We start from the raw sequence: 288,358 nt of genomic DNA, 5'->3' as shown, positions 1-288,358 counted from the left end.
GCAGATCATCCTCACGCTCAGTTGACACGTTGGCCAGATGGAGAATTCCAGTTTGAAAATCATTCCCCTGGGATATTTTCAGGTACTGCTCCACTGTCTTTTAGTGCAGAAGACTTCTTAGTTCTTTTCCTATTTCACAGCCCCTTCGTTCTCAGCTGGTTTTTATTGGGTTGATTGGTTTTGGTTTTCATCTTGTATTGTTTTCTTTTGTTGTTGTTCTTGTTGTTTGCCAGTTTCTCTTCTTGTTGATGATGTCTGTGTGTTGATATGCCTCACGGTTAAGTTCTCCAGATGTCTTTTCCTCTTCATCTGAATCCACTGCTTAGCTAATCTCAATCAGTCCCAACATGTTAAATTCCACCTCTTTGTTGATGGCTTGTGGATTTGTATCTCCGGCCTGGAGGTCTCCCCTGATGCCATGCTCAGATAAGCAACTGCCTCCTAACCATCCCAAATGCCTAATAGGCGTGTCAGACTTTACATCCCCAGAACTAATGTCTTCATTCCTCCCCCTCCACATGTACTCTTCTCACAGTCTTTTCATTTCAAGAAATGGTGACCCTGTCCTTTCAGCTGCTCAGGCCAAAAAACAGGCCAGGTCATCCCTGACTCTTTTTCTCTCACATTCTACATACAATCTGTCTGCAAATCCGGATCTCTGTGAAATGTTTCCTAATCCTAATCACTTCTCACTACTTCCTCTGCTTACTGTCCATGTTCAAGTCACCATCGCCTCATTCCTGCACATTAGCAAGAGACCCCTAACTAGTCTCTCTATTCTACCTTGGTCCCCCATAGTCGTTTCTGGACACAGCACCTAGAAAAGGAGTCTAACGTAAGTCAGATCATGTCACTCCTCTGCTCAGATGCTCTAGTGCCTTCCCGTCTGCAAAGTCTGGAACCATCTTCTGTCCCTTATCCTCAGCTCTCTGATTTAATCTCCTATTACTTTCTCTTTGCTTACTCCAGTCATTCACACTGCCGTCCTTGCTATGTAAACATGGGCCTTCCTGGGCACTTGCTATTATCTCCTTCTGGAGTGCCATTTTCCCAGATAGCCCTGTGGCTCACTCCCTTGCTCTCCCTTGAAATGTGACCTCCCTGACTGCCTGGATTAGTTTCCTGTGGCTCCTGTAACAAATGACCACAACTGGATGGCTTAAATCAACATAAATGTATTCCCTCACAATCTGGAGGCCATAAATCTGAAATCAGGATCACTAGGCCAAAACCAAGATGTCAGCAGGGCTGTGCATCATCTAGAGGCTCATCATCTAGAGGAGAATTGGTTCCTTGCCCTGGACAGCTTCTGGTACTACCAGCAATCCTTGACTTGGAGCCACATGACTGCAATCTCTGCCTCTTCCTCTTCTGTGTGTAATCATCTTCCCCTTCCTCTCATTATGGACACTTATAAGTGGATATAAGGCCCACCCTAGATAAACCAAGATAGTTTCCCTATGTTAAGGTCCTTAATCACACCTTCAAAGACTTTTTTCAAATAAGGTAAAATTAACCAGTTCCAGGAATTAGGATGTGAATCTTTGGTGGGGGGGAAGTATTTTTTAGCCTACAACAGTTTGCCCTCTGGCCCCCAAAGATTGATGCGTCTCCCACATCTATACCCAATTCATACATTTACAAGTCTCAACTCATTAAAGCATCCATTCAAGGCCAAAATCTCATCTAAATTTTTATCAGCTTCCAAGTCCCAAAACTCATTATCTAAATTATCTAAACCAGGAATGGGGGACACTCTGTGTATGATCCATCCTGATGCAAAATTCCTCTCATGTGATCCATGAAACTAGAAAAGTTATCTGCTTCCAGAATACAATGATGGGACAGGAATAGGGTAATGGTTATGGACATTACTGTTACAAAAGGGAGAAAATGGAAGGCAGAAGGGAGCCACAGGTCCTAAGCAATATTAAAACCCAGTAAGGTTTCAAGGCCTGAAAATAATCTTCTGTGGCTCAAGGTAGACCTGTGGCTCTGCCCCCAGGGCCAAGGTTACCACACCACCCTGCCTAAAATTTGCACTCCCAGTTACTTTCTGTCTTACCATGCTTTTTTTTTTCATAACATTTACAACTACCTGACACATATATCAGTATATGAGAATCCTGTGCTTTGTGTTCAGTTTTTCTGTAAACCTAAAACTGCTCTAAAAAAAAAAACAAGGTATATTACACTTGAAAAAAGTACAATCCTGCTCTTTTCATTATACCGTTGTTTTGAAGAAACTAAGACAATTGTCTTACAGAGTATATCATATTCTGAACTTGTCTTACTATTTGCTCATGGTATTATTGACTTGTTTCTTTCTCTTTAATTCAAGTCTAGAGGCTTGATTGGATTCAGGTTAAATATTTTTGGCAAGAATACTTCAGAGATGTTGTGAGCTTCATGTTGCAGCCTATCAGAAGGAACATGCTGTCAGATTGCCACACATTTAGTGATGTGAAGTTTGATCTTTTGTCTAAGGGAAAATCTGCCAAATGCCTTCCTTGTTAAAGGAACAACCTTCTGTTTGCAATAAATAAAAGGTCTGTACACTGACAGTGACCAGTCCCCCAGCAACCTTTCCTGATAGTTTTAGTATCTGTAGATCATTCTTGCCTTAATCAGTGATTACATTGGAGGTTGCAAAATGATTATTTTTGTAACTATCGTTATGTCAACTTTTCTAATCCAGCAAGTCTTCTCTCCTTTTGTTTCCCTTTCTCTTTTTTTTCTATCACTATTATTCCATGTGTTGCCATTAGTGATAGTCATTATTATTTCTGATGCTCTAATTGTTCTGACTTTGGCTAGTGAGAGCCCTTTGATCTGGTTCTGAAAACCTTTTGACACACTCCCATTAGCCTGTGAGCATGCATTTTCTTTCTTCTGAAACAGTATGTCAAGACTCACCTTGTACTTTTCCTGCCTTAGACACAGACTCAGCCTTTTCCCCCAAAGTGCCTTTTACTGGAGAATCTTTTTGTGTTGTTGTTTTCTGATTATGAAAGCAATACAGGTCATCATAGAAGATCTGAAAAATAAAATATAAAGAAGAAAATGAAAAGCACTATTACTCTAACCACTCTTAACATTTATTGTACTTATTTCCAGGTTTTTAAAATATGTATCTATAGGTGAATATTTTAAATTTAAATTGCGGATGGATATTATGTATTTGGTATTGTACCATACTTTTATTGACTATATATCATGAACTTATTTCCATGCCATTAGATGTTCTTTAAAATCATTATTGTAATATTTTTTATTTATAGAATAAATTTAATGTTTATTTAATGTTTTTATTTACAGAAACCAAATTTTTTAATCTTTTCCAGAGCATCACAACTACCTTTTGTGATAAAACTAAAACCATTCCACAGCTATTAAGCTACATGCTAGAGCTCTGTGGAGGAATTAGGGCATTAGTTGAGTATCAAAAAAAATAATAATAATAATGATGCAGGGGTGCCTGGGGGGCTCAGTCGGTTGAGTGTCTGACTTCAGCTCAGGTCATGATCTCACAGTTGACAAGTTCGAGACCCATGTCAGGTTCTGTGCTGACAGCTCAGAGCCTGGAACCTGCTTCCGATTCTGTGTCTCCCTCTCTCTCTGCCTCTCCCCAGCTCATGTCTCTCTCTGTCTCAAAAATAAAGATAAACATTTAAAAAATAAAAAAAAATAATGATGCCATGGAATGAACACATCCCTTGAAAACAGAAATGCCCAAAAGACAGTATATTCATGCGAGAGTTACTTCACTAGTTACTGTAGTGGATGTGTTTCCTTGAATCTAGGTTCTCTAGTGTCTTGAAGACAACCACCAGGTAGAAAAAAACAAAACAAAACAAAACACCAGGGGCTATTTTAAGTGCCCCCAAATGAAGTTGATTTTTAAAAAATATGGTTGACCAGCAAGTAAAAAGAGATTTCTCTTCTGCTACTTCCTTGCTATATGACCATGGGATGTTACTTAACTGCTCTGTGACTTGATTTTCTCATTGATAGACTAGCAGTAGTTCCTTCCACATTGCATTGTTGTGGCAGTTAAGTAATCATTAAAGTGTTTATCGCAGGGTCTGACATACAGTCAGGTTCAATAAGTGCTAACTATTGGAATTGTCACTGCAGGCTGGAATGGTGAGTAGGTTTGAGCCAACATTAATGGCAGAGAATGTAGGCTGATGGTGGTGGCACTGAGGGGCCCTCTGGGAGAAAGGACACTCCAGCACAGAGTTCAAGATGCACAAGTTGTGTGAGTGAGCCTGTGGAGCAGAGTGGGTATCTATGTTGTGAAGCTTAGAGAAGACTGCTCTTATGATAGCGCTATAGCTCAGAGTAAGCATTTACCTTCTATCCGTCTTCCATGGCATTTTTCTTCATACACAGTCTACTGTTGCTGATGACTTGGATGAAAACAGTAGACATATTTTTTATGGGAAAGACTTGAAAATTTCTCATTGAAAAGTGGACAGAATATCAGCTAACCCATGCCAAGATGGGTTTTAGTAGAGTCCAAAGAGATCTTTATAGCTTTGAAATATTTTCAGTGTCTAGCTGATTCAAAATTCTCTCTATTCTTGCAGCCTCTTTCAGATCTGATCAATTTCTTAGAGGTACCCTGCTCCTCCTAATGGGATTGTAAAGTCAAGTGCATGCACAGACCACTTCTAGCCATGGGGCTATGGAAAAATTACTTAGTCCCCTAGGTCCTGACTTTCGTCATCTTCAGAACAAGAATTACAATGGTAGTAGCCACTATTCAGGTATTGTAAGAATAAAATGCAATGTCATACATGTAGCACCGAATCTGATGCCAATAATTCATATATATATACATATGTATATGAATGAACAACAAATGTTATATCTATTTACAATGATATAAGATGGAAAACCCTTATAGCTTCAGCATTTAGATCCTCCCTCCCATGACATTGTTTTTTTTTTTTTAATGTTTATTTATTTTTGAGACAAAGAGCATGCCAGAGGGACAGAGAGAGAGAGAGAAAGGGACAGAGGATCCAAAGTGAGCTCTGCACTGACAGCAGCAAGTCCAATGTGGGGCTTGAACTCATGAACCATGAGATCGTGACCTAGGCTAAAGTCAGATGCTCAACCAACAGAGCCACCTAGGCACCCCCATTATTTCTTATCCACTTTGTCAACTAGACTGCCTGAGAGATATATTTCTTTGAATGTGAGGAACTTAGTAGGAAAGAATCTCCCATATCTATTTCCACTCTAGTTATCCATGAAATTTATTCATTAATTCTACAAATTATATTGAGCACTATATTATGCTTCATTATGCTGGATCATGGGCATTCACAGGAGGTACATATATATGAGAAAGTTGAAACCATTTAGTCCCCTATGATATTGTTCAGGGTTGAAAGTGGGAGTACATGCCTGGTTTATAACCAGCCCTATTTAGCTGCTTATTTAGCAAGTCTAATATAGGTTCCTCTGCTTCTTGAAAGTTCAAGTTACTCTACTTTGCTTTTACTAAAGACCTAGATGATACCTGTTTTCACTAACTGAAAGAAATCCAAAGAAGATTTGAGTGTTCCCACCCAGCTCCTTCCTGGGGACTATACTCAGCATCTCAGTATCATGCTCCCTTAGCTTTGAACTGCGTCTCTGAGCATCTGGGCTTTATCTCCACTTATTTTATGAGTCAGTTAGCAAGATGTATCCGAAGGTATCAGAAAAGCATGAGAGGTTATTTTGGGGGTCTGGGAATGCTCAAATTTTCGTGTAAATTAGTGGGAATTGTTTCTTCACTTTATTCCATTTCTGCTTATGAAAGCTTTTTTTGGTTAAAGTTTATTTATTTATTTTGAGAGAGAGACAGCACAAGCAGAGGAGGGGCAGAGAGAGAGAGAATCCCAAGCATGGGGCTCGTACTCATGTAACTGCAAGATCATGACCTGAGCCTAACGCAAGAGTTGGACGCTTAACCAACTGAGCCATCCAAGCATCCCACAAAAGCTTTCATAGAAATACTCTACTTTCAGATAGCAGGGGAAACATGCATTCAAATAAATGTAGGATCTAAGCCCTTTAAGAAGACAGGACTTTCAAAGAGCCTCAAAGGGAAACTTAATAGGAACCCATGGGGGAGGGGAAGGAAAAAAAAAAGAGAGGTTAGAGTGGGAGAGAGCCAAAGCATAAGAGACTCTTAAAAAATGAGAACAAATTGAGGGCTGATGGGGGGTGGGAGGGATGGGAGGGTGGGTGATGGGTATTGAAGAGGGCATCTTTTGGGATGAGCATTGGGTGTTGTATGGAAACCAATTTGACAATAAATTTCATATATTTAAAAAAAAAAGAGCCTCAAAGGTAAGGTGCACATTTGATAGCTTTGTCTGGAACATAGTCTCCAGATTATCTCACCATGAGTGGGTGAGGGACATGGCTATATCCCTGGAACGTTCCAAGTTCATTATTGAAGGATCTGTCATGGCGATGGTGACAGACTCATGCAGCCATCTTCTCAGAAAAGCATGACAGACTTGGGGACTAGAGTGTGTGTTTAAATTCTGGGTGCCTAAGCAATATTTTGGGAAAGGCCCTTTTCTAGCCCACAGCTTCTAAAAATGTTCTGGGCTTAAAGTTTTGGCCCAGGGGTTGAGGTGCTGTGCTATAGAATGCTTTGGGAATTGTTCAGTGACCTTAGACAGGCTACGCCAAGTCTCCCTAAATCACCTGTGTACATAGTTGAGCTATATTCAGCAATGAACATCTAAACAAGGAAAAGAGGACAATTGATTGAGCGAATGCAGCGGCAGGGAGAGGAAGATAGAGAAATGGCTCCACTTGCCTATCTTCCCTAATTTATCCATTAAACACATTGTCTCAAGTGCCTTTTATGTGCCAGGCACCGTGCCAGCTGTCTGAACCTTGCAGGTTTCAAGGCATTCTTCTCCTTGGGTTGAAATGACTCAGAGACATAGTATTAATTTGTCCTTTTCATTAATTAGTACTAATTGCACCAACCACAGATCATACCCTGGGGTTCCCATCTTTATAGTCCCAGAAGGGAATGAAATGTTAGGGGTCAGGGAAATACCAAAAGAATCACTGGTCTCTCTCCCTCAGGTCTTATCAGAAGTGAGAGTCTTATTTCTCATTGGCTCATTTCCCCCCTAAAACCCCATCAGAAAGAAGATAACCTATTATTGGCTGGGCAAGTTTAATAAATCAAAGCACTCTTCTGGCTGGGTCAGGCTGACCAGGGATAAAATTAATATTTGCTTCAGGACACATGTTGAGTTCAACCTTTGTCTGTATCCAAAGTTTCTACCTTCGGGAGGGTGGAAATTAATACTCTTCAGTATTTGAAAATGCTAAATACACACACTGATGTGTGATGTACCTTTTCTTATGAAAAGCTGGAGTTAGAGCATCACAAACAAAACTTTAAAAAATACCCTCACCCTCCTGAAACCGGTACTACACTGTATTTTAACTTGAATTTACATAAGTACATTTATTTTAAATATATAAGTTCTAAAAATAATAATAAAATTAAAGCATACTTCAACTAAAAAAATACCTCATTATCTGCAAAGGTGCTTTGTGGGGAAGCAACAACCCACCCCCCCTCCCCAACTCAAACTACATGAAAGAATACAGAAATTTACATTGTGGTGGTACAAGGAAGTGCAAGCTTCCAAGCCGGTTAACTCGGGGCGGTGGGGGGGGGGACAACAATGTCCACAAAGACCCAGGTTATCTTTGTGTCTTCACTCTGCCATCTTTTGTGTTGGCATCCTCCTCTGGGGAGCCTCACGGTGACTGCAATAGTTCAAGGTCTCAAACCTGGACACAGCACTATTCTCCAGAAGGAGAGAGAGACAGACTCTTCTTGCTGTTCTGTCATAGGAGCTTTCCTCAAGAGCCCCAGATTTCAGCACCCCCGTGCCTCACCAGTTCCTTTACATGGACAAGGACAAGGACAAGGGTAATGGGATTACACTTGCCCAGTCAGTGCCTCCCCTGGAACCAGAGCTGGAATCAGTCTCACCTGAGGCACCTAGCTGAGTAGGCAGGGAGGGATATCTGAACACAGTCGGTATTCTGCTAGTGAACAAGTAGGAGGATGGATGCTGGGTAGATAACATGTAGTTGCAGGAAACAAAACTCAATTTATGAGTAGATTAGGCTAAAAAGTATTTTTCCCTCATAACCTAAATTATTGTGTTAGCTGGCTGCTGGCATTGATTCAGCAGCTTGATGATGTCATGGTTAGACACTTGGTGATGCTCTTGACCTTTCCCTTGTGTTTTTCACCTCTTGGTCCCAAGATCACCCTTTCAGATCCGTACGTCATGTCCAGATTCAAAGCAGAAAGAAAGGGGGAAGGGCACGGGCTGTATAAAGTATTGAGTGCTGGAGTCTGTGGGGCATATGAAAAACTAGACTTAATCTCCCAATTTTACAAGGGTCTACAATTCACATGGGGAAACCAAACATACCCTAGAAACCACAAAACAATGTCAGGACCATGAGAAGCATGCCAACGCCTAGGTAGCTTGCATACCTGAAGGGAGCAGATCTGTGTCTACTTGTCCTTTGAATTGCTTTTCTGTTGAGACAGATAAATGTCTCAGAGGCTCTTGGATGACAGTATTGCCCTGGCAGGGGTTCAAGGTGGCTGGAAATAGAGAACATTTAATGAGCGTAGCAGCAGAGCCATTGAGGTGCAACTGAATGTAACAAAGAGGACAAAAACCTCTGGCAATGACATCTGAGTTTGGTTGGGCTCTCAGCTCAGGTTTCAGAAGGCCAGGCAGGTCCTGCTGAGAGCCATCTAACTGCCATATTCCATTCTGTGACCATGAGTCAAGTTTGGAAGAAGTTTAAGAAAAGTAGTTATTCTTTAGCTCGTCATTTGGGTATTTCCTGTCTCCCATAACAAATTTGGTAAGGGCAGGGATATATGTCTTACTTACCTTTATACCATGACCCTAATGTCTGACACATGTGAGTGTCCTGGACATTCACAATGCCTTAACAGCTGTTACCCCCCACTCCCCAACTCCCATCTTTTCCCCCACCTTTCCAGCTTCTCTTTCTACCTTGCTTTCCCTCATACATGGATTGGACACAAGGTCTGGCTCCTGATGTGGCACTTCAGCTCTTATTTTCTGGCATTCTCTATAGCACTCAGCACCTTTAACCACAGCTCTCTCCCGCTTGACTCCTGGACCTTTCTCTCTCTTGGCTTTTGTTTGAGTTCTTCTCGGGTGCCTCTTTAAATGTGTGTTTTCCTCTGAGCCTGTCCCAGGTCCTTGGCTCCATTTCTCACTCTCTACATCCTCCCTGGGTCCTTCAGCCAAATTCACAACCAAGATGTCTGCTTCTGTCTCTCAACTCTACCTGTTACAAGACATCTCCATTAGTATAGCCCACAGGTACACTGAACTCAACATGACTGAGACTGGGGACAACATATTGTCCACAAACAGAATTCCTATCTTTTTTTTTTAAGTTTATTTATTGATTTATTTTCTAAAAAGAGAGAGAGAGAGAGAGAGAAAGAGAATCCCAAGCAGGCTCTGTGCTGCCAGCACAGAGCTCAACATAGGGCTCAATCTGATGAACCATGAGATCAGGACCTAAGTCCAAGACAAGAGTCTGACACTTGTCAGACTGAGCCACCCAGGTGCCCCTGGATTCCTTTCTTTTTAGAGGACACCAGCACCTTTAAGCCAGAAGCCTGAAAGTTATCCTACAATTCTCTTTTGTAAGCATTTCATGTGACAGTCACCTTATTAAGATATTGTCATCTGAATATGTGACCTACTTAACCCCCTCTTTGAACCTTCCTTCCATCATGGCATGTCATTATTTGGTGGCTCTCCTGTGAAATACTCCCCTGCTGTCTCTTCTCCTCCAAGCCAGTCTGAATCAGTTGCCCTACTTCTGGGATCCAATAGCACCAATAGTGGCCAGTCCCTTCTTCTATGATAGAACTTATGACTAGGTATTTAATCATGTGTTTCTTCTTCTTTCTATACTGTGATTTTCTTCAAGGCAAAAACTCTGTCATAACACTTTCAGAATCTCCAGCAACTGGCATACATAGGGCCTGGCATACAGTAGCTATGAAATCAGTGTTTGTTATATAAATTGTTTGACAAATGGCTGACATTTTTATACCATAAAAATTCATCAATACATTTTGATCTAAATGGAAAAGAGGGAAAAACCACTTATCGTCTCACCACCCAAACTGAACTACAGTCATATTTGGGTATTTTTTAAATCTTTACATCTATGGATAAAATTCATTTTTATTTAAGCATAATCATACTGTGCTTGTAATTTTGCATTCTGCTTTTCCAGTAAGAATATCATATTTTTTTTCATATCGTGAAGTATGTTTTTCCAGCTCTGTTGAGATATAATTGACATATAACATTGTGTAAGTTTAGGATGTACAATGTGATGATTGGATATACATATAGATTGCAAAATGGTTACTACAATAAGGTTAGTTAACACCTCCATCACCTCACACAATTACATTGCATGAATGTGGTGAGAATATTTAAGATCTACTTTCTCAGCAACTTCCACATACGCAATATTGTTAACAATAGTCACCATGTTGTACATTAGATCCCTAGAACTTATTTATCTTCTAACTAGAAGTTTGTACCCTCTGACCAACATTTTTCCCATTTCCCCCACCCCCAGCCCCTGGCAACCATGTTTCCATGAACTTGACTTTTTTAGTTTCCCTCTATAAAGGACATCAAATAGAATTTGTATTTCTCTTTTTGATTTATTTCACTTAGCATAATGCCCTTGAAGTAAGTCCATCCCTATTGTTGTAAGTGGCAGTATTTCCTTCTTTTTTTGTGGCTGAACAATATTCCATTATGTGTGCGTGCACATGCATATGCGCGTGCATGTGGGTTTGTTGGCATACTGTTTTCCATAGTGGCTGTGCTAATTTACATTCCCACCAACAGTGCACAAAGGTTCCCTTTCCTCTACATCCTTAGCAACACTTGTTATCTCTTGTCTTTTAGATAACAGTCATTCTGACAGGTGTGAGGTGATATCTCCTTGTGGTTTTGACTTGCATTTCTCTGATGAGTGATGTCGAGCATCTTTTCATGCACCTGTTGTCCATTTGTGTGTCTTCTTTGGGAAAATGTCTATTCAGGTCTTCTGCCCATTTTAAAAGCATATTGTGTTTGTTAAATTATATGAATTCCTTATATATTTTAGATACTATCTCCTTATCACATATATGGTTTGCAGGTATTTTCTCTTATTCCATAGGTTGCCTTTTCATTTTGTTGATTGTTTCTTTTACTGTGTAGAAACTTTAAAAAAAAGTTTATTTATTTTGAGATTAATATAATACAATATTTTGTATTGTTATTCATGGAATCATGAAAAAAAATTTGTTTCTTACTATAAACGGATGCCTACCGATGGTAGATCATTTTATAAGTACAGAAAGTATAAAGAATAAATAACAACCATAATCCCACTACTCAAAGGTGTAGTTAATATTGTACATGTTTTATTATACTTACTAAAAATGAATTTTCCATGGCGGAACAACATTTTCTACTGTTGCAAATTCCTTTAGCTGTTATGAAATCAGAAATATTTTTTGTGTCATTTGAAATATTTTCCAAATATTTTTTAATGACAGCATAATAGTCTATCATATGGTTGCTCCCTAATTTCCTTAACTACTCCACTAATGTTGGACCTAAAGGCTACTTGTGATTTGTTAGAAATTATTGTAAATAATATAATATTCTTATACATACATTTGTGTGTCATTCATAATGTAAATTCCTAGCAGCAGGCAAATTGATCTATCAAAACATATGGATATTTTCAAGGCATTTGATATATCTTGTCAAAAACTTTCAGAAAGCTTTGACCAGTTCATTCTCTCCAAAAACAAGAGAAGGCATTTCTCGCTGCCTCTCCCTCAACCCTAGGTAGTTATTGTCTACCAGGTTGACAAATCTTTTTAAAAAAATTCAGATCTTACTATTGCCTTCATTTTTATTACTTCCATTGCTAATGAGGGTGAAATGTCAACATTTTAAAATAGCCATTTATAGGAGGAGGCTATGCATATTGGGGGGCAGTGCATATAGGGGAACTCTGTACCTTCTTCTTAATTTTGCTTTGAACCTAAATCTACTCTAAAAAAATCTTTAAATATGAAAAAAGACAAAAATAAAATAAAATGGCCATTTACAAATTGGCTTCTTTTAAACATTGTTTATTCATATTTTTGGGATATTAGTTTTTTATAGAAATATTACAGTTTTCCTGTTTAAGTTTTCCATGTAAAACTATTAGTTTTTCTTGATATTTTCACAACTATATTTTAGCTTATTGTTTACTCATTAATTTTATTAATAATTTTACATACATATAGATTTTGCTGTTTATGTAGTCAATTCACTATTTTACTTTCTGATTTCTTCAGCTGATTTTAACCTTTTCTAGCACAGACATTTCTATTCATAAATCATATAAATCTTTAGCTATCATTCCTTCTAGTATATTTATGTTTTGATGGACTCATATTTAATAGTTTTATCCAGTTGAATTTATTTTGGCATGTCATGAGAAATAAAGGTCTAACTTGATTTTTTTCTCCCAAGAGTTAAGCAGTTGGGTAAGCATCATTTTTAATAATATAACATTATAATATTCTGCATTGTATTGCATTTCAAGACAGGATTGTTAAAAGGAAGTCAGGGTAATGTTTCTGATGAAATAAAACCTTATAATGTAATTTGGAACATGAGTGAAGGGTATGGCATTCTAGGAGGCAGGGGCAGGTTGAGGCCAAGTATGAGACAGATCTTGGAAACAGGAAGAATCTCATTTCTGGAAGTATCTTCCAGGCAGGTTCAGGTGCGAATAGAAAAAGCAGGAATGTATTTCTAGAACCCCTCAACCCTACGAGTATTCACACATAAAAGGATTATTTGAGAGATGCCTAGGTATGATGTGGCCACTTCCATTCCTATGGTGGTCTATAAATACAATGAGATGGGGGGGGGGGAAGCAGATGAGAAAGATATAATTTTAATTTGCATTACTTCATACCCAAACCTCAATTCTAACCTTATGTTAAACAATGACTCCTTTCTCCATAACTTGCTAAATATAGAAAAGTCTATAGGAATGCTGCATAAACTGAATGGAGATTTGTCTGCAAAAATCTGGGCTGCCATCATTAACGTGTGCAATTCCATATTTATTCAAAAGTTGAGGTGACTTAACAGCAGGGAAGGAATCACTAATGAGGCCATTCCCTTCACCACAGAAGAGGACCAAGAGTTTCAGTACATATGATGGTGGTCTGCCTTCACTTAACAGATCTGGATTTTGTTGGGAAACTTGAGTACAACAGTTAACATCACTAAACAAGGACCTCTGTGGTTTGGTAGGCCAAGATAAGCTAACATACCCATGCACAGTACTAGGAAATTTGCCCGTAAGCCCATAATAATAATTCAGCATTGTCATTTTGCAGAACTGAGTGCATCAGCAAAAGAGAGAGAGGGAGGGAGGAAGGGAGGGAGAGAGAGAGAGAGAGAAGAGAGGAGAGGAGAGGAGAGGAGAGGAGAGAAGAGAAGAGAAGAGAAGAGAAGAGAAGAGAAGAGAAGAGAAGAGAAGAGAAGAGAAATTTTTGCAGCTGCATGCATAAGAATGCACACGCACACGTTTGGCTCAGCCTTACTGATGAGATCTTGACTTGGAAATGAAACAATTTTGTAATCCATACAATTTAAAAAACAGACCAAAAAACATCACTAAATAAGTAGTTGTCACAGAAACATAACAAATCCTTAAGTTACCCAGACACAGCCTATATGCAAGCTATCCAGATTTTTCTCTAAAAAAGATAGACTGTTCAAGCAGGATGGAATTCAAAACATATTGTAGTGCAACTCCCTTGTCTTACATTTTGAGATTTTCAGCTTGACTTTACAGTGTTTTTTATTATTTACTAATTGTCTACTAATAACCGTTTCTTAGCTTTCTTTCCCAGACAGGTTACAAATTCACTGAATGGAGAGGCTGCATCATCTTCGTTGTGTGGCTCATCACCCTAAGTGCCTAATGAGTGAAAGACACTTGGTAAATATTGAAGACGGTCCTGGTGCTTCACCCACACCTTTCAGTACAGTCCCAGATAAGAAAATATTGCAAGCACATTTATTCCATGCTGTTTAACAGCCTTTAAGGATGAAAATGACAAGCTTTAACCATAGTTAATATATAATTGTGGGAAAAGTACCTGACATCTGGCAAAAAAAAGAAAAAATGAGTTGACTACCTTATTATTCAGGACTCATGATCCAATTTGTGGATTATCCAGACGCCTGGCTTTCCTCTCCTTTGTAAAGGGGCAGTGAGAACAGAGGAATGCAGACTTTTCAGTATGAGTGGTCTGGTCAGAAGCAGGGTTAACCATCTTCATGAACTACTGGAAGCTCCCAGAAGCCTCTTCTCCTGTGTGTAGTAAATGACTGATCCTGGGGTTGTGGGGAGGGGTAGTTATTTTATATACCATATTTAAAAGTCTTTACTCATGTTTTATTTCTAGCAATTAGAAATGGAATTTGGGGGGTGCCTGGGTGGCTCAGACAGTTAAGTGTCCTACTCTTGATTTCAGCTAGATCATGATCTCATGGTTCATGGGTTTGAGTGCTATGCTGACAACGTGGAAACTGCTTGGGATTCTCTCTCTCCCTCTCCCTCTGCCCATCCCCTGCCTGCACTTGATCTTTCTCTCTGTCTCTCCCAAAATAAATAAATAAACTTAAAAAAATGGAAATTCGATTTAATGGTAATTTAAAGAACTATGAGTTGGTCACTTTTTAAGAATATAGCTTTATTGGGGTGCCTGAGTGGCTCAATCAGTTAAGTGTCCGACTCTTGGTTTCGGCTCAGGTCATGATCTCATAGTTGGTGAGTTCAAGTCCCACACTGGGCTCTGTGCTGACAGCACAGAGCCTGGTTGGGATTCTGTCTCCCTCTTTCTCTGCCCCTCCCTGCTCGCTCTCTAGCTCTCTCTCTCAAAAATAAATAAACATTTTAAAAAATAAAATAAAATATAGTTTTATCAATATAAAATTTTAAAAATCTCGTTTTAGAGCACTACTGTCACCTCAGAAACTTTCTTCATGCCCACTTACAGTTACTCACAGCTCTTATCCCCCAACCCTAGGCAACCACTGATCTGTTTTTGTTTCTATAAATTCCCCTTTTATAAACACTTCATGTAAATGGGATCAGACATACAGTATTCATTCTTCTGCATCTGGCCTCCATCACTTAGAATAATGTTTTCAAGTTTCATCCTTGTGGTAACATAAATCAGTAGTTCTTTCATTTTAATTGTTGAATATTATTCCATTGTATGGATTTATTGTAAAAGTTCTTTATATATTCTGGATACAAGTATTTTATAGGTACATGAGTTATAAATATTTTCTTGCAGTCTAGTGGCTTATATTTTCACGTTCTAAATGGTGTCTTTTGAAGCACAGAAGTTTTTTATTTGGTAAGGTCCAATTTAACAGTTTTTGCTTTTAAATATCATGCTTTTGATGTCCACTGTTTTTATATTGTGTCAAAATAAGGAATTTTACCTAAATATAAAATTTAATATCATATGTATAATATGTAATTTTATGTGAATGTAATGTTTGATGTTATATTGAATATATGTTATGAGGAAAATTAGTACCAAAGCTTTCTCTGCTATCCCTCCTAACTTACTTTGTATTTTGAATGGAAACAGTAGTACTCTGCTATAATTAGTGTTAAGGTGTTTCACAGTCATGATGAAAGAAATCCACTATGTATCATCTAGTACTGAAGACCCAGTCTGACACCTGGACCACAGTACAAATACAAGCACACTTCCTGAACCAAGGTTGATTTAATTGTATTAGCTGAGCAAACAAAACTACACAGACCCTCTTTTGTCTGCCTTGTTGATTTCCTTCCTGTACTGTGCTTCCTGTGTGTGTTTTTGTCATTTTCCTTCATTTTTTCCCCCTGCCTCTTCTGGAGTTGTCACTGTGTGAATAGGAGTCCCTCAAATCCCCAGACAACCGGATTCCCACAGGGTTGCTGGATTTGTTGTTTCTTCATTGTGCTGACAGGAGCTATATGCTCACCTTTTGTTGAGCAGTAAATACATGCTGGAAACAAAATACAGTTAATACAATGCTTTATGCTTCTGAGGCAGCTTTCTCATTAGTCCCTAGCATATTGAACAAAGAAGTTATGTTCTAGAAATAAGAGAAGCGTGGTGCTGACAATACGAGCAGAGTCACGTGGCAAGGGGGAAAGTAAAAAAGAAAAAACATTAAAACCAAGAATTTTGAATACCAAATTCAAAAGCCTGTAAAGGAGGCATCTGGAAGGATTTACTCCTACTTTTGAATCAATCTTCAGTAGGCAGCAAGGGCTGACAAACGGTAGCTGGGGTGTATATGAAAGAGCAATAAGGAAAGGAAGCAGAGTCAGAGTCTAGAAAGACTAAGAACTGAAGCAGAGGGTCCAGAGCCAACAGAGAGGGGAAGGCGAAGGTATATGGAAAGAGCATATAATTAATCATGCTATGTGCTGGCAAGGTGAGGTGATTCGTGCGGCACGGTGGAAGTGTTGACCTTGAAATGGAGTAGGGGTGCATCCTGAGATGAAGCAATAAAAAAATGAAAGGGTGTGGCTATAGATAAATTTGATCTTTGGATAGAGTATAAAATTGAAAGAGATCATGCTGGATGGAATGAATTTTACTTGATGAAGTAGAAGGTCACCTGAAGAGTTCACATAGGGATATTAGAATGGTTAAGTTTTGAAATTATTATTAATTATTAATAATGATTATTTTAGTGAGGGAGATGAAGACTAGAGAGAATCAAGGATAAGTTAAAAGCTAATGAGGGAGCACAACTAGGATAAGCTACAGAATGAGAAAGCTATGTGGTTTTCTCCAGCCACACATGATGGCTAGCATTTAGGAACAAGGAGCAAATAGATTGACATAGGTTGGACACAAATTTCCCGAGAGGAGGAGGCCAACACAAGGCTACAGGGGAATATCCAGGTGGGAGGTATAGTTTGGATGATTAACCACATCTACCAGGATGGATATGAGAGGAAGGGAAGATAGAAGGTCTTGGTACCAACTGCTTCCCAACTTATCTGTTCACAGCATCACCTCAGTTAGGATCTCTTAAAAACTTCAAAGCCCAAGCTACATTTCTGGTAAATTAAATCACAGTCTGAGGGCCTGGAACGCAGACACAAACCTCCATTACTTTTTGAAGCTCCCCAGGTAATTCTAATATGAAGGTAATTTGGGAATAATTGGGCACATCCATTAGCAGAGCATTCTCAAAATGTGGCCCCCAAACCAGCACATCAGCATCACCTGGGAACATGTTAGAAATGCAAGTTTGCATTGATCCCCTCCCCCCAGACATACTGAGTCAGAAATTCTGGGATTGGGGTCCAGCAGTCTGTCTTAACAAGTCCTTCAGGTGATTCTCATGTTTGTTAAAGTTTGACAACCACTGAATAAGGAAGAAAAGGAATGTTGTCCTGGTAATCCCTCAAAGAGCGAGTGTAGTGAGAGAGCTAGAAGGACTGGTATCCTTTACTGTCAAGCATTTCCAGTCTGTAACTCAGCTTTGAGGCTCAAAAAGGTGAAGAAACTAAACACTAGTGTGTTGGATAATCATCCACATATATGTTTAAATATCCCAGAATTGCGTCAGGATTTGGGAATGATGAAAAAACTCATATCTAGATTTTCGGTGTTTATGGGAAATAGAAAATGGTAGCATCAAGAGGCATAAACTTTGGCAGAATTTGCACATCGTGTAAAAGCAGCACCAGGAAGCTGGATGAATCCTGACTCCAAGCCCTGCTTCCAGACATGCAGGAAAAACAGGAGCCTCCACTAGAGATGGAAGCAAAAGACCATGCACCTTTGGGAGAAGGTAGGCTTCAATTTATGGTGGTGGAGTAATATTGTAAAGAAAAAATGTGGAAGCATTTTTTATGGAATAGTGGCTACAGAGGGCATAGTGGGAAGGGTTAAAAATTTGGAGACAGGGGTTGAGAGTGGGAGAGGCAGGCTATGGAAGCATGAGCTACAGAATACAAAAGAACAATGCTGGATAGATGTTTGGGTATGGAAGGATGGGGGACCAGGGCAGGTTCCATCTGCCTTTGGAACAGTGGCCATGGATTATCGGTATGACAGGCCTTGCTAAAAATGACTAGCTTCCTCAACATGAGTTATTTGGTGCCTTTGTGGCTGATGGTCCCAAACAGTCCTATTGCCAACCCCCAGGGAGCTGAGTCAGCATGTGGCAAAAGCCACAGTCTTGCGACAGGCCACTTCATGACTGGTGGAGCACTGCAGACATGGGGAAGACACCTTAAGATGGATAGGTAGTGGACGGATTGGGTCTTCAATTAGCTCTTTCACCTGGCGACTTTCCTGCTTGCCAGAGCTCTGGGCCTTCTACCATCAAGGATGTGCCTGCCTGAAAATGGTCCCAGGGCCCCATTGTTATCATAAAGGAAAACAGAATCAGAAGACCTTGAACACTTTTAGATATTGCTTCTCCTGGCTCTGATAAGGGAGACAGGAGGAGAAAGGGAGGAAGGAATAAATCAAGGAGATGGTAACAAAAGCAGAAGAAAACAGATCCTTTTTGCTGGGCTCAGTAGTTTGTCTTATGATTTCTCTCTGACTCATGGGCACACTGAGAATTCTGGAATGAATTAAGTGTTCTTATGGCCACAAGATGTAGCTTAGTGTACAGACCAGTAACAATTGCTTGGGCTGGTCCAAGGCTAAGTTGTGAAGCTGGTTTCTGATTGTACTCCATTTGGCAGTCTTTTTCCCTTTTCTGGAAATCCTTCTCCTTGGGTTTTCCTCACCCTATAGTCCTGTGCTCGCCCTTCAGGAACATCCCTGTGGCTCAGGGTTAGGCACAGCACAGAGGGTTATCCTCTCCTTTCCACCTAATGTTTTGACATACAGTCATTACAGACACTCCCTGAAGGCTCTTAGCCACTGTCACACTCCCCAAATGCTCCTATTACAATTCTTGGGAAAGTCAAGGTCCACAATGGTGAGACTTTCAATTGCTTGGACTTGGGAATAACATCCACAATATTTAACAACTGATAGGGCAAAGACATCTGTCAGCTAGAACAGACCCCACCTCAGCAGAGCAGCCAGGTACATCCTGCCCACCCAGGCTCTCAGTCCTCCAGGGGTCTTGTGCTCGCTCCCTCCCGCCTCAGCTGTCCATTCCCGTGGGTATATCCTGGACTTGTCATTGCCATCAACAATGAACCCTTCTCCATCTCACTCACCATCTCCTGACCTTTCAGTTTATCTCCCTTACTCTAAACTTCTTTAACTCGAACAGCTCTTTGACATACCTACGAGCTCTTGATCCTACCACCTTTTCTCTCTCTCTCCATCCCCCATTCCCCCTTTATCCAGTTTAGATCCCATAGCTCATCATCATTATCATTTGAGCTCGTCTTACCTCTCCAGTGTACTCATGTGGCAGCCTTCCTCCTAGTTAAATCCAGTTCATCGGACACAACAGACTCAGGTTTGCATAGCCATTTCCTACCACCTTAAAAACAAAAACCGTATCTTGATCCCACATCACCCTCTGGTCACTGACCCATTCTTCCACCCCCTTTTATAGTAAAACCCCTGGAAAGAGTTGTCAGTCTTCACCGTCTCCAATCTCCTTCCTCTTATCCTCTGTCGAACTCACTCCTACCAGGATTTTGCCTCCACCATTCCCACACGCTGTTCTCCTCAGGACTCCACTGAGGTCTCCACTGCAAAATGCAGTGGACGATTCTCAGTGTTCATCTTATTTGATGGATAGGTAGCATTTCATAGCTGATCATTCCCTTCTTGAAGCACTTTTTTTTTTAATACCAGGATTCCACACTTGCCTGGTTTTTCCCTCCTCTATCATTAGCCATTATTTCTCAGAGTCCTTTAATGGTTTGCTCCCATTGTAGTGATTTGTAAACAGTGAGGCACTTCAGCTGCTCAGTCTTTGGACCTCCTCTCTTCTCTATCTACATCACTCCCTTACTGAGCTCCTGTCTTCTCATGGCTTCAATTGCCATTGTTGCCTTGATTTTCCAATTTTGTATTTCTAGCAAAGACCTCTCACCTGAACTCCACGCTCACATGCCAACTGCCTATTGGACATCTGTACTTGATGGATAGCTGGCATCTCATGTTTGACAGGTTCAAAATGGAACTCCTCCTTACCTTTAAATGGCTCCTCCTACAGTTCTCCCAGCTCAGTAAATAGCAGGTCTACTCTTCCAGTTACTCAAGCCAAAAATCATAGAGTCATCCATATGTCTTCTTTTTACTCTCAGATCCTACATCTAATCCAACATCAAACTTTAATATATATCCAGAAGCTAACCACTTTTTATCACTCCAGTTACTGCTTCTATGGTCCAAGCTGCCAATGCTTCTTACCTGAATTATAACAGTAGCTTTTTTTTAATGTTCATTTATTTATTTTGAGAAAGAGAGTGCACTGGGGAGGGGCAGAGAGAGAGAGGAAGTTGGAGAATCTGAAGCTGACAGCGCAGAGCCTGATGTGAAGCTCGATCCCATGAACTATGAGCCTGAGCCAAAGTTGAGTTGGACACTTAACTGACTGAGCCATCCATGCACCCCTGCAGTAGCTTCTTACTTGGTCTTCCTGTGTTCATGATTGCTCCTCCTCTAGTCAATAAATACAGCAGCCAAAGTGATTTTTTCAAACATGAGATGCAAAACTCCTCTAAAAACCTTTTCCAAAGTACCCATTTCACTGAAGGCAAAAGCTAAATGCTTAAAATAGCTGACAAGGCCCTACAACACTGTTTCTCTTCCCCTATTCTTCTCTGACCTGTGTCCTACTACTTTCTCCTCATTCATACCACACAGTGGCCTCCTTGTGAGTCCTCAGATGTACCAAGCATGTTCTGGCCTCTAGGCCAGAAACACTTGCTCTTCCTTTGGCCTGGAATGCTCATCCTCCAGACATCTACTTTGCTAGTTCCCCAAATTCAAAAATTATTTAGCACCAATAGATTTAATGTCACATTCCCAGGGATCGCTTTACTTAATATTTCAACTTACCCCCTCACCCTCACTTCTGACACTTCTTTTCCCTCTTTTTATTTTAAATTTTTTAAATGTTTATTTTTGAGAGAGAGAGAGAGAGAGAGAGAGAGAGAGAGAGACAAAGTGCAAGTAGGGGAGGTGCAGAGACAGGGAGACACAGAGTCCAAAGCAGGCTCCAGGCTCTGGGCTGTCAGCACAGAGCCTGATGCAGGGCTTGAATTCATGGACCGGGAGATCCAGGCACCCCTCCCTCTTTGTTTAAAAATTTTTTTTTACCTTGGGGTGCCTGGGTGGCTCAGTCAGTTAAGTGTCTGACTTTGGCTCAGGTCATCATCTCACGGTCTGTGAGTTCGAGCCCTGCGTCGGGCTCTGTGCTGACAGCTCAGAGCCTGGAGCCTGTTTCGGATTCTGTGTCTCCCTCTCTCTCTGCCCCTCCCCTGTTCATATTCTGTCTCTCTCTGTCTCAAAAATAAATAAACGTTAAAAAAATTTTTTTTTAATTTTTTTTCCCAACACATGTATTTATTCATGTAATTTTTCATTGTGGTTTTGATTCGCATTTCCTTCATGATTAGTGATGTTGAGCACTTTTTCATGTACCTGTTGGTATTTGAGTATCTTCCTTGGAAAATTCTATTTGGGTTTCTTTGTCTGTTTTTTAACTGGCTTGTTTTGTTTTGTTTGCTATTCAGTTGTATGACTTCTTTATAGATCTTGGACATTAGCCCCTTATCAGATATATGATTTGTAAATGTCTTCTCCCTTTTTATAAGTTGTCTTTTCACTTTGTTGATGGTTTCTTTTGCTGTGCAGAAGGCTTTTAGTTTGATGCAGTCCTATTTGTTTAATTTTATTTTGTTGCTTGTGCTTTAGGTCTCATATCCAAAAAAAAAAAAAAATCATTGCCAAGATCCATGTCAAGGAGCTTACCTGTTTTCTTCTAGTTTTCTTCTGGTTTCTTATAGTTTCAGATCTTAAATTTAAATCTTCAATATATTTTGAATTAATTTTTATGAGTGATATAAGATAGGGGTCTAGTTTCATTCTTTTACATGTAAATATCTCATTTTTCCCGTATCATTTATTGAAGAGACTGTCTTTTCTCCACTGAGTATACTTGGCTTTCTTGTCAAATATTAGTTGACTGTATAGCATGGGCTTATTTCTGGGCTCATCATTCTGTTCCATTGGTCTATGTATCTGTTTTTATGCCAGTACCATACTGTTTTGATTAGCATGGCTTTGTAATATAGCTTGAAATCAGGAAGTATGATGCCTCCAATTTTGTTCTTCTTTCTCAGGAATGTGTTGGCTATTTGAGGTCTTTTGTGGTTCCATAAGAATTTTAGGATTGTTTTTACAAAAAGTTATTTAAATCTTTACTGAGGTCTCATGAGGAGATACTAAAGTGGAATGTATTACACAACATGTGGCATAATTCCTAAAAGACTCTCTTCACTGTTGAAAGCATTATTTTCCAAATTAAAAACACAAATTCTTATACACATTGCATGTATGTCAGAGTTTTATTTTAACTCATTAAAATGATAAAGCAGTTCAAGGATGATAAGATAATATAATGTAAATGTAGTTAGTGAAAACAAAAATGAATGAATGCAGGAGTAAGATTGTTAGATACAAAACTGATTTATTTGTTATGGGGCAAAAACCATTATCTTTGGAGTTCTCTTTTCTACTTTCAGAAGTAGTTTATATCTCTACAGGGCAAAAATTATTTTCTTTTTTTTCTTTTTTAAAATGTTTATTTTTGAGAAAGAGACAGAGAGACAAAGAGAGACAGAGAGCGAGCAGGGGAAGGCAGAGAGAGAAAGGGAAACACAGAATCCGAAGCAGGCTCCAGGCTCTAAGCTGTCAGCACAGAGCCCGACACGGGCTCTCGAACCCACAAACCGTGAGATCATGACTTGAGCCAAAGTCAGACACTTAACTGAGCCACCCAGGCTCCCCCCAAATTTACTTTCTATTCAATTATTCAAAATTATTTTCTAGTCAATTCAGGCTGTCATAACAAAACATCATACAGAATGGGTGACCTAAACAACAGAAATGTATTCTCTCACAGTTCTAGAAGCTGAGAAGTCCAAGATCAGGGTGCCAGCATGATCACTTTCTTGTGAGATCTCTCTTCCTGGCTTGAAGATGGCCCTTTTCTCTCTATATCCTCAGATAGCAGAGAGAAAGAGAAGGCAAACTGCCTGGGACCTCTTCTTTTTTGTTGTTTGTTTTGTTTTGTTTTTATTTTGGGTTTTGTCCCCCAGTATCTCTTCTTATAAGGGCACTAACTGTATGATGAGGCACATCCTCATGACTTATCTAACTATAATAACTCCCCAAATGTTTCATCTCCAAATATCATCATACTGGGGCTTAAGGATTCAACATACAAATTGAGGGAGGGCAGGGGAAGGCACAGTTCAATCCATAGCGAAAGGCGAGAAACATTTGCATTAGCAGTCTTCTGCAAAGTTTAAAGATGGTCCTTACAAAATTATAAAATGGTCTAATGAATAATTGGCAATTAGTCAGACAACTTTATATCCTTCTGAATTCAGATGGCCCTTATGGAGGGCTTATTAGCCAAGGCCCTAGCACAAAAAGGAAGTCATTTTGCCTTGCAGAGTTTTGAAAATTTTTCTTAACATCATTTATTTCTTTCTCTGTAAACCCACTCATGACTCAGAATTATGAGGTCTGAAGCTTGTACAGTTGGGGGACGGGTACTTTGTTTGAAGAAGAATATAACATGAGCACATAAATACAGTCCTTGGGTTCTAGAACTGAAAGGGAGTCTGTGCTAGAGAGAACTTCCTGGAAAACCCATCTCCAACCCTCTTTGTAGCAATTTCCACACCTCCCCCTAAATCTTCTCTTTTAAACCTTCCATGAAAATCTCCATCTTTCACTGATTCTCTTTCCCCATTCAAAACCCATTCAAAAAAGCATGTGTCTATTTTTTACTGTGGTAAATATATGTAACATAAAATTCACCATTCTAACCATGTTTAAGTGTACAGTTCTTTGGCATTAAGTACATTCACAGTGTCCTCCAAGTATCACCACTATCCATTTCCAGAACTTTTCATCATCACAAAGAGAAATCCTACATCCATGACAATAATCCCCACCCACCCCTGCCCTTGGTTCCTGATATGTACTTTTCTACTTTCTGCCTCTCTGAATGTGCCTCATCAGATACCTCATGTAAGTAGAATCATACAGTATTAGGGGCGCCTGGGTGGCTCAGTCGGTTGGGCATCCGACTTCAGCTCAGGTCACGATCTCGCGGTCCGTGAGTTCGAGCCCCGCATCAGGCTCTGGGCTGATGGCTCAGAGCCTGGAGCCTGCTTCCGATTCTGTGTCTCCCTCTCTCTCTGCCCCTCCCCCGTTCATGCTCTGTCTCTCTCTGTCTCAAAAATAAATAAAATGTTAAAAAAAAAAAAAGAATCATACAGTATTTGTATGTATTTGTCTGGCTTATTTTATTTAGCCTAATATTGCCTTCCCATTCAAAACTCTTCTCCAGCTCTTCTTGGTCCATGAGCTTCTTCTCATGTCTCCTAAAATAAATCCTTGTAACATCTCCAAGCAACTCCTAGTTCTTGCTACCCATTATCTCTATAGCAAGAGGCAAAAAGCGCCCTTCTTCGAACAGGAGAGGAATACGATAAGATTGTGAATACGAAGCTAGTAATATGTGCCCCCTCCATACTTACTCTTTGGGAAAAATCCAATACTTCTTTAAAAAAAATTGTTTTAATGTTTACTTTTGAGAGACAGAGAGACAGAGCATGAGCAGGGAGAGGCAGAGAGAGAGGGAGACACAGAATCTGAAGCAGGCTCCAGACTCCCAGCTGTCAGCACAGAGCCCGACGCAGGGCTCAAACTCATGAACTGTGAGATCATGACCTGAGATGAAGTCGCACGCTTAACCGACTGAGCCACCCAGGCGCCCCAAAAATCCAATACTTCTTAACACTAAGGTGGAAATGGGTAATAAAGCCTAATGTGTAGGCTTCTTCAGAAATTTTTCAAACAATAATCAGGAAGCCTCAAATCAAAGGAATGAAAACCACTCTTTGTGGAATTTCAGGGAAAGGGTGTGTGATATTTGAGGGTTATAAAGAATGGCAATATTGATTTTTAGAAAAGCCACCAGGAACACACATTCTACAGAATGTCACTCAACTGTCCCCATAACTGGCTCATCGCAGCGTCATTCCTATGTGCCCCCGGCTGGGATGATGAATGAAATTCCCATCTCATCAGAACTGCCACCACTTCTTGCCTTTTTTCCCCTCTTTTGACAATAATACAGGCGGCTGTACGGATGGTGCGGGATACACTGTGCTTTCACAGCTTACCATAGCCGGCTTGAGATTCCCTCAACATAAACATCAGAATGCCCTTAAGCCACTCTCATTGTGCAATACAGCTGAGTTAGAAACATGGTCCTGCTCTCTGAACAATTCCTGGAAGAGACAAAAAAAAAAAAAAAAAAAAGGCAAATATATTTGCAGAATGTTGACTTCATTCAGAATGTGCATTAAATAAATAATGCACTAAGGGTTTTGGAGACGGTAACTAAGACAGACGCAAATGCATATTTTTCTCCAGATAACAAAATCTTCCAAAGATGCCTGGTGCTCAGCACGGAGGATGTGCACAGCGGTGTAGAGGCTCCAGCCCTGTGATGGTCTCCATTCTGGGCTTGCCTGGCCCCAGCTTCCCTGCTGAGGTAAGAGCCGCATGGAAGCTAGGCCTTCCCTGGTGACTGAGAACAGAGCTTGTCAACCAGCTGGGAGACAAGAGTCCAGTGCTGGGGAAAGGTGGCAGATGAAAGCCTGGCAAGGCGCTAATGTTATTCCCTCCAGAGGGTAGCAAGTCAGAAGAAAGCCTCTCCTGCCTTTTTGTGCTCATGCGCCCTGTGGATGCCAGTGCCACTGGGTAGCGGGTAAGGAAAAACACATGCTATTCAACACTGAGGTTGCTAATGCCGCTTTAATTTTCTGGGAGATTCCCTTTTACGGGGGAGAAGGAAAGCATAAGGGACATCACTTAAGTGGATTCTGGGAACACAACTAGGGCTGTAATGAATGCAAAGTTACTGGGTACATGGCCTGAAGTACTCATTAATACGAATGCAAATGTTCTGGAAATAGATTTTCTCTTCCATTCCCTTTAGGGCATTCCATTTATTTCTGCTGTATCCAAAGAGACCCATTTTCCTTAATGCTCTGAGTTAGAGCTCTTTATTAGTTGCCTGCTTTAAAGATACCCTAAATGCCCACCCAGCTAATGCATAAACAGGTAAGGGCAGATGCCGTGCAAAAAAGAGCAGGGGACCCTGAGGCTCAGCAGCGTCTTCACCAGAGCAATGCAATGCAAATGAACAGAAGGCGAACTCTGTAGAAATAGGCTTAATCGCTGGAATTATGACCAAGACTCAGTTTTTTTAATGCCCTCTGAGGAACAAGCAAAAGAGGAAACAAAAGAAAGCTTCGGGGCTAATCTGATGTTTATAAAGAGCCTGGAGCTGAAACTCAGTAATTACCCTGCGAAGCAGGAAGGAACGCTGAGCTAATCATATCAGATAAGAGACATAAAGCACCAGAAAATGGGAAGTAAAGAGGGAGAGTAGGCATCCAGGTTTCCTATTCTTTCCACATCAAACCTACCTTCTTATCCCAGGTCTTTTATTTTGAAGAGGAAAAATTACTTTATATACTCAGACCTCCAGGTTTCCTATCTCTCTTTACCTGTAATATATCAGAGGTCCAAGGCTATATAGGTGAATAAGATGGGGCTTTTCAGAGTGTGCTCCCTGGTTTCCTGTCTTCCCTGTAGCTCCAGGATATCACCCACCATTGGTGTGAGGTAGGCTGCCCCAGAGCCTATCAACCTCTAACCTGTCCCTTCCCATGTTCCATGCTCCTTTACAAACACTTCAACAGATGAACCTAAAGAAAAACATATTAAGGCAAACTTATCAGATCATCCTTTCCTGCCCTTAACCTACAACTTCCCCTTAAGGAAAGACCTAAATTTATGAGGCTCCCAAAGTCTCTTCCTTGCAGAATTGGGAATGAATGTAAACATTTAACCAAATAGAAAATCTTAGCTAAAATACTGTGATTTTGTTTCCTACCATTTGGTAAATATTGGCCTTGCTGCTAATCATCAGATCTCTTGCTGACAGGTGCTGAAAAGGGAGCTCCGATGTCCAAGCTTGAATGTTTCAGGATGAGATGCTGTGCAGGTAGATTGCTACAGGTGGGTTTGGTGGGTAAGTAGAGGCAGTGTGGTGTGGCAGGGCAAGCATCGGACTCTGGGCTGTTCTCAGCGCTGTCACGAATTCATTCACTGAGGGACCTTGGACCCTTCATACCTCTGTTTCCTTTTATACAAAATGGAAAAATATATTTTATGGTGGCGTTCTGAGAGTCCAGTGAGACCATGTGTATGAAAATGTTTTTAGAATTATAAAAAGCCAAGGGCTCCTGGCTGGTTCAGTCAGGGGAGCATGAGACACTTGATCTCAAAGTTGGGAGTTCAAGCCCCACGTTGGGTGTAGGGATAACTTAAAAAAAAAAATCAAATCTCAAAAAAAAAAAAAAAGAATTCTAAAAAAAGCATATAAATATGTGTTTTTTTAGTTAGCTCTATATATCACCTCCCTCATGGGTATTCCCTCCCTCCCCACAATTCTAGCACACACCCAGTAGTCATCTACCATTCACTTTTTGGATAACCTGACCAAAATATATCACATCTAACCTACTCTCCTTCTCATGGTCCATGTTCCTCTACACGCTCTTAAATAGATGCACGGGGGGTGGGGGGAGAATTATAAGGCACATTTATAGGATTATCCACTCTTGCCCCTAAGCTCCAACTTCCCATTAAAGAAGGGACTCAAGGCCAGCCTATGATAAAAGCTTGTTTTTATAAATGCAGTAAAATATTTTTAGCATTGTATTTAAAGAATCTTAACATGGATGCAATAAAACATACATTAATTGTAAAACCTGTTTTCAAAGAAAATACCTCATTTTAGATTGTTTCACATGCCTAGACTTGGGAGAAAGAAAAAAAGTTGGATGAGATTACGAGTTAAAATTGATTGAACATCACTATGAGCAAAGCACTCTGCTAAGTATTGTCAGATCTAAAGTTAAAAGCATGACTCATTCAAATATAAAGGGAGCACATGTCAGGGGCACCTGGGTGGCTCAGTCGGTTAAGTGTCCACTTCGGCTCAGGTCGTGATCTCGCAGTTTGTGAGTGCTAGCCACGTGTCAGGCTCTGTGCTGACCGCTCGGAGCCTGGAGCCTGTTTCGGATTCTGTGTCTCCCTCTCTCTCTGCCCCTCCTCGGCTCGTGCTCTCTCTCTCAAAAATAAACATTAAAACAAAACAGGAAGCACGTGTCAAAGATTTCTTAACTCATGAAGGAGGGAACAGACAAGATAGTTCAAAAAGAATTAGGAAGATGGAAGTATTTATAGGGGCTGAGCAAGAAAGAGGAGCACATGGATAAAATTTGTAATTTAGGTACGGACCTGGTTCGCGTCCTAGAGGGCAGTAACAGGATAATCTTGGGATTATCTTTTCGACCCTGAAAGCAGTTTCATGTCTTCTGGACAAAATCAGTTTGCATTTCTCTTGGACAAGAATCATTTGCATTGCTAGCACTTTTCTACAAGTTAACTTTTACACTTACAGAATTCCAAAATCTCCTTATGGTGAGATTGAGTAAATAGCAACTCAAACGAAAGTACCCACCTAGAGAATCAGATAATTCGCCAAACAGGTCTACACACAACCCTGGCTTAACACTGAAAAAGACTTGCACGTTTCCAAGTTTTTAGATAATTTTATTTTTAAATTTTTATATTTTTATTTTTTTAATGTTTATTTATTTTTGAGAGAAAGAGACAGAGTGTGAGTGGGAGAGGGGCAGAGAGACAGAGACACAAAATTGGAAGCAGGTTCCAGGCTCTGAGCTGTCAGCACAGAGCCGGATGCGGGGCTTGAACCCACGAAGAACCCACAAACCGTGGGATCATGACCTGAGCCGAAGTCGGACACCCAACTGAGTGAGCCACCCAGGCACCCCTGGATACTTTTATTTTTAACAGCACTTATGCATAGTGTATGGAAGCATTTAATATTTATCATTTTGTGCGACCTACACAATTCTGTAAAGTGGTTATTATTAATTCCATTTACACGGATGAGGAAACTGAAAATCAAGGAGACAAAGAAATTTGTTCAAATTCACTGGAACAAATGATTACCCAGACCTGTTAAATTATGAAATCCTTGCTTTTCTTGCTACAGTGTATATATCACCCCCCAAAAATGTTTTAATTGTCTTTATTGAGACACAGCATACATATGGCACGGCGCAGATATCTTAAGTACACATTTTAATGGCTTTTTACATATAAGGACGTATGTATATGCGCGTGTCTTTTGTCAAACACATATTACCATGACCCAGATCAAGATGTTAAACATTTGTAGTGCCCCAGAGGTTCTCATGCCTCTTTCTACTCAATCCACCATCACCACTAACCCCAGGTCACCTTTTTTTTTTTTTTTCTACATCTATCACCATAAATTAGTTTGGCCTGATTTTCATAAAGTGGGTCATACATACAGTAGCTGCTGTTTTGTGTCTGGTATCTTTTGCTCATAATTATGCCTGTGGCATACACCCATGTTTTTGCATGCGGTAGTATTCTTTCTAAAAAACTGTTTACAAAGTTCATTGCATGAATATACCCAAACTTATCTATTTTCTTGTTGAGGGACCCTTGAGTTGTTTCCAATTTTTGGCTCTAAGGCATAAAGCTATTAAGAATATTTTTGTATATCCTTTCTGTGAGCATGAGCATATATTTTTGTTGGCTGTATACTCCGGAGGGGAGTTGTTGGGTGGTACGTTTATATATTTTTGGTTTTAGTAAGTACTGCCAAATATTTTTCCAAAGTGGTTGCACCAGTTTGCATTCCTACTACCATAGCAGTGTATGAAGATTCCAGTAAGTTCACATCCTTAACAACACTTAAATCGTTACTCTTTATTTTTAACTATTTTGTGATATGAATAAGTATTCCTCTGCATTTAAATTTGGTCCCTTTCCTGTTATAAAAGAAAGAAATAATATGACAGTTCTATAAAGCATTAGGTCTGAGAAAGTGATATCAAATAATATCAGCTCTGTCTGGAGTGCGTGGATGGATCCCAGTGCTTCCAATTTGGGGGTTATTTTAATAGGTGAGTGTAACATACCAAAATAAAACTATGTCTTTTTGATACATTCCCTCTGTTCATTTAGGGTGCCATGATTTTGATGGCATTTACCAATCAAACCTATTTGATAAAAATGCTCAGGGCACCTGGGTGGCTTAGTCAATTACATGTCCGACTTCAGCTCAGGTCTTGATCTTGAGGCTCGTGAGTTTGAGCCCCACCGCTCTCTATTGTCAGTGCACAGCCTTTGTCCGATCCTCTGTCTCCCTCTCTCTCTCTGTCCCTCCCCCATTTGCGCACTCTCTCTCTCTCAAAAATATTTTTTTTTAAATGCTTAGTAATATTAGAAAGCTTCTTTAAATTTAGCACTGTATAAAAAGACTAAGTTAGGAACCTAATTACTATTATGTAAAGGACCATGCATATTTGAATAAATCTAACCATAAATATAAACAAGCTACAATTAATAATAATCTAACTTCAGAATGGGTCCCTGTACCAAGGAGATAGTAAACACATAGTGCTTGATATATGTTTATGAATGATATTGATTGCACACCTCTTCTTTCTTTATCAGTTCTGAGTGGGGCTTTACCTTTTTTGTTGTTGTTGTTGTTGTGTTTTGTGTGCTGGTCCACATTAGATCATTACCTAAATTGAGGCAGACTCACTAATTTACAGAAAATTTGCAGTCTCCACAGATACCCTGGGTGTACATCTTAAACAGTCTACAACTATTTCTAAATCTGTAGTTATTTTTATTCCTACTCCACAAATTAATATAATTTAGGACCCTAGGGAAGACTGCTTTCCTTCAATGGCCAGACTTTGAATTCACTATCTTTTCTTTTTACGACAATGGGTGAATCTTTGATAGACTGCTATGATTCGGGGCAGGAAAAACAAACAAACAAACAAAAAAGCTGCCTGGCTTTAAATCCTATTTCTATTACTTAAACATGTGACCTGTGGTAAGTAATTTAACCTCTGTACACTTCAGTTTCCTCATCTGTAAAATGAGAATAATCACTCCAACCTAGGAGGGTTGAGAATTAAATGAGCTATTATTTGTAAAGCATGTAGAACACTATCTGATACACAGCAACAATATACAGGCATTTGTTTAGTAAAATAAATTTGAAATAGTACCTCAAAGTGTCTTCCACTCGATCACTCAAAAAACTTCTCTTTGGATTCCTGTATGCTCTCTTCAAATATCCCCCTCTGGAGCCATACGTCCCCCCATGCCAGCTTATGCACAATCCTCTCAAAGAAGAACAAGATACTCAGTGATAGTGACCCCCGAAACACACAACAATGTGCACGGATCTCCTATGCATTAAGGTGAGTAAAAAGAGCCTGATAGAAGAGGCTACATATTGTAGGATTCCATTTACTTGACATTCTGGAAAAGGCAAAACCATTGGGATCAAAGCAGATCAGTGGTTGTCAGGGACCAGAGTCAGGGGAGGAGTTAACTGCAAAGGGGCACGAGGGAATTCAGGGGTAGGGATGTCGATGTGATGCAGTCGTCCTATATCTCGACTGTGGTGGTGATTAATCAACTATATGCATATCTTAAAAGATACACAACTATACTTTTAAGAGGGCAAATTGTGCTATGTGCAAATTACACCTGAATTTATTAATAGAAAAAAGAATAAGAGGTACCACAAAGTCTTTTACCAAAAAAGAAGTCATTCAGTTACACGTAAGCAGTCCTAGAATATGTGCAGCACCATGTCTAACTGCAGACACGGCCAGTTCCAGAAGTTCTAGGAACAGATCTCCAATAGTCCTGAACCTTTGGCCAGTTGCAGGATGATCTCAGTGAATCGGTCTTTCTTTGCTTAATTGTCTTGCAGGAAGCACTTGAAATGTGTGGTAGTTGTTTTGCAACAATTACTGACCTCTGGCAACTAGGGATCTGTTAAGGACTCAACGAGATGTAAACGTAGCTGTAAGAATGGGCAAGGTGAGTTTCTCATGTCTGGCGAAAGGCTTACTCCACCTGGTTGGCTTCATCAATAGCTCTCTGTCATCGTCAGAGCCTGGGAACGGAAGCCTGTACCCGGGTCTGAGAGCCTCTCACCTTGTCTCCTGCTTTGCCTGACTCTAGAACGTTATCCCTTGTCATTTTAGCATTACGAAACTTCTTGTTCCTGTACTGTTTCTGCTGGCGTCTTTCCATTGATTGCATCCCTTGTGACACCTATGAAATGTTCCACACGAGAGCTAACTTCCACCGAAAATCAGAAGTAGCTTCTAGAACCTGTGAGGCTGCCCGCCCCCACCCCCCTCCCTGGGCAGAGTCTCCACTCTCCACTCTGGATGCGGCCTGAGCTACCCCGTTCCCCAACTCCCCAGGGACTTCTCCCCTCTGTGATGCCCCTCTCTAGCCCTCCCCCTTTCATTCATCTCCAACTCTCCTAAAACCCTCTGCATCTTCAGCTTTGCTCCTCAGCCTAGGTGGTCACTTACTCCACTGCTGCAGCATCTTTCCCGGAGACAGCTGAAGACAGGCTCTGGGTCCAGTGAACAATGATGAGAGAAGAAAGCTATGTTTGCCCTTCAGCCCCCAGGTCTAGCATCCAGGAGAAGAGTCTGACTTTTCACACCACTCCAAGGGACTGCCTTTTGGCATGATGCCAACGCATGTAGCTAGAAGAGAGACCCCCTTCCTTCTATGTAAGTTTCATAAACAAGTCCCTGAAGCCTCTCCTACCTTGTAGTATTCGGAGCCCTGATACTGGGTTCAGTCACATGCACGTGTGATGCCAAACACGTATTACCTCCCACCATAGCAAACACAGATTAATTGGAGCCCTCGCATGTCTTATCATTTTTTCTAAAAGTAGAGGTCGCGGACTGACGCTGAGAAGTGGCCAGAAATGTCTAATAGGAGACCAGTTTAGTAAGAAGATAGGTAGTTCTATAGAGGTCCTCCACTGGTAGGCAAATCAGCCAAACACTATAACAACTGAGATTTGTGGGGCGCCTGGGTGGCTCAGTCAGTCAAGCGTCCGACTTTGGCTCAGGTCACGATCTCGCAGTTGGTGAGTTCGAGCACCATGTCGGGCTCTGTGCTGACAGCTCAGAGCCTGGAGCCTGCTTCTGATTCTGTGTCTCCCTCTCTCTCTGCCCCTCCCCCACTCACACTCTGTCTTTCTCTTTCTGAAAAATAAATAAGCATTAAAAATTAAAAAAAAAAATAGGGGTGCCTAGGTGGCTCAGTCAGTTAAATATCCGACTTCAGCTCAGGTCATGATCTCACAGTCTGTGAGTTCAAGCCCCTCATCAGGCTCTGTGCTGACAGCTCAGGGCCTGGAGTCTGCTTCAGATTCTGTGTCTCCCTCTCTCTCTGCCCCTCCCCTGCTCATGCTCTGTCTCAAAAATAAATAAAAACATTAAACAAAAATTAAAAAAAAAAAACACCTGAGATTTGCCATTATGAGACAATATGAGTTGGGGGAAGCTCAAGAGAATAGGAGGGAAGAGCAAGGACCGTGCCACAGGAGGCAAAATTTTAATTTTAAGTTGTGGTTCTTAACTGCCACTGCATGAATCAGCTGCAACAGGCCTCTCTCCAGACTGACTGAATCACAATCTGTGGCAGTGGCCCCAGGAATCTGCACTTGAGAATATCTCCCCAGGCAGTTCTGACATTTGCCCAAGTCTGGGAACCCCATGTTTAGAGGCTCCACCAGGAAAAGAGCCCCTCAGTGTTCTCTGTCTATAAAGTGCTCACAACGACTCTGTAAGGAAGGTACCAATATCCCCCTTTTACAGATGAGAACACTGAGGCACAGAGAGGTCACACAGCTAGTAGGCAGTGGAGCTTGCTTTTGAACCCAGGTAATCTGACTTCAGACCCCATGATAATATTTCAACAGAATTATTAAGAGGACTTAAAACAAGGAAAATATGAAATATATGCTAACATATTTAAGAAAGATGTTTAACATGAGTTCACTCTTCCCCCATTATACCCAGAAAGTCCCATCGAGGGAAACATGCTAATCTCTGAACATTCTGCCTAAGGACGTTTTTGCTCCACTGTGTTATTTTCCCATTGTGCAAAAGACCTCCTTTTTTTTGTCTAACCTAGATGGACACCATGATGTCATGCTTATTTGCCCTTTCCTGACCTAAACAGTAATGAAATTTACGTCCTTGAAAAACCCTCCTATTCAGAGCCAGGACACTAAAAGCTTATTCAGATACGAGACAAGTGTCCTGATATTATCTGGTCTAGACATAGGGACTCATGAAAAAAGGTACAATTAGAATCTTTCAGTCTGGAGTTGATGTCTTCAAATAAATTTTCCAAAAATCTGATCTTAATATGTGTTATTTTTTATAAAGAAAGTGAGAGAGCAAACATCTTTCCCAGGTCTTCGCCAGGGCAGTTGTGTTTCTTCTTTCTACATCCTCTCGAGCTGCCAAAGTCGGTAAGTGAACTTGTGACTGGCAGGCAGGGTGTCTCTCACGTCAGCCACAGGGCTCTGCACGCCTAAACAAAAGTGGTGAAAAGCCACTTACTTTCCCAGCACATGAGTGGTGTTTCCTGAGGTCCCACCAGAGTGGTCATGGATCCGTTCGGGGTCCAAAATTAATTTATTATTAAGATGGCAGTTTGGCCTGTTTTGCCAGACAGAGGGCCCACGTGTGACCCTTTTTCACAGAACACGGTTATTGTCAGAACCAAAGACCGACAAAAAGGTTCTTTTCCTCTGGAGAACCCTGTTACCATTGGTATCGCTAAAGTAATGGACTTAGATGCTGTGGCAAAAGTCCCACCCATGTTAGAAAGCAGGAGACCAACAACACGATCAAGTTATAAGTAGCTGAACTCCTTCAGGTGCTTCCAATCCACACTATTCTTACCGGAAATCATAGGGAAGGTCTTCAGGACAAAGAGAGCAAAGAGATGTTTTTATATTAATGCAAATCAAAATTGTTGAATGGACAGATGAAGGCACAAGCATTCACTGTGGTTGTTTTGCTCCTGAGGCTACTCCTTGCCTCCTCTTTCCCATTCTTCTCTGTCACGTCTTTCCAGACATTACCAGTTAGTGCTGTGAAAACCACTCAACTATTTTGTGGGTCTGCTCTGCTCTCATCTTCCACCCTACCCCATTTCAAAGCCTACCCCACATCGTCATGCAATGGTTTTTCCAAAATGCAAGCCTAGTTATGTAACTAAGTTATGTACCTAAAATCTTCTGTGGTTCTCATTTATCCACACTGGCTGAAACATCATGGAAGGTACTTCCCAAAAGGTGGATCCCAGTCCACCTTTACAATCCATGGAGCACCCCCTTGATACAGCCCAGCCATTTGTTCCCACTATGCCAAACTATTCATGGTTCACAGAATAAGCCATGTTCTGTCCCACCCTCTTTCTGAACAGTTACCTAGCTTGCAAACCCCCCTTTCTATCACTGAGCACTCAGGCACCATCTCAATTGCTGACTGTTCTGAAGGCTGTCCTGGCAACCCAGACAAAATAAATCTATCCCGTCCCTATGCTTCCTCTCCTCAGTTTCCCCCATCTGTGCTCCTAAGGGGTGTACATGGCTGTCCTGGCTACTTAGCCAGTTTGATCGAAGAAGCCCAACTTGTTGAGATAAAAACATGGACCCATTTTATCTTTCCCATGGCTGCTAACCCACTTGGTTCCTTTGTTTGACTCTCCTTTCCCTCTGGGCAGCAAGCTCCCTTAACAATAGTTCATTCTATCCCAGAACTCTTCAGTCACTTCTGTTTATTAAGACAATCTGGTCCTGTTAACCATCTCATATTTGGTACAAACCCCTCTCCATCTCCCCAGGGCAGACAGGACAAGGCTGGACTGGGGGCACATCTGCTTTCTGACATGGTCCCCTTCTTAAAAGATCAGAGTGAGTAGGAGGTTTCCTACTCAGGGAACCTCAGAGGGAGCAGAGGTTTCCCTTTGTCACTTTTTTCTTTATCTTCAGTGGTAATGAGGCTGTTGGCAACTCTTTTGTTTCTCCCAGCTCATTGGTTGGTGGGGGACAGGGGCTAGGAGTAGTCTTATAAAGAGTCACTGTGGTCAGAATGGAAGCCCCCAAATCTGCATTGATGGGAACTCAGTCCCAAAAAGTCACCTAAGCATTGGTGGTTACTTCCCAGGAGAATCCACAGCAACTCCAGCTGACCTTTACCCCCAACCGCCCCCTTCCCCCCCCGCCACCCCCCCCACCCGTCGCAATGGAGGCATGGCTCACATCCCTCTTTGCTCCTTGCCACAACTTTTGTTGAAAAAATTGAGAGGTCTTGTGGGGTTTATTGTTAGAGAATTTCATCTAGACCTATAAAAGCAACAATAAAACCTCGACAAGGAAAATATGTACTCATATGCTCAGGTTCAAAATAAATATTCTGAAAGACACCCAATTTATTGAGGATTCTTTTTAAAATTTTAAAATTTTCTCTTGGCTTTCTTAAGAATTTATCTATGAGCTAAATTTTAGGGTATCATGTGGAGCCAATCACTTGTGTAAATTTTGTAATTTTAAATCATAAATAAAAATTTATCTTTAAATTATAGTTAGATTTGAAAGAAATCTGCCCCAGCATTTCTCAAAGTATGCTCTGAAGTACTGGGGATGTTCTGTGAAGATATCACTCAGTGATCAGATTCATCTGGGAAATAGCATATTGTCTAGAGCCCCCTCCTGGAGAGTCACCATAGGTATTGGAATATCAAAATCGCTGAGAAGTTACGCAGTAAATAAACCTGCTTAACATTCTTGAACCTAAGATTTTACAAAATTATTTGAGCTCTGAATTTCCTGCCCCAACTTTTTACCTTGTGTAACACTTATTGACCCAGTTTGGAACTTGCTGGCTCTTGCAATGAGGCAGTGTTGGATGCCAGAAAGAATATTAAGAAATGGCAGTTACAGGGCCTGGCTTTGTCTGCCAGGACAAAGTACTGGAGTACCCCCAGGCACAGAAATTTATCTCTTGGTGTCACTTCTCTAGCATCTATAATACGTGGGAGGCTTTCGTTCAATGCAGATCTAACCTTCCCCAAGATAGACATTCAAAAAAATTACCTTGTGATTCAACAGCCAAAAATTAATAGTAAAGCACCAGTAGCTGCCTATATATGTGTTTTTCAACAAACCTATGGAAATTCTGCCTGATTAGGTTTTTGAAACCTTTATGTGAAACATTAGTCAAAAGGCAGAAAGATTTTTCTGGAAAAGGAACAACAGATTAATTTTAAGCCATTTGGTTCTAAGATATGATGGAACGTCAAAGAGGTAAGTTATCAACAATTTTAGTTTTTGCACACGTAGAGTAATACAAAATATACATCTTTTTACATGCCAATCCTCTTTATAGACATTACTAAACACAGTTAACACGCAGTCTATGAAAATCATAGAAATCTGGATTAATCAATATTCAGCATATGGTTTCATCAGGGTGTTACAAATCAATTTTTAAAAAAATAGATAAATAGCTGCATTTAATTCTCCAAAGTTATTGGAAAGAAATAAAAATTCATTGTTGAGTAAGTATTAAATTGGAACACTTGGAATCTTAATTCTAAAATTATAGAAGTAATTCTAAACAAAGTCCATGAGACTTATTTTTTGTTTTGTTTTGTTTTGTTTTCAATTCAACTTAATTCTTCCACTCCAGTTAAATATTTCAGATTTCCTCTCTGTGGGACTCAGGCTGATTACTGAAGGGTTCCTGGCACCTGAGAATGGCATCTGTCTTCCTGTCACCATGCCAACTCCACTACAAAGGAGGGATTTCCCCTTTTTTCCCAGTCTTCCCTCCAGTGAAGGAGGGACACACTCCTGCCTCGGGGGAGTGGGGGGTGAAGAGCACGATTTCTAATCATAGTTGGTTCCTTTCCTCCGCCTTTGTGTGAGAAAAAGCCTTGAAATGAAATGCTTTGTCTTTTTAAATATGATTTTTGTGTTCTCACTAGTCTTACTGACGTCTTTGTGTGGTGCAGTGGCTGGGATCCCACTGCATTTACATGGCAACCAGGAAATCAGTCATTCAGAGTTGCCATGGTAACCAGAGGTGGGGAGGGGGGCAGGGAGAAGTCCATTTTATCATAGTAGGCTGGTGTCCCTTCCAGGAAGCCTACAGAATTTTTAGAAAGAGGTCATTATGAACACAAGAACAACAACAACAACAACGACAACAATGACAACAACAACAAAATGCCAGTTGGCGTTAGGACAACCATGCTCCGGCATCACAAAGCTCTTTGTAGTAGAGGAGGGTGCCAGTGAGCAGGTGGCAAACATTACAAGGAGATAAAGGGCGTTGCCTTCTCCCCTCAGAGCACAGGGTGTTGACTTGGTCTAGTAGGTCTGTTCAGGGAAGTCCCTAAGCACAAGCTTCACACTGAATTGCCCGATTCTCTCTCAAGTTTCAGGTCTGCAAAGGAAAGGCAGGTAACTGAGGTGTAAGGAGGGGGAGTATCTTGTTTGGGTTGGGGCACAGTTCTACTTTTATGGTAAGAAGAACCCTGAACTGCAGAAGTGGAGCAAAGGGTGCTGTCCCAAGAAAAACGGAAGTGTCTGTTAAGTCTTGTTTCCTGCCACATCTGCTTCTGGAGCTGAGGGTAGTCATATTTCAATTTTTTTTTTTTTTAAAAGAAAGTCATGTGAGGTTAACCAGTGAGATTATCTTTTACAGGCTTGATAATTAGAATCCCCAGCTGATAGGCAGATCATGTTTTATAACAAACTACAGGGGCTCTGGTCCCCCGGAACAGACTTGGCTCCTGGATTTATTTAGTCTGACCTCTGGGGAGCCAGAACTACCCATGATTTGATCATGTTTATAGCTAAACTTGAGAATGCCCTACCTGATTTTTAAAAGTTTTCTAATGGCAGTATCCTAATAGGGAGATAGGAAACTGCCTCTGCAAAGGTAGATCCTCTGGTTTGTAAAATGAGGAAAAAAAAAAAAAACCTCTCATCTTCCTTTCTAACAGCAGAGTGTTTGTTACTCTTTTCCTTTTCTGAAGATGAAATGATCCAACTCTTGATTTCTACCCCTCCTTCCTGCAAACTGCCCTCCTCTGCTCCCTGTGTTCATCTCAGTAAATGGCTCCAACATTCATCATTCAACTGAGAGTCTTCCTTATCCATACTTCTCTCACATTCAGTTTAGCAGCTAATTCTTACAGGTCTGGTTTCAAAACAAGTCCTGAATGCAGTCTCTTCTCTCCACCTTTTTATCCATCATACCCAAGTTGTCATCATCTTTCTAAATTCTAAAAGAGCCTCTTGACTGGTCTTCCGGTTCCCATCCTGGTCACACAAGGCAAGTTAGGTCATGCCATGCCAGCATTGAGACGGCTCCCCACCCACCCCATGGCTGTGCACAACACTCAAAATGCAGCCGTGGCCTGCTATGGCCCCAGCCTACCCCTCCATCCTCATACCCTAACACTTCCCTGTGTGTGCACTCTATTCTTTTATGCTGACCTTGTCATTCTTTGAACACATCCAGGATTCTTCTTTGGGTCTTTGCACATGCCTTGATATTCTTTCCCCCTACCCCCCATGTTAGGAGGGCTCCTTTCCTCACTTTCTTCAAGTCTCTAAATAGGCTCTCCTACAGGAAGCCTTTTTTGTTTATTTGTTTATTTTTTAATATAATTTATTGTCAAATTGGCTAACATACAGTGTGTAAAGTGTGCTCTTGGTTTTGGGGGGTAGATTCCCATGGTTCATGGAAGCCTTTTGATCAGCCTGGGTCTTTCATTGGAAACAAAAGTCACACGAGTTTTAGGAGATGAAAGGACTTATTTGCTGTGTGCAGGAATAAGGAAGCCAACAGCGAGACTGAATGCCATAGCTAGTCTTAAGGAGCCAAAGGGAAAAAATAATATTGTAGGCGCACAAAGGGAGCTGCATCCTGGAGTCCCGTGGGGCTGCCCAGAACAGAATGCTGAGGCCTAAGCCACTGACCTCACTTTCTGTGGATTGGCCAGAGCTGGAAACCAGAGTCCAAGAGAGTCCAGGTAATGTAGTATTGGGTACTATAGAAGTTATCAATGGTTGCACAACAAATAGTCCCAAAATACACTGGCTTGAAACAATAAACATTTGTTATCTCTTTCTTTGGGTGGGGAACTTGGAAGCAGCTTATCTTCGTGTTTCCAGTCCCAACCCTCATGTGAAATTGCAGTTAAGACATCAATTATTCGAAGGCTCATGTGGGATGAAGGATCCATATCCAAGGTGGCTCACTTACACGGCTGGTGAATTGTTGTTGGTTGTCAGCAGGAGACCTAAGACCCTCCCCATGTGGGCCTCTCCACAGGGCCGCTTGAGCATCTTCACAACATGGCATCTGGCTTCCCCCAAGGGAGTGATCCAAGAGACCAGGGTGGAAGCTACAATGCCCTTTTGTGACCTAGCCTTGAAAATCCCTTGGGTCACTTCAGCTGAGTAGAGCAGTTCTGAGTCAATGTGAGAGGAGACCACACAAGGGTGTGCATACCAGGAGCCAGTTATAACTGGGGGACATCTCAGATGTAGTAGAGATACCACTGAGTGCAGCACAAAGCAAAGAAGGGTGGAGGGTGAATTGAAATGGCGGGGGGGGGGGGGGGGTGTAGAAATCAGGGAATAGCAACCTTCTTACTTAAAGTATTGTATGCAATCCTGCCACTCCATTCCCCTTTACTCTGTTTTATGTTTCTTCATAGGACTTAATGTTACCTGACATGTATTTGTGTATTAACCACATTGACCCTGAACAACACAGGAGTTAGGAGCACTGATACCCCACACAATAAAAAATCCACACATAACTCTTGACTCCCCCCCAAACTTTACTAATAGCCTACTATGGACTGGAAGGCTTACCATAACATAAACAGTTGATTAACACACATTTTGTATGTTATATGTATTATATACTATATTTTTTGCAATAAAATGAACTAAAAAAAATGCCAAGAAAATTGTAAGGAAGACTATACTTGTAGTACTGTACTGTATGGGGGAAAAAAAAAAACCCACGTGTAAGTGGACACGTGAAGTTTAAACCCGTGTTGTTCAAGGGTCAACTATGTTTTATTTTTGATTCTCCCACTATCGTATAAACTTCATGAGATAAGAGACTTAGTCTATTTTGTTTCCTGCTGGCACTTAGCAACCTTTCAAGAAATACTTTTGTAATTGAATGTATAAATGATACCCAATTTTAGATAAAAAATAAATGTTTTTAAATGCCCAATTCCAGTAACATCTCCACCTTTTTAAAACTAAAACCTTATCCCCCCTGCTCCCCGCCCCCCAAAAAAAGAAAGAGCACTGCTACTCAGTGAATTAGAATTTGCCTCTGGGAGCTTTGCAAGAAACACAGTTGTCTCTTAGTCCTGTCTCCTCCTTTGGTTTGCTATTCCTTTGAGTTGTTGCTAGTGCTTTCCTGAAATTTTAAAACCAAGGTTTCACATCTCTCCTTCTTAAAAGTAAATTAAATTGTTTTCTGTTTATCTGGCTCTCCGTTGAGTTCTGTTTTCTGAGGTCTTGTTTAAAAATGGTTTTTGCGAGAAAAATAAACACTTCCCTCCTAGCTTCCCCTTTATTTCCCCCTCCTCTGTTTCTTCCTGAAATCTGGCAAGGGCACATGTGGCAATTTCTTGTCCTCCGTGGCACTTAAGAGGCTAAGGAGATTGCTGACCTCTGGTTACCCATAGTCAGAAGAGAACAGAGCAAGCAGGAAACAAAACACTTGTCCTGGACCACCCCCTGCCCCCCCGCCGGCGCCAACTGGGGAGCCCATGTTCATGCTTTATCCCAACTGACTGATCATAAGAAGAAGGCAGCCTCAGGAACATCTAAACCCAAATCTAGAGTGGGTAAACCCAAATCTATCCTCTACCAGCCCTAGAAGGTGCGTGATAAATTAACACCTTCCCAGATATGAATTGGGAGAAAACTAGTCTGTTATGCTCTGAAGCAATGGCCCTTGGAGTGGAGGAGACAAGCTGGTTGTTACAGCCGGTGAGAAGACATGACTTAGTGGCACACTTAGTGCCACACTTAGTGCCATACTTACACACGAAATCTACACACAGAAGTCTTCGTTGTAATTCCTTTCGGTAATGAGCTACAGCCATTCAGAATCTGTACCAGAACCAACAGCTTCAGCTCTCATCAGTACTAAACCTCATCATTTGTACATATTAGAAATATGAATAGTGAGTTTCTGTCATTCTTGTAAAGTTCACTTAACAAAGATTTAGTGAGTAGATATTGGGTACCAGGCACCATCAAGACCCTGGCTAATCAAAATAAGCACCTAGTTATCTTCCTAGAAATGTAGGGGTAGAGAGGTGTTTTGATTTTTCTCATCTGATGATTATCATAAATGGTGGGGCTTTGAAGATTCTCCTTAGGCTATTGTTCCAGAATAAAGTGGGAGTCTGTCTCACTAAAAAATTAAAGCAAATATATTCATTACTGTACACTTTCACTTCTTTCTTGGAATCTTATTTTTCTCTAGTGGGGTCCCCTTAGCTATGGGCACATACAATGTTTTTTTCCCTCTTGTGTATATTGTTTGAGATTATTTCTTTCACTTTCTGCAGATATCAAACCACGGATATACATATATAATCCTTAGAACATGGGGAATGTAGTCTTAGAGTGCCAAGTGTATTTATTGGGTATTAGTGGAGTTTCCTTAGTCATATTTATGCTATTAATTTTTAGTATAAATCTACCTACTTTCTAAATGTGAAAATGTGAGGTTGGGGAGTTAGGAATGTACACAGATATTTTAGTAGCAAACAAATGACTTGGCTGTGGGCTGGGTGAATTCTGGTGTTTTGAGCTGGGAAGGATGCAATGACAATAACTGATATTGAGCAAGTAACCCATTCTTTTCATGTGAAAACAAAGCCATAAAGGACAAGGTATAAATAGTGACAAACTTGCCTACCAACAAGATACTATAGGACTTTATTAATTTTTTTAAAAATTGCAAATAAATCCACAAATTAAATTAAATTTAATCTGTGTCCTTTACTTGGCATGCTTTTGCCTTTATTCATACATGCAACAAATATTTATTGCACACCTACAACGTCCTGTGCACAAAGCATTGCAGAAGGTACTAGAGATATAGCACCAAGTAAGACATTACCTGGGTATTCTAGAATTCCACATATGGTAGATGATAGAGAAGGAGAAACACACAATGACAATAAAGTGTGATAAAAGCAATAGCCAGGATAAGCAAGAGGTGATTTGTGAAGGAGGGAGGATCCACCTAACCCAGTCATTTTCTTTGAGAAAACTTCACAAGTAAAAATAGTAGTTTCCTGAGGAATCATATTGTTTATTTTTGCCAAGTCAATAATTTGAGAGACTATAGTGACTATATCCTGACATGGCCGCAGAAAGAAGTTCCCGCTCAAACCTCAGACCACACCTCCTCCCCTTGAGTAACTTATGTTTTCTAAGAAAGCAGGCTACCGATTGATGCATTCTTCCGAAGTCTAAGGTGGGAGGAAGGGGAGTGTGAGAGGCGCGGAAAGTGTGAATAGAAGAGGGAGGGCTTCTCTCAGGTAGGGGCCAGAGAGGCAGGAGCCCTCAACCCTGTCCAGGCTTAGAATGACCTGGGAGCATTTTTCCCCTCCCCAAACCAATTAAATCAGAGTCTCTGGGGATGGTGTTTGGTGCTAGGTATTTATATAGCACAGCAAGGCTGACAGCCAATGGTTAATAGGTGACCAGTGAGAAACGTTCTGTATACACTGAGGCCAAACATGTTAGAGATCCTCAGACACAGTGGTTCTTAAACTTCAGGTGCATCAGAATCTCCTGGAAGACTTGTTCAAACACAGATTGCTGAGCCCCACCCCCAGAGTTTCTGATTCAGTGGGTCTGTGACCCCCAGGCCCAACATTTGCATTTTTAACAAGTTCCAGGTGACGCTGATAATTGCTGATCTGGGACCACACCTTGGCAGCCATTGTTCTATCCTTCCTCAGCCAATAGGCTGAGGCCATGACCCTTCCCCAGCCAGTCGGCTAAGGCCATGATCCCTATAAAACCTTTGTGCTTTTGAAAATCGCGCGCTCTCTTTCTCTCTCTCCGGTGTCTTACTGCTGTGTCGGTGCAGGTAGGGGATTGAGCTCGAGCTAGCTCGAATAAAGGCTCTTTGCTTTTGCATCGGACTCGGCTCCCTGGTGGTCTTTGGGGATCACGAATTCTGGGCATAACAATGCAAACGAAAGAACGTTGAATACCTTCTTACTAACGGAACTGATACCGTTTTTGTAACATTTCACAGGAAGTTATAGAAAATGTTTTGCGTTACTGAAGATGCACCATCCAAGTGTGCAGATTTGCAAGAAGAGTAATCAATGATAAAACTTTTAGGAGCTTTCTACATAGAGTGGGACTCCACTGTCATCTGAGCAAATAATGGATTTTCATACTAGTTTAATATTAACATTAGTCAGCTGGTAACTTCAGGGTCTGTCCGTTTAAAAAAATATTTATTTTTGAGAGAGAGAGAGAGAAAGAGAGAGAGTGAGGGAGGGGCAGAGAGAGATGGAAACAGAGGATCTGAAGCAGGCTTCATGAATGGGGCTCGAACTCAGGAACCGTGAGATCATGACCTGAGCCGAAGTCGGAGGCTTAACTGACTGAGCCCAGAGTCTTTCCTTTTTTAACTTCAGTATCACCTTTTCCTTTTTTTCTGATTTTCTGATTCTCAAGGACATTTTGGGTAATATATTAAGCAGCCAGGGTGGTTTGCTCATTCCTAGAATTTTGTAAAAAATATGTGCTTGTGTTTTCAAAGTGGTCAGCAGTACTCATAACTTTCTCCCACAGGGCCTCATTGTTTAGATTCAGTTAAAATCAACAAACGTGTACTGAGCATAACGTGACATGCCGAGTCCTGTGCAAGGTGCTGAATGGTGCAGAGAGCACAGCCCTTGTCCTTAGCACTCAGTCTACTTATTAGACTCAAGTGGACTCTGCTGGGAGAGACAGGGTCACCACCTAGCCCTTAACACCATAGTTCCTTCCTCAGTGCCTGGGGTTCTGTCTCTGAAATTCTATCATAGGAAAATTCAAAGTGAGAACTTAGGAGAAAAACAGAGCTGGTGGGGAGACCGAGGTCGTAAGTAAACCTATGAAGTATCTTTACAATGGGGAAATCAACAAAGACACAAAGAGGCTTTCAAACATCTTTTGTTCTCCAGCCTTTTTCAACCCTGTTTGCTATAGAAAGAGATCACCTTATCTGGTTGACATATTTGGTGCAGAAAAATCAAGTCTCGCCTTTCTGCCCTGCCTGCAAATGATTGGAGTTCTCAGCGTACAGCTTTTCTTTCAAAACACTTCAAAATGGTTTCCTTGTGTGACGTTAATCTCACCGATTCCTGTCCTTTAATACTGACATTCCTTTCAAGAGTTGTTCTCCCAAGGCTTTGCTGCACTCCATGGTCTCTAACCTCTGTCGTACTTTGTTGCTGACTCCCTCTTCTTGATCCTGTTGCTCACTTCCTGTTGTCCCTGATTTTCTGTGTGGTGCTTCAGAGACTTTTTAGAGGAAACAAGTTGTATTTTGCGGCAATTGCTGTTTCTGTCCTTATGGTAATAATGCATTTGGTTTAGACTGTCTCATCAACCCAGTCAATGGTCCAGCTCCTGCTCCTGCTGGTGGAGGGTCTGGAACCTTTCCTCCTTCTGGGAAGACCAGGACTGCAGACACAGTGCAGGCAGTGTGCACTCGGGGAGCGTCCAGCCTTCTTCAGCCTGGCCAAGCGCCCGTTGTTTCCATCCACATCCAGGCTGCTTGCTGACTGACTTCCAGCTCTGGTTCTGCCTCCCTCCCCATCTCCTGCCTTCTTCCTTCCTGCATCCCTCCATACCTAGTATCTTCTAGCAAGACCTCATGCTTCATGGTTAGCCTCCTCAGCTCCCAGCTCCTGGCCACCCTTGGCCTCCGAACCCACCCCCTTCCTTCCCATCAACACTTGTGTTTCTTCTCTCATGGGATATTAGGAAAGCAAATTTCTTGAACTCATTCATCAGTGACAACCTCCCCAGGGCCTTATGCCTGTAACACACACACGTACATTTGGGTTAACAACCCAATTTGGTTTAATGGTGACGTTTCAGGCAATATCAGGGAAGTATCTGGAGGGCGTCACACTCTTGCACTGAATCCCCTCCTTAGCCCTGCCCAGGGGAAAGGGAGAGGGGAGTTCATGCCTCTAACATTTTGCCCTCTAGAGGAAGCCTTGGTCATTACTCTGCAGACCCCTTATCCTACTAGCTTTTGTCCTGGGCCATGACAGAGACTGCCACTTTTCATTAGTGAGGGGCAGCCGCTCTCTCTCAAAAATCTATTCTGTCTACCTCCCCCCGCCCCCCCCCCACCGCCCCGACTCTCTTTACACCAAACATGATTTAGTCTTGTTGACTCCTAACAGCTGGGGTAGGCTCAGATGTCTTGGGGAAAGGGGGGTTGGCAATGACGCTGTGACACAGAGATCTGACTGGCACAAGATTTATTAATGTATGAACTTTCTTTCCATTTCACTCTCCCCTCTTCACTGCAGCCACACACAGATGCAATCCAGCAGCGGCTTTGCCCGTTCGCTTTATGGCTCCTGGCTGCTACAACAGAATAAGAAAGGATAGAGAGACATCAAAGCTGGGACATGGACAGGAAAGTAGGGAGGGCTTAGCCAGAGAAAGCAAGTCAATCAAAATACTAAAGAACTAGCAGGCATGGTGAGGGCGGCAGAGGGACAGGAACAATATTGTCAAGAGATTGGAGAAGGGTTTGGGGATCTGGCATAGGAGAGCCTCTGGGACAGCTGCGAGGCGGCAAAAACTGGAGCGTGCAGGAGGGAATGCGAAAAGTGTTTCTGGCTTATAAATCAGTCTCTTTAAAGTTCACCCAGAAATGCAAGTAAAGAATAGCTTTTTTCCTTTTTTTCTATTTCTTTTTAGAGTTTATTTTTTAAAATTACTTTTTGTTGCCAGATTGTGCTTCTTTATAAGCAATTCAGTGCAGACGTAGAACCAGGATTTACCTACATAACCAAAATTCAGAATTTGGCATGCAAGTTGCAGAAAACCGTGGTTTTCTGCAAACAAGCAAACAAACAAACAAACCTAGAGGGATTATTGTCTCATCCCATGACCAACTTGTCATATCAGAGACTTCCCTTTTCTTCCCCTCCCCAAGCACCCAAATGAATACAGTGGCAGGTTTGGAAGTTCTGCCAATGATGACTATTATACAAACAGTACCTGCTTTGTGACACGCGAAGATGAACAGAACGTGGCCCTAACCTTAAGGGGCTCAAACAGTAACAGGTGAGGCGGACATATAACAGCTCATGAAAACAATGCAGTTAATGCTGACTCAGAGGTCGAGGCCAGGCACCGTGTGTTCTCCCAGCAAAAAACACCCGGCCCTGGGGCACCTGAGTGGTTGAGGCAGTCGGGCATCCGACTTCAGCTCAGGTCATGATCTCTCAGCTCGTGAGTTCAAGCCCCGCATCGGGCTCTGTGCTGACAGCCCAGACAGGGCCTGGAGCCTGCTTCGGATTCCGTGTCTCCCTCTCTCTCTGCCCCTCCCCCACTGATGTTCTGTCTGTCTGTTTCTCTCTCAAAAATAAATAAGTAAATATTAAACACAAAAACAAAAACAAAAACACCCGGCCCTGCTTGTGCAGTCAGGGCAGGCTTCGGAGAGAAGCTGAGTCTGAAGAGATAGGAAGGGGTTGCCAGCAGACAAAATGGAGGAAGGAATGAGGGTGTTGCTACCCAGATGAAGGGCATATGCTAAGGTGCAAAGGAGATAAAGGGCACGGTCCCATGAGAATCCCCGTGGAGGTGGAGGTGGGGTTGTAGGTTAGCTAATAAGGTGAGAGTGTAGCTGGGTGACATTCTGTAAGGTCCTGTGTGCCAGGCAGAGGAATGAAGATTTGTGTCCTGTAGGCAATGGGGAGGGGAGATGCTGACAAGGTATAGCAGGGCAGTGATGGTATCAGCTATCAACGGCTTATCTTAGAGTTTATTTTTATTTATTTAGAGAGAAAGAGAGCAAGCGGGGGAGGGGGCAGGCAGAGAGGGAGACAGAATACCCAGCAGGCTCCAGGCTCCGTGCTGTCAGTACAGAGCCCAAAAGCAGGGCTCGAACTCAGGAATGGTGAGATCATGACCTGAGCCTAAATCAGGAGTCAGAGGCTTAACTGAATGAGCCACTAAGGTGCCCCCTGAACTGTTCATTTTAATTTTTTTTTAACGTTTATTTATTTTTGAGACAGCATGAACAGGGGAGGGTTAGAGAGAGAGGGAGACACAGAATCTGAAACGGGCTCCAGGCTCTGAGCTGTCAGCACAGAGCCCGACGTGGGGCTTGAACTCACGGACCACGAGATCATGACCTGAGCCAAAGTCAGAAGCTCAACCGACTGAGCCACGCAGGCGCCCCTGAACTGTTCATTTTAGAAGTGTACTTCTAGCGGGCATGGTTTAGAAGAGAGACTGGAGGTAGAAGGACACAGGAGGGAGTATTGCAGTCATATAGAGGAAACCAAAGCATTTATGTTAAGACAGGGGCAAGGAAAACAGGGATTTAGTCAAAGGGATAGTTCAGTGCTATCAAATTATATGGGAACAAACAGATAAGGAACTTTCAATCAGACATGGGGTGACAAAGACAAATGGTTTTGATAGCCTTCTTATATTCCCCCTGTGGGAAACAGGTTTATAGTCCTCATTAAATAAAGTGGAGAATACAGAAAGGGGAACATGCTTTGGTTGAGGCAATATATAAAATTTGGAAAATGTTAATTTCAAGGGACATTCAGCTAGAATGTTTGGTAATGCAGGAGAGATATCAGGCTGAAACTATGGCTTCTTTATGACCATCAACCACTTCTACACGGTGGACCTAAGAAATAGAAGGTATCAATGCCTATAAATAAGACTATGATGAGTTGGAGTGTTTTACGGGTTTCTGTTCTATGCATTGATACAACGCATCTAGGCTAGGCTCATGTTTAGTTACTGATGGCATGAACTGTTAATGGTGAGATGTAATTATATCTCCCAAGAAATGAACACTTTGCAGACTTAGCGTGTACTTACACTATGCTTGTGTTAAGAGATCTGAACTGGATTGATCTTCTCTCTTGGCCAATCTACTCCCCCCAGCTTTTTCTTCTCCAGAAAGAGTCTGTTAGGACCAGTTGAAAGCAATGAGGTTAATGACAGAAAGAGAAAGAGCTTAAAATCTAGTTTTCGGCTGTGAAGAGAGGTTGGTTGAGCGCTCACAGCAGTGGTCAGGTGAACCTACTGAGAGTTTATTAAGCTCCAGAGGGGGAAGAGCCAATCAGAAAACAACAGGTCAAATTCCTGGCAGATTTCCTTGTCTGAGATTTTCCTATAAAGATGTAAAGGTAAATACCAACCACTCTCTGCTGGTTGAGAGAACGTGTGAGAAGGAGAGAGACAAACAGAGGATTAGAAAAATAAATAAATGAAGAGACCTGTTTGAATCCAGAGTTAACACCAAAATCCACTAGTCTAAAACTAACCAGAGATTTGTTTCCGTAATCTTCCAACCGTTAATAATTGCGCTTCTCATTTTTTTCTTAGACTTTGTAGCACAGATACTGTATTTAAATTTTTACTTAAAAGCTCCTGGGAACCTCTGCCATGAAGATTCCTGATTTGGAGATAATTCGTGTCTGATTTCCATTGGGTTGCAGGAGGCAGTGGAAATCTGTGTCCAATCTTTCTCCCTACCACAATTCTGTTTCTTGGTGGCTCAAAAGCAGTTCCTTGATTTTAATCTTAAAACAACCCATTTTGTAATTTTCTGATGTTAGTGAGTTGACATTAGGGTCCTTTTTGATAAAAGATTTCCAGAAAGAAAAGTCAATTCTGTTCTTGGAACGTCAAAACAAAGAGTATGCTGGGACCGTGTCAGAACATTTCCTATTTAGTAAATTCTGTATCTTCAGGTGCATGTGGCCTCAAACTGCCGGAGGGTTAAAGCAGGACTGGATTTAAACAGGTGGAGTTGGGGAATTAACTCTTTTGCCTGGGGAGGATTAGCTTTCTGGGCACTGAAGCCTGGAGAGAGGTTTCTTAACAGCAATGCTTGGACACTGGGAAGATTTCTCCTGCCCCTAGGCCATGTTTAATCTGTAGCTTCCCCAAAGCACCTTGTATTGGAATTGAGGGGAGGGTGATTCACAAACTGAATAGATTGTCGCCAAGAGCATCAGAGTTTAGTGACGAATATACTGATGGTGGGGAACTCAGAAACCAAAGACTGGTCCTGATGTGGCTGCTGACTCTCAAAAGTCATCTCGTCTCAGAGCATCCACGTTCTCTAAAAAGAGCTAATGTGTATTTAACACTTCCTAAGTCCCGGGAACTATTAGCATTTTGTGGCCATCTCCTGTAACCCTCACATTTCTGCTGTGGGATGTGACTGTAATCCTTTCCATTTTGCAGATGAGGGAATCGAGGGACACGGACGTTAAATAATTCACCCAAGTTCATATAGTCAGTCATGACAGCTTGGATTCAAGTCCTAGTGGACAGACTGCCTGCAGTCTCTACCCTTACCCATAACATGATACCCGTCCTAAAGCCCTAAAGCAAGGGGGAAAGGATTAGAGGGTCATGAGTGTCCTTTCAGCCCTACCAGTGGGAGTGGGTGGGGGCAGGGGCAGAGTTCTCTTTCTAGGCTGGGAAGGCATTCAGCTTCCCCCCCCCCCCACATTCCTTGGCACCTCTGAGAATCTTTTGGGAATATGTCTTCACTGTCAGGCTACAGGTAGCAGTGCAGGACTTGGTTTAGCACTTGTACCCCACAAGGATACTTATCAGGGCCATTCCTTTCTGAGCATGTGGGTTAATAAGATCTCCGTGGTAGTGGGACCTTGGAGAAATTAAGCTGCTGGCATGTTGGCCACAGAGCAAAATGCTGCAGCGAGAAGCTGCAAGCTGCAGGCTCCCAGCTAGCTGCCTTGAAAGGGACCACAGTAAATCAGGAGCAGCCATTGAGGCTGGTGCTGGATTTCAGGGCCAGCCCCCCGCCAGGGGCTGCGGACCCCCCAAAACCAACAGCAGCAGCACCATCAACGACAACTGGCCGGTGCAGGCCGGTTGCCGGGAAGCCGACTGCGCGCGCGGAAGGGGGCCCGAAGAGGCGGTTGCTGGAAGCTGCTGTTAGAGGTGAGGGAATGAGAAAGGGGAAGGAAGGAACAGAGGCACCAGGGGGACTTGGAACAAAGGGGGAGAGGGGTTCTGGTCACACTAGTGTGGGCAGCGCAGGAGGAGGTGAAAGCGCTAGCTCGAAAGAGAGGGAAAGAAGAAAGCAGCCGAGAGCCACCAAGAAGAGGAGGAAGTGGGAGATGCGCTGCTTCCTGTAGAAAGCGCGATGACTGAAGACAAAGCTGGGTGGGGACTAGTCCCTGGGCTGCAGGCGCCGCTGCTACACACGCACAGCGCACAGCGCGCAGCGGCGGCCGCTCCGTGGCAGCTCCTACTACTGCTGGGCTGGGCCGGGCCGGGCTGGGCGGGCTGCGCGGGCTGCGCCGGGCTCCCCTGCACACATCGGCTCCCCCGCAGGAGACCAGCCGCTCTCCGACGAGCCGCGGGCGCCCAGGTAAAGGGGCCGCTTTGGGGCTCGCTCCTTTTTAAGCGAGAGAATGACCACCGCCTGCGGTTGTAAGGGCGGATTTCTCAGGGAGGATGGGGACGTTGCTTCGGGATCGGTGGGGGGAAAGGATGAGAGGATGGGTTCTTTGAGAAGGGCTGTTGAGAATGGCCAAATTCGTGGCACATTTGCTTTTGCGTTTGTTTGGTTTTTGTTGTTGAAATCATCGTTGGCGCTTCGCTTTGGCGATTCGTCAGAAAAACACCCTAAGTGTTAAGAAGCCGTTTGCAGAGTTCTCTTGGAAGAAAAGCGGGGCTCAGTTGAAATCAACTGGGGCTGTGAAGCTGTGGGCTCATCATCTGAGCGTTGCAGTCCCGTCGTCTTAAGGGTGTTAAGTGGTGGAAAATGTTCGTTGCATTATCTTTCTTACATACTGCACTGAGGTGTCTGCTGTTTTGCACTATAACGACTGTGATTTAGCTGTTTTTTAAATTATTATTATTTATTTATTTTTGGTTAAATCCTTTTGTACTCAGAATTTGCCAACAAGGGCTGGAATTGCGTATGTGAGGGGCAGTATTTGTTTTTAAAAAACGGTGTCTTCCTCCCTCTGCTCTCTGTGCAGCTGCTTTCTGGATAACCTCAGACAGAGCTACCATTTGCTAGTAGGTCTCATCCTAAAGTTGCATCCTTTCGCATAGGAGTGTGGCGGGTTTAACTTGTCCAGAATCAGATATATATGGATTTGATGTTTATGTGGATTTTATTCATCTGTAGGTCAAGATGCATGTTAACCTTAGTGAGGGACAAAACGTGAAAGTGGAGCTCGGTTATTTCCTTACCTGTTTACACCCAAATGGTAAAATCAGAATGCGATTTTTGTTCTTTGGTTATCTTGAGCAATGGATCCTCTTAATGAGAGTGCCCGTGACTATGACTTGTTCATATTTATGAACGACCTGTAAAAGTACACTAAATAGGTCTAATGGATTGGAAATGAAATTGTGAGATGTCTTTGGCAGGATATGTAGGAGAAAGAGCATAAGACCCTACTGAAGCATGGTTTTAAAAATTAAGCTTTGTTTCCAATGGAAAGTGTGGGTAAGCAATAAATGGTCATTGATGAAAGGTTTCTTCTCGAATGTTTAGAATGAAGAGAGATAAGTTTTCAAAGGAAAGAAAGAACTGCTTATAGTAAGGTAAAAAAAATAGTAAAAAGGTCGTATTTAGATATTCAAATTCCTAACATATAGGCTTTTAAACACTAAATATGCCGTTGAGAGTGTATATGGCTCCTCATTTCTCACCATTCTCGGTTATGAGAAGCTGTAAGGTCTGCTTTTTAATGCCATCTTTCTGAAATTGATTTGGCTTCCCAAAATTTGTGGGTAGCAGCACATGTTCAGAGATGAGAATCTTTAGGTACTAAAGGAAAAAAAATGTCTACTTCTCTGAGGTTACTTATTAAATTAAACTTGTGCTATGTCTAAGGGGCAAAATATTGCTAGTGTTGAAACCGTAGAGTTTCCCTGTGGAGTCAATGAATTTAATCAAACCTGTAGGCAAGCCAGGTCATTCCATGTACTTCACAATTACACTCCCCATTTGCCTCCTAAAGAATAAAATATGTAAAGATCATCTTCCAGGGGGAGATGTAGGGTGGATCTTGGATCCAGAATGCCCCTAACTTGGATCCAGTTTTGTGATCAAGCTGCCTGTCACTAAATGAAATAGAAAGTTGGGAATCTGGGCTGTATGAACAAGGATGGGGCTCACCCTTTGGTACTTACTCATCTTCAGGCTGTATTCACTGGATCCTGCCAACACCCTGCTTTATTTGGGGATGTGTAGATAATCTGTGTTATTCTTCGCTGCGTTTCACAAAAGAGTAAGAAAATGAAACCTTGGCCCTTAGGCACAGGAGAGTCAAGAGGGCCCCCTGTTCTCTTTTAGAAAACAATTAAGAGCTGCCTATTTTCTGCACAGCACAAAACATTTCCTTAATTGTTAAATTCCAGCTTGAAGCACAACATCAGTGAGTAACAGCAGATCAGCCACTATGATGGTAGAAGGTTTAGGAAAAAGATAAAAATGCTTCTATGCTGTAAAACTGGACTATTTCCACTTGTTCTGGCCATATGGAATATTGAAAGACATAGTGCTTTTGCCCAGAGTATTCAGTGGCTTTTGAGGGAGTCGATGGACACTGAAATTTTAATTGTATGGGGTTTTTTTCCTGCCATATGGCCAATGGCTGAGTGGAAACATGACTCCATTATTTCGTGGCCAGCCCTGGGCCTCATATGGTGGGCACATAGTGAATGTATTTGGTTGACTGACTTTTTTAGCCTACTTCAGAAGGCAGGCCCAACTTTTAAGTATAAAAGCTCTATCGTCAAAGCAGAAAGCCAGTTCAAAAAGACAACTGTGGGTAGAATAAAAGAACATCGTGGAGTGAAAAGAACACAGGCTTCTAGAGTCCGGCAGATCTGCCTTTGAATCCTATCCCTGGTTCTTACTACTTGACCTGGTACGTTAATGTATAAACCTTAGTTTCTTCGTTGTAAAGAGAAGTTAATAGTACGTAATCAAGGGTTTCTTTTTGGTTTTGTTTTTGTCTTTCATTTTGTTGTGTTTTGTTTTTGCTTTTGTGTGTGAATAGGGGAGTGCCTGCTATGTGGTAGGTACTCACGTGGCATTTTTTCTTCATGGGTGACATAAGGGAAAACTAGCATATTCTCGACCTTTGCCGCTAGCTACCTCCAAGGTTCCAGGAGATATATATATATTTTTTTAATTGGAGTAAAATATATATAACATAAAATTTCCCCTTTTAACCATTTTTAAGTGTACCATTCTGTGGCATTAAGTATATTGACATTGTTGTGTAACCATTACCACTGTCCATCGGCAGGGCTTTTCCATTTTTCTCAAACTGAAACTCTGCTCCCATCAAACAATAAGTTCCCATTTCTTCCTCCCCACAGCCCCTGGCAACCGCCATTCTACTTTCTGTCTCTGACTTTGACTACTCTGGGTACCTCATGTAAGTGGTATGTCTTTTTGTGACTGGCTTAATTCACTCGCCATAATGTCTTCAGAGTTCATCCATGTTGTAGCAGGTGTCAGAATTTCTTTCTTTTTTTAAGCTGGATAAGATTCCTTTGTGTGTCTACCCCACACTTTGTTTATTCATTCATCTGTTGGACACTGGGGTTGCTTACATGTTTCACCTAGTGTGAATAATGCTGCTGTGCACATGAGTGTACAATTATCTGTTTGAGTCCCTGCCTTCACTTTTTTGGGGTACCCAGAAATGGATTTGCTGGATCAAATTGTAATTCTGTGTTTAATTGTTTTGAGGAATGGCCATACTGTTTTCCACAGCGATGGTACCATTTTACAGTCCTACAGCACTACGTAAGAGTTCCAAATTCTCTGGGGCGCCTGGGTGGCGCAGTCGGTTAAGCGTCCGACTTCAGCCAGGTCACGATCTCACGGTCCGTGAGTTCGAGCCCCGCGTCAGGCTCTGGGCTGATGGCTCGGAGCCTGGAGCCTGTTTCCGATTCTGTGTCTCCCTCTCTCTCTGCCCATCCCCCGTTCATGCTCTGTCTCTCTCTGTCTCAAAAAAAAAAAAAAAAAAAAAAAAAACGTTGAAAAAAAGAGTTCCAAATTCTCCTCATCCTCACCGACACTTGTCATTTCTTGGGGGTTTTTGTTTGTCTGTTTTTGATAGTAGCCATACTAATGGATATGAATTGGTATTTCTTTATGTTTTCAATTTGCATTTCCTTAAGGATTAATGAAGTTGAGCATCTTTTCATGGACCTCTTGGCCATTTGTATATCTTCTTTAGAGAAACGATTACTCAAGTCTTTTGCTCATTTTTTAATTGGATTGTTTTCAAGGAGACATTTTTAAATGGTGGGATCACTTAACATAGTGCATCATAAAGATCATGATTGTAATATTTGTACTTAATCTCTTGCATATACCAGTATTATCTCTGCCCAAGTAAAATATCTCTCTCAGAAGTAACTTTTAAAATCAAAAGGAGGGGCGGTGCCTGGGTGGCCCAGTCAGTTAAGCCTCTGACTTCAGCTCAGGTCATGAATAAGTCTTGTGGGTTTGAGCCCTACATTGGGCTCTGTGCTGACAGCTCAGAGCCTGGAGCCTGCTTCAGATTCTGTGTGTGTGTGTGTGTGTGTGTGTGTGTGTGTGTCTCTCTTCCCCTCCCTTATTAGTATTCTATCTCTTTCTCTCTCTAAAACACAAAATAAAAAACATTACATTTAAAAAAAAAAAATCAAAAGGAGAAAGTAAGAAAATCTGTATAGCTCCTGGTAATTGGTGATATCAAGGACCTGATAGTGAAATCCAAACCCGTATTGTAGACAGTCACACCAGTGAGCTGGCTGGTCAAATGTGGACCAGGCTACTACAGAGGAGGCCCTGGGGGACTGTTGTTCCCATGTTCTTCTAGTCTCTTCTCATTAGCTGGATGAGAAAAAAAATGTCCAATAGTTAGCAGGGTCAGAAATAAGGAAGAGAATCTAAAGTACTAAATTGTTCTTCAGCTCTTTATTTTATTTTTTTTAAGTTTCTTTATTTATTTTGAGAGAGAGAGAGAGAGAGAGTGTGTGTGCCTGTTGCACGCATGCATGAGACAGCAGGAGAGGTGCAGAGAGAGAGGGAGAGAGAATCCTAAGTAGGCTCTGAGCTGCCAGTGCGGGGCCCGACCTGGAGCTGGAACCCAAGAGCTGTGAGATCGTGACCTGAACCAAAACTAAGAGTCCAACCCTTAACCAGCTGAGCCACCCAGGTGCCCCTCTCCAGCTCTGCATAATGGAGAGGATTAACCTGTGAAGAAGGGGCTTTGGTAGTTAAACGACAATAGATGTCTGAAAAAGGTTTCTACTAATGAAATGTGATGCTGATCTAAATTTCACTTTTGAAAATAGGGAATCCTTCTGTGTTTCATTTCCCACTGCAGATTTCACCCCTGATTCTGAAACTGGTGAGGCAGGGAGTGGACAAGGCTTGAGAGGAGCTGGGTGGGAAGATGAAGGGGGATTCTATTAAGAGCAACAATATCTGAGATTTATGGTGTGGGAACAGAGGTTGACCTTGAATGGTTTGAAGAACTCCTGAATGATCATATGTGTATTTCTTATAATGCACTCTTTGTGTTGGTTGGTTGAATAATGAACCTCAGTTTGTTTAATTTGCAAATCTATTTATTCTGCATTTACTTGGAGGATCCATCACTGGCTTTACTAGATCCAGGTGGAGAGGGGAATTACAGAGCTGTATTAAGACTTAGTTCCTGACCTTTGACATCGTAGAACTTGTACAACTGAAAATGACCTGGGGATGAGCCTAACCTGTATCAAACCATCCATGATGGATAATAGAAAAGGCCTAGAATTTAAGTTACCTTTCTAGATTTGCCCAGATGATTAATACCTTGCCTCCCAATTCAATCTCCATTTCACCTCCCTCCGTCTTAGGGCAAACGGACAGAGAAAGTCTCTATAGTTTGTCACTTTTAAAATTGTTTGTATGACCAAATTTGTTTAAAAAGAAGACCATAAGTGTTTAAATTTAACACCCTGTGTAACGTGTAAGTGTGCAGTTTCTGTGTTCAGATTTGTTCAAATGTAAAGATGTCATGTTGGAATTGCAATTCAGATTTTCAGGTAAGAGCATTAGAGATATATATGTTCCCCCAGACTCTTATGTTACAGAAAACGAGTTATATTTAATGGGAATCGATGTTCAAACAATCTCTAAGGGACTTCATTAAACATTAAAAAAGAGGGAGTTCAATCTTAAACTCGAGTGATAACATGTTTCTTAGAAATGGTACCACTTTATACCAAGGTTTGAGATAAGACAAGATCAACTATTTTATCTCTTGGCAAATATGTGTAAACAGTCAAGCTCTTTAAAGGAGAGGCTTGGGAAAACTAGGCCCTTGACCCCTTCCTCCCTGTTGCTTTGGACTTTCCTTGCCCTCCTGTCAGCCTGGTTGTCAGGGTCAGACCTTTCCACAATCCTCTCCTCCAGTACCTGGCACTCAGAGCTAGTGAAGAGGGTCTAGAAGCTGGGTTCTACTCCACATTCACTGCAACATCAGTAGGGCCATTGCTGTTCTCTGAAAACCCTTTGCTTCTTTTTTTTTAAATTTCCTATTTTACTATTCCCTGTGCATTTTCAATAAAACCCTTAAACCTAAGTCCCACTACTTTTATTTATTTCAGGTGGCCTCACCTTCTGTTTATCTGAAAAGGTATATATTACAGGCTTCCTCAACCTCATTACTTACCATCTCAAAATACCTCTGTGTCTCCACTCATTCTCTTCCCCTGTCTTCTTAGGTCAAATTAACACAGCCTTTCATTCAAGCTGAGAGTAAACTCTCTACTTGGACTCTCCATTCCATTTCTTTTTACTTTGTAGGGGACTATGTTCTGACAATAAGTCTATCTCTTTCACACGTATTTGGTTTCTTATCTTTATTGGCCCTCTTCTCTTTGCCTGCAAATGTGATTAGTTCATGCACATAAATTAATTTAAAATTAGATCTGCTGCCAATAGAGCTTCCCCTTGACTTTTATAACTTCAACGAACCTGTTCTCTTCTACCTGTTGGGGAAGAAAAATAGTTTTCCCACTATCCTAAGTTCTCATCTGGGAACCCTGGAACAAAAGGCCGATTAGTGAGAGAAAAGCAAACATACTTATTAACATGTATACCTCATGTATACATGCAGGATACCCAGGAAAAATGAGTAACTCTCAGAGGTGGCTTAGAATTCCGGCTGAAATACCATCTTCAGCTAAAGGCAGAGAAGAAGGGTTGGAGGAAGCCAGTTATGGGAGAGGTGACCAGGAAAAGTGTGGTAAATAAGAGTAAGATTAAGATAAAGCAGATTTAAGTGGATACCTGTCCACTGACTAGAGTCTCTAGGGATTTAGTCATCCTTCCCTTTCAGGTAGGAGAGGGAGGAGGCACCCTTATAAATGGAGATTTCCTTTATAAGTGTAAATTTCCCTTACATAAGCGGTAACATCTAGTCTTCAGAATTTCTCCTGTGTCTGCTGTTTCCCAAAGTATCCTGTTCAAAATAATCTGTATGTCAAAGAGGTATATTTTGGGGTGGCACATTCTTCCACCCTTCATAGCTCTCTCAAGGCTCCCAACTTCCCCACTAACCCCCAAGTTATGATCCCTAAATATGTTTGTTCTCAAGATTTGGTTTTTCTGCCTCTTAATTTCTCCCTCTCCCTTTATCAAATCCTTTTCTATGACTTTAGTCATTGTCACCGTGCAGGTAAGTTCAAATGTGATCCTTCATCCTCATCACTCATCCGCTGCCAAACTTGTGCATCAAGCACCCTGCAAACATTCGACCCACTGAAAATGAAACTCACATGTCCAAACCAGTGCTACTATTGCCTTTCCCCACCCAAAACTAGCTCCTACCGGATTCCCTGACTATTAATGACACCCCATTCTCTCAGTCCCTCAGTTATAAAAACTCAATTTCAGTTTTCCTCAACAAACAGCCCAAGTTGTAGCTGGTCCCATAGCTTTTTGCACTGTGATTGGGAACATATCTTGACACTATCTACTCTTTTCCACATTGATAGCTGGTGTCTTAGTCCAGGCCCTCCTAACTTCCAGCTGGACTGGTTTGTGTGTGTTCTTTCCTCTCCCTAGAATAACCTTCCTACTTCCCCTTCCACACTTCACCCCACAGTGTTACTTCTCTGAATAGCCAAATTCCATCTGTTCTGTAAGACTCAGTTCCAATGCTACCTCTTCCACGAAGCCTTCCTTGGTTTCTTTCCCCCCCTCCCCAGTAAGAAACAATTTTTACCTCCCCTGAAATCTTTTGTTCTTTCATCATAGCAGTTAGCACATTCTAGTGTGTATAATGGCAATCTGCCTTTTTCCCCTTCAGCCAGCTCTTTGAGGACAGTGGCCACGCCCAGTTTCATCTTTGTCTTCCTTATATATAGCACACAAATACAGTTATGGGGGTTTTTTGTTTATTTGTTTTTAATTTCAGCTTTACTGAAGTATAATTAACAAATAAAATAAGCCATTTAAAGTGTACAGTGGGCTCATTTGATACATGTATACATTGCGAAAGGATCCCCTCCATCGAGATAATTAACACATCCCTTACTTCACATATTATTGTGTGTGTGTGTGTGTGTGTGTGTGCGTGTGAGAGAATATTTAAGCTCACAAATGCAGTTTGTTTATAATTCATTTATTTACTGAACTCTCCTTCATCACTTATTTTTTGATGCAGACTGGGCTAGATACTTTAGGAGCTCTCTAGGAGCTCATAAACTACAGGGGAAACAGACAAATGCTGATGTAATTATAACCCAGTTGGTCATTCGGTCCACAAGCCTTAACTGAATGTCTGCAATGTGCCACGTGTTCTTGGAGGGGCCAGGGAGACTTGGATGAACGAAACAGGCCAGTTCTTTGTTTTCTTGGAACTCACAGTCTAGTGTTGGGAGAGATCCAGTAAACACATAAACAAGTGGCTTTTAGATCTGGCTGCATGTTCAATATCACTGAGTGGTACTTTGAAAAAAATACCCAGGTCCTGGCCTCAGCCCAGGCTAATTAGATCACAGCCAGCCAAGTTTGGACCCCATTGACAAGAAATAAATTATAATACAAGAAAATATCAGGTAGTGAGAAGTGCTGAGATGGATGAAAATAGAAACAAGTTGAATGATGGAGATTATACATACGATGGTGGTGGTAATGGAAATGTACTTTTGTTGGGTAGTCCGTGAAGACCTCTCTGAGGAGGTGACATTTAAATTGAGCCTTGGCGAGGAGCACACCATGTGAGGATGTGAGGATGTGGGGGGTGGGGGCGGGTGAGAGTTCCCAGTCAGGTCTTAAGGATGAGATGAAATTCAGAGCCTGTATGTCCTTTTCACATACATGTATAATAATCTCGGGGTCCCTAGGTGGCTCAGTTGGTCAACCATCTGACTGTTGATGTCAGCTCAGGTCATGATCTCATGTTTTGTGAGACTGAACCCTGTGTCAGACTCTGTGCTGACACTGTGGAGCCTGCTTGGGATTTTCTCTCTCCCTCTCTCTGTCCCTTCCCCACTCACGTGCATGCACTCTCTCTCAAATAAATAAACTTAAAAAAATAATCTATGAAATATGTCTTTCCTTTACAGAAAGCCACTTTTCCGTTAAACTAGGCAGTCTCCAAATGTAGCACACTTGGCTGCTCCATTGAGTACCTGGTCTAGGTTAAAATTTATTCGGATCAAATTGATTTACACAGTCAGCAAGACTACTTTGTTTCATTATATTTTTCTACACTGCAATCAGCACTACAGGGCTTGTTGTCTGGACTAAATGCCAATGTTATTGTTTAAAATAAACCTTAGGTACTTGGTATTATCTTTTAGATGAACAAAGTAGAGAAAGCAGTGATTTTTGCCCTTAATTCTATTGGGAGGAACCAAGGAAAACCTCACAGAGGAGCCATTCGGACCACATAGAGTCAAGCGCTCACTCATGGTTGAATGAGTGAAAATCAACACATTTCAGCAATCAAGTTGAGAACTAGCATTTGCTGGGCATGCTGTTTGTGCCCCGTACTTTGCATACATTACTGTTTGCCATTAGTTTTAAAAAATAACCCTATGAGAAGTGAACAGAATTTTTCTATCAGGGTACTTTTGGTTGCTGGTAAAGGAACACCCTACCAAAATGGCCTAACCAACAGGAAATTTGCCTCAAGACCTCCTAAAAGAAGGGTAACTCCAGAACACTGTTTTTAGCAACCTGCATTCTTTCCTTCCTCCTGTTCTGACATCCTCCACAGTTGGTTTCTCTCTTAGACTGTTCCCCTGCTGGTGCTGACATGGCTACTACAATTTCAGAATAACAGGAAGATTTCAATATCTAGAGGCACAGTGAGGTGACCGATTCCTTTTCATGTACCTCTTATTAGTGTTACAGAACAGCTGTCTCCAGCTGAATCCCCCTCAGAGCTCACACGCTTTATCTACGGAGGTGAGGCAGACAGAACCCCTGTGATTGGCTGATGTGAGAGTTTCCTCCTGGGGCCACGGAACAGCGTCTCTGAAGCACATGGTCACCAGACCCCGGAGAAAAGGTCTGGTTGTGTTAGCAAAGAACAAGGAGTTGATGATTAACAAGTAGGCAGTCAATGGAGTCTAACACTATTATTATTCCCATTTTATAAGTGAAGCTATCAAGGCTCAAAAAAGGTAATTGATATTTCAAGAGCCCACAACTTGGAGTTGACCAGTGTTTCCATGCATTTCCTTTTGAAAAACACACATACACACATAGACAAAAAGCTTGTTTTTGTTAAATGGTGGTGATATAGGTAGATGGGAGAAAGAATCCTGAAAGAAAATACCAAATGGCTAATACAAGACTTAGTAAATAACCTTCTAACCAAATTATTCCAGAGGAAAATACATCAGGTCCTGTAAAGCCATAAGAATGTCATTTAACTTATAATATAAAAACAGGGAGGGGGACAAAACATAAGAGTCTCCTAAATGTGGAGAACAAACAGAGGGTTCCTGGAGGGGTTATGGGAGGGGAGATGGGCTAAATGGGTCAGGGGCATTCAGGAATCTACCCCTGAAATCATTGTTGCACTATATGCTAACTAACTTGGATGTAAATTAAAAAAAATAAATGAAAACTTCAAAAAAAAAGAATGTCGTTTAATTTAGACAACCACTCTTGCATTATCTGCATTGTAAAAAATTGTGTAAATATATATATGTAACATATATATAAATTATATGTTATATATATGTTACATACGTATAAATATATGTTACACACACACATATATATATATACACACATATATATAAAATGAGATTTCCTGCCTGGTCAGTTAAGTCAATTTGATGTAAATAAAATCCACCCTGGGCCAAGACAGGCCCCAGAGAGGCCAAGGGTTCTCTATGTGTGGCGCCTGTCAGACTTCAATGAAAACCTTGTTTTCTCTAGAGAGGTGTGTATTTTGTTGATTACAGCACCTGTAAGAGAAGAATGACTAATCTCTGGAATTTCAGATTATGAGTTGTTTCGAAAATTGGTTTTCACTTTCCAACTCTGGAGGCAACATGCAGTTCTATTATCGTTGCCTTTTCTTCGTGGTTCCTACTTTCCACTTTGGCATTGTATTTCAGAGGCCACGTGTGTGAGGCAGCCATAGTGAAAAAAGGGAGATTTCAGCGGAATTGCTGTCATTACAGTGTTTTGACTGCTTGCCTTGAGGTGTGGTTTCTTTGCGTTCTCATCATAGCAGACTAAGTATTAATAGTAGGAGTACCTTTTCTATAATAAATGATTGAGTGCTTCCTACTCATAGTTGCATTTTTAAACAGGAAAGTAAAGTTAATTTCTAGGCTTTGCCAACAGAGCTCTATTTAAGAAGGGTATTTATCTGATCTGTATAGAACCATATTAGAAAAATTGTGAAAAAACTTAAACAGGAAAAAAAACCCATCCTTTTTGAGTCTTTAGAGAACTGAGCTGATCCTTTGCTATTAAAAAAAAAAAATCTCATAAATGATGACTGTGTTTAGGGAACGTCATGGTGTATAGGCATTCAAATAATTTCACTAAGAAAAAAAAAACCCTTGATATTGAACAGCCCCTAGATTTTCTTTTAATGAAAATAATACAAAAGTTAAGTAAGAAAAAGTGAAAGCTTCTAGGTAAAAGACAAATGATGTGTTTTTTATTATAAGTCTTAAAATAATCCTAAAATACTGTAGTGTAAAAAATAATTTTCTGTGGTGTCTGGGTGGCTCAGACAGTTGAGTGTCTGACTTCATCTTAGGTCATGATCTCGTGGTTTGTGAGTTCAAGCCCTGCATCGGGCTTGCTGCTCTCAGCACGCAGAGCCTGCTTTGAATCCTCAAGTCTCCCTCTCTCTCTGCTCTTCCCCCACTCACGCTCCCTCTAAAGAAAATAATAAATAAATGTTAAAAAAATAATTTTCTAAAGCTTAATACACAAGTGAGCATAGTTAATTAAAGGACACCAGTTTGGAATCGGAATCTCTAGAGCAAGTTACTTTCTATGCCCCAGTTTCCTCATCTATAAAATGGGAAATAATAATGATAATACCTACTTCACAAAATTGTCAGGAGAAAATTATATAATGTATTAAAATGTTCATTTAGCAGAATGCATCACATAGTAACTATTTAGAAGTATAACTATTAATTACTGTAATTACTACTGTTACTACAAAGCTGGAATTAAGAGTGTCTTTTATTCTGTCCATGGGATTCTTACCAAATTCTAGCAGAAATCACTGCTATGGACCAATAGCAGTCACAGACACAAAGAACTTGGAGTAAGGAATCACTTGAGGAAGCCTATTTCCCTGGGATAGCCAGATGTCGATGTTTTGACTTAAGCGCCAATCTCAGGCTTGCACTATTTGTCCAGTAATCCATGCACTTAGTCATACATATTTCCAGTTTTCCTTCCCAGCTCACGAAAGGCTTACACTTCTCTGTCCATTTAGTTAGATGTAGCCACATATCTTGTATTAGCCAGTGAAATGTGAGCATAAGTGCTATTTATCACTTCCAGGAAGAAGCTTCTAAGAATCAGGGTGTGAGTGCATTACTTGGCAATTGGCGGTGGTAGGAACACAGAAATGGGGGCTGCATTCTTAAGCCTGGGTCTTAGAGTAAAGACAACCCAGGAATGGTCTCTCCACTGACCTGCAATGGACATGTAATGGGAGTGGGAAATAAGCTTTGCTGTCTTACACCACTAAGATTTGGGAAATGTTCATCACCACAGTATAACCTAGCCAATTTATCCCTTCAAACTCTAGAGGAAGAGTATATTATTGGTAACAGTGCATAAAATGTGTAGCTATTTGGAGACAGTGATTTTTAGTGACTATTTTGTGTGTGTGTGTGTGCGCGCGTGTGTGTGTTTTATATGTTGTATTATATGAAAGCATCAGGAGATAGAGTTTTAAGTTAAATAGATTTATAAGTTTCCATTTAAATTTTCTTTTAAAATAAGGTTTGTTTCCAATTCATACTGAGGAAAGCCAACATACCAAAATTACCAACTGTGCTTTTTTTTGGAGAGAGTCAACCATGATGCCAAAGTCAGGACTCTGAATTCTAAGCCCAATACTATCATTGGAAAATTGTCCTTCTCACTGAGAGCTTACCCCGAATGGTGCCTTGTGAGGCAAAGAATCTTTCTCATAGACTAAGCCACACCCATGGTCTTTGTCTCCAATAAAAAAAATGGACTTCCCTAAGCCCTATTGCGATGTTCTGGTTGTAAACAATGATACCTATTACATAGCGTGTCTTAAATAATATGTATTGAATAAATGAACAGAACAGTCCAATTTTTCCAAATATCTGGACTCTTTCATGTATGCATTTAAAAAGTCAATGTCTTTATTTTGGACGTCAGTTTAAAAACATCTTGGTATTAAGACTTAACATTTATTCTTTTGTAACACTTTACATGGGACCGATCATGTACCCACAGATTTAGGCTATTTTATTTGCTATTTTTTTTAGTGCTGATTTTATTTCACTTGATTATTTCATTTGGGTCTCTAAAACTACATTATGAAATACCTTAATTATTTAAATTAGGAACAGATTAATTATCTCCAGTGTACAAACTCAAATTAATTTTATTATTAACCCAAGTTTTAAATTGATTAATGTTGGAGCGTTTAAGGAACCAAGCGGCGTTTTTTTTTTTTTTTTTTTTTTTTTTTTTTCCTTAAGGAGAAAGGCATATTTGATTTGATGAATCTCTCTCCATCACACCAGTTATGCTAATAGGAGCGAGAAATTTGCAAGAAAACTTTGAATAGCTTTTGTAAACCACCCAGAAACCTGTGTGTCTGGGGCTTCTGGGAGAACAATCTGTGAGTCATTTTAAAAAACAAACACATCTATAATCACAGTGCATGTTGTTACCATGGTAATTAGGCCTGTCGAGTTGGCTTGCTTATGTTCCTGTCAAGGGAAGAGGGGGAGAGAAACTGAGAATTCAGAGCTTGGACTATCAGCTTCTATTTGCCTATTGCAAGAGAGAGTTTAGGGGGATCTTGAAAACATACTGGCATAGTTATCCTTAGAGGGGAGTGAAGAAACTCTGGCATACCTCCTTGGTTATTGAATATAAGTTAGCCGTATTAGTGTCGGGGGGTTGTGATTCACAGGGGAGAAAAGGACCATTTGACATTCTCTTGGGGGTAGAAGGGGGGAAAAATAGATCCTTTATCTGATACATAATTACATATAAGTCTTTGAGGTCTGCCTGGGGAAATGTCTTGCACGCCAGTGCACAAGGCTTTAATGATCTTCCAAAAGACATCACATACCACGGGCATAATGTTATTGCAGATTTAAAGGATCCTTAATGCATTATTCTAATATGGGTAGAGACTGGTTTTAGTGAGGCCATTGTTTCAGAGCTGATCCCCAAGTGGATGAGGTATCTTTATTATATGGAGTAGATTTGACTCCTTTATCTTGGTCAGTCATCTTATAATACGGGCCCATGGGTCACAGAGATTAGAGAGGTTATGTGAGCTCCACTCCAGAGGAAAGTAAAATCAAAACATAACACTTGTTTGATGGACAGTCAACACAGTTGTTGGACCAGTGGAATTACGTACGGTAGGGGTGAGTCATTATGATTCTATATGGGGAGAAAACAACAACCTTATTAAATTAAAGGTATGAGTGAGTGCATATAAAGCTGTTTTTAAGAATGTTTCTAAGTTTACTTTAAGAAGTCTAGATATCTTCTCAAGTGGATAATTATAATATGTTGACTAGAGTTGTATTTTTTTAGAATATTCCTCAAGCAGATTTTAAAGCAGATTTTATTTAGAGCTAAACAACTTTTCCTTGTTAAAACTGTTTTTCAAAAGGCTTGAAATAAAGTGCCCTGGTGCATGATGAAAGGGTCATAGCAACTCAGGGAGTTTGTGTGTAGTTTATGCCCTTGAAAGGATATATTAACTACTTCTTGAAACTGTGGATTTCATTTTTTCCTCTCCTATATGGAGAGAAGTCACACGTTGCTTGAACTCCATTCTGTGCTATCTTAATTTTCTTAACATTATGAAACGATGCTTAACAAACTTTTTTTTTCAGATAATCAAAGTAATTCACGGTGATTATTGAAAATTTGGAAAATACTTAAATTGCCAAAATACTTGAGTTGTTAGTTGAACTGCAAGTAACAGAGACTTGACTTCACCGTGGGTGACAGAAGTTATTTCTCTTTCACATAATAATTCAGAGGTATGGGTAGTCCAGGGCTGGAAAGGTAGCTCTGCTCCTCAAGAACATCCAGGGACCCATGCTTTTTCTATCATGTTAGTCCATCACTCAAGCATGTTTCTCTTGGTTTATGATCTAAAGTAGTAGCTTGCCCTAAGGATCTCACTTATCACCAGCAGGAAGGGACGTAGTTGGAAAGGGGAGGGCATGGCCCACAAGTTGACATTTATCACTGTTGCAGTCTTCGCATTGAACTTTGTCTCATAGCCACACACCTCGCAGCAATGGAGGCTGGGAAAAGTAGTTATCCTTGACATCTATGTTCCTAGCTGAAAATTCTATTATAAGCATAAAAAAGAAGAGCAGATACTGGACATATCTAGCAATTTCTGCTACTTTCATTATCCTATAGATGATAGGATAGAAGAGGTAATATGCTGTTTACATTTTGATGTATCTTCTTCCAGTCATTTTGTAGAATAACCTATATCAGAGAGATTATAATATTTACCAGAAAATAATATTTGTGAAATAATGTACTAGAAGAATATACATGTGAAAATATAAAAAAGAATTAGAGGGGCGCCTGGGTGGCTCAGTCGGTTAAGCGTCCGACTTCAGCTCAGGTCACGATATCGCGGTCCGCGAGTTCGAGCCCCGCGTCGGGCTCTGGGCTGATGGCTCAGAGCCTGGAGCCTGCTTCCGATTCTGTGTCTCCCTCTCTCTCTGCCCCTCCCCCGTTCATGCTGTGTCTCTCTCTGTCTCAAAAATAAATAAATGTTAAAAAAAATTAAAAAAAAATAAAAAATAAAAAAGAATTAGAAAAAGTATATTTGAAACATATGTTACAAAATTGAGGTCATACTATATGTAGTTTTGTATTTTTTCACATTACTTTATATCATGTATATTTTTCCTTATTTAAAATTTTTGTATCTGTTTTTTAAAAAGTTTTATTTACTTACTTTGAGAGAGCATGAGCATGGAAAGGGCAGAGAGAGATAGAGAGAATCCCAAGTAGGCTCTGTACTGTGGGGCTTGAACTCCCAAACCATGAGATTATGACCTGAACTGAAATCAAGAGGTGGATGCTTAACGGACTGAGCCACCCAAGGCTCCCCAATTTTTTGTATGTATTGTTTCAAAGTTCCATCATGCAGAGTTTTTATTTTACTCAGTAGGCTGAATTACTGGTATTTTGTTTGTTTCTAACACCTTGGTAAAAATTGTCTGCATTTTGTATTTTTTTTTTAATAAAGTCAAGGAGTGATATCACTAAGACAATGATTGAGAACATATTTGAGGGCCTTGATAAATAGTGCCAAACTGTTTTCCCAAGAGGCTGCTAGCACCAGTAATGCATGAGAGTGCTCAGCTCCGAGCATCCTTGGATAGGCTTATTTTACAAGCCCCACTAATCATCGTTATCCATAGGTTTCATTCTCTGAAAATAGGTTGTTTTTGGCCCTTGGCTTTTTTTATTTCTTTGCTGTCATTAATCATGAGATAATGCTTTCCTAACAACTTTGGCTCATTGTAAAATGTATGATCCACTTGAGAAACTTAACAGAAACCCATGGGGGAGGGGAAGGAATAAAAAGAAAAAAAAGAGGTTAGAGTGGGAGAGAGAGCCAAAGCATAAGAGACTCTTAAAAACTGAGAACAAATTGAGGGTTGGTGGGGGGTGGGAGGGAGGGGAGGGTAGGTGATGGGCATCGAAGAGGACATCTTTTGGGATAGGCACTGGGTGTTGTATGGAAACCAATTTGACAATAAATTTCATATGTTAATATAAATAAATAAATAAATAAATAAATAAATAAATAAATAAATAAATAAATATAAAATAAAATAAAATAAAATAAAATAAAATGTATGATCCCTTCTAACCATCTGGGAGCTGGTTGGGTTGTGACTGTAGCACACGTGCCAATCTTAAGCACTGTGAGATCTTTACAGACACTGATGTTCATGGGTCCTAGGACCCAATGTGATTTTTGTTCAACATCCTCAGAAGTTATGGTGGCCAGGGATATGCATGTCTCTACTTCTAAACAGCCCACAGAAACTGTAGATACTAAAGATGCTTTTATAATTGCTAAATTGTCTAAATCTACCCTCTTAAAGGGCTAGATACACACAAATGGAACTTCAGCTCTGTCCAGGACACCTAAAGCAAGAACCTTTCCTGCCTCTGCCGCTTTGGTCCGTTGGGAACAGATTGGGTGAGGTCAAGAGAAAGACTTGTTCTTAGTCATCTCTGTCACCAAGAACTCTGCTTTCCTTAAGTTCCCAAGCTGACTTTGTATTTTCATGGTTTCTTGCGGGCCAGGGAAGTTCACAAAGAAAGAGACTCTTATTTCACATCTGCTTCTTAAAAGAAAAAGAGTTAACAAAATATTTGTTTCTTGGTTCAGAAATGTAAACCTGTGAGACCCTCTGCCCTTAGAGCTATCCAGCCATTACCACCAAATCCTATTTACAGAAACACCCATTTGCCTGTTCAGCTCTTATGTATCATGTTATTTTTCCTTTTTATAAAAAAAATAAATAAATTTTCCTCTCTGCTTTCTCAACAGCCCAGATCTGCCAGTGAGCCTCAGGCTTTGGGAACTCAAGAGGTAAGAATTATAAAATACTTTCTCCTAGGATTTTCTTGAATCTAACCAGAACTTTAAGCCGAAAAGAGTATCTTAACTGATCCTGTAGATGATTGCATTTGACGTGTGATGTTTATCAAAAAGAAATATCCATAGAGGCTTTAGTAAAATTAACATGATTTCAGGATTTAAGGCAAGCCTGGTTATCCTTGATGATAGTTAAAATCAGATTTCTCACCCAGATTTTCTTATTCTCTTCTAAAAACCTGAGTTGGAGAGCCTTGGGGTCATAGCCTTAAAATGTATTCCTGTGGCACTATACATGATTAATCGGTTGCAGCTATTGAAGACATACCCTGTGCAAGACAGACGTCACAGTAGATTAGATCAGAGAAGGGTAAGCCCTGTTCTTAACAGACTGGTTGTAGACATTGTAAGGGTTTTTTTCCAGCAGCAACAAACAATAATAACGAAAGGTCAACCTAATGCTGTAGGGGTTTCTTCTTAAAGAAGCTAACTTGGCTTTTGAAAGTAGCTAAAGCCATTTGATTCTGGTTGTAGACTTGAAAGGTCACCATACTGCTGAGACAGGTGATAATGTGTTTGTCGGCCCCAACCAGTAGTCAGCAACTTGGATTTTTTCCCCTATTTTAAGTTTATTTATTTATTTTGAGAGAGAGAGAGAGAAAGAGAGAGAGCAGAGTAGGGGCAGAGAGAGAGGGTGAGAGAATCCCAAGCAGGCTTTGCACTGTCAGCACAGAGCCTGATGCAGGGCTCAAACCCACAAACCGAGAGATGATGACCTTAGCTGAAACCAAGAGTCTGACACTTAACCAACTGAGCCACCCAAGTGCCCCTTTCCCCTATTTTAAAATTTAACCTCATTAGGAAAAATTTCAGGCATATTCCAGTATAGAATAATATAATGAACTTCCATATCCCCACCACTCAGTTTCCATAACTATCAATTCGTGGCCGATATTGTTTCCTTTATGCTACCACCTATTCTCTTCGTTGCCCATTGGATTTTATGTCAGTGGCTTGAATTTGGTTGTTGGATTTTTAATTATTTATTTACATAACTATTTAGTGGTTACAGAAAAGTGCTAATAAAAAATACTGACAGTTTCCTGGAGCTGGTCTTTCATCCATTTATTTATTCAGCAAATATTTAGTATTTTCTACTATTAGAAACTTAGGATAAGAATCTCTAATCAAGAGCTTATTAGAAGAAAGGCCTGTGTAGGTATGCTTTTAAGACCATATATAGCTTTTGCTACCTCATAGTGAAGTTCTTTTGGATTTAAGTACTTAATATCTTGCAAGAGAGTACTGAGCCATCCCTACATTGTACCAAATACAGTAGCCCCCCCCCCTTATTTGTGGGGGATATTTGTGGTTGACCAAGCACCACTGGGACCGTGGAAAGCAAAATCACGGATAAGGCAGGGACTACTGTATTGTTGATAATGAAGACTCTCTTATAAGTATTTGATGTTCTCTATCTGATGTTTGTGTTGATTTTTTTCATGTTAATGCATGTACTTAAATGCTTCAAATCAATCCAGGCAGAGTTTCTCAATGGGAGTTGCTGGCATGTTGAATGGGACAATTCTTCATTGTCCTTTTTGGTGTTCCTGTCCTTGGCTCACAAAAGGCCGGTGGCATCTTCCAGTCACTGTGATATCCAGAGCACCCTAGGAAGACCCTGGGAACTACTGTGTCTTTGCACACAATGGTAGAGCGATTATTTGTCACTTATTCTCGCCAGCATTTTTGCCTCATGCAAAATGATTGATTTCACTTATGCTCAGTGGTTCCTTATGTAAGTGGTCCCTGTGCTAACAAACTAAAGAAAGAAACTAAACTAAGTAGATATGTAAAGCAAAATAGTGTTTTGCACTGTTGGAGGGATTTTGAGCATATGTGCTCTAGGACCAAATCTGTTTTTTTTTTTTAGTCTATACAGAGAAGCAAATTAAACATTGGGTAAGAAATGGTCAAATATAGGGGTTTAAAGCAAAATACTACCAAGGCAGCATGCAAATTGAAAGCGCAGCAATGATGAAGGATATATTTCATTTCCTGTTTGGTGTTGTAACAAATTATCACAAACTCAGTGGCTTAAAACAATACAAATTTATTACAGTTTTGCAGGTTAAGTTCTGTACGGATCTCACTGGGCTAAAAGCAAAGTACTGACAGAGGCACCTTTCTTTCTGGAGGCTCTAGGAGAGAATTCTAGAGAATTCTCTATCTTCGAAGCCTATAACATTGCATCTCTGTATGCCTTCTGTATCTCTGAACTCAGATAGAAGAGCTTCTTTGATTTAAGGACCCCTGTGATAAGATTTGGCCCACTGGCTAATTCAGGATACTCTCTCCTTCTGAAGGTCCTTAATTTAAAGTCCCTTTTTCCCTTGTAAGGTTACATATTCACAGGTTCCAGAGGTTAGGACGTGGACCTCTTTGGAGGCTATTATTCTGCCTACTGCAAAGTAAAAGAGATTAGTTGTTCAGAAAAGTGGAAAGGCGTCAGGTAGCAGAGGTAGGATTATCTAACATTCCACTGTGTAGGGTTGAGCAGGAGTTAGGGTTCCTGAATTGCTGGAGCAAGTTTTTGTCTTGATTCTGGAAATCCTGTGTTATAGATACAAGCCCTAAAGGCTTTGGGTTTTCTTGGAGTATTTGTCATTGGATCCAGTGGACAGGTTGACGTCCCACAGCTCCTTTCTTGGCCAGACCTTTTGGTACTATGGGTGTGGCCCCTGGAGGGTGTGCTATTTTTGGAGTTCCTCCAGCTTTGGGGAGTTTGCCCACAGTGTGTAAGTTCCAAGGTCTTTGAATAGTACCAAAGACATGTGAGATTTTTATTTATGCTGTTATGTCTGTGTGTCATATTATGCTATATTTATTAGGCTCTAAAATGTGGAAATTGGAGGAAAAAATAGCAATATTTTAAAACCTCACTGTAGAGGTATTTCTTATAGCTAATTTCTAAGTATGGTTTAATTTCCATCATCCATCAGGTAGGTCATCCCCACAAAGTAAGAAACCATTTTTTGCCTACTGAGTGAAATGAACCACTGGCTTATTTTTTGAAAATTCTCTCTGGAGGACAATGTAGCTGGAAATTTTGTTGGAGATTTTAAATTTTTTCAGCTACTTTTTGTAGCAGGCCCCCTCTCTATTTACTTCTAGACACTTCCGCAGTGCAGATCTGAAGACCAAACCTAGGGCTAGCAATCGGGTAACAAACCACCCTGATTTGTCTAAGACTGGGGGTTTCCTGGGACATAGAATTTTTGATGCTAAAACTGGACCAGTCTTGGGAAAATCGGGACAGTTGGTCCCCCCACCATCTGTCTAACAAATGGCTCTAGTGGAAAGTAGCTGTCATGTCAATGAATTACTAAAATAGAAAATTTTTTTAAAGATTTTATTTTTAAGTAATTTCTCTACCCAACGTGGGGCTCAGACTTATAACCCTGAGATCAAGAGTTGCACGCTCCACTGACTGATGGCCCAAATAAAGGTGCCCCCGAATAGAAATTTTGATTGCATTAAATAATGACAACAACCCCCAGGGTTTGGGGTGAAGAGAGGAGCAAGTCTAACTCTTGGAAAACCTGTATCCACATTAGCATGTTTGCTCAAACCAACTTAAAAACAGCAACAACAACAACTCTCAGATTCAGAACTAAGAAGAACCTGTGACATTTAAGAGGTGTTACATTTCATGGCCTTCCCTTTCAATTCCCCAGTGTTACCAGCACCCTCTTATAAGATGCCTCTGATGAGCCCATCTTTAAAAACTTTGTTACTGAAGTGACCACAGTGCCTCACTGCTTCTTTTTCAGCACGTCAGCATGTATGGAAATGATAAAACCCAGGCTTCCCTAAACAACCTGGGGCTCTCTTAGTTTGAATTCTGTCTCTTGTATGACAAAGTTGGACTTTCCCACCTGAGAGATAGCATAGACTGTTCAGAAATAGAGAAGTATTAGGAAGACTCTCTTGAGTGTCCGAGGAGAAGGGATTGGAGTGGACGATGTGCTCAAGTCTCACCCAGCTCTTGATGCTTTCTGACTTGCCAGCTGTAGAGTGTGAGCTACTTGCCCTGATCCAAGTAGCTGCATCTGGGTAAAGACTCTTGCTCAGTCCTTCCTCCCTGCTTCCATAAGACACTGCACTGTGTTAACCATAACGAGACAGAGTGAGAAAACGGGAATCCTGAAGGTCCTGGGGTCTCTTATTTTATGTTTCTCTAAACCACGGGGACAAAGAAGGCTATAAGTGTTCTTGAAAGAATAATAAATTAGCTCCCCCAGAACAGGTACTTGACTTTCAGGAGCTGGCACTTTCCCCCCTCCTCTTTTTATTAAATGTGCTTAATTGTTCCCTATCTTCTGAACTTTCCTTGTTGATAGTATAAGGAATTCTCTTTCAATATCTTTTTTTTTAATCCCAATAGATTGAGCACTATCAGTCATGGAGGTACGATCTGGGTTTCTGACAAGGATTTGTCTTGGATAGAACTGTAAATTATTTTGAGATCTACCTCAGCCCCCTTTTTGGGGTTCCTTCTAGGACAACCAATCCCGGTTTCATTTTGTTAAGACTAGCATCATTTCAGCTTCAGACCTGTGCATGCTGGTTTTTTTGTGAATCAAAAAAGTTACAGAAGAAATGAAAGCATATCAAATCATTATGCTGTCATTTAAACCCAGATTTCTTTTATTCTTTGCCAGAGAGAAATTAGAGAGTAAATGTAAATAAGAGGTCCAAATGACTACTCTGGGTGCAGGGTTCCTTTGGGGGTAATAGAAATGTTTTAGAACTAGAGAGAGGTGATGGCCGCACAACATTGTGGATGTACTAAATGCTGTGGGATTGTACACTTTAAAATGGTTAATGGCTAACTTTGTGTTATGTGAATTTTACCTAAAAAATACTTTTTTCAAGTGAAAAAAGATGGCTTCTCCCTCTCTGTAGATTCTGGAAGCCATCTTAGCCATTTTAATACACTCATGTTAAATTTCTAGACCAAAATTGTGATTGTATCCTGCCCCACTACTCAGAGAAGATATTTAGACTTAAAAGTGTCTGCAAGGCAGACCTAATGAGGAAACTCTTAAAAAGGTGAAGGAGGAACAATTTTGAGAGTTAAGACACAAGTTGTTTATTAAGATGTATAGTTTTTGTTACTAGATTATAGACTGGCCTAGACTTTGCAAAGTTGACCACAGTAACAATTTGGTTTTTTAGTGGAACAGTTTAAAACACTGGACTTTCTTCTATCTTTCACGAGATAGAACTTGTGTTAAGTAGGTTGGACAGTTTTTTAATATCTTGTGGTCGCAGACTGCAGGTGGATATGATAAAATGGAAAGAGTCCAGATGTGATAACTTTAATGAAATGTGAGCAGGTAACAAATTTCAGATACAGAAATGTCTTTCATTAAAACATCTCCTTCAACATTCCCAAGGGCTGTCATGTGATCAAAGTCTGATGGGGACTTGTTTTAAGGGATGCTTACATAAGGGTTCACACAATCCTTGGTTTAATTATAAAGCTTTAAGGTTTTTTAATTCCTTCTAGATTTAGAGGCAACCATTTTGACCTTTCCTCAGAGATGTAACTAGGCAACAAGTAACAGCATGTAGCCAGTGCACAGCACCCAAACTTCATAACCATCGCATCATTTTTAAAAAATACCACTTAAATCAGTATTTTAGCTTTGGCATATGCTGCCATGTAACCTTTAATGTCTTAGAAAATATCATGCAACCCCCCCAACTGTAAAATAGAGTGGTTCCTAGAAGCCCGGCATCATCTGCTGTGAATAAGGAAGTGTGCCTACAAGAACAGCGGTAACAGAGTTGAGAGGTAGCGGCATGCACTATGCTTTATGATTGGGAATTAAGAAAGGAGCTTTCATTTTTTGGTGTGTGAGGTGTAAGAGTTTAAAATCATACGCTCAGCAGGTGGCAATGAACATTCCTCACAATATGATTAATGGAAAACATGCATAGTCACAGAGATGAAAGCAGGCTTTTATTCTAGTGAAGTTGATTTTACTTTGCTGGATAGGCGGTAACTACTTTGATCAATAAATAAGCACTTGCTGGAAGCTTTTTATGTGTCAGACACTATACTAAGTATATACTGTATTCCTTTTCTGTGATGTGATAACCATGCTTTTAATTTAGTTTTCTTTATTATGAAAGGAATACATGTGTAAGATTTTTAAAATTCAAGCAGTAGAGACAGGCGTTAAGTGAAAAATAGAAGTTTCTTTCCAAATGCTAATTTCTAGCCCCACTCCCTGGAGGTATCCGCTGTTAATAGTTTCTTGTGTGTCTGTCAGAAGTTTTCATCTTTCGGTTAATCTATAGTGAAAAGGTGAGTATGTTAAGTGCCATTAAACCATCTGTTAGTCTGCTTCTCTTCTGGACCACATCTTTTAATCTGGAGACACTACTTGATACTTCTTTTTGAAATGTGCCTTCCAACACCGAAAAAGTAAAAATGTCAGCACCAAAGTGATGCCAATAGGGCATGGTGGTAGGGGGGCCTGCACTGAAGAATCTTACTGTGTCATTTTGGCCTCCCTGAAATTTACATACAGAGCTTTAGTAATAAACCTTAAGGTAGCTCTTTATAATTTTCAAAGTCATCTGAAGTACATTATCTCCCTTGATCCTTTTGATGACCCTGTGACGTAGGAATTGTTTATGTTACCAAGGAGGAAGCTGTGATTCTCAGAGGTTAAATGCGTTGCCCACAAACATAGCCGATGACTGGCAGGATGAGGACTAGAACCTGAGTCTAGTCCAGATTTTACTCTGGAGCCAGACTACACGGGTAACCGTGAGGAACAAAGAGGCACATAATACCTGTGTGGCTCCTGCAGTGATGGGCTGTGCGGTCAAGTGGAAGGGTGCTGGGCTTGCACTGGAAGATGGTTATGAAGTCATTCCGATTCTGCCCAGGGCAATTTATTTAATGTAGTACATACAAATTAGGGTGGCTGGCTCTCTGCTCACAATTTCCTCGCTGGCTCTGTCTGTCTATTCCTGTTTTGTTTGTTTGTTTGGGTAATACTGGCCTCAAGGGTGGGGACTTGGCCCGAGCTGGGGAAGCCACAGTATTTCATCCCCAGACCACGGGAGTCGGTTCAAAGGGTGGACATGTGGCCAAGCAGGGGCCAATAGGTTCTTCCTGTGGGATATTCCAGCTCAAGTTGAGGATGAGGTCCCATCCTTTCTCATCTCAAGGCAGTAAGAGTCATATAAGGCCATGTTTCAGTCTGCTGAGAGAACGAAGTCTGATGCACAGAAGGGAAGCAAAAGAAAGAGGCAGGTAGATAAAGGGAAAGGAGAGAGCTCACTAACAATTGGAGGCTATGAATTCAGTTGATGGGAGTCAACACATTTTCATTTCCATTTTTTACCTAAGCTAATTCAAGCTGCTACAGACAGTTCTGGATGGTATCTCTAGGTGTTTTCGCATCTGTGAAATGGAGGTTACTAATATTTGCCCTGACCATATCTGAACTGCTCTAAAGATTAGTTGAGATAATGAATTGGAAAACACTCTGTAAATTGTAAAATGCTGTACAAATGCAAAGTGGTATTATTCATTGATATGTTGTATTGACTTGGGAAAAATCAAAAGCATGAATTTACCACTCATTTGGAAAATAAGAAGTGAGAACTTTGTAAGAGCCATCTGGTGTGATGCAGAATTCAATGGAAGCTGCCAGAGTCCCCCAGATTTTTTTGATATCTTCTTTCAAATACTCTTAAGTTCTTAGAGACACTCATAATGAATACTAGGATAGATCTTACCTTGCTGACTCAAGTTAATTCAATGAGTTTCTCTTTTCTGTCTGTGGCTGTAATCTACAGCAAGCATGCAAACAGTCACATGTGCTCACGCACACCCAAACCAAAGTAAACAAAACACCCTATTGATATTTCAATATTTTAGCTTTTTCACTTAAAAGAAGCTTTACAGATTTGTGCTACGTAACATTTTGTCTTCATTAGAGAAAAATCTTCAACCTAAGCCAGGCTTAAAGTAGTTATTCTAGTTATAGAATGCTCTTCATTTGGGAATAATATAGTTGGGTTAATTCTAGAGACAGAAGGTTAGTTGTTTCGGACTTAGATGGGATCAAGATCCATCTTTTTCTTTAATGGTCTTATATCTTTGATATAAGCTCTCAGTAATCAAAATCTGCTTGAGATTATAATTTATGTATGACACAGGAAGCATCACTTCACTTTTATAGCATTTTTTACTATATATGATAATACCTCTCAATGAAGGAAAACAGATGGTACCTCTGAAATCTGCTCTCTTTCTCAGATTTGCCATTTAGGCAGTTTTTATTGTAGCAAATATCTCTTTCTTCATATTGATAGTTAGAATTCCCCAAAAGTGGTTTAAAGCCTCAATCTAAGTAACGTAGCACATGCAGAAATGTTGAAGGCACCACGGGAAAATGATTTATAAGCACGAAGAAGGATATAGCAACCTGAAAATGCTTTACATCTCCCACATTTTAAAATCTGAGAAATGCGTCCACCGCCCTTTACTGTATGCTTGTAAATCTTGTGAATAGGTCTTTGCCTTACAGGCTCGTGGTGCAGTAAGTTTGAATCAGAGCTGTTTGAGCTCTCCGTTACGCACCTCATCTAGCCTTTCTTTATTTTTGCCTGGCCTTGATGTCACCCCATGAATGTCTGTGTTTTCATACAAATTGAGGGCTTGGAATAAAGTTCATTTTCTGAAGAAGGCGTACTTTTAGCCCTCAGGACATTTCGCCCGTACTGGGAAAAATTGGCATCCTCAAATTGGTTAATTTTAGGAGAGCTTAATAATGAGAATATTTACAAGGATGTGGGCAGAGTGTAGGGAAAGTGCACTTCTCCAAGGCTCCTTTACTGTCTAGAAGCCTGAAGGGATGAGGGTTGGGAGGAGAGGCCTCCCGAGTGAAACTGTAGCCTCCAGGGAAGAGGTGGAGCCAGATTATAATGACCTGGGAGGCAGAGATCCCAGGAAACTATACACGGAAATGATTCCTTCTCCCTCTGAATCTGCTTGTGCTCCCCGTTGACCAAACCCAACTGGAAGACAAAGAATAAGAAAGGCTGCTGCTGCTGAGTTTGTACAGTTTAGTTTCCTGGGGCATGAAGCTTAGTGGAATAGGATTGGAGAATGGGTCTGGAGGGACAAATGGAAGATAGCTAGCCTAGAGAACCTTCATTATGACATTCGTGCATGAGAGAAATGGCACCCTTTCCTCCCCCCAATTTAGCTATCTTATAAAAACAGTCGTTTTAACCAAGTTGTATTTTTTCATTAATTTTACATAATTGTGGTCATAGCCCATCTTCAAATGGACCCAGGTACATTGGTGGCATTTGGATAATATCCAGCTGTTTATGCGGTGAAAGATGATCTGGAGGCTGTACAGAGGTGAGAAAGCCTATCCTGTCCATGAGCCATATAGAGAGGGGACAGCAACCTCCACCTAAGTTTCGTGCTAAGGGTGGCCAAAAGTGGACAGATGCCTCAGAGCAACTTTGAATAGTCTACATTCTTGGACCCCCATATTCAAAAGAGTGACCTATCATTCCCCGTGATGTACAATGCTCAGCTAGTGGGTTGAATGGCTAGTTTTTTTGTTTTGTCCAGCTTGTTTTTAATCTCAGATGAATTATTTTCACTTCTTTGACCCAGAGACCAGGATTACTTGCCGTGATCTAATCCAGATTAACTACTCTGATCCACTGAAAATGAATAAATCAACTGACTTGGACAAATCCCCATAATTGGAGAGGTATTTGTGGTAGCATACCGTGCTACACAGAAGAAAACACATTTGGAATACTGCTGTAAAGCATAAATCTCTTCTGTGGGCCAGAAAACTCCCTGACTTGGGAAATTCTGGGACCCAGAGATTCCAGAAAAAGAGTTGGGTCTGTAGTGGGAACAGTGAGTGGCTTGTGGTATAGAGAAAAGAACATGGGTTTGGGGGTTGAGAATAAGAGATCTCAGTTTAATACCGACAGTGGCCCCCTTGGCAAATTATTGAACTCTCTCAATCTCAAGTTTCTTTGTGTATAAAATGAGAATAATTTGACTTATTACAAGATTGATTAAAGCCATATGTGCAAAACAAAGGCAGTGTTTTTCACACATTCAAATACCTCTGGGGGGTATACTCATCTACTAAAAAATAGTTTCTTAACTGCTTTATTGAGGTACAATGGACATATGATATAATTGACATACAGTAAATAATGCATATTTAAAGTTGATGAGTTTTGGGGCACCTGGGTGGCTCACTCAGTTAAGCGTCCAACTTTTGAACTCAGCTCAGGTCATGATCTCACCATCCGTGAGTTCAAGCCCCGCATCGGGCTCTGGGCTTACTGCCTGCGGGGCCTGCATGGCCCTCTCCCTCTCTCTCTCTCTCTCTCTCTCTCTCTGCCCCTCCCCTGCTCACAATGTCTCTGTCTCTCTCATAATAAAAAAATAAACTTTAAAAAAAGTAAAACAGGGGCGCCTGGATGGCTCAGTTGGTTGAGCATCCATCTTCGCCTCAGGTCATGATCTCATAGTCCGTGAGTTTGAGCCCCGCCTCAAGCCCTGTGCTGACAGCTCAGAGCCTGGAGCCTGCTAAAGATTCTATGTCTCCCTCTCTCTCTGCCCCTACCCCACTCGTGCCCTGTCTCTCTCTCTCTCAAAAATAAGTAAATAAACATTAAAATATTAAAAAAAAATAATAAAGCTGATGTGTTTTGACTGAATACACCTGTGAAGCCATCACCACAATCAAGATCATGAACATTTCCATCCCAAAGTTTCCTCATGCCCAGTAACTGTCTTTCCTTCCCATCCCCGTCTTGAGGCAGTCACTGATCTGCCTTCTGTCATTCTAGAAGAATTTGCGTTTTCTAGAATTTTCCATAAATGCAATCATATTATGTATTTTTTTCCTGGCTTCTTTTGCTCAGCATGATTTTACAAGACACATCCGTGTTGTAAAGATCACTATTTGTTCCTATTATTACAGAGTAGCGCTCTATTGGATTGGTGTGCCCCTGTTTGCTACCCATTGGAGGACACTATTCAGTTATGTTTTGTTTCTCTTTCCCTTCTTCTTTCCTCATTAAGAGTATAAGAAAAAATTCTCACGTATTCCATGTTACCCAGTTGACATTTCCATTAAGATCGCCCAGGGGTAGCATGGTTTATAACAACTGGGGATAAATTCAGACATAACAGTAATGGTGCTTATTAATCCCTGGCTTAGGTTGATTCTGAGCTGAAGCTCAGTTGTTTCCACTTCCTCAGCTTTTGTTTGCTCTTTAAAAGAAATAAGCAACCTGGAGGATCCAGCCCACATGTCCATCAGCTGATACCTGGATGAAATTGTGATATAGTCATATAATGGAATATTATTTGCATAGAAAAGAACAAAATATGGATTCATGCTTACATTGTGGATAAACCTGGTAAACATTGTGCTAAGTAAAAGAAACCAGGCACAACAGGGGTGCCTGGGTGGTTCATTCAGTTAAGCGTCCAACTCTTGGTTTTGGCTCAGGTCATGATCTCATGGTTCGTGGGTTCAAGCCCCGTGTCAGTCTCCATGCTGGCAGTGCAGAGCCTGCTTGGGATTCTCTCTCTCTTTCTCTCTCTCCCTGTCCCCCCTTCAAAATAAATCAATAAACTTAAAAAAACAAAACAGGCCACATGTTACATGGTTCCATTTATTGAAACGTCCAGAATAGGCAAATCCATAGAGACAAAGTAGATCAGTGGTTGCAGGGACTGGGGTGGTGGAGGGGAAATGGGGAGTGACTGCTAATGGGTATGGGGGTTTTTTGGAGGGTGATAAAAATGTTCTGGAATAAGTAGTGGTGATAGATGCATAACTTTGAATATTCTAAAAGTTACTGCACTATACACTTTAAAAGAGTGAATTTTATAGTATGGGTATTATATTTCAATAAAACTGTTATTTTAAAAAGTAATCTGTAAAACTGGGGAAAAAACGTTCAATTTCAGCAGTTAATTTAATTTGCTTGTTTTTAATTTGCTGAAGGAAAACTTAAAGTTGTTTTCTTCGTTGGCCATGCTGCACCCGCATTCTAGGTCTTGAGTACAATGTGGAACTTTCAAGCATCAGGAAGTAAAAATGTCACATCTGTATATAAGTCATATTTTGGAGGCAGTTCAGTATCATACTGTTTTAGTTTACTTGAGATGATAAAGAGCCTATAACTACATTGACAGTTTTGTCTTTTCCTTTCCTTTTAAAAATAACATGCATTCAGTTTGCCTAATCACCCTTTCCTTTGGCCTCGGTTAACTAGACGCAGGATATCCTGTCAGTAAAGCATCTTAGCTAAATCAGATTATTTACCAAACCCCTAACAGCAGTAGGCAGAACAGAGTGAGTAAAGTCAAAGTCCAAATATTCAAGATAATCCTTGGAAAGGAAAAGAAGCCAGTAGCTCAGAGTCAGTGGTGATTCAGTCAGAGGTGTAACTTTGATTTCAAGCAGCTGTAGAGGATGGGAATCAAGACAGACTTCCTCCCTTTCTAATTGCCTTCCTTCACCTGGTGAAGCACCGCCTTATTTAGAATGCTCTTCGCTGCTCCACTGCTGTGAATCAGGACCGACATTGTAATGTCTGGACATAGAGTTCCATGGGGTCTAGTCCCAATAAATCAGTGTTTCCTGGGTACTTGGAATTTGTCGTGGACGAAAGACTTTTTTCCTGCTCTTAGAAATCTTAATAGCCATGGTGTGAGTTTTGATGTCATTTACTTTAAATCATGATGTGAATGAAACAGTGAAATTAAAACCATTGTAACTCTACTAAGGAATGTTGCCTTTGTCTTTTGCTGTAACTTAGTGAATGAAGTTCTTCCAAGGTGACTTGGCATTTATCTTGGGCATTCTGTTGTATTCTGTCCAGTTTCTGATACGCTACAAAAAATTGCATAAGAGAATTTCTATTTTACCTTGGCCCTGGAAAAAGACGGCTCCCAGGGATGTCCGTTCATTTAGGTACTATATCCCTTCATTCTAGAAATATATGCAGGGATATATTACATCCATTCATTCTAGAAATATATATAGGGGTATAGTGTATCCATTGAATCTAGAAATATATCCATTCATTTATGTATTAAGCATCTAGAATGTAAATATGCCTGGAAGATGTTTAAGTGACTTCTCCAGGAGTAGGACAGGCTTGAAGGCATAAGCAGACATTGACCTAGATTCTGTCTCTGTGTGTGCGCATGTGTGTGAGTGAAACATACCATACATCAGAAGAATACATGCATGTATACACATATTCTAAAGACTAATAAAATAAGCACACGTATAGTTCCCCGTCTTTTTCCTCCCTAGCTTTATTGATAAGTATCACGCTTAAAGACTCCTGTTTTCTTATCACTGCCCTTTTCCTCCTTTCTCCCCATTCCTAGAAACCATCATCTGGGCTTTTAAGTTGTCATTCCCCTGCTTTTTTAAAATCTTTATTTTTTTTATTGTTTAGTGTTGCCTGTTTCATGCTTTTTCTCTCGTTTGGAATTTATTCAACATTATGTTTTGAGATTCCTGCAGGTAGATGTGTGTAGTTATTTTCACCACTAGTATTAATTAGTATTTCAATATTGTTGTTCTGCCGTATGATATATACCCCACTTTATTTACCCATTCTACCCATTTGGGTTGCTTCCAGCTTCTTGCTCTCATGAAAATGCTGTTCTGGACACTCTGTACGTGTGTCCTAGTCATCATCCAGGAGTTTTCCAGGATGTGTGCTTTGGGGTTCAGTTGCTGGGTCATAGAATATGCAATGTTCAACTGTATTAGGTAATGCCAAATTGTTTTAAAGTGGTTACACCAATTTATTCTTCATTAGCCTGTAAAAGTGTTTTTGTTGCTTCCCTTGTCAATACTTAATGTTCTCTGAATTTTCATTTTTACTAGTCTTGTTGCAAATGTGTTCTGAAATTCTTTTTTTAAATAGCAAATAATTGGTTGGGGTTTTCACTTGGAACTATCTTAGTGAAAGAGATAAGAGAATAAATCGGGTTTCATTTGCTACATTTTATAAAATTAAATGGACCCTTGCTATAGATTCTGCCCCTAGATATAGGTCTTCAAGTAATATCCAACCTGAGCATCTTGTTTCTTTTCTGTTTTTTTCTTCAAATTTTTTCTTTATTGGATATATGTATTTTTTTAACGTTTATTTATTATTGAGAGACAGAGCATGAGCATGGGAGGGGCAGAGAGAGGAGGAGACACAGAACCTGAAGCAGGATCCAGGCTCTGAGCTGTCAGCACAGAGCCCAGCGCAGGGCTCAAACTCACAAACTGCAAGATCATGACCTGAGCCGAAGTCGGACGCTTAACCGACTGAGCCGGCCAGGCACCCCTTTATTAGATATTTTTAATTTGCAAGTGTAACAGGTAAAACAGTGCAAAGATATATGAAAAGTTGTTCATCTTCCCTTTCCTTCCTTATCTCTCTGCTTCCCCAGATAACCAGTGTCAGTGCCCTGGGCTGTACGATTTCACTCTTTTTCTCCTGCTCATACGTATGTAATAAACACATGCAAGGTTGTGACTAATGAATTGCCATTTTAGTGTATCAAAAGCAGTTGAATATGAGCTCAATCACATACACATATCAACAGTTTCCTATAGTTCAATAACACATCCCTGCATATTCTGTTTTTGAGGATTTTTCACATATAAGGATTACCATCAACTATGTTTTACATGACACATGTCACAGACTTTCACCTGGCTCATTGGTATGGATCTAAGTTGCTCATGTTAATGAGTGCACAGTGTTCCCTGTACTGTCCCCCATGGAGTGAAATTAACATTGTCTCCTTTGGTTGTGGTTGTATTTCCCCTAACCAATATGTCTTTATATACTAGAGCTTCACTCTGGTTGAATTTCAAAGGGATGGAGTGGGAGGGGGGGTGGTGTTATTGAGTCAGAGGGCACATGTATCTCAAATTTTAAAATACGTTGTCAGATTTCTTTCCAAAAGAGTTGTACCAGTTCAGGTTCCCATTAGCAAGTATAGAACTGCTTGTTTTCTATATTCTGGTGACCACTGGGTATTATTATTCTACTGGGTAAAGAATGCTATTCTATTTTCATTGATATCCCGTGAATTTTGTGACGTTGAGCATACTTTCATATATTTTCATTGCTTTTTTGCATTTCTTCTTTCCTGAATTTTCATTTCTTTTGCCCATGTTTCTATAAAGTTATCTGACTTCTCAATTTGTCGGGGGCTTCTGGTTTATTGTTGATAGTATCGCTTTGCTCAGCATGTTGTGGTTATTCATTTCCCAGTCTGTCATTTGCCTCTGATTTTGTTTATAGTCTCTTTTGCCACACACAAAAAATTTTTATATTTAGTCACATGTGTGTAGCTTTCTTACCTTGCTTAGGAAGATTTCCTTTATCAAAGGTAATATAAATATTCTCCTAACTCTTCTTCTAATACTTTTATTGATTTATTTTTATATGCATATATTAAATCCCTCTGAAATATATGGTGTCAGTTAGGAATATCTGTCAGGATTACGGTAGTTTTGTTTTAGGTTGTAGTATGTAGAAAAGCAACCAAGTCCTATTTCATTCCTCTTTTTCAGTATTTCTTGGTATTATTTGGCTTTTTTTTTTTTCATATAAACTTTGAGTTCATTTTGTTACAGTCTAAAAAGGGGATAACAACCACTGAAGACATTGAAGATTCTGATTAAAACTGCATTAAAATCATATCTTGACTTGTAAAGGACCAACTTTTTTTTATAGTCTTTTTTTCCTATCCAGGAAACATGTCTCTTTGTTCCAGTCTTGCTTTACATCTTTCAAAAATATTTTATGATGGTTTTCTTTATAAGTTTGTTTATTTATTCTGAGAGAGAAAAGAGATAGTCCCCACCCGTACAAGTGGGGGAGGAGCCCAGGGAGAGAGAGAATTCCGAGCAGACTCTGCACAGCCAGCGCAGAGCCCGATGGGAGGCTCAATCCCATGAACTGCAAGATCATGACTTGAGCCCAAACCAAGAGTCGGATGCTTAACTGACCAAGCCATCCGGGCACCCCATAATGGTTTTCAAAAAAAACTATGGAGCTTTTTTTTTTTTTTATGTGTTCCTCAATGTATAAGAGTTTTTGTTTCTTTTGGAATTGGTAATTTGGTTAAATGGCTAGATGTAAGATAAATATAAAAATACATGGCTTTTCTTCTCTTTGTGCTAAAAGTTGTTCTCAGACTAAAACACAGAGCAGTCCCTAGTTCCAGTCCCCAGGGACAGTTGTGATAAGCCGACTTACAGAATACAAAATATTAAATTAAAGAAATATTAAAGAGCTTTCTGCTACTTGATTTCATTCCAACTTTGCTAATGTGGGGCAACATTATTATAGATGAAGGCAGTGCTCTGAGCTTTGTGGGGTTAAGCATGTTATTTCTTTGTTTGGTTCTGGATTAGCCAAGATAGTCTTAAAAGTAGGATGTTAACAGAGGGGAAACTAACTATTTACATTTCAGTTTTCTTTGAAACACAACTATCTGTTGAACAGAGGCTCATTTGAAGACAAAATCTTGAGATATATGGTAGATGAGGAATATTACTTATTGGAAGAATTTTATCATCAGTTTTTTAAAAAATATCTGCAATACTCCTGTATTTACTTGTAGAATTTACAAGTAGAAATGTTTTTACCTCTTAGAAACCAGTGGCCTAAGTAACAGTATAGATGTTCTTCTTCATAGTAAACCTATTAAAATGGCAATGAAGGGGCACCTGGGGGGCTCAGTGGGTTAAGCGTCTGCCTCTTAATTTTGGCTCAGGTCATGATCTCACAGTTGTGAGATTGAGCCCTGTGCTTGCTCCGTGCTGTGCATGGAGCCTGCTTAAGATTCTCTCTCCACCTACCTCTGCCCCTCCCCCACTTAGGCTCACTTGTGTGCATGCACGCTCTTTCTAAAATAAATAGCCAATGAAAATGTCTCAAAAATGTTCAATAAAATAACCTCAGTATCCAAAAAAATTTTTTAAGTGAAAAAGAATTTTCAAAATAACCCAACTAATTTTTAAATGTTGGAACACCAGAGAACAAAATTATACGAGAATCGGAAAAAAAAAAAAACAACAAAACACCACAACAAAACTTTGAACTTGACCGGTATAGAACAGCCAAAAAGTCTCCATTGGAATTTAAAAAATGACATAAATATACTCTAAATGATAAAGAAGATAGAAAGCCATAAAACAAAGGCCATGTAGTAAAAATTGCAATATCACAATTAAGGACATTTCTAGAAGTAGTAAAGAATTGACATAGATAACTTCCAAATGGTTAATTAGGGAAGTATGCTTATGAACCATAGCTTCAAATCCAACATTAGATGGCTTAAGTAAACATGTATAAATAATGGCGACCACAATGAATCATTTCTAGAATGGAGCATACCATTTTAACTTAAAAAATAATACAGTAACTACTTAAGCCAATAGAAGAAATACATTTTAAAGAATCTACAATCGAAGGTATGAAGTCGAGAATTGATGAAAGGCTTAGCCTATAAACGGATAGTAACATCTAGAGAAAAAATAGAGACGTTACTTACAACATTTTCAGACTTCAGTGAGGAAGAAATCTTAAAACATCTGGAAGAAAGTCCAGATAACATTCAAAATACTGATTTCAGATACAGCTGCAACTGAGACCATAAACTCCCCAGGGAAATGAAACATCTGCAATTCCCTTTATGGAAAAAATTATCCAGGCAAGATGTCATTCATTTGGGAAAGCTAAAGAAAGATTTTCACATATCCCACCAACCCTAAATAGTCACTGGCCTTACTCTTTGGGTCCCCAACAGGAATTTGTTCATATTGTGGCTGCCTTATCAACTCTCAATAGGAGAGACTAGAAACACTAAGTAGGAAGGATCAGTGCTTCTGACCACAGTCCCATTGCAGGATAAGATTGTGATCTAAAACTTGAAGGGAACTAATATTTAGGGAGCATCTACTGTGTATCGAGTTCTTTACAGTACCTCATTTCACCTAATCTTCAAAACCCCTGGGAGGATGACCCCCCTTGCTTCAGCTAAGAAAACAGTCTCAGATTAAATAACTTGCTTTGCTAAGTAATAGTCAGAATTTGGATACATGTCTTTCTGACCCCCCAAGAAAAGTAGAAGTTTCAGAATAACAGTGTGAAAACAGAATGAAATAAGATGGAAAGAGGCTGCAGCCCATAGCTCAAATATTCTTTTTTACTCATAGAAAGAAGCCCAAGAATTTTTGGTTTTATAATGGCTGTAACTAGAAATCAACAGACAAATGAATTTGATTATTGTCATGATAGCGTGAGTATATGTATGTTGGTGTACAGATTTAGTTTAGGTAGAAATAGTTTCATTCAGTACTTTCTTCCAAACATATTTCAAAAGAGATGGGAGTATATATACAATGTTTAGTTAATACCAGTGCCATATATTAAGCAAATATAAGAACTAGCAAAAGTAAGAGGAAATAATGATAGATGACGGTCCATGTATGACAGTCATAAGAGATATAACTTAATTATTCCACATGAAACCGATGCACTTAAAACAAAAGTTCATGCATTTAAATATAAGGTAGGAATATTATACATTAATTAAGATAATAAAGAAACTGGGAATAATAATATTTGAGAACTAATATCACAACAAAATGCGTAAAAGGAAAAGTGTTAGAAACAAAAGGAGCAAGCAAATAATGTTGCAGTGCAAAAGTAGTGGTATTAGGTTGGGATCTGCTTTGGGTGGTATCATTCCAAGAGTGAAGGTTGGCTTATCCTGAGGTATGTTCCAAGAGCCCTCAGAGCCAGGGAAGAGCTTTAGCCTCTTGCAATTTAGGTATAAATGTTGTATACCTCTGGGGTGCCTGGGTGGTTCAGTTGGTTGGGTGTATGACTTCGGCTCAGGTCATGATCTCACGGCTTGTGGGTTCGAGCCCCACATCGGGCTGTGTGCTAACAGCTCAGAGCCTGGAGCCTGCTTCGGATTCTGTGTTTCCCTCTCTCTCTGCCCCTCCCCTGCTTGCACTTCTCTCTCTCTCTCAAAAAAATAAACATAAAAAAATGTAAATGTTGTATACCTCCTGGTTTACTAACATGGAATGGAGTAGACAGTCAGGCTTTATTTGAACTCAGATATAATAGAGTCAAACCTTTCGTTCACTTACAGATAGGAATTATATGAGTTTCCTAGGATTGCTCATCTTGGGGAGAAAGACACTTCCTAAGCAACTGTGCAAGTGATTGCTCCTATAGCTAATGAGAATGGAACTCAATGTAGAAGTCAGGGTTGCCCCACTGCACAACTCCGGTAAGAGTAAGTCTGTGATGTGAAAAAAGGGTAATGTTAGAATTAAGAGGTATCAGGTGAGCGGGTTATACAGATGGAACCAAGTTTCCAGTCGAATCCATATGCCAATGGTAACTTCAAGGAGAGATGGATTGAGAAGTTTGATGAAAAAGTTATTAGGTGGGGGAATTAGTGATCAGCTTTGCTTCCTAGAGGTATAGGCCTATCTGTAATGCTACCTGCCTTTCCCTTAGTAGATTACCAGATAGTTTGGGATCTCTTTTTGCCTGGTTCTGAGACGACAGGGAACTCCTTTGGTGAAAAGCTAGTTGGAACTGAACATGGCTGCGTAGACAGAATGTTATTGGCTTCACCATGTTTGAGGTCACGGTCCCCTAACGTTATAACTGCTGCATGCCCCACAACGTATTAAAGGAATAATGTTTTAAAGGAAGGCAATGGGAAATATCTGCATAATAGCAACATTCTTTTCAAGCTCTGCTTTGAAATGAGGCTGTCGGGAGGCAGGCCAATATGAAAGGGGCTCTATCAACAGAGAGACCCTCTGACTCTGGATTTATTTAACGCTCTTGCTCTCTGGATTTTGTTTTCATTTATCTTATTTTCCATCTATGGCTTGGACTTCTCAAGAAAATTGTCTCTGTCCTGTGGTTACATAGGTTAGAGACCACAGATTCTAGTTTACAGATCTCATATTCTGAAAATTTTGGAATGGTATCATTCCAGCCATTTCCCCCAAGCTGCCTTTGAAACTAATATTATTGCTTACAAATGATTGTGAAATATTTAAATTATACAGGGAAGGACAGAGAATTTATTTTTTCTTAGTGGTTCTTTTGAATGATTTGCATAGTGAATTTTAAGGGTAGAAATAGCTCCCGCATTTATGTTTTGCTGGGTCTCACATAGATGTGCATTGGAGTAGATATAGAAAGGAATACCACAGACTTGGCCAGGAGAAGAAAAAGTACCCTCATAGTTCTTCCCTTGCTCCCTTATCCCCACTTAATAAAAGTGAAAAAATGCAATAAAGTAACATGAAACAAAGCTAAAAAGATCACTCATTAAAAAAAAGAGAGAAAATTGTCAAAATAATAGTGCCAGCAAAAGCCCAATGGAACAAACAAAATCACCACAAAGGACAAAGGAAAGTTCTTTGTCTGAATTAAAAATAACGAAAAGTGGTCTGATATGCATTGAATACAAATGTGGGTTTCATTGCAGAGCCCTTCAGCTCTGTAACTTTGCAGCCTGAGATAGGGAACAACTTCCAGACAAATACTACCAAGTCACTCACTGTCCCCTGTCTTCCTGAACAGTCCGCTACAGTACCTGGACATTGTCAGCTCTGCCTTAAAGTTTCCTGCCCCCCAAACCATGAGGATTCGGTGGAAATTAAATAGGTAGGAATGGCAAGATCAGTAATTAATAAAGACCTAAGGTTCTGATGTATTTTTCGTTCGGCAGCAGTGTAAGATGGGAAAGAAATGGAAGGAAGGCTAGGGGTGATGAAACCTTCATCTCTGATAGTGCCGTGTTAGCTTCCTGGAAACCTATCTCTACTCTGGAACTGACCTTCAAGGACTTGTGTCCCAGCTTGTTTGAGACTCTTGGGAGAGTCTCTCTGCAGTATTCTTCTGGTTCTGACACCTTGCTGACAAATAACAGTTTGCTTCTGGGCTCTTTGGGGGAACTCCATGTTTTTCCCTCCCTCAGCCCATTTCTGCCCATCAGCTCTTGCTCAGCCTTGCCTCTGCCAAGATCCAGCCATTTTCGGCTGAGCCCACAGACTCTGAATGAGCCCCTTCCTGGGGCTCAGGCCATCCCCAGCCCACGACTTAGTTGGAACTGAAACAAGAATGGTACCAACAATAAGGCAGAATTGTGATTTATATCAAAATTAAGGGTAGAAAAAGGAAAATCAACATCTTGGGTTTTTTTGAGGTTTCGTGTTTTGCAATTGTGGTAGAATACACATAACGTAAAGTTGACCATCTTGGCCATTTTAAAGTGTACAGCCCAGTGGTATTAAAAACATTTTCTTTGTGCAGCCATCACCACTATCCATCTCCAGAACTCTCTTCATCTTGTAAAACTGAAACTCTACCGATTAAACAGTAATGCCCCATCCCTCCTTCCCTCAGCCCCTGGCAACCACCCTTCCACTTTCTGTCTCTAGGAATCTGACCAGGTACCTCATATAAATATTTATATGCAGTATTTGTCTTTTTGTGATTGGTTTATTTTCCTTAGCTTAATGTCTTCAAGGTTTATCTGTGTTGTAGCATGTGTCAGAATTCCATTTCTTTTGAAGACTGAATAACATTCCATTGTATGTACACGCCACATTTTGTCGATCCATTCATCTGTTGATGGACACTTGGGTTGCTTCCACCTGTTGGCTGTTGGGAATAATGCTGCTATGAACATAGCCTGGCACATATCTCTTCAAGACCCTGCTTTCACTTCTTCTGGGTATATACCCAGAAGTGGAATTGCGGAATCATATGGTAGTTCAATTTTTTAATTTTTTTGAGGAACCACCATACTGTTTTCCTCAGTAGCTGAACCAATTTTGCACTCCCACCAACAGTACACGAGGGTTTCCTTCCCCCCCCCCCCCCCATTCTTGACCACACTTACCTCTTGTCCTTTTGGTGATAGCCATTCTGACAGATAGAAGGTGGTATCTCCTGGTTTGGATTTGCATTTTCTGATTATTGAGCATCTTTTCATATGTTTATTGACCATTTGCCTTTGGAGTAAAATGTGTTCAAGTTCTTTCCCTGTTTTTTAGTCAGGTGTTTTATTCTTGAGTTGTAGGAATTTTTTATATATTCTGGATATTAACCTGTTATATGATTTGCAAATATTTTCTCCCATTCCATGGGTTGCCTTTTCACTCTGTTGATTGTGTTCTTGCGTGCACATTTTTATCTTTGATGTCATCTAATTTATCTGTTTGTTTTCTTCTGTTGCCTCTGGAAAATAAATGCTTTTTTTCTTCAGACACATAAGAAGTTATAAAAATGTATTTTCTCCTTGAGCACGTAGAAAGTTTCAATAAGAAGTAAGAAATCAGAAATCATATCAGGTGTTCCATTTGATGAACATAGTGCATCTCACCCCAAAATGGTTACAATAAAAGCACTCTAAAAATAATTAAGTCATAGATGAGCACTACAGAGGAAGAAATGTATCACTTCAGGATTGTTTTATTCTTCATTTATTTCATCCCTGAAGCAGAGAAAACTGTTAACTGGATAGAGAAGAGAAGAGGTGTACAGTGTTTTAGAATAGGAGGAGGCAAAAGGGCAGTGATGTTTTGGAGAAGCTGTAAATGGATGGGTGATTAGCATATGTTGTTTTATTAATTTCCTACAGCAAGCCTGTGGGAGAGGCGTTGGTATTGCCAGCTCAAGGGATAAGGCCCAAAGCCACAGTTACTGGGTAGCAGAGCTGGGATGGGAACCAAAAGCCTGTTTTTTTTTCTAACCCATCTCCAAGTGAACTGCTTGTTAACTAGTAATTAACTAATAGTTAATTCAGCTGAAATGCTAATAGGACACGTAATGGAACATAACAAAATTATTCTAAAACCTATTGTAAGAATTAACTTTCAAACCATCAAAGAAAGGGGAGCCTGGGTGGCTCAGTCGGCTGGGCGTCCGACTTCAGCTCAAGTCGTAATCTCACAGTTTGTGGGTCCGAGCCCTGCATCAGGCTCTGCGCTGACAGCTCAGAGCCTGGAGCCTGCTTCGGATTCTGTGTCTCCCTCTCTCTCTGCCCTTCCCCTGCTCTCTCTCTCTCTCTCTCTCTCTCTCTCAAAAAACACCAAAAAAACCAAAAAAAATATAATCAGGGGTGATTAAATATGTATTATAATGTCTCACAATTCAAAATAGTGTGATATAGAATTAACAATGGAAATACATTCTTGTGACAGAATAGAGACCTCAAGAATAAGCCTTCATACATTCAGGATTTAATATACAGTACTCTGAGCTTAAACAGTTGTTGGGAAAAAGCAACCCATCATTTTATTAAGACTCAGATTACTCTCAACCCATATTTAGAAAAAGTAATAGACTGAGGTCCCGCATCAGCCAGTGGAAGTTTTGTTTGGCCCAAGGTGTGTAAGTGCGTGAGTGTGTGTGTGTGTGTGTGTGTGTGTGTGTGTGTCTGGATTTGGATGCTACCATGTGGGACAGACATCTAGGCTACAGTTTGCCAAAGGAATCTACCATTCCTCATAATTCTCATCATGTCACAATTGTCTTTCTGTGCCTACCTGGCCCCTTTGCCATTTAAGCTTATGATTTCTGATGAATACTCATTCTAGGTGAGTATTTCTTGCCTAGAATCATAAAATTGGTTGGACATCAGAATCACACAGACGTCTTGTTAAAACAAACTGCTCAGCCACAGCCCCAGCATTTCTGATTCAGTGGGCCTGGGATGAGGCCCAAGAATTTGCTTTTCTAACAAGTTTCCTCATGCAGTGTAGTCTCTGGGCCTGAGACAAATGCATAAATTGGAAGTAAACATTTTATACTTTTATACTTTTAAAAGGAACTTCCACATTTTGGAGTAATTTGGATTCTATCAAATCTAGTAACAAAAAATGGGCCTATATTTTCTATGACTTTTTAAAATTTCATTTTTCCAGTAATATATTTTCATTGAATTTTGTAAAAGCACTGGTTCACAGGGATTGGAAATTTAAAACCCAACAGGTGAATAAACAACATGTCTGCAGCCACAGACCACTTGAGGAGCACCGTCACCAGAGTTCTGACCAGGGGGCATTTCCCTTGGTGAATGATCTGGGACAGGTCATAACCTGTGGGCCAGAAACTTGATTTAAGAGTTGATTTAAGTCATAACACAGGCACACGCTGTCAGTTCCACAAGGAACTGGAATATGAAACCACATGCCAATGACAGTTTATTAATTTCCAGTGAGAAATGCAACTGTCAACCGGACGGGTTACTCACGTTGGCCTGACCAGTGAATCATTTCCCTGCCTGAGACACCAACCTATAATCCAGAGGTTACTCAGTGAGCATGAACACAGAAAAAAAAAATGGGTTAAATAAATGATTTGTATATTAGTAGCGTCAGGCTGGGTACCTACTGGCGATGCAGGGATACACCTGCCGAGTGGATGCCGCATCCACCGGGTCAGCGGTTGCATGGATGGACATTCACTTGTGAAGCTTCCGTTGCTGATCCACCAACTTTCCCTTCCTAACTGACAGGTGATGAAATTAGTTCAGTCAAGTCGCTGTCATCAATCCAGTCAGCCGTGTCTGGAAGTAATTCTGTCTCTTTGATGTGCACATCTTCGCCACAACCCATTAGGTTATGAGTGTCAAAGTCAATTTTGAAAAAGTGAAGAAAATGAGTCTCATACACATACATAGTGAGTACATGTCAAGGATTTAATTAACTCATGAAAGGAAACAATGAGTTAAAAACCTGATTGAGGGACGCCTGGGTGGCTCGGTCGATTAAGTGTTCGGCTCAGGTCATGATCTCACGGTTTGTTGGGTTCTGGCCCCTTGCTGGGTTTTGTGCTGAGAGCATGGAGCCTGCTTGGAATTCTCTGTCTCCCTCTCTCTCTGCCCCTCCCCTGCTCTCTCTCTCTCTCTCAAAATAAATAAATAAATGTTAAAAAAAAGAAAAGCCTCAGTTAAAGAACACACAAAGTATATATAGTCATGAAAGAAAGGACACTGAATATCACCAACTTACTTACCAAACTGGCTCATACTCTACTGGGCAGTAAAGGCATAAGTTTAGGGGTTAGTTCTGCAATTAAATAATTTGGTTTTCTACCCAAAAAAAAATAATCTGTAATTTGTCAGTCTTCTACCAGTGAACATCTAGCTTTATAGAGTATGGGTCCTAATCAACAGTAAATCAAAAAACTGTCCTTCTCCTCAGTGTCAGATGAAGCCAAATGAGCTTGTTAGACCATGCTCTTGTATCACATTAAAAGGGTGCATGAGTCTTCCTGCCTTATTTCTGAGTTTTGGACAATTTTTTGCGGCAGACTTAATAGTTTTACTCTCAGAAACAGTCTGTTTCCTTGTTCCTGTGTGCTGTGGAAGAGGGTAAGATGGTCTGAGGGCAGAGCAGAGGCTTTTCTGTCACTTAACTGTCACCTTCCTATGCTCTTTCTGGCCAGAGCGACTTAACGGGATTTGGCTCTATTGGTTGTCTAATTGCCGGAAAGAGTAGCTCAGTATTCATAGTTGGATAAAAATGATGGTGTAAATTTACCCAGAGGCATTTAAATGCTCTTGTCAGGTTTGGACTTTGGGTTTTATTTGTTTAGGGTTAGAGATTCAGCCAGGGCATGCAAATTTCAAATGTGGAGCATTGGAGGATGATTCCAAAGTGTTCCCAAGTTCCTGGCAAAACTGACCATCTAAAGTGTTTGGGAATGCTTAGAATCTGTTATCTAAGCAGGTGTCAGATCTGTAGGACTTACATTTCTGAAGAATCATTTCATATAAAACCCTTATATGAGGTTATCCAGGCCAAATAATCAGCTGGTACATACTCGTAGAGCTGCTTTGGGTGTTCAAGTACTGACATGTTTTCATACTGGTTGGTGAAGAGAAATGGTCTCTCCATTGAGATTATGAAGTATCTAATGATGTCTCCCATCAGTGGCTGTGGAGGTGGCAATGGACCTGGGAGGAGCCCCAGCACAGATGGCCCCAGCAGCCACTGAGTGGTTTGAGAGGCAACAGTGGAGGGATGTTCAGCGCCCTGCCTCTGATCCATGGCTACCTAGAGTTGGTAGGGGTGGCAAAGTGGGCACAGGCCCTTTGGGGGGCACTGGCATCCAGGTATATACCAGTTGTGAAGCGTCTTCAGTATGTCCAGCTGCAACAAAGATACTGGAAATTTCATGACTATTAATATAATGGTGAAGTCATTGATGTGGTTCTGAACAAGGGCATTGCTTAGCTAGGTGACAGCTATAGGGGCATATATATATGCCACTAAGGTGGCAACAATTTGTAAAAATCAACAAATTAGGAAGTTTCTAGATTGTTTTGGTAGATTGTTTTCTCCATAATATATTATTTATGGATGTTTAGGATATGGTTAATTTAGAAAATAAAGGAATGTTGGACATATTTTGGTTAAATATTTTGTTTTATTATATTACATATTAATATTTTATCTTCCAGTTAAATATTTTGAATATGACTTTTACTTCTGACTATACAAATGAAAATTATTTCAGCCAAACCATCAAAACTAAGGAAAAAATGAATTGGGAACATAGTTGACAATATAATAGGTAAAGATTTATTGTCTGAACTTAAATAAAGTGCTTATTCAAAGCCAAAAGGATAACACAAACCTCCAATAGGCAGACAGTTGAATTTTAGGTAGGTAGTCTGTATAAATGTAAAAACAGGCAGAAAGGAGGTTCCCCAAGGGCAGGGACAGTGTCTGACACAGGCCTGGTCTCATAGGGATTTGATAAATGTTAATTGACTAAGTAAATGACTGAATCAATATATGAAAAAGCTCTTCATCCTCACAAGTAATTAAGTAAATGCAACTAAAACATTCATAAGATATAATTTCACACCTATTAATTTAGCAAATTAAAGAAATAAAACCAATGCCAGAGAACCACTGGGGAAATGGGAAAGCTTGTCACCACTTTCTGGAAGGACCTAATTAATTTATTACTAACAATCATGGCTGCTTACTTTCTTCACGCATTTGGGGGATTTATCCTTAGGAAACAACGTTAAAGGAAATGAAAACTTTTCTTTATAAATGTTTATAGCAGAGTTGTTTATAATAGCAAAACTTGCAATCAAAATATCCCAACAGCACAGTGAAATAGTATGCACTCATTTGAAATGATACATGTGAATATTACGTGGAGAAGTTTAGAAGAAATATTAACAGATATGCACATTCGGCTTCCAGCCATGTTTGAAAACCACACAGTATCCATCTGTGGAATGGAAACATAAGGGGCAATGGAGAGTATCTAGGTGAAAAGCCACCAGGATGTAATTTTTATTAAGCTGCCTTTGCTTATGGATGAGCAAGAAATGTTAAAGACAAATTTACCTCCCTTACAGATGGCCAATGTAGGATGTCACTAAAGATCATTAGCACATTTATATTTAACCCCAAATTTATTTTCTGAAGATTATTGTCTCCCTTCAATTTGCATTGTTCCTCCAAGATTTATGATCCCTACATTCAACGTGATAGCATGTAGTAACAATGTTCAAAAGCAGCTCATGGTATCCAGAAAGATTTCTGTGAACCAAGAAAAGTCGATCCTTATTATTCACGGATTCCATATTTGTGAATTTGCCTACTTGCTGAAATTTATTTGTAACCCCCAAGACAATACTCATGACGCTTTCATGATAATTTGCAGATGTAAACAGAATGAGAATATCGAGTTGCTCAACACACATATACGCAGCTGAAGTCAAACCGAAGCGGCATTCTGTCTTTTTGTTTTAGCTCTCGTCCTGTAAATAAGTGTTCTTTTCACGGTCTGTTTAGTGCCATGTTGTTCATATTATCATGCCTTTTTGTGGTTGATGGTGATTTTACCATTTAAAATAGCCCCCAGAGCATAGTGTTAAAGTGCTGTGTAGCGTTCCCAACTGCAAGAAGGCTGTGAGGTGCCTTTTGGGAAAAACATGCATGCTAGATAAGCTTTGTTTAGCCATGAGCTATAGGGCTGTTGGCCCAGTGTTCAGTGTTACCCAATCAATAATAAATAGTCTTAAAAAATAGTAATACATAAAGTGTCTTAAGTAAGGTGTCTTTAAACAGAAATACACATAAAACCAGATTATATATTGCTCCTTGACCAAATATTCTGAAAAAGGGTCCCAGGAGCCTAGCCCTACATTTCCCTTAGATGCAATGCTAATTAGCATTTGTTAATTCAGTGTTTGTGGTAACTCTGTAGAACATAGCCACCATGAATAATGAGAACCGACTCTGGTTTTAGTGGAGGCATAAACTTAGGTGTTCACTTCTGGTCCAGTATCATCAGACAAAGTCTTGAGTGAGCCAGAAAAAGACATCTGTTGTTAGGTTGTGGTAAATTTTTTTTACTCTCATTTGGTAGTAAACACACGTAGTTCTAGACCTCCATGACTTTCAGTCCCTTTTTTCCTCGAAGATCAACAAGAATATTGTTATTCGAGTAGCATAGGCCTGCGTGATAAATCCTAAGAAAATGGCAGGAACCTTAGTAGATGTTTCCAGTTATATTTCCTTAGTCTCCACAAGATCAGAAATTGACTACCAGTTTGATTTGGGAAGAGCTCAGGTGGTGACAGGGCGCCTGTGGCCTAAATCCTAACCAGATAGCCCATGCTGAACATAAAAAGACTTAAACCTCAGAGAGCTGTGTTCTATTCCCCAGCTCTTCCCTCCGTGGGCATTCTTAATTACAAGCAGTCGTAACTAACTTGGGTGAATTTTACCATAGAAGGAATGTATCTGAAGGCTACACAGCATTCATGGAATCTCTTGGAAAGATGGAGGCTCTTTATAAAAGTGGCGGATGGTTAGTCAGAAAGAACACCCAGATCCTACCACAGAGCTGGTCCAGAGAAGATGTCACTTGGCTGCGTGCTACTCTGTTGTAGCTCACGCAACTGACCCCAGACCCTGGGCACTGGGATGCCACTGCTGGAGCTGCTACCACAACTGTCTCTGAAAGCTCGGAGTAGCTGCCACCACCCCTACGTCCACCACCCCCAGTTCTCCACATCTCAAGCTTCCATTTTGGAGTCTGGGCAGCAACTTGGGTGATGTGCCTGTACTTTTGTTGCGAGAAAGCCAGGGAAATGAATTTTAGCCTCTGCCTTCAAACGTAGGAAGAGAGGTAGAAAAAGGAGGGAAAAAGAATGATAAAAGTGCCTTACCTACACAGCCAACGTGAAGGGGTTCACTTATGACTCAGGCCGCTACAGGAGTATGTTGTTGGGACGACTGACTGTCCTGTCCCGGCAGCTGGAGCATGATCCATATGGGAACCTGGGCTGCCCCCACTGCCATAGCTGCCCAGTGTGCAACTCCTTTTACTCTACCATTAGGAGAGAGAGACAAGCTATAGTAATACAGTAATGCAAAACCACTTTTAAAGAAATGCCAAACAGACTTCAAAGCCTCTTGACTTATGCATGTTCCCCAAACATGCCCCAGACCTAGGCTCTCAGGGGCTTCTGCCTCCACATCAATTGTGAAAGTCAAATCTGATTTTCAGAGCCATATTTTTGTGTTAGAAAACTTTTGATCGGCTGCATGTCTTAAAAAACGTATTCTTCAGAAAGCACTTTATGCCCATTGACAATATAAGACATATTCAGACAGTTTCTAGAACTGCCCAAATGCCCAGCTGACTGGGGACACACACAACACAATGGTTTGGTCATGATGGGTTTTGAGGGAACTTGACCGGGAAGGAATTTGCAGTTGCAAATGCTTCTCTCTTACTATCTTACTTCTTATTCTCACTGTAAATTCTTTGTTATGTGAGTGGGAAGGAGAGCGGGGAATAGGGTGCTCCCTGCAGTTTCTGGCAGGGTTCATTGCCATGTTCCTCAGTCACTCCCATCATCCATCATGGAAGTAGTTAGTCCAAAATAATTAGTTACCTTTTGCTGTGCTCCCAATTTTCAGAACATTTTGCTGTAGTTTTCCCCAGAGATTTGGGATCCAGTAATATTTCTTTTGAAAAAGTTGTGTTTGTAAAACATTTTTTAACTATTTTAAATTTGGGGACAGCTCTGTGAGATGGCTAGGGTTTTTGGTATTTGGGCGGGGTTGTCATTTTTGACTATTTACCACAAAATCGACAGTGATGTTGGATAGATAGCCTGAAAATAAAAATGATCGTGACTTAGGTTAAAATTGCAATGACATTTTCACCTACATACCTCCCCTGCATGGTTTAGCTGAGTTTTTCTGAACACACCTCTAGAGTATAAGCGAAAAACTAAAAATAAATTTAGGGAAATTGAATTTGTTCTGATTACCTTTACTTTTTCACTTTGAACTATAGATAAAGTCAGGGAGGTTAGAGGCCAAATATGCCATAGAAAAGGGTTACTCATACTGACAGAGAAGGTATGCTTTGGCAGTGCTATTAAAAAGAACAAAGAGGGGAGCCTGGGTGGCTCAGTCGGTTAAGTGTCCGACTTCAGCTCAGGTCATGATCTCACGGTCCGTGGGTTTGAGCCCCGTGTCGGGCTCTGGGCTTATGGCTCAGAGCCTGGAGCCTGCTTCTGATTCTGTGTCTCCCTCTGTCTCTGCCCCTCCCCCATTCATGCTCTGTCTCTCTCTGTCTCAAAAATAAATAAAAAAACGTTAAAAAAAATTAAAAAAAAAAAAAAAAGGACAAAGACCTATGGCAGACAGCATTCCCCTTCACCCTTCCAAGGCAGTAAACTCAGAGGGGACTATGGCTGTCACTGGTTCACTGAAGTTTCTAGAATCTTCCACATGAGGCAAAAGTTTCCACTCCTTGCCGTTCTACCACCTCGCCCTCAAGGGCCATGCTCAGTTGCTTTTTTCCGCCTCCATATTTTACTATTTTGTATCAAAGTTTTGGTCCTACTGGAAATGATGATATTATAGTATATTTTATATGTCATACCTAACTGTGTAAGGAGACCACTTTCCTTTTTGTTTAAAATGTATATTCCATAAATGTAAATCTATACATAAAATGTGATTTGTTTTACTCAGTGTATGGAATCTTCCCATTCAGGGAGTGGGTGAAATGAAATTCAAATGCAGGTACATTTCAGTGGAGAACAAGAAATGTTTTTATGTCCCTGATCTCCCTGTAGCATCTCTAGAACAATGATTCTCAACATGTCAATTGGAAAAGTCTTTTTTTTTTTTAAGTAAAATTTTACAAATCTCAGTATATCAGATGTACTTTTAATATCCGTTGGTTAAGAAAGCTGTTCATTGAAGAATGCTTTTAAATGAATTTCCATTTGATTTATCACACTGGCATCTACTTATACTTGTGAAAATAGAAGCACACAGATGTATAGAATATATTTTACATTCAGCCTGTCTGAGGACTCCCTGTATGGACTCCATGACTTTATTACTAAGCCACTCTGGAGAAACAGGCACACCGGCTCTAGATTTTATTCAGGTTGGCGGCCACCTCCAAGTCTCCTTAGACCAAGCTGGCGGGGAGTCAGTGGTGCCTTGGGACAGATTGGTTCTCCTTGGACATGCTAGCTATGCTTCCCTGACCTCTCATTGGTTTTTGAAGTGGTCTTTCAGACACACATTTTTTTTTTCAGTTACACAATACATGTGCAAGCCATTTTAAAACAAAATAAAAGCCATTCCTAGAGTTATTTGAACCGATGCTTATGGCTGGATTAAAAACCAGGGGTCTTGAGTGGAAACTCACCAACAGTGTAGCAGAAAAATCTTCTATGACAATGAAAGTTCATTTCCTTCTCTGCACTTGGCATTGAGCAGAATTAAACCTACATATGAAAGGAATCCATTTCTTTTGTCAGAAACCCACTTTGCAAGGAAATAATGGGCAGCTTTTTCAGCTGCTCTGTCCTTTTCTCTTAATTATGGGTGTTCTCTTGTGACATTTAATGTGGACCATTGTCTGAGTCAATAAAGTAATGGATTGATTGGATCAGATTAAAATGGCAGAAGTCTTTTTTTAAAGCATAGGATTTTAATTTGAAGATTTGAGATCAAATAGTTCCAGGCTCCTGTGTCTCTGGTGACCTCTTTTGGGGTCAGTCCCCACCCGTCATGATCAGTGGTACCCTCCTGAGGAAGAGGACAAAATGCCCTATACTAACTTTAGTTGCTGGTCTTCTCCAGTTTGAGGCTGGTGCAAAGCAGGAACCAAGGGGAAACTAAGTTTAGAGCTCACAGATGGTAACTTTATTTTTTATTTATTTATTTTTTCAGATGGTTAACTTTAGGGGCGCCTGGGTGGCTCAGTCGGTTAAGCGTCTGACTTCAGCTCAGGTCATGAACTCATGGTTTGTGGGTTTGAGCCCCGCGTCGTAAGCGTCTGACTTCAGCTCAGGTCATGAACTCATGGTTTGTGGGTTTGAGCCCCGCGTCGGGCTCTGTGCTGACAGCTCAGAGCCTGGAGCCTGCTTCAGATTCTGTGTCTCCCTGTCTCTCTCTGCCCCTCCCTGCTCACGCTGTGTATCTCTCTCGTTCAAAACTAACAAACATTAAAAATAAATAAATTTAAAAAAAAAAGATGGTTAACTTTAAAAGGCTGTTTGTGTAGATGAGGAAACAGGCACTAAAAATTATATAGTTGATCGAGTCCTGTATTAGTGATCTATGACTACCTAACAAATTAATGCAAACATGGTATCTTCAAACAACAAACATTTATTATCTAATGGTTTCTGTGGGTCAAGAATCCTAGATTGACTTAGCTGCGGAGTCTGGCTCAGGTGCTCTTGTGAGGCTGCCGCTGAGGTGACAGCCCACACTGCAGTCATCTGAGACTTGACTGGGTCTGGAGAATTGGTTCCAAGCTGATTCATATGGCTGTTGGCAGGAAGCCTCAGTTCATCACCGCAGGGGCCTCTCTGTGCAGCTGCTCCTGGCATGGTTTCCCCTAGAGCCCGTGATCCAGGCGAGAGAGAACCCAAGAGCAAAGCCACAGTCTTTTGTATCCTAATTTTAGCAGTAACATACCATCAGTTCTGCCACATTCTACTGATCACACGGGATGTGAGTACCAGGGGGCAGGAATGATCGCGGGTCTTCCTGGAGGCTGCCTACCACAGGTTCACATGACTCGCTTCTCTAGAAACCATGGATTAGGTAGCTCCCTTTCTAGGGACAGCCTCTTGATCAAGTGAATAATAATGATCTATCATACTTTGAAAATCATTTTTATGTCTTTGCTTAAAAACAAACTTGATTATTATTTTTAAGTAAAATGCAATTATAAAGACTAAATAACAGAGACTCGAGTACAACATAGAAATTTAAAATTTTACATGAGCTCCTTATACCCACAGTTTTTGGCATATATTTATATATCACTATAAAATATATTTATTTTTAAAAATCACAGGGGTGACTGAGTCAGTTAAGCATTCAACTCTTCATTTCAGCTCAGGTCATGATCTCACAGTTCATGGGAACCTGGCCTGCGTCGGGCTCAGTGAGGAGCCTGCTTAGGATTCTCTTTCTCCCTCTCTCTCTGCCCCTCCCCTGCGCGCACACACACACACACACACACACACACACACTTTCTCTCACTCTCAAAAAAATAAACTTTAAAAAAGTGATAACACTATTCTGAATCTTATTTTTCATTAAACAATGTATTGCTTATATCTTTCAAAGTCAGAATATACATTCATTCATCTTTATAAGCTGCATAGTATTCTATTAAATAACTGTAGCAAGTAGACTAAGTGCACCAGAATTGTCTATCCAGTCCCGGCTGTTGGGCAGTTGAATTTCACCCCCTCCCAGTTTTTGACAAAATAAGAATCATTTTTGTACATATATCTTTGCATGCTGTATGACAATACTTTAGAGCAAATTTTCAAAGTATATTCTTGAGTGAAAAAGTATGTGCATCAAAAAATTATCAGCTGTTGCTGAATTGTCTGTTAAAAATATTGTACTTACGGCGCACCTGGGTGGCTCAGTCAGTTAAGCATCAGACTTCGGCTCAGGTCATGATCTCACAGTCCATGAGTTTGAGCCCTGCGTCGGGTTCTGTGCTTCAGATTCTGTGTCTCCCTCTCTCTCTCTGCCCCTCCCCCCCCCACTCACTCTCTCTCTCTCTCTCTCTCTCTCTCTCTCTAATATAATTAAGCATTAAAAAATTATTAAAAATAATGTACTTACAATACTTTAGTGACAAAAGTGCCCAAAACACCTGCCTTCTAATGTCAGCATTACTTTGCTGTGATACACCTTGCTGTAATTTTGAGGAAGGTGATTGTCGTGTACCTGGCAGAGAAAAAGAAGGGTGGTGGGGAGGACTGTGGTGTGAGGAGACAGTCAGAGAGAGTGGAGGGGATCCTGTGAGTGGTTGATTCCCTGGCGGCAGTAGCCGCTCCCAAGCTCACACAGCACTAGACCCCCAGTTAGGCTACTCTGCCTTGAGTGTGAACATTAGCGATGTTTGCCCAGCTCATCTGTTAATAAGATAACACTAATGCCTTCAGGTGTCTGTGCATCAGTGAAGAAAGTGATGGAATAGACCAGAAGATAAGTGGATCAGAAAAATCTAGCTTCTTCCCAAGAGCCCCCCAACATTCCTTCCTGAAAATCTCACTATTGCTTTACCTGACACCTTAGACTCAAGATCCTTTTTTTTTTTTAATGTTTATTTATTTACTTTGAGAGAGAGCATGCGTGAGCATGGGGAGGAGTAGAGAGAGAGGGAGAGAGTGAATCCCAAGCAGACTCCGTGCTGTCAGCGGGGCTCAATCCCATGAACCGTGAGATCATGACCTGAGCCGAAATCAAGGGTTGGACGCTTAACCCACTGAGCCGCCCAGGTGCCCCTCAAGATCCTTTAAACAGCACACACATCGTCTGAGGAAAGTAATCTTGACATCAGCCACTAATGCGCAAGCAAAGTTAGTATTTCACGTTAGTTGAAGAGACTGAGACTCTGAAAGAATGGAATTCATTCATTCATGAGTTCATTCATCAAATAATAACTATAGTACCCACTGTAGGCCAGAAGCTATGCGACACTGGGTATAAAATCGTGAGCCAAAACAAGTACCAACATGAAACTGCCAGGTAGTGGAGAAAGTGGACAGTATTCAAATATATTCAGTAGGAGAGACCCTGGGAGAATCACACTGGGCAGAACACAAAGTAACAACATGCTTGCAAAGGCCTTGAGGCGGGAAGGAGCTGAGCTGTTTGAGGAAAGGAAAAAGGCCAGTGTGGCCAGAGGGAGTCATAGCAAGAGATGAGGGCCCACAGCCAGATCATGCCAGCCCTGCACATTTTGTTAGAAAAAGCAGTTTGAAAAAGGAATTCAGGATCTGGAAATGTTCAAAAAGGCAGATACGGAGGAGAGGAGGGAGAGTGATGGACACTGGGTTGGAAGGGAGAAGTGCCAGCTGGATAAGAAGCTTATCCGCTCCATTAGCCATGTACCTCCTGTACCTCAGCATCCACCTGGTCTTCTTGGGCACGGTGCCGCTGGGCTCGGACCCATCGTCACACGTGGCACACGCTCAGGGACTGAGCGGCCTGGCCGGGACCTGCCTTTCTCCCCTCATAGACTTGAAAGTCTGTGCCCCACTTTGCCTTTCAGCTGCCTGGGAGGATTGCAACCAAAGTCCATGCCTGATTCTGTTAATTGAATTACAGAGCAAAGGCCCTAGTGCATTCAGCAAACCTTAATCCATCCCCACATTGCCTTACAATGTTCAATGTTTTAAAAAGCCCACTGCAGGGGCGCCTGGGTGGCGCAGTCGGTTGGGCGTCCGACTTCAGCCAGGTCACGATCTCGCACTCCGTGAGTTCGAGCCCCGCGTCAGGCTCTGGGCTGATGGCTCAGAGCCTGGAGCCTGTTTCCGATTCTGTGTCTCCCTCTCTCTCTGCCCCTCCCCCGTTCATGCTCTGTCTCTCTCTGTCCCAAAAATAAATAAATGTTGAAAAAAAAAAAAAATTAAAAAGCCCACTGCAGCATGCCTCTAAAACGGCACTTAATTGACATAATATGGGTCACCTGTCTACACGGAATTAGCTGGCAGAGCTTCCAGAACAACCTACTTTTCCTCCCTTTTGCCTTTAGTTTTTGAACTTCTGAAATGCGTCACTGCTGCTCAAGTCAGTGTTGAGCCATTATTTAATAACGAGGGGTAGAGTGGAGAGCTGTGCCTCCAGCATCAGCATTTGTCCAGCAGTGCCATTGGGGGTGAGCGGGAAAGTGGTCAGGGCCTCGGGAACCAGGCCAGGGATCTGTCAGTGCTGCTCACCAAGCTGGTTAGCTTCAGCTTTTGCAATTGTGAAATGAAAAGTATAACGTGGCTTGATGTCATGCTTTTAATGTCAAGCTTTATAAAAACTCTGTGTGTGTGCGTGTGTGTGTGTGTGTGTGCGCGTGTGAAGAGAATGCTCACCCAGCCCTGTGAGAATGACGCAGTGAGCATAGCCTGGTGTTCCTGTGTCCTGATTTGGAAAGCCAGAGAGCAAAGTGGCCAGGTCCGTGGATTTAGAGACCCACCGTCTGAACTCAAATCCTGCCCCACTCCCCAGTTACTATTTAGGAAACCTTGGAGATTTAATGAACATAACTGAGTTTCATTTTCCTCATCTGTAAAATGGGAATAACGACAGCCTTCTCTCATGGGCTTTTTGTGAGAATTAAAAGAGTTGAGGCATGAAAAGGCCTCTGTTTAAAATGATTATTTAGTAGACTGAAAATACAGCTAACAATGCCAGGCACTGTTCGAAGGGCCTTGAGTATGTTAACGTACTTAATCTTCCAAGATCCCAGGAGGTATGTGCGATTATTCTCATCATCCCCACTTTCCAGATGCCCGAGATCGCCTAGCTAGGAGATGGCAGAACTGAGACTCAAACTTGGACAGTTGGGCTCAGAGTCCCAAGCTCTTAACTGCGTTGCTACACTGCCTCCCAGCCATAAACAAACGTTAGCTTATGTTATTCTTGGGAGGGAATAAAGAATGGAAGAAATACAGTAGAAAAGGGCCAGAAAGGGGGGGATGAGAGCACTAAGATTCCTTTGGACCTTGGAGTGGACTGGAGCCTCTGTGCCTTCTATCCTCCACCCTTTACCCACCCCCTCGCAAATCCCAAATTCCAGTGGCTCAAACTAAATACCGAGTATGTCCTGAGTGTTATACCCATACTGAAACCTCTTGATCCCACTTAAGTGAGGAAGAGACTGTCACTTTCTGCTGTTGCAACAGCCGTCCTGGTTACTGAAGACTGGCCAGGGGTTTGTCCAGGGGTACCTGGCACCATGGTCAGGGGAGATCCCCTCTTATGGATGGAGTCCTGTCTACTTTCATTATTGCTGGGCTTTTTCAGACACACCAGAATGGTCTAGGTGAAATTCTCAAAACAGAATTGCCTGATTGGCCAGATCTGACATTCTAGAGAAGAATTATTCCCAGCAGAGTTACCAGCCTAGATTATTTCTCCTAATATGTCAACGATTCTAATATGAGGCCAAAGTCACCACACTGGGGAACAACATTATGTGGGCAGCCCTTCACAAACACCTCACACCAGGCAAGATGTAATCCATATCTCAAATACGGCGGTCCACGTTTTGGTTGCCTGGCTTGGTTTTGTTTTGTGTCCTTGAGGTGGGCGATTACCCAGAAAACGCTAAAATAAGTATTTAGGTAAAACTGCTGAAGTTCACTAACCTCTGGGAGTTATTGTAACCTGTTGTCTTCTAATTTTGCTTTCAGAGGGATGCTGTTGCTGAAACGTTCAGGGATAGAGTCTAATCGTGTCTGCTACCTCGTTTCAAAGGGTGGGTGGGGAGACAGAAGGCGGAAGTGATGATTGTCACATCTAGGTCGATGGCATCGGGTGTTCATTGTTTTATTCTTTTAACTTTTCTGTGCATTTACAATTTTAAAAAATAAATTAGGCAGAATAAAAGCATTAAAAAATAAGGTTTGTGGGGAAGAACTGAGAAAATACAGTTGCTACTGTGGGAGGGAGGTACAGGATTAGCGGTGCTTTCCTGCACATGGTCATCCATAGCACCAGGCAGAGCAGCAGAGACATGGAGAGGTTGTAGAGAGGGGGATGGAAAAGGGATGCTCCAGATAAATGGATGTCATGGCTGTTTGTACTGTCCGAGAACCCGAAGTTACTGTGGGAGTGACGATTACAACCTTTAAATTACATTCCCAACTCTAATAACGAGGCTCAGGGTATTCCATGTATTCCCTTGAAACTGATCCAATAATAACACCAGAAACGTTGCACATAATGTATGAATATTTTTTTCACATATGTATTTCATTCTGTATATATGAAAACTAATGGAAAGAGTATCACTGAAAATATGTTTTTAAATGTTTATTTTTGGGAGAGAGAGAGCGTGAGCAGGGGAGGGGCTCCTCTTGGGGAGGGAGAATCCCAAGCAGGTTCTGCTCTGTCAGCATGGAGCCCCACTTGGGGCTTGAACTCAGGAACCATGAGATCATGACCTGAGCCGACATCAAGAGTCAGATGCTTAACTGACTGAGCCACTCAAGTGCCCCCACTAAAAATTTATCTTTAGATAGTAGGATTACAAATGATTTTTACATTTTCCACATTACCTGTCTGAATTGTATAGATTTTTTTTCAAGTGACAAATCATTTGATAATCAGGAAAAAGTCATGATTCTGAAAAAAATTTTTTGATATTTATTTATTTTTGAGAGAGAGAGAGAGAGAACAAGAACGCGAGCAGGGTAGGGGCAGAGAGAGAGAGGGTGACACAGAATCCGAAACAGGCTCCAGGCTCCTAGCTGTCAGCACAGAACCTGATGACGGGCTCGAACTTGGGAACAGCAAGATCATGACCTGAGCTGAAGTCAGACGTTTAACTAACTGACTGAGCCACCCAGGCACCCCGTGGAAAAAGTCATTATTATACAAAAATTCAATGTTATGTATGTTGTATCTCTATGTAACTTGTTTTCTATATTTAGCACTATTAACCATAGCATCAAATGGAAATATACTCCTTTAATCTAGACATTAAAATTAGAGATTTTCAGAGACTATGTGCTGTGTCTTAACAGGAGATAATTGGAAAACCCTTGATGACTTTTATTCATACTTCTGATTTTATGAATTTTGACCACCTTTTGAGGAATTTTGCACATTTACCCGTTTTTAACAGTGCTTTTGGCCAATCCTTCCAGAACTCCACCCTTTTTTTGAAACACCCGCATATAACCATCCTGGTCTGGTAATTTATCTAGATGTAGTTAGTCAGTCTGGTCAAGAACGTTATGTGCAAAATCAGTGTCTCTTTCTCAAGATTATTTTCAATGGGACTCTCCCCCGGGGCTTCCTTAGTTAAAGATCAATGCCAATAATTCATTTAGTTTCTTGACAAACGTATTTTCATCCTAGGCCCATATTATGTCCACAAATAACCATGTGATTTTTTTTTTTTAATTTGCGTGAATGATTTTTTTTTTTAAATTTTTTTTTTTTAACGTGTATTTATTTTTGAGACAGAGAGAGACAGAGCATGAACAGGGGAGGGTCAGAGAGAGAGGGAGACACAGAATCTGAAACAGGCTCCAGGCTCTGAGTGGTCAACACAGAGCCCGATGCGGGGCTCGAACTCACGGACTGTGAGATCATGACCCGAGCCGAAGTCGGCCGCTTAACCGACTGAGCCACCCAGGCGCCCCTGCGTGAATGAGTTTTATAAAGGATACACAAAGTTCCTTCTGGCCTAATTTGAGAGTTTTACTCAATTTGCCATATTTCGTAGGCCTACTTGAGCTGGGTTTGGGTAAGAATTTCCCTATGTGTGCTTAGTACTGGGAGTCACTGTACAAAGTTGAAGGTGTTTTGTTTGCCTGCTTGCTTTTTTATTTAGTTTTGCAGGACGTACTTCAACACTTTGCAGCCATTTTCTGGAGAATGTAGTGGTTCCATCTTGGCTCTCGTGTAGGTCTGTCACCACTTTTATTCCAGTGACGGGCTGCCATACACGGCAGTGCCATTGTGCAGGGTTCATTAGGCAACGTGATATGGACACCAGACCAAGGCAAAACGGAGGAAGACCATCATCTTGGGCTGTTTTGTTATGTCTAACGAACTACTGGTGAAGTAGAGCTGACCACAGTAGCCGTAGCTCCTGCTTTAGTCCTTTTTTTCCTGAGTCTTTCTGAAGGATTCTCCCTGCTCAGGGTGCCCAGGGTGGAGGAGGAGTTAAAATACATGCTAACAGTTTTAGGAAAAGGTTTGGTAAATTATCTTGTATGCTAAGCCCCTGTGTGACATTATCTGATAGTAATGAAATGTCAGTAGTCTTTATCTATTTAAAGCTTTAAACAGACCACATGAGTAATGTGTTTCAGGTGCTTATCACTAATTAATTAATTCATTTGTAAGTGAAATACCTAATTAAAGCAGTCTAAGGGAGCCCCTTTGCGGCCCTGACGTGGTGGGTCCAGTAACAGAGAGAGATTTTAGTTGGTGAAACTTGTTGGACGGGGTCCCACAGGCTAGTTATCTTCATCAGATTTTATTTGAAGAGTGTTTTGTGTGTGTGTGTGTGTGTGTGTGTGTGTGTGTGTGTGTTTTAAGTATAATATAGGTTTGCACTGGTATTTAATATTGACCAGCATCACTCACAAATCCCTAGCTTTGGAAAAAACTTGAAAATCATGTGGTTGAGATCTCGTGATAAAGCAAGGGAAATGGACAAAAGATATGCATGACCCGGTGTCACGCCTTAGTATCATGCGTGCATGGTGTCAGGAAGGGCCAAAGAGCCTGTCACTTCACGACTTCTTCCTTGGGTTTAACTTCAGGGGCATTTCTTTCTACTCGTAAGTTTGCTTTGCCTTTTACCCTGCAGAAAACTATGTAACCCAAAGTGTTCACCATTGTGCCTCAGCTGTTAAGAAACGTTAGCCATGTTTAGATCTCAAGTATATTAATCAGTTCAATTATCTGTTCCCTATGCTCCCTTTCATCTTCTTTGTTCTTTTCTTAGAATAAGGGCATTGTCCTTAAAGAAAAAGAGCCTTGTAAAGGCAGTTAACTAGCTCATGGGTAAGAATGCAGTTTTGGGTTGAGAAATTTAGATTTAATCGTTATTGTACCTCTGCTCTGTTATGATGGAAAAAGACACATTTGAGTATAATAATTATGACTGACTCATAATATAATGTGTCTTGTCTATAAATTGTTACTGCCTCAAATAAAATGAATAGAACAAAGAACATAAATGAATTCACAGATGATACCTAAGCTGCTCTCAGGATAGGGGGTGGATTTAGAGAGGGAGCAGGAAAACAAGTTGAACTTGGGATAAAGGGAAAATTAGGGGGGGTGGGGGGGAATGGGTAAATATAATCCATTAGAAGCCACCATTCTCTTTTGCAGTAGACGTGTCAGTATGGGGTCTGGGTCACCCAGCCTATCAAGCCAACCCCAATGCTCACTGATGCCTTCTGCTCTAGTCAGAGAGAGCTAAAGTGGCTTTTTCATTAAAAAAAAAAAAAAAGAAATCTTTCTCTATAAGTATTACGTCCTTAAAATTTTTTCTCTGCAACAGAAAATTGATGTTTCTCTAAAATGTTTTGTGACAAGATCCTATTTGAAAGAAGGTGGCATTGGGGCACCTATATGCCTCACTTGGTGAAGCGTCTAACTTTGGCTCAGGTCACGATCTCATGGTTTGTGAGTTGGAGACGCCCCTTCCCCCCCCCCCGCCCCTGCCCCCTTCGGGCTCTGTGCTGACAGCTGGGAGCCTGGAGCCTGCTTTGGATTCTGTGTCTTTCTCTCTCTCTGCCCCTCCCCCACTCGCACTTTGTCTCTCTCTCTCTCTCTCTCAAAAATGAATAAATGTTAAAAAAATGAATGAATGAAAAAAGTGGCATTTCTTTAAATTAGTTCTTTGAAGAAAGCACTTAGCATGAAATAATCCTTTTTTTGCCTACAGATGTGAATTAAAGATATGTGCTGAGAACTTTGGAAATAGCTGTTAACTCTCTTTTCAGGCAGAAACACACCAAAGAGCACCATGTTCAGGCTTTTTTTGTTTTCCTGGGAGTGTTCCCCTGCCTGTGGCAGCAGGTGAAAGGTGACGACAATATTTGCTGTAAGATAAACCTATTATTACTGTCATTTTTAGAGAGGGAGGCATTAGAAATTCAAAGGATACAGTGGGACTATAAAAGAATATAAATGTCAACCTCAAAGATAAATTCCTTGAGAACAGGAACCTCTATCCGTTTATGTCTTTATCGCCTATTGTGCAACATACTACATAGAGGAGACATCAAATGAGTACAGAACAGTTGATTTAGTGGATGAAATTATGCATCATTCTATCTACATAATCATTTTATTTCTGTATGAAATTTCCTTGTGTTGAGTGGTAGCTGATAGTGTCTAACCAAAGGCTAATTTTAGATGGAAAGCCATATTTTAGATCTATTATTATTTTCGCCAGAGGAAAACACAGAAATTGAGTGGGTGCTGGCACATATCCATTATTTGCCCCCTGGAGATAAATGGAGTAGTTGAGAACAGTGTACTGTTGGCAGATCATGGTGGGAAATTTTTCACATGGGCGTCCCACAAGGACCTGCTCTGTGCTGTTATTTCATATTTTGGTCGCAACGATGCCGGTGTTATAACATCTTAAAGTGTTCGCATTTCACCACCGAAATAATTCTGAAGAAAAGAAATGGAGATCAATCAAATTAAACGCACTCTCCTGCAAGAACAGGATCTGTAGCTAGTGCATCTTTGTCAGTGGCCAAGGAGAGAGAAGGAAGCCAGGAGCAGAAGTCCTAGCTATGAGCAGTGTGGTGGGGACAGCACAGGGTCACCTTGGACCACATCCGGTTTGGTGTAGGTATCCCAGGTGTGTGGTGTGATGGACAGGGGATGTCAGGTAGAGAATAGTGTCAAGGTTCCAGGGCCATCTGCCAGCTGCAAAGCTGCCTCCCATTTGATAGTGTTTATTGGGCACCTGGGTGGCTCAGTCAGTTAAACGTTCGACTTCGGCTCAGGTCACGATCTTGCGGTTCGTTCATGGGTTCGAGCCCTGCGCCAGGCTCTGTACTCGCAGCTCAGAGCCTGGAGCCTGCTTTGGATTCTGTGTCTCCCTCTCTCTCTCTGTCTCTCTCTGTCTCTCTCTCTCTCTCTCTGCCCCTCCCCTGCTCACACTCTCTCTCTCTCAAAAATTAACATTACAAAAATTTTTTTCTTAAATTTTTAAAAATGATGTTTACTAAAGTTCAAAGAGGAAGTCCTGGCCATTGGAGGTTGATGCCTGGCAGAAGGCCTGGCCAAAAGGGCAGAATGCTTTAGGAAACATTGCCTGGGTGTCTTCAGTTCTCTGGCTATGAGGCTTTAGAAGCAAAGTCTATTTCAAACCTCACCCATTGCTGGAGATTCGATCTTGTTCAGGGCTGGCTTCAGTACCTGGTGAGCAGAGCCTGCTAAAAATAACGCTGGCACTAGAAAGGAGGAGAAAGTGGCTAGGAAAGACCTGCCTAATGGACTTAACCTAAACTTCTGGTAGCCCTTAGGCATGTAAGCACATCTCCAGCTCATCCCTTGCCCCTTCAAAATGACACCTCCTTTCTGAAATCACTTTCATCAAAGCAGAAGCCGTCCCTAAATGCTCTCCAGTCAAAAATACCCAGTCACTACACTTCCCCGTGAAACCCACCTGATGCTGGGAAGAGGGATGGAGAAGGAGCAATTTTTCCATAGATGCACTCACACAGCCCTGAGAGGAAAGCACAGGAAAATTTCATCCCATTTGTCCGACAGCAATTACATGATTGGTTTCCTTCATATTGCAATCTCCTTTGGAATCTTCTGTGAGATGCAACATCGTCTAGGGGATTAGAGCCAGAACCTTAGCCCAGTGCTGAGTTTATTAGCATCATGTTTTTTTTGTTTGTTTGGTTGGTTTTTGTTACTTAACATCCAGAAAGTGGTAGAAATCCTGCACACACTGAATTTCCTCTGATTAAAGATATTTAAGACTGGGGCGCCTGGGTGGCTCAGTCGGTTAAGCCTCCAGCTTTGGCTCAGGTCATGATCTTGCATTCCGTGGGTTTGAGACCCGCATCGGGCTCTGTGCTGATGGCTCAGAGCCTGGAGCCTGCTTCGGATTCTGTGTCTCCCTCTCTCTCTCTACCCTTCCCCCGCTTGCACTCTGTCCCTCTCTCTCTCTCAAAAATAAATTTAAAAAAACACACATTTTAAAAAAGGTATTTAAGATTAATGAAGGGAGCTTTTTGTTCCTTAAAAGTAAAAATCAGGCTTTTTTTTTAAAAACCATACCATTGAGCTATTTTGCCATGGTTATTTGAATCATAAAAGCAATTCTAATTTTTCTTATCATTTTCTTACCAATCACCTATATTATTTTTAAGACTGAGTAACAAGCCCCATTACCGTCTCCAGAAGAAGGGAGAGATCAGAGCTACAGGGTAAAGAGCCTGAGTGTCAGGGGAAAAGTGAGAGGACACGGTGGCATAGAAGTGATCCTGAAGCATTTTTATTTAATAGTGTCAAAGACAGCTGCCGAGGTTGTGCCCTCCTAAGATTTGGCCCTATCACCAAAATGGAATCATGCGTGTTGGTGAAGAGCTGCCCTGTCTCCACCCAGCTTTCCTCTTACTCTGCTTCTCTTGATTGTTCTTCCATAGATGTAAGTCCCCTGCGGAGAGCACTTTATAAAACATGAAGTTGACTTTTATCTCCTTCATTTCAAAAGGAGAGCAGGTTTTGTGGTGTCATCCTTATAAGAGGAGGCCAAGGTTGAACTCAAATTTGAAACAGATCTATCCATCCCAACTGACACAAAAGTATTTTCTGAAAATAAAAGAGCTGTTGTTCATCTCCGACATGGCCCCCAGGAGAGTGCTTGTTTATCTTGGGTTTTGCAGGCTCTTCTCAAAATCAGTAAGTAAATAAATAAATAGACTAACATATATAGCACAAAAATAAGACAGCTTTTACTTGGAACTGGCTATGGAATAGAAACTAAAGCATATTGGTTACTTAGGCACAAAATTAACACTGCTGCCTTGAATCTATTTTCCTCATTGTGAAAGAGTTAAAAGGCAAAGCGTTACTGTTTTGGAGACATTCTTGTACGTTGTCATCAAGGAAAATAGAATGTAGAAAACTCTAATTCAGCCAAAGTAAAAGCTTTGTTAATTTAAATTCTATTAATTCACAGTGTGTTTTGTTTCCGATAGTAACTGGGTTGACATTTAATTTTTACTCAAAAAACCTATTCTTTGTGAATAACGATGTAAGTGATTAAAATGCAGTAATTTGTCAACAAGATTGTAAGAGTAATATTTAAAATGTTAAAGGAATGATTTGTTTTTGAACATCCTTGATGTCTTTAGAAATAACTCTTTGCATGTAAACAGTGAACCTGCCAAACACGAGTTGTTTTCTCTAGTCTTTCAAGCAAGTCACTGATGAAATATCATGTAGCCAGCTTTGCTCGTATACTTTGAAGTTAACCCTCAGAACTTAAAAGTAATACATTTACCCCGATATATTCCATTATTTAGACGTTTTAGACTGGTCTTCCCTGCTATTTAGTGTGATGACTGAGGTTTAACAATATAGTCAGCCCCACCAAGGGGGTTCCCGGGCCCTAAATAAAAGGTAGATTTGTAGGGGCGCTTGGGTGGCTCAGTTGATTGAACGTCCGACTTTGGCTCAGGTCATGATCTCATGGTTCGTGGGTTCGAGCACCACGTCGGGCTCGCTGCTGTCAGCGCAGAGCCAGCTTTGGATCCTTGGTCCCCCTCTCTCTCTGCCCTTCCTCTACTTATGCTCTCTCTCTCTCTCAAATATAAATAAATATTTTTTAAAAATTTTAAAGGTAGATTTGTAGTCAGCTGCTGCTGCTGGTGACTTTGTCTGTTTGAATGTGTTCTGCCTTAGTAGTGGATGTGCTCCAGTGACTGGGTAAAGGCCATGAGCACTGAAGAGTAGACATTTTATTAGGCAAAATGTGACACAGCCTGAGCTCATCTTTTATCACTGTGTTGCTTAGTCTTTGGAGTAAGTTTGTTGAACACATACTCATTGAGTAACTACTGTATACCAGGTTCTGGGTATTTATAGGCAAATAAAAGAGATACGGCCCCTGCCCTGTCCTCGTGGAGTTTATAATCCAGCTGGGGAAACAGGAAGTAAACATATGCATAACCCATATATACACATAACCTATAACTTGTGCTACAGAAGTACTCTGAAGGATGGGAACAGAGTGCCATGAGATATAGTAGGGAAGACTTACTTTGGGTAGAACTTAACAAATGGAAACGTCCCAGTGAGCATCCGAGATTTTGAGCTTAGAAGTGTCCTTGGAATGGTTCTAAGTCCCTCCTTCCCTTTCATCCTTTGTATACAATGGAGGATGGCAGGAATGCCCCAACCATGAATTTTAGCTGTGTTACTGCCAATGTGTATCTTGCTAAACCAAGGCATCATGAGCTTGTATAGCCCTAATGGTTGCAGTCGTTGAGGCCATGGAAATGGGAGGCAATGTGAAGCAGTGAAAGAGGTGCTGGGTTCCTTAGGAAGACCTGAATTCTCCTGGGGATGGAGAGGAGGGAAGAGAAGAGGAAAGAAGGTTCTTAACCTCTCTGTGCATCTGTGCATCCATTTCCAAAAATGGGGGGGGGGGGGATGATATTAGTGCCTACCCCATAATGTGAGAATTCAATGAATCGGTTTAGGTAAAGTACATAGAACAGTGCCTCCTACCTCGTGGCAGATTTTTAAGAAGTGTTACTATTATTACTAGTGTTACTAATAGTGTCACTGCTGTTACTGAAAGGAGGTCACCTCCTTGGAGGTGGGACTCCAATAGAGGCAGAACGCTCAAGACACCGGAGGGAACATACAAACAGAACAGTGGGTGGGAACCAAGATTTACATGTCCACAATTCCTACCACACCTCGCCTTGTTTCAGGTGTGTTTTAAAGGGGCAATTTTTGGAAAAGGGGCCATAACCATAGAATGCTTTATTTGATACCCACAGGCGCTGTCTTTCCTTAGGACACAGACAGGTAATCAAGCCCCTGGGTATGAGGTGTGTACAGGATATTAAACTAGTGCTAATTTCATAATGCTGTCATACCTGCCGCCAGGATGACAGAGCCACAGAGATAAATGCCGTTTTACCAGAAGTGCTGAGATGCGGAATCTCTTAGGGCAGTGAGTTGTTCTTTTTAAGCAACATGATGAGACCCTGGAAATTAAACCTGGGAAGGATTTTGCAAATCATGAAAAATGTATTTAAAAAATATAAGCATTCACTTTAGCTGACTTCTACATAGATATTCTCTTTTAACAAAGCTAATGCAGAATTGCAGTAAACAGCATCAGTTTCTCTTCCTTGCTTAATGCATACGAATCTCTAAAACCCGATCCTTTTCTTCTTCGTACTGTTTTCCTTAGCATTTCCCTCAGTAGTACCACCTGGATTCAGTTACATTATGATGCATTTTTATGAAATGTTTAATTAACAAATAATAAATTAATGAGACTTTACTATATATCCTCCTTCTTGTGTGTGTGTGTGTGTGTCCATGTGTGCATAATCACGTGACAAACGATGTCAACTGGTAAACCTCAATCCTTTTCCTACATACTCCTCAGATTTGGGGATGTCTGAAATAGTTTAGGAGATTATACTTCTTTAGCAAAAGAGAAATAAGCCAGGATAGTATGACAGGAAGGAAATTGCTTGCAAATCTCGTGAAATAGAACATGCAGCTTTTTTTTTTCTAAAGAAAAGGAGAAGAAATCGACAAGAATTTGAGTCTTCTCAGAAAAAAGCCTAGTTCCCTGGCATTTTCTGGAGCCAGAAAAATGCCAGAGCACTAGGATCTATCCTGAATGTTCCTTGTGTGGATGCATCTCTTTCTGGGGAAGAAGAGCCCAAGTGGTTGTGACCAGCCAGCGCCCCTTAGCCCTGACCCCGCTCTCTGTCAGCCAGAGACACTGGAGGTTTTACCTCAGAAGTCTGACCCTTCGCAGTGCCCCTCTTTGTCCCCCGCCAAGTAGCATCCCCCCAGTGAGCCTCCTCCCCATCTTCACTTTCTCCTCCCTCTCCAGAGTCCGCTCAGAAGTAGCTCAGTTTTTCCTAAAGAGTAAGAAACAAAAAAGTCTTTGTGTGGGAGTCTGTTTAAGAAATAACCGACTCCTGTTTATAAAGGCCCCTTTCATTCTGTTTGCTGATATGTGCTTCCTGAGCAGCCGCGGGTGGGACGGCTCAATGGAGTCCAGTCAAAGATTGCAACTGCCAATTTCCAAGGCTGCGATGGGGGCTGCGACAGGGGTGGAGGAGAAGGGGAAGTGCTGTGCATGTGGCCATGTAGGTACTTCCCACAAGAGTTACTCAGAGGGGCCCCAGGAGCTCGGCCTTAAACGGGCCAACATGCATTTTGTTAGCACAGCGGCTCTCTCTGCCAAATGGCCTTCTTTATGCTTTCCCGTGTACAGAGTGGTTTTCTTTTTCACAAAATACCCTTATTTAAAAAAAGAAAAAAAACTGAGCAGAGAAAATGTTAGGCACGAAGTAGGAAACTGTTGGAACCTGTGGGGTTTTTTTCTGTGGCAGGCCAGCAAAGTGCTGCCAGGGAAAGCCAGTGTGTTGCCTTTCCTGTGGAGGCCATCATGATGGTGCCCAGAGCCAGGCAGAGCTCTTCTGAAGGAGTTGCCTCCTGGTCTTAGGTCTTAAGTTAGACTCGTGTAGAGGTCATCAAACCTGGAGAAAACTGAACCGTAGAAGTAAAGAGAGGGTCGGTTTAGTGACTCATAACATTTTTGACAGCTGTGAAATCGAATGGTTAATTTCACTTCTCTCCATACGTACATGATTATATATGTAAACGCATTTGCATTCTGTACTGGTAAATGTGTGTGTGTGTATGTGTGTGTGTGTGTGTGTGTGTGTGTGTGTGTGCATATGTGGTTTAGATTGAAGTGAGAGGATATTTATTTGTGGGACTCGAAATGGATTTCATATTGCCTTCTTAAACTGCAAGAATGCAACCATGTGCCGGGATTAATATGGTAAAAGTTTCACTTTATTTCATTTAAAAATTACTTTACATTAAAGTAAACATAGAATGCAAAATGGATAAGAATTTAAGATAAAAATGCGAAGCAGCCCTTGCTTGTGATCGGAAAGGCCCACAGATTCCCGAGGGGCATAGGTTTACTCTCCTCTCTCAGCCTTACCGAATACTCTGAGATATCTCAGCTTACCGATGGCCACGCAGGTCAGCAGGAATGGGCAACAAAAATCAGAAAGATTCTCTGCCCAGGGTCGCCTGGGTGGCTCAATCAGTTAAATGTCCGACTTCAGCTCAGGTCATGATCTCATGGCCTGTGAATTCGAGCCCCACATCAGGCTCCTCACTGGCAGTGCAGAGCCTGCTTGGGATCCTCTTTGCCCCTCTCTCTTCTTCTCTCTTTTTCTCTCTCAAAAAAAAAAAAAAAAAAGAAAAGAAAAGAAAAGTTCTCTGCCCAAAGATACTTAAAGTCTCCACTCTCACTTTTATTCTATAATAATAAATTTATTAGCCTTTCAGGTTTCTCTTTTTAAAAGCATATGCCTCTTGATAGGTTTAAGGTGTTGGTCATTCATATCTTTTTTTTTTTAATTTTTTTTTTAACATTTATTTATTTTTGAGACAGAGAGAGACAGAGCATGAACAGGGGAGGGGCAGAGAGAGAGGGAGACACAGAATCCAAAACAGGCTCCAGGCTCTGAGCTGTCAGCACAGAGCCCGATGCGGGGCTCGAACTCACGGGCCGCGAGATCATGACCTGAGCCGAAGTCGGACGCTTAACTGGCCAGGCCACCCAGGCGCCCCTGGTCATTCATATCTTAATATGAATTAGCTTATTAGCTTTATCTAATTAATTACCTAACTAGCTTCCTGTCTTGAGTGGCTCGCAGACCAAATCAGAAACTGTGAGTTCCTAACCTAGGGTCACTTCACTGTTTTGTGGATTAGAGCAAGCCGGTTCATTCGTTTGCGTCCCAGTTTCCTAATCTGAATATAGGAAGGCTACCATCCGCTCTGCCATCACAAGACAGCTATGAAGTCAAAATGATGTAATTCACATGGAAGACCTCTATTAAATTATGAAGTACTATTTAAATATCAGTCATCACTGAATACTTTTAACTGAGATCAGTGGTACATCATCCTGGCTATTAATACATTTTAAGTTGAGATTAGTTAACAGATGAACAGGGATGTCACAGGGAGAGGGAATTTCGAATGATAAGACATTTGGGAAGATCAAGCCCGCAGCATTATCTCAGTGAGGGACTTCAGTATTTGAAAGTTTTACAAATCAGAGGAGGGAAGGGAGAGGAAAGAGGTGAGGAAATGTCAGAACACAGTTCTGTTCTGCAGTTAGGCATGGGAACCTCAAGGTAGAAACACCCTGATGGCTCCAGTTACTATCAAGGAAAAAGTCAATAGAAGAGGTTCGTCTTAAATTGTTAGGCAACCCCCAAGACACAGACTATGGAGTTCTGAATATAATATTTTTCAAAACAAGGATCTTCCAAAAGCATACAGAATTTAAAGTAAATAGTGGTCCTGCTTAACTTTTAAAATATGTAATGATCTTGTCTACTTCTGATGATCCTGCCTCTTGTCTCTTTTTCAGTGTACGTCATCTAATAAGAGCAGTAACCATGTCCTGTATTCTATGCACGTACCATGTACTATGCATGTACTATGTACTAAGCACTAAGCACATACGATGAGTGGGGCACTATTCTAGCACTAAGAACTACGTACTCTAATACTCCCACTTTACGGTTGACAGAACCGAGGCTGAGTATTTAGGAATTTGAGCAGTTGGCGTAGAAGATCCAACTGAAACCAGGTAGTGTGACCATAGAACCAGACAGATACTGTGTCTCCTTCCTCCCCACCGTTGGCATAGCCACTGGAGGTGAAGGAATTAAAATGTGCAGAAGACGAGAAGTGCGCAGAATCTGCTTCTGTGATCATCAGAGGACACTCCCTTCTTTGGGACCTGGTGCTCAAATTCTCCTATACGAGACTTGATGTTGAAGCCTTAAATATACTTGCAGTGGTAAGGATGGAGTAGGGCCAAAAAGGAAAGGGCTCCAAGGAAGTGATCAGTTGTCTTTTCATTTTTTTTAAGCGAAATAAGGGTTTGAGAAGAACAGAGGTCCAGGGACACTGAGAATGTCAAGTGTCCATTTTTGTAAAGAAGCGCCCATTTCTTTTTGAGAAGTGAACTCTCAAAGCTGCTGTTAGCCGTGATAGGTCACACTGAGTTATTTTTCCATCTTGCAAATCTTCTGAAATCACCATTTTGACGTGATGTTTGCTTCTCCCTCCAGGCTTCACCAAGGTGTGTCTCAATTTATTCAGAGACAAGTCACGAAGAACAAAGCAAAGTAGTGGACTTTTGGCCTTAACTTTAAAAAAAATTTTTTTAACGTTTATTTATTTTTGAGACAGAGAGAGACAGAGCATGAATGGGGGAGGGTCACAGAGAGAGGGAGACACAGAATCTGAAACAGGCTCCAGGCTCTGAGCAGTCAGCACAGAGCCCGACGCAGGGCTCGAACCTACGGACCGTGAGATCATGACCTGAGCCGAAGTCGGACGCTTAACCGACCGAGCCACCCAGGCGCCCCTGGCCTTAACTTTAAAAAATATCCTCTCTTCCCTTCGAAACAAGTCACAGAAATTACAGGCAAAAGTAGATTCATAGGTAAGGGAAATGGCAGAAGTTTTACGTCTGACTCTAGAATGAGTTCTGGACTCGTCTTTTCAGGCACAGAGGGGTATGGTGGGCAGAAATGTGGGCCGAAGTTTGATGTTTCGGCACCCCAGGACAGACCCCAAAAGACCACTGACATGGAATGGTGTTTCCAACACTGTCCCTGTCGTAGATTTCTCGCTTTCTTTATTGGAGTCGACTTGACACACAATGTTCCATTAGGTTCAGGTGTGCCACTCAGTGATTGACCGAGTCCATGTGTCATGCTGTACTACCTCACAAGCATAGCCCTGTAACTGTCACCACACACTGCCCTTAGAATATCATTGACTCTATGCCCCATGCTGCACTTGATTACTGTTTTTGTTATCCTTTACCGACTTTTTTTAAGTCAATAAAAATAGACTAACATTTAGAGTCTAGGTATTAAAGTCATCAAAAGGCAATAATCTTGTTGAGAAGATACTCAGAGATAGGTGCCAGATATTTGCATTTCTTTGTCTTCAGGCTCATTCGTGTTAAATATCTTTTTACTAAAGGCCTGATCAATAATCACTGGAGTGTGTGTGGATACCTTTCATAAGCTCTTCATCAAACAGAAGGTTCTTGGAGGCAGATGGGACTGTAAATTGAGGCAAGTTGCCAAACCCACCTCAACTGGTTCCTTTCCTTGGGCTATTAATTAGAAAGGTCTTTCCTCACTCTTGGGCTGTGCTGGCCTTCTCATTGTTTGTCTCCCCTGACCATTAGCAGTTCCACTTGGTCAGATAATTCCATCTGAGTGCATATGCAGTCCAGCAACATGGTAAACAATTTTGTCTGGGATCGAATGTCTACCGTTTCTCTGGAACTGATGTCATTTTGAATTACAATCCCTACACTTCTTTTCTCTGTTCCCCTTTCCCAGTTTAATGGCATTAAAATTCTTCAAAAATCAGATTTTCTTTTGTAAGTAAATTTTTTTCAACGTTTATTTATTTTTGAGAGAGAGACAGAGACAGTGTGAGCAGGAGAGGGGCAGAGAGAGAAGAGACACAGAATCGGAAGCAGGCTCCAGGCTCTGAGCTGTCAGCACAGAGCCTGACATTGGGCTCGAACCCATGAACCATGAGATTGTGACCTGAGCCGAAGTCAGATGCTCAACTGACTGAGCCACCCAGGCACCCCTAAGATTTTCTTTTATAATTTAGCATCTCCAGTTCTTTTAAGACCCAGCTGCCATTAGATGAAGAGTCAGACCTCCGAAGTTAGTCACGTGTGATTCTTTCTGTCATTGGCTCAAATTGTGATTCCACAGTGTCCCTTACACAGGTATTGCAAGGCAAGTTCATAGTTGTGCTTATTTTGTTTTCTGGGGAGACTCTTTATGCACCAGAGTCTCCTTTTTTACCTTGAGCTTTATTGAGCTATAGTTAGCACATGACATTGCATAAGTGTAAGGTGTACAATATGAAGGTTTGAGTCATGTATAAATTGCAAAATAATTACCACAAGAAGGCTAGTTAACACATCTATCACCTTACATAATTACCCTTGTGTGTGTGTCTGTGTGTGCATGTGTGTGGTGACAGCATTTAAGATCTACTCTCTCAGCAATTTTCCAGTGTGTAATACAGTATTGGTAACCATAGTTACCATGCTGTACATTATATTCCCCAGAACTTATTCATCTTATAACTGAATGTTTGTACCCTTGGACCAACATTTCCCCCCTTCCCTTACCCCAGCCCCACAACCACCATTCTACTTATAGAGAAATTCTTATTTAACCTAACAGATCACTACATTTCACACTAGTTCTATAAACCAGTTTTTTCTTTCTTTTTCTGGAAAAAAAAATGGTTTCAATGCCCCTCCTAGGTGCTTCCATCATACACTGGGCTTTCTCCTACCTGAGCATACTGGGTGCCACGTTGAAATTGCTTTTTTATGAGTCTGTCTTACCTTTAGAGTGTGTAGGCTCGTTGAAAATTGAGCTTATATCTGATTCCCTGGCTCCCAGCACTGCCTGGCACCTAAATCTCTAGATTGTGCTGATATTTGATAGAAGAGTAGTGCCGGAGGGCCGGCAAGGTTTCTGTTTAATTGTCCAGTTAGATTAAATAAGGCCACCCAGATGTTAGGAAAAAATGATCTGTTATGTAAAGGAAGAGTGAACGTTTTTGAAACCAATATTCTGGCGTTCTTTGCAACTGATGGTAAGAAAGATGAACTGATCCCCTTGTGTCATTAGAATCCTAAGGGTTTGTCATGACACCAAAACGCTTCATGGAAACACCAAGTCTTCTCTGGAGTCCCTGTTGGGTGTTTGCCTTTTTTCAGTCTTTGTACCATCACAGTAAGTGGCATGAACTGAACGATTGTCTCATATAAATCATGTATTCTTTGTTCTCATCAAACCATAGCTTCAGTAATCTTGAAAGACTACTATTAAAGATTCTGTTCTGTCATTTGTGCATATGTGGAACTCTTAGGAATAAGAGACATTTCATAAACACGTGGGGTTACTAACATTAGAGTTTTTAGGACCAAATCCTAGGAATTTCAAATGACTCAGTAATGTCAGAGTATTAATTAGATTTCTGTAAAATGAATCGGGTTCGTTTACTTAATCAGAAGTCGCCTGAATGACAGGCCCAGCAAGTAAGCTGGCTTAGATACAGGGTTGTGTGTTGTTTCTCTTCCAGCTATTTTAAATAGCTGCTGTAATGGTGCCACTGGCTGTTTCCGTTCATCCCATTCCTATCTACCCCCAATGGAGGGTGCAGTTCATATCTGTGTGACCCATCAAACATTTGCTGAAGAAGGGATGCTGGGAATCCAGTCACTCGTGAAGCGGCCTTTCAAAACACACAGGGTTTCTGCAAATGAGTATCCATAACTCACCGAATTTTCTAGCAGCTCCAGCAAAATTCGTTTCTCCAAGCAAGGGAAAACATAAAGAAAGAATCAAGGCATTAGTCACGAATGTAAGCTTTATGTCCTGGAGCCACAAGTAATTGGGTGTGGGATGGGTTAATGGATATCCAAGTGTTGAAACTAAAAGTATGTCCACGTCTTTTTCCTACTCATTATTGGTTTGATTTTCATGGAGATACTACTGAGGATGAGAGAAGACAGAATCCACTGGCCACAGGGACTTCCTTGATAATTGTGTGCTTGGTAGGGCAGAAAACATAAGGAAGACGGGAGACTGGCATTGAGAGAAGAGGCTGGCAGTAGTAATTGACGTAGGTTGCTCTGATGCCAGTTTGACAGGTAAATGAACATTCTTATGGGCAATTTAATGCCTCTGGAAAACTATTTGCTAGGATGGTATTCTCTGTTCTCATCAGGCAGAAGAAAAAGTAGCATCCTATTTTAAACTCACCAGTAAAAAAGCATCTATCTCTGGAAATTCCAGAATATGTTTCTATGTGGATGACTAATCACCACCCCTGTCTGTGAAGTGTCCCACTCATCCTAGCCTCAGCCTGTAGACTGTGAAGAACCCTCAGCCAAGCACATAATGATACAACCAGGCACAAGTTGTTGCCCTTCTGACTTTTTTTAAAAAAATTTTTAAGTTTATTTTGTGAGAGAGAGAGAGTGCATGAGCAGGGTAGGAGCAGAGACAGAGGGAGAGAGAAAACCCCAAGCAGGCTCTGCACTGTCAGCACAGGCTCAATGTGGGGCTCCATCTCTCAAAGCATGAGATCATGACCTGAGATGAAACCAAGAATCAGGTGCTTAACAGTCTGAGCCACCCAGACGCCCCTGCCCTTCTGCCTTGTGTGTCCTTCCTTTGGTATATTTGGTTAGCACATTGTACAAATATGGTTAGACCACTCTCATTTCTCTTCAGCAGGGTCAGCTTTGTTTTGTTGCAAGACCACAGATGTGCTTGTTAAGTCCTGCCCTGCCATGTCCCTTGGTGATAGGGGACATAGTAATCACGAACCTGACTAATCCATCACTACCATTAGCAAAGTGATTCTGGATGTCAGCTCTGTCCTTGCCCTACTTTATGGAAGAAGTTACTCATTTTCACAGGAAAGACCTAGTAAGAAATGGGATTCTATTTTGGGGGGTTTTCTAGTGAAAGTACTAGTTGTCAGAGACATAAGAATTGCCTTATAGTCACGACCTATGACCTTGGCAAGGTCACCTGATCTCTCTATTGTTTCTTCATCTGCAAGTCTGTTTCTGGTTTGTCTCAGAGGCGTTTCCCCCAAACAGTGGAAAATACAATATGAGTTCTTGAAGGTAACCTTCCACTATTATACTTATCATTCTATATTAATGGCCTAAAATTAAATGGAACAAATGAGCCTCAGGAGTATCTCTGACGAGTTAGCATCAAATCCCCTACCCCCCAGGTAAGGGCAATGTTTAGAGGTTCCAACAGGAAACGTGTTTTAAAGTTAACTTCCTGTAAGGCCTTTTTTTTTTTTTTTAACGTTCCAAACTACCCAAGTTCTCAAGGCCCATCTACAAATAATCAATAGAAGCAAACTCCCTTCTGAGAAATGACTCTTTTGGCAAAGGCACTCACTATAGGTGCCTCATTCACTTATTCTATAAATAGTTACTGGAAGCCACTAGTGATTCAGGCACTAGTGATTCAGCAGTGATCAAAACAGACTAATTTCCTGCGTTCATGGAGCTTGTATTTTAGTGAGCTACACTAAATAATGCAGGCAATGCACGCCATAAAAATAAAAATAAATAAAATATGTCAGGTGGTTATAAGTACCAAAGAAGAACATAAAGCTGGGTAAAGAGCATGAGAAGTGTTAGAAGCAAGGTATTGTTTTCAGGTCAGAGGAGGCCAAGGAAGGCTTGTGATAAGTTGATGCTTGAACAGACACCCGAATAAAATGAGGGGGTGAATTATGAGAAGAATATTCCAAACAGAGGTTTTGGGAGGTGCAAGGGCTCTGGGGAAGGAGTATGCTTCCTATGTTCAAACAGCAGCAAGGAGACACTATTGCTGTATTGGAATGAACAAGAGGAGATTAGTGGAAGGTGAAATTAGAAAGATGCCAATGGACTCTCTCATTCAGCTCTTATAGACCATGAAAAGGCCTGAACTTTTACTCTGAGTGAGGTGGGAAGCCATTGGAGAGTTATAAGCAGAGGTCTGGCATCATTCTGACATACATTTTATTAACATACACTCCAGTTGCTATATGAGGAACTGACTGAAAGGGGCAGGGGCAAAATCAGGGAAGATAGGTGATATTGAAATGTTCAAGCAAGAAATAAAGGTGGTTAGGCCAGACTGGTAGCAGTGGAAGGGAGAAGAAGGGGGTTGGATTCTGGATATATCTGGAAGGAAGTAGTCAGGGATTTGTTGGGCGATTGGAGGTGAACTGTGAGACAAAGAAGCAAGAATGTCCTCAACGTTTTTAATCTGAGCAACCAGAAGAATGGGGCTTCCATTGACTGCCATGAGGAAGATTGTAGGAAGAGCAGGCTTGGGGGAGAAAACTGAAAATTTGGTTTAGGACATATCAAGTCTGAAATGCCTATTCCTGTGGAAAGGTTGACTAGGTAGTTGGGTCTAGAGTTCAAAGGCAAGACCGGTAATGAAAATACAAGTTTGAGAGATGTAAGCCAATGGATAGTAATTCAGCCATGGGTCTGAATGAGATCATCTGGCTTGAGTGTAAACATAGAAAAATGCAAACACACTGAGACCTGGGGACCGAAGAGGTGAATAAAACCCAGAAGCGAGACTGAGAAGAAACTGACAGTAAAGCAAGATGAGAATCAAGAAAGACAGAAAATAACAAGTGTTGCAAAGAAGTGGAGAAATCGAAGCCCTTGTGCATTTCACTGTTGGTAGGAGTGTAAAATTATTCAACCACCTTGAAAAACAGTATGGGAGTTCCTTAAAAAATTAAAAATAGAACTACCATAAGATCGAGCAATCCCACTTCCAGGTATCTATCCAACAGAATTGAAAGTAGGATCTTGTGTATCCGTGTTTATAGTAGCACTATTCACAGTAGACAAGAGGTGGAAACAATCCAAGTGTCCATCGATGGATGAAGAGATACATAAAATGTGATATATGCATATGATGGAATATTAGCCTTAAAAAAAAGACAGAAATCCTGTCACATGCTACATTGTGGGTGAAATAAGCCAGTCACAAAAAGTCAAATACTGTGCAATTTCTTATTGAGAAATTATTGAGAAACACTTAGATGAGGTGTCTGAAGTAGTCAAACTCATGGAAACAGAAAGTAGAATTGGGGTTGCCAGAGGCAGGGGAGATGGGGACATGAGTTGTTTAATGGGCATAGAGTTTCAGTTTTGCAAGGTGAAAAGTTCACCTTGCTGGAGATTGGCACAGCAATGTGAATATACTTAACACTACTGTACTATGTACTTAAAAGATGGTTACAATGATAAATCCTGCCTTTTACCACAATTACGAATGAATGAATGAATGAATGAATGAATGAATGAGTCAGTCAGTTAGTCAAGGAAAAGCAGCATCCCTGGAGTCAAGTGAAGAATGTATATAAGGAGAAGGAAGCAATCCACTGCATTAAATGCTGCCAGAAGGTGGTAGTAGCTGAATAATAGCCCCCAAAGATATCAGATCTTAATCCCTAGAATCTGTAAATGTTACCTTGTAAGCGTAAAGAGTCTTTGCAGATGTGATTAAGTTCTTGACATGGAATCATTATCCTAAATTATCTTGGTGAGCTCCAAATCCAATGATACGTATCCTTACAAGAGAGACCCAGGGGGAGGTGCCACACAGAAGAGAAGGAGGCAATGTGACCACAGAGGCAAAGGCTGGAGTGACGGGGCCACAAGTCAGGGTTCGCCAGCAGCCACCGGAAGCTGGAAGAGGCTAGAAATGGATTCCTCCCTCAAGAGTCTTGGGGGAATCATGGTCCTGGTGGCACTTTGATCTCCTTCAGTGGAGGAGTGATTTTGAATTGCTATCCTCCAGAACTGTGAAAGAATACATTTCTGTTGTCTTAAGCTGTCGAGTTTGTGATTGTTGGTTACAGCAGCCACAACAGACTGAAACAGAGGTCAAGTAAGATGAGGACTAAGAAGTGTTCACTGGATTTGGAAAACTGGAAGTTGGCCCGCTGCCGACCTAGACAAATGTCGTTTCTGTAGAGTAAGTGGAAGAGAAGCCATTTGGAGTGGCCACAGGAAAAACATGGAGGAAGGGAAATGGATACAGTGAGGCTAGACAAGTCTTCCAAGTCATCTGTAAGAAACAGAAAAATGGGGTTCTTGCTGGGAGGGCATGCAAGGTCAAGGGACAGGCTTTATTGTTTTTCTAAATATGAGAGATGCTTTGGCATGTTTGTATGCTGATGGGATTGCGCCAGTACAGAGGAGAGGAAAACTGATGATGCAGGAGAAAATGAGAGAAAAAGGACAAGGGTCAAGTTCTTTAGTAGAGAAGATGGGGGCCAGTGCTAAAGTGAAGGGTCTGCTCACCAAGATATTAAAACTAAACAAAACCAAACCAGGGCATGAGCTGTTCATCCTCACGAGAGAAGAGAAGGCAGTAGTTATGAGTGGAGAAGTGCATGTGCAGGTGAGTGGGTGGGGTTGGTCATGGGAGAACATGGCTGTTCTCTTCTGGGTGCTGCTAGTTTTTCACTGAGATAAGAAGCAAGGTCATCAGCTGGGGATGAGCATGGGGACAGAAGGAGGTATTAAAGGTTTGAGGAGAGAGGAGAAGGTATGGGAAACGTCATTGGAAGTTGACTAAGGAAATGTGGAAGAAAAACTAGACAGCACCGAGGACCTACTTATAGTTAATATCTGTGAATTTGTGGTTGTGTGTTTACTCAACACTCTTTAGCTGCTTAAGGATAAGATTGAGAGTTGGATTCAATCAGGGGTGGGGATTTTGTCAGCTGGTATGACTGAGGGAGAAAGTGGCAGGATTGCTGTGAGTTTGAAGGGAGTGACCACACAATAGACCGTGGGATATAAACCTGGTATGGTGACACGTGAGAACATGAAGGTTTTGAGGAACAGGGAAAAGGAGGCAGGCTCAATAGATGGGTGTTCTGAATTTTTATCATCAGAGTACAGCAGGATTGATCTGGGAAGACAGGAAATGGACATGAGACAATAGAAGGCTTGAAATCTTCCTTTCAACCAACTGGGGACCTCTTGGTGTTAAGGCTTTTCCACATATTTGTCCACTCTCCTTGGACAAATTTCCAGTGAATTTTGGAATCTGAACTGACACTTAACTGTGTTGAGAAAATCCCAGAGGTGCGGGGTTCAGTGATACACTGACAGGAATGAAACTCTTATTATCTCTACAATAACTAGCAGGAACCAATCATTCACCTCCAGATTCTTACTTTACAGAAGGTGAAACTGAGCCCCAGAGGGGTTTAAATGACTCACGTATGATCACTTGGCAAAGTTGAAACCCTACATCCAGACTTCCAGCCTCAGAATTCAGCACTCTATTCCCCCATGCTGATTCCCACATTTCCTTTGTGAACCTTGGTTCAGTACCTTGGGGTGCCCTAGATGTCAGCTCAGAAAGCATCCTCACAGCTCCCCTGCTTCCATGCCCCTCTGCCTTTCCCTTCACATTTCCATCCACAGATGCCACATGTACTAGAAAGAGATGGCCTCCAGAAAATTCCTTGGAGATTGACTCAAGTTTCTCCTACCATACAACATTAAACGTATTTTATTCCAGTGCAGAGATGTGCTCAGCAAATACTATTCACTCACTAATCAAGGCACCTTGTAGTCAAATTTGCCAGGTATTTACATTCTTTACAAAAATAGTAAAAAAAAAATAATAAAAATAAAAACTAAAGTGAGAAAATTAAGCCCAGTTCCTCTAGCCTAAATAGATCAGACTGTTTCACTGTTGGGTACTGATCACCATGGCCTGGTGAGGGATCAGCAGAGGGAGTATGATAGTGTTTTTATGTCACCGACACCCCATCTCCCACCCCATTCCCTTATAGGGTTTTTCTAGTAGTGGCCAGGCATGGGGGTGGAGGTAGAATTTAGTGAGAAATCTGAAGAGATTTGAACCCTTAAAAAAATGTTTAACTTTATTTATTTATTTTGAGAGAAAGAGAGAGGGAGCAAGGGAGCAGGGGAGGGGAAGAGAGAGAGGGAGAGAGAGAATCCCAAGCAGGCTCTGTGTTGTCAGCACAGAGCCCAGTTCAGGGCTCAAACTCATGAACCGTGAGAGCATGACCTGAGCCCAAACCAGAGTTGGATGTTTAACCGACTGAGCCACCCAGGTGCCTCTGAAGAAATTTGAAGCTTAATAATGCTTCTGATATTAGAAATAGGAAACAGGTTTAAGTCCTTGGTTCTGACACTAGTTGTTAGTGATATTTTCTAAGGCAATTCATTTCTTTGCTCAGGCCCTCAAGTTTTGTTTTGTTTTGTGTTGTTTCGTTTTGTTTTGTTTTTATCTGTGAAATAAGATCTTGGTTCAGTGGGTTTCAAATGCCTCATATTTAACCCGTCTTTAAGGGTTAGTGGCATACATTTGCAGAGGAGCCATATTGAAGCCATGTTTTTTAACTTGCTCATTCCTAGAAAAATCCTCACCCCTCATCCTGGATAGGCCTTCCTGTCATGAGCCCGCAGGGGCTGCCAAAACTGAACCAAACTTGTTAAGCAAAACACTGTGCTACCCGGGGCTCCAGACACTCAGCGGTATTTCCAAAACCTGTGTCACAAGTGATTAAAGTGTATTAAATCAGTGATTATAAAAAAGATTTGTTTTGGGTAGATGGTCCTGCAAGATAACTTCTGGGGCCTGCTAACTTCCGAGATTTCATAACTCCATGAACTCCATATTAAGGAAGGTGAGTCAAGTTCTCAGCCTTTGCTTTCCTAGAACTGTTCTCGGTACCTGGGGACTGATCTCAGAGGTCTTTATTCTGTGAGACCAGGCTAGAAAAGGAAGAAAGTGAGCAGACACTGTTGTTAAATAGCTCCCAAAAATAGTATCTGCAATTGAAGTGGTTTGGGGATTATACGTACACAATTGTCAAACTCTTTCATTGGCACATTAAGAAAGAGTGAACTTTAATGTGTATGAATTATATCCTAATAAACTTGACTTTAATTTTAAAAAAATCTGAGGGGCACCTGAGGGGTTCAGTTGGCTAAGTGTCCGACTTCGGCTCGGGTCATGATCTCACAGTTCATGGGTTCGAGCCCCACGTCAGGCTCTGTGCTGACAGCTCAGGGCTTGGAGCCTGCTTTGGATTCTGTGTCTCCCTCTCTCTCTGCCCCTCCCCAGCTCACGCTCTGCCTTTCTTTCTCTCAAAAATAAAAACATTTAAAAATAAAAAATTAAATTAAAAAAACATTGCATAAAAACAGTATCTATGGGGCACCTGGGTGGCTCAGTTGGTTGAGCGTCCAGCTCTTGATTTCAGCTCAGATCCTGATCTCGCAGTTCATGAGGTCGCAGAGCCTGCTTGGGATTCTCTCTCTCCCTGTCTCTCTGCCCCACACACATGCGTTCTCTCTCTCTCTCTCTCTCTCTCTCTCTCTCTCTCTCAAAAATAAATATAAACTTAAAAAATAAAAGTATCTGTAAGGTGGTCTCCTGGTCCCCAAGTCAACATTTCCGACTAATTCCTTTACCTTTTGGAGACAGCAAGTAAACCACTGTGCCATGGAAAAGGGTCCCCTTCTTGATTCTTCTTCCCTCCAACCCAGGGTGTCTTCAGGATAATCAGTGTGGGCAAGAGTTGTCTGTGTCCTTACTTAATGATAAAGTAAAAGAAAGAGTTACTTGTTCCTTCATCTTGGATTTCTTACATTGTTCCTCTAACACAGTCCTTATAATCAAAGGGATATTGGCAGGGCAATTTATTTTATGTACTTAGAGCAGGAGTTGTAAAAACAGTATTGTTTAGAAGAATAAAAACTGGCTCGGCACGACATATCAGAGATGTGTAACAGCCTTAAAAGATGATATAGAATTTGACAGTTGAGTCATGGGGAAACATTAAAATAACTTCATTCTCTTACAGATGAATGTTGGGGGGTGGGGGGTGGATAAATCTTGCAGTGTGCATGATGGGAAAACATCTCAGAAAGTCAGCATTTATGCAAGCCCCAGCAAATTGTGTATGTGTACTAGTTAATATTATCTTCCCAACATAATACCACACACCAAAAAACAAATCAACATTAGAGACTGGAGAGAGGTGGGGCACCTGGGTGGCTCAATCAGTTAAGCGTCTGACTTCGGCTCGGGTCATGATCTTGCAGTTCGTGAGTTCAAGCCCCTCGTTAGGCTCTGTGCTGACAGCTCGGAGCCTGGAGCCTGCTTCTGATTCTGTGTCTCCCTCTCTCTCTGCCCCTCCCCCACTCGCACTCTGTCTCTCTCTCTCTCTCTCTCTCTCTCTCTCAAATATAAAATAAAACATTTTTAAAAATTTTTAAAAAAAGAAGTTGGAGAGAGGCACTTGAAAAATGACTGTGAGGGTTCATTTGGTTGTCTCTTGATGGTACATCACAGGGGATCTGTGCTTTCTGAAGCTCTGTGTTTTTTGAGTTTCTGATGATGGCTGTATATTTCTTTTCAATATTGAAATATTTTTAAAGTAAAAGAATTTTAGTCTTTACTTTTTTAATATTTAAAAAATAGTTTAAAAAGCAAGTTTGAGAACCTGTGCTCCTTACTGTCTCTGACTCTAAACTAGCAAAAGGGAGGGGCACCTGGGTGGCTCAGTCAGTTAAGTGTCTGACTTCGGCTCAGGTCATGATCTCACCATTTGTGGGTTCAAGCCCCGCGTTGGGCTCTGTGCTGACGGCTTGGAGCCTGCTTCTAATTCTGTGTCTCCCTCTCTCTCTGACCCCCCAACCCCCTGCTCACACTCTGTCTCTCAAAAATAAATAAATGTAAAAAAAAAAATTTTTTTTTTAAATAAACTAACAAAAGGGAGCCAAGGTCTTCTGTGCCACATTTTCAAGACTGTGGCCTCACACTGGGTTTCTGCCTGAGCCAGTGGTGGCCGCCGGGTGGGGGAGGGGATGTGAGGCCACTATGACAAAGGAGCTTTTTCAGCATCAGACCGATGTTTACGCTCTCAAACGGTGTGTTTGCGGTGTGTTTGCGTAACTTTGCAACTGTGAAGAGTTGTTGGTGATTTACGTGTTGCCAAGAACAACCCAGATTGCGCGTGGTTTACCTCAGGATCTGTCTCTTTCTTGGCAGCAGCCAGGCAACGGTGAGAAGGAGGTTCAAAGTCACAAGCTTATCTTTTGCCCCAGTTGTGTGGGGATGCTTAAAGATCAGATGAGATGAAGAGCCTGGGAGGTGCCCTTTTAGGGACTGTGCTCCAGGAGCCCATCTGCTCCCAAACAAAAGCCGCCGTTAGCAATTTGTACTGAGGAGCAACTCTTTGGTGGGGCTGCATGGGTGATACCCGCTCCAGCGACTCATCCTCATAAGTAGCAACATTTACTGAAGCATCTAATATTTACAAGCTGGGTGCTGGGAATGCTATATGGGGGACTTGGATTCATTTAATGAGTATTTATTGAGCACCTACTGTGAACACAATAAGGTCTTTACTCTTAGTTTGCATGTAGGGGAAGAGAAAGATGGATGATCTACAGATTAATTCAGTAACTTCAGATGGTTATCATGCGTTCAAGAAAATAAACAGGGCGATGTGCTCCGAGAACGACGGGCTAAATGAAGCACTTTAGATAATGTGATCATCAGGAGACTCGGCAGTTGAACGTCAACTCGAAGGAGAAAGCGGCAGTCATGGGCAGTACCACGCAGGGCAATGCAGCTTGGCAGACAGGGGAAACAGCAAGTGCAAGGGCCCTGGGGTGAAACCTGTCTTGGCCTGTTCAGCCAGTAAAGACAGACAAACTTTGGAGATAGAGGAGTGGGTTTAATAAGTGTTTATGGGAGGACGCCTGGTGGTAATTAATGAAGCTAGTAATTAATAATGCCAGTCACCATGCCATTTATTTAAAAGGCCCAAGAAATGGCTTGGTTTATATTAGCACAGCCTCCTGGGTTGGTATGAGTTTGAGGGACTGAGGATGTAGTCAACGTAGTAGGTAGTTGCTGAGGAAGGTTTCTCAGAGGAAGAGGGGCTAGAGTCTGAAAGATAAGGTGTGCGTGAGGGAATGAGAGACATGGCGAAATCATGGCTGCCAGGGGCATGTGCTGTGTTGGGAGAAAAGAGCCGAAGTTTAGGGCTGGTGATGTGGGGTAGCACCATGCACTGTAGGTTTTAGTGCAAAATCTGCTCTGTATGCACAGATGCTCTGCTGGCCTTTACATACAGGAAATAGGCCTGAGGAGGAAGCAGAAGACAATGAGCCTCGGGTTCTTAGCTTGCAGGTTTATTCTGTGCCCACAGAAAACCTTTACAAATGCTGTAGGTGGATGTGAACCTTTCCCTCCAGAAGATACTGGTGAAAGATAGCACCTTCTTAGAATTATTGAGGTAGCCCACAGGGTTCTCACACATGCACTCAGTGACCAGTTTCCATAGAAACTTACTATGTATAACATGTGCACGTACTTTGGAGCCACACACATGAGACAATAAACCCCCGTTTACTGATTTGAAATCACAATTGATCTTCAAAGAATCATCATCTCTTTAATAAATTGGCAATGCAAATTAGAAATTTTAGAATTGGATGTAGTTTTACCCACCCTTCCCTCCCAAAAGAGATCCCCTCTGCTTTGGACTGTTTGTTGAGTTCTTGCTTATTATTGAGTTCTCGGTTAATAGAGTCACTGTTGGTCATAATCATAGATTTTTCCCTTTGCCTTTCTTAGTCCCTGATTCCTTTTTCATGTTCCTTGTGAGGATTGCAGATTCTGCATGTAATGTTTCTAGGTTACAGAGCTTAGTAGTTGCTCAGTAAATGGTGGTGATCATTCTTTATTCATGGCTTTTCCTTGTATAGCACTCCATAATTTATAACATGCTGTCACAAACATTAGGCACACTTGTGCAATCCTGCAGTCCAGTTGAGCCACTGAGTCCCAGAAAGACTAAGTGACTTTCCCACCAAAAAACAGCTAGGAGTGCCATAATGGACTAGAATTCAGGCCTACTGTCTCCTAGTACCTGTTTTTCTACTCTTGTACCATCTGTCAATTACATCTCAGGAAGTATCCCTAGACAATACAGTGATAACAAACTTCGGTGGAGGGGGTCCAGTTCTTCCTGGGGAAACTGCATTGAGGAGCTCAGCCTAAGGACCTCTGGTATCACCGTTTTGTAAGCCTAAGAGTCCATTTGAGCAGAGGCAAGGAGGCGCAGGCAGGCAAGTCTCCCTGGGTTCCAGGGGTTGCCTAAGGCTTGAGATCCACTGAGGATTTAGAATTAAAGCAGTGTTGTTTTTTTTTTTTAAAGAGAAATTAATTAACCAATAAATAATTTCCTACAAGGAGGCAGAAGGCCACTGCCTGTCAGATCCCCCTTGCCTGCTGTTGTGGAGCATTAGACATCAGTAGGGTAACAGAGCCATTTCTATGGAAACAAGCTCATTATTCCTCTTTTGTTGGAACCCTACTGGTACACGGTCTAGGCTTCCTTTTTTTTCTCTTCTTTCTTTCTCTTCTTTCTTTCTTTTTTTCTTTCTTTCTTTCTTTTTTTCTTTCTTTCTTTCTTTCTTTCTTTCTTTCTTTCTTTCTTTCTTTTTTTATTAAGAAAACCCAACATGTACCATACAAAACACAAATCTTTTTTCCTGGGAGCAAGCAAAGCCCATCTAACATCTGAGAATGCCCGCTCCCATTTGTGGATACAGCCATTTCATTATCCAAGGCTCAGAGAAAAACTAAAACTTCCATGTTGTTTTTAAGTTGCAACATGGCCTATTCATTTGTTTCATTTTACAAAACCTGTGAAATCTATGACTTTCAGTCAACATTTTTCAGAGGGCTATGTTTTTGTCAAGGTCGTTAAAAGCAGCTGACCAATGATGCTCTTTCCAAGCAGAAGACTGCATCTCACAGAGATGTTTCAAAAACAGCGGTTTACTGGAAAGCAGAGGGCGGTCATTTCAAATAATGGTTTCTGGCACCCGACTAAGGCAGGGAAGCTGTGTTGTGTCTTAACTCTCCACCTACAAGGCATAGACGGCCCCCATGCAGATTTGAAGGAAATCAGACGCAATCTTGTCTTTCTCCCGTTTGGTAAGCGGCAACGTCACAGCAGAACCACATGGAAATAGTCCAGGGTGGATTTTAAGTGGATATGTTGTTCCCTCGGTTCATGTTCTTCCCTATTGGCCCATAGCTTCCGTACCAGATCTCGCTCTCCCTGTAGCTACACAGATTGTAAAAATTGCTGTTGTGTTTGTGAAAATGGCCAAACATAAACCACAGTCCCCCAGATTAGGATCAGTCTGCTGTATCTAAAAATGTGAATTGAGAAGGGCTGGGAGAACATCTTTCCCTGGGGCGGGGTGGGGGGTTGGGGCTTGCTTCAGAAATACCCCTTTCTCCAATGTTCTGACTTAATCCCAGCCTTGATTTCCTTCAGCTAGGGAGGCAGTGCTTACTTCCCTGGAGTTGTGAGGATTAAACAGGAAGCTGGCCCAGGGCCTGGCACATGGCAAGCCCTTGGTTTATAAGCTAATATTCATTTTTAGTATGCGTTCCTGGTCCTCTGATAAAAGAACAGAGCTTTTGGCCTCGAAGATCAAATTCCCGGAAATGAGAAGCACTGAAAGAGAGAGGAGGAAGGGGAAGGTGCTTGGGAGACTCCTGTTTTGTTTTATTTACAAATCCATACTTAGCCAGCATTGTGGGGTCCAGCTCTCTGCATTCTGGGTTCCCATAAACTCCCTGGGTCTCCACAGGGGAGGCTATCTTCTTGTGCCTCCTCTCCCTTGGCCCCCCTCCCCTCACTGGCTCTCCTTCTCTCCCTTCCCCTATTCAAATGCTAACCAGTGCCCCAGGGTCCAATATCACTTCACATCTTCCGTCCCCAAGCGCTTCCATGCCCAAGTCTGTGTGGACCTACCTTGCCCTCCCCCTTTCCTGACACCTCCCTCCCCATTCTCACCTTCTTTTCATTTGCTACCCGTCCCCCACCTCCACACTGCTGCTTAAAAATGAACAAAGGAAAGGCCAGTGAGGAAACCAGGACGTTGTGACATCCCAAAGATATCTTTGTGCCCTCTCCAATTGTTGAAACACATGATTGGGAAAGAGTGAACATGTGAGGTGGATTCCAATCCTGAGACCCTAGGGCTTGAACTTGTGGAGGGAGAAGCAACAACCTTCACAAAGAAATCCTCTATTGATTTAAAATATCCCTAGTGGTGGGCAAACTGAAAAGAAATTAGTGTTTGCTGATTAGTGGAGATCGTAATGTGCTATTTTGGTATTTTCAGGTCAAAGTGGCCAACTGGTAATAGAGATATGTGACCAAAAAGTTCCCTGAAACCTGGCGGGCTGTTTTACAGTTATTATTTGATTCTCACTGCAGCCACAACTCAGAAATTCACTCATGGTCTGACTGTGAAGGCCTGTCCCTGGACTCTTTGTATACCTACTCTAATCAATTTGGTGATGCGTTTTGTGACTCGTTACAGAATTAATTAGAGTAGGGATCTAAAAAAGCAAAAAAAACAGAAAAATAAGTTTGGCAAAATGACCAAGCTAAACTTGTGTTGTGGAACAAACAGTCAAGGTAGACATTGATCGAGGTGACTAACTATAGCAGCTCTGGAGAATTCCAAATTGAAATTGTTAGAAATTGGGCCTCTAATTCAAAAGCAACGAACAACCACTCATCGATGATACCAGCTACCTGACAAATGAGAATAATAAAAGATGTCATCAAATGACAGGAGACTGCAAGCCTCTGATTTGTTTTCTAGACCTAGAATTGTTTGTTTTATTGCCGTGTAATCCTAACCTGCGAATATACAAAACAAGTAAATCAAGCCCCCTTATCACCAATTGCAACTATCAAAACATAGTTCTGAGAAACACACAGTTGTAATGAAAATGAAAGACCATAGGGAAGCCGCCTGCATGCCGTGCTTAAAAAACACCAAGTACAGCATGAGAAAAATGGAATCCACCACAATTAACCTATACTCTCTAAGGCAAAGATCTCATTATCCAAACATTTATTTATCTTTGTGCCACAGAAATAAGGAGTTGTGTTTCTACTCCCAAGACTAAATGACAAGAAAATGTATAGTTTCTTAACAGAAGAGTTCCTCCTGAAAGAAATGAAAATGCTGGATGTATTTTTAGAAAAAGAAAACTCATCTAATGGTTATTATTCTATAACAAGCCTATCTCTCATGTTCAGGGGCAGGGACGCTCCTCTCATCAGTAAAAAGAATAAAATGCCTTCTGTATTAGTCTCAGGCTTGGAATTCAGGTGGGATAATTAGGACATTCTTGCAGAGTCCTACCAGTCTCTCACACAAACTCTAGAATTGTTCTAGGGGCTTTGGTTGTTTGTTTTCTTTTTCCTCACTGGCAAATATGACCCAGCATAATCTCATTCCACCCGCACATTGCAAGAGATTGTGCCCTCTTTCAAATCAGCAGGGACCAAATATCCATAAAGCATAATAATGCTAACAAGAATTATGAGCACTTAACACTTATTCATCCCTTTGAAGGTAATCAGGATCCTAAGACATAATATAAAAGCCAAGTTGGTTGAACCTTTCCTTGTGGATTACTTTCTTTGAGCAGATTTTTCATGCATGGATCTATGGCTTGTGTGTGTGTGTGTGTGTGTGTGTGTGTGTGTGTGTGTCTCCTTTCTCATTGAGTGACGAGGAACAGCACAATTCATTGTTGCCTGGCACTCTGCAGGGCATTAGAGTTTCTGCCTCTGCTCACTAAATGCCACTGGCGCCCCTAATTACTGTCATAACTCAGGCCACCCTCACACATTTCCAAATGCTTCTTAAGGGGTGGCACTTTCCCTGGTTGAGAACCTTTGCCAGCGAGACTTGGAGAATAGATTGAATCCCATTCGGAATTTCCAGAGGGTAGACTGTTGGAATTTTGAAAAGAGATCTTGGCTGTGGAATTCTGAAAGAATTAATCTGCAGTATTAGTGTTCTCTGATTCAAATTCAGAACCCATATTTTAGGCCATAACTTGGTTGCCAGATGATGCAGCACTTTACAGGTGCTACCAATTGCTGGGCTGAAGACAGCTGGCTGGACCAAAGAGTGTCACTCCAGCACTACCCAACCTTGGATCATCACCCCAGCTGATTCCCAGAGATCTTTTGAGATTCCATAAGTGACCCCAGGAATCCAGAGTTTCCCCCTGAGAACCAGACTCTGGCTCTGTTTCCCTCTGCCTCACTGATTTCTAGAAGAGTTAGAGTCCACAGCTGGTTGCATCGTGGAGGTGGGCTTCTGATGGTTCCAAGGACAGGCTGGGCCCCTGCAAGGATAAACTATGGTACATCACAAGGCAGCCCAAAGACTGAGCTGACGGGGTGAGGGAGGAGCAGTGTATAGAAGTTAATCACCCTCTCTTTTTAACTAACAGTTTTTTGTTTGTTTTTAAGAGGTGTGTGTCTTAAAGCTTTGTCTACATGATCTTTTCAGCAGAATTTTACTTTTCCTTTTGGTTATTTTAGTGGTTGGTATAGTCAAACCATTTCCTTCCCTCTTAAAATAATTTCTGCCCAATTTCAGTAAGATGTAAAATGAAACAGGAACATTAGCAAAGAATATCTGATATGCATCTATGCTTCTGCCTAAGCACTTTGTCAACACTTTTCTTGGCCCGATAGGCTCACAATGTGCAACATCTTTTTCTCAATAACACTTCTCATGGCGTGCAGTCCCTGTCAGCTCAGGTAGAGATGAAAAACAAAAGCTTTTGTCTTCCCCATTAGGAATCTGTGGTGTAACGTTTACATATGCTAACAATGAATAGTCTTAAAAGGATATTAAGTAAAAAACTCCATTTGACAAGAATGTCAAAACTACTAAAATATTGGAGCACCTGGGTGGCCCAGTCAGCTAAGCAACTGACTTTGGCTCAGGTTCAAGCCCCACATTGGGCTCTATACTGACAGCTTGCAGCCTGGAGCGTGCTTTGGATTCTGTGTCTCCCTCTCTCTCTGCCCCTCCCCCACTCACACTCTGTCTCTCTTTCCCTCAAAAATAAATAAACATTAAAAAATAGTAAAATATTGGGGTGCCTGGGTGGCTCAGTCGGTTGAGGGTCCGACTTCGGCTCAGGTCATGATCTCACAGTTCGTGAGTTCAAGCCCCACGTCAGGCTCTGTGCTGACAGCTCGGAGCCTGGAGCCTGCTTTGGATTCTGTGTCTCCCTCTCTCTCTCTGCCCCTCCCCCACTCATGCTCTGTCTCTCTCAAAAATAAACATTCCAAAAAATTTTTAAAAAATAATAAAATATTTAGGGACTAACTTAGAATAGAATTAACTTAGGAATAGAGAGCCCAGAAATAAAGCCTCACATATATGGTTAAATGATTTTCAACAAGGGTGTAAGACCGTTCAACTTGAAAAAGACAATCTTTTCAGCAAATGGTGCTGAGAAAACTGGCTGTCCACGTGCAAAAGAATGAAGTTGGACCCTTACCCAACACCACATACAAAAATTAACTCAAAATGCATCAAAGACATAAACATAAGAGCTAAAACTATAAAGTTCTCAAAAGAAAACATAGGGCAGAAACTTAACAACATTGAATTTGATGACTTCTTGAATATGATGCCAGAGGGACAGGCAACAAAAGAAAATTGGACTTTATGAAAATTAAAAACTCTTGTGCATCAAAGCACACTATTAACAGAGTAAAAAGACAATCTATTAAATGAGAGAAAATGTTTACAAACCCTGTATTATCTGGTACAAGATTAATATCCAAAATACATATAGAACTCCTAAAACTCAACAGCAAAAAACCTGATTCAAAAATGGGCAGGGACATCTAGTTGGCAGTTGGTTAAGCATCTGACTCCTGATTGCAGCTTGGGTCGTGATCTCACAGTTTGTTGGACTGAGCCCCTCATCAGGCTCTGTGCTGACAGAGTGGAGCCTGCTTGGGATTCTCTCTCCCTCTCTCTCTGCCCCTCCCCCACTCTCTCTTGTTTTCTCTCTCTCAAAATAAATAAACTTGAAAAAAGATGTGCAAAGAGGGGCACCAGGCTGGCATAGTCAGTGGAGCATGTGACTCTTGAACTCAGGTTTATGGGTTTGAGGCCCATGCTGGGTGTGGAGATTACCTAAAAATAATAAAACATTAAAAACAAAAAGAGGCACAGGACTTGAATAGACATTTCTCCACAGGAGATCTACAGATGGTCAATAAGTACATGAAAAGATGCTCATCATCACTAATCATTAGGGAAGGCCAATCGAAAACACACTGAAATACCACCTCACACCCATTAAGATAACTACTGCCAAAAACAAAAACAATGGAAAACAATGAGTATTGGAAAAGTTGACAATTTGCATCCCTTGTGCGCTTTTGGTGAGAATGTAAAATGGTATAGCTGCTATGAGAAATAATATGGCTGTTCCTCACAAAGCTAAAAATAGATTGGCCATATGATCCAGCAACTCTACTTTGAGGTGTATACTCGAAAGAATTGAAAGTAGGTCTTGAAGAGATAGTTGTACACCCATGTTTATAGCAGCATTATTCATGGTAGCTAAAACATGGAAGCAATGGAAGTGTCCATCAATAGATGAATGGGAAAACAAAATGTGTGTAGTGGAATATTATTCAGCCTCAAAAAGGAAGGTGATTCTGATTCATGCTACAATGTAGATGAAACTTGAGGACATTATGCTAAGTGATATAAGCCAGTCATAAAAAGATACTGTATGATCCCACTTCTACGAGGCACCTAGAGTAGCCAAAATCATAGAAACAGAAGGTAGAATAGTGGTTTCTAGGGCTAAGGGGAGGAAATAATGGGAGTTACTGTTTCCTGGGTACAGAGTTTCAGTTTTATAAGAAGAGAAGGGTTCTGAGTGTGTGTGTGCACGTGCGTGTACGCACACGTGATGCATTGTCCAAATACATCAAGCTTAGAAGACAGGCTAACTTTTCTTACCATAGCCACTTTTTAGGAAAACATACTTCTTTGGAACACTGGTCTAGGACTGTTTAGTGCTTTCTATCTCCAGGAGGGGGATGTTATGGGAAAGCAACTGGATACCCAAAAGAAGAAAATGCACAAAGCGATTCCAAAAGTGATACTAGACTCTGTTGGGTCATATGGTAAACCAAGAACACTGATGCTGTATCTTCCTCAAACGAAAACGAAAACCTGTGTTTACTTTTACTCTTAAGTCCATTTAGGTTTCAAATGTGTTTTCTTCCCAACATTTTCAGACTTGCATCCTGCCCCATCCCTCTTCTTTTTCCATCTCATTCCTCACCTCCCCACTTCTCTTTTCTGTTTGTACAGGGGTCTTCTTCCATGGTAAGTAGAATGAAGGCCCCCCAAAATGCCCATGTCTCCATTCCTGGTATGTGTGAATATGCTACGTCATATGGCAAAGGGGAATGAAAGTTGCAGCTGGAATTAAGGTTGTTAGCCAGCTGACCTGAAGATGGGGAGATTGTCCGCGATTATCTAGGTGGGCCAGGCATAAATTACAAGGTTCTTGAAGAAAGGAGCAGAGGAGAGTCAGAGGGAGATATGACAACAGAAGAGGTCAGAGTGATATGATATGAGAACAACTCAACTCACCTTTGCTAGCTTTGAAAATGAAGGATAGGGCCATGGAACACCAATAGTAGCCCCTAGAAGCTAGGATGAGGCAAGAAAACAAATTTTCCCCTAGGGCCTCCAGAAGGAATACAGCCCTGCTGACACCTGGATTTTAGTCCAGTGAGACCTATTTCAGACTTCTGACCTCTAGAGCTGTAAGATAATAAATTCCTATTATTTAAGCTCCTATATTTGTAGTAATGTGATACAGGAGCAATAGAAAACTCAGACATTTTCTGTCTCAGTCTCCTTGGGACAGCCATAGCTTTCCCAAGGAACATGAAAAGGCATTAGGACACAGACTTTCCTAAGATATTCACATGAAAACAATGGGTCATTTACTCAGTGGCAGATCTGTTGTCCAATAGCTGAAAAACTCTTAATAATGGTGGTATAAACAAAATAGTACTTATTTCTCTTTACATAACCAGGTCACAACTGGTATTGTGGCTCTACAGTATCAGTAAGCACCCGGATCTTTCCTTCTCACCCTGGTGTGAAACCTAACAGTTCAAGATGGAGCACTATAGCCAACAAGACTGTCTTCTAGGCCAGTAGCAGGAGGAAAGGGAGGCAAAGAACACACCCCGCTCCCTTCAAGGGCACTTCTGCCTATATCTTATTGGCCAAAACTTGGTCATAGAGCTATAACGGCCTGCAAGGGAGACCGGAGAATATATATTTCAGTAAAGTCTGCCCAGCTAAAATTCAGGGTTCTTGTGGTCTCTGTTAAAAAGGAAAAAAAAAATTGTCATTACTAATGAAGAAGAGGAGAAGCAGTATTTGACTATTTGGAGGCAAGCTGTGGTCTCTGACACAAGTTGCTACGTAATCTGGTTTAAATTCAAGGGCAGAAGAATAGCTGGCCAGACTCCCAAAGCTCCCTCAGGGCCAATGAGTATTTGATAATTCTGTGATAATTTGTATTCTAGTGTGATAAATTCTAATTCAGAAGAAATGTTAACTTCACAGAACAGTGTCCAGGGTCTTGTGGATCATAACTACTTCCAACTTTGAATGAATGAAAGAGTTAGACTACCCTAACTTGGTAATTCAAAATTCCATCTTGGTCTTGTGACATTTTGCAAGGGTGTTAGATGTTTATTCCATTTGGGGATACGTAATTTCCCTGTGGGGGAGATGATTGGGTCCCTAATTATGCTGATGAAATCGTAATTGTCAAAGCCTCTTCTTATTTTTTTTTGTTTTTACATAAAGATCCCTCCCTTGATCTTCAAGCATATGAAAGTAGTGCTCAGAGATCTTTGTGGCTTCAAAATCCCTTCAGTCTTCCTTCCCACTTTATTGTCTCTGACGCCTTTGAAAATAAGTTGAGAGAACAGTTAATTATCTTCCAGTTTATACTGTAAGTGCCGTTGGGGTGGCTGATTTTGCAGTCTTCTTTATAAAATAACACTATGAAGGGACCTCTTTGTTTACAGAGAGTTATACATAATTTCTTCTTTTGTCGTGAAGAATAAGATGCCAAGATATAAGAACCAAAGGAAATAATTTGCATACTTATGCTTTTTTGGTCATTAAAAATTGTTTCTTGATTTTTACTGAATAAGAGACAGTCTTACATTGAACTTACTATGGGTCATTCTTCCTTCCCCAGGTTTTCTATGTGTTCTCTTTCCTTTTTGTGATGGTAGCCTGATTATACTTTATCCCTGAATTAAAATACTGCCCAAAGCTAGCAGAAGTCACAGTTTTTAATATAATGTCTTCAGAACAAGATTCAACTGTTGACTGAAGCAAGGCTTTAATGCCTCTCATTTCTTGTGTCATGCACTCTAGTTAAATTGCTGCTCTCAGACATTGCTTCACTATTGGGTGTCAGTGACCATGAGGGGGACATCTATACAGACAGTCTTGAAATAGCATATGGCACCTTAACATAGAGCGAGACGTGATCAGAATGTGGGGGAAATGGGTACCAAAAATAAAATAGGGTACTTTCCGAGATGAATGACAAAAATCAAATGAGATGGTGGGTCAAGAAAGAATTAGAAGAGAAAATGAAATTGGGATAGGACCTGAAGGGGATGGGAGCAAAGATGGGGAGGAAATCTGGCAAAGCCAGAGGCAAAGAAACCATCTCACAATTTACATAGGTGCAGAATTCCACTCTCTGAACATTTGTGTTCCATTTCCATATTTAGAAAAGTAATAAGTCCATTATACTTAATAAAGAATTCACCAGAATTCTGTGAACTCATTGATGTAATTAACAATTCAGACATGGCAATCCTTCCCCCTTGTTGTTATAAATGAAAAGTTGTGAATCAAGTACATGGTTGTGAATCTAGCCATATTTCAAATAGAGTAGAGAGAAATGACTATTTTTTAAAATGCTGGATAAACAACACTGAAAAGCCACACATCCTGTATAGAGTCCTTGCAGTATAATAGGCTGAGGTGATTACAGTTAACTATAAAGCTGGTGTTTGAGCCCATCAGGAGAACATTGCAAACCTGGTGTCTTTAGTCCTAAAGGATTATATAATGTACCATTCCTCTCTCTGCTTGCCTTCCATTGTTTACCCTCTGAGGGCACTTAACAGAGTATCTGACAATAGCACCTGAAAAATAACAGCAGTAATAATGTATATTGTCGCCCTTACTATTTTGAACTCATTTCATAAGATAACTTTAATGACTTGCTTTCTTGATTCAGCAGTACATCTTATTCTAAGTGATTTCGTAAACATTGTGTTTCATTGTGCTTCATTGTGCTTCTCTGAAGAAGGGGAAGAAGTGCAGATGGATGTGGGGGGGGGGCAGGGGCAGGGCAGTGAGGTGGGGAGGGCAGGTATTTGGAAAAACACACCTCATCTTCTGGTCTGCCTGCAATCAGACTCAGTGCTGGACTGGGGATGTAGAGGGCTGGGAGAGCCAGACCTGACCACAGCCACTCTTTCGACACCCCCGGATATGATGAGCCTGTGCATTTGGCAGCCCATGAATTCTCTGATGCATTCTTCCTTCCTGTTTTCTTTCAGTGTATCTGAAAAGCCTACCCAGCATTCCAATGGCCAGCAACAACACCGCCAGCATAGCACAAGCCAGGAAGCTGGTAGAACAGCTGAAGATGGAGGCCAACATCGATAGGATAAAGGTGAGGACCACGTAGCCCACACCACTCCTCCAGCCTCGATTATGAGGAGTGTGGCTTGCAGCCACCTGTCACTTGACTTCCCTTCTATAGAGAGTGATGAAAGCAGTGAGGGCAAGAGAGAAACTTAATGATTGGGCAAACGTTCATTTTTCTAACGTGTCTTTGCTTTCTCCAGATTTCTCTCAAATGAAATGACAGCATAGATTAAAACTGGTTCTCCATGTAGACTTAAAAACAAAACAATAACAGCAAAACAAACAAATGAAAAACTTTGGCTCATGGCTGAGATCTAGCCAAGGAGATTGGAGAACACACAAAACGTATCAGGTCACCAGTTGACCTCCCTAACTTTGTAGAGACTGTCTTCTTATTTGGGTTTTAACTTTTCTGTCTTGGTTTAGGCTCTAAGTTTAAGTGTCTCTCTTGATTAATCCTGTCATGATTAATCCTTCTATTCACCACTGCAGGTTATGATTCTTCACTCTTTTATACCTCATTGGATTTCTTTTCTTCAAAACACTGAAATCACACATGGTCTCCCTAAGGAGAAGTCAAACAGCATAGTGGGTAAATGAAAGTATTTTATCAAGTGAAACTCAGAAATGTATCTCATTTTATTAAAATAACACTAGAACATTCTTCCAAGTGCCAAATTCTTTTTATTTTTTTTTAATTTTTTTTTAACGTTTATTTATTTTTGAGACAAAGAGAGACAGAGCATGAATGGGGGAGGGTCAGAGAGAGAGGGAGACACAGAATCTGAAACAGGCTCCAGGCTCTGAGCTGTCAGCACAGAGCCTGACGCGGGGCTTGAACTCACGGGCCGCGAGATCATGACCTGAGCCGAAGTCGGACGCTTAACCAACTGAGCCACCCAGGCGCCCCCCCCAAATTCTTTTTAAAACTAGAATATTTTTACTATTTTCTCCATACCTGAGTTAGCAGCCTAAACTATCTACCCAACCTTTGGAGTATGCTTGTAGATCAAGGGTCAGTAACTTAAAGCTCATGAGCCAGAACATTTATTTTTATAAATAAGGGTTTATTATAACACAGCCATTAATTTACATATTGTCTATAGCTACTTTCCCACTACAACAGCAGAGCAGAGTAGTTACAACAGAGACCACGTGGCCCTCAAAACATAAAATGTTTACTCTCTGGCCTTTTACTGAAAACTTGACTGACCCCCTGGTCTAGAACAATAGTTCTCCGCCCACCTGTACACTCAGATTACTCAGGGAACTCTATGAAAAGATCAATTCCAAGATAACACTCTAGACCAATTAAGTCAGAATCTCTTGAGTTAAGATTCAGGCATCAGGTTTGTGTGTGTGTATGTGTGTGTGTGTTTTGTTTTTAATTATCACTTAGTTTCAATGTAAAGCCAAGGTTAAGAACCTAGGGGAAGGAATTTGCTCCTTTTTTTTTTTTAATTTAAGTAAAAATTTACACCCACCATGGGGCTTGAACTCATGACCCTGATGTCAAGAGTTGCATGCTCACCCGACTGAGGCAGCCTGGTACCCAGGGTTTGTTCCTTCTAACTCCTATCAGATACATGCTAGAGAGTGAAGGGGGTGATGGTATTCCCTCATAAGTAAGCTAAGCAAATATCCATGGACATCTATCTATTTTAATCTTCTTTTTTGAGTTCTGATAATGGGGCTATAAGATGTAAACAGCTTCTCTTCTTTCAACAGCTTTAACTCTTCTTCTTTATTCATGAATGAGATAAATAAAGGGTCCTCACCATCTGCCTTGCTCCTTTACCACCTTCTTCATCTCGTCTTTTCCTTTTGCCTCTTCTTTCTTACCCCCTTGCTGAAAAAGTAGCACAGTGACTGCTGAGAGAAGTGAGGTTGTTCAAGGATTGTCACATCAAAATGAGACATTTAGTTCTTCTTTGGGAGGGACGGGAACAGAGGGAGGTTTTGCCCATGGACCTTCTGGAAAATGTCACTTTGCCTTTCAGGGCACCCCAACTAAGATAAAAGTGTTTGTGAGGCACTGTTGTGGTTGGCATTTTCTGTTACTCTTCAGCATTCTCAGATCTTCTCCCGAAGGAGGATGTGATGGTACTGGAGGTGATGAAAAGCTGGCAGTGGGAGAGAGAAGACAGAAATAGGCCTGTTCAGCCATAAGTCAGATCTCCATCCTCCCTCACCTGAGTGACTGACTACAAGGGGCTCCTAGTTGATCCCTAAAATCCCATCTCAACCCTGTCTCCATCCGTGCCATCAACTATCCTCCACATTGCTGCCAATGAAAATTTTCTATAAGAAAATCTCATTATGGGGGCGCCTGGGTGTCTCAGTCGGTTAAGCGGCCGAATTCAGCTCAGGTCATGATCTCGCGGTCCGTGAGTTCGAGCCCCGCGTCGGGCTCTGTGCTGCCAGCTCAGAGCCTGGAGCCTGCTTCAGATTCTGTGTCTCCCTCTCTCTCTGACCCTCCCCCATTCATGCTCTGTCTCTCTCTGTCTCAAAAATAAATAAATGTTAAAAAAAATTAAAAAAAAAATTCTCATTATGTTCCTTTCCTATAGAAAATCTTTTCATGCTTCCCATCACCTATAAAATAAAATCCAAACTGTTGGCAGAGTATGCAAGGTGCTTCTGGCCTCTGCCCCTCTTTTCAGCTTCATCCCCTTCTTTTTGCCAACCTGCCATACTGAGCCACTTCTGATGCTCTTGATGGAAATTTCAAATGCCTGGAACATTCACTCACCTTCTTTCTGTCTCTCTGCTTTACTAACTCTGGCGACTCCTTGAAGGCTCAGACCAATCATTACATCCTTTGAGAAGCTTTCCCAGACCCTCATCATAAGGTTGGATTTTTACTGATTTTCAGTTGTTCATCTATTCTTTTATCTAACAAATATTTTACTGACAGCTTTTTGAATTGCCAGACCTTTGCTAGGTCCTAGAGAGACAAAGACAGATAAAGATGAAAACATGGCTCTTGCCCTCAAGGATCTCCTTGATCCCCCTTCCTAGTCTAGGAAGCGGTTACAGAAAATATGAACACGACCTATCACTGACATAAATAAGATAGCCAAGAAGCATAATCTCCAAATATCATCAGAAAGAAGTCAGCACCACACCCCAGTTCCCTTTGTATACTTCTTCCGAAGACACCAAAGGAATCACCACGGCAAGAGAGACGAAGCGTTCATCTAATAAAGCCGGCCCTGGGTGGTGATCTTCCTAGGCAATCTTCATATCCAAATCTCTGGACCCTCACTATGTCATTAGACCTCACATTGTTGGAAATACAGCAGCAGCTTGTATTTCTGTATTTGTTCTGCACATCAGAGCCAGGCAGGCACGCTGTGGTGAAGTGTCAGATTATTTTTAGTTCAGCTGTTGGCTAAACTGCGACTGTGTTGACAGAGTTGACAGCTAGATGGTTTAGAGCTGGGGTATGTGCCTTCAGGAGTCCCTTCAAAGGCTTCTGAGCACTCAGGCTTCTCCACCTGCTGTGCATGCATGATCCCATCAGCAAGAGAGAGCTTCTCTCTGAAGATCCCATGTTTGTGATTTTGCAGTCAGAGTAGCGACCTCTTTAAGCTATAAAGGGCAGTGGTGGTGGTATGTACATGTGACAGAGCCCACTGTGGCTGAGGCCACAAGAAACAGGGGGCTGGGAACACAGTGGCCCTGGAGCTTCCAGAGTCCCATCAGCAGGCACGGCCCTATCCCTCCTGTGGCCTCCAGAATAACTTGGGCTGCAGAGAGAAGCTGTACAGTAAGAGGATCTGAATAGCATATTCATTTTTAAACCTTCTTGTGTCCTATCCCTTTGCATCACAGATCCTGGGAGAATTGGGCTAATGAATCCATTATCTGTTCATAAGCCTCAGGCATATATAAATTATACTCCCAGCCTTTCTGTGTTTCTTTGTTAGCATTTAATTCAAGGACAGAAAGTAAAGAGAAACTTAAGGAAGCTGGGAAGGGATCTGGCGACAGGAACGGAGAGGGGCGTAGAACTGTGACACTCAGATGTATGAAACAGCAATATACTCACACTGATGTTGAGCAGAGACAAATAAAAGGAAGCTTGTCCTTCGAGCACAAGTTGAGAGAGCATGTCCAAAAGTAAAGGACAGCAGGACTTCAGTAAATCTATTTATTCACCATTATATTAGGGCTCCTTGGGTTTCTAATAATAGGAGCCTAACCCAAGCTCACTTAAGCAGGAAGAGGGGATTGATTATAAAAGATACAGTGTGTCTCAGATTCCAAGAGCAGAAATGTAGCTGGGTAAGCAATAGAAATAAGAGCTGGAAGCCCATTGGAAACCGGGAGAGCTCTGTTACATGTCTCTGCCTCCCTTTGTGTGTCTCTTTCTTTTCCCAAGAATAGATTTCTCAGCTGCCTGTTCCGTGTGGCAGATATGATGGCTGCCCACAGCTCCCAGGATCCCATGTCACTTCCACCTCCATGAAGAGGTGATAGATTGATTTAATTCCTTTTCAAGTGCATATTCCTAGAGTGGCATTTCTGTACTAGCAAGAGTGAGCCATCTACAGCTCTAATCAATGGACATTAGAATAGAACCACATTGCACAAACATTGCTCCTAGGAATTAACACACCCACATGAATGGGAAAGGAATGGATACTTAAGGAGGAGTGAGAATCATTGTAGGCTGGAAAGATGCTTTCTGACGGAGGGCATGGTTAGCATAATGAAGAATAATGTAGATGTAAGAAAAAAAGAAAGCCAAGGCCAGGGGCGTGGGTGAAATGAGTGCTTCTTAACTAATTGGATGCTCCATAAATTGACCCCACATAAAAACGTCAAATTTATTTCTCATTTATCCCAAATAGACCTTTCCAACTTGCTCCCCTTACTCCCCCTTTCTCCCCCAAGAATATGCTCTGTAAATTCCCACCTCTCTGGTTATTCTGGGTCCCTCACTGAGAATGCCTTTCTCCTTATTCTTTTCATATCTACTACAGACTCAATGTTTGTATCCCCGACTCCTCAAAAAAAAAGTTCATATGTTGAAATCCTAACCCCAATATGATGGTATTTGGAGGTGGGCCTTTGGAGGATGATTAGGTCAGGAGGGGTGAGCCTTCATGAATAGGATTAGCGCCCTTTTAAAAAGAGACCCCACGGGGTGCCTGGGTGGCTCAGTCGGTTGAGCGTCCAACTTCAGCTCAGGTCATGATCTTGCGGTCTGTGGGCTCGAGTCCTGCGTCGGGCTCTGTGCTGACAGCTCAGAGCCTGGAGCCTGCTTCAGATTCTGTGTCTCCCTGTCTCTCTGCCCCTCCCCTACTCGTGCTCTGTCTCTCTCTGTCTCATAAATAAATAAATAAATAAATAAATAAATAAATATTTTAAAAAATTAAAAAAAAAAAAAGAGACCCCAGGGAGGTCCCTCATCCCTTCCATCGTGGGAGGTAATAGTAAGAAAACATCTTTGAACCAGGAAGTGGACTCCCGCCAGATGCTGAATCTGCCAGCACTCTGTTCTTAGACTTTCCACTCTCCGGAACTGTGAGGAATAAATTTCTGTTGTTTATAATCCACCCATTCTACGATATTTTGTTACAGAACCTGAATTGACTAAGACCCTGTCCAAATCTTACTCCCCTTTTAAGGGTCAGCTCCAATCCCCATTTGTCTGTGAATCTCTTGCCATTCTGACCATTTTCATCAAACAAATCTTTCCAACTAGACTACAGTCCTCAAAGTCAAAGACCACGTCATTCACCTGTCTGCATCCGTCAGGGCAGTGGAGTACTCAGGCATTCCAGAAACTCTTTTTGAGTGGATAACTTTAAGTTCATGTGTTAAGAATGTCATATAACAGGACATCAGGAGCTATACTCCATGTGATATTTCCAGTGACATTTATGGTTTGGGAAATTGCAAGCCTGAATATAACTGGCTAAATAAAACTGTGATCACAGGAGAAGTTTCACTGAAATGCAAAAATGAAGAGAGGACGGGCAAATAGTTTCATGTCATATGTATGATTATAAGTAGCCAGCATTTATAGTACACCTTCTTTTTAAAACAGTTCAACATAAAAATAGACCCGATTTTCATAACTGACAAATATGTGTAAATTATTGAATTAAAGACAAAGGTTCCTTTTTCTTAGAGGCTGGGGGAGGAGCAAAGGGAGAGAGAGAGAGAGAGAGAGGAAGAAATCATCTTTCTGATGATTGATTCATAAAAGATTGGAATTGTACCAATCATAAAAAAAAAATGGTACTGAAAAAAGACCAGTTAGACATCACACTTGGTACTAGAGAGGGGACATACATCCTAAGTTTGAGGCTTTTGAAGTTTTTCTCCAGCATTTGAAATGAAAGTTTTAACATCTCTTCCCCAAAATGCTTGCATTTGATTTATTAGGGAGAACAAGATACTGTCCTCCTCATAGGCCAATTGAGAGAATTTTCAGGGACTATAAAATCAGTACAGTATGTCAAAGGACTTAAAGAGGAAAGGGTTGTGTTCAGCATTGGCCAGTCCTAATTCTTTCAATTTGCGGATAATGAAGCAAAAAATTTTAAATTGAATTCACACATACGTTAATAATTGAGCTTGGCACTTCATTTTTGTGACAGTTGATATAACTTTTAAAAATTCAGTAGGTATTTGTTAAGCACTACACACGCTTAGCCTTACAATGTGTACATTGTACCTAGGGGCTACAGAAGTACTGTTAAACCTTGATGATTTGAAATCCCTAGAAAATGAATTTCTCTGGATAGCCCAGTTTTCAGGCCAGATGAAGTCTCCCTTTTTAAAAATGTAACTATTTTGGGTGACACTTTTCAGTGTCTTTCTTTTTTGTTAAATAAATGTACTTTTTTGGTGACTATTTTCAAGTTATTAATTTCAAAAATATCATTCTATTTCCTTTTAAAAAAAAATCCTATAGATACAACATTAGTTTAATACCACCCTTGGAGGAGAGGAGAGGGGAAGAGAACTTAGAATATTCACTCATTATTTTATAAATAAAAAATAGTAGATATTTATCCATACAATTTTACTTTCTGTAGTATTGCAATCAAAGTTTGACCCCGGGTACTCCTCACACCCAGGAAAGATCCTTTCTACTCAATTATGGCCACCCGCAGTGATACAGACACCATGATGTTGAGAAGCATGTCAAAGAATACTGAGGTTTCTTCTGCATTCACTAGTGTTAAACTGAACATTTGCATTTTTTCTTACATGAATTACATATTAATGGTTCAAAGAAAAATGAAGGCTTAAAAGTAGCCAGTTGCTTTTGACCTGAGCAAAAGACCTTTCTAGACAAATGTCAGACCAATCTCTCCTACTTTGGAAATTCTGTCTCTTCCAGAGGTTGGCAGTTTCTTTGCCTTCAGGTACGTCACCAGGCCTATGACGGGCGATGTTCAGTGTTCATAATAACTTCCTGTTTCAGGCCTCCATCCAAGCACAATCTTTGAGGTCCTTTAAAGCAACAAGTTAAAGTTAAGTCAACTTTGGGTGGTGCCTTTCAGGCAACTCAACTGAGAGGGTTGATTGCCATCTCACACATGAGACTTCCCGCATACATAGGCAGTGACCACCTGTCAGTGCTTACTTCTTTGCCTGATGGCTTGCAAGCATTTTGCGACATCAATTTTAAAATGCGTCTCGATCTCAGAATGTAATGAAGACAGATGTATATCCTTACATACTGTTTAAATTCTTGGGTCTGATTTTTACCTTAACACCTGCTTCTCAGAGCTGTCATGGTATCTGCCTAGGGTGGCTTCCTATGTTTTCAGAGCCTAAAATCATAGTGTGGCAACCTTTGTTGGGACTGTGTGGAGTGACCCTTTCTTCCCTCCGGTGTTCTCAGCCCCAGTCTCGTTTGGAGAGATTGCCGGATAGCTGGGCGTCAGCAGTGGTCAGTCTGGGGACATGCACACGCTTATCAAATGTCATTCCTTTACCTGTGCAACAGATGTCATCTCCCTGCCTGAGGACACGCTCCACCATCTGCCCATCCTAAATCATCAGTCTTGGTTCTCTATTTCGTCAGCTCCAACAATGTACAGACACAGTGTTATTTCTCCATCTTGAAGAAAAATTTTTTTAATGTTTATTTATTTTTGAGAGAGAGAGCATGGGCATGGGAGGGGCAGAGAGAGAGAGCGAGGGAGACACAGAATCTGAAGCAGGCTCCAGGTTCTGAGCTGTCAGCACAGAGCCCAGCACAGGGCTTGAACCCACGAACCGTGAGATCATGACCTGAGCCAAAATCAGATGCTTAACTGACTGAGCCACCCAGGCGCCCCCTTAAATAAAATTTTTAATTTTTTTCTCTTGACTTACCCACTTCCTCTCCCAGCAGCTGCCTCATTTGTTTACTCTGCTTTGCAGAACTTCTTGAAGAAGTTGTCTGTATTCACTACCTCTGATTTTCCCTTTCTTTTGAAACATTATTTTTCCTCTGGAAGTAATCTCAAAGGTACAACAGGGTTGTGAATATAGTACAAAGAATTTTGTTTTCCCCTGAACCATTTGAAAATAAGTTGTCAACAGCTGCCCCATCACTTCCAAATACTTTAGTGTGTACTTTCTGTAAGTAAAAACATTCTTCTACATAATCATAAAGTACAGTCATCAGAATTAGAAAGTTAACATTGATATGTTGCTACTTTCTAATCCTCAGACCTCATTTAAGTATTGCAAATCACCCTAATAATAATAATATCCCCTTTAGCAAGAGAACCTAGTTCAGAATCATGTGTTGCATTTAGTTGTCCTGTCCATAGACTTCCTTGACTTTCATGACCTTGGCACTTTTGAAGATTATGGGCCGTCTATTTTGTGGAATACCACTCAATTTGGGTTTGTCTAGTATTTCTTCATGATTAAATTCAGTTAACAAAACTGGGGCATTGATATAGAATTGATGGGGATATTTGTCTCATTGCATTCTATCAGTGACATGTGATTTCAAATTGTCACTGTGATGTTAACTTTGATTACTTAATTAAGGTGTTATTTTCAAGTTTCTTCATGTAAAGTTCTTCTTTTGTCTTTTGTAGTTCAGCAACATTTGTATTTGGGGGGAGGGACCTTGAGATCTATAACTATCCTACCCCTCAACAAACATTTTATTCTTTTATTTAAAAAATTTTTTTAATGTTCATTTATTTTTAAGGGAGAAAGAGACAAAGCGTGAGCAGGGGAGGGGCACAGAGAGCGATACATAGAATCTGAAGCAGGTTCCAGGCTCTGAGCTGTCAGCACAGAGCCCAGTGTGGGGCTCGAACCCATAAACCACAAAATCGTGACATGAGCCGAGGTCGGATGCTTAACCAACTGAGCCACCCAGGCGCCCCACAAACATTCTATTTTTAAAAACGTATTTAATTATATTGATATGGACTCATGGTTTCCTCTTTTATTCGGTGGTTTATAATTGCTACTGCCATCATTTATTTTGATGTTTTAATTGACACAGACTGAGAAGCTAGCTACCGTGTCCTTTTGACATGACTCCATCATTGTTTGAGTGCCTCTTTAGTGTTTGGTACAAAAAGATGATGGTGTAGGGGCCTCTTGTTATTTTCTTGCCCCAGCCCTAGAATCATCCTTTCTCCAAGAGCACTAGTTCCTATGAGAATGGTGTTTAGAAATGAAACTCTGGATGCTAGGTGTTGTCATTGCTGAAGCGTTTGAGGTGTTGCTACTCTTAGTCCCTCTCAGTGGACGGAGTTAGAGAATACTACACACACACACACACACACACACACACACACACACTTTTACATCTGCATTTCTTTCTTTCTTGTGTATCCATGTATATGTAAGCATGAGTTCACACCGACACCACCAGGTCCTGTCCTACACCACAGTACATTCTAGCTTTTCCACTTCCCGTATTTGTAACTTCCTTCACTGACAGAGAGGGTCCTGGCTCCCCTTGTCCTTATCTGGTCAACTCTCCTGTAGGGAACCAAGGCCCCATATTCCATGGCCTCTCCTCCCAACATGAATGCATTCGCCTCCCACTTGGGCTCCTACACTCCTATCCCCTGTACAGATGCTCTCCTCACCCTGCTTAAGCTCTGACATCCCACCGTGGGCCTCTGACCTAGTGTGGAGCCCCCCCTGCTTAGTCCCACCAGTCTCTTTAAGACTGAACTGTTCATGAAGGAGGAGGAGGCCCCATTTGCTCTTTTTTTTTTTCAATATTGTTTTAGAGAGAAAGAGCACGAGTGGTGGGAGGGATGGAAGGAGAGAAGAGAATCTTAAGCAGGCTCCACACTCAGTGCAGAGCCCAACATGGGGCTCGATCCCACAACCCTGAGATCATGACCTGAGCCAAAATCAAGAGTCAGGTGCTCAACTGACTGAGCCACCCACGTGCCCCCCAATTTGCTCTTCAACCTGTTCAGTGAGACTTTCACTCCCACCATTCTCTTAAACCTTCTCTCACCAAGGTTGCTGAGGGCTGCAGTTGGCTAAATCTAACTAAGTCAATTCTCAGTTTCATCGGACGTGGCCTACTGGTAGCATTTGACATGGTTAATGATTCCTTATGCCTTGAAGCATTTTCTTCAGCATTTGGCTCTCAGCAGCCCCTACTTTCACAGGCTACTCCATCTAAATTCCCTTTCCTGGCTCTGCTTGAGCTCCCCAGCTTCTTACATTGAAGTGTCCCGGGGTTCAGTCCTTGTCCCTCTCTTTTCTATCTAAACATGCTCTCTTGATGATCTTATTCCTTCCCAAGGCTTTATCCACCATCTGTAGGGCCCTGACTCCCAAATTTATAGCTCTCATCTACATCTCTCTCAAACTCCAGCACTGTATATCCCACTGATAGCATTTTAATTTCAAACCGAACCTGTATTCTTGATCTCACCCCCAAAACTTCTCTCCCTGCAGCTTTCACCAGCTGAAATGAGAACAGCTTCGTCTGTCTACTTGTTCAGTCCCACAACTTTAAGAATTATCCTTACCAGTTCTTTTGCATTCACACCCTATCTCCAGTCTGTCATAAATTCCTGGTGAGTCTACATTCAAATACCGTTTATCTAGAATTATATTACTTCACACCACTTCTGAACCACTGCCACCTCTCTCTTAGATTACAGTGGTAGACTCCAGGGCAATCTCTGCTTCCTCCCTTGACTCCCCAAAAGTACTCCGTGTTCTCCACACCAGCATTCTGAGTGCTCCTTTCCAGTGCAAGTCAGTGCCTCCCCTTCTTTCTGTAAGTTTTTACCCAAAGATTAATTACCTTCTCAATTAAGCCCAACTATTGTAATCTGTTCCCCACCCCCACTGCACACACCCACATTCATAATCTCTTTTACCCTGCTTTACTTTCCATTTTCTTATAAAATTTACTACCTTCTAACATTCTCTCTAACTACAATGGTTTCTTTTCTGTTCTCTCACTCAAATTCTATATACACAATTATATATAGAATTCTCCCACACAAATACTATATAAGCAATTTCTTTATGCTATATATTGGTATAGTTTGATTCATGTTGCTTCATTTGAGGTTTTCTGGGTTACTTGAACCTGTGGACTTGTTGTTTTCATCAGCCATTATGTCTCTTTCAGCCACTATGGCTTCAGATATTGTTTCTTCCTTCTTCTCCACCCACAACTTATCTCCTCTCCTTTCGAGACCCCCATTACATGTGTATTCAGGCCCTTCAAGTTGTCTTCTAGCTTAATATTTTGTGTTCATATTTTATCAGCCTATTTTCTCTCTGTACTTAATTTTGGGGAGTTCCTATTGTCGTTTTCAAATTCACTCATCTTTTCTTCTGCAGTGTCTAAATCTACTGTTAATTCCATCCAATGTATTTTTTTTTTTTTATCTCCAGAGATGTGATTTGGGTCTTTTAAATATCTTCCATGTCTCTTTCTATCATGTTTTGCTTTCTTCTATGTTCTTGATTGTATGGACAATATTTAAAATAGCTATTTTAACAACAAACCTCCTTATCTATTAATTTTATCATCTGTGTCAATTCTGGGTCTTTTTCTTTGGATTAATTTTTCTCCTTATAAGGGAGAGATTTTTTTTCACACTTAATTACATGCCTGATTTTTTTTATCGGATTCTAGACATTGTGGCATACTGGAATTTTTTTGTATTCCCTTTAATATTTGGGGGTTTTGTTCTCTAGTGCAATTAAGTTACTTAGAAGCATTTGATCTATTCAAGGCTTACTTTTGAACATTGGCAGGTGGGTCCACAACAGCCTTTAACCTAGGCCGATTTGGTACCCCTTCTGAAGCAATACCCTTTTTAGGACTCTGGTCAATCCCCCATCTGTTATGAGATCGTGGAGGCACAAACTTTTCCAGCCCTGCGTGATCACCAGGGATTATTCAGTTGATCCTTTCTGAATTTTTTTGTACAGCTTCAAGCAGTCTTCTCCCACATAGTGATCAGTATTCAGCTAATGACTCAAAAGGAATCCTCTGGAAACCTCCAGAGCTCACACTTTCTGTCTCCCTCTCATTCTGTGTCTGTGTAGCACTTTATTCTCTGTTACTCTCTCTTCAACTCAGGGAGATCCCTGAACTCTGTTTGGGTAGCCCTTCCCTATGCCATGGCCTAAAAACAGTTTTCCCTTTTTTTTTTAAACATTGACTTTTGAGAGAGAGAGAGCAAGTGGGGGAGGGGGAAGAGGGGGAGTGGACAGAGGCTCTGAAGCAGACTCTGTGCTAACAGCAGAGAGCCTGATGTGGGGTTCAAACTGATGACCTGTGAGATCATGACCTGAGCCGAAGTCGGATGCTTAACCAACTGAACCACCCAGGGACCCCTTTTTTAAACAGTCAACTGGGACAATCACGGGGCTTATCTTATCTCCCTTTTCTCATGGGTCACTGTCCTGTCCTACCTGTTGCCTGACACTTAAAAACTACTTGTTCATATATTTCCAGTTTAATTAGTGTGTGTTTTTTCATCTGAGTCTGAATTAGAAGCCTAGAATATTGCATAAGTTCCACAAGGACAGGAATCTTTGTATATTTTGTTCCTTTATTATCCCAAATATCCAGACCTATGCCCGGCAAATTAGGTACTCAGTAAATAAATATTAGTTGAATAGAATATTTATTGAGTAAGATTGTTTGAGAACTCCTTCAGCAGTTATCTGAGTGTCTACTTTGTGTCTGCCACTGATTATACAGTGGATAAAGCAGATACAGTTTCTGCCTTCATAGAGCATAGTGCCTTTTTTAAAAGGAAAGACATACATCAAACAGCAAATAAATAAACGACGCTTGTCATTATAAATTGTGAGAAACGTTTTTCTGTAAATGGAAAGAACAGGGTGCTCTGAAAGAACATGATGAGGGAAGTCATTATTGGATGAAGCGGTCAGTAAAGACTCTGCAAAGAGGCAATATTTCAGCTGACTCCTAAAGGAAGAGAAGAAACCAGCCTATGGAGAAAATGGGGAAAAAAATACTCCGGGGAGTTGTATAAATGAAGCTCTAAGGCATAAGAGAACTTGGAGCTTCCACAAAATTAGTGAAGGCTTGTGTGGGGAAGGGAAGGAGGCCACACACAAAATTGGAAAGATGGGCAGGCCCAAAGCATGCAAGCTTCACAGGCTGTTTTAAGATGTTTTTGTTCTCTACAAAGTAGAATGACAAACTATGAGAGGTTTTGACTAAGAGCATGATATGAGCCCATTTATATTTTTAAATTAACTTCCTAGCTGTAGTATGGAAAATGCTACTCTTGGCACAGTAGTCAAAGCAGGGAATTCATTTAGAACTGAGATTCTTCAACTTTTCTGCCTTAGACCTGTTTGGTAGCTTACTGAAGCATATGGTCCCCTCTTCAGAATGTTTTCAAATTACAAAGGAAAGTAATCCTATTGAAATACAGTTTATCAGAATATTTTTTAGAAAAAAACATTTGTGATAAAGTTATATATGTACTCCTTTATTAACTGATTATATAAGATCTCATAGTGGGTCTATAATTATAAGGTAGATGAACATAAATGAAATGTTCAGATGTTTGCAATAGCTTGTAATGTGATGGAAAATATCTGATTTCTATGGGGAACCAAGTCAGAGGGCTAATGCTACTGTTGTGTGTTGTCTACCTCTGGGAATGAAATAAAAAGAAATACTAAATGAAATGGAAGATGCTAAATTTCCATTTGAGGTTGGTGAAGATAAAGATGTAATTTTTCTTATTAAAGTTCACAGACCACCCCCTGAATTCTATCTGTTGAGTCTGTATTCATCTGTTTGAGCTGCTGTAATGCAATACCATAGACTGGATGGCTTATAAACAACAGAATTTTTTTCTCATGGTTCTGGAGACTGGGAAGTCCAACATCAAAGCACTGGCAGATTCCATGTCTGATGAGAGCCTGCTTCCTGGTTCATAGATGGCAGACTTTGCACTAGGTTCTCACATGGCAGAAGGGGTGAGGGAACTCTAGAATCTCTCTCATGTGAGCACTAACTCCATGCATGAGAACTCCAGATTCCGTGACATTGGGAATTAAGTTTCAACATATACATCTTGGAGGACACAAACATTCAGTTTATAGTAGACCCTTTGGGAAACCCAAATTAATCATTTTTTGTTTAAGAGGTTATTTCTGGAAATGTGGAGAAAGAATATGGAGGCTTGAATTAGGGCAGTCACAATAGCAATAAGGAAACAAATTTGAGATATTTTCGGAGGAATAATCAACAAGACAGAAAAGAGAGAGATTGCCTGTGGTTACTGGGAAAGTTTTCATGGAAGTAGGCCTAAAGGTATTTAATGGAAAAGACAGGGTAGGCAAAATCTTGGCAGGGATAGTCAGAAAGCAAGAAGACTTTCCAGGCAGACTATTTTTGCTGTGACTCATTTTAAGTAAGGGATAAGGATGACACTATGCATTCTAAAGGAAGAGTATTCATAGGATTAAGTCAGGAACACTGAGACTCACTACTCAGCCACCCATGAGCTGTGAGACCTAAGACAAACAACTATCTAATGAAGCCTCAAATTCACATATTTCAGAAGGGGATAATAATAGCTTGTGACTCATAATGTTGTTGTAAGTATTAAATAAGATACTGTATGTAAAGTGGTTAGCACATTTCTAACACATAGCAAGAGAAGATAAATAATAGCAATTATTCTCATTCCTGCTAGGATTCTGACAATGTGTGGGACTATCACCCACAGGAAATTGCAATCTGGTTAAGGAAACCAGATAAAACCCGTAAAATATTTTTAAAAAGAAACCATTCAGAATCAAGTGGTCAAATATAAGATATATGCAACACGTAAGCTATTAATTTTTCTCAATGTAGCACTTTTTGTTTAATAAAAAGATTTTGAAAACCTCTGCTTCACACAGGCCTACCTTGTTTTATCGTGCATTTTTATTGCATTTCTCAGATACTGCAGTTTTTTTGTTTTTTTGTTTTTTTTTTACAAACTGAAGGTTTCTGGCAACCCTGCCTTGAGCAAGTCTATTTGTGTCATTTTTCCAACAGCGTTTGCTCACTTCACGTCTCTGTGTCACATTTTGGTAATTCTTGCAATATTCCAAGCTTTTCCATCATTATTATATTTGCTGTGGTGATCTGTGATCAGTGACTATGACTTGCTACAAGCTCAGATGACGGTTAGCATTTTTTAGCATGAGTATTTTTTACTTAAAGTATGTTCGCTGTTTTCTTGGGCATAAAGCCACTACACACTTATAGACTACAGGATAGTGTAAACATAACTTTTATACGCCCTGGGAAACCAGAATATTCATTTGACTCGCTTTATTGTGGTATCCACTTTATTGCAGTGGTCTGGTATGAAACCTGCAATATCTCTGAGGCATGCCTGTATTTGTATGTGAACATTGCAGAATAGGGATGGTGCTAGATCTCTTCTTAACAAGTGAGTTTTAGATATGCCTGTTGCCTAGTCATTGCTGCCTGCAGCTGAGCTCCTGTTTGGGGTAATAATGACCATGGCTCAAACAAGTAAAAGGTACACACACACAGTGATTGCGATTCAGTCTGAAAGTCTGTCCTTTGCTTTCATTTAGAGGAGCTAAGAGAAGAACAAGTTGTTTCCTTTCATTCTATCATAATAGCATTTCATGAAGATGCACAAAGAATTTCAATTTCAACCTTTGGAACTAGCCTTGCATTTGAGTAGCTTCTATGTGGATAGCTGTGGCTTAATGGCAAAGCATCAGGTTCAGTTCTTTTTCTGCCATGTGCTTTGCTAGATGACATTGGAAAACTCAAGCAATCTGCTGAGCCTTAATTTTTCACTTATGAAAGGACAATAACACTTCTTACCTCGGGATAATTGTGTAGATCAACAGGGAAAACGCAATGTCTAAAACATAGTAGGAGCATAATAAAAATCTTTTTATAAGCAATGTAATATCAATTAAAGAGCAACGCTTTAAGCCAAAACCTGTAACAAGAGACAACGGTCATTATATAATGATGAAGGGGGTCAATCATTAACAGGATATAACCATCATAAACCTATACAACGTTAGAGCACCTAAATATATTGAGCAAATATTACCAGACCTGATGAGAGAAATAAACAACAATAAAATAATAGTAGCGGGCTTTAGCAGCCCACTTTCAAAAATGCATAACTCACCCAGACAAAAAATTCATAAGGAAATGTTGGACTTGAACTATACTTTAGACTAAATGGATCTAATAGACATATACAGAACATTCCATCCAACAGCAGCAGAATACATGTTCTTCTTAAGTGTACATGTTACAGTCTCTAAGACAGGACAAATAATAGGTCACAAAATAAGTCTTAGCCAATTTAAGAAGACTGAAATTATAAAAAGAATCTTTTCCAACCACAATGGTATGAAACTACAAATCATTAACAGGAGGAAAACTGGGTAATTCGCACATAGGTGGAAGTTAACACACTCCCGAACAGCAAACCGATGTATCAAAGAAGAAATCAGAAGGTTAATAAAAAAATATCTTGAAATGAAAAAAAAAAAAAAAAAGGAAATACAATATCCCTAAACTTACAAGATACAGCAAAAGCAGTTCCAAGAGGGAAGTTTATAGCAACATGTAAAACAAACAAAACAACAACAACAACAAAAAGATCCTAAATAACCTAAACTTAAACTTCAAGGAATTTTTTAAAAAGAACAAATTAAGCCTAAAGTTAGCAGAAGGAAGGAAATAACAAAGATAAGAGCAAGAAATGAATGAAATAGAGACCAGAGAAACAATAGGAAAGATCAGTGAAACTAATAGCTGGTTTTTAAAAGATGAGTAAAGCTGACAAACCCTTCACTAGACTAAGAAAAGAAAGAGAAGGCTCAAATAAAATTAGAAATGAAAGAAGGCATTGCAACTCATACCACAGAAACACAAAGGATCATAAGAGACTACTATGAAAAAATTATATGCCAACAAATTGGAAACCTAGAAGAACTGGATAAATTACTGGAAACATACCACCTTCCAAGACTAAATCATAAAGAAATAGAAAATCTGAACAGACCAATAAAGAGTAAGGAGATTGAATCAGTAACCAAAAACCTCCCAACAAGGAAAAGCCCAAGACCAGATGATTTCCCTGATTAATCCTACCAGACATTTAAAGAATTTATGCTGATCCTTCCCAAACTCTTCCAAAATTGAAAATTGGGAGGGAATACTCCCAAACTCATTTGAAAAGGCCACCATTACCCTGCTACCAAAGCTAGATAAAATACTACAAGATAAGAAAATTACAGGCCAGTATCCCTGGTGAATAGATGCAAAACTTCTGTACCAAATATTATCAAACCAAATTCAACAGCATATTAAAAGGATCACACACAATGGGGCGCCTGGGTGGCTCATTCGGTTAAGCAGCCGACTTTGGCTCAGGTCATGATTTCGTGGTCCGTGGGTTTGAGCCCCGCATCAGGCTCTGTGCTGACAGCTCAGAGCCTGGAGCCTGTTTCAGATTCTGTGTCTCCCTCTCTCTGATCCTCCCCCGTTCATGCTCTGTCTCTCTCTGTCTCAAAAATAAATAAACATTAAAAAAAAATTTAAAAAAAAAAGATCACACACTGCAGTTAAGGATTTATCCCGGAATGCAAGGATGGTGCAACAAATCAATATATGTGACACATCACATTAGCAGAATGAGAGATGAAAATCATATGATCATCTCAATAGAGGCAGAAAAAGCATTTAACAAATACAACATCCTTTCAGGATTAAAACTCAGCAGATTGGGTATAGAAGGAAAGTACCTCAACATGATAAAGGTCATATATGACAAGCCCAAAGCTAACATCATCCTCAGTGATGAAAGACTGACAGCTTTTCTTCTAAGGTCAGGAACAAAACAAGGGTGTTCACTCTCACCACTCCTATTCAACATGGTACTGAAGTCCTAGCCAGAGCAGTCAGGCAGGAAATAGAAATGAAAGGTATCCAAATCAGAAAGGAAGAAGTAAAATTGTCTCCATTGGAAGATGATATGATCTCAGATAAAGAAAATTTCTAAAGATCTCACACACAGAAAACTGTTAGAACTAATCAACTTGCTAAGCAGTAAAGTAGCAAGATACAAAATCAGCATACAGATATCCATTGTGTTTTTATACAAAACATTGAAATAGCAGAAAAAGAAATAAAGAAAATTATTCACAAGAGCATCAAAAACAATAAGATATTTAGGAATAAATTTACCCAAGAATGTGAAGGAGCTGTACACTGAAAATTAAGACTTCAATGAAAGAAATGGAAGACACAAATAAATGGAAAGATAGTCTATGTGCATAGATCAGAAGAATTAATATTGTTGAAATGTCCATACTACCCCAAACCATCTGAAGATTCAGTGCAATCCCTATCAAAATTCCAATGTCATTTTTCATAGAAATATAAAAAAAATCATAAAATTCATAGTGAAGCACAAAAGACCCTGAACAGCCAAAGCAATCCTAAGAAGAATAAAGCTGGAGGCATCATGCTTCCTGATTTCAAACTGTTACAAAGCTATAGTAATCAAAACAGTATGGCATAAAAATAGACACACAGACCAATGGAACCAAATAAAGAGCCAAGAAATAAGCCCTACTATATACCATCAACTAACATTTGACAAGGGAGCTAAGAATACTTAATAGGGAAAAGATCATCTTTTCAATAAATGGTGTTGGGAAGATTGAATAATCACATGCAAAAGAATGAAACTATTGTGTTGAGCACTGAGTGTTATATGCAAGTAATGAATCACTAAATTCTACTCCTGAAAACAGTATTTCATAGCAGCTAAGCTCGTTGACATTGGTCTTGACAATGATTTCTTAAATACAACACCAAAAATACATGCCACAAAAGCAAAAATAAATAAGAAGGTCTACATGAAACTAAAAAGGTTCTGCCCAGCAAAAGAAACCATCAACAAAATGAAAAGGCAACCTATGGAATAGGAGAAAATATTTGCAAACCATACACATGGGAAGGGGTTGATATCCAAAGTATATAAAGAACTCAAAGAAGGGGGGAAATCTGATTAAAAAATGGGCAGAGGAACTGAGCAGACATTTTTCCAGAGAAGACATATGAATGGCCAACAGGTATGTGAAAAGATGTTCAACATCACTAATCAGGGGAATGCAAATCAAAAGCACAATGAGATATCCCTTCACACCTGTTAGAGTGGCTATTATCAAAAAGATAAGTGATAATATGTGTTGGTTAAGAAGTGGAGAAAGCGAGGGGCGCCTGGGTGGCTCAGTCGGTTAAGCGTCCGACTTCGGCTCAGGTCATGATCTCGCGATCCGTGAGTTTGAGCCCCGCGTCAGGCTCTGGGCTGATGTCTCAGAGCCTGGAGCCTGCTTCTGATTCTGTGTCTTTCTCTCTCTCTTCCCCTCCCCCGTTCATGCTTTGTCCTCTCTGTCCCAAAAATAAATAAACGTTAAAAAAAATTTTTTTAAAAAGAAGTGGAGAAAGCAGAACCCTTATTTGCTTTTGGTGGGAATGTATAATGGTGCAGCCATTACAGAAAACAGTATGGAGGGTCCTCAAAAAATTAAAAGTATATATATCCACGGGAAATGAAATCAGGATTCCAAAGAGTGATCTGCACTTCATTGCAATAGTCAAGTTATGGAAACAACCTAAGTGTTCATCCATGGATGAATGGATCAAGAAGATGTGTTATATACATACAATGGAGAATTATTCAGCTATGAGAAAAAAGGAAATCTGGCCATTTGTGATAATATGATGGGCCTTAAAGGAACTATGTTAAGTGAGATAAGTCAGAGAAAGACAAACACTGTATATCACTTACATGTGAAAACTAAAAAAATCTAAGTCACAGAAACAGAATGGAATGGTGGTTGCCAGGGGCTGGATGGTGAGGGAAATGGGGAGATGTTGGTCAAAGGCTATAAACTTCCAGTTATAAGATGAATAAATTCTGGTGATTGAATGTACAGCAGGGTGACACAGTTAACAATAGTATATTGGATACTTGAAAGTTGCTAAAAGAGTAGATCTTAAATGCTCTCACCACACACATACAAAAAAAGGTAATTACGTGAGGTGACAGAGGTAGTAATTATCCTTCTGTAGTTATAATTTCACAGTATAGTCGTGTATCAAACAATTACAATGTACACTTTAAAGTTATACATTGTATATAAATTATATCTCGATAAAGCTGGGAAAAAGGTAAATAAGAGATTATTTAAAATTTTTAAAAAAGGTGAGACTGACTCTGACACAAATATACTCTACTGCATTGAATAGTGTCCCCTAAACCTATCTGGAACCTTAGAATGTGGTCTTATTGGGAAGTAGGATATTTGAAGACGTAATCAAGGAAAGATGAGTTCAAGCTAGATTAGGGTCGACCCTAATCCAGTGATTGGTAGGTAGGAAATGGGGGCATAGACGAAGAGAGGAATACCATGGGAAGACAGAGACACACAAAAGAGAAGGCCACGGAGAGATGCGGGTAGAGTTTGGAGCGATGCATTTACAAGTCAAGAGACACTGAGGACTGCCAGAAACCACCAGCACTAGCTAAGAAGCATGGAACAGATTCTCCTTGGGCCTCCATTGGGAACCACCAACCCTGCTGACACCTTGATTTTGAACTTCCAGTCTCTAACACTAAGTGCCAGAGAATAAATTTCCATTGTTTTAAGTCACCTAGTTTGTGGCAATTTATTAAGGCAGACTGAAGAAACTAATGCACATACCAATTCCTATACCTCTTTATATCAGTCCGGGTAGACCAGGTTTTGTCGCAATAACAAAAGGTCCTCTCCTCCCATTCTTGGGGGTTACGACAACAAAGGGGGTTACAACAAACATTCTTGGGGGTTATGTTGGTGGATATTCCCACCACATATCCTTTACAGATCAGCTGCCACTCCACACCATGTCACTTTCATCAGGGATCCTGGCAGTCACAGCATCCTCTATCCAGAATATTGCCTCTGTCTGGTGTGTGATGAAAGGAACAGACAGTCCAAAAATTCAAAGCTTTGTGGAGTTAGATGACGAAACCAGCAAACCATAAAATTGAAAGGCCTTTAAGTGGCAAAGCTGTAATCAACTTGGCCATAAGGCAAGGAACAAATCCAGGGTATGGCCACTATGCCTTTCGTTAAAACCTCTGAATCGATTAAGGTGGTTCGCAGTAAATTGCTTCATTTGGACAAACTGGCAGAGAGAAAGCATATGGCAGACTATGCACTGGTTCTTGATGCTTCGGCCCTAAAGTGACCCACATCACTTCTCTCACATCTCATTGGCTAGAGCAAGTCTGCTGTCGTTGGGTGGGTGTGTATAATCTACCTGTAAGGTGGGCCAGTGAATCTGTTTAGCAATAATAGACTCCATCCCACTCTTACAGAGGATTATCCTTTCAGTAGTCACTTTGAAAGGCTATTCTAGTAGTACAGTGATATTGAAAAATCTTTTGGAGTGATCTCTAGAGCAAGTATATTATGTCCTGTAAGAAACCAACTCTTAACTTTATGGTTTTTGAGCCCAAATACCATTCCTCAGGTGGATCATCCACCTAGTCCCCAGATGTGGTTATAAATGACCTTTAGTTTATTTTACCAAATGAAGTCCACCCTCAAGTAGTGAAAATTTGCCATTGTCGAGACTGGTCGAAGGAAGGTAGTCCAGACAATTCCCAAGAAGAAGCTACAGAAATGTGAGAAATAACAGTATCACTGAAATCAATGACCAGCCTTGTAATGGGACTCCCTCAAGGATACAGTGCTCAATTGAAGGAATAATATATATTTATCAGATATATACATAATTATATATGTATAAGAACATATAATATAGAATATGTAAAAATGTAAGAATACGTAAAGTTATGTGCATTTTTTGTGTTTGTGCACATCCTGCTGTGTTTGTTTAAAAAGGAAATGAACAAGCCTTTTTGCATTCTAACACAGTTCCCGAAGCAAGAAGGCACAACTATGAAATGGTAATAATGGCTAGCCTGGATGGAAAGCCTACATGTGCCAGGCACTACGTAAATTGTGTGGATTAACTCACTTAACCCTTGCAGCCAGGGCTGGGACTATGATGAGGCACCTAGTAAGGTACCTGAGGCACAAGTCTCAGGAGACCTCCACTGTCAGGGCTGTGCGCATGCAGGGTTGATCCTCACATGACCTTAGCAGTGAGCACCCCATCCCGTTTGTTCCCTAAGGGCCTCACTCGCCTGGGCCTACTCCCGGGACTGCTGGAGACAGTCCTGAGAGGTCATGGTCACCAACTCCCTTCTTTGCAGACCGGGAAACGGAGCCTATGGAGGTTGAGCGCCCGCCTGTCTTTCACACGAGCTGGTGAGCAGTGCAGCGTGGAGTTGAGCCCAAATCCTTCCGGGCAGCTGGACTCTGAAGTCTGGGCTTTGACTGATGGAAGCCATGGATGCTTCTGCCGATGCCACGTCTAAACATCCGGTTGTTTTTTGTCCTCCTTTCCAGGTATCCAAGGCGGCTGCAGACTTGATGGCCTACTGTGAGGCCCATGCCAAGGAAGACCCCCTGCTGACCCCCGTCCCGGCTTCAGAAAACCCATTTAGGGAGAAGAAGTTTTTCTGCGCCATCCTTTAAGCCTTCGTGAAGAGCCTGAAGAGCCGCCGGGCTCCTGGGACACTGATGTAGAGTTCTTAGCAAAGTGGGCGCCTTTCTAGTCCACAGCATTTAAAGAGAGGGAGGAGAACCATCCTGGAAACTCCAGGCTATGCATGTTTAAAGAACTGGTCCCCTTTATGAGAATGATCGCCAAACCACATCCCAAGTTAAGAGATCTGATATCTGCAGAACTGCCTGGAGGAGGGGAATCTGTAAAGATAAAATCCGCGTCATTTCTTTTCTGCTATCCCTCCCCACACCTTATGTTTCTGCTTCATATTTAAAAAAAAAAATCAAAACAGACAGCCGTACTGAGCTAAGATGTGTATGACCTTCTTGGAATGAATATTGCCTTTAGCATACCCTTTGATAAGCTGAATTGTCCAGTGTAGCCGCAGTTTGGTTTTATGGCATTGATGTTTAGTCTTTGTGCCTTTTTCTTTTCTCCTTCCCCCATACCTCTCCTTCCACCCCTTCCCATTAGAGTAGTACAAAGATAAGACTGGACTTGTCCGTAAGACTCAACTCCAAGGATGAGAACCCAAACATGTAGGGAGATGTTCCCCGTGGTTTATCCTCATGGTAATAACAACAAAAAAACGCCGGTTGTCTGTGTTCTCTTATCACAATTCCTAACATTTGTACATGATAGCTTTGATTCTGCAAGTAAAAGTAAATCATGTGTTGTGACTGGTGCTTTCATATATTTGTGACAATTTTTGAGTGATACTGCATGAAAATGTCCCTATGTTACATCCATTCAGAAGGTTTGTTGTTTCACTCTGAAGTTTGGAATAGGAACGCGAGAGGAGAAAAGCTGGAGAAGAAAAATCTCAGTCTCTTGAAAACTGAGATCACTTCAGCGCCTTAGCCATGCCTAAAATACCTCTGAGTTCACAGTGGCGTATATGCCTCTTTGACGTATTTTCCAGAATCCAAAGCAGTTTGGTTGTGTCCAGGATCCAGGACAGCACAGGAACCACTGAACAGGACAGGGAAGGATTCAGCATCAGTTGGGAGGTGCTTTTGTTAGAGTAAGGGCAAATTTCATCTTTCCCTGAATTGTGGAAATTCTAGATTCAAGAACACTTTCTGTTTGTTCAAGTACCAGGAGAAATAAACCTGGATGGCTCCAGAGAAGACCCATTCTCAGCATCCTGGCTGTTCACTGCCAGGGAGAAGGGGGCAGGTGCGGCCCCCTCAGCCAGCAACATCACAAAGGTTCTGGCTCTTTTTTGCCACTGAGATGGTCTTTGCTTTTCACTGAGCAGATTTTTCAGTAGAACCTTTTCTGGTTTTGTTTTCCATCTTGTTTGTTAGAGTCTCTCAGTCTTTATTTACAACTTCCTGGCAGCTAGAGCCCTCTTTTCCCAAGAGATGATCTTGAAAGTGATTTTTCCTTACAGCTCTAGCCTTCATCAGTAATGGAAGGTCCTGGAAGCCTGCATCACTTCTTTTCTGTGCCATTCCCAGGCAAAAGAGGACCTCTCTTACATCTCACTGTTTACTTTGATGTCACAAAAACCATTTCCAAATTCATTCTATTCTCTTTCCATTCTCTTCCTTCTGTTAAAAAAAAAAAAAAAAGGAAAGGAAGGAAAAAAGATGTAAAAGCTTAATATGCCAAGGACAGGTTTTGAGAGAGTAAATATTTTCCTTAGCTCCTTTTATGGGCATGATGGTAAAAGAATAAGTACATCCAATTAAAGCTCACGCCTGGGGCCAGGAAAAGGGAATGCTGAAACATTTGCAAAAGGTATGAATGTACTTCTGTAACCAGATACTGCTGTTCAAACCTTGGGGTGTTGTTACAGTCAGTGAGACACTAATGCAGATACAGTGGGAAGACCTTGGCAGAGTAGTTGTTAAACTACATGCCATATTGTACCATTAGCTTAGTATTACCGTGGAATCAACTAAAACCGTATCCCATTTTCAAAATTAGTCAAAACATGAATTGGCCATGCAGTCACACAAAAACAACTGTAAATGAAGCACCTCTGGGTGGTGATTAAGGTGTCATTGCGAGACCCCAAGGATTTTCATGATCCACATCATTTATGTTTCTTAGAGGGGCTCTTTATATTTTTATGTGAATCTAGATCTTTGGAGCAGTTAAGATGGAACTAAAACTTGAAGGAGGCACCATAATACGGCTCTGGTAATTAGAAAAGTTAAGGCAGTTCCAAAGTGCGTGTGACCTTGTTTACAAAGGAAGAGAGAAGGCAGAGAACACACAGCCCATCTGAAATTACGTTTAAGGAAAGTGTTTTGGCTTTGTCGTACCTTCATGTCCTATCGTATGGAATTATACTACCAGAGTCTTTATATGCGTTTTTGCTTATTGGTATTTTTACTTGTTAAGGGGAAAAGAAATCTTTTGATGACTTATACCTCTAAAGAGCTTTAATTCTGTTAGAAGTTCACCAATCATTTCCACCAGCATGACTTTATCTTAAGGAATAACCAATAGGAAAACTTAATTATTCAAGGCCCTAATATCTGCATATAATGTATTGGATAATAATGAGAATCTGCCATGCAGTTAGTTTAAACAGTAACAATAACCCTCATATTTAGGGGAAAAAATATCTTGTATCATCCTCAATATTCCAATTTCTTTTTTTTTTTCCGATTTTAAACCAAGTACTATTTAATTTTACTTAGAGGTTGCAAAAAAGTACTTTGATCTGAGGGTAATTTTAATAATAATATTTGAAAGAGATTGCTTACCAAGGAGAAATTAAATCAATTTATCCATATACTCCTATTCACAAATGGGAATTGAGGAAATCAAGCATGCTGTCTTAGAGTTTTGTATTTTTTTTTTTAATATTTACTTTAAGCTGCTCCTGGCAAAGGTGAATTGTTACATATACATTAATATATTCCCAACCCAAGAATGGTTCACATTTTTCCTATATAAGATCTATGGAGTGTGTCTTTCAAAGAGAGGAAAATACAGAAATGTTAAAGAAGGAAAACCTGAATGTGATGTGCACATTTTCATCCCACATGGACAATGTATTTGTTTTAATAAATGGAATTTTCAAATTCACTTCACATGCAGTCAATTTTATTTGAGGGCCCGTGGGCCACCTGGCCCATCAATTTCATGGTTAATTTGAGAAGGATGGTGACATGTAACAGGATGGATGGGGAAATAGAAATCCGTTGGCTTTCTTTAGGATTTTGTTAATAGAGGTGCCCTAAGGAAAGAAAGACTCACATGAGACTCTTTAAAAGCCTTTCTCCCTGGGTCTCTACATCTTTGGTACAATGCCTGGGGACAGAGAAAGGTGATGGAGAAGAGCCCAGGGCTCCGGCAGGCTGGACCATGAGGACAAACTGTGATTATGCTCTACTGTGCTGTGAGTGCCGCACTGGGATTTTTTTCTTCATACGTGCACACGCGTGCACGTGCACACACACACACACACACGCACAAATAAACACAGAGAGTCTGGTCTCCGTAAGTTGTTCACTACTTAAATGGGGTACTGGAGGCCACCTGGGTGGCTCAGCCGGTTAAGTGTCCGACTCTCGATTTCACCTCAGGTCATGATCCCAGGGTCATGGGATGGAGCCCCACGTTGGGCTCTGCACTGAACACACTGCCCCGTGCCTCTCTCAGTGGCTCACGCTCTCACTCTCTAGATTCAGTAGCTCCTCAGAGATATTCTTAGTCAACAAAACCTTCTGTATGTCCCTCAAATTATGCCAGTGACTAGTAGACCCTGTCAGTAACGAAGGAGGTGCTAGATGTCTCAGGACTTGTGCCAGCGACAGCAGCATCTTTAAAACTGATAAAGGGGCCACTTGGAGTGAACGTACTTGTCCACCTACATCACTGTTTCTCAGACAGTGGTCCCTGGACCACCTGCTTCAGAATCACCTGGGATGCCTAGTAAGAAGGCAGACAGTAGGCCGCAACTAAGAATTTCTGGCAGTGGTACTTAAGTACACGTACTCACCTACATGGCATAGTCCGAGGACCATGACTTAAGGACTTACCGACAGCGAGCTTTGCATAATGCCTAAGGAAAGGCGTAAACCAACCAAATCTATGCTCGCTCTTATTCCTACAGCCAAAGGATGTAGCTGTCCAGGAGTCGACATATAACCTGTGGGTGAGAATCTAGGCAGATCCTAGGCATGAGACACCGTGGGGAGGAAGCTGGTGGGTTTTAACTCTGTTCCTGTTTTGTTGAGCCCCCGTGAGAGGATTGCCTTTAGCTCTGGCTCTTTAATAAGCTGGTCACATTGTAGGCAGCACTCACAATCACGTGGGAATCGGAGCTGGGTCAGCTCCAATCCACAAATTGCAAATAATTTGCCAAGGGAAATCCCTTTCCCTTCGGTTCTGCCCCAAATCTACATTTTCTTCTATTTAGAACCAGGAGACTCAGGCAGAATTTATTTTTAATGAAAAGGGTCATGGGCTCCCAGGCCTTTCCTCAGTAAGAACTCCTACTGTTTGTCCCTGCCCTGGGGTGGGGGTGTATCTCCATGCTAAGGTGACAGAAAGACGGTGCCTGGTGCCTTCATACTGTATCCACAGAGCCCAACCAGCATGAGCTAGAGAAGCAGAACTAGGCCCCAGAGTTCCCATAGGACCTTAGGCAAGTTCTTTAACTTCTCCATGCTATAAAATGACGATGAGAATATCTGCTTCACTAAGTTGTCAAAACCAAATGAAAGAGAGAAGTACAGAGGTTTCCTGAAGGAAGAGGTGATAAAGAGACATTAGACACTGATCGCACAACTTTTGAAGAGAGGGGAAAGTCTAGATGCTTCCTTCTCAGTGCTTGGACTCACATCCTTTCCTCTCAGCCCCCAGAGGTTCAGACCCTCAGTACCTTACATTTGAATTCCTGCCACACTTGCTGGGGTGGCCACGCTGACTCATCTCCTCCCACTCTGAGCCATCCCATTAATTAGGACTCCTTTGGTTCCAAGTGGCAGGAACCTAAATGAAACTGGCTAAATGTAACCGGAGAGCTCAGAAACAGGTCCCACTTCAGGCTCAGCTGGATCCAGGTGCTGAGATGATGTCATCAGGTGTCTTTCTCGTCCTTTGGCCCTGCTTTCCTCTGCATGGGTTTGATTCTCAGACTCCCCCCGCCCACCTTCAGCAACAAGACAGTGTCGGCAGTGTAAGGCTTGCTCTCACCTGGTCAGCAACCACAGAGGAAAGATAGTAACAGCTCCAGCACAAGTCACTGGCTATATCACTGGCAACATTTTCTAAGACTCTCCACTGGCTGGATCTAGTTCGAGATCCCACCCATCCCTGAACCCCAGGATCACTGTACCACAGGGCAAAATAGCAGATCTAAAGGAAATTGAAGTGCTCCCACTAGAAAAAGAAGATTAAAGTCAAAAACACTGATGCCTGTGCGCCTGGGTGGCTCAAGTCGGTTAAGTGTCCAACTCCTGATTTCAGCTCAGGTCGTGATCTTGTGGTTCATGGGATCAAGCATCCCTTTGGGCTCTGCACTGGGCATGGATCCTGCTTGGGATTCTCCCCCACCTCCGCCTCCTGCCCCTCTCCTGCTGACATGCATGGGCTCTCTCTCTGTCTCTCAAAATAAATAAACTTAAAAAAAAAAAAAAAAAAAAGGACTGATGCAAACCACATCTTGCCAGATTCATGCATGTAACCTCCAGTTCCTGCACAAAACCCAGAGTGCTCTGGCTCATGATGCTCTTACCAACCCATTAGAAACCACACTCAGCTGCCTGGCTGGCCAGGCCCTGAGGAGTCGAGCCCCACCCTACCAATTCCACCTTGTTTTCTAAGCTTTCTTGTGGTTCATCCTGCAGTTTGCATTTTCAAACCTAACCCCACGTCTTTGTTTATGATGTTATTCCTCTGGAATGCCATTGCTCAACTCCTCAAGTAAATAAATCTCGCTCGCCTTTCAAACCTAGTCTGAATTCCATATTGTCTGTGAATGACTTCAGGAAATACTTACCTCTTTCCTCTCAACTCCTATTGCCCTTGTCATCAGCCTCAAATAATTTAGTATTTGACTGTAGGTGAGGCCTTGTGCTGGGGTAGACACTACGCCCTTCATGGACTTTGTGGTTTTAGTGGAGGAAGGAGACCAGAAAATAGTCAATTACCAATCAGAATGAGAAGGTGTAAACCACAGGGAGCTAAGGGGAGGAGAGAAGAGGAGGTGAGGCTGGAATCCATGGCTTATTATATGAAAATCTTGTCTCTCAGGGTAAACTAACTTCCCTGGGAGTAGAAAACACCAGTTAGGCAGGCCTCGGTGCCTAGCACAGCACTTGGGAAGACGGTAAGTACTCAACAGTGATTATTGATGGATTCGGCATAGCACACAGGTCTGCAGAGAGAAATGGGGCATGGCAGAGGCGTGACTAGTAAAAGCTGGGCTTTCGAGCTTGCCAAAGGCAGCTGAGAAAGCAGCTCCCTGCCGCACAACGGTCAGCAGTTGGCTCTGTGCACAGAACAGTGGACTAAACTGTGCCAACCGGTGCCAACTAGCATCCCCAGGGCTTCCTTCTCCTCAGTCAGCCCTCGGCCCCAGTGACAGCAGCACTCTCCAAACCAGGAGTGAGATCTAGTGGGCACCGGAGGGCCCAGGAGCCAGATGAATTACACCCCGCGGGCCTGCATCGCCTTAATTTTAGCCCCAGGGGAAGGGTCTTTTCCATTCTCCACTGGGAACACCGTCTTTAAGTTACTGTGTCTACATGTGGCTATTTCAATGTAGACGTAAATTAACTATAATTGAGTAAAATTAAAAATTCAGTTCCTCCGCTACACTAGCCGTGTTTCAAGTGTCCGATAGCCACGTGCAGCTAGCGGCTACTGTATGGGAGAGCAGAGATCTAGAACATTTCTCTTGTTGCCAGAAAATGCTATTAGACAGTGTTGCTCAAGAGCTATGGTCAGCAACCTTCATCCCACGCCATACAACTAGCAGAATGTGCCTTATCTATGCACCCAAATTTTGGCAAAAGACACATCCGAACAAAAAGGGAGAAAATAAAAGTACCGTGATAATCACAATTGGTCACGGGTCGTGGTAAACTATGCAGAAGGGATAGGCTGTGGATTAGGTAGCATTCCTAGAGTCTCCTAAGCCATACCTTTACGTCCATCTCTCTCATTCAAGAAAGTGAAATTATAATAATCATGATGATGAGCATTAAGGAATCTACTCCTGAAATCATTGTTGCACCCTATGCTAACTGACTTGGATGTAAATTAAGCAATAAAAAAATAATAATCATCATGATGATGATAGCCGTAATAGCAGTGGCAGTGGCAATGATCAAGAGAACACTTATTAAGCACTAAACTATGTGCCAGGCACAATGCTAAACATTTTAAGGCACCAGTGGGGTCAATGCTCACAATAAGTCTATGGCATGGATGTCCTTTATCTCCTGTAGCAGATATCATATATGCGTCATATCACTTTGATTTCAGCCACACTTGCAGGGGTTTTATTCTTCCCCAGGGAAATTCATTCCCCCAGGGAGCAATCCTCAACCAATGAGAGATGAGAGTCTGGATTAATGTTACAGGCACCCACCCTCCAGGGGATAATTCTGCGGTACATTTCATACGGTTTCTTAGAGGCTCTCTGTCAGGACTGAGCCTCAATTGTCCAGAATAGTAACCAGCGCAGGAATACACTGTATTGATTTTTCCTCCCTGTCTCACTTTTTTTTTTTCTTACCCATTTCCACTTTCTGAGCTCACCCTCACCACCATGAAACTACATTCATCCAAGGCCTAGACCCAGGCTCTGCTTTGGGGGGGACATTCAAATGAATTCCCCTCCATTTTATGGCCCAGAAATTAGAGATTTGGAAAGGTTGACATTTCCCCAAGTTCCCCTTGCTATCAAGTGGAGATCAAGGATAAGAACTACATCTGTCTTGATTGCAAAATTTAACCCTTAACTACTATCTTATGCAAATTTGAACGTGAGTACTTGAGAAGGAGGCGATTAGAAAGTTCTGAATCAGGGGGCGCCTGGGTGGTTCAGTCGATTGAACATCTGAGGACTTCAGCTCAGGTCAGGATTTCATGGTTTGTGAGTGTGAGCCCCACATTGGGCTCTCTGACTCACGGAGCCTGCTTCCTATCCTCTGTCTCCCTCTCTCTGCCCCTCCTCTGCTTGCACTCTCTCTCAAAAATAAACTTGGAAAAAAAAAAAAAACACACACACACAAACCCAAGAAAGCAAGTTTTGAATCTGTTCTCATTTGTAGAATAAGTAGATTGTTTGTAAACTTCAAACCTCTGAGTTGCTTTTCTGGAATGAAGAAATCAGTGAACTCTTTCTTTCCTTCACTGTGGTCACTTGGTACCTAGAAAGTGTTCACTTGCACAAAAAATATTTCCTGGTATCGAGGAGCCTGTGCAAGGAAAATCACAATGAGTCTAACAGGGGAAGTCCAAAAAGGTTTTTCGGTTGTTTTTGTTTTGTTTTGTTTTGTTTTGTTTTTCAGGTCTTTCAGGAGGGGAAAATCCCCTCCCTTTCCAACTGCTCTTCTAACAACTGCTTCCCTGTAACCTCAGAGTCCAGTGACCCTCCAAGGGTCAGAAGCAGGGTCTGGGTGGCAGCGGAGGTTTCCAGCGACTTTGTTCCAAAAGCATTGATCTGAGGAAAGGATGAGAATCTCAGGACAAAGGCCCTTGCAAATGCAGCTTCAAGATTTCACCCAGAGCTTCTTGGAAAGAAATAAGAATGGTGCTCATTTCCTTTCCCCACCACACCCCCCACCCCATTTCCTGTCCCTCCTTCAGAAATATGCAATATCCCACTGGAGCTTGTCACACAGAGCAACAGATACTGCTGCATTTGCATAAGCACACACAGGAGAAAAAGCTTGCTGTTCCAGACTGTCTGCAAAAGCAAACTGTCGCTTTAAGAAAGGGGTCAACATGACTCCCTGGTGCGTCCCTTCCTGGGACAAAAATCACTGCTCCTACCTGTGGGCTATCTTGGTTTACTTTACAACAGCGGGTCTCAAAGAGTATTCCAGAACTCTTGAGGGTCCTAAGATCCTTTCCGAGGGTCTGCTAGCTCAAAACTATTTTCATAATAATGCTGTGGTATAATTTGCTTTTTCTACTTTCATTCTCTCCTGAGCCTACAGTGGAGCTTCTAGTGCCTACGTGATACTGACGACTGACGGCTGATGTCACAGCAGATTGGATGCAAATGCACATGAGAGCCCAGCACTCTCTTGTTAAGCCCAACAGTAAGAGAATTTACAAAAATGTAAAACAATGCCACTTGCCTCTGTGTATTTTTTGGTTTGGGAACACATAGTTATATTTTATAAAAATATGTTATTTATATTAACATGTAATGGGTTTGCTGTTACTTCAACGAATTAATAAGTGCATTATTTTTAAAAATTTGTTTCGATTTCCAATACGACAAATAGCAATAGATATAACCCACATAAGCCAAAGCCTTAATAATTTGAAGGTGTTCTCAATAATTTTATTTTATTTTTATTATTTTTTTTAATGCTTATTTATTTTTGAGAGAGAGATGGAGCATGAGCAGGGGAGGGGTAGAGAGAGAGGGAAACACAGAATCCAAAGCAGGCTCCAGGCTCCAAGCTGTCAGCACAGAGCCCGACGCAGGGCTCGAACTCATTAAGCCAAGAGACCATGACCTGAGCCGAAGTCAGCTGCTTAATTGACTGAGCCACCCAGGTGCCCCAAGGGTGTTCTCAATAATTTTCAAAGTGGAAAGAGGTCCTTGGGTCATAAAGTTTGAAAACCGCTTTGTGAACAGTTTTCTCTTCCACCCCCTATTTTGCAGATGGGGAAATGTGTCATTCAAAATCTTATAGCTATTTAGTGTCAGAGTCATGAGTAGAACATAAGAAAAGATGACTCTAAAGGGCAAGACAGAAATGTTTTAGGTTGTCCCCTAGGATACTGTTCAAATGTTTTCTAAAAAGACATTCCTGAATTCAGTTTCACAATGAGTGTCTTAAGAGATCATTTTCCGCTAAAAAAAAGGTTAAAAAAAATCATGGTTCTCTCACAGGTGTAAAATAAGCACATGTTGAAGATTTTATTTAATTCCTTATTGTTAAGGAAATCAGGTAGATGTTACAACTGGTTCAAAACAGAGGTCAAAAAGCAGACACATTTATAGAACAGGAACACTGAAATGAATTTGCAAATGGTATAAAACCGTCTTCTTTTACATGGGGAGAGAGAAGCCAGTTGAACCTCCACTAGACGGAATGTAGTTGCCTATCTAAAGTGGGAAGTATTTCACATAGCTCTCAGTTATCTATAACTCACAGAGTTATAAAACAGCTCAAAGACAAGAAAAGGTGCCGAGCCCCCATGGAAATGGAACCAGACAACTAGGAAGAGTGTGCCCTAAGCAATGCATAGCTTTCCATCCCGGAACAGGTGTTGCCCCACAACTGAGGCCCTATTTAGGTGCCAGGCATTGACTCAACTTAGGGAGTCAGAAAAAGAGGAACTCAGTGTGTGCCCTGCTCTTGAGATCTCACAATCCATTTGTGTTACCCTATTCTTTCTATACACTGAATATTTGTGTCTCCCCAAATCCACATGTTGAAATCTTAACCCCCACAACGTGATGGTATTTGACGGCAGGGACTTTAAAAGGTGATTTGGTGATGAGAGTGAGCCCTTATGAATGGGATTAGTGCCTTTATAAGAGAGACTTCAGAGCGATTCCTCATTCCTTCCACCATGTGAGGACACAGAGAAAAGACAGCTGTCTATGAACCAGGAAGCAGGTCCTCACCAGACACCCGATCTCCCAGCACCTTGATCTTGGACTTCCCAGCCTTCAGAACTGTGAACAATAAATTTCTGTTATTTCTAATCTACCCAGTCTATGGTATCCAGCCATATGGACTACTGTATTCTGTGATATAACAGCCCAAGTGGACCAAGACGCTATGTAACCCATTACTGAAGTTGGAGACTGTGCTGGTTCTCATACACTGACGAAGTAATTCTTCGGTTCATTTCCATCTTCTATTCCATCTTCCATTTATTGCCTACTGTGTATCCTCCTTAAAGCCCCATCAGATAGGTAATGTTATCCCCTCATTTTACAGATAAGAGCAGTTGAAGAAGTGAAGTCACCTACATGTCCAAGACCTCTCTCAGTAAGACTCGGGAGTCAAACCCTGGTGTATCTGGCTTCGCCTTCACCCTCTCTCCTAGTTCAGGGCTGATCCGGCAGAGCCTCCCTGGCAAAACAGGCATTTTGCAGTAAATATTCACACCAGAAAAGGCAATTAGTTGTGTTGACCCTTGAAAGTCATGGGTCTTTATTAACCCCTGAACTCAGTCCAGAATTTTCAACAATTCTCTGCTCAGTAATAGTAGGACCTCAAAGAGATGTTTTGTTTCCTTCATCTTTTTTGGAGGCTATTGCCAGATGGTATCAGAGAGAAAATTTTACAAAGATATTCTCTCAGAGAGGTGTAGAAATTACAGATGGAGTAAAAAGTTTGGGGTGACAGATGGCTTAGAGCCGGAGTTTGGAAAACCCCAGGCTGTGGGCCAAATCTGGTCTTTGTATGGCCTACAAATTAAAAATGGTTTTTAGGAATGCCTGGGTAGCTCAGTCAGTTGAGCGTCTGACTTAGGCTCAGGTCATGATCTCGCGGTTTGTGATTTCGAGCCCCGCATAGGGTCGGTGCTGAGTTCAGAGCCTGGAGCCTGCTTCAGATTCTGTGTCTCCCTCTCTCTCTGCTCCTCCCCCGCTCACACTCTGTCTCTCTCTCTTTCTCAAAAGTAAATAAACATTTAAAAAAATTTTTAATGGTTTTTACATTTTTAGATAGTTGGGAAAAGTCAAAAGAAGAAGACTATGTGTGACTGTGAAAGTTATACAAAATTCAAAATTTCAGGGCCCCCAAATTAAGTTTCATTAGAAAATAGTCACAGCCATTCGTTTTGTATTTTTTGTGCCGGCTTTTGAGCTACAACAGCAGATTTGGGAAGTTATGACAGAAACTGCATGGCCCTGCAAAAGTAAAAATACCTATTCTTACCGAAAGTTTGCTAACTCCTAGCTTAGAGTGACTTTCTACATGAATGTTGAGAATAATTTCTCAGGAACCCCAAAGTAAGTAGTTCTGGACTTCTACATGGCATGAGCTAAATGTGGCAGGTTTCAGAATTATTTGGTTGCAGGGGGTAGGGGGTAGTTCTGTTATTGCAGGACTCTTGGTGAGAGGGTAAACCCCACTAGAAGCTTTAAGTTGTCATCTGAGTGTCACTTTGGGAAGGTTCTCCGCTGGGTTTCCTGCCGTGGGCACCACTATCACTCTGTTCCTCTTCTGTTTTATGTCCTGTGGAAGCTCCACCTGCATTTACCATTAATTACAATAATGAAAATTAAGTGGTGCCTCCTGTGTGGGAATTTTCCAGTCCCTGACAAGAAGCTTCCAAATAATTCTTTTTCAAGAGCACCCTCTGCTGGTCACTTCTCAGAAAGCACCACGTCATCGCATCTGCAGGTGGGTTTTGCCACCAGGAAAAAGCCAAAGGCAGGTTTTTCACAGCACACGGCCATTAACGTCTGAAGATAGAGAATTCCACTGTCGAACTTGGTGAGAGAATAAAACTCCTTTTGAATGCACACTAATAATCTCCTAGTTATATAGAGAAGCCTGGGGAACACAAAGTCTTGTTGACCATTGGCTTCCCAAACAACCTGTCAATAAGGCAAAGCTGAGTTTATTACTTTACCCCCATAAGGAAGACTGATAGGGTCTCAATAGGAAAAGGGGAAGTTCTGATTAAGACTTTGAGGTCTGCTTTTAGGTAGATTTTTTTTTAAGTGTGTGTGTGTGTGTGTGTGTGTGTGTGTGTGTTTTAAGTAACCTCTACACCCAACATGGGCTCAAATTTCAACCCCCAAGATCAAGAGTCACGTGTTCTACCGACTAAGCCAGCAGGTGCCCCTAATGTAGATCTTTTAATGTTATGGGAAGGAGGTTTGGTTAGGACTGGGTAAGGATTACGGTTTAACAATTTACAACTAGGGGACACAACAAGATAAGTAAGGCAAATCTAAGAATGTAAACCATCTGCTGATGATTTGACAAGACTTTCCACAATTTCTCCAGTGAAACCAAGTTTTGCAACTTTGCTTTTCCAAGGTAAGAGTCTGTGCTAGTAAAGTTATGCTAATGAAGGTCATAGAACAGTGAGGGCACCTTAATGTAGACAATAAACTGTGGGGCTTGGGATAGGTGGTTTGGGCTCTCAGCTTCTCAAGATGGGGACTGTTGTCTAAGAAGCCCAGCATGGATGGGATATGTGCGAAGCCAGTGCCCGGGTGACTTGACACAAAATGTTGGGCCAGCTCTGGGCTTCCAGATTTGTTAGGGTTTTTCTTTTTTATGTTTATTTATTTTGAGGTAGAGATAGAGTTCTGGTAACAACTTTTCATGTTTAGATACGGGACTCTGTGGATACGAGGTAGCCCATGAAGGAAACCGGAATATGTCATCCTAAAATATGCCTCTTTGACATAAAAATTATTTTGAGTTGAAAGCAAACCCTGGGGAAAAACTCCCCCTTTTCTGGACTATAAGCAGGAAATAAATTCTTCTTTTTCTGGAGTCACACTCCCATCAGCCTTGCGATGGCATCGGAGGAATTTGCAAACAAATCTTATTAAACTAGCCCTTATCTTCCAAGGACTACCTAGCCCTAGTTGGATTACCCCTAGCCCAAATCCCTTTGTCTTGTCAATTTTGACAAATTTACTGTTTCTTTGTCTAAATGATATAAAAGCTTCCTGATCTGGTCACTTTACTCTCTTGTAAAGATTCTCATGTACATGTAAATATTTTTAAAAATGTGTATGCTTTGGGGTGTCTGGGCAGCTCAGTCTGTTAAGCTTCTGACTCTTGATTTCAGCTCAGGCCATGATCTCAGGGTCATGGGAACGAGGCCCGAGTCAGGCTCTGTGCTGAGAGCCTGCTTGGGATTCTCTCTCTTCCCCTCTCCCCTGCTTGCACTCTATCTCAGAATAAAAATAAACATAAAAAAGAAAAAGGTGTATGCTTTTCTCCTGTTAATCTGTCCTTCAGCTTAATTTTCAGACCCAGCCAGGGATGCTAAGAGGGTAGAGAAAAACTTTGTTCTCTCCAGCACCTGCCAGGAAAAGAATTGATCTCCATAAGCTGCTGCAGTGCTGGTTAGTCATGTAAGTGTCTGCATTGGGCCCCGAGGGGGCCTAGCACACAGGGGCTCCACAGAGGTCCTCACTTCAGAGTTACTGAAGGTGCACAGGGGACAGGACCCAGGCCTGGCTGGATGTGGGAAGAAGTCAAGGAAACCTGCAGAGTTGACACTAGAGCTGAGATTCATGGGCTGGTGGGAACTCCGCAAACTCGGAAAGGAGGGGCCGAGGTGGGGGTGGGAGGTGGGGGCAGGCCTCCCAGGCCCAGACACAGGAAACTCCCGTGCTCTGGGAATGGCAAATGGTTCTGTGTATTTGGACTCCAGTGTGCTTTGGCAACAATGCAGGGAAGAAGTCTGGGGCCAGGTGCTCAAGGGCATGGTTTGCAAAAGTGAACTTTATCCAGGGCAGGTGGTAGCTGAAAAAGTTTTTGCGGTGGAGCGCCATGATTTGATTTGTTATTTAAAATCTACTTCAGCTGCAGAGCAGCGGCGGGCAGGTGCAGAAAGGACTGACCAGCCTAGAAGCTGTTGTTGGAATAGACTTCTCTATTTAGAGAAGGGCCTTCTCTAAAAACGTGGCTTTGAGGGTGCAAGGGGGAAAGATTCAGGAGCAAAGGGCAGAATCGCCGTGACTTGCTGACCCACCGAATGTGTACGAGGAAGAGGGAAGGGTTTCTGGCTTGGATGATACAGCAATCGGCTGAGATAGGACATGCAGGGAAACAAGTGGGTTACTATGGAAGGTGAAGGGTGAGAATTTGCCATCCTCCAAATAAGCCCCTTTAGCATAAAGATTATTTTAAGAAAGAACAGACAGAGGAGGAGCTCTGAAAACAGAGTAGAAGTTACCCTTTTGTAAGGGAAATTTACATTTAGAAAAGAAATCTACATTTGTGAGGGTGTCTCTTCCAGAGAGAGATGAGTGGATCCTAAGAAACTCTCATCAGTGGAGAAGCCACTGACTTAAATCTGTGTAATAAACCTTACTCTCTGGGCACCTGGGTGGCTCAGTCGGTTAAGTGTCTCAGTCGGTTTTGGCTCAGGCCGTGATCTCACAGTTTGTGGATTCCAGCCCCACATTGGGCTCTGAGCTGACAGCATTGAGTTTGCTTGGGATTCTCTCTCTCTCTCTCTCTCTCTCTCTCTCTGTCTCTCCCCCACTCATGCGCACGTGTGCGTTAGCACACACACTCTCAAAATAAATAAACTTTTTTAAAAATTAAAAAAAATAAGCCTTACTCTTATTGACCAAACTTTTCCTGGTCGACCCCCCTACAATTGGCCTTCCCCAAACCCTTTTTTGTTCTTAGCTGATGGTCGTATTTAGGTCTGAATTCTAAGCTACCTCTTGGAGAGTTTCTCATTTTACCCTGGGTGTGTCCCATGTATACATGAGATATACATGCTAAAAACCTGTTCATTTTTCTCTTGTTAATCTGTCTTTTGTAACAGGGGACCCCAGCCAAGAATTTAGAAGGGTAGAGGGAAAATTGTTTTTCTCTCCTACCAAAGGTGATCTGTTCAGCTTTGGACATGTTGGCTAAGAGGTACAGAGGCGGGGGCTAGCCCAGGGAATGCAAAAATAGAGCTCTTCTGAGAGGCAGGGATGGAACGGATAGTTAGGCTGCCTAGGCAGGTAGGAAGCTGAAGCATAAAATAGCTGAAATCTGCATAGTTGTCAGTGTAAGTGGAGAAGAGATGATGCCCCCAGAAGGAAAACAGTGATACTGGACAGGAAACCTGAAAGGACCCCATTAGAGGAAAAGCTATTTTTTCCCCTTTGCCTCTTTTCCAGCTTGTATTCTAGCCAGGACCTGCACCCCCACCCCACTCTAGCCATGCCTTATAATGTACATAGCATTTGTCCTCTTTGTAAGGGACAGGAGTGAATCATTTCTCTAGGGTAGAATACATCTAAGGAAGGACCAGGTGAGAATGGCCAGAGGAAAGAAGCTATCATGCATGTTTCAGACTGCTGGTGCTAAGACATCTTCACGAAGTCAAGATCTCTGGCTTCAGGGAATAACTGACTTACAATGGACACCTGGACCTTGTCCTCATTCTGCCCAGTTTCCGGATGCCTGAGAGGACACGTGCACCAGACCACAATCATCACTAAAAAACCCCAGAGCCCAAGCAAGCATGAAACTCTTTTCCTTTCCAAGTGTCCCAGATGCTGTGTCTGTATGTCTCTCTGTATATATCTTCAGTAAACTCTCCCTTCACCTCCTGCTGGCTCCTGTTTGCTTTCCATCCTGCACAAAGCCAAGGACCCTCTTGGCTGGTCCTGTGGGCACCCCCTCTGGGTCCTTGGACTTGGCCTGCTGGCATCAATACCTATGCTGAAATGTCAATGGCTGAGCCAAGCAAGACTGTTTACACGTTCCTATGCCTCTCCCCACAGGGATGGCAGTTCTTTCCAGAGGACCAGAGAAGCCTCTTAGGGCACCTGCACACATCTGAGGACCTCATGCCACCCGCCCAGTGGAGAGGGCCTTGACAACGCAGAAGACCATGCTGAAAAAAAGGAAGGAAACAGACTACCCCACCTCGTAGGACAGATAGAGGAGGACAGAGAAGGTAATTAGTTTTTATGGAATGGAGGATTTGACCTATTTCTTCCTCTGAATTTAATCAACTCAATGCCTGAAAGATTGGGAGACGATAAAGTGGAAAGGAAATTGTTCAAATGAAGGCAGCCTCTATGGGGATCCAGTTGTGCCTGCTTCAGGAAAAGGAGCTGTGCCTCGCTGTTGCTCAGGTCTCAGTGGCTGAACCAGAACAAATGGTCTTTCGGGGAGGCAGGGGAAAGTCTGAGTTAGAAACTCCTGTGCAGAGGAGGTCAGCTCACAGGAGTGCACCACGTTCAAGGACAGCTGCTCTCAGTCTTGAGCACGTCATCTCTGGGACTTGTTAAAACACAGATTGCCGGCCCCACCCTCAGTCTCAGAGACCCTAAGTCTGGAGTGGGGCTGGAGAACTGCATTCTTAACAAGTTCCCAGGTGATGCTGATGCTGTTGGCCTGGGGATCCCCCTTTGAGAACCACTAGTATATGAGATTCCCCAAAGGGTGATGAACATGCCATCACTCAAGATGATTGTAGAAAGCCCATAGATGAATACAACGTAACAGTTATGCATATATTTTCATGTGTATTCAAAAGTGCCACTTGTGGGGCACCTGGGTGGCTTAGTAGGTTAAGTGTCTGACTCTTGATTTCAGCTCACAAACTGTGAGATCATGACCTGCATTGGGCCCCTCGCTGATAGCAAGAAACCTGGTTGGGATTCTCTCTCACTCTCTTTGCCCCTCTCCTGCTTGTGTGCACTCTCTGTCTCAAAATAAATACATAAACTTTATTTTTAAAAAAGTACCACTTGCATATAAAATTCGTGAATTTAAGAATATTTTTGTTTAGAACAAGGCTAAAGTGGGCATAAATGAAACGTGACCAATTTAAATAAAAATGTTAAAGAAGTAGTGTAGGTAAAAATAATACAGGAAAATTCAGAAAGTGGTATGCAAATGACTAATATTTACTAACTATGAGACTGAAAAGAAAGCAATTTTACATTTGTACTTAGCACGTAGCTAGAGGTCAGGGTGGACGTTCGAAGTTAACAACCAGAAGGGCACGGATACTGCCCAATCAGAACGGTCACGGCCAAAAGCAGTCAGTTCTGCCATAGAGGCGAATGCAGCTAAATGTTATCCCAGGTAGAGTAGTCAATTGGGTCCCTGTTTTACAGATGAAGTTAAGAGCACTTGTTTTCCAAGATCACAGTCAAATTAGGGGCAAAGCTATGACTGGAACCTATAGCGTCACAAAGAACAGCAATATGTTGCCAGGGCACTCACAGGGACAGCTGTCCATATTTGTGTTAACCCTGTTCCCTTCCTCCACCACCCAGGAAATAAAGGGGCTTTTCCCATTGTACCTGCCCTGGGCCCTCCTTCCTCTCCTGTAGATGACCCAAGCTCTCCACAGGGCTCATTAGCCCACACTTATATAGGCATATACAAGCCCTGCCTATAGATTTTTTAGATTGCACTTGTTCAGCAAATATTTCATGAGCCCTGCTCTGTGCCCGAACACTGTGCTAACTAAGGAGGATTCAAAAGCAGTAAGACACAAACACTACCCTCAAGGAGTTCACCGTCTAGTAATGGGGACAGATAAGAAGTAATTACATGGAATGGCGATATGGTGAGGGAAGTTCCAGGTGTGGAAGGGACACCTAACCCCACCAACTGGAGAGAAGGTGATCCAAGGCTCCCCCAAGTTGGTGATCTGAGTCAGGAAGACAGCCAATGGGGGAAGGATAGGAGGCTACTCTAGGCTGAAAGAGGAATGAATGCAAAGGAGCAGAGAAGAGAGGAAACTAATGTTGGTTCAGTGTGGTTCAAGCACTGAGCGTGAGAAGCAGTGATAAGAAAATAGTACAATGTGTACTGTGTGCCAGGCACCGGTGCAAGCACTCTATATACATGTATACACACATGCATTCTTTGTATATTCATATGTACATGTATATGTACATGTTAATTACATACGTGTGTACATGTGTATACACATAAAGTATGTGTGATATAGGTCTGTTGCTGCATACAAATTCATGTGCATTACATGTATACACATATGTACATGTATGCACGTATAATATATGTATAATATACATTGGTGCATATATTGATTAAAATTTAATCTTTGCAAGCCTATGAGGCAAGTGCCATTATTATTCCCATTTAACAGATCCAGAAACTGAGGGATGGAAATTTTAATAATTTTCCCAGACCTGAGGATATTTGAGAATAAACAAATATATGGCAATTAAAACCATAGGTATGAATAAGAATGCCGGGGAATGTTTGACCATAGAGGGAAAATGGCTGCAAATAATTCCCAAGACAAACTAGGAGGCAAATATTCAAAATTTGGGGGGCATAAAGAAGGGAACATCAGCCACAAATAACATGAACCCCCATATCTTGGCTGAATCTCAAAACAGCCTCTCACAAACATACTTTTAAATTTCCACGTTAGGATACATATGTAGTGAGAGAGGGAGAGAAAAGTGTTAATTTGGAATATGTTAAACATTTAATATGTACCACAAATTTTACAAGGCTTTGCATTCCTTGATTTTCAAAATAAACCTAAAACCTCAAAAACTGGAAAAGGTCTGACTTCCCTCAATTTCAGAGAGGCCCTGAATGGGAAGTCGGGGTTTTAAATGTGTCCTCAATATCCCTTCCAAATGGCTGATTCCTTCACTGCTCCAGTCCTGAGAGGTGTTCTCTTCCAAGAATAGTCTCTTTGAGGCTGGATGACCTCCCTCTAGCACTCCCCTGAGTAACACAGCTTTTGGATCTCTGGATTCTCTTGGGTCCCTCTCCCCACCCCTCCCCCCTTTTTAAGCCAGAATAAGTATCAGGAATTACCAATTCTTGGGTAAAAATGTACCAAGGTCAAAGAACATGTGAATTCTAATTCAAGGGCTTTTTAATTTGCTCGTTCAAGATGTCTGAGCATTCATTATAATTCAGGTAAGATACTCAGACTGCCAAATGAAATTTGGCAACAATAAATAGAGCTGTGGTTTTCTTTTGTTAATCAGATTTTTCCGTGATTCTCTATAATATAGAGTTCAAGGGGATTTTTGTTTTGTTTTTAAATGTTTATGCATATATTTTGAGAGAGAGAGAGAAAATGAATGAGTGGGGGAGGGCAGATAGAGAGGGGGGAGAGAGAGAATCCCAAGCAGGCTCCATGCTCAACACAGAGCCCTACACAGGGCTTGATCTCACGAGTGTGAGATTATGGCCTGAGCCAAAATCAAGAGTTGGACGTTTAACCAACTGAGCCCCCCCCCCGCAGGTGCCCCTTGCTTTTGCTTTTAAAACTGAGATGTGATATATAACATCGTGTAAGTTTAAGATGTGTAACTGAACCAAAGGAGAGTTTGTCTACCTGATATGCAGCGTGCCAGTAAAAACTGACACTGATCTTTTGCAGGGAAGAAAGACAACATGTTTATGGGTATGGCATCACCCAGGAGAAGAGGGGGCTAATGCGCAAAAGTCCTGAACTCCCTGATGGCTTGCAAACTGAGGGTTTTAAAGGGCTAAGTTTGGACAGGGATCTTTTGAGAAGGTGGATGCTGTTGATTGGATGCTCATGATGTCATGCTAGCAGGTGCTCTGGTATAGCTTCGTCTGGTCCCTTGAGGTCTCTTCCATCTCAAGAGACTTGAAATCTGAAAAAATGTCTCTATTCTTTATGTTAGAGAACTCATTAGGTACACTTGGTGATGATATCACTAGGGTAATGTGCTGGTTAATAACTTGTAAGCTTGTGGGGTTGCAATTCCTACAGGTTCCTTGTGCCTGGGGCAGATAAGACCCCTGGTGTTAATTCCTCCATCTGAAAGGACAAGATGGATCCTGGCTTCAGGTGTATAGGATATGTTGGTTTGGTGCATTTATATATTGTAATATGATGAGCAAACACCTCTATCATGTCACATAATTATTAGTTCTTTTTTTGTAGCGAGAACAATTAAGATCTAGCCTCGTAGCAACTTTGAAGTTTATAATACGGTATTATTAAATACATTCACTATTCTGTGCATTAAATCTCCAGAGCTAATTTATCTACTAGCTGCAGATTGTACCCTTATCGACTAGCTGCAGTTTGTACCCTTAAACAACATCTCCCTAACTTCCCCACCCCCACCCCCTGGTAACCACTGTTCTACTTTCCGTATATATGAGTTTGGCATTTTGAGATTCCAGTGTAAGTGATACTATCCGGTATTTCTCTCTCTGTGTCTGACTTACCCCACTTTTAGGGCTAAACTTGTAAGAATCCATAACAATCAATTAAACTAAGAGCCCAAAGCCCTGAGTTTTGTTCCCACCTTTGCCAGTAACACCGTGTAGCCAATCCAATGGTATCCTTGCTTTTTTTTTTTTTTTAATTGAAGTACTTCAACTCAGCAATTGTGTGTTGAAAGCTTACTATAAGGCTCTGGGTTAGCCTTGGGAAACCACTGGGAAACTCATGGGAAAGTCCTTGAGCTGAGGAAGTTTAACATCAGGTAGAGGTATGATGGCACAGATACAGTGATCATTATACAATGCCAAGAGGATGACAGTCGATCTGTGTCCCATGGGGCCTCACCAAGCAGGTAAGAAATGTCCTTAACTTGTTGTATTAAGAGTTGCATCTTGGGGCACCTGGGTGGCTCAGTCGGTTAAGCGTCTGACTTCGGCTCAGGTCATGATCTCGCGGTTTGTGAGTTCAAGCCCCACGTCGGGCTCTGTGCTGACAGCTCAGAGCCTGGAGCCTGTTTCGGATTCTGTGTCTCCCTCTCTCTCTCTGACCCTCCCCCGTTCATGCTCTCTATCTCAAAAATAAATAAACGTTAAAAAAATTTTTTTTAAAAAAAGAGTTGTATCTGAACGGCCTTGAAAGATCAAAAGGTCTTTGGAAGATGAACATAATGAGGGGAGGTAAGGAAGGGAAGGTGGGCAGCAAGCACAGCATCTTGGTGGATGGAACAGCATAAGCAAAGGCACAGAAGCAGAGAATTCTGGGAATTATTTAGGGCCGTGCTTACAATTATCGTTGATCCATAGTGGAGGAGGTACTGCAACTGAGAGTAAGCATTTAAAAAGCTTATATAGAAGCATCTGGGTGGCTCAGTCAGTTAAGTGTCTGACCCTTGATTTTGGCTCAGGTCATGATCTCATGGTTCGTAGGTTTGAGCCCTGCGTCAGGCTCCACACTGGTGCAGAGCCTGCTTGGGATTCTCTCTCTCTGCCCCTCCCCCCGCCCTCACCACTCACACTCACTCTCTGTCTCTCTCCAAAATAAACAAATTTGGGGGCACCTGTGTGGCTCAGTCAGTTGAACATCCAACTTCAGCTCAGGTCATGATCTCATGGTTTGTAAGTTCAAGCCCCATGTCCAGCTTGCTGCTGTCAGCCTGTCAGCACAGAGCCTGGTTGGGATCCTCTGTCCCCCTCTCTTTGCTTCTCCCCTGCTTGTGCTTTCCCCAAAATAAATAAATATATTTAAAAAATAAATAAAAGGAAATAAACTCAAAAAATAAATAAGCTTATACAGTAATTTTATTTCTTTCTTTTTTTTTTTTAAAAACGTTTATTTATTTTTGAGACAGAGAGAGAGCATGAACGGGGGAGGGTCACAGAGAGAGGGAGACACAGAATCTGAAACAGGCTCCAGGCTCTGAGCAGTCAGCACAGAGCCCGACACGGGGCTCGAACCCACAAGCTGTGAGATCGTGACCTGAGCCGAAGTCGGACGCCCAACCGACTGCGCCACCCAGGCGCCCCGACAGTAATTTTATTTCTGATCAAACTAAGAATCATCAGTTGAGCTTGTATTTGTATGTTTTTAATGTCAGTTTTCTGTGTTACATTTTTATTTTACAAAAGTATTGATCTGGGATAGATTGGAAATTTAAAAGTTGGTCTTTCACCATAGTTTGAGAAACACTGGGGTTTAGGAAGTGTTGAGTCTTTAGTGCCATACGGTGTAACATGTGAAGCAGAACTGGAAAAGTAAGCTTGAAGTGGTACACTGAGGCATATTGTGGGGAATTTTTTTTTTTTTAATGTTTGTCTATTTTTAAGAGAGAGGCAGAGTGCGAGCAGAGGAGGGGCAGAGAGAGAGGGAGACAGAGAACCTGAAGCAGGCTCCAGGCTTCAGCACAGAGCCTGAGGCGGGGCTTGAACTCAGTAACCACGAGATCATGACCTGAGCTGAAGTCAGATGCTCAGTCAAATGAGCCATCAGGTGCCCCAGGAATGTTTTTGGTCTTGTTTTTAAAGTGTTATAAGCCTATTTGTAGGCTCAGAGAAAGCAGAGAGACAGAAACGGATGGGAGAAGGATCTGAAATATGCCAAATTTTCTGATTAATATGATGGCTCTAGTTTTTAATCTTTTTCATCAATTAGTACATATCAAACAAAACCCATCTGAGGGCTGCATGTGGACCACCAACTGTAATCTTCAATGTAGGAAGATAGGGCTGCGTTGCTCTGTTTCATAGGCTGTGGCAGGGGATTAGTGCTGCAGTCCCAGGGGTCCCAGAGGCCATGGAAATGGAGTTTCTGTCACTTGGACGATGCAGAAGCCATGGCATATTCCCAAATAACTGAGGGCAGCACCGAGAATCTGGAGACCCACCTGGCAGTGGGCATGAGGCAGGCACAGCAGTGACCTGTGCACCAACAAAGACTGGACAGAAATGAGAACATCCCAGGGGATGCCAGGGGAGGTCAATAAGGACACTGTACCCATCTGCCACCTGCCACTCATTCCTTGGCATTTCAGAATTTCCCCCCAAAGTTAGGTGCAATTCCTAGAGAAAGAGATCGTCCCTGACTGTGACTTAGCTTCTCCCATGTGTAGGAAGGAGGTGCAAAGCAGAAATCAGGTTCACATTTGTGGACTATTTTTATTTCACTTTCTCTAGCGGTGTTTGGAGTGGACAAGCTGGGACCTGCTTTATTTCCCAGGGGCACCCTTGAAGAGACCCACATCAAAAGCAAATCTATGGTTTTTATGAAAATGAAATTCCAAAGATTTCCTGACTGTGTTGTGAGGGTGTGAAAATGACAGCTGCTGCCAGAAAGCTGGGCTCACTGGGGAAATAACTCAGACCCTCATTAACAACCTAAATTATTCCTACACAGTCATTAGCGGGACCAATGAGGTCAGGTCTCAGGTTCCAGCAAGGCTGTCCAGGAGACTGCCTGATTTCAGCTAGAGAGGAAAGGATGGCAGAGATTGCTTTTTCTTGCTGACACCCGTGCCCAGCATGGAATATTAGGTACTGAACACTAAATCCCCATGAGGCTGCTGTTCTCATTTGCCAAAACTAAAGAAGGAATGACCCAGCAAACGTGAAAAATAAAGAGAGTTCAAGTGTTAGAGGAAACATTTTGCTCTTTATCTTCACTATTAAACCCCAGTGTAGTAGCACATTTCCAACATTTTCCAGGCAGCTTTGTAAAAGAAAAAGCATTGAGGGAAATTCCCGTGCTTTTCCTGAGCACAGGAGAGGAACTGGGACCGGCCTCTCATTGGCAAATAGGAAAATCTCTTTGAATTAAGACTCACAGTGGGAGAGCTGGGAAATATGTCTCCTGACTGATCACGGGCTATATTTCTCCCTTTCTTTCTAATGTTCTCTTTCTCTCAGCCTTAGAATTTATTTTTCTATAATTGAAAAACTACCCAAATGGCTATCGAGCTCTTCCAGCAATGCCAAGTAATAAGAAGATATGAAAGCAGATAGTTCATGGGGATGACTCTCAGTCACCCACAATGATGACTGAAAGAGACCAGAGGGTAATTTGCAACAGCAAATCCCCTCTCGATACATGCTGATGTACTAGATACTGTGCACGGCTTCGACATTCATCCCACCCCCACGGCGGCCTCCTAAGCGGCCTTCTAAGCGGCCTCCAGCTTCCTTACTCTTTTCCAACTATATTCTGTTCACGCAGTAGCCAGAGGGATCTTAAAACCCCAGTCACAGCTTGCCACCCCCCAGTTTAAAGCCTTCAATGACTTTTTGTTGCACTTAGAATAAAACCCAGACTTCTCACCATGGCCTCCAAGGCCCTGCTGGCCTGAGTCAAAGACAAACAATGCTGGACACTAGTTAAAGTGGTAAGGACACATTTTGACCAGCCATAACTACTGCAGTAGGAAACAAGAGTCCATCCTGAACTGAACTTAACCTGGATCCGTAGAGGTGAATGGGCCAATGAAGGAGTAGGGAGAGGGGGCAAATGGGGTCTTACTACAGTCAGGGAAGTGAAAGATGGCAAAGAGCTTTTTGGTATAAATGTGATTAGGCCAGCTGTGTCTGCTAGCTGGCATGATCCAAATTAGGATTGTATCCTCCCATGGAACTGAGAGGTGGGGGCCCGATCCTCAGGTGATGGCTCAGGGATAAACAGGAAAGTTTTTTGACAGCTTTGCGTTTTCTCAGGCAGGTACTTTAAGGGAGAGCTGTTGTCATCTGTGGCCATGAGCTGTTAGAAGCTAGGTTAGTGTTTATTTGTCTTTACAGACCAAGGGTGAAGGCTAGTCGAGAAGACGACTCTGAGCACCCTGGCTAGAGTGCAGCCACAGAGAGAGTATTTGTCACCTGCCCTTCCCCTGTCCTCACTTCCTCCTCCCTGAACACCAACCCCCACCCGCCCTGCTCACTGCCTTCCTACCACACTCTGGGGTGCCTTCAGTTGCACAGTATCGTGACCCTCCTACCGAATGGCCTTTGTGCTCACACTGGTTTCTGGTTTTCCCCCTCACTGTTACATCTAATAATGGCTCCTATTCTCTGACTTAGCCTAAATGACACCTCCTCCAAGAACCGCCCCCCCCCCCGACTACCTATTGGGCTGTAAACACCATGGAAGCAAGCATCAGGTCTGTCTTCATCATTATATCTCAAGCGTCTAGCATGGTACATAACAGGTGCTCAATAAATATCTACTGAATGAATGAATGTTCTTGAACCTACACCCAGGACTGACTTCATCCTAAATTGCCTTAATTTGACAAAATCCAACCCAACCTGGCTCAGGCACCAAAAGGAATTTACTGGATTATGCACCTGAATGTCATTTGAGCACAGAGTAATTCTGTGACACTTTGAAGCAAAAGGGAGACAATCCTGTGTTCCGGCATCAAAATAGAATTTTCCCTAAAATGTCCTCATATCTGAGAGCCAGTGTGAGATCAGGGCAGATCTGGAGGAGTTCACTGCCCCCCGCCTTCTTTATAGCTTGCAGGCTGAGTTCCAGTGCTGGTGGTGTGTGGGGAGGTACCTGGGAAGGCTGGTCCCGAAGTGAAGCCTGTATTTGGAGCCTACCCAATAGGACAATGCCTTCTACAAGATGATCACAGATCCTTTGAGAAACTACCAGGATCCCAGGGCCAACTCCCAACATCCTGAACAAAGACCAGTTCTCAGAAATTTGAAAAAAGGGAAATCGCCCAGCCTTTGTGGGTGTCTCAGAGGGTTAGCAAATCTGCCTGACGGCTCGCTGGGGTGAGGAGAGGGAAGAGGAGTATCAACCAGAGTCTGTAAAACAGATTATCTAAGTTCAACTGTATGTGAGTTAATACATACGTTCATAATCTCTCCCTTTGTTACCTGCTTTCAAGCCCTCAAAGGGGACTTTTTAATAATTTTTAGGAGAAGCCTCCACAGAATTCCATCACCCAAATGTTGATCTCCATTGCCCTGCCCCCCTGCCCTGCCTCTCCAAACCCTCTCCTCTCTGCCTTTTGGGACACAAGATACTCCCTGTTGCATTGATCCTTCCAACCACTTTTTCGTGAAAATGTTCCCATGACTCTTGTCCTACCCACTCAAATGGCAATACCAGGGTTTCCTGAGACACAGTCATCACCCCTCTTTTCTTTCCATGGCTTCTCAGGGAGCTCATCCTAGTGGTTTCAGCTATACCTTGACCCAGAGGACCTTGATGCAGGTGGCTCCCTGTTGACATCTCTAGTCTGGGCCACTCACTCAAACTCAGTCCTGAGTCTCGGGGTGTTTACAGGTACATGAGAGAAGACCCACTTTTCCCTGTACCTTCTGAGTTCTTGGCCGAGACCCCGGTAACAAAAAAGATTAACAGGAGAAAAACAGTTTACAGGGATACCTTGTTTTACTGCGCTGCTCAGATACTGCATTTTGACCAAAATTGAAGGTTTGTGAAAACCCTGCATCAAACAAGTCTACCAGCACGATTTTTACCACCTGCATTTGTTCACTTCATGTCTCTGGGTCACAGTTTGGTAATTCTCACAATATTTCAAAAATTTTTAAATTACTATTATATTTGTTACGGTGATCTGTGGTCAGTGATCACCGATGTTACTAATTGTTTGGGGGCACCACGAACTATGCCCATATAAGAGGGTAAACTTAATTGATAAACACTGTTTGTGTTCTGACTGTTCTACCAACCCGCTGTTTGCCCGTCTCTCTCCCTCTCCTCAGGTCTCCCTAGTCCCTGAGAAACAGCGATATTAAAATTAGGCCAATAATAACCCCACAATGGCCTCGCGGTGTTCCAGTGAAAGGAAAGAGTTGCACATTTCCCACTTTCAATCAAAAGCTGGAAATGGTTAAGCTTAGTGAGAAGGAAGGCATGTTGAAAGCAGAGATGGGCTGAAAGCTAGGCCTCCCTCCTCAGTTAGCCAAGTTGTGAATGCAAAGGAAAAGGTCTTGAGGGAAATTGAAAGTGCCACTCCAGTGAACACATGGATGGTAAGAAAGCAAAGAGAGAGTTTTAGTGGTCTGAATGGAAGATCCAAACAGCCACAACATTCCCCTAAGCCAAAGCCTAATGCAGAGCAAGGCCCTCACTCTCTTCAGCTCTATGAAGGCTGAGAGAGGTGAGGAAGTGCCTAAGAAACGTTTGAAGCTAGCAGAGGCTGGTTGTAATCTATTCCTGGTGAAGATGCTTTGAAGATTGGGGAAATAACAGAGGATTTAGAATATGACATAAACTTAGTTGATAAAACAGGAGCAGGGTTTGAGAAGACTGACTGCAGTTTTGAGAGAAGTTCTAATGTAGATAAAATGCTGTCAAACAGCAAGCAGGCTACAGGAGAAATCATTTGTGAAAGAAGAGTCAGTCAATGCAGCAAAGTTCACCGCCATCTTATTTTAAGAAATTGCCACCAATTACCACCCTGATTAGTCAGCTGCCATCAATGCTGAGGCAAGACCCTACACTAGCAAAAAAAAAAAAAAAAAAAAAAAAAGTGTGATTTAATGAAAGCTCAGTTGATGGTTAGCATTTTTTAGCAATAAAATATTTTTTAAATAAGATTATACATTTTTTTAGACATAATGCTACCACATAATAGACTATAGTATAAACATAACTTATACGTGCACTGGGAAATAAAAAAAATTCATTTGACTCATTTTATTGTGATATTCACTTTGTTGTGATATTTGCTTTACTGCTGTAGTCTGGAACCGAACGTGCAATATCTTCAAGATATGCCTGTATTCATGCCTGTGGTGCACATCACACAGCAGAAAACCAAACCAGAAGTAACTCAAAATGGAGGTTTAGAATTGAGCTGAGGTAGCATCTTTAACAAAGAACAATACATTTGTAAAGAAATGATAGGACCAAAGAGTTTTAGTCTCCAAGGGCAGAGAACTGGGAAGGTAAATATATGAGAAGAACAAATAGAGTAAGGTTCGTTTGCAGATTCCTCCAATGCATCTCTGGGCTGGTAAGAGTCTATCTCTAGGAAAAGGAGGACTCATACCCTGTCTTTAGGCCCAAAAGGGAGAGATTTTGCTAGGTTTGCTGCTTCTAATTGCTTTCAGCTGAAAATAAGTTTTATGTCAAAGTGGTATTTAGGGGGTTTCCTACATGAGCTACACCTACCATCACCTAAAACTCAAATTGAACTTGATTCCTGGACTTGATTCCTGAGCCTCCCATCTGCTTCACTGCTACCAGTGCTCCTGTTTCTATGTCTGCAGCCACTGTTCTTCAAATCTCTAATGTGAGACATTCCCAAGGTCACCTTTAAGCCATCCATCTCCTTCTTATTCCACCTTGAGTCCCACCAACTCTGTGGACCATTTCTTTTAACTCTTTCTGGAATCTGTCCTCGTGTCAGGACTATTTCAGTTTTATTTTATTTTTTTTTTTAAGATTTTCTTTTTAAGTAATGTCTCTACCCAACGTGGGGCTCAAGCTCACAACCCTGAGATCAAGAGTCACACGCTCTACCGACTGAACCAAATCAGGCACCCTGGGACTATTTCAGTTGTAAGTGACAAAACCCAACACAACCTGGCTCAAGTATCAAAAGGAATTTATTGGCTTACATATCTGAAGAGCTGGGTCTGGGGCCTCATAAGACATTTTCAGAAATTGCCTTTCTCAACCTCTTGGCTCTGCTTTCTCTTTGTTGTTTTCATTATCAAGACAGCAAGCTTTTCCCCTACTATACCAAATATGGAAGCTTTTATTCATGATCCTTGTATGACTAAGGAAATTCCTATTTATTCCTATTCTGTTTCTACTATTAAAATCGAGCTCTACTGGCTTGCTTTTTGCTTTTTGTGCTACATCATGAAATTCCAGTGCCTGACCTAAATTAAGAAGAAAAAAAAAAGCAAGTCTTCATAATTAACAAAAAGGGTCTCATAAAGAGATGGAGGAGATGTTTTTCTTCAGTAGGCTCTGAAGAAGAAAGACCCCTCTACGTTTACAACTTGTTAAAAAAAAGCTGATTTAATGGGGTGTTAAATTGAGAACATTCATTAGAACATCAATCTTGTTTTCTATGCAATATAGAGACTTCTGCAGACATGCCTAAGTGTTACCAACTTGTTCTCCCACCGTCTTTGGAAGAATAATTTGAACAAAGGGGTCTAGTAAAACAGCTAAGATGTGAAGAAATGTTGCAAAAATAATCTTCAAAGAACAACCTGTATCTCTGATTTGTTGTCTTACTTGATAACGTGTTGGCCTGGTAATAGTGGTGACACTGTCACCTCTGCATTGATGAAACCATATAAACTCTTGCAAATATTTTAGGGTCCGTGGACCATATGCTCTCTGTTGCAACTACCTAACTCTACCCTTGTAGCACCTAAGCAGCCAGTAAGCAAATGGGTGTGGCTGGGTTCCATTACCACTTTATTTATGGACACTGAAATTTGAATTTCATGTAACTTCCCTGTGTCATGAAATACTGTTCTTCTTTTGATTTTTCAACTACTTAAAAATATATAAGCACTTCTTATGTCTCATTTGTACCAAATGCTTGATCTAGAAGTGTCTTCATCCATTTACTCATGTGGCTAACTCCCTTACCTCCTTCAAGTCTCTGCATTTCACTTTCTCAATGAGGCCTAACCTGACCATCCTGTTTAAAACTGCCACCTGCATCATTCCCCACTCCCCCTATGGTCCCCAGTCCCCACCTTTACTCCATACTCCGCTTATCTCATTATGATTTCCCATAGGACTTACACCTTCTAAAATACTAAATAATGTCATTATTTATAATAATATTGTTTGTCTTCCCTTGCTGGATGTCAAGCTGTCTGAGGGCAGAAGTTTCTGCGTTTAACTTCACAGATGCATCCAAAGTGCCTGAAGACAGCCAGGCACACAGGTGACACTTAACAGCTTTGTTGAATAATTAAACAGATGGATTCATGACCCATCAAAGACGTGATCACCCATTAGATTGGAGTTTGGGTCATTTGATGGGAAGAGTTGGTCTCTCCTTAAAGCATAGAGGACTTAGTCTTTAGAGATGAAATTGTCTATAATTCACTTCCTGTTGGACATTTCATTCAAGAATGGCCAAAGGAGCCCTACCAATTCAGGAAAAAAAGACAAAAGATTTTTTTTGTGACAAAGAGATTGAATGCTTATAATCTATAATACTTCTTTCCCAAGATTAGCTTTAGCCCACACTTCAAGTCTGGTGGGTCTCTTCAGCATTCTGTGAGTCTGAATCCTCTTCCAACCTAACCATGCCTGGGGGTGGCTGAGGCTGATGACCAGTAACAGTTCCAAATGGCTGGAAACGTAGGGTCCTAAATAGACAAGTTCAAGTGGCTTTGTTTGTTTGTTTGTTTTGCATTAAAGGGTCAATTCCAGAAAACAAATTTTAAGAGCTGCTTTTCTCCACTTTTTAAAGAAACGCAGGGGCGACTCGTGGCTCAGTTGGTTAGGCGTCCAACTTTGTTTCAGGTCGTGATCTCACAGTTCATGGGTTCGAGCCCCACATCGGGCTCTGTGCTGACAGCTCAGAGCCTGGAGCCTGCTTCAGATTTTGTGTCTCCCTCTCGCTTGGTTCCTCCCCGCTTGTGCACATGCACTCTGTCTCTCTCAAAAATAAATAAACATTTAAAAAAATAAAGGAATGCATTATTTGCAACTGCATGTAAGCATTCCTTTACTATTTTCCCTTCCTTGTCTGGTTAATTTTTTCTTCTTATTTTTTTTGCTAGTATTTCATTAATTATACAACTAGCATGCACCACAGTATATACTTATAGCTGCAGCTTTGATCAAATTTTATGTGAGGCAAGACACTCTTGAAACTGGGTTTCTTGATTCACTCTTGAAGCATCTTAATTGGAAAATATAGATTGTCTCACAGTGCCTCCTTAAAGCTGTACAGGTATCTGCTGCTTTTTAAAAGATTGCATTATGCCACTTGACTTTTCAAAGAACAAACAAACCAACAAACAAACCAGAAAACCATTGGTACCTCTTTTTGCTAACTGAAAGAAGCCTGAAGAGGATTTTTGCTTTTACAATGAAAGGGGAAAGCAAAAATAGTGTGCAACATTTGTTTTGCAGCAAGCCGTTATACAGGCAGCAGCCCCCGAAGCAGCAGGCAAAGCACCGCCAAGCCCCCTTCCCCAGGAACCACACTCAGCATCTCAGCATCAAGCCTCAGAGCTTTGAACCGTATCTGTGAGCATCTGTGCTTTATTTTGATTTATTTTGAGCATTCATTAGCGAGATGCGCTTTAAGGTATTAGAAAAGCCTAAGAGAGGTTATATTTGGGGCCTGGTACACTTGCAATTTTTCCATATAAGTTAATGGTAATTGCTTCTTTGCTTATACCACTTCTAGTTTATGAAAGTTTTCATAGGAACGCTCTACTTTCAGGGAACAAGGGAAAGCTGTTTTTTAATCTGACAGCACACGTTGTATTTCCCATTAGGTATCACTTTCTAACTCTAGATTAGAAGTATTTATTTACATGTCTATCATGGCTATTAAACTTCCTGAAAATATCTTATTTGTATCCCCCACAAATGCTAATACAGTGTTTAATAATAATATGTTGAAATGAAATGAAACATGTATAGTTGGCTTACCCCCCAAGAACTTCAACAGGTCCTCTTTGCATGGCATGAAAGGCCTTTCGTGATCAGGCCCCCACCTCTTTCCACTGTCATATCAGCTGTCATTCTCTCCTACCCTCCAGACCCTAGAAGTTCTAGACCCTCTGGATCATGCTACTGCTCACTCCTTGCTTTTGTTCATTTGCCTCCTGGCAAATGACTGCCTGGTAAACTCCTTGCCATCTTCAAGCCACAGTTCCTACTTGTTTATCTGTTTATTGTTTGTCTTCCCTCATTAGACTTTTAAACTTTATGAAAGTGGGGGCCTGGTCTGTCTTGCTCACTGCTGTCTCCCCAGTGTCTGAAAGCAGATAGAGACTGGACCAGTCTTAAAGACCAGAAGTTTTTATTATTTCCAAAGGCAACAGAGAATCACTAAAAGATACATTAAAAAATTATCAACAGGTTTTTGTTTTTGAAAATCACTATGGTTGCTGTAGGGAGTGGGGTGTGGATGAATTGGAGAGGGCAAGACTGACCCTAAGAAATCTTACCATTAGAGTAAGCAAAAATGATGAAAGCCTGATTTGAGGTAGCATTAGTGGGGTTGGGAGGAGGTGAGGGATTGGAGACAGTGAGAGAACAGCAGGAATGGATGGCCTGCTGGATGCTGTGACTGAGGGTGAAAGGTAGTAAAGGATGACTCCCAGTTTCTGGCTTCAGAGATTCCGTAGCTGTTGGTGACGATGTCTGGAACCGTCACACAGTGTTACCGTTGTACGTTTACTTGTGGGTCTGAAAGGGACCTTGCTAAATCTTTGAATTAGCAGTGTAAGAGAGCACCTATTACATGGGAGGTATATAATAATGAATGAATGAATACACTGAAAGTAATGCTATTGCCCAATGAGAGGAGAGGTCACAGTAGAAATTCTACACTTACTATTATCTGCCTGCTGTACCAAGAAAGAGAGAAAAACAAGAGGAAACTGGCTTTGAAAACAAGTGAGAACTGGCTACTCAGAAGCTTTCTGCCTATTGTACAACCAGGAAGCTGACAATAAAGTTTATTTGAGCGCCGACGTGCCCCGACGTGGCCCCGCCTACCCAGTCGGAGCCGCGATTGGTGGGCATTCCCCGGCTCCGCCGTTCCTAAGCTCTGATTGGTGAGGGCAGCCGTCATTTCGGAGCGTCCCGGCGCCTGCCCGCCCTCTCGCCGCGTCGCCGGTGCCTGTGCCGCCTGGTCCTCCTCGCCTCTCCTCTCCCGGCCGAAGCCCGGGGGACCAGAGCGAGACGCGGGGACCATGTTCCGACGCAAGCTGACGGCCCTCGACTACCACAACCCGGCTGGCTTCAACTGCAAAGGTGAGGCGGCGTCCCGAGGCCGGGACGGGGTCTGTGACCCCGCCGGCTGCCGCTCCCTTAGTTCCCGCACCCGGACCCTCCGCGGCCTTGTTTCCCCCCGGGGTCCTCTGGCCCCTCTTTTCCCGGCCGCCAAGCACCTCTGTTTTCCGCCGCCTGTGCTTGGCTTGGGAGCCCCCTCACCCATTCCTGCCTGGGCATTGCCACTTTGTGCACTTGCTAAACTCCAACCACCACCTCCCACCCACAGCCTCAGCACGCTAGAGAGTATTCGCTTTCTAACTTAGCCCTTCAACTCCATGGTTCTCCGGGTGACTGGGCGATACCGTAGGCAGAGTGCTGAAATCTGTGTTAGGTGGTAAGTTGAAGACTAGTTCATTGCCCGCTGGGTACTCAAGGGTGAGGGTGGGGAACGGTCGGAGCCCACCCAGCAGTTTGAGATCGAGAGAGTGCACAGTGAAGTGCAGGACTGACAGAGTTAGGGTAAACACGTAACAAGCTTGTGGATTTGTGCAAAAAAGTTAATAGCAGATGATCAGGGGGGTTGGATTGTAAAACGGAAAGGTATCTGGGATTTCACAGCATTAAAAATTTGGAGAGGATTAACACTGCTACCTACTGTTACTCAACTACTACCCACCACTCCTTAAGTCTTCCAGAGTTTTTGACCTGTGGTCGACTAAAAAGTTTGAAAGCATAGAGTATAACCCCCGCCCAGGGGTACTAAGACCATTGTATAATTCTCAAGACTTAATAATGGAAGCCTGAGTTTGAGATTGAAAATTATTTCTGAGCAGTATACGTGTATTTTGTTAATCTCCTGTAGAATCATATAATAGAATCTTTTTTTTTTTTTACTTTCCCTTTATTTAATAATGATAATAATAATAATAAAAAGATCAGTGGCAACAGAGCTTAGATCTAGATTTGAAACTTCGGACAATTTTCTCATCTATAAATTGGGGATATTACCTTCGCAAAAAAGTGAGAGGATTAAATGAAATGTATTGAACTTTCTCTTGTATGCACTTATGACAGTAAATGATAACAGTGGTCAGTATCTTCTGTTTTTCTGTTTTGTCATTTAGTTTCTTGTACTTTATTATTACTTTGCTATAAATTTAACTTTGCCCAGTCCTCCCTCACTTTCCTCCCTGAAAGGAACTGGAATAATAACTAACAAATAGCAAAAATATGTGCCAGACACTGTTTTTATCCATACTTATTTAATCTTCGTAACAACCCCAAGATGTAAGTGCTGTTATTACACTCATTTTGATACTCAGTTTGAGGCACAGAAAATTTAAGGTGATCAGCCCAAGTTCACACAACCAAGTGTCTGCAGCTAGAATATGAATGCAGGCCAGGGCTTGAACAGTTTTTTAATCAGTTCATCCAAATCCTGCACTTCCAACTTGTACTTTAAGCAGCTCAGTTAACTTATTTTGGAGTCAAAAAATTATTTGTAGAGAAAGAAGTGCTTTTTTCTAATGCTTCTAGTGATTTATGAAATACCTTTGTTGCAGATGAAACAGAATTTAGAAACTTTATTGTTTGGCTTGAAGACCAGAAAATCAGACACTACAAGATTGAAGACAGAGGTAATTTAAGGAACATCCACAGCAGTGACTGGCCCAAGTTCTTTGAAAAGGTAATGAATTAGAAAGTGAATAAAAGTACAGAGAGCTTTTCTAAAACTTATATGAAGACAGTTGAACTTAAATTACTTTGTGCTTTTAAAATAAATAAAAATAATAATGATCAGTATTAGGAAAGCTGGGTTTCAAGGATTTAACTTTTCTCTTTCCATGTTTGTTTTTAAACCAAATTATATTATCTCTCCCTACCAAACTTTCAGTATTAGAAAGCAATAGTTTTGTCTGGAAACACTGTGAGGTTTCTTAATGTGACATGTATTCTGTAAATGGTAAAAGGGGCCAAAATTAGAATTTTTACATTAGACTAAAAAGGTAGGAATAACACACTTATTATGTTAAATTAAGACATTGACTTACTTGCAAACTAAGATTATGTCTTGTTTGGGCTTATATTTAATGTACATAGTAGATGTTCATTGTTGTGTACATTATAAATATTCCTGACGAGGTCTGTGTATATCTTATTTTTGCAGCTAGAATAGTTTTCCTATTGACTTAGTTTAATTGTAGTAACATTTTTGTAGAAAAAGGAATTGTTTTCAAATTAGAATAAAAATCACATTTCCTGGTATCGTTACTTACATTAAACATTTTCATCAGCTTCATTACTTTGAAGAATAAGATATTTTCCTTTAAAAATACGAAAAGTAAATTTTTCATTCGCCGCAGCAAAGTGATTAGGTACTTTTCTCTTTAGAATCAGAGATTTTGTGTATTAAGGGATTGTGTAAGTTACACACTAGCTCTATGACCACAGGCAAATTTTGTTAAGGTTTCTGTGTCTCAATATTGTCATCAATAAATGGGGATAACCGTAGTGCCAATGCCATAGCAGTGGCACGTATTAGTGAGTGATATATACCTGTGACTGGCCCATAGCAAGTGCTGTATGCTCATTACTTCCCCTGCCTGTCCTAGCATTATTGCTATGCTGCTATTTTCTTTTTTCTTAAAAACTTTTTCTTTGAAATTTTTGGTAGGTTTAAGACTTGGAAGTATGTTGTTAGGATTTTATATTTGTATATATCACCTCTCATGACACATTCATGTGTATAAGACAACACAAAGTTTCACAGAAGGGTATTTGAAGAACATGAAAATTTTTCTAATGGAAAACACCTAGAAGTGACAGTAAAGTAAGATAACTTACGTGTGTTGGAACTTGCAATCCAGATATTATCTTTCAAGTTGGTCTCTTTGGAATAATGAAGTCATTGTTTCAAACATATTCAGAACTTTTGGAATTACTTTTTTTTTTTTTTTTTAAGTTTATTTATTTTTGAGAAAGACAGAATGTGAATGAGTGAGGGGCAGAGAGAGAGGGAGACACAGAATCCAAAGCAGGCTCCAGGCTCCTAGCTGTCAGCGCGGAGCCTGACGCGGGGATCGAACTCACGAACTGCAAGATCATGACCTGAGCCGAAGTCGGTAATACTGGTAATTTTTTATACTTTAAGGTGGATTTTTTTTTTTTTGCATCATGACCAAATCATGTGAATGAAATGTTTTCTTTAAAGCAGGGAGATAAAATTTTGGGTTAGAAAATGAGTTCTAGCGAAAAAATAATGATTTATCAATTACCCTGAAAAGATTTCCAAAAGGGAGTTGCAGAAGTTTTGGCTAAATAGCATTGTTCCTGGAATTAGATGTTGCGCTCTTAAGAGACCCATTTGAAGGACAGTGTTCACTTTTTAAAGTGTTTTGGGGGTTTTGTTGTTGTTGTTTTTAAACTGTGTTTTCAGAACTGGAGTCAGAAAGTTTAGGTTCAAGTCCCAGATCTAAGTTGTGTAACTGCTAGCAGGTGTTAATATCTAGGCCATATTTCCTCATCTGTAAAATAAGGAAGTTGTTTTTAGACCAGTGGTGCTTTACCTAGAATCTCCAAAAGTAAAAATTGCGAAAAGCAAGATGGAAATACTTTTTTTTTTTTTTTTTTTTTAAGTAGTACATGTACATGTTTCCATCCTTTGGGGTAAGTAATTGTATCAACAATTTAGTAATATAAACGTTGTTTATATTTGTAGAGATCCAAACTAAGATCTCTTTCAACTACTATTTTTTGATTCTGCTATGTTACAGTAATAATGAAACCAGGTATTTTTTTCTTCACAGTATCTCAGAGATGTTAACTGTCCTTTCAAGATTCAAGATCGACAAGAAGCAATTGACTGGCTTCTTGGCTTAGCTGTTAGACTTGAATATGGAGATAATGGTATGTTTTGTGGGGAATGTGTGTTTCACAGAGAGGGAGAGGAAAGGTGGGAGCAAAAGGAATGTCAAAATGTAGGGAACTTACCAGTTGAGTTTCTTTGTCTTATATTGTTTTACCTTTGGTGCATTGTAGGTTTTACGCATCCTCATTTCCCTTTTTATCATCTTTTCAAAAATTTACTTTTTGAAACCATTCTTCTGTGTCTAGCTCTTACCCCTGCAACTCCTAAATTATCTAGGAAAGAGTTTTCTTTTAAAAAATTACAGTCTCTTCATTATCATAAAGCATTGAAAGCAACTGTCTTTCATTGGTACTTTTTAAAAGATTTCTTTATTTAGAGAGAGCAGGAGAGGGGCACAGAGAGGAGAGAGAGAATCCCCGGCAGGCTCCCTGCTGCCAGTGCAGAGTCTGATGCAGGGCTTGAACTCATGAACCGTGAGATCATGACCTGAGCCAAAATCAAGAATCAGAGCTTAACCAACTGAATCACCCAGATGCCCCTTTTATTGGCATTTAGATTTTTTCTTTTAGAATTTAGAATGGTGTCTCCTTGTAATTGTCTTCTCCCAAAGTAACATTACTTTGGTAAATTTGCTGTCTTTCACAGTCTGCACCTTAGCCTTTTGTGTTAAATTGTTGTTAGAGTCCTAGAATTGATGGGATTTCAGACTGTTGGTTGCAGCTGGTAATTTCACAAGAGACTGAAACATGTATCTAATGCCAATAGGTGCTGTAGCCCTATTATGTAGTAATATGTTTATTACTTTTGTTAATATTGTTTTATTATATATACTTATATTATTGGAAACTTTTGAATATTAGTACCTGTAGTAAAAAAAAAAAAAAAATTCCAGTAAATTTGTTTCCTCTCATTAGACCATTTCATTTTGAAAGGGCTACCAACATCTAAATGCAGCATCCAGTTATCTTACCTCCATCCTCTGCATTTTATGTTGTTCTCTTTTATGCATCTGTCTCTTACAGTCCCTTCCATTTGCCTTTTTGATCTTTGTCGTCTCCCTTTTCCTTCCAGCCTGTCGCCATCCACCTTTTCTGATGTCCAGTGGATCTTTTCTTTTCCATTCCCACTGCTGTAACCCTGACTCAGGCTCTTGTCACTTTCTGCTGAGATTATTGTAGTGTCTTTCAGACTCCTCTCCCATTAGCTTCATCCTCATGACCCACCAGGCTTCCTTTTGGAAACATAAGTGTTTTAGAATGCTTTGCTCTGTTTCTAAAGAACAGTTACTATTATATATTCAGGAACACCATTGCTTTCCCATTTTCTACAAAAGGAACTCCAGGTTCCCTTGGTCTGGTATTCAAGGCCTTTGATAAGTGGTATCCAATCAGTATTCACATACTTGACATCCCAGTCAAACTAGAAGAGTGCTGTTTCCTGTTTACATCTGTTTTTTTCTCCCTTAGATTTCTTTGCTTACACTTTTCCTTGACCAGAATGCCATATCAGTCTGTCTCTATGCATCCAGATCCTACTCATCCTTGTAAGATCCAGCGCAACTGCCACCTTAGCAAGAATATTTCCTTCTCTCAACTTTCATAGCTTTTTTTTTTAATTTGTTTACATTTATTTATTTTTGAGAGAGAGAGCGTGAGCAGGGGAGGGGCAGAGAGAGAAGGAGACACAGAATCCAAAGCAGGCTCCAGGCTCTGAGCTGTCAGCACAGAGCCTGACATTGGGCTCGAACCCATGAACCATGAGATTGTGACCTGAGCCGAAGTCAGATGCTCAACTGACTGAGCCAACCAGGCACCCTTCAACCTTCATAGCATTTACCTTCATGCTTTGTGTACCTTTTAGGTCATTCGCCCCTTTCCATTTTGTTTATATGTCTTATTTGCCCCACTAAATTATAAGCTGATATTCAGCTTTGTTTCCTACATTGTACCTCTATTAGCGTCCTATTGCTGCTGTACCAGATTACCACAAATTCAGTGACTTAAGACACAATTTATTATCTTACAGTTTTGGAGGCTAGAAGTCCAGCATCTGTCTTACTAAAGTCAGTTTGTCCACAGGGCTGGTTCCTTTTGGAGGCTTTGTGGGAAGATTCATTTCTTTGCCGTTTTCACTTTCCAGAGGCCGCCTGCATTCCTTGATTCTGGCTCCTTTATCTTCAAATTTAGCAGCATAGCATCTTCAAATCTCTCTGTGACTCTTCCATTGCCACATCTTCTCTGACTCTGATCTTCCTGCCTCCCTCTTACAAGGATGCTATGATTATATTGAGCCCACCTGGATAATCCAGTATAATTCTCCCATTTCAAGGTCCTTAATTGAAACACATCTGTAAAGTTCCTTTTGCCATGTAACCCAACATACTCCTAGGTTTAGGAATTGGGATATTGACATCTTGGGGCCAGGGCAGGGGAGGAGGTGGGAAGGCAGGGGAACAGTCATGATTTTATCTGCCACAGTATCTGACATAGTTTCTTGGAGGCAGTAGATGTGCTTATTAACTTTAATGTTTGGCAAATTACGAGTATTTACGTATACTGCTACAGAGGATCAACCAGCTGCTTTTTGCTGGTTCCTCAGACTTACATTTCAAAAGCCTTATGGCAGAAGTCTTAAGAAAATCTCTAAGACTCTTTACTTTCAATTTTAGTTTAGAAAGAAAATACTTGTGGGGCACCTGGCTGGCTCAGTAGGAAGAGTGTGTGACTCTTGATCTCAGGGTCATGAGTTTGAGCCCACGTTGGGTGTAGAGATTACTAAAAAAAATAAATAAATAAACTTAAAAAAAAAAGGGGGGGAGAAAATACTTGTGATTCTCTCCCTTTATGTAATCATAAGCCTTGGTAGCATTAGTTGATTTTTAGGGTCTTTAGCAAAGTCTTTAACTGTTCTGCTGTGGGTTGACAGTAACTCTTAATTTGTGACAAAATGTTCTCCAGCTTTTCCAAGGTGTTTCTCAGCTGTTGCCAAGTAAAATTGTAGTCACATCTGTTTATTTCTGTTTTACCCTTATTTATTTCATTTGTCCCATTTTTAGAATACTGCAACTTAGGTTACGTAGGTCCCAAGAACAGTAGATGCCATGTGAGTGTCCTACAGTTGACTGTAACTTTTAAGTACATTTATCAAGTGTATTAAAAGCCTAAACTAGAAAACAAGTGTTTGTTTAATTTTAAAATTCAGAATTGCAGACCATTTTTGGAAAAGGGTAAAGTAGTAATACTGTCCATTATCAGTAGGGGGTGCTGTTGTTCTTTTGTTTTACATTAATATGTTGCATTCTTCTTGACTTCTTTGACATAATTTCAGATTTACAGAAGTTGCAAAATAGTACAAAGGATTTTCCCATATCCATATGTAAAAAAATGCTAGCATTTTACTTAATTTGCCTTATCCTTTTCTACCTACCCAAATACACATCTGTAATTTTTTTCTAAGCCATTTGATAAATTGTAAATGATTCTTTTCCCCTTACGTTACTTTAACGCACATTTGCTAAAAAAGACTGGCTTCAATAATTACAGTATAGTTATCAAAATCAGGAAATTAACTTTGATTCAGTACTGTTACATACAGTTGTTATATTTTTCCAGTTGTCTCAGTAGTGTTCTTTATAGCAAAAAAAAAAAAAAATCCTGGACCATATGTTGCATTCAGCTATTCTGTTTAGCCTCCTATACTCTGGAATTTTTTTAAGTTTGTTTATTTATTTTGATTGCACGTACATGTTGCCAGCGGGGAAGGGGCAGAGAGAGAGAAAGAGAAAATCCCAAGCAGACTCTGCATGGTGACAGCGTAGAGCCCGTAGAGCCCGAGGCGGGCTCCAACCCACAAACTATGAGATCATGACCTGAGTTGAAATCAAGAGTCAGAGGCTTAACTGACTGAACCACCCAGGTGCCCCTAATCTGCAACATTTACTCAGTCGCTTTTGTGCTTCATGACGCTGACAATTTTTTTGTAGAATGTCACTCAGTTTGGGTTTGTTCGATATTTCTTCGTAAGTTGATTCAAGATTTGTACTTTTGTTAAGAATAGCACAGAAGTAGGGCCGCCTGGGTGGCTCATTGGTTAAGCATCTAACTTCGGCTCAGGTCATGATCTCACTGCTTTTGAGTTCGAGCCTCGAGTCAGGCTCTGTGCTGCCAGCTCAGAGCCTAGAGCCTGATTCAGGTTCTGTCTCTCTCCTTCCCTCCCTCCCTCTCTCCCTCCCTCTCCCTCTCCCCTTCTCCCCCTCCCCCACTCACGCTCTGTCTCTGTCCCTCAAAAATAAATAAATATTTTAAAAAAAAAGAATAGCACAGAAGTGATATATTCTTTTAAATTAGCGATATGCCTCAGTACTAGTCATGTACTGGTCACGTTCTGTTCACTTGGATGAGGTTTGTCCACTGTAAAGTTAATATTTTCCCCTGTGTAATATGTGTCTTGTGGGGAGACGATGTCAGTATGCTTTTACTCCTCAAACTACACTTCTACCTTTATTTTCTATTTTTTAATTTTTTTTTTTTTAATTTTTTTTTTCAACGTTTTTTATTTATTTTTGGGACAGAGAGAGACAGAGCATGAACGGGGGAGGGGCAGAGAGAGAGGGAGACACAGAATCGGAAACAGGCTCCAGGCTCCGAGCCATCAGCCCAGAGCCCGACGCGGGGCTCGAACTCACGGACCGCGAGATCGTGACCTGGCTGAAGTCGGACGCTCAACCGACTGCGCCACCCAGGCGCCCCAATCTATTTTTTAATTTTTTTTTTTTTCCAACATATGAAATTTATTGTCAAATTGGTTTCCATACAACACCCAGTGCTCATCCCAAAAGGTGCCCTCCTCAATACCCATCACCCACCCTCCCCTCCCTCCCACCCCCCATCAACCCTCAGTTTGTTCTCAGTTTTTAAGAGTCTCTTATGCTTTGGCTCTCTCCCATTCTAACCTTTTTTTTTTTTTTTCCTTCCCCTCCCCCATGGGTTTCTGTTAAGTTTCTCAGGATCCACGTAAGAGTGAAAACATATGGTGTCTGTCTTTCTCTGTATGGCTTATTTCACTTAGCATCACACTCTCCAGTTCCATCCACGTTGCTACAAAGGGCCATATTTCGTTCTTTCTCATTGCCATGTAGTACTCCATTGTGTATATAAACCACAATTTCTTTATCCATTCATCAGTTGATGGACATTTAGGCTCTTTCCACAATTTGGCTATTGTTGAGAGTGCTGCTATAAACATTGGGGTACAAGTGCCCCTATGCATCAGTACTCCTGTATCCCTTGGGTAAATTCCTAGCAGTGCTATTGCTGGGTCATAGGGGAGGTCTATTTTTAATTTTCTGAGGAACCTCCACACTGTTTTCCAGAGTGGCTGCACCAGTTTGCATTTCCACCAACAGTGCAAGAGGGTTCCCGTTTCTCCACATCCTCGCCAGCATCTATAGTCTCCTGATTTGTTCATTTTGGCCACTCTGATATTTTTTAATTTTTAAAAAAAGTTTTTACTGTTTACTTTTGAGAATGCGTGCACAAATGGGCGAGGGGCGGGTGGAGGAGAGACACAATCCAAAGCAGGCTCCAGGTTCTGAGCTGTCAGCACAGAGCCTGTTGCTGGGCTCAAACTCACAAACCGTGAGGTCATGACCTGAGCGCGCAGACGCTTAACCCATTGAGCCACCCAGGCGCCCCTACACCTCTACCTTTGGTCTCCATTTGATTTTTCTTGTCTGAGTCATTTATTATGTTGATGATGAGTGCTAGAAGTGTTTTTCTGATTCCATCATTTGTTCTGCATTTATTTGTTGGCTTTTTACAGTAAAGAAAAAGGAGCTTTCCTTTTTCTCCAATTTATGTTTGTTTATATAAATTAGTGTAGATAATGTGGATTCTTATTTTACTCAGTGGGTCATAATCTTTTTTTGTCATTGTGTGATGTTTACACGTTCCAGATTTGGCCAGTGGGAGCTTTTTTGAGCTAACTCCTGTGTGACTTAGATTTGAATGCTTTTATTTTCCCTCTTGCTTCATTAACAGATCATAGAAGCACTGTAACCAAAGATGGCACTTTGGACTTATTTAGTGAATTACTATTAAATACTTACATTTATAAATTCTTTTTAAGTATTGTTAATGATTTATCAAGTGAGAGTAATGAAACCTGCCTTTGGAATTCTGAATTTCACATCTCCATTAAATTAGTTTAGGTTTGTACATGATGGTGTACTTGATGTGCTGGTTTTTTGAGAAAGCAAGGTTTTGGAATTCCACATATGACATTCAAAAGACTTAGGGAAGAGATTTTTAGTGAGGTGGTATCTAATGTCATGTAACCTATACTTACTCCTCCCATTCTCCTACCCCTGTTAAGTTTCTCAGCAAGCTGTAAAAGCACTTTCTCTCCTTAGATTTAGATGGTGTGTGAATTGTGTTACTTTTAGAAATGGTAATGAAAAGATATTTGTATAGATATTCCAGTAATCATTTTAGCTTAATCAGAAAGCTACCATCACATTGTCTTCTGATGGATATTTTATAGCAAAAATAATTTGGATTGGATGAGTTATGTTTATAAATCAGTTTGGCTTAAATTCAGTAAGCAGTGTTTGTTTTACCTTAAGTAAAACAGTTCTACAAATTCTATTTTTGCCTATGTTTACAGCTGAAAAATACAAGGACCTGGTACCTGATAATACAAAAAATGCTGACAATGCAGCTAAAAATGCAGAGCCATTGATCAATTTGGATGGTAAGTGTGTAAGTGCATAAAAGTGATCATCAGTATTTTTGGTCCCATAAATGTTTTTTTACTTCCTGGAATGAAGAAGTGTGGGTTTACTTGGTTTTAGTAAAGTAAGAATGCTTTATTTTCTGTGATGTTTTTTATTGTCATTTACAATGTGTTTTCTCCCTCCTCTTACAGTTGAATAGCTGAATGTTAGAATGCTGTTCTTTGATGTGTTCATAGTAATTTGAAGGTTTTGATTTGTATTTAATCATGGTGTTGATTGTTTGCCTTCCTGGATGCATAAAATATTTTTTCTAATCTAATGACATGAGACAAGTACTAAAATTTTTCATTATTTGAAATTCCAAGTGCCTTTAAGAAATTTTCTTTTTAAAAGTATGAAGATTCCAGTTACATTATAATAATTTAAGTATTCATTCATGACAGGTTCATTGTGACCTATGATTCACAAGCTACTCTTATGAATTAATAAGCTGGTTAGACAGACTCTCTAGAGCTGCTGCTTGGAGAAGAGGTTTTGGGAAAATTATCAATTGAAGGAGTTGAGTTTAAAATTGATAGCTTTGGGAAGAAATGTTTCTTAAAATTGCTACAGTAAGTGTGCCTTTTGGGAAATGTTACAGAACAAACCTAACGAGTTAATTTAGTCATTTATTGGATTGTTCAGTGTGGCTGATTAATAGAGAACCCATTGAGCTCATCAATTAGCCTAATTGTTGATGTCCCTACACTGCTCTTATCAACAGCAATTTTAAAAACTAAGAGGCTGTTATTGGAAAATTAAAAATGTTTTTTATAGGTTTATATACTTACACATAGATCTATAATAACATGCTTATAGAGCTGTAAGTTTACATTTTTTATCTTTTACAGTAAATAATCCAGATTTTAAGGCTGGTGTAATGGCTTTGGCCAACCTTCTTCAGATTCAGCGTCATGATGATTACCTGGTTATGCTTAAGGTCAGTTTCATATTCTTGATTCTTTAAAAAAATTTTCTTAATGTTTATTTATTTTTGAGAAGAGAGAGAGCATGAGCAGGGGAGGGGCAGAGAGAGAGGGAGACACAGAATCTGAAGCAGGCTCCAGGGTCTGAGCTATCAGCACAAAGCCAGATGCAGGGCTCAAATCCATGAGCCATGAGATCATGACCTGAGCTGAAGTTGGACGCCCAACCCACTGAGCTACCCAGGTGCCCCACATATTCTTGATACTTGACAGAAACCTTGGATGTAGAAAAAAAAATTTCATTTTCTAAAAATTAACTGTGTTATTTAAATATATGGTTAAATGACAGGAATTTGGGACTTAAAGCAGATTTCATCTGTTTTAGGTTATCTAATAGCAGCTAACATCAAAGAGTGTTTACTTTGTGCCTGCCACTGTGCTAAATCCTTGGCAAAGAGATCTCATTCAGTCCTCCCAACCGTCCTGGAGATAGATGCCAATATCCTTTAATTTTAATATGTATATGAAGAAATTGAGACCAAAAGAATAGATAATGTCCAGATGACACAGAAATTGATAGAGCCATGAATTTAATCTGGGCACTTGTGGTCTGACCTTGCGGTCCATTCTTTTTCCTGTATCTTCCAATTCTACTTAATCATTCCTTTTAAAGATTTGTGATCTGTACTCAACTAAGATAATGGAAAATGCCAAATTGGTAATGGTGGATTTGGCCAAAAATATATACCCCAGAATCTCTTTGAGGAATGAATGTTTTTATTTTTCCCAGTGCCCCATCCTAGGTAGGCTACTTAGTTCATACCTGCATGTTAGGGAACCCAGTGATCTGAAAAGAGGTCTCTTATTTCTAAGAGGAAAGATATACTTCAGAGTTAGGTCCCATAATTGTGATAGTACAGTGGGGTGGGGTCGTAGGAAGGGAGTGGTATTTAAGATACTTAAGATTCCAGACTTAGAAATTATTTTAGAAATTATTACTGATTTTATGAGAAATTAAAGAGCTTTTGACTATACCTAATACATATAAATTATCTTATTCTACTTTGCAGTAAATTGAATAATTAAATTCTGTTGTATCCATAAGCGATTAAGCCATAATTTATTCTTTTTAAAACTGTATGTATTAAATGACACTTCCAACAAGAGAAAAACTATTTCTACATTATTATAATTCTCTTTACTGAATCTAAATGTTAACTCAGATTTTCTCAACTCAGATTGGTTGCCAAGAGATAAAACGTTGGGGCACCTGGCTGGCGCAGTTGGTCATGACGAGCATGTGACTCTTTTTTCTTTAATGTGTATTTATTTATTTTGAGAGGAGAGAGCATGTGCCGGCTGGGGGGGGGGGGGGGGGGGGTGGAGATTGAGAGAGAGAAAATCCCAAGCAGGCACTGCATTGTCAGTGCAGAACCTGATGTGGGGCTTGATCTCACGAACCACTGAGATCATGACTTGAGTTGAGGTCAAGAGTTAGATGCTTAGCCAACTGAGCCACCCAGGCGCCCAGAGCATGCAACTCCTGATCTTGGGGTCATGAGTTCGAGCCCCATGTTGGGTGTAGAGATTACTTAAATGAATACATAAATAAAAACTCTAAAAGGCAAAAAGTTGTTTTTATTGAAATTTAGCTCTTTATTCCTTACTTGGGCGATTATGTAAATTGCTTTGGAACAGTCTGCAGTGGTCATGTCACCTTTAGTCATAAACTGAATGAGAGGACAAATAGACGAGCATATTTGGGGTGCTTTTATTAGACTTTAAAAACCCAAAGGGAAAAAGTATGAATCAGCTATAATCAAAAGATTTTTAAATTCTAAGCTGCCTGTTTGTCTTGGAAGTTTGGAAGCATTCAAATAATCCATGACACTATTGCAGACATCTTCATAGGTTTGCCAAGTGTGAGAATCACTATATTGACTGGCAACTGGACTGATTATTGAAGATTGATTTAATGATTCTTTCTAAATGTAGTGTTTGGCTTGTTATATTATTAATAATTTTTCAGTTTTTGCATTTAATTTAAGTCACAATTGGCATCTACTAGAATTCCACTTAAAACTTATTTTTTAAGCATGTGTAGGGCATGCATGCACTTATGTCTGCCATAATAAAATGCCTTGGTGATGGAAAAAACCAGTCCTTGAATGAGAGATCTGAAAATGTTTTAGTATAATTTAAAAAATCAAGGACAGTAGGTATGACATGCCACTCTTTTTGTCAAGAGTTTGTGTGTGTGTGTGTGTGCGCATTTATGCTTGAGCATGCTTATAATAGTCTTTTTAAGGATATACAGCAGTCTGGTTCGTTCCGTTGATTGTCTTCTGGAGGGATGGCTAAGGCTTGGGTAGGAAGGAGAACCCCCCCCCCCCTTTTTTAACATGTATCCTTTTTAAAAATTTATTTTTCACACACATGAATTACCTACTCAAAAAAATTTAATTTTTGTGAGCATCTTTCCACATCATAAACTATTAAAAGTGAAAATGTTCATTCTAATAGCAGTTTGTTTTTGTTTATTAGGGAATTATAATTCTAACTTGATTAGTCTCTAGGTGTCCTTATTCTCTAGAGTCACAAGAAGAGATGAACAGCCAATAAAAAGTAAAAAATATTTTTTGGTTTCTTAGGCAATTCGCATTTTGGTTCAGGAGCGCCTGACTCAGGATGCAGTTGCTAAAGCAAATCAAACAAGAGAGGTATGTACTATTTTTTTTAATAAATTCTAAATTGATCACTAATGAAAGGTTCTTCTAGTGTTGTCAGGAGTTTACACTTTGTATCTGCTTAAGATAAACTATGGTTGAACTGTCCAGAGAAAGGATAGGTTATTTCAGTGGGATTGAATTTGCTTAAGCAAATTATAGCTATTTTTGAGTGAAAAATAAATTTACCTCGCTTCATACCTTAAAGCAGCTACCAATAGCATATCCACAGTCCACCAGTACAAACCACTGCACATGCGCAGTTATTTAAAAGAATTTACCTTGTAAAATTTACTAGGTTATTTTGACGAATTGCTGGAAAACAGGACACACCTTGTCTTTGTTACTAATTTTCTTCTTTGACGTAAATCCTGTCCTTGCTCTTTTGTTTCTTCAGAGAAATCTTTTCTCATTTTATTCATATTTCCTGGCATCACTTAGGAGAAAGTAACTTACCTAAGACCACCTAGTTGGTAAGTGGTTGAGCTCAAATAGTCTGATTCAAGAGCCAGTGCTCTTAACGGTTGATGGGGACAAAGGTCTGTGTGTGAAGGCCTGCATGAGCTCATTGGTCAGCCCAGGAGAATTCTGGCATAGGGGTGTGGAGGCTGTATTAGAGTGTAAGTTTCAAGGTTCAGGTGACTGCAGCTGTCCTCTTTCAGTCCTGCTTTGTAGGCTGAAAACTATACACCATGACAATTTTCCCCTTAATTCTGAGATATTTTAGATAAACTGTACTAGAAATCCAAAATCCCTAGTCTCATTGACTATGGGACAGTGCAGAGAATGTCCTCAGGGTTAGCAGTAGCAGGTGTCTGATAATGCCTCTTGCTATGAACAGATATTGCAGTGAATGCCTTGGGCACAATAAACATTCTAGATTCTTGTCCTTTTTTTGTCTCCCCTAATCCCCCAGTGTCTTTTGTCCTCTGATCCCATCTTTAGTAAGGCCCAGCAGTGTTAAAAGGTTATTAATGCCAGGGCAGTGTAGTTCTCTCTGAAAGACACTGTTTGTTTTAAAGGCTCTTTATTGCTTATTAATTATGTATGAATTGGGCCACTGGAAATTGGATTAAAGATCAGCTTATTTCACCCACACTGTAGAACAGACAGTAAATTGTTCCGCCATAATAAAATCATTCATTCGTTCAGCAAAACTATGTCTTCTGTTTGGAGGCGGTGCAAATGAGGGCATAGTCAACTCTTTTTACTCTTTTTTGCAGAGTACAATTTTATTTTCATTGCTCCAAATCTTTAGTGTCCTCTCAGAAGGTATCATGCTATAGGTATACATACAGTGGAGAGGTTCTTCTAGTGAGTAGTCTTGTTTATAAACCATAACTAGTATTTGGGGCATATGGTCATCTTGAGGGGTTTAGCTGTTCCTTGGTGGTCTGTTGGCAGAGAAAACGAAAATAAGACTGGCCTAGAAAACCACTCAATGTAATTCTTTCTTGCTTTGCTTGCTAAATTTACATATCCATTTATTTCTTCACCTGTATAATGTATTTAGCTATTTTAAAGTATTTGGAGCCTAGATAGATTTGCTTTAATAGATTAGGTAAGAATTGAGTAGTGACATCCTAGCATTTGTAACATTGAAAGTATAGATTTTATATAGTATAATCAGAAAGTCTGGACTGTCTGTCCTTGTTGCTACTCTGAACTCCATGGAGGTTGGCATTATAGTCCCCATGTTTGGCATATGTGTATGTAGGTACTGACCAGTTAACTAAATGGTTTAAAGTTCATTTATTTTCCTGGACTTCAGAATAACTTCCAAATGAACTATTATTGAAAGTTAAATTCTATAAAGGTAATGTGGTAAACATCACACTAGCTGGAAAAAAGTCAATACAGATTTTAGGTTTTGTATAAAAACAAATTAATGTGTTCAGAAATATTAAAAGTAAACCTATTTGCCCTGTACTGTGCTGCTTATTGTAGCTAAAATAGGACAACAGCAGCCCTGCTCAGCTGTCCTTCCACAGCATCAGTGACAGAACAGCTGTGAAAGGAGCTAGTGTTTTATATGCCTAGTCTTAGAGGAGAGAATGGTTGGTAGAACTAGCTTCCCACTATATGTAGAGGCCATTATTTCATCCAAAGGCCAATCTACAGAGAAAACACTCAGCCCCCCATCACTGCAGCTAAAAGGGTTAATAGAATAGCTAGCAGATTTTCAGTTACAGATGAGAAAAGAACATGATTTTTAACTATAAAGTTTTATTTTGTCTTTAAGGGCTTACCTGTTGCTTTAGACAAACACATTCTTGGTTTTGACACAGGAGGTAAGTGATTTTGTTTTAATCCAAACTCTTATTTTTAGAGACCAGGTGATTATTTGGGGAAGAAATGGGCAAGTAAATGGTCTTGAATACGGATTAATGCAGTGTTTCTTATAAAATAGATGCAGTTCTTAATGAAGCTGCTCAAATTCTGCGATTGCTGCATATAGAAGAGCTCAGAGAGCTACAGACAAAAATTAATGAAGCCATAGTAGCTGTTCAGGCAATTATTGCTGATCCAAAGACAGACCACAGACTGGGGAAAGTTGGAAGATGAACGTTTTAGGATTTCAGCTTCTCACGTACTTAGTACAATTGGGAACCATGTACACTCTGGCATGTGTTTGGAAATCAAATGTCACATTTTCAAGAGAAGAATCCTAGAAAATTGACTCTGTTCTTGAGATTTACCATCATTGCTTTTTCTTTAATAAAGTTCAGGAAAGTGGATTTTTTTTTTTGACTGTTATGTTTGTGTATCTATATAATTAATCGTCCTCTTTTGTGGGTGAGGTACATGCCAGCCCCCAGCACTGTTACAGAGACAATACAGATGCTCAAATCATGGGAAAACTTAAAATATTTTATTGGAGTAATCTAGAAAATTTGAGAATTGTTACATCTTTGGTATTTATAAATGTAGTAACTTCTGTGGGTAACTATAGAGGGACTTATAGGATCAGAAGATACAAATTGAAACATTCTAGCACCTTTTAATATAAATAGAAATGCAGTGATGCAGAGGTAAAAAAAAATAATAATAATAAATCTTAGAACTTTTACTGGGAAACTTCCCTACCAGTTCCACATAGCCTTCTCTAGGTCAAGCCTTGTGGTCTTTAGGGTTGTGTCTTTGTACTGACAACCCATGCTTTAATTTCTTGGTCAGAAAGAATCCTTAGCAAAAATTAGATTTAGGGTCTTAATGTATTTTAGTGAGTTTGACCCTTTAAATATGACAGAAATGCTTATTAAAAATTGCTTTAATAAGCAATTAAAATTCTATTACTTTTTTAAAACTTGTAACTTTTGTTATTCAAAATACAGTAGTAAAGATTGAGGTATAAAACTTTTCACAAGATATACTTAGTCTTTTTGTACTGAAAATGTTCATCTTGTAGGTCCAATTCCTTTTTCACTTTCTTTGCCTGTGTTTGTAGTAAATGCTCTTTAGGGTCCAGATTCTGATTGTAAACTCCAAATCCTTTGTGATGCCGTATTTACTTTCTTCCTGTGAGGGGAGGTGGAAGAGACAGTGGGTGAATATTTTATAACCCAGTTGCAACAACATTTTAAAGGGGAAATATCCTTATAGGCTGACCTTTTTTGTGTATAGTTAAGCTAGGGTAGTCAAGATTGGTCACCCCTGTGTATGGGCCATTAACTTTTCTATTCAAAGTGGCTCTCCCTGGTGGTGATGTTAGTGGCAGCAGCTGCCCTCTGGGCCAAGGATCATCAGTTACCAGGTATATCCTTCTCTACCCTGCTGATCCAAAGGAGCACCCTGCACATTTTGTTTACCTGTTGGGCAGTAGGGGTAGACGGCAGTTATCCCGTAGAGATGAGATCGCTGCTCCGGGAGATACTCATCAGTAAACTGGCCACTATCTCTATTTACTGATATAACACCATCCCTGGTAACAGAAAGGAAGAGTAAACTCATGGGATTTAAGGTTGGATAGAAACTCAGTTTCAATAGCGAATCTCTGCTAGCCTTCTAGAATATGTATTTTTTTTACTTTAACCAAGTGAGTTTTGACTCATTTAGATTTGAAGATTTTCTAGATGAGTGGTTCTCAAAGTGGTCCCCAGACCAGCATCATCTGGAAACTTGTTAGAAATACAAATGGCCTCAACTCCAACCTACTGAGTCATCAGGAATTATGGGCTGGGACCCAGCAATAGGTTTTAACAATCCCTTGGAATGTTTCTGATGCCATACAAAACTTTTCAGAACCACTGGTCCAAGTCAGTGGTTCTCAACCCTTGTTCAACGAATCACTTGAAAATCTATTAAAATACTGATGCCTAGGCCTCACGCCAGACCAATTAAATCCAGATTGCAAGGAATGGGGTAGAAGGGCTTAGACATCCATATGTATTTTTAATGTTCCCCAGTTCCTCCTTGGGGCACTAGTGTAAATTACAGTACTCTTCCTTCTCCCAGGTGGACAATATATCCATAATACATTTAAAAAAAAAAAAATCAGTTTAAATCACGTGGCACCACTTAAGGGGGTAGTGTTTTGGATTCATGTACTTCCTTTTTGGATAGTTCAGTGTAAGCTGTGCCACTTTTAAGCTACGTGTGAGCAGTGCCATTAAGTAGGACTTAAAAAGCATTAGCACTTGAATGATGTTATCTACTAACAGAGATAATGGAAACTTGCAGCAGACGGCATAGTTTACTAAAGACACTTAGTGACATTAGGTAAAATGGGTGGCGCATCTTCCGGAACCCCAGCCTCGTGAGGCACGGCCAGTGTGCGTCGGCTCACCTCCTCCAGTCTGTGTGGTAGAAGTGATCTGCAAAGCTGACAATACTGAAGGGGTAGTTGAGGTGGTTCTGAATGACCCGCCGTCCAGTCCCATCAGGTAGTGTACACTCCAGTTTCTTGGTTCCTTTTAAAACACCAGAGAAAATGAAATCATTCCATACCAGGAGAAAAGTCATTTGCCAAAAATAATTGTGGCAGGTGGAGGCCTTCTGAAAGGAAACAAAGGTAGATGAGGAAATAGGGTATTTTCTTCTCAGTGCAGTGATGCAAATTAGAAACTAAAATTTTCCTGTTCTGTTACCAGTCTTCAGTTTAATAGCATTCTCGTTTCTTAGAATTTAGACTCTTGATCCCTTCTTGGAAGAGAGGACTGCATTTTTTTTCTCCCTAAGTAGGACATTAGAGATAAACTTTGTTATAATTAAAGTGTCACCTCATAAATTGTCGTAAACATCAGATAAACACTTGCCCTTTGTAAGCAATGCATAAGGCCCTTAAGAAATATTGAAGGATTTTAAAGACTTATCTTGTAGATAGGAATTAAAAGTAACTAAAATGGGGGCGCCTGGGTGGCGCAGTCGGTTAAGCGTCCGACTTCAGCCAGGTCACGATCTCGCGGTCCGTGAGTTCGAGCCCCGCGTCAGGCTCTGGGCTGATGGCTCGGAGCCTGGAGCCTGTTTCCGATTCTGTGTCTCCCTCTCTCTCTGCCCCTCCCCCATTCATGCTCTGTCTCTCTCTGTCCCAAAAATAAATAAAAAAAAAAAGTTGAAAAAAAATTTTTTTTTTAAAAAATAAAACTAAAATGGCGACATGGCTTATATTTTTCAGTGTAAAGGAAGCACTCTCGAAAATTTTATAGTACCTAAACAAGTCAAGAGTTTCCAAATTTCATGCGTCTTATGAAACATGGATTTAAATTTCAGATAGTTTTTAAAAATATAACTTAAAAAAAATAACTTGTTTTGGGCCAACCAGGTTATAATATTGATCCATCTGCATTTATAGTTCCTTTTATTAAATTAGAAATTCTTTAAGAATGGACATTTTCATATTCTTTTTAGTATAGAAGAAGACCTATAGCATCTTTTCTATTTTTCTAATAAGGAGATCACACAACAGAAAGAACTTGGGTATTGGCAACCTTAACTTACTACCAAGGGCCATCCTGCCACATGACTTTTCAAAAAATGTCTTCCACGTAATAGCATACTGTAAATTGTTCTGATACTGGCAAACAAACAAACAAACAAAGCCTCTTGTTCATTTATCTAAGCTTGCCAGTTCCAACAGAGGATAAAATTTCTCTTTACTTTAAAAAGTATACCAGGACAGGGCACCTGGGTGGCTCAGTCGGTTAAGCATGCGACTTCGGCTCAGAACATGATCTCACAGTTCGTGAGTTTGAGTCCTGTGTTGGGTTCTGTGCTGATAGCTCAGAGCCTGGAGCCTCTTTAGAGTCTGTCTCTCTCTCTGCCCCTCCCCTGCTTGCACTGTCGCTGTCTCTCAAAAATAAACAAACATTAAAAAAAAAAAAGTATACCAAGTGCTTGTGTGGGGAAGGGCTAGTAGCACAAAAATGAATTGGGACATAGTTCCAGCCCTCAGATCATTGCCTAAGTCACAGACAACCCCTCCCACCCAAAACCCCAAGAAGGATTAGAAGTATCGACTAAAAGTGTTCTTTAACAGTTTAGACACCAACCAAAGGAGCAGATTCTGTGCTGGCTGTACTGTTGAAAATTGAAGCCAAAAGCTCTACATACTGGGATTTGGTTTTGTTGTAAAAGCTGCGGTTAAGTGCTGGCACCCATGGTGCTGAAGTGTGCTGTGTGTACATGCCATCAGTAATACCTGCGTCTGCCCAGCAGAGCAGTTTGGAGAAGGGGTCAAAGGTTAAACCATTAGGTAGTCCAATGTCTTTATTCACCAGAATTCTTCTGTTTTCTCCTTCTAAAGAAGACGTTTCAATTTTGGGAGCCTCACGATTCCAATCTGTCCAGTACAAGTTGCTGTGGGATAAATTAAATAAAGATTTTTTGCAATAGTGAAAATGAGGTCAGAGAAATAAAACACCAGTGTCTGAGTTTTGGCTACTCTCACCATTTAAGGAACTTAACCCTGTTGCTTCAGCACTAGAGTTTCCTAATGTGTTGCTGAAGGAGACCCACCCATCCAGTTCAAGTGTTAGACAGCCTTGCCTGGTCAGTGATCTCGGGTGGCCCCCCAGTGCCTCTCACATACTCTGAATTCTCTCTGTATCGCACTGTCGTCTTAATGATTTTCTAGTTTATTCATTAGTTTACTACCTTACTTCCTCCCAGAATGTGAGCTCCACGAAAGAGCAGACCTCGTCCCCTTTGCCTAGAACAGCATCTGACGCCTAGTAGATCCTATATAAATACTGTTTTTAAGTCCATGCTTTGGAGCTTTTGCACTCTTGTTCTGACCCTCTCCACACTGCATTTAAAATCCAAGGGCTCCAAATTAGGATCCACAGGAAGCAGGAGAATAGGGAAGCCCAGCTGACCCTCGGATTGGATCCACAGCAATGGCTCGAGGATTCACCAGGTCCGTGTGGAAGAGGGCCTTCCGCTCAGAACCGTCCAGCCTGGCCCTCTCTATCTTGTCCAGGCCGCTGTCCGTCCAATACATTGTTCTACGGAAGTGGTCAATGGCAAGTCCTTCAGGGCTTATCAGACCTGGAAGTAGAACAGCAGGACTGGAGTATTTGCAGGCATGAAAAGGGAACCCGAAGCAGAGAGATCTACTATGTTTGAACAGTTTAAAAAACAAAAAGTCCCGAGAGGCTCTTGGCCGCAAGAACCAGGTTAACTGAGGAACGGATCCTTTGTTACTTGTCCTGCCACCTCTAGTTTTCCTTCTACACTAACATACCACCAGCCTGATGGTACCGGGCATGCACAGTGCTGGGGCCAGGCAGCATCAACTGTGGCCACACCCTGAGTTCTCACTGTGAGCCATTTCTGTTGGGAGTTCCAATTTCATAACAGGCTCACAGTAAGAATTACCTCCTTGCTTACGTATAAGTGTGTGTTTACAGAGGGGCTGGTATTGCAGCGCTTGATGAAGTGGCTTGAATGGCGCTTAACCTCCCCTGGTGAACGTAGGAGACTCAAATGAAATACAAAACATCTTCCAGATGAAGCTGCTGACCTGAGCTGATGATCGTCTCAGGCTCTGCTCCTGGCTCCAGACTGGCACGGCTGATTGCCCGGCCAGCAACATCTGTCCAGTACACCATCCTCTCGCGGCAGTCATAGTCAATTCCCACGACTATGGAGCCCTTTGTGGACCAAAACATGAAATTGGAAGAGTTAGGACTCCATGCATTTCCCCAGAGCTTGTGCTCAGCTTCTGCACACATGGCTGTAGTGAACGACCCACAGTAGTCCTAAGGGCAGCTATGCAGCAGGATTACACAGGTGGCTTAGAGGCTGACTTCTGGGGTCCCAGCCAGGTTTGGCCACTGACTAGCTATGACTTTGGTATTTAACCTCTCTATGCCTGGGTTTCTTCATTTGCAAAATGAAGATACTAGTACCTACTTTATAGTGCTGCTATAAAAATTCTACCAAAAGTTCTTGTAAAGTATCCTCATCGGTCATTAGTATACAGCAAGTGCTCAATAAGCACAATTACTGTCAGCAGTAATAAAATGATTTCATGAAATCAGCCCCTTGAGTGATTAGAGAACAAACATTAGTCTCAGCAAAGTAAGTCCTTAATACTGTACTGGGTGAAAACGTACTCCTTCCGAATGGTATCAGCACTTCTGAAACAGCCTTTCTAAAATTCACCAACATAGGAGTGCCTGGGTGGCTCAGTCAGTTGAGCGTCTGACTTCGGCTTAGGTCATGATCTCACGGTTTGTGGGTTCGAGCCCCACGTCGGCTGTGTGCTGACAGCTCCGAGCCTGGGTCCTGCTTCAGATTCTGTGTCTCGCTCTCTCTCTGCCCCTCCCCTGCTTGTGCACGCATGCACACCTGTGCTCTCTCTCACAAAAATAAACATTAAAAAAAAATTTTTAATTCACCAACATACAACAACAAAATTTACTCTCCCTTTTCCTATAACTATCATGAGATCTTTCCCCTGAGGTTTAATCCCTTATCCCTATCTCTGCTTCTTATACAAAGCAAATGATTTGGTTGTAATCAGTATGTAGAAGAAAGTCTCCAGAAGGATGGGTTAAGGAACTGGAGACTGGTGGTCACCAAACCGCTGGTTAGGGAGGTCTTCCCTTCCCTATTGCTAAATAAAGAAGTCTTTTTTAAATGCTGAGTCTGTGGTATTTCTTTACAAAACTCTGCATAGTACTTGCTTCATTCAGTTTCCAACCCAGACTCCTGGTCTGAGAAGCCCAACAGATGTGCAAAGCCAACATCTAGGGGCCATCTGGCTGTCCCTGAGGTCATACCAGCTCCCTGCTTGCCTAACAAAGCCTCCTGGGGCCGGCTTGACATGCCTCCGGGAGAGAAGTCAATATAAAAAATACTGTACAAAGCAGAATTTGACTCCTGTGGAAAAAATGGGCAGTTGATTTAGAGGGATCTGAAGGTCAAGAACAGTTTTACTTGAAAAGTGAGTCATCTGTCTCAGGCAGGAGTGACATCCATGTGCTTCCAGTGACCTAGGGAATCATGGGATCCATTAACCCATATACTGACTTTAGGGTTTCTTCGAAGAAGGAGGCTCAGTTTAAGTAAATTTCCTCAAGACATGCTCATAACCCATGTGCCATTCTCTTAGTTCTACCACCACCACCTTGCCCGAATGAGAGGCAAGCGCAGAAATGCAGTAAAACCATCAGCCTTGGCTACGATAGTTAGACTGAGGTGTTGACGACTTCTTAGTTTCTCTTAGAGAAGCTTACAGAATAGTATGCTAGTGGTTGCCAACACACCTAAAACTCCAAAACCTAAATCTTAAAAAACAAACCTCTTTCTCTGAATACTACCTGCTTCTAAGCTTTTTTTGGAATCCCAAAAGTTACAGAATTAGCTTGATAACATAAGTAAAGGGAAACACGGACATTATACTCTTCTATCAGATGAGAAAGTACCTGCTGCATGAAGTTTAGAAATGGAATCAGACGGCTTTCCTTAATAACCATCAGTGCCTTTCTGGCGAACTCCCTTCTCTTTTCTCCATTTTAGAGAAGAAAGCTGTCCTCCAAAATGGAGGGAGGCTGCTGGCTCAGAAAGCAACAAGCATCTCCTATGGAAAGCTTGTCCACTCCTTTCCCAGCGTCCCACTCCACCCAAATCTTCATCTGTGAAGGAGTTAGAGAAGATAGGAGACCGATCAACAGAACCAAAACGGAGGGGAGGGGGCTACAACAACGAGGCAGTCATTAACTTCTTTCCACAGAAACCACACCCTTTAGCTAGTCCTGGACCCTCTGTGGAGATGTCTGGCATGGAGAGAACCCTGGGGACTCGGGCTGAGTTTCTTTCCATTCTCCCTTGGCTCACCATACTGCCTCCATATCCTGGTAACTCTGAACTTCCCTTTCCACTTCTCTGAAACCCCATGAGCCACTGGAGAAAGCCTTGGTCAGTCAGTCAGGACTCCCAGCAGACAGTGCCCTCACTTCCTGTGGCAGCAGCGTCAGACTCATGGAGTTGGACCGCAGCCCAGAAATCCTCCAGGACCTCCCTCTACCTCAGGCCCTGGCCCAGATCTGAACGCCCCGTACAGTCCCACCCCCAAGGGAGAAATCCACTTTACATGCAGTGACAGCAGGGTCTTGGCCATGTCCTTCTGGAGCCTGGTACCATTGAGTGGCAAGTGACCGATCTGCTGGCCCTGGGCGTAGAGCAGGAAAGTGCCCACAGGTGGAGGGGTCACATCAGGCCGGGGCAGGGGCCGGGCTGTGGGTGGCACAACGGTGGGTATACCTGCCGTGGGAAGGAGCAGGAGGGTATGAAGAACGGAGAGGAAAGAACACAAAGGTGGGTGGGGACAGGGGAAGAAGTTACTTTCCACATACCAGAACCTCCAAAAACATCAAAAGGTTTTCACCCTAGACAGATGTATTCCAGATGTTCCTTAAAAGAAATTCTAATTTCTAGGGGTTTCCCCCCCCCCCCAAGGATTATGTAAAACACTGCCAATTACTAGGGAGGAAGACAACAAAACACTTCCCTCAGAACAAAGCAAAAACGGTTTTTTTCTTTTTAAGGGCAAAAAAACAGTATTGTGTCCGCTTTTCTTTGGGCCCCCAGGGTGACACGTGTCCCCTCTCATCCTGAGCTGGGGAGGAGGAACTGCTTGTTGAACTGAGTTCCAGATGTTCTAATTACAGAAACTGCTAATGACAAAACCAAACGTTAAATCCAAATAGGGATTTGGATCACAGACCAGCTGATAAATCAACACGGCATCTTAGCGACTTCTTTCACTGGACCTATGGGTCCCCCCTTTCCCCCCGCTTCACTCACAGCTGGCAGTTTCCATACAAAAAGCCCTCAGAGTGGATGAGGGGGATGAGGGCTGACCCCCGGGTGCTTACATGCAGGGGTGGTGCCTGGCTGGGAGCGGGTGCCCTGCACTTCTCTGCCATCTTTGTCCACGCACCAGCAGAAGTCACTCTTCCCGTGGCACTGCAGGGGGATGAAGTGGCCCAGGTCATCGCACTGAGGCACATACTGATCGTCCCTGGGCGTGCCACCGTAGTGCTCCAGCAGGTTTTCCCTCCAGCGCTCGCAGACAGTCCGGGGCCTCCGGGTGGGCTCTGAGCAGATGGGGACAAAAAGCCTTTGATCGTGAGCCAAGGACAGAATGCAGCATGTGGCTGAAGATCCCCACACCTGGCCTCCCTCCTCCTAGTATCCGCCAACAAGGCCTCAGCCAAGCCCCTGGACGTTGGACCAGTCAAGTGCTCTAAGAAGCTCTCCACAGGCATCCGGAGAACGGAGGAAAGCTCCTGGGCCAGGAGGATTTGTCACGAAGGCCAGCCACGTCAGCAGAGAGCAAGAGGAGGTTAAGATCAGGGGTGCAGGGCACACTCAGGCCCGGCCCATGGGGACACCTCTGCTGGGGCCCAGGACCTCTGCTAACAGAGCCCTTTGGTGGGGACTCTCCTCAGGGACTCAGGGGCCTACATGATACTTAAAGGCAGTATTTATTCTTTCCCGCTTGGTTCAAGTTCCAGGCCTGCACCTGAGAGGACAATCTTGACGCTGGCCATGCGTCTTACAAACTAGTCCTGACCTACTGCCTGCCCTACTTTGCCCTACTGCCCAACTATTCCTGCCTCCTATTCCTACCCTACTTACGTGGCCCTCAGCTCTGCTCACTGGAAAACTATATGGAGTGAGACTCACTGTAATTAGTAGGGGTGCACATGGAGGACGTGGTGGCCAACAGCTCCATACTGACTGTTAGACGCTCCAGTTTCTGGAAGCCCTTTGGCTCAAAGCTGAACCTTTCTCCCGGGCTCCTGCTTCCTGCCCATAGCTCTGCCCCGCCCTTGTCCAGCATCCTCCCCTCTGCTCAACCCTCCTGGCTCACCACCCGGCTTACACTCCTGTGAGCTCTTGCAGAGTAGCTTCTCTAGCTGCAGTTTTCTCCCTGCTTGCTTCCACAGGGCTGTCGCTGTGTCCCAAACGTGGGTCTGCAGGGAGTCTGCTGCGGGCTTTGGAAGTAACTTGTACCCCCATCTATCAGAGGAGTATCTAAAGGAGCTCGTTAGAAGCTGCTGCTGCTTTAATTCCTGTAACTCGAAGCCTGTGGTCTGTGGAATCACACAGCCAAGTACCTACATGATACCACCACCTGGGTGTATGCCATTAATCTCAGAACAAAAACGGGGACCCTGCTTTCCACTGTCAGCGCTGCTGTCCCCTAGACTTTTTCCTATCAGTAAATAGCACCTCCATTTTCCATTGTGTGGGCCCAATCATCCCTGACTCCTTTCTGTCTCTTGCTCTCCACATCTGGTAGGTCAGGAAAAAGGTCAGCTGTGCCTTCAAAATACATTCAGAAAATCTTCACTTCGCACTATATCCACCCCTATCACCCTGGTCAGAGCCTCATGGTCTCCTGCTAGGATATTACAAAAACTTTCTCACTTGGTCCCTGGCTTCCACCCTCTTTCCCGCCCCCCAATGTAAACAGCCAGCAGCCAGAAGAGTCCCTTTAAGACGTCATTTCTGGGGCACCTGGATGGCTGAGTCAGTTGCGCTTCTGACTTTGGCTCAGGTCATGATCTCATGGCTTGTGAGTTCGAGCCCCGCATTGGGCTCTGTGCTGACAGCTCCGAGCCTGGAGCCTGCTTCTCCCTCTCTCTGTGTCTCCCTCTCTCTCCGCCCCTCCTCCACTCGTGTTCTCTCTCTCTCCCTCACTCCGTCTCAAAAATAAACATTTTTTAAAAAAGCAAAAAAAAACTTCAAACACAGTCATTTCATGTCACTCCTTTGGTCAAAACCTCCACTGGCCTCCAAGAACAAAGTTGGAAACATTACAATTTGGTTCCTGTACCTACGATTCCTCCAGACAAGAGGGGGGATGGTTAACAAAATCCTCAGAGCTCAAACCCAACTAGCTCAACTCCAAGACTCACCAGGTCTGGTGGCAATGGATGCCCTTCAGGTGGCCTCTATAGTTCATAACCCTTGGGAAGCAGAGTTCTTTTTAAGACCCAATGGAGAAGGAGAGTTCCTCACCCAAATGTGTCTCAAAGAATCTGGACAGGGAAAGGTCACTTCTTCAAACACTAACGAGCCACCTCAAGGTGGGATGCCCCGCAGAAGTTCCCAACACGGCTCCAGGTCCACCCCGCAAACTCAGAGGGTGTGTTCTCAGCTCAGGGGACCACCCGATGAGGCACGGCTCTTTGTCTGGAATGGAGACACACGGCTCACTCAGCTTCTGGGAAGTGGGCACATCACTGATACGCGTGCATCCCTCTCATTCCTTACTATTTGAAGCTACTTCTTAATCCAACCACAGATTGATTTCTGGTTTCGGTTGGCAGGGTTTTAAATAGTTTGAAATCTTGGACACAGACTTTTTTCTCTCCCTTCAAGCCAACCCCATTATGCAGATGGGACTAGTCAGAAAAGGCAGCCAAGGCCAAACCAGTGCCAAGAGAGGAGCCTGGGCCACTGGGGGGAGAGTCTGCACAAGACAATGTGTCCCTCTCTTCAGTCATTAACTTCTCATTCTCTTGGCTCCCTTCTGAATCACGGTCCTTAAAACTAAACGCTTGTCTTAGTAAATAGAACTCTGAACCATTCCCTAAGGCAGGCCCCAACCATCTGATTTCTTTAAATCCCAGATGGAGTTAGAACCAAGACTTTTTAAAGATTTTAAAGGAGTGAAACAGGATTTTTCTTTTCTTTTTTTCCCCCTTGGACCTGTCAAATCTTTTCCTAAAAATAGGGGCAAGAGGAACTAGGAATGTCACTGTGGAAACAAAGGTATACATCTAGATCAAACACTACCAATTTTTACCTGTGTGAATCTTAGAACTACTCATGTCCTGGCCATTGCACTATTGTTGACAGGATCAAAACTGGTGGTAATTCACCAGCTCTTCTTACTGTCACGTTAAAAGCCAAGATTTATCTTTTCCAGTAGTAAAAATAGCAAGCTCATGGCTATAGGAATTTTTGGCTAAAATGGAATCAGATCAATCCTACATTTTTCATAATAAAGTTCTTCTGTAGTTTTAAAAACGTGCTTTCCACTCTTAACAACTCAGCAAGGAATACAATCTGCCTTGGCAACCTGCAGCTGGCAGGACATGTAAGCACTTGATAGCCAGGCCCCACCCCCCCGGGGAGCACGGAGAGCCCTCAGATGGTTACAGACACGCTCACCATTAGCATCTCAGACCGCACAGGCTAACACAACAGGTCCCTGCATCTCTTCGGACAGTGGCTGGGGCAAGGGGGTGCCTAGAGGCCTATGCTGGGCCTGCCTAGAGACAGCGGGGGTCATTAGCTTAGGGCAAACTAGCGGGATGCACCCACAGGTGTCTGCTTATTTTTCCTATTAATACTAAACTGGCCTTCATACTGCTTCCTGAAATTCAGAAGGCAGAGTGTAGCGATATAAAGGAACATGTGCAGGCAGTTCTCTTTGGACAAAAGGCTGGTCTGGCAAGATCCGTTAGCTCCAAGGTCTCCCTAAGCTGCCATAACAGGTCTCGGGCAGTGGCCTCAGCCTGACCTACACCATTCATCTCAACGTCCCGTCTTGTACCGGGCAAGTCTAAGGCTGGAGTCCAACGTGTAACAGTGACGTCAGTCTATGTCCCTGTCATCTGAATGTGTGCACAGGTGGGCACAGATCATCTGAGTGGTCCTAGGAGGAAGGAGGCTATGAAAGGACAGAAGTCGGCCCCGAGTCTGCTGGTCTGGGCAGGAGTTATAATCTGCCCCACAGGCTGCGCCATTCAGCTTCTCAAGCCCCGGGCCTAGGTCAGTACAAGCTCCTTCCTGCCTGGCTCACCTGCTGGTCCGCAGTGAGGTGGTGTGGAGCCAGGTGGAGTCCGGGTGCCGGGGACTTCGTGACCATCAGGGTCCACGCACCAGCAGAAGCCAGTGCTCCCGTGACACTGCAGTGGCAGGAAATGGCCCTGCTCATCGCACTGGGGGATGTGCAGCCGGGAGCCAGGATAGGCGTGCTGAGCGTGGGCACTGCGCTGCTGGCGTTCACAGGGTTTCAGTCCTGATGTGGGGTCTTCGGAGACCAGGGAGGAGGAGACGTACAAAGAAGGAATAAAAGACATTGCAACCCATCCACTTTTACCAGCTAACTTCAAAGTCTCTCGTCTGAGGTGACGTTCTTTGTTTCTTTTTCCCTCCCTAAACTTGGGAGACAGCATAACATGGGAAAAAAAAATAGCCAGGCACTGAGATTGTGAACTCCTGGATTCTTATTTTAGCTCTGCCACTATCTACCTAATGTCTCCCTAATTCTCACAGTTCACCCTGTTAAGTCCTGAGCTGACCGTACTTACTGTAAAATCGCCCCTCCCTCAGCCCTAAGGGTAAAATGAAGAACCCATAGCTTGTGTCCAAACATCCCAAGAGACTTGGGAGAAAACAAGTAAACCTCTGTTCATCCTCTCAAGTCCAGAGTCTAAGTCTGAGAAGCTCCAGGTCAATGGCAATCACTAGGTCACACAGTGCTGGCCAAGACCTCCTAGAGTGTCACCACGGGGGCTTACTACCAGCTGACTAGGTGCATATGGCTCCTATTTAGTAAGCTTATCCCAGTCCTTCATCTAAATGACACTTACCGAGGCAAAGCAGATCATGACGGGAGTTGAACCCAGCTGCCACTAGCTAGGACAATGGGTGGGGTCACACTCCTGGCCTCCCAGATTACTAATAACCAGGGACTTCTAAGTAAACTAGAAGGAGGGAACAGGAAGAAAATCCAGAGCCTAGAAAAGCCTTGGTCCCCGATAAGAACAGGCTAAAGGCTGTAGAAAAAATACACTGAAGGAACCAGGAGTTTTCTGTGCCTCAGCCAGCCCTCCAGACCTTACCAGGTGCGCACTGAAATCCATCCCCATGATATCCAGGGAGGCATCGGCAGGAGAACGAGCCAGGGGTATTGTAGCAGGTAGCCGAGGGGTGACATCTGTTTTCCAAGCATTCGTCAACATCTGCAGAGGCAGAACAGGGATGGGGTGGGGGGGGGACGGGGCAGGGAGGAACAGCATGACTTCACTGCACCCAACTGGGGCTACTACGCGGCCCTAGTACATGTGGGTCAATGCCAAGGGGTCAACCTTAGAAGACCTCTGGGCATGAGCAGAAATATGCTGACAGCTAAAGGCAGGCTAAACATACAAAGTCGAGGGACACGTGAGCGAACCCATTAGACTGAGAATGTACAGTGTAGAAATCAAATGTGTGGTCACTTCCAGAAAAAAAAAATATCCTGCAGTGTATTTCTAGAGTATCTTTCATCCACAGTGAATTCCAGGAAGTTATTACCTTTGAACTAGCCTTTGGGCTGTAAATCACTCACTTCCTTTCAGTACCACAGCAGTAAATACATGTAACAATGGTTTCGGTCTTGCCCTGTTGGCACCATGTCCCTATAACACCAATCTACAGATGCAGAGAAGCCCGGTGAGGCTCCAAATGCTTTTTCAATTAAGTTTGGAAGCACATCCAGTCTCCCGGAATCAGAGTCCTACCATCTATAATGCCCAAGGAATCAGAAATTTTCTCTACTTTCTACCTTTAGAAGAAATAGAAAAGCATCAGAAAAATATTATCAGAAGTTTGGAACAACACAGTCAAAAGAACATCTAAGGGCGCCTGGGTGGCTCAGTCAGTTAAGTGTCTGACTTCGGCTCAGGTCACAATATCGCAGGTTGTGAGTTCGAGCCCCGTGTCGGGCTCTGTGCTGCCAGCTCAGAGCCTGGAACCTGCTTCAGATTCTGTGTCTCCCTCTCTCTCTGCCCCTCCCCTGCTCACGCTCTGCCTCTGTCTCTCAATAATAAATAAACATTTAAAAAAAAATTTAAAAAGAACATCTAAATTTGTCAAGTTTATCAGTACAAACAATTCAGGCCCTCCCACTCTCCACATGGTACTGTAAGGATTAAATTTCATATTTCTCAAAACTGCAACATCCTAGGGGTGTCTGGGTAGCTCAGTCGGTTCAGCGTCCAACTCTTGACTTCAGCTCAGGTCATGATCTTGTGGTTCCTGAGTCTGAGCCCCACATCAGGCTCCATGCTGTTGGTGTGGAGCCTGCTTGGGATTCTCTCTCCCTCCCTCTCTCTTCCCCTCCCGTGCTCTCTCTCTCAAAATAAATAAACTTAAAAAATTTTTTTTTAAGTTACAACATCCTAGAACCTTACATGCCAGCTTATAGTCCTTTTATTTACTGCAATCAGCATATGCAGACAATAGCAAGACAGTCCCCTTTCCCCCAAAAAAACCTATGAGAGCCAAACTATTAAAACCAATGGCTAGTGGTTGAGATAAGCTCTCTGCAGAGATAGGAAGTCTTCCAGAGTAAAAGGAGGATAAAGAGTGTAAGTCTGATCAAGGCTCCACTGAAAAGAAAGCCGTCACTTTCACGAAAATACCCAAAACACGATTTAAAAAATGGGTGAAAAAAGGTGGGTTGGGATGATCAATGTGAAACCTAGAAGAATGTGAGTCCCAGAAGTGAATTGCATCAATTTGCTATAAGCCCATGGCAGAGACACATAGAACCCAGGAAGCCCAAGAGCCACAGCCTGAATTTGACATGGATCAGCTGGGGACAGAGTTGGCCCCTCAGCCGGCCTCCCATGCCCCAGGTGAAATCTCTTCTAGGGTTATGACTACCAGCCTTGCTATGACCATGCGCTCACTGAGCCACCCTCCCAGGTGCCGGTGAGCAGACATGTTCACGGGAGAGGAATCTCTTATGTCGTAATTAGCGAATTCACATTCTGCTTATCCTCAGTCTTAAGGAAGTTTTGTCAACATACATTAGCTCCCCTAAGTCCAAAATCATCCTGAATGCTTGACAGAACGGAGTTTAATGCCACCCAGAGAGGTTCTGCCCAGATGAACTGGCCTCCCTAGTTACCTTCTTTCCACCTACAAAGGCAGGAAAGTACAAGGTTAGAAACAAGGTTTTCTGGTTAGCTCCTCAGTCAACCAAAAATAAACCAGACTAATCACAACAAAAACTCTATCTCCAATCTAATCAATAGGTTCTATATTGTCATATTTAATTATCTTTGAGTCTGGCCCTCAGTCTCTTGACAAGGACAACTCCAACACCTAGCTGGGCAAAGCCAGTGACCATCCAGTTCCTTGGGCCTGCAAGAGGCCATAAAACTGGCTGTAAAACCAAAGCTGTAAAACTGAACATCCAGCAGGAAATTAAATGCAGGAAATTGAAACTATTCATAATACATATGCTAAAAGGACTTCTCATGCTAACAGGAACCCCAGGCAATGACAGGAAGCAGGAATTCCTGAGACACAGGGCCTATTTCTAGAACCCATGGATCAGTTTCTTGAGACTGTTTTTGAACTAAGGGAGAGGGGACTCCCCAGAGCTACCAGGTTCCTTATGTTCTTAAAGCCTACGGCCTAAGAATTGTGATCAGACTGAAAGCCAGTCATCTTCCCACAGATACTAGAGTCAGGGGGAGGGACACTAATGGTTGTAAATGACCAGCAGGAGAAAGCCCTTGAAGGGACAGAAAGCATCACAAGTGAGGAGCCCCCGTCCCCTAGAAGCTGGAGGAGGTAAAGCTCCCATACCTCCTTGGAAGACCTCACACCATGACAGAAAATGAGTGCAGTCAGCCACTCCAGAGCCTGGGCTCAGAGCAGGCTATGGCTCCTCCCAAGGAGTGCTAACATTGAGGGGTGTGGGGGGAACTGGGGCTTTTGTGTAATGAAGGGGAGCTCTTCCCTCTATCACAGGATGTCAAGTGTCAGGACAGAAAGCATGGAACACTTTCAGCCCCTAGGGAAGGGAGAAACTCCTTGTTGCTACGCTCAGGCTGGGAGCTGCCATTTATGCCTAACAATCCCTGTCAGGGGTCTTTAGGGGCTGTCAGAACACTGAGGTCAAGACGACAATGTTTGGGGCACAGAACTCCTTTGCCATTCAGGTAATGAAACATGGCTCAATGCCAGCACAATTCTCCATTCTATTCTGTTAAGCTGGTAAAACACCTGTATGGAACATTTGTTAAAACCCTCCGTTTTGAATTCATGCTTTGGTGTTTCAATGCTTCCACTGCCATAATTCTGAGCCCATACCCAAATCAGGCGAGGTCCCTTCAAAACAAACCCAACCACTGGATTACCAGATTCTAGCTACCCTTAACCCATCCCCCCCAACCCCCTTTGCTTTCAGACCATCCAGTGAAATTTCCAGACCCCAATAAAGGCTTCAGCCCACATGTTCTAGCTCCCCACCTATTCGGTCAAGCACCTTGCTGGGTGTGCCCCTGTGTGGTATGTGGTGACCCTCTCTCTGGGACCCATGAGCATAATAAATTCCTTCCTTGCAAACCTTGTTCTCTTCTCCTGTGGCTGCACCAACTTTACCATACCTTACTTAACATCTCTCTTTTTAGAACAGAAAACCAGAGACAGAATAACCTAAGTGCCTCTCCTCACGTCCCTCCTGAGCAGTGATGGTGCTGAGGGATGTCCCACCCGTAACTCAATCGCTTCTCCTAGAAAGGTCCCAACTCAAGACACACTGCTTCACCTGGCAAAGTTACCAAGATCTATGAGGACAAACATGCCTGAGAAATACCGGCTCATACCAACACAAGGTGGACATCAACCCTGAAACCGTTGCAATCGGGGTTGATTGAGGGAAGCTGGAAAAGATTGAACTCTACTTGGATAAAAGTAGTAACTGCTGGTGACTCAGACTAGACTGAGAACCCAAAGCCAAGTCCAGCCTCTCCAGGGAACCTGGTTTTTAACAAACTCGCTAGAGAAAAACCTACACGCCTTTTATTGCTAATTTAATGGAGTAAAGAATAACATGCATGCTTCAAGAATGCGCACTTTCCACAAAATAGAGCTTCTATCTCTATTTTTCTCTATTTTGCTATTTTCTATGGCCACGGGTACACATGCACATTGTGACATGTCTTTAAATATGCGCATGCATGTGCATACACCCACACACACGTATGTACTTATCCTGCAAATCACCTTCATGACTAGCCCAGTCGGATTTAGGCATGGCATAGGTCTTTAGGAAAAGGACTATTCATTCTCTTCTACTCCACAGTCTGAAAAGCTTGGAAGGCAACCCATGGTAATGGATTCTGGGAGACAGCCTCTAAGGACTCCCAAAGATCCCTACCATCTAGCATTTGCAATCTTATGTAATCCCCTTCCCTTAAGTAACTTGCATCTAATCAATACACGAAAGCAATACTGAGGGGATGTCATTTTTGTGATTATAACTTCCAATTTGCTAAAAGACTTTCTGCCACCGGCTTTGATGAAGTAAGCTACCTTGTTGGAGGTCTGCGTGTCAAGAAGCTGAAGGTCATCTCCAGGCCACAGCTAACAAGGACCTGAGGCTCTCAGGCCTCAAGGAATTGAATCCTGCCAATAACCATGTGAGAATGTTTCCCCAGTTAGGCCTTTAGAGGAGACCCCAAGCCTACCAGACCCCTTGTTGCAGTTTTGTGAGGATCTTTTTAAGCAGAGGACCAAGCTAAGCCATTCCCAGGCCCTTGACCTATAGATAATAAATGTGTATTGTTTTAAGCTACTGTATTTTGGGAGTAATTTGGTATGCAGCAATAGATAACTAATACACTAAGGGAAGCAACTGATGGGTTTTAAGTTTGTGAGTTCCAGAGAAAATCCCAAATGCAGAGAAGCAAAGATTGAATAGGGACAATTAAAAATGGCAGAAATCAGCAAGAGGGCAGTAATAACAATGAATGGCATTACTCACAAGTTCCCAACATGGAAAAGTAACCAATTTTAACATGATCCCAAAGATAATAAAAGTTTTACAGGACAAATAGAAGTTAAAAGAAGGAAGAGAGAATGATTCTAGACGGGATTAGGGCAAAAACTAACTCAATTAACATTCTGATTAACACTCATCACACCGAGGCTGCAATTAATTTCAACTTGTTAGCTTTAAACCAAAGACCTAAGAAGTTAAATACTTTAAAGGCACAATCTCTGCTGACCTGAGTGGCCGGATGTTTAAATACGTAATTCTACTGACAAGATTTTGCTTCTCCGGCTGTCTCATCTCTTAAATGTGTTAAATGGAACTGAACGGCAAAGTTCCACAAGGGTGGACAAAACATTATTCCCGCATGAAGAACAGAACCATGAGGAGTTTGTGCACCTCACATCCTGACCCCCATACCTGTGGAGGCTACCCTCTGTGTGTCAAGAGTGTATCTATTACAGATGGAACTCTTGGGCTGGTCAAGTGGGAGAAGCATCTGTGAATTCCAAATCTACCTCATTCTCACTGGGAAGCAGTTGAGCTCTGTCTAAAACTGGGGATATTTTTAGTAGAGAAAAAAACAAACCAGGGCTGAACTGAGCCACAGCTTTGGGTCATTTCAGTATAAACTGTGTTTTTAGGAAAAGCATACAGCAGAACTTCGGTACAACAGAAGTGGAAACATGAAAGAGCCAGTTCAGACAATACCAAATGGCCCAGCACAACGAGGAAGGAGAGGACGGCTGTGCTGCCCTGACACGCGTTCTGTCCAGAACGGACGGCGTCAGTGGGCTCATCCGGGAGCCTCTCCGCTGAGAGGGAAGGGAAGAGGAATCAGGAGCAGGAGGAGAAACGAACATCTGGTAAGGAGGCGGGGCGGGCATGTTGTTTCATCTGCTGTGAAGCTCCCAGGGGTCACACGGCTGTTCTAGCCCATCAACAGTGGCCCAGCCAATGCAAGCAGCAGTCTGAAGGGAGGGGGAAGCCCTGTGTTCCAGGTTTATAATCCCCACACAGACCCTTTTCCCACCATTCTCTCATTGCCGGTGTCTCATTTTACCCTAACTTTGTGCGCATTACTGACAGCATGAAATGGAGTTTCAATTCCATCATGTCACTGGATATATTTTGAAAACCTTTTGTGGATTATGTAGATTTCTTAAATAATCTCTATATTGAAGTACTACTCATCCCAGTTTCATGAACGTTTATACCCAGAGAATTATACCTAGTTCAGTAACAACCTCAAACATTATTATTATTATTTAACCGAGTTAAATTTTAACAGTTAGTCCTGCATTCCAGTTTAGTGATTTTACAAAATACTGTACCAAGTCTTAACCACCTTAAATGTGGTTAGATTTCTGGGGGGAAAAAAAAGTTTTGGGTATTTATGTATGCATTACTATCCTCTTAAGACAGAGTTCTCTCTCTCCCCACCCCCTCCCCTTCTCTCCAGAGAGAGAGGTGAGAGGGAAAAAATGAGAAAGAATTGCATTGCAATTTAGAGATTACTTAAAATACCCCTTCAACCAGTATCATAAGCAACTCAAAGTTAGGCACAACTGGAAGTGCTAGACTAAGTCACTGACCATAGATGGAAGGATGGAGACTTCCCAACAGGTGAATAGGCTTTCCCGAAGTTCCTCCAGCCTACGCCAGCTCTAAGGAACAGAAGGTTGGCTACAAGCTCGCAGTGGCTTCCTAGTGCTCCGGGAACGTCCCCACCATATGCTCACCAATCTAGCCCAAGGGAAAATACCCTTCGCTCTGCTTTTTGACTCAAAGGACAGCTTTTCTCTTGCTCTTTGGACAATTCCAAGGCTGTGTGAGTCAAGGAAGGGAGAAGTCCTTTTGAGAAAGGTTCCGGTTACGTGGGGATGTTGCATACAAGGCAACTTTCCAGAGTCACTGAGGCTGACGACCCGCAGGTACTCACCAGTACATTGGTGCCCACTGCCAGTGTAACCAGGCAGGCAGGTGCAGCTGAACGTGCTGCCCCCATGGTAAATGCACCGGGCCTGGTCAGCAGGAGCACAGGAATGACTGCCATCCGCACAGGGGTTGGGAGGTGGGGCGATCACTGAAAAGAGAAGAAAGCAAGGACATCTGAGAGTTCAGACCTGCAAATGGGTGAGACTGCTCCTCCCAGTGTGATACACACACCCATAGCATCAGGACATCTAGGGGCTTAGAAGGCATATAGGTTCTCAGGCCCTATCCCAGAGCCAGTTAATCAGAATCTGACTTTCAACAAGATCCCTGGATGGCTTGTATGCGTATTAAAGTTTGAGAAGTGCTGGTCTGGGTTTGTGGTTAAAACTCTAGACATGAAGATCAGTCATTAAAATAGTCCTTGATAAAGTTTATAACTCACCAGAACTACACACACACACACACACACACACACACACACACACACACACACACACAGAGTCTTTTTTTTTTTTTTTTTTTTTTTTTTTTTTTTTCCACGTTTTTTATTTATTTTTGGGACAGAGAGAGACAGAGCATGAATGGGGGAGGGGCAGAGAGAGAGAGGGAGACACAGAATCGGAAACAGGCTCCAGGCTCCGAGCCATCAGCCCAGAGCCTGACGCGGGGCTCGAACTCACAGACCGCGAGACCGTGACCTGGCTGAAGTTGGACGCTTAACCGACTGCGCCACCCAGGCGCCCCAACACACAGTTTCTATGATCACTGCTACTTTTTCATCCCACTGGGTTAAAAAGTGTATTTTCTCTATCATCGTCTGGTTTTACCAATGGGATGAATTTGGGATCCTACTTCCTGTGGATCCACTTTTAGGTCCAAAGGTTTCTTTTTCTTGTTTTTTTACCCTTGAAAGAGTACATTTATTACAGATGGAGTTGTATAGCTGGCCCAGTGGGGCGAGCATCTTTGAATTATAAATCTGTTTCATTTAAATTTGAGAAATATTTTACTTCTGTCCAGAACCGGTGGTATTAGAGGTTCACAGTCTTGTTATATGATTGGGCCAGATACCAAGACACGCAGGAATCCCAACTGGGTGAACACCCTTCAGTAACTCAACACCGAAAGGAAAGCAACAAACCCAGGGCTGAACTGGGCCATAGGGTTATTTCAGCGCAAAGTGTTTTCAGAAACCATATGGCAGAGCTTCTGTACGTTAGAGCGGAAACATTAATGAATCAAAGAGCAAGGTTCAGCACTATTTTGGCCAAAAAGAGAAATGGCTTAGCACTCACATATACAAGTGTGGTGGTCATCTGCAAACTCATAACCACTCCGGCAGTCACAGCTGTAGCTGCCCGGCAAGTTGGTACACACAGAGTTGGGGCCACAATGATGGAAGCCCGTTGCACATTCATTTACATCTAAGAAGAAATAACGACAGAAAAGCGCGGCTTAAATCAAGGGTTCCACAAGTGAAAGGTCTGAAAACTCGATGTTTCCTCACTACTATGAAGCTTCAACAGGACAAATTGTGGACTTAACAGAAGTCCAAAGGTAAGATTTCTAAGCATCAACCAGAATGCATGTTTCAGATTATAATATTTATCTGCAGTCAGTCAAGTGTAAGTCCAAGGGAGAAATATTTCAATATTCTAAGAATTCTTTAGACTTTATTTTTTAAAAAACCACTCAACATTTAAAAGAAAAACACACTAATGACTTTTCTCTTAGAAGTGTAAAGAAATTTCTGTGGATTGTGGGGATATAATAGGGGAAAAAAAACAATGTCTGAAACCAGAAGACAACCTGAAAACACATGTTTTAGTAAATATAAGAAAATACTTAATACAGGATTAAAATGACAAAACTTAAGAACTCAAAATAAGCAGGAACTGCAACAGATGTCTTCTTTCTCCAGTCCCATCCCCAAACACCCACGTCCAAACTATCCTCTCAAACCTAACCAGAATATGCTTCAGTTTTTAAATAACAGCATTTAGGTTAATAGCTGCTAAACTTGTCTCGTTGATCAGTGGAGATCATAAAAGCAGACGCACCTATCTTCTATAAACACAGGGCTGGAGGACCCCATGAAAGAACACAGCGCATACCACTTACCCACACAACTCCGTCCATCTCCCTGGTACCCGGAGGCACACTTGCAGGTGTAGTCTACACCTGTCCCTGGATGGCACCGAGCTTTCGTGTCACATGTGTGGCTCCCATCGAAGCAAGGATTCACTGGGGTGGGGGTTGAGTCCACTGCATGAGCAGAGAGGGAATAAACCACACTAGCACAATCTGGTTGTTGTAAAGAGAATGGCACAAAAAGGAGATCAAAGACTCCATGGGACCCAAAAATAAATTCAAAATGGATGAAAGACCTAAAGGTGAGACAGGAAATCATCAGAATCCTAGAGGAGAAAACGGCAACCTCTTTGACCTCGGCCACAGCAACTTCTTACTTGACATGTCTCTGAAGACGAGGGAAATAAAAGCAAAAATGAACTATTGGGACCTCATCAAGATAAAAAAACTGCACAGCAAAGGAAACAATCCACAAAACTAAAAGGCAACCAAAGGAATGTAAGAAGATATTTGCAAATGACTTATTGTATAAAGGTTAGTATCAAAATCTATAAAGAACTTACCAAACTCAACACCTGTAAAACAAATAATCCAGTGAAGAAATGGGCAGAAGACATGAATAGACAGTTTTCCAAAGAAGACATCCAGAAGGCTAACAGATACATGAGAAGATACTCAATATTGTTCATCGTCAGGGAAATACAAATCAAAACCACATTGAAACACCACCTCACACTGGTCAGAGTGGCTAAAATTAACAACTCAGGAAACAAAGGATGAAGGTAAGGATGTCAAGAAAGGGGAACCCTCTTGCACTGTTGGTGGGAATGCAAACCGGTGCAGCCACTCTGGAAAACAGTGTGGAGGTTCCTCAAAAAATTAAAAATAGAATTACCCTACAACCCAGCAATAGCACTACTAGGAATTTATCTAAAGGATACAGGAATGCTGATTTGTAGGGACACATTTACCCAATGTTTATAGCAGCACTATCAACAATGGCCAAATTAGGAAAAAGCCCCAATGTCCATCAACTGTTGAATGTATAAAGATGTGATATATATATGTAATGGAATACTACTCAGAGATGAAAAAGAATGAAATCTTGTCATTTGCAACAACGTGGATGGAACCAGAGGGTATTATGCTAAGTGAAATAAGTCAGTCAGAAAAAGATATCATGTGTTTTCACTCATATGTGGAATTTGAGAAACTCAACAGAAGACCATAGGGGAAGGGATGGAAAAATAAGTTACAGAGAGGGAGGGAGGCAAACCATAAGAGACTCTTAAATACAGAGAACAAACTGAGGGTTGATAGGGGGGGTGGTTAGAGGAGTGGGGAAAATGGGAGATGGGCATTAAATGGGAGATGGGCACTGAAAAGGGCACTTATTGGGATGAGCACTGGGTGTTGTATGTAAGTGGTAAATCAAGGGAATCTACTCCCAAAGCCAAGGCTACACTGTATACATTGTATGTTAGCTAACTTGACAATAAAAAAAACAAAAAAGAGAGAGAGATTCCATGGGACTGACTATATCCTCATCTGTTTGGGGGCCCACCAGGTGACCTTACTAAATTATTAATCCCCAAAACTGGGCTGGATTATCCAACCTACAGTTTTAAATTCCAGAATGGCTTCCTCTTCCCTACTCTACAGACACCTAACCTTTTACTACTTACATCAGGCTTGTGTCCAGGGAATAAAAACATCCAAAACATGACCAACTTTTATTTTAAAGTGCTTTCACTCTATCACCTCATGTGATTCTCCAAACTTTGTGAGGTTGGCTGTCATCCCCATTCCCTTTGCAGATAAGTGAGTGACATTGGAAAAATTGCCCCAGCTCACAAAGCCAGGAAATGATACAGCAGGAATGCATACCCCCAATTTTTGTCCCTAAAGTGGGCAAGATCTCACTAAAATTCACTATTTTAGAAGTCAAAATTTCATTAATGGGAAATCTTGCTTTTATAAGATTTAGAAGACTAAAGAGGAATGATTTTTGCAGTATTTCCTCTTCAGGATTAACCTTGCCAGAGATCCATCCACCCACTGGGTAGTGAGAACTGTTAACATCTGAGATCTTCCCTAAAGTTTTATTTCTAGACAGAGTAGAGTAGTAATGCTTAGTGAGCACTTATTTGCCAGGCACTGTTCTAAACCCTTTACATATAACATCCCTTTAAATCCTCATGAGTGCACTGTGAAGAAGACGTTAATATCTTCATTTTTTTACTACACCATGGAGAGGCCAAGTAACCTGCCCAAGGTCATAAGACAAGGTGCATGGAGTGGGGACAGGAAGCCAGGCAGTCTGTGCTTTCCACCACTTGGCTACAGATACCACTGAAGGAACTTCATAAACTGGGCTCATCTAAGCCAAGGGCACAGAAGTGGTGTTGGAGAGAGCCCCAGACACAAGGAATCCATTAACTCTGGGCACTTCCGTTTACTCCTCTGATTCCTCAGGTGTAAAATGGGAATAAAGACAATGCTTAGATCTGCTAAAACTGAAGAAAATAAAGCAAACCCGACATAATGTACGTGGAAGGCAATTTCGCTCCCCACAGGCAGGCCCGCCCAGTCCCTAGTGACTCTGTTACCCCCTTTTCTTCCTCAGTGGGGCCACTACCCTCAACATGCTTTCAGCTTTATGTCTCAGTTCCTAGAATTAATTCTAATCTTAGATTTCAAGAGCTTTATCCAAACCTCCCAGGCTTTACATCAAGCCATCCCTGCTACCGAGAGGGCTTCGTCTAAGTCACAACTGGAGCTTACGCCTTGGACTTCTGCCTGAGCCTGGTCCCTGTCTTGACAGCCAGCTCGGTACACCCCAAGTTCTGCCCGGATCATGACAGCTCCCACTGCTCCAGGGACCAGAACCTTGGCATCGGTAGATACACTGGCAACACCACCTATTTGAACTTCCTGGCACCACCTCCTCCTAGATTCTCTCTCATTTCTCTCTAGCTCACCCACATCTCCCACCCTCCTTACCTCAGGTGGGTGGGCCTTGCCCAAAGTAACTCCTAGTCTAGACTCAAGGTGACACTTGCTGCCGTCACCTGCCTCAGACTGGACCCCCTTGCAGTCCTTCAGGACATCCAGCTACCTCCCCAGGGCTTGCCCACTGTCCACGCTGACTCTTCCAGTTTTCTCAGCCTGGTAGCAGCAGGGATGCCTTGGCTGAGTCTCTGAAAGGACCCGCTGCTTTCTGGTCAATTTCCCCTATCACTTTATAAGAAACACCACTCTGTGTTCTTACAATGCAATATTCTTAGTTCCAAATTATGGCCAAGCAAGTAAATAAAGGAGGGCCATGGGTTTATCCTTGGTCTGCTTCAATGATGTTGGCTGGTGTATGTTACAGAATCTTTGCCAAGAAAAAAAGGACCAACAAATGGCTCCAGCACTTTTTAAACCTGATGAACTTAAGTCTGTCAGCGTGCGCCTAGCTCCGCAAATCAAGCAAGATACCCTTGGGTGTCCCTCGTTCTTCCCTCTGGATCTCTTGGTGAATGGGATGGAAGCAGAACGCTGGGGTTATAGGGTAGTACAGACCAAGTCCCTGAGACAGTCCACAGCATGGTTATGGTTAAGAGTAGGGTCATGTCCTCGCTGAAAGCTGAGAGCAAGGCAATTCCTTCTCATTTCTCCATTTTAGGAGAAGATGCTGTATAACGTGCGTGGTCTACCCAGCCAAAGGGGGAAGCGATCTCTGAAATGTTTTAATTTAGAAATACCAATGCTTACCCTTCTCGTTCAGTACTTTCCAGCATCAAATTTGCACTGTGGCACATTCTGGTAAAGATCAGTGAGAATGCATAGACATCAAGAGCTCACCACCCTGCTAGGCATGAAACAAAACAAAACAAAAACAACACAGTGCAAAAGCTGACTTGCAAACTTGGACAGGAAACAGTGGCCTACCTGAAACCGAGGGGGCAAAATGTCCATAGTTACAGGACACTGATTTAAAATATACTACACTGGGGCGCCTGGGTGGCTCAGTCGGTTAAGCGTCCGACTTCAGCCAGGTCGCGATCTCGCGGTCCGTGAGTTCGAGCCCCGCGTCAGGCTCTGGGCTGATGGCTCAGATCCTGGAGCCTGCTTCCGGTTCTGTGTCTCCTTCTCTCTCTGCCCCTCCCCCCTTCATGCTCTGTCTCTCTCTGTCTCAAAATAAATAAATGTTAAAAAAAATTAAATAAATAAATAAATAAATAAAATATACTACACTGACAGGACAGGCTACGTAATTCAGAGCTCAGTGCAAAATGAAAGCGTGGGGCCCTGTTCACAAATTAAGAGTTTCAAGAGAACAGCCGCAGAGCTCTCAAACCAAGTGTAGAGCCCTTCTGAGCACAGGCCCTGCTCACTGAACTTGGTTTCCAAAAACACGGCTTTAAAAATACATTTCTAAAACCATTTGGCTACTCACTCTCCACGGCTTGTTAGCTTTCTCCTATTATAGCAAGAACAACACTATCTTCCTTACCATGTATTCTATTTTGCCCTCACCCTTTTAAACGGCTTGACTCTCTGACAGGGGATCTGGAACTAATTTACTCATTTAATCAAGAGGAGAAGAGCAGTTTTCCATCAAGGAACAGTCCGTTCTGCTTCGCTGCATGGCCCTCTGCCCAGTCTCCTCGACCCACCAGAAGGAGCCCTGAGGTGGGCACAAGGGCAGGAGGCCCAGCGGCGTCCTGCTCGAGGACCCCACGAAGGACAGCCAACCCAGACCTGAAGCTCAAACACTTGGAGGGCGGTTGGGGGCTGCAGCTGGGAAGTGGGCCAGGCCCCAGGCTCTGACTGCTCACTGGGAAGACTGGACGACAGTACCTCCCGAGCCCTGGGAAGCCACAAGTGCCCACATCAGATGGGGCAGCTGCGGGGTGTCGCAGACATTCCAAACAGATCATCATTCCCTCCGGAGAAACGGAACACTTGAGAGGATACTGCTGTGTACTGCAGAGGGGGAGGGGGGGAGGTTTTGTCATTTGTTCATTTGTTGTTTTCTCTCCCCCCACCCCATTTTTCTCCTATTCAGGGAGTATAAACAGTATTGCAGTTTTCCCCAGGGGTGGGTGAAACGGGGTGCAAACACACAGGGTTAAAACACACACGCCCCCTTGAAATTTGGCCCAAATTATGAGGCAGTCCTGAGGCCAGCGGAGTCCATGTGGAAAAGCCGGGCGAGGTTATGAGACGGGCTCTAGAGCTGGGGACCAGGATTGGGTCCCAGCTGGACACGTTTTAGTTGTGACGGAGCAAGTTACTTCATGTCTATACCTCAGTCTCTGTAAAATGGGGGATGATGATCCCCCTGTTGGGCAGGGGATTTTGTGGGACTGAGTTCATTTCTGAAAGTACTTATGACAGTGCTTGGAGCCAAGTAAACCGTCCTTTGCTATTATATTGGACTGGCATGGAAGGGAAAATCACATAAAGTTCTAAAGACAAATTAGCAACTTGGTACCTGTCAGTTTGCTGGCATTCTTTTTGTTACTCTCATCTGGTGTGCCTCCGGGAAAAACACACCCAGAGATTTATCTTTTCACTACGTAATTCTAGAATCTGAGCGGGATTCCACAGCCTGGGAGGCTCTTCCGCTAATCACTGTTCTTACAGACCAGACACCGACACCCAGCAAAGTGCTGAAGGGTGTTTTCCTCAGCTGTTTTTGTTCAACTCTTTTCTTGAGAAATAGGCAATCATCTTTTCCCTTGTGGGATGTCCATCTCTCTAAAATCAACTGACGTTTTCATGCTGTTAAAAAAATCTTTGCATTCCCAATGCCTGTACTCCCAAGCACGTTTCCTAAAACCAAACCACCCACACACCCACACCAACAAACTCGGGATTCTCATTTCAAGTCACCTCCGCATCCTCGAAGAGTCCAGCCCTCCTGCCTTCATCTCGTTATCGTATTGCTGAAGTGATGCTCATGAGCCTGAGGAGGCTTACGGAGCCCTCCTCTCCATTGCTGAGTCACAGAATCACCTCTGGAGGGGAGTCTGGCCTCAACAGCATCGATACAGAGCAAAACATGCGAGACCCTCTCTTTACTCCTTAGGTACGCCTTGCATTCTAGGGGAAAACACTAGCTATTGGCTTTCAGAACTAAAATGTCCCTTTCATCTGACAATTTCCTATCTGTTAGGGTTCCTGGACTTTGCAGGTTCACCCTCTGGCTCACCAAAAAAAAAAAAAAAAAAAATTTTTTTTTTAATCGACAGACTTTTTTTTTTTAAAGAACAGCTTTAGGTTTACAGAAAAATTGAGCAGAAAGTAAAGGTTCCACAACGCCGCCCCCCCCCCCCCAATATGCAGTTCATGAACTTCTTATATTAGTGTGATACAGTCATTGTAACGATAAGCCAATACTGATATTATGACCTAAAGTCTACAGTTTATTAGGGCTTACTCTTTGTGTCATGCAGTTCTATAGGTTTGGGCAAATGTATAATGACATCTGTTCACCATCATAGAAGCATACAGAGTAGTAGTTTCACTGCCCTAAAAATCCCCTGTGCTCTCCCTGGTCACCTCCCCCTGAACTCCTGGCAACCACTGACTTTTATTCTCTATAGTTTCATTTTTCCTAGACTGTTACATGCAGTTGATCCTTGAACAATTTCCTGATCCCCTGCAGAGCTGAAAAATCTGCATATAACTTTTGACTCCCCCAAAGCTAACAGCTTACTGTTGACCAAAAGCCTTACCAATAAGGAAATATCTGATACATATTTTATATATTATATACTGTATTCTTAATAAATTTAAGCCAGAGAAAAGAAAAAATTAAGAAAATCCTAAGAGAGCACCAAAAACAAGAAGATACCTAGGAATAAACCTAACCAAAGAGGTAAAAAATCTGTACTCCAAAAACTATAGAACATTTATGAAAGAAACTGAAGAGTACACAAAGAAATGGAAAAACATTCCATGCTCATGGACTGGAAGCACGAACATTGTTAAAATGTCTATACTACCCAAAGCAACCCACACATTTAATGCAATCCTTGTAAAAATACTAATAGCATTTTTTACAGAGCTAGAACAAACAATGCTAAAATTTGCATGGAACCACAAAAGACCCCAGATAGCCAAAGCAATCCTAAAAAAGAAAAAAAATGCTGGAGGCATCACAAACCCAGATTTCAAGCTACTTTACAAAGCTGTAGTCATCAAGACAGTATGATACTGGCACAAAAACAGACACATAGGTCAATGGAACAGAACAGAAAACCCAGAAATGGACATAGAACTATATGGTCAACTAATCTTCAACAAAGCAAGAAAGAATATCCAATGGAAAAAAGACAGTCTCTTCAACAAATGGTGTTGGGAAAACTGGATGGCAACATGAAGAATGAAATTAGACCACTTTCTTACACCATACACAAAAATAAATTCAACATGGATGAAAGGCCTAAATGTGAGACAGGAAACCATCAAAATCCTAGAGGAGAACACAGGCAGCAACCTCTTTGACCTCGGCCAGAGCAATTTCTTACTAGACACGTTTCTGGAGGCAGGGAAACAAAAGCAAATATGAACTATGGAACTTCATCAAGATAAAATGCTTCTTCACAGTGAAGGAAACAATCAACAAAACTAAAATGCAGCCTACGGAATGGGGAGAAAAATATTTGCTAATGACATACCTGACAAAGGGTTAGTATCCAAAATCTATAAAGAACTTACCCAACTCAATACCCAAAAAGACTAATAATCCAGCTAAGAAATGGGCAGAAGACATGGATAGACACTTTTCCAAAGAAGACAATCAGATGGCTAACAGACACATGAAAAGATGCTCAACATCACCCATCACCTGGGAAATGAAAGTCAAAAAAAAATGAGATACACCTGTCAGAATGGCTAAAATGAACACAAGAAACAACAGGTGTTGGCAAGGATGCAGAGAAAGGGGGAACCCTCTTGCATTGCCAGTGTGAATGCACACTGGTGCAGCCACTCTACAGAACAGTATGGACCGTCCTCAAAAAGCTAAAATAGAACTACCTTAGGACACTGCAATTCCACTACTAGGAATTTACCCAAGGGATACAAAAATACAGATCTGAAGGGGTACATGCACCCCACTGTGGAGCTAAAGTATATTATGCTAAGTGAAATAAGTCAGTCAGAAAAAGATAAATACCATACGATTTCACTCACATGTGGAATTTAACAACAACAACAACAACAACAACAACAACAAAGCAGATGAGCATATGGGAAGGGGAGACAAAAAGAGGGAAACAAACCATAGGAAACTCTTAATGATAGAGAACAAATTGAGGGTCAATGGAGGGGGTGGGTGGGAGACGAGCTAAAGGGATGACAGAAATTAAGGAGAGCACCTGTGATGAGCACTGGGGGTTGTACGTAAGTGATGAATCACTGAATTCTACTCCTGAAACCAATATTGCACTGTATGTTAACTAACTAGAATTTAAATAAAAGTTAAAAAAAAGAAAATCATAAGAGAAAATACATTTACAGTACTGTATTAAAAAAAAGCCACATATAAGTAAACCACCCAGTTCAAACCTGTGTTGTTCAAGGGTTAACTGTAGTTGGAATCACACAGATGTAGCCTTTTCAGGCTTTCTTTCACTTAGCAATATGTACTTAAGGTTCCTCATGCCCTTTAGTGCCTTAGTAAGCCTAGAACATTCTTATCTGCATGTTTACCAAGCTTCACAGGTGTGGTTAATTCCAACTCAAGTTTGAGAAACACGGCTTTTTTTTTTTTGTTTAGTTTTTTTGTTTTTTTTGTTTTGTTTTTTTATTTTTACCCCACTGCTATTTTTTTTTTCAGTGAAGACATAACTCACATACCATATAATTCATGCATCTAAAGAACACAATTAGATTTTTTTTTAGTATATTTACAGTTATGCAACTATCACCACAATCAAGTTTAACACATTTTAATACCCACCCCCAAAAGACACTTGTACTCTGGCCATCCACTCCCTATCCTCCTCTTATAGCCCAGCCCTAGGCAACCACTGATCTACTCTCTTCGCAGATTTACCTCTTTGGGATATTTCATATAAATAGAATCAAGCAGTAGGTTGTCCTTTGTGACTAGTTACCTTCACAAGTCAGCATGTTTTCAAAATTCATTCATATTGAACATATTGAACATTCATATTGTAACATGTATCAGTCCTTCATTCCTTTTTATGTCTTGATCATATTCCATTGTATGGATTAGGACATTTTAAAAATCCACTACTTAATCGATGGACATCTGGGTTTTTTCTACCTTTTGGCTATTCTGAAAAATGCTTCTATGAATATTCATGTACAAGTTTTTATGGGGACATAAGTTTTCTTTTCTCTTGGTTATAGAGCTACGAGTATAATTGCTCAAGTGGTGGGGCACCTGGGTGGCTCAGTCAGTAGAGCGTCTGACTTCGGCTCAGGTTGTGATCTCGTGGTTTGTGGGTTCAAGCCCCACGTCGGGCTCTGTGCTGACAGTTCAGAGACTGGAGCCTGCTTCGGATTCTGTGTCTCCTTCTCTCTCTGCCCCACTCCCCACTTGCACTCTGTTTCTCAAAAATGAATAAACGTCAAAAAAAATTACAAAAAAAAGACAATTGCTCAAGTGGTAACTTTAACTTTGAAAAACTACTGGATTGTTTCCCATAGTAAGGACCATTTTACACTCCCACTAGCAGTGTATGAGGGTTTCAATTTTTCCACAACTTCACCAACACTTACGTTTTTTTAATATAGCAATCCACATGCATGTAAAGTAGCATCATTATGGCTTTGACTGTATTTGCATTTTCCGGATGACTAATGATATTGAGCATCTTTTCATGTGCCTACTGGGTAGTTTGTGTATCTTCTGAGAAATGTTCCATCCAAATTTTTTATATTATTTCTTTTTATTGTATTTGTGAGAGTTCTTCATATATTCTAGATACAAGCCTCTTATTAAATATATGATTTTCAAACATTTTATACCTTTCTGTGGGTTGTATGTTCACTTTGTTGGTAATAACCTCTGAAGCACAAGTTTTTAATTTTGATGACACCCAATTTTTTCTTGATTGCCTACGCTTTCAGTATCATATATAAAGAAGCTATTGCTGGGGTGCCTGGGTGGCTCAGTTGGTTGGGTGTCCAGCTTCAGCTCAGGTCATGATCTCATACTTTGTGAGTTCGAACCCCACATCAGGCTCTGCTGTCAGTGTGGAGCCTGCTTTGGATCCTCTGTCCCCCTCCCTGCCCCTCCCTGCTCTCAAAAATAAACATTAAAAAAAAGCAGCAGCTATTGCCAAATTCAGAGTCATAAAAATTTGCCCCTTTATTTTTTCTAAAGTGTAGCTAAATTACATGAAGGTCTATGACCCATTTTTGGTTAATTTTTGTGTATGATGGAAGACAGGGGTCCATAATCATTTTTAGCATGCAAATATCCCAACTTTTCCAGAACCACTTGTTAAAAAAACTACTCTCTCTCCTCAATGAATTGTTTTGGCAACCTTGTCAAAATCAATTGATTGTAGATGTGAGTGTTTATTTCTGGACTCTCACTTCTATTCCACTGATCTTTATACCCATCCTTGTGCCAGGACTACATGGTCCTGATTAAAGTGGCAATCCTCCAATCGTTCTTTTTCAATTTTGTTTTGGCTATTCTGGGATCCTTAAATTTCCATCAATTATAGAATCAGTTTCTCAGTTTTTGCAGAAAGACCAGCTGATAGCTGATAGGATTGTGTTGAATCTATGCTAGGAAGCACTGCTATGCTAATAAGTCTTCTGAGTCATAAAGATGCCATTAGGTCTAATTTTCTATTTATTTAGGTCTAATTTTTTTTTTCAAAACTGCTTTATAGGTTTCAATGTAGAAGTGTTACACTTAAAAAAATTTTTTTATTCCTAAATATTTTGGGAACAGAATTGTTTTTAAAGTTTCCTTTTCAATTTGCTCACTGTTACTATACAGAAATAGAAGACTGATATACAAAAATTATATCCTTTGACTGTGCTGAACACATTAGTTCTAATAGTTTAATGAATTAGACTTTCTACATATTAAGATCACATCACAGAACAGAGATCGTTATTTTCTTGCCTAATTGCCCTGGCTAAAACTTCTGATGCAGTGCTGAGTAGAAGTGACAGGAACAGACATCTTCAGAGTGAAAGCATCCAGGCTTTCCTCATGGGGTACGATTCAACTTGTGTTTTTCTCTCTTTTTGTTCTTCCAGGCACTAGCTCTTTGTCTTACCTTGATTTGATTTGATTTGATTTGATTTGATTTGATTTGATTTGGTGAAATCCAGCTCACCCTTTGAGTTCCAGCTAAAATGTCCCTTTTTGGGTACTTCTTCCCTACACTTCCAGACTAGGCTCATAGTGCCATGCTCTTATCAGTATTATAAATACCTGTCAGCATCAGTCCCCCTCCTAACTTGGCCTCACCTTGTTCACAGATGTCTCCCCAGCAGAGACTGGCACACACATGGGGTGTGTGCTTGGCACACCAAGCAGCCTCACATATTGTGCTCTATTCCTTAGTTTGGTAGGAACGCTGTTCTACAAGTTCCATTTCTACCTCTGTCTCCACCTCAAAGACAACCCCCTGCTTTACACATCCTTACGCCCAGCACCTAACACAGAGCCTGGTACTCAGTAACCCTTAGTAACCTCCGTGAATCATTCTGAGGCTACCCAAAAAGGAATTTTTAAAAGCTGGATGCGATTTTTTGCCAAAACAACAGAGGGAAACATACCTTCAACTGGGCCAAGCTGATTGGTCACAGCAAATCTAAGTACTCCTTCCCCATCAGTGTACAAGGCAAAGACCCGGTCCACATTCAGCTGCTGGGTTTTGGGGATGGCCCGGTGTCTGGGGGCGTGCCTGCATGCCTGGTAAGTGATGTTCTGGTAGATGCGGTAGGACAGTGTTTGGTTGATGGCACCGAGGATGAGTGAGTAGTCTCTGGAACTTGTGGAGGTCACAGCTGCAACAGATATTATTCAGCCAAACCGGTCAATTTTTAAGATACCAGAGATTTTCATGTGGGGTAGATTTTTCTGTACAATTTTTCATCTAATTCCTGGAGGGTGTTCCCTTGGGAAGTTCCTGAGTTAATATGGAAAACCTGCCCGACAGGGGCGCGTGGGTGGCGCAGTCGGTTAAGCGTCCGACTTCAGCCAGGTCACGATCTCGCGGTCCGTGAGTTCGAGCCCCGAGTCAGGCTCTGGGCTGATGGCTCGGAGCCTGGAGCCTGTTTCCGATTCTGTGTCTCCCTCTCTCTCTCTGCCCCTCCCCCGTTCATGCTCTGTCTCTCTCTGTCCCAAAAATAAATAAAAAACGTTGAAAAAAAAAAATTAAAAAAAAAAAAAAAGAAAACCTGCCCGACAATTCCAGGAATGTGAGTAGACGCAAAGCCAATGTGCAGAGGAGGAGGGACAATCACTGCCATCATTACTAGCAAAGAATAAATTCTGCCACAATGTGCCAGCCACGCCAGGTGCTCTACAAGCACTGCCTTGTTAGTACCTCACCCCAGCAGGGTGGCCTCTGCGATCACGGGCAGGGGGACTTGCAGAGGTGAAGAGGTAGCCTATCACATACCAGCCTTGTGTATGTGATAGAGCTGGAACTGGGACACGAGGCAGCCCGACTCTCTACCCCAAGTTTTCATGTTCAAGATTGCACAGAGGTGACAGCTTCCAACTTAAGTCCGAAGGGTTCTGGACAAAGGGAAGGGACGTTCTTTCAATCTGAATGTGGAGTTGGAAGCCCGCACCAGTGTTCTGGCCATCAGCTGTTCTGTGCACGATCTGGGTTTCTCCTGCCCATTCTCCTCTGTTCACCCTCTGCCCAGCTTCCAACACTCACAACACAGAAGCAGGAAAGGCACAGCTCGAAGCAAACTGCTGTGCCGCAGGACGACTGCTGTGACTACGCCAGCGTCTTGCATTCAGGTGGTTTTACAGAACTCAGCACAATTTACACATAACAACCACGGAAGGTAGAGAGAAAAGGCGTTCTTCTGCTCATTCTCAAGATGAGAAAATAGGCGCTTAGGTGGCAAATGACCTTAGCCCTCAGCTAGTTTAAACTACAAGTCCATGATGTGAATTCCTATCCTCTGACTCCAAACCTAGCATTAGTTGTACAACACTGTGTAACACCTCATTTTAAAACGGGCTGAAACAATGTTACAGGACAAGTAAAAATTCCAACAGTCAATATTTGTCCGTGGCCCAGAGAGCACAGGCGGTTAAAAACGGTATATAATTATACAACCCTAACCCACCCCCAGAGACAAGGTTACCATTGATTCCATTATTATTTGAAAGTACTGGGATAGGAATGTTGGTATTCATTTGTGTAGCAGCCAACACTCCTCTCACTTATACTACATATTTAGTAAGAGCACTAAAATGATACTGAGCTCCTTTTATGTACCCCACACCATTCTAAGGACATCCCACATAAAAACTCATCATCCTCACAACTATCTTGGGAGATATGCACTCTCCCCATTTTATAGATGTCAAAACGGGTTACACATACCTGAGTCCGTGTAGTGGTAAAGCTCCTTGTAGGGCGCTATGTGGGCTGTGAAATTTGCTGGGATGTAAGGCACCTGGCCTTGAATGTTGGTCTTAATGCTCAGATAGTTCTCTGGGTCAAGTCCCTCGGCAGTTTGAGTGATGCGAACCCTCTCTTCCCCCGGATAGAAAATAACTTCCATGTCATGGGTAAAGGCGGCACCTGGAGAGGAAGAAAGACTTCAGCACGGAGCTAAGAAGGGGTGTCGCGTCTTCCAGTAACGATCACCGCTGTGCACTTCCTCATTCCTACTGCTGTTGGAGACAGCACCTACAGAGATCATCTGATGTCCAAGACTAAGTACCATCAGCTGCCGATTTCGTCAGTTCCCCCAAGTTTCTACTAAACAGTGTGGTTTCATCCTGCCTCATTTCACGCTGCTTCTCTTTGTAACAGCTTGTTTTCCGTAAGAAGCTACTAGGAACATCCTGACCTTTCTCTTTCTGAGGTTGCCAGACTTAGTAGAAAAACAAGCAAAAAAACTTAGGACACCCAGTTAAATTTGAATTTCAGATAATTAATATGTTTTTAGTATAATATGTCTTCTACAATATTTAGGGCATACTTTTACTAAGTTATTCACATAATTCATTGTTCACCTGAAATTCAAATGTGACGGAATATACTCCACCTACTTGTAACTCCAAACCTTGATGGAAAACAAGATAGCTCTGGAGGTGCGGGAAGAACTTTTCTCTCAGCACTTGATCTGTGATAAATCCAGTAGGAAACCGGCCTTTTCAGGTTGGGAGGAAAGAGCCAAGAAAAGATCCTCTACACCACCTAAGGTGGTCCTTAGACCAGCATTTGTGTCTCCTGGAAGCTTGCTAGGAAAACAGAATCACAGACCCCAGCTCAGGCCCACAGAGCCAGAATCTGCTTTTCACAAGGGCTACAGGTGATCTGTGTGCAGGTTAGAGTGTGAGAGGCAATCACCGGTCGGTACCATTATAGGTCAGAGTCACGGGGGTGGGAGAGGAGGAAGCTTACTCACGAGCAAACTCCTCTCCAGATGCCCTGTAATCACCATTTGTGCATCTCTATTTGTCAGATCTGTGTGTAACAACTCAAGTAAACACAACCTAACAAGCTTGAAGCAATTCTGGTGAAAGGACGTAAATGGTCCAAATGGAATCATCCCATTTCTCAGGATGACTTGGAGAACATGTGGAAGAAAACAGTCCCGTGAGACCAAACCAGGCCCAGCTACACACCTGTAGAAAACTGAGCAAACAGATCCTCTTTCACAGAATAAAAACCAAAGCATGGTGGCCAGGAGCCATCAGCCCCCTCAAAGGGCACTGCTGCTCACCTGTGAGACGGAAGCCATTCTCCCAGCCTGGTTTTTCTAATGCAAAGAGCCAGCCAAATAGGCCTCCGATTGGCGTGAGCGGGAGAAGGGCTTGGGCCGCGGGCTGTGGGATGTGGCTGATGGCCGTGTAGGCTCTGCCGTCATTGCCCACGATGTAAGCATGTAGGTCCACGTCAGTGAAGTGGACGGGCGTGTGGCCCACGCGGAGGTGGCCACTCACTTTCCCGTTGACTCGATGCGGTACCCCTGAAAGACAGCAGATCCGGTCAACTGTGACCACGGTCCAGGTTGGGGATGGGTACCCAGAAAGTAATTCCGCTCACAATTCCCAAAACTCAGTCTTTTAGCCATTTTCATGATTCCTAACCAACCAATTATCCATCTAAGTACAAAACAGACCTGTCTTCGATTTATTTTCTCCCATCCACTCTCCCATCCACTCTGACTCTAATGAGCTGGCAAAAAGGAGGAAAGATTTCTGGCTAATCCTCAAATTGGGAAATCAGCCCAAATGCGCTCATTTCTCTCGATCAAGCACCTGCAAGTTGCCGGTGCTTTGATTCAGGCAGTCGGAGATTCGAGGTCCATAAGCAGAGTCACAGTGGCGGCTGGAAACAAGCAAGTGGCAAAAATCTGCACAGAGCAGCCCCCAGCCCCGTCAAGCCAGCATCTCTTACCTTCTGGCAGACAGTGCTTCCCATTTCCGTAAAACCTGGACTGGCAGTGGCAGCAAAAGCCAGTTGTGTAGTCAGTGCAGAAGGCGTGTGGGGAGCACTGTCCGTGGTTGCGTTCGCAGGTTTCCTTGTCGGCAGCATTATACGTGAAGACTGGAAAGTCAAAACAAATTCGCATTACAAGGACTAAGTGATTCCAGCATCGTTCCTGCCAAGCTTCATCGTGGACACCACATCTGCTCCATAAAATCAGTTTAGCTTATAATAAACAAATGGGTTTTTGATGTTTAAGAGACAGGAACAACATTCAACCCAGGGGAATTAACTTGCTTTGTCTTCTGGCAAGAAGTACCACGGACTGCTCCCATCTGGGCTCACCGCAAAGCTGGTGAACTCCGGGGAGGCCGCAGCACTGTGGGGTGAGCGCAGAACACAAAAGCCAACCAGTAAGTACGCATGAGGCCGAACTGTACAAAACTGCCATTTTGTGGGTCTAAAATGGTCAAATAGCAGCAATTTTATGTGACTCAACCTGAGAGTAACGACCTGGAGAGAGAGGAAGACTGAAAAGAGAAATAACAAATGTGGTCTTAGGTCCAAGCACTCTTTGCTTCTAGGGGATCCTGTACCTAAAGAGAATACCCTGCAGCTTGTCTCATCTGCCCAGAGAGGTAGGTTTTCTTCTGATAGAGAAGGGCCTTAAAGAACACACCCACCCCTAAGAAGAATGTATGGAGAGGAAGGGAGGAGGGGGAAGGAAAGGATTCAGCTGTTAAATGCCCTGTGCCTTTGTGGGGTTTCTGGTGGTGGCTATGGCACAAGCGAGATTGCTATGCAGTAGGAGAGAGGGGTTCATGATTACAGCTCTTCTAGGAAACCACAGTGGACCAGTAGTGGCTCCTTCCATCTTCCACTTATTCTGCCCATTAAAAAAAAAGGGCCATCAGGGGCACCTGGGTGGCTCAGTCGGTTAAGCATCCCACTCTTGGTTTCGGCTCAGGTCATCATCTCATGGTTTGAGTTCGAGCCCCACGTCGAGCTCTGCGTTGGCAGTGCAGAGCCTGTTTGGGATTCTCTCTCTCTCCCTCTCGGTCCCTCCCCCCCACGCCCCCTCAAAATAAATAAACGTTAAAAAAAAAAAAAGTGAGAGAGAAACAAAGGAATTGGAGCAGATTCCATTTCCATATAGGAAATGGCCAAGAGAGTGGGGTGTGGTTGGTGGGGGGGAGCTAATAGAGAAGAGAGGGCTCTCTCCAGACACCAGGGATGATGTTAAGCCCGAGCATGGCCACCAGGAGGCAAAGTGGCTGCGCACACCTGGCCTTCACACGGGGCGGGAGGGTTAGGAGTTGGGTGGAGACTCGGGGAGCGCTGACAAGCAGGGACAGCACAGAACTCCAGCGCTGGACTCTGCTGCTGTGGGGTGCCAGCTCCGGAGGAAGACGGATTCCCTACTCCTAGGCAAACCTAGGTGGCAGCTGTGCTCCAGACCTAGGTCTGAGAAGGAGGAAACTGAAGGGTAAGGAAAAAATGGAAAGATTAACATGTGCACACTACTCCAGGGAAGAAGAGCAAACAAAGAAACCGAAGGAGGGGAGATGTACCCCAGGTAAGTAAACATAGCCAGGCAGAGACTTGTATCCACAGGTAAAAAGAGAGCAAAGTTACCGTTTAAATAGCCATTCCTCTATGGCAGATACCACTCTATGTACTTTTTTTTTTAATTTTTTTTTTTAACGTTTGTTTTTGAGACGGAGAGAGACAGAGCATGAACAGGGGAGGGGCAGAGAGAGAGGGAGACACAGAATCTGAAACAGGCTCCAGGCTCTGAGCTGTCAGCACAAAGCCCGATGTGGAGCTCAAACTCACGGACTGTGAGATCATGACCTGAGCCGAAGTCGGACGCTTAACCAACCAAGCCACCCAGGCACCCCATCTATGTACTTTATTAACATCTTCAATTTGCACAAAAGCAGGGACTGTTTTGATTCCTGCTCTGCAGATAAACAAGCTAAAGATTAAAGTGAATTTCCTGAAGTCACACAGACCATAGGACTTGAACCCTGGAGGTCTGGCCCCAGCTGGACTGCAGTGGAAGCCAAGTACATAGGCCATGAGAGCTGGGTTAAGGATCTGATCAGCTGCTTGGGGTTGATCAGCCTAGGCTTCAGCAAGTAAGATTTGAGGCACATGTTATAAATCAGGCCTGATGGAAGGAGAGCTGGGATGATCCGGACGGGATTACGGTGTGTTGTGGGAAAGAGCACAGGTAAAAGCAGCGGCAGTGGCAGGAGCATTAACTTCTGGGCTGTACTTGACCGCTGCTTACAGACTCTTGAGAAAGCAGCAGGCTGAGGGTTGGCAGGGCAGGTGACTGGACTCAAGTGAAATATCTGGGAACATGGTGAGAATGCAGTCCGTGACTCAAGACTTGGTATTTAGGGCCTTGATGACACAGATGAGAAATTCCAGTTTGATAAACATAGACATTTAGGCATAATCCTGAACAGGGTTTTTTTTTGACTAGGACAGGGGCATAGAACTCACAACCCCCTCCAACCTCCCCTCTCCCCACCCTGCCCCAAAATCTAGATTGGGCATTATAGAGGCTGCTGTGAAGAAAACGATGTCATCACCGTCCATTGATTTAAGAAGTTAGGACCCAGTTTGAGTAAAACAAAAAGGAACTTGTCAGCTTGGGTTTCTCTGGCTCCAAAGGTGACAGCTAAGTGTAAAGAAGCAGTGTCTGGAGGGACTGGCACACTGGCAAGTGCTCAGGGCACGGCTGCCATCAGGACTCTCCTCTGGAACAAGGTGGGGGGGAACGGCAGGAGGAAGCCAACCTCTAGAACTCAACCTTGACTGTGGCTCAGGTGGCTCTGGGCAAACCACAGAAATGCTCTCTAAAATCAGGGTGACACCCCTTCTCACACCTCCATTGCCGGAAATCACATTTTTTCCTGAACGTACTTCAGAGGACCAAGGTAGAAAAGCAATGTGACACAGGTCTAAAGAGTCGTCATATTCAGGTTAAATCGGGTAAAAATAAAACTAAACCCTAAACAGTGTTCTCCCGGATTAAAGAAAAAGCGGGTCTGTCTTGTATTCCCTCTCTTTCTCTGGTGAAGACTTGTTCTGGCACCCAATCCCTCTTACAAGAGCGGGTCATCACACAGGGAGAGATGGGATGCAGGAGGACTGGAGATTTGGAGAGCTGAGGTTCATTAAACTAAAAAGCAAGGCGCAGGCATGGCTTTCCTATGGGTAAAAGGAGAGGTGCTCAGCAATGCAGCCAGCAACTTACAAAGGCAACTGTGCAAAAGTTTAACCAGACTGGCACACTGACTGCATTTTTCTTTTTTTTTTTTTTAAGCTGATTTGTGAGTGCAAGTGGGGGAGGGGGAGGGGGCACCAGCTCTGAGATCATGACCCAAGCGAGACATCAGCAGATATTGAGTCGAATGCTTAACTCACTGAGCCTCTCAGGCGCCCCCCCAGACTTCATTTTTCTAAAAATAACAATAATAATAATAATAATAATAATAATGGGTAGGGTCCCATAAAAGGCCATTATGAGACAAACTATAATTAGAACGGGTTATTGGTAAACTGGTTCAGGGATATTTGTATGCAGTTTTTTTGGAGACTACTGCATTCACAGGATGGAGGTTATTGGGCCACAAATAGAAGCTCAGCCTTCCAGCCCCGTGACAGCTGCACAGGGAAAGAGGTGGAGTTCGCTCCCAAAAGGAGCAAACACAGGCTCCCCTTAGGATCCCTTGGTATGCCTGCCGTCACACAGGCGTGCACACAGATCCACACACTTGATACAACATCAGCTTGTCAGGCGAAAGGTAAAGACATGCCTGTTGCGCTTTTTTTTTCATTTATTAATTCAACAAATAATGTGAGCACTCACTATGGGCCTGGCTCTGATCTAGGAATTAAGGATACAGCAGACAAACACGCCGTCCTGAAGCTTACATTCTTCTAGGCAGCACTGAACAAACAGCTCAAATACTTAGTACAGAGATGGTTGTTACGAGCTGTGCAGAATCTTAAGTCGGGGAAGGTCAAGAGGGCTGGGAGTGGGGGTGCGGACTTTGCTCTTTTAAACATCAGGATCAAGGAGGACCTTGGGAGAAGGTGACCTCTGGACAGAGGCCTGGAGGCAGGAGCACTGCAGGCAGGACACAAGGGGCACGTGGGAAGAACAGGGGCAGTGAGAGAAGGCCGGGGAGGTACTGGCCAGTTGTCAAAGGGCCCGCATAGGAAGGAGCTGAGCTTTAGTCTGAGTGAGAAGGGAAGCCACTCGGGCATCCTGAGCAGGAGAGTGACAAGATCTGACCTGCCATACTTCAGGAACGAGCCAATGGTTGTGTGCCCTGGCAGCTGGAAGATCTGGTGGAGAGAAGGGCGCAAACACGGAGTGTTTTGAAGATGGGGCCGACGGGGTTTGCTGATGGGTTGGATGGAGCGCAGAAAGGGAGAAGAAATGGGGAGAAGGTGAGAGGAAAGACAGAAGCCCACGGTGACGTTCACACCTTGGTGAGCTGCCATCCCTGAGACAGGGAGACTGTGGAAGGGCAGGTTTGCGAGGGATCCGTTCCAGCAACAGCTGGGGAGGCATCGAGGAAGCTCTTTCCCCCTCCGACAGGACCCTCAGAGGGCACCATTCAACCACTCAGAAGGAGAGCTGTCTTTCTCCATGGATTGTGGGGAACCACTCCCCAGGTGGTTCTTGTGCCCACTGAAGATGACCTTCAGGCCATTTGTAAACATTCCATTTCTGAGCTCGAGGATGCTCATTAGCATAGTTAATGAATTTCAGCTGACAGCAGCTCCTGGGGGTGGTGGGATTTCAGGCAATGCCCTCCTATTGATTCCTGGCCAGGTAAGCAGCAGGACTCAGTGCTTACTGCCAGCTTGGGCCCAGATCCACCAGCCCAGAGGCTAAATCCCCTCCCTGATGAAGAGGCAGAACTGGACCTAGAAATAGGCTCTGACATGCAGCTATCTATCCAAGGCAAGAAAAGCCAGACTTCTGGCCCATGTGCCTTCTCAAATTTCTATGAGAATTGCAGATACATCCAAAGATGCTGAGCTGCTTGAAAGTATAGACTCAACGTCTGAATCCCAGCTGGATGAGATGTGCCATGAGTGTATCCCAAAACAAGTGACAATTTTCTTTAGTGATCATTTATATATGCCTCTTTACATCAGAGTTTTGAATGTATTTTCATCCACTTCTTCCTATTCTGGGGAAGAGATATTGTTTCCATTTTACAGATGAGAAACTGAGGCCCATGGAGGTGATATGATCTTCTGGCTCTAAATCCTATGTTCTTTCCATTACTTTGGAATCACCAGGGGACCTAGTTTAAAAATGCAGATTCTGGCTCAGAAGGTGGAGGAAGGGTGTGGAAATTGGCATTTTAAGCAAGGGCCCCAGATGAATCAGACACTAGGGGACTAGAGACCACACTTGGAGAAATCATCTTCCATGGCTGCTTCTCTCCTGTATTTACCCACAGGCTGTCTTCCAGACCCTCCTGGGACCCACTCTCTGCCTGGGCGCACCTGTCACAGAGAGTCAAAAACGTTAGAGACAAGTCGGCTGGCTTGTGCCTAGCACAGCAGGAGGGCAGAGGCCAGCCAGGTTTGAATGTGCTCAGTTTACAAAGGCTTTGTTAACATGAGGGCTTTCAAATCTCATTTGTTTTTCCCCTTTAAGGCTTTTTCACTCTTCTCAGATCCTTCTGGAAAGAAAAGTGGGGTGGGGATACATATGAGAAGGAAAGGCACCTGCCAAAGTTCCTGAGATTCGTCTTCATTGGGAGTTCTTCACAAAAATGGAAAACTTCTCTAAAAAAAAAAAAAAAGAAAATTGAAAATAAGGGTGCCTCGGTGGCTCTGTTGGTTAAGCATCTCTTGATTTCAGCTCAGGTATTGATCTCAGGGTCATGAGTTCAAGCCTTGTGCTAGGCCCCGGACTAGGCTCCCTGCTGGGCGTGAAGCCTAAATTAAAAAAAAAAAAAAAAAAAAAGGAAAACTTCTCTGCTCTAGATTTGATCTGTCCTTCAGTCTTCATTCTGCTGGCAGCACGTAAGCGCTGGTCTTCAGCCTTGGTCCTGCCCTCTTCCCTAAGGGCTCTGGCCCAGCCACGTGAAAGGTGGCAGACGGCTGGCTCCAGGCAGGTAGGACACAGAGGGGAAGGAGGACTTCCGGCAGGAGGCTGCCCCTGGCACCTGGAGTGACTTTGTTTTTGTTTGTTGTTTTTTTTTTTTTTACTTTCAACAGCTTTTACTGCTCAAGAAAAGGACCCACATTTTCACTGCAGGAAAGATCTTCCTAAGTTTCCCTGCCTTGTAGAATGATTGATTAGTAAGAAAAACCACATCCAACTCTGTAATGAAAAACAGTGGTATAGGGGCACCTAGGTGGCTCAGTCAGTTGGGCGTCTGGCTGGGCTCAGGTCATGATCTTGCAGCTCATGAGTTAGGCCTGGAATCTGCTTCAGGTTCTGTGTCTCCCTCTCTCTCTGCCCCTCTCCCGCTTGCGCTCTGCCTCTCTCTCAAAAATAAACATTAAAACAAAACAAAACAGTGGTATACTTTTCCCTCCAGTTTTCAGTTTGTTTTCTTCTGGGGTGTGTGTGCGTGTGCGTGCGTGTGTGTGTGTGTGTGTGTGTATGTGATGCCATTGGGCACATAGTTATTAGGAGTCGAGGCGTGGGGGTTGGTATGGGCAGTGGTTTACATCCACTGTCATGTCACCAGCAGGCTCTCCCATGCAGGGGTCTCCACAGGTATGGGAAGCCTTCGTGCTCACAGACCCTCAGCAACCTGGACGTGTCCCTGGGAGAGATGCTGGAGGGGGAGGCAGAGCTTGCTCTGATTCATCCCAGGGTGGAAGCTGCGTGAGTAACACATTCCTGCAGCCTTTCCCAAAGCCAAAAGGAGGGTTGGACTAGAAGCCACAGGGAAATCCCTGTGGTACCCTGGGCCTTCCCGGCTCGACTGTCGTGTAAGTGGGGACACCAGGATCCCACGGTGGAGTACGGATGGCTGAGGTTTCATCATGCAGACTGAGGTTAGATGAAGGTGCTCACAGCACCACCCCAGCAGGTACAGGAACACCTAAGAGCTCTGTAAGTCGTCATGCCCACTACCCACCTCACAGTCAGTCCTGGTCCTGGTCCTGGTCCTGGTCCTGGTCCTGGTCCTGGTCCTGGTCAGCCATAGTCCTTACCTCTCTCCTCCACCCCATCCACTCTCTCGCTCTCCATTTTCACACGTCAGTCCTCTGTCCAGACCACTTCCCCAGTTTCCCTCTCTAAACTCAGACTCTGATGCCATAGTCTGGCTCAAGGCCCTCTTCCTTCACAAAGACTTCCCAGACTGCAGGGACGTGTGGGTCTGCCCTCCGCTGTGTCACCTTACAGCATGTGCCAATCCTTCCGTGGCTCCCTTCTCTCTTATTCAGACAAATCACTCAGTATTTCCAGGCTTCAGCTTCTTCCTCCGTAACATGGGAAGAATGACAGTATCTCCACTTCACAGGGCAATTTTGAAGACTGATCGTGACAGCACAAACTAAAGCAAGTTCCCACCTAGAGTCCCAGGGGGTATGTGACAAATGCCAGCCAAAAAGTCCACTAGTGCCTCGGTCAGAGCAGGGCGTGAGGCAGGCACTCGGGTAACTCTCTGCTCTGTCGACCAGCTCCTGGAGCTCCCTGCACAAACAAGGCACCTTAGATAGAAGATGCTTGCATTTCCATTATAGTGCTGGCTCTGTGGTCTCTGAAAATAGAACAAAGCAAACAATGCATTTGAGGCCAGAACTGGAGTGTGACTGGGGCGGGGGGGTGGGGGGCGCCTGGGTGACTCTGTCGGTTAAGCGTCCAACTTGATGGCACCTCAGGTCACGATCTCACGGCTCGTGAGTTGGAGCCCCGTGTCAGGCTCTGCGCTGATAGTGCAGAGCCTGCTTGGGATCCTCTCCCTCCTTTTTGGGCCCCTCCCTCTCCCTCTCTCAAAATAAACAAATGAAAAAAAAAAAACAAACCAGAGAGTGACTGGGACATTCGTGAGTGTGGTACACAGGTTCTGAAAAGAATCTAGATTTCTCAACAAGAAGAAAAGTCTATAAAAAGAGTCTCTAAGGGAAAAAAAATTTGAAAAGAGAGGAAGAGATATTTGGGGGTTCTTTAAATCTTAGTATTTTGGTTCGGCAAGATGACCTGTAAGTTTTAAAGGGGAAATTAAAAATGCACTGGGCATGGTGCTTGCCATACTCAATTCCAATCCTCACAGCCACTTCACAAGGTTTACATTTTCTCCACTTAATAGCTGAGGAAAACGAGGGCCAGAGTATATGTCTTAGCCCAAACCACACAGTAGAGCTGGGACTCAAGCTCAGGTCACCCAACACCCAGATCCCTGCTCCCCCACTCCGTCAGTAGAAACGGCCAGGCAGGTGGCTCACCGCTGGGCACTTGCAGGCAAATTTCCGTGTGAGTCACTGCTTACCCCCCTCCACCAGCTATCCCAGAGGAAGTCCATTTCTGCTTGATGGACCTCTGGGGTGCCAATGTTTCCATTTGAAAAAAAAAAGTATCCACTAAGTGCACGGTTCTATAATCCACACAGTCTTCCTAAAGCCTGAAAATCAGAACTGATTTTCCCTCTCTGCTCTCAAGTTTTATCTGTGCTCTCTGAGGTTGCCGATTTTTTTTCTCCTCACAGTTCAAAAATTTCTAGTTAGATATTTTTTTTTTCCTAAATGTCTCCGTGTACTAATCAGCTTTTTCATATGCATTTTGCCATTTCTAAGACGTCAGGAGTAGACGCCCTCCAGCAGCTGCTAAATACCATAGTTCGTGCCCCAGAAGGGTTATGGCTGCTGCCTCTGTTCTCTATATTCCTTAAGCCTCCTCCCCTCGCTCCAGCAAGCTCAACCTCTCACAGCTCAAAGCAGGCTAGGCAGCCCCTTTCTTCCTAACCCTTCAATCAATCACTTCCACAGATGGGCTTCTTAATATTCCAACCTCTTCCCAGGGCAGGAAATCACAAGGGACAAGACCATTTTAGGACTGCGTCTTTACCTCCAAATTCCCTTTCTTAAAAATCTTTGATACGTGGCTTTAAATATTCCTTAGATGTATGGAATTTTCACTGAAAAGGCTTCCAATAAAATTCACATCTTCCATTTGACAGAAAAGTGGCCCTTAGGCACAAATTAAGGCATTAACAAGCCCCTTGTCTAACCTCTAGCCAACCCCCGCCCACCTCATTCCTACTGCCTTAAATCTTCCATCATTAGTAAAAGCAGCCACCATTTATTAAGGATCAGGTAGTGCAGACACTGAGAACTTTGTTATCTCATATAGTCCCCTCAGCAAACTGAGGAGAAATCAGAGGCTTGAGGGTTTCATGAGCTGCCTCAGGTCACCCAGCAAGTGAGCGTGCAAGCAAGCAAGGCAGCTAGGATTCAAACCTAAGTCTGACACCAGTGTTCTCCCTCTAATCATTACACAATGCCACTTTTGTCACAAAATAGCTTCTTTCCTCCTAAAATAAGCGCTTCTTTGAGCATGTCCTTCGAGATCGCTACCACAGCAGAAGAACCCAGAAGGCCCTCTGCTAGGTCAACACATTTTTACTACAAAAGGAATGGGAAACAGCAAAGGTGGGGCAGGGGGCAGGGCAGAGGTCCTGAAGAGTGCTTTCACCTCGGGCCTCTCACCTCCTATTAGAGGTCAGATGAGCAGTCCCTGGAACTGGAATGAATTTGTGCTCGGTTTCCCACTCATGTGTTTACGTCCCTGACTGGGAAGAAAGAGCTGATGTGACAAGACTCTATTTGGAAGAGAAGGCAACATGGCTCCATGTCTGTATTAATTAATCACGGCCTCCTCTTGGCATTTCTTTCCTGGCCCCCTCACACTGGTCAGTGAGTCATAAAATGAGGACAAGACTGCAGGGAGGTGAATACCACAGCCGCACAGCCATGAACCAGAAATGACAGGGCACAGGTGGTTAGCAACTTTCTTTCCCCAGGGGTCTCCCCTCCCACACACCACCAATGCATCTCTAACTAAGGGGAGCACAAGCATTATCCCATAACAGAGCAAGAATCTGGAATGTGCGTCTGAGCCAGCACAACCAGCCACTTGAAACTAAAGCCTTCACCCCTCCGTCACTATAATGTATATGAAGCCTCAGAACACTTTACCTTTGCTGAACTTTTTTTTTTTTAATATTTGTTTATTTTTGAGAGAGACAGAAAGCGAGAGAGACACACACAGACAGATGGTAAGCGGGGGAGGGGCAGAGAGCGAGGGAGACACAGAATCCGAAGCAGGCTCCAGGCTCCGAGCTGTCAGCGACGAGCCTGACGTGGGGCCCGAACTCACAAACTGTGAGATCATGACCTGAGCTGAAGTCGGATGGTCAACCGACTGACTGAGCCACCCAGGCGCCTCACCTTTGCTGAACTTTCAAACTGAAACACTTCATTACACTATGACAGCACAGCCGGCACGAACAACCTAGTTCTTCCCCACTTACTTCGTGAGGCCCATTTAAAAAAAAAAAAAAAAAAAACATTATTAATGGTCAAGAGATTCCAACAGACTTTGCCTGCCAAGATTTACTTGGCAGAGGAAAGATACTCTGTCTCCTGAAACGTAGGTTTAAAAGTCAGTTCCAATCTTCATTTTGCTGAACGTTTCACCAACTCCCTGGAGGGAAAAATCATAACTCTGCGCAAAACCAGCATTTTAAAAATGAAATCTCAGCGCCCGGTTTTCTCACGCACTTACCCCCAGTGTTGGAAGTGATGACGTCTTCCACCCCTAACACTTGCCTCCCTCGACCCAGTGGTATACTGTGAGCTGGCAAGGGATAGTTTAGAAGAACGACCTTTCCTTCAGGGAGGGCTGGAGGAACATCCTCTTCTGATGGTGGTGCCCCTCCAAATGTGTAGGGGTTGATGCTTTTGTTTTCAGAATACGGAGGCAGGGTCCCCTGGGAAGGATCCAGTGACTCTCCTTCTATTTCTGATGGAGCTGGGCCTCTGGTCCCTGGCTGTTCAGAAGACTCAACGCGAATGTTTAAATCTGGGGTGTCCATCCCCCACGGATGTCTCCCCTCTTTGGGTTGAGGGTTCAAGGTGGCAGATTCCGTTTCAGGGTAGAATGGCCAGTTACTAGAGGTCAGATGCGGCAAAGGGGAGGCCAGATCAGAATTCGGTGGAGACATTCCACCCCCCATGGGTCTTGACTCAGCTTTCGATTGGAAGGAAACATCAACACTGCTGTGGCCATTCAGTGCTTCCTCTGGTTCACTCGGAGCATATTCGACTCCCCCCTCATTCTCATTCTCATCATAATAATCCAAATTGTCAGTGTAGTCACTTTCCAGGACCTCAGGGAGGCCGAAGGAACGCTCGGGGGGAGCTGCAGAGTGGCCTTTGGAAAGGTCCCCTCCAAGTGCTGCTGGCCTGATATTGTCCAGTCGGGGGGTGCTGCCGATATGAAAAGCCCACACTCCAGGAGCCCCCAGGTTGCTTTGTCTAAATAAAAAGGAAACAGTGCATGACCAAAGTGTCCATTCGCCCACCATCCAACAAAGGTGAGCAATTTATTTGAAAACTGAAACACTGTTAAGATCAGATTCAGAGTTTTCATCAGTGTATAAAACCAAATAAAACCAGGCTTATGTGCTAACTAAAAGGATTATACTGGAATTTTGATGTAAACTACCTCTTACTCAACATTAGCTTTCAGAATGCTGGACCATCAAATTAGAAATCTGCTTTAAGGGGCACCCGGGTGGCTCAGTCAATTTGGCCTCTGACTCTTGCTGTCAGCTCAGGGCATGATCTCTCGGTTTGTGAGTTTGAGCCCCGCATCAGGCTCTGCGCTGACAGTACAGAACCTGCTTGAGATTCTCTCTCTCCTTCTCTCCCTGCCCCTCCTCCGCTCTCCCTCAAAAATAAATAAACGTTTTAAAAAAGAAAAAAAATCTCTAAAATTCACATGTTTTATCTAAAATCTGGCTATTTGAAAACAAATAGAGAATGCAGGAATATTTTATACGTCCTCTACTTTTAACACACTTGGAAAAATGTATGCTTATACAACTTTGTTAAACACTTAAAACAGTGACAACTACGTACTTTTGAGATTTAGTGATATACCAAGTGCTTAATGTTCTTCTGTACAATCTACAAGGTAGGGGCAGTCATTATGCCCAATTTTACAGAGGTGAAAATAGTTTAGAGAGGCTAACCAATCTTCTTAAGGTCATACAACTAATAACTGGCAAAGCTTGGACACGAATTCACCACTAACACCAAAGCCCATGCTCTAAATATCTACCTTATGTCAGAAAACCAATATACTAGAGTCAATCGGCATCTGAATGATCACTGGTCTTCAGACTGTTACAGACATTTCACTGTTTAATCACATGGATTAAGCAATATAAACTAACTCACATAGAATTGTGAGTCAATGTAAAAACACTCAAAGAAATATACATGCCCAAGTGTAAAAAATGTTGAGCAAACGCAGAACAAAGTTAAGGGGAATATCAGAAAGTAGTTTTGGGGCACCTGAGTGGCTCTGTCCATTAAGCGTGCAACTCTTGATTTCAGCTCAGGTCATGATCTCACGGTTAGTGGGATCAAGTCCCATATCAGGCTTAGCACTGACCAGGCAGAGCCTGCTTAGGATTCTCTCTCTCTCCCTCTCTTCCTGTCCCCGCACCCCCGCATGTGCACATGCACTCTCTCTCTCTCAAAATAAATAAATAACCTTAAAAAAGAAAAAAAAAGGAAATAGTTTAATCAAAATTCCATGGGTTATAGGCGAGAGGTGTTCAAAAACATCTGGAACCAGAGAGCTCACGTGTTTTCTTTATTAGAAAAGAACATGGACCCCACTCAGTTCTCTCAATGCCCCAAGGATCCATTATTTTAGTCAATGATACATTCTAAAGAGAACTACATAAAAGACTTCTAAAAAAAATAAAAACAAAAACAAACAACAACAACAAAAACTTGAACAAACAAGGGTCTGGCTAGTTTGAATGCACCAGTTTCTGTACTCCTCTGGTGTATGTGCAAAATACCAAGCTCAAAGTCCCCCCTCTAATCAAAAAAAATTATGGGGGTCAGTGAGTCATAAGGCTTAATTTAGAGAATAACAAATTTATCGAATCATTATAAGAATCATTGCTCATTTGGGTAGGAACTCATCATGTTCACATGGATTTCCACAGCAATAATAACTTCAGTACAATTCTAAGAATGTCTCCTTCCCTCCTTGTCTGCCCATCCCTTGCCCTTTTCTTCCTCTCCTCCTGTCCACCTTCCCCTCTCCCACTCTCTATCGTGTGTGTGTGTGTGTGTGTGTGTGTGTGTGTGTGTGTGTGTTGTGGTTATTGTTTCTGCTGCTGCTCTTATAGTTACCTTAGGGAAAGAGGAGCAGAGAAAACAAAACTGTGATCTCTTGTGCAGTATGCTATATATGCTTGGTACGTTCTAAGATTCCATGTTGGTGTTTTTCCGGCAAGCAAATAAGGAACGCTTAAGTAAGAAGAGAGAATCCTGAGGATCTGAGGATAGTTAGTTTATTATCGCATCAGAGGGGTTGCAGCTATGAAATTTCTTCTTGAAGTTAGAAAAACTATAAAAGTTTCAAAGACTAGGAAAATACAAATTATGGCAGAAAACAGCTAAATAAAACAACTCTCTAATGAAATATAAATCACTCTCCTGGTTTTTGTTGTTGTGCGTGATGGGAAAGTAACCAGTTTGAGTTTATCCTAAAATCCGAGGTCATTTGGAAAGCTCAGAGATAGAGAAAATTTAATTTATTTTCTACAAAGGAAAACAAGGCCACAAAGTGGGATGACAGTGCCTTCCTCCCTGGGCTGTTAGGAGGATTAAGTAAGAACACCACATAAAATGCCTAGCATGAGGCCCTGCACACGATTAGTACTTAGTAATTACTGTCTTTCAGGAGACAGAAAAGTATAATTTCAAAAAACACAAATGTGTGCATTCGCATTTAAATTTGCAGAAGAGGAGTTATGCCAAATACACTATGGATTAGATAATCCATTACCTTTAAGTTCACAATTATAAGACAAGTTTGAGGAAGACAAAGATTCCACTGACTAGAAAGATAATTTTATTATTTAGAGATGCATACTGAAGTATTTAGTATTTAGCATTAGCATGATGTTTGTGATTTACCTTAAAATACTTAAGTGTTTTAAAAATGATGAATAATATGGCAAAATGTCAACAGCTTCTAAATCTAACTGATGAGCTTCTGGGTATTCATTCAGCTATTTTCCCCACTTTTCTGTGTATTTTTGAAAATTTAAATTCGGAAAAGTAAAATAGAAGGTTAAACTGAGGACCGTTTCCACAATGGGGAGGTAGGGAAAGCCTCTCTAAGAATAACAAAGGAAAAGAGTACTATCTTTGATGACACTAAACCTACAGCTTCTTGATGTGGAGTAACTTTAAAGATGAACTGGGCAAAAATATTCACAGCATATGACAGAATTAATACTCTTGCTGTAATTTTTATTTATAAGAGCTCTCCGTGCACACCCCAGTAGAAAATAGCAAAGGGCATGGGCAGAGAAGTCACAAAGATGGATAAATGGCTATTACACCTATGAAAAGGTGTAATCAAAGAAACGAGAGTAAGGATCTAATCAAAGAAATTAGAGTGAGGATAGCAATTGATACCTACCAGATTCACAAATATTAACAAGAAGCTGTTGATCACAGTTCTATACTATTGGTGAGCATAGAAACTGCACATTTCTGAACGGCAGTTTGTTGATGTAAATCAAAGTGTTAAAACTGTATCTATCCTTTCTCAGCAATTCCACTCTTAAGAAGTTATCTTTACCAGAAATAAGAATCTGAGCAATGTGTGTTATGCTGTGTACTGCAATGATATTTCTAAAAGGAAAGATAAAAAACAAATTCATCAGTAAGTTTTTATCTTAATAGTGTGGTATAAAAATGATGCAATGTCCGATAGCCTTAAAACGACAAAACGAACAGATTATCTTAGTGAATGATACCTATAAGACATTGATAAATGGGAAAATGCTACATGTATAGCAAAAGAACCATTTTGGTTTTAGAAAGTTTTTGCATAATTCTTAAGTTAGAATGACTGCTAATACTGGTTATTGCTTGAAGCAGTGATAATGGGTAGTTTGTGCTTTTATTTCACATTATTCCGTGTGTTTGTACTTTATATTTTATATTAAGTATGAGCTATACTTCAGAAAAATCTGTCAGTCCCCTATCTTCTGTTCTCAGCAAGGAACTCAGAAGAAGCATCAAAGACACAAATGAGGCACGGAGGGAGGTAAATGGGAGTGCTGCGTGTGTGTGTGTATGCACGTGCAAGTCTTTGTGTGCACGTGTGTGTGCATGTGTGTGTGCACATGTGTAAGCATGTGTGTTAGTTCCAAAGGGTTTTTATCACCGTGGTGGGGAGCGCAACTGCTTTTTCCTACAGACTTTTTGGCCCCCACCGCCTCCTGTACCAGGAGTAGAGTCAACACTCATTCCAGTGCTGAAATTCTACCCATTTATTTGTCTGTCTACCAGAGTATAGGTTGCTAGACAGTGTGCAGGGCCGCTGTCTCAAACATCTTTGCATTTCAAGTGCTTTGCCCAGTGTGAACTCTTAATAACGTCTGAGGAGTAGAGAATCTGTGGCCTCCAGAGACGAAAAGGAAGGTGAAACCAGAGGAGAGAAAGCAAGCAGCTAAATTTTCTCACGTCTGAACTAAAAGGCAGCCTGGATGGAGACCTAAAGATGCCCAAGGTTGGTCAGAAGACTGGGAAAGCGGAGCGGGATTCAGCACAAAAGAAGGAGTTGGGGACTCCAGACTTGTGCTTGAGTTTTGGCCTTGCCACTTAATTACTTTGAGATCGTAATTTAACTTCCCTAAGCTCATTTAGCAAATTGAGAAGATAGTAGAACTTACCTCCCAGGATTCCTGTGAGTTTTAACCAAGACAACTTCTGGAAAGTGTTTTACATGATGTTTGGCAACTACTAAGCCCTCAAAACATGTCAGCACTAAGTAACCAGATCTGGTTGTAGGGCCTGCTCTCTGATAGCTGAGCAGAGCGGATGGCATGTAAAAGTGTGAGGTACTGCAGTGCCCAGGAATAACATAATGGAAGGGAGACACAGTTAAGGAAGGCTAAGTAAACAGTGTAGTCCGCCTGGATTCTAGCCCAGTATTAGGGAAAGGAATAAAAGCAAAGATAGTTTTTACAAGCCCTGAAATTAGTAAGTTATGAAATGGTGCCGACCCAGATAGGGTGTTGATGCGGACGGACACATAGCACAAGGGCATATTATTGCACTGGCAGAGGAAGCCTCTGATGGCACTGAGGAATGTGCTCAGTTCTGGCGACCTCATGGAAAACCAACCAGTATGGTTTCAGTTAATGAAGCCATACAGAAACCCTGAGACCTCGAAAATGCTACCAATGTGTTTGGTTTTCCCTTTTCCCCAAATTACACTATACTTGATTTAACTTTTAACGTGTATCTGCCTAAAAGACTAAATCACAACATCTCCTCCGGTGAAATGATTAACTTGGAAAAATCTCAGTCTGGGCAGTTATATTACTGGACATTTTTATGTGGCTCCAAGAGCAATGTTTTCCATAGCAAGCCTCAGTGGCTGTGCAAACACATAAACACTGTTCTGTTTCCGGTATCTATACCCAATAGGGCAGGAAAAATAAAGGGCCTTTTATATTTTGGTGACTTTGTTCCCCCTAGGGTCTAATCTAGTTCCTGGTTTTGACCTGATGCCTCCAGTAGAAGCCCCCAAGATATTATTTAATGGTCTTATGGCCGCTTGAGTTTGGGTAGCTCCAAAGGGTCCTCAACATCAGACAGGGAAGGGCTTATGCCCTGAGTTACTTACTGGTAGAGATTCTTCACAGACTGTTCAGTGCTTGTCAAGCTGAAGTAGGGACCCTCTCTCTTCAGGTCATCGACCTCCCCTCGGCAGAAGCCCACCCGGGCAGGAAGCTCGAGCTGGACGTTATAAGACTCTTTGGGGCGGGTTCCAAAGAACTGAAGGCCATTGGCAGGGTAAAGAAAGAGGGCGTAGGTATCAGACTCATCAGACGCCAAAACTGCCTGGAAAGTGTTCCGCTATGAAAAACAAAAAATAGGAAATATTTTTAATAAAAGAAACAGAAAAGAAAAACAAAACAGAATGCAGACAAAGCATCATAAAATACAAAGGGTTTGCCCCCTTCTTAGGATTCCTCCAAATTGCTTTTGTACCTTATATTCTTCTCAATTTCCTCTCCAAGTTACAATTTTGTAAGCTATACTATTATAATTCTTTTTTTATCATTTAGATTAACACTTGAGATGTGCATAGGTAAGAAACACAGGTTACAAAAATAACGTGTTTTTTTTTTCTAAATTTTTTTTTTTAATGTTTATTTATTTTTGAGACAGAGAGAGACAGAGCACGAACGGGGGAGGGTCAGAGAGAGAGGGAGACACAGAATCTGAAACAGGCTCCAGGCTCTGAGCAGTCAGCACAGAGCCCGACGCGGGGCTCGAACTCACATACCGCGAGATCGTGACCTGAGCCGAAGTCGGACGCTTAACCGACTGAGCCACCCAGGCGCCCCACAAAAATAACGTTTTTAAGGTTTCATATTGTTCTCATCCAAACCTCTTTAAGAGCTAAGAGCAAGGACCAAAATTAACCTGTATATTCCCACAGCCACTGGCCTAGTTCACTGTCCCAGGAACTCATGTGGATCATTCATTCATTCATTCATTCATTCATTCATCTGTTACTGAATACCCGTGATGGGCAGGCATGGTGTTGGCCAGTGGATGATCTAAAGGCCTCCTTACTGTTCTCACACCCTTGCTCTCTTTCCTCTTTCTGCCGCCTTTTCACACCAGCACGCGAGTTAGCCTACCCTCACTTCACAGATCAGGAAACAAGACTTGAGGGCTAAGAGATCTGCCTAAGGGCTGGTAGCTAGTACGTGATGGCAGGCCAGCCGGCTCCAGAGTCTATGCCCTGTGCCACTAGGCCACCCTAACTACTCCTTAGCGTGCCATTCAGGGCGGTTTGTAAGTGCCCTAAACTCTTTCCCCAGGTTTAGATCCACTGCATCTTCATCGGACTACGTAACATTCCCCATCTGTGTCATGTATTTTACTGCTTATGTATTTTTGCTCATGTTTCCCTGTGCCTGGAAACCTTCCTAACATTCCAACACTATCCTTCTGAGGCATTTTGTGATTCCCTGTAGATTTATTTCTGTTCTCCGACCATCCACAACACCTTTGTGGGTATTTCTCGTTAGCATTCACCTCATCTTGCTTAGTTAGCTGTTTATGTGTTTGTAAACTCCATTATTAATCCACTCGCACATTAATTCAGCCAAGTGCCTACTATGTGCCTACAAAGCACTAGACATTATGCTTGGTGCTGAAGAAACAAAGGAAGGGAGACTTTCTGCCCAGGACATTCTCACTATTTCGGAGAAGGAATGGCCATGACTGGAATTCAGGAGAGTTGGCGGACAAGATAGTAGAGGCCAGAGGAGGGTGTGTGAGACCTTAGGGTTGGGCTGGGGAGGCGTCACAGAGGCAGCCTGTGAATGCTAATAAACACAGGAGGAGCCAAAGCAGACCAGAGTGAGAGACTGAATTAGCCACAAACCCAACACCCACGTCCTTATAGAATCACTCCTTAAAGTTCATTTCACTCTTGTATTTTCAGCCACTTTTTGCCTTTACCTACATAAGGCTATCTCCACCCAACCCCAAATGGTCTGTTAATGGTACTTCCTTATCTTAAAAAGACGTTATATTTAGGACTCTAAGAAGGCTTCTCTCACTAAATCCCCCTCCTTTTACAATTTGGTAGGGGACTGGGAAGTATTTATAAATAACACTACTTCCTAAATAATGTGACTCTTATTTACTGGTAAGGAGTATTATTTCTCCATTTTGCTAGACAGATAAAAGCAGGCAGAGAGAAGAACATCACATCTTACTAAATAAAAGAGGAAACAAGAGGAAAGTGTCCTGCATTTCGTTCTGTCCATGGCCCTTCCCCATATGGTGCTCAGACTCTTCTAGTGTTTACTCTGCCTTTCACAAGCTTAATTTCAAAGTACAGTTTTGAGGTTTTGCTTATAGGACAAAGCAATTCAGGTGTTAAAACGCTTTTAAAGAAAAAAAGAAGGCACACAACCTTTCTTTTTGTTCTCTAACGGAAAAACTTACCTTGCTTTGCTTCCTTTTTTTAAAAGATTTTATTTTCTTTTTAAGTTTATTTATTTATTTTGAGAGAGAGAGAGAGAGTGTGAATGGGGTAGGGGCAGAGAGAGAGAATTCCAAGCAGGCTCCACACTGTCAGTGCAGAGCCTGATGCAGGGTTTGAACTCGTGAACTGCTAGATCATGACCTGAACCGAAATCAGCGCTGGACGCTTAACCTACTGAGCCACCCAGGCACGCCTTCATTTATTTATTTATTTATTTATTTATTTTTAATGTTTATTTATTTTTGAGAGAGACAGAGACAGAATGCGAGTGGGTTGGGGCAGAGAGAGAGGGAGGCACAGAATCTGAAGCAGGCTCCAGGTTCCGAGCTGTCAGCACAAAGCCTGACGTGGGGCTCGAACTCACAGACCGCGAGATCATGACCTCAGCTGAGGTCAGACACTCAACTGACTGAGCCACCCAGGTGCCCCCCCAGGCACCCCTTTAAAGATTTTATTTTTAAGTAATCTCTACGCCCAAATGGGGCCCTGAGATTGAGAGTCACATTCTCTACCAACCGAGCCAGCGAGGCACCCCTGCTTGCTTTCTTGCTTTCTTTAAGCACACACACTTAAAGATGGCAGAGGTGGAGCGGGGGTGGGGGGGTGGGAGGGGGAGGCACTAGTGTACTTGTTATTTTTGTAGTTGTGGATTGTTTCATTAGCAAACTCGACTGTTCCGAAAACAAAAGGCAGAGGACGCTTTCTAGAACGTCTCAAAGCTAGGAAACCATAACTTCTGCTGAATGTCAACAAAGCCTACTCTGCATCATATCTCTACATAATACATACTACATCATCAATTAATGTTGATTCCGTAACTTCAGAGTACCCCATTTATCAGAATCAACAAAGTTCGGCTAGGGAAAGAAAAGTACTCGAGGAAGGAGAAAGGACCTGTTGTAATTATCTAAGCTTTCAAAGCTCCTGGCATTGATTACCTATGGCAAATGTGAGGAAGGAAGCATCCTGGTTCTGAGTTTAGAGAAATTTTGTAAGATAAGGAGGAGGGGGGTCCTAGAGACTGCGAGGGAACTGAAGGGAATGGGGGAAGAAGGGAGGGAGAAAGTAAACAGAGCTGTGAAGGGGAGTGTCTGGCTTTTACTGCAGGGCCTGGGAATTTAGCACTTTATTTTATTCATTCTTTCAGTCAATCAGTCAATAAATTCATTCCAATGAAAATTTATTCAGTGCCTTTTATATGCCATCCCTGAGCCAAGTGCTTACTAGACAGGTGATAAGCCTTTATTTAATCCACTTGTCTCCACTGAAACAGGCCAATAGGAGGGTTTTAGATAGAATTTATGATCCCAAAGTACAGGCCAAAAGAGGTTGGCTGTTCAAAAACCACCCACACACCAAATGATCTCTTTTGAAGTTCTCTGTCTCGGCCCCACAAAATTCTACATCTAATTGCTAAAGACCACACTGCATGAAGTCCTGAAGGGGTCCTCCTCCCAAAGTACCCCTCAACTGGCTTCCAGACCGGAAGGGTCTTCACATTTCTGGAGACTAGCGCCTTTGCAAGAACCCCACATGCTCTGTCTCTGAAGACAAACCCTCAGATGGGCCGCCAAACCCCACAAAAGGGTCACTGGTTCCCAACTTCCTTAGGATCCCAGGGAGGAGAGAGTGACCTCTGTGGGAAGAGGGGCAGCACAGGAAGGATCAGGGCCAGTGGCTGCCTTGTTTCAAGGTTTCTCCCATCTTGTTATCAGAAAGAGAGACAAGCCAGAGTCATCAGTAGAAACCAGGCAGGGTCTGACTCTCCCCTGCAGGTATGGGACATCACCAATCAGTGTTGACGCTCAGCAGAGCCATGCTGGCAGATATAAAACATGCCCTTCTACAAACTTCTGAGTTTACAATTCATGCAGTTGATTTCGGTCATCTGGCAAAAAATCAGAACAGCGCCAGCCAGCCTTGTCCCAAACAAGTTTGCCTATAGTGAATTACAAAAATTACAATGAAAGGGGCACCTGGGTGGCTCAGTCAGGGTTAAGCGTCTGACTCTTGGTTTGTGCTCAGGTCATGATCTTGTGGTTCATGGGTTTGAGCCCTGCATCGAGCTCTGTGCTAACAGTGCGGAGCCTGCTTAGGATTCTCTCTCTGTTTTTCTCTCTTTCTGACTCTCCCCTGCTCCCTCTTCTGTCTCTCTCTCAAAAATAAATAAATAAAAACTCGGGGTGTCTGGGTGGATCAGTTGGTTAAGTGTCCAACTTCGGCTCAGGTCATGATCTCATGGTTTGTGAGTTCAAGTCCTGCATCCGACTCTGTGCTGACAGCTCAGAGCCTGAAGCCTGTTTCAGATTCCGTGTCTCCCTCTCTCTCTGCCCCTCCCCTGTTCATGCTCTGTCTCTCTCTCAAAAATAAATAAACATTTAAAGTAAATAAATACATACATACATACAAACATACATACTTACCAAAAAACTTTAAAAAAAAAATGAAAATTAAGAAGTAGGATAACTCCCTACAAGTGTCACAAAGTTCTCTTTCCTGTCTGTCTTCCTTAGGGTCACATGTTCTCTACAGCGGTGGCATCACTGACTTCTGGCCTCCAGTGTTTGGTGCAAGCACTAATCTCCACTCTTTAACAGATTTCTCCATCTCCCAGTACCCATACATTGCCGTCACACACAAGACTTCCCTTCATTCATTTTTATGCCCTAAATCCTACAGAGATAAATTCTCTAGTCTCTAACGTGACATCATTCCTGACTCTTAGCCTTTAGCAAAACTTCAGCATTTCATTAAGCAATTTCCATATATGTCTCTGTTGAGTACATCTTCACAACTATATCTTAGAGTCAGGTTAAACTCTTTCAGATAGAACCTCAGACTTCTCCTCTTCTGGACTTCAGCTCCAGAAGTCAGTGACCTACAACAAAGTCCTGCTTTTACCTCCCATTTTCTCTCTGGACCCACCCCTTCCATCAACGACAATCATCCTGTGACACAAGTCAACACACCTTGTCCCCACAGTAAGGCCTCTGAAGTGCAACCTTCCGCCCATCTTGTGCAATCCCTTCATCCATTTCTCCGGCCTCAGGAAAAGCCTCACTTGGAACAACTTCTCTTGCTGCCTTATTCTCAAGGTCCATTCTTTCCGTCTTTCCAGGCCAACTTAAATTCCAACAGAACATCCCCCCATGTCACACAGATCTGTGTGACCCAGTTCTCCATAACTCCCATCACTCAAACAACAAAACAATACCTCCCTCCCCCCAAAACCATAGCTAAAGTAAACACTAGTCCTCTTTACCTCCATCAACAAGTTCTTTGAAGGCCAATACCATGACTGCTTTGCCCTGTGAGGTACCTAAGACAGTTCAAGGAATCTCAGATTACCTGAACTGATAAACACTACTCATTTTTTTTCTTTTTCTTTTTTTTTTTTTTTTAGTTGCAATCACCCCTGGCCATTCCTGCAACATCAGGTACCATGTCCTGTCATACCCACCATGAATACCCATGGAAAGAAAGAGCAACAACTGAAATTGTTTTACATGGTAAAGATGCCATTCCTTTGATATCTTCAAGTTTCCGGCAACTCTGTGACATCAGGTTAGCATGTCAGGGTTCAAGAAAGCCACACAGAACTCACACAGTGCTTCAGGCAAGGCAGATTACTGCTTGCCAAAATCTATCTCCAAAGAACTATTAAAATAAGAGCTCAAATCACAGGGCTCTTTAAAGTATTCAGAAGAACCTTCAATGCGGGTAACTGAAAAAAACATCCTCTCTCCAAACAGAAGAACCCTTATCTCCTTTCGAAATGAAACAAATCCCAAAGCCAAATGAGCATATGGCGATGTCTGAGGAATGATTTTAACTAGAAAAGTAAAAGAGAGATGGAATCTACAAATCCTCTTGTACTTCCCACCCAAAAGAGACCAGACAAAAGTTGCAATTCAGAAAACCTAGTATTTAAAGAATCCTTATGCAAAGGGCTTCCATCACAGTGTCCTTACAAGATAGAAAAATTTAAAAAAACTAGAATCTGGTCCTATCAAGCCCACACAAAGGAACACAGATTGGCTGAGCAACCATACCCACTAGGTCTAAAGGGATATAAGGACTACTTAAAAATGTCACCCTACCTAAAAATGCCACATTAGTTAGGGGCGCCTGGGTGGCTCAGTCAGTTAAGCGACCAATTCTTGATTTCGGATCAGGTCATGATCTCACGGTCATGGTGTCGGGCTCTGCACTGATCATGGAGCCTCCTTGGTATTTTCTGTTTCTCCCTCTCTCTCTGCTTCTCTCTCTCTCTTTGTTAAAATAAATAAATACAATTTAAAAAATATGTTTAAAAAATGCCACGTTAGCTAATTCTCACAACAATCCTGTAAGGTAGGCATTGCTCCCACATTTTACAGGTGAGAAAACTAAGAATGAGGCTGAATCATTACTTCCAAAGTCACTGGATAACCTTTCATAATCCACATCTTCTTTCAAGATGTTTTTATATTGTCATTGGCTTGACAACCACCTGAAAGTTGGGTGAGAGAGCAGTATTCCTATGCTACAGATGAAACTGAAAAAATAATGAACAAATTCACCTTGTCTGTATTGTAATTTTTGGTTTCAAATGAGCTCTGATAAAAATGGAATTGTAAAACTCTACTGTGATTTCACCGCCCCAGCACTTCTGTGTAACTGTTCATCTCCCTGATTCAGCCTCACTCAACTCAACATCATCTGTCTTTATTCTACTGAAAAGTAAGACAGATGCAGCTGAATTCTCTTTAGCGCATTGGAATACTAATTTAGAAGTAATAAGGCATCAATAGCATCCTTGGCAGCCAATTTCATTTCAAGTTCATTCTTCCTTTGAATGAAATATGATTCTAAGCATTCTTTTGGTACTAAGATCACACCAAGCTTTATTTATTGGAAGTCTGTGGAAAAAGCACAATTATTACTGTGTCCACCAACATCACTCGAGCCAAGGAAATGGGTCTTGCATGAAAAATCTGGGTTAAAAGCAGTAAAACAAAACAAAACAAACAAAACAAAACAAAACAAAACAAAACAACTGGGGCACCTGGCTGGCTCAGTCAGTAGAGCATTCGACTCTTGATCTCAGGGTTGTGAGTTCAAACCCTCACTGGGTATAGAGATTACTTTAAAATAAAGGCAATTAAAAAAACTAAGAATCAAGAAATGTGTCCTCTAAGCCTGCCTTTGCCTAACGAGGAGAATTCTGGACAACTGTATTATCTTCTATTTGCCATTATCTGTGAAATGCAAACATAATTCTTATCTTGTAAGACTGTTGTGGGAAGACAGTATGATAAAATAATTGTTTTAAGAATTAAGTAGATAGCTTGAATAAACAACATATATAGTAATTGTTTTAGTAATCTTTCCTTTGAGCCCTTACCCTCTCAATACAGACAAAAAGAACTTTAGAAAAAAAAAAATCAATCCCCTGCTTAAAATCCTTCAAAACCCTTCCCACTGCCAAAGAACCAAGTTCAAACTCCCAGCAGAACATGATCTGTCCCCACCCCATGGCCTTTTCGTCCTCATGCCCAACAACCGTTCTTCTTCAGTAATAATGCACCACATGCAATGCCCAAAACACATTACACTTTACAGCACATGGGTGATATGTCACATGCTATTTCTTCTGAGACTGTTCCACTAAGCTCAACTCAGATTCAAAACTACTTCCTCATTAAAACCTTCCCAGATTGAGGGGCACCCGGATGGCTCAGTTGGTTAAGCGTCCGACTTCGGCTCAGGTCATGATCTCGTGGTTCACGAGTTCCAGCCCTGTGGGCTCTATGCTGACAGCTCAGAGCCTGGAGTCTGCTTCAGATTCTGTGTCTCCCTCTCTCTCTGCCCCTTTCCAGCTCATATTCTCTCTCTCTCTCTCTCAAAAATAAATAAAAAACATGTTAAAAAAATTAAAAAACAAAAACAAAAACCTTCCCAGATTGAGTCCCCTAATCAGGAAGGGTCAGCGTTAGTCTTCTTAAGTGAAGATGCTATTACACTTATCATATTATATTACACATAATCAATGTCCTCACTAAAACTATGAGGTCTTTGGGAGTAAAGAGTATTTCCTTTCATTGTGTCTATACCAGTTCTGAAATATAGTTAGTGTACAAAAAACAATTTGTTGGATGAATAAATCTTAACTACATTTAAATATAAATTACTTATACACACACATACATATCTGCCACATATAAGACATATGTTTACAAAAAGAGACTGGAAGAAAACACAAAGTATTAGCAGTGGTAACCTCTGGTTACTGAAATTGTAAATAATATTTGTTTTCTTATTTTCTACGTTTTTTATTATAGGTGTGGTATATTTAATTGCAGGTAAGTGTTTTGAACTGATATACAAAAACGAATGGATGAGTGAATGAATGAGTGCAACATAATGATGGGGAGCCTTACCTTATTCATCTTTCTCCAACCCCCCACCTAGCCCAATGCCCTGCACTAAGAAAGTGCTCAATATATTTGTTTGAATTGAATGTATTCTGTTGAATTGAATAATTGAAATGTCAAACCCACATCTGTAAAAAAAAAAAAAAAAATTACTCAATGAACAAAACTAAATGTTGCCTGACAAAAATTAAATGTCAAAAAAAACCCACCACAAATTCAAACACTTTTTTCTAGATCTTTTCAGAATAGCCTTCTGGGCATATTTCTCTTACAGAACACAAAACAAGAATAGCCACCATCTTGAACTACTCAGGGAGTGTGGACAAGCTACTTGATCTTGATCTTTCAGGGAGGACATGTGCCATCATTCTACAGCTAAGAAACATAATGAGTTAAAATAGAAATAAATTATAAGAGTTTCAGCCCTTTGAGTACGCCATTTTAGATTCAGGTCTAATTTCACAGGAGCCCTTACCTATTCTAAGAATGAGGCAGTTCACCACTTGCCAAGCTACCCTGATCCCACCTGAGGTCCATTTGGAGTATTTAGATCTTGCTGCCAAGCCTAAAGACTGAGCGCTTGGGTTGTTTTAGTTGCTCAGGTAGACACTATAAAACAAATGGAGGGCAGTCCCCTGTAAACTAGGGGGCACGTAAACTAATATCTGCAGGGCAATTTGGCAAAAGCTATCAAGAACCTTATGGAAAGTGTATTCCCAGGGCGCCTGGGTAGCTCAGCCGGTTGAGCACTGGACTCTTAATTTCACTCAGGTCATGATCTCACGGTTCCTGGGATGGAGCCCTGTGAGGGACTCTGTGCTGACAGCACAGAGCCTGCTTAGGATTCTCTCTCTCATGCTCTCTGTCCCTACCTAACTTGTGCGTGCGTGCGTGCACACACGCGCACACACACACACACACACACACACACACTCATACACACTCTCTCTCAAAGTAAATAAGCTTTCTTAAAAAATAAAAAAAAAAAAATAGGGGCGCTTGTGGTTCTGTCGGTTAAAGGCCCAACTCTTGATTTCGGCTCAGGTCAGGATTTTACGATTCATGGTTTCAAGCCCCACCGTTGGGCTCTGTGCTGGCAGCATGGAGATTGCCTGGGATTCTCTCTTTCTCCCTCTCTTTCTGCCCCCCCCCCCCACTCTCTCTCTGTTTCAAAAATAAATAAACTTTAAAATAAATAAATAAACAAACAAACAAATAAATAAATAAATAAATAGAAAATAGAAAAAGTGTATTCTTTCTTGCCCGTCAATTCCACTTCCTAGACTATCCAGTAAGGAAAAGTGCAAAAAATTTAGCTTAAAAAAAAAAAAAAAAAAAAGCGCTTCACCAAATTATTCATAATGATGAAAAACTGGCAATAATCTTAATGACCACTGAACACAGTGGTCAATTCACTGTGTGGAATATTATACAGATATTATAAATGATGTCAGAGAAATGTATTTTGTGACAATGAAATATATTGACAATACACTATGTAGTGGTAAAAATAGTTTACAAAACTGTGTGCAGTGTGAACCCATTATTGTTAATAGACAGTCACAGATAAATACAGATATTAATAGGGGAAAAAAAACTCCGGAAGATATAAATGAAAATGTTTAACAGTGATTATCTTTGAGTGCTAGTAAAATGAGAGGTTGTTCTTTAAATTGCCTGTATTTGCTAATGTTTTTCCTTCAATGAACATATAATTAGAAATAATTATTGTAACTTAGAGGTGATTCTAAAAATAAACAACCAAACAGTGAACCGCCTTGTGTTCGGAGGGCCTTCCGCATCTGCCCTGGGGCCCTCCGATCCCTTTGCTAGAATTCTGTAGCCACCTCTCAGATCCTCAGAGGATGCCTAAAGAAGCCTTCTCCACTTCCCAGTCACTTCAGCCCAAGTGCCACCACAAGATACTACGGCAGGTTCAGCATGAGAGCAGACTCAGAAGAAACTCCAAGCCAGTCCCTGAGTTCCAGCCCAGAGTTCAAACCCATCCCTCCATTGGCCCAGCCGCGCAGCACTCCTGGTCAGTTACCTCTTCCGAGGGCGGCGCCCGGCGTGTGGTCTCCTCGTAGGCGCCCACCTGCTTCCAGGTGACCAAGAAGGCGTGGGTGGGGGTGAAGTGCGCGGCGGTGCGCGGGAAGCCTGAGCGCACGTAGCGGGCAGCCAGGTCCAGCACAGCCCGGGACGTGTCCTCACGGTACAGGACCTGGCCCCTGCCCTGGCTCGTGTCGATGTCTGCCAGGAAGGGAGCAATGGCCGGGAAGTCTGTGGGGAAATCATCGTCCACGTACTGGGTTTCCCTAGGGAAGTCCTGAGTGGAGATGATACCGTTGGTGCCCACCTGTGAGAGGAGGGGGACAAAGGTGACGGTCGCGTACGCGGCAGGAGGCCCACGGGCAGCCACCAAAGGTCCAAATGTGTGCGCTCACCCTGCTTCACATGGAGGGAAGGGAACCGGCCCGGGCTTGAAGCTCCCCCTTCCCCACCGGCTGGGAGCCCGATTCCTGATTTAGGGCGACTAGCGCAACTTTAGCCGCTGTCCCACCAACCCCCTCTACCCCCGCGGAGGGGTGCGATAGGTCCAGGAGCCCTAAAGTATCTTCTCACTTTCCGCACCACGCTGGAGGAAACCTCTGGGTCCGAGGAGGGAACACACCAGCTCTGCACCCGCGCACAGCCTTCTCGAGGTCCTTACTGGAAACCCCACTGGCCGCCCCAGCATCCCCACCTCCTTTTCCGCCTGGGACGTTTCTGTGGCTGCGAATTTGTGGATCTGAATTCTCGCTCTTCCTCTCGAGGTAGAGAAAAGCAAGTCAGACAGCAGCATCGCTGCAAAGCCAGCTCCCACCCCAGGGGCGCTCGGGGACAGCAGGGCGTGCGGACTATTTCCTCCTCCTCGGAAGGCAGGGGTTCGGTGAGAGCCACACCACACGGACCCCTGGGAAGAAGCTGCGAGACATCTGCCGGTTCCCACACCAAGCGGGGGCTGAACTTACGTAGAGGTAGCTGAACTGAGCTTCGTAGAAGCGCAAGGGACTCGCCAGCTTCACCGCGGCTGAGCTTTCGTCGTCGCCCTCCTGCAGGAGCTGGTCCCCCCAAGACTGCCCGTAGGGGAAGAGCTCGTCCGGGTGCAGCGCCGCGGCCCGGGACAGCAGCAGCAATAACAGCAGCGGCAGCAGCGGCGGCGGCGGCAACGCCCGGTCCCCCCGCATGCTGGCTCGGCTCCTGGGCTGCCCCGCCGCAGAGCGCGTCCCGGCCCGGCCCGCCAGCCCGCTAGTTGCGCCGCGCCTGCCTCCAACCTGGATCCCCGCGGGCGCCCGGGCGGGCGGGGACTCCGGGCCCTCGCAGCGCTCAGACTGGCTGCGGCCCTCGGCCGGGGACCAATCGCCGGCTCGGGGAAAGTTCGACAGCGGCTGCCACATCTGGTTCTCGTTAAAAGTTTTCTAAGGCAGCGGTCGCGGGAGCAGCGGGGCTGGCGAGGTAGAAGCCTCCGGCCAGGGCTGCCGGGAGCGCTGCTCCGCTCCGCTCCGCCTCCGCAACCCGAGAGCGGCCGGGCTCGCTCCCGCCCTCCTGCAGGGGCTGCTCCGCGGGGCCTACGAGCCCCTCCCCCAAGACCAAATGGCCCTCCAAGTCCGAGGGCAGCGGCGCCGCAGGAGAGGACTTCAGCGCCAAGGGGGAACCCCGTGGTGGCGTGTGCAGCTGCAGGCTGGCAGGGCGACGGGGTGGTGGTGGGGTCCCGGGCGCCCCTCGTTCTCGAGGCA

General features: G+C 42.1%; 3 protein-coding genes across 5 annotated transcripts; 2 read left to right on the top strand and 1 right to left on the bottom strand.

Annotated features, from left to right (window-relative positions):
- Positions 1–51,852: 51,852 nt before the first annotated feature.
- GNG2 (G protein subunit gamma 2) lies at positions 51,853–173,216 on the top strand. 2 transcript variants are annotated; one of them, XM_049612783.1, is made up of 4 exons: positions 51,856–52,197; positions 70,124–70,165; positions 146,914–147,029; positions 170,009–173,216. In XM_049612783.1, exons 3-4 carry the CDS (start codon positions 146,943–146,945, stop codon positions 170,135–170,137), a joined length of 216 nt encoding a protein of 71 aa, XP_049468740.1. In that variant the 5' UTR covers positions 51,856–52,197; positions 70,124–70,165; positions 146,914–146,942; the 3' UTR covers positions 170,138–173,216. The 2 variants fall into 2 exon arrangements, with proteins under 2 accessions (XP_049468742.1, XP_049468740.1); XM_049612785.1 differs by lacking the exon at positions 70,124–70,165 and having other exon boundaries at positions 51,853–52,197.
- A 30,274-nt stretch (positions 173,217–203,490) lies between these two features.
- RTRAF (RNA transcription, translation and transport factor) lies at positions 203,491–220,645 on the top strand. The gene is made up of 8 exons (XM_049612782.1): positions 203,491–203,654; positions 205,178–205,302; positions 207,422–207,521; positions 214,147–214,233; positions 215,107–215,195; positions 217,833–217,901; positions 220,150–220,198; positions 220,318–220,645. Exons 1-8 carry the CDS (start codon positions 203,594–203,596, stop codon positions 220,470–220,472), a joined length of 735 nt encoding a protein of 244 aa, XP_049468739.1. The 5' UTR covers positions 203,491–203,593; the 3' UTR covers positions 220,473–220,645.
- On the bottom strand, positions 218,867–288,104 carry NID2 (nidogen 2). 2 transcript variants are annotated; one of them, XR_007453712.1, is made up of 22 exons: positions 287,594–288,104; positions 286,630–286,938; positions 275,779–276,011; positions 269,605–270,356; positions 258,783–258,932; positions 258,106–258,351; positions 256,755–256,955; positions 254,959–255,189; positions 243,211–243,354; positions 242,385–242,513; positions 241,094–241,237; positions 234,221–234,340; positions 233,176–233,406; positions 229,229–229,450; positions 228,445–228,614; positions 225,868–225,997; positions 225,221–225,392; positions 224,545–224,702; positions 222,694–222,817; positions 221,717–221,829; positions 221,282–221,426; positions 218,867–219,301 (listed from the first exon to the last, which is right to left on the bottom strand). XR_007453712.1 is itself a non-coding variant. In XM_049612781.1 (21 exons), exons 1-21 carry the CDS (start codon positions 288,017–288,019, stop codon positions 221,416–221,418), a joined length of 4,416 nt encoding a protein of 1,471 aa, XP_049468738.1. In that variant the 5' UTR covers positions 288,020–288,104; the 3' UTR covers positions 220,736–221,415. The 2 variants fall into 2 exon arrangements, 1 of the variants encoding a protein (XP_049468738.1); XM_049612781.1 differs by lacking the exon at positions 218,867–219,301 and having other exon boundaries at positions 220,736–221,426.
- Between the last annotated feature and the right edge of the window lie 254 nt (positions 288,105–288,358).

Source organism: Panthera uncia (assembly GCF_023721935.1).
Source record: "Panthera uncia isolate 11264 chromosome B3 unlocalized genomic scaffold, Puncia_PCG_1.0 HiC_scaffold_1, whole genome shotgun sequence".
Taxonomy (NCBI): Eukaryota; Metazoa; Chordata; class Mammalia; order Carnivora; family Felidae; genus Panthera; species Panthera uncia.
Note: the sequence above shows the minus strand (reverse complement) of the source record. Positions and strands in the feature narration are given on the sequence as shown.

Bases quoted from the DNA above. Each gene is read 5' to 3' on its own strand.
- GNG2 (XM_049612785.1), top strand. From the start codon at position 146,943: ATGGCCAGCAACAACACCGCCAGCATAGCACAAGCCAGGAAGCTGGTA. The intron at 147,030-170,008 runs GTGAGGACCACG...CCTCCTTTCCAG, and splicing joins CCAACATCGATAGGATAAAG to GTATCCAAGGCGGCTGCAGA.
- RTRAF (XM_049612782.1), top strand. From the start codon at position 203,594: ATGTTCCGACGCAAGCTGACGGCCCTCGACTACCACAACCCGGCTGGC. The intron at 205,303-207,421 runs GTAATGAATTAG...TTTTCTTCACAG, and splicing joins GGCCCAAGTTCTTTGAAAAG to TATCTCAGAGATGTTAACTG. The intron at 214,234-215,106 runs GTAAGTGTGTAA...TATCTTTTACAG, and splicing joins GCCATTGATCAATTTGGATG to TAAATAATCCAGATTTTAAG.
- NID2 (XM_049612781.1), bottom strand. From the start codon at position 288,019: ATGTGGCAGCCGCTGTCGAACTTTCCCCGAGCCGGCGATTGGTCCCCG. The intron at 286,939-287,593 runs GTAAGTTCAGCC...CTCCTCTCACAG, and splicing joins CTCAGTTCAGCTACCTCTAC to GTGGGCACCAACGGTATCAT. The intron at 242,514-243,210 runs GTAAGTGGTATG...ATTTCTTCTTAG, and splicing joins AGATGGACGGAGTTGTGTGG to ATGTAAATGAATGTGCAACG.